This window comes from Rhinoderma darwinii, chromosome 7 (genome assembly GCF_050947455.1).
Source record: "Rhinoderma darwinii isolate aRhiDar2 chromosome 7, aRhiDar2.hap1, whole genome shotgun sequence".
In the NCBI taxonomy this organism is placed as follows: Eukaryota; Metazoa; Chordata; class Amphibia; order Anura; family Rhinodermatidae; genus Rhinoderma; species Rhinoderma darwinii.
The window spans coordinates 122,520,494-122,808,851 of NC_134693.1; the positions used below are offsets into that span (position 1 = coordinate 122,520,494).

At 42.7% G+C, this 288,358-nt stretch overlaps 3 protein-coding genes across 8 annotated transcripts; 2 read left to right on the forward strand and 1 right to left on the reverse strand.

The window, feature by feature from the left end:
• Positions 1 to 6,894: 6,894 nt before the first annotated feature.
• FLNB (filamin B) lies at positions 6,895 to 184,521 on the forward strand. 4 transcript variants are annotated; one of them, XM_075833935.1, is made up of 47 exons: positions 6,895 to 7,274; positions 82,174 to 82,422; positions 82,974 to 83,071; positions 85,179 to 85,326; positions 86,716 to 86,834; positions 88,572 to 88,649; positions 90,946 to 91,108; positions 95,419 to 95,619; positions 100,193 to 100,330; positions 102,764 to 102,890; positions 106,801 to 106,937; positions 115,544 to 115,737; positions 120,312 to 120,425; positions 120,895 to 121,038; positions 123,058 to 123,181; positions 124,568 to 124,728; positions 125,509 to 125,599; positions 125,869 to 126,038; positions 132,740 to 132,857; positions 132,964 to 133,226; positions 134,185 to 134,782; positions 134,877 to 135,050; positions 138,772 to 138,934; positions 141,572 to 141,732; positions 144,004 to 144,171; positions 151,721 to 151,844; positions 154,313 to 154,469; positions 155,923 to 156,112; positions 161,165 to 161,412; positions 161,697 to 161,768; positions 162,668 to 162,770; positions 162,869 to 163,009; positions 164,319 to 164,447; positions 164,611 to 164,784; positions 166,584 to 166,622; positions 166,735 to 166,893; positions 167,529 to 167,732; positions 167,839 to 167,991; positions 169,139 to 169,261; positions 171,511 to 171,777; positions 171,954 to 172,091; positions 172,506 to 172,621; positions 178,072 to 178,204; positions 178,888 to 179,064; positions 180,503 to 180,721; positions 181,614 to 181,817; positions 183,291 to 184,521. In XM_075833935.1, exons 1-47 carry the CDS (start codon positions 6,983 to 6,985, stop codon positions 183,476 to 183,478), a joined length of 7,851 nt encoding a protein of 2,616 aa, XP_075690050.1. In that variant the 5' UTR covers positions 6,895 to 6,982; the 3' UTR covers positions 183,479 to 184,521. The 4 variants fall into 4 exon arrangements, with proteins under 4 accessions (XP_075690050.1, XP_075690052.1, XP_075690053.1 ...); XM_075833937.1 differs by lacking the exon at positions 166,584 to 166,622; XM_075833938.1 differs by lacking the exon at positions 161,697 to 161,768.
• A 3,681-nt stretch (positions 184,522 to 188,202) lies between these two features.
• Positions 188,203 to 191,260, forward strand: LOC142657361 (protein SPMIP1). Its single transcript, XM_075832384.1, has 2 exons — positions 188,203 to 188,719; positions 190,035 to 191,260. The coding sequence occupies exons 1-2, from the start codon at positions 188,296 to 188,298 to the stop codon at positions 190,151 to 190,153; spliced, it is 543 nt and encodes a 180-aa protein (XP_075688499.1). The 5' UTR covers positions 188,203 to 188,295; the 3' UTR covers positions 190,154 to 191,260.
• Positions 190,470 to 222,321, reverse strand: DNASE1L3 (deoxyribonuclease 1L3). Of its 3 annotated transcripts, XM_075832380.1 has the most exons (8): positions 222,152 to 222,321; positions 220,782 to 220,870; positions 205,593 to 205,682; positions 205,338 to 205,450; positions 204,260 to 204,363; positions 197,157 to 197,314; positions 191,363 to 191,459; positions 190,470 to 191,265 (listed from the first exon to the last, which is right to left on the reverse strand). In XM_075832380.1, the coding sequence occupies exons 1-8, from the start codon at positions 222,284 to 222,286 to the stop codon at positions 191,182 to 191,184; spliced, it is 870 nt and encodes a 289-aa protein (XP_075688495.1). In that variant the 5' UTR covers positions 222,287 to 222,321; the 3' UTR covers positions 190,470 to 191,181. The 3 variants fall into 3 exon arrangements, with proteins under 3 accessions (XP_075688495.1, XP_075688496.1, XP_075688497.1); XM_075832381.1 differs by lacking the exon at positions 205,593 to 205,682; XM_075832382.1 differs by lacking the exons at positions 220,782 to 220,870; positions 222,152 to 222,321 and adding an exon at positions 211,391 to 211,569.
• Between the last annotated feature and the right edge of the window lie 66,037 nt (positions 222,322 to 288,358).

The following is a 288,358-nucleotide window of genomic DNA, read 5'->3' on the forward strand; positions in this document are numbered from 1 at the left end:
ATTTAAATCCAAACGCCAAACCAGTCACAAAACGATTCACTTTTGCCAGGGAAAAGCCAGTCTCCCAAGCATCCCCCAACCAGTACAACAATGCCACCAACCTGTCTTGCTCCGTGCTGACGTTACCCAACACTCTTACCCACTCCTCCCACTGCTGCCAACACGCCGAATAAGCGCTCTAAGTCGCGCTAGCCAACGACCTTTCAATCAACCGTTCCATGGGACCGAAATCAGATCCCAGAGATGTTCCGGGCAAGCCAAACCGAACTGCTCCGCTCCCGGTGCCAATTGACGAAAACGATCCCACTGCGAGCGAGAAAGAGCATCAGCAATACAATTGGAAACCCCAGGTACATGCACTGCAACCACCCACATGTTTAAAGACAAGCACACCAAAACTAGGTGACGCAACAACTGAACCACAGGTGGAGAAGATGCTGATAAGTTGTTAATTGCCAACACCACCCCCATGTTATTGCAGTGGACACAAACCTTTTTATCCCTGAGCCTGTCCCCCCAAATGGTCACCGCCACCACGATGGGGAACAGCTCGAGCAGGGCCAGATTTCGCGTAAGACCACTGGTCACCCAGCTGTCCGGCCAGTTCCGCACACACCATTGACCTCCTGCATACGCGCCAAAACCACCGGACCCTGCCGCATCAGTAAACAGCTCCAACTCGCCCATCTCCTGTATCGGTGACATCCACAACGATCTACCATTATACTGCCCGAGGCACGCATCCCAGACCTGCAGATCCGCCCTGTGATCCAAACTAATCCTCACAAAATGATGGGACGCCCGGATACCCGCCGTCGCTGATGCCAATCTCTTACTAAAAATTCTACCCATTGGCATAATTCTACAGGCAAAGTTCAACTTTCCCAGCAGCGACTGAAGATCACGCAAAGTGATCTTCTTCAGTTGGCAAGCCCGCCTCACCTCCTGCCGCAATGGCAATAATTTATCCTCAGGAAGCCTGCACTCCATTGCAACTGAATCAATTTGGATCCCTAAAAAACAGATGGTAGAGACCGGGCCCTCCGTTTTTCCAGGCGCCAGAGGAATTCCAAAATCAGTCGCAACCCTCTGCAAGGAAAACAACAAGTTACCGCAAACCGGGGAACCGCTAGGGCCGACGCACAAAAAATCATCAAGATAATGTATTAATGAATCCACCCCCGCCTCACCCTTCTTCACCCATTCCACTAAACCTCTAAACGCCTCGAAGTATGCGCAAGAGAGGGAGCACCCCATTGGACGACACCTATCGACATAAAAACCCCCGTTCCAGAAGCAACCCAACAGCCGTTGGCTTTCTGGATGTACCGGCAGCAAGCGAAAAGCCGCCTCATTGTCAGTCTTTGCCAACAACGCCCCGGGCCCAGCCTCCCGCACTAACGCCACCGCTTTGTCAAATGACGTGTAAACAACCGAGCATAAGTCGTGATCTATCCCATCATTCACCGACGCTCCCCTGGGAAAAGACAAATGCTGGATCAAACGGAATTTATGAGGCTCCCGCTTTGGCACAACTTCCAAGGGGGATACCACTAGATTCTCAATTGGCGGCTCAGCAAAAGGCCCAGCCATCCGGCCCAAAGACACTTCTTTCAAAAGCTTTTCTGAAACAACCGCCGCGTGCAGATAAGCCGACTTAAGGTTGCGTCGTGTAACCGGAACCTCATATGGATGGGGGGGATAACAAAACCAAACAAAAACCCCTCATAAATTAACTTGGCCGCAACTCTATCCGGATATTCACTTAGATACGGGGCCATCCTTTCCACCCTCACCGGCGACCGCCCCTTGACCAACGGAAGAGGACTGAGGGCCTGACCGCCTACCTTTCCTCATACATTTTGCGGTGCCGTGAGAGGAGCCGTTGCACTCCGAACAGACATGTTTAAATTTACATGTGGCCCCGAACTTACACTGGCCATCATTGAATTGCCAGCAGAACCCAAGTTTTGACCCGGAACCCTGTCCGGACTGACTAGACTGACCCCTTTGGCCAACGCTCCTGGGAAAGGACTGCTTAACCGGCGCCGTAACCACAGCGCAATATCCTTTTGATCCCACCGGATCGCCGGCCGGACCGCCTTCCGCTTGCGAAATTGCTCATCGTACCGCCACCACGCCTGACCCCCGTACGCCCGATAGGCCTCACCGATGGCATCAAAATAACAAAACAACGATGATCAATTTTCCGGCGCCTTTTCCTCGATCACGCTCGCCAAAATAGCGAAAGCTTGCGACCAATTGACGAACGTCTGCGGGATAAGCCTATACCGCCGACGTTCCTCCTCCTCTTTCTTACTCTCATCCCGCTTGCCCTTATCCAAATAGAATTTTCCAAGCGGCAGAAGAGAAAATATTTCCACGTACTCATCCTTCCAAATCCGTTCACGGACCTCCTGCTTAAGGTGAGCCCCTAAAGGGCCCTCAAAACAGACGTAAACCTCGCCCCGAGCACGATCGTCAAGCCGAATCCTATCCCCATCCTTCTGCGCCTCGGTTTGGACAGACACTGCTACAGCTTCCTTTGCCACCCCCGGAACATCACCCACCATGGACCGCGACTGTGCATCACGAGGACCTTCCAGACCACGACCGGGGACCCCGCCGGAACTCGCGCAAACAACCCACTAAATCCGCTAAGCCATCGCGCCCGACAACGTCACTACCGACAGCCGATACCTCCCCGCTCGCTGCCCCACCCCCAACACCAGACATGAAAATTGCTGGATACGGTAACGTAGGAGTTACACACTCACCAGGCTGCCCAGGCGCTGTATTCCCGCCAGCCGGAAAATTCTGACCGCGTTGCGACTCATCCAGCTCTCACTCTTCTAAATCCTCTCTCGCTACCGACTGGTACACGCACCGACATCTCCGACACGGGGATCCCGGCACGCTGGCAGATGGGCCGATAACCTGCCGCCCGACCGCAGGGACCCAGACTTCCGACCGGACCTGTTACCTCGTCGTCGTCGCTGATCTTGGCGTCCTCAACGATGCTCTCGAGGAAGCCTGCCCCCTGGCCGGAACATCACCATGCGGGGCGGCTGTATACTGCACTCCGAACACTGCGTCTGAAGGCGGAGGCGTGACAGGGAGCCCAACCTGCGACTCCCTGTTAACCGCCGAGCCCCGTCGCGGCTGGGGATTCCTGCCAGGACGCAGGTCCTGGGAGGAGGCGCCCGGCCCAGCAGCCTGGCCTGCAGCGTCCTTAGAAGGGCTCCCTCTGCGACGCCGGGCCCATGGGACCACATCTGGACTCAACCGTTCGGGTGGGCGGGACCTCTGGGAGCGTCGGGGTGACCTAGCCTGAGCAACCGCCACTCCCGCAGAAGCCCTCTGCTTTATCGCAGCAGGGGCAGGAATTAAAAGCTCTCCCCCCACCGCCATATCACCAGCATCTGAGAGGGGGGCGGGGAAGGGGAGCGCATCAGTGCGGGCTGCCGACACAGAAGACGGGCCCGCCTGACGGATCCGGGCCAGCGCCACCACAGTCGCCTCCAGCCAGCCCGGATCATGGTAAGCAGCTGCTGCCCGCAGCTGATCAAGCAGCAGGACCGGAGACGCCATAGCAGGTAAGCAGGACTCACTTAAGCTAACTTATCTTTACTTGTTGTTCCTCCCGCTGCTTCCGGCTCAATGCCGAAAACAGCGGGAGGAACAGATACCACACCCCGGCTCCTCCCCTCTCTCCCTCTTCCCTCTCCCCGCCTCACCTAACCTTCTTCACTCCTATTGGCTGACGACCCTCCCTTCCCTCCTATGGCAGTCATGGAGGCTTACCGTTAAGCCCTCTGTGCTGCCGTCCAGCCTCTTCTATAATTTCTATCACACACAATTAGTGTAATTTCTAAGCACCAAATATTGCATAAAATGACCACAACACTGACACTACATAACCATCCCAATGTGTTTCCCCAACCTAGTTGGTTCATCAGGGGACACTACTGAACAATATGTGTGTAATTGGAGACCTATATTTATCATACATATATTATACATATTTGATTGTATCGGCACATTTTGCTGAGGAAGGCTGTGTTCACATCACCATCTGTGTTCCGCTGAGGGGTTTCGTCTGAGGTTTCCGTCGGGTTAACCCCTCAGTGGAACGGCAAATGGAAACTTCAGCTTTCGTTTCCCTCACCATTGAACTCACTGGTGACGGAGACCTAGCTAATGGTAACCTCCGACAAAACCTCCCAACGGAAGGGCAACACTGATGTGAACAGGCCTGAAGGAACAGGTGGATGAAGATAATCCATATTATAAAACATGCTGGTCTGCAGAAGCTGTAGATGGAGGACTGGCTTTCCACAGGGGCGCAGATAGGGGGGGGGGCAGGCGGGGCATGTGCCCCAGGCGCAACTAGGTGGTATGGAAGGGGGGCGCCGCAGAGCAGCTGATCGCTGCTGTTAGGCGCGCTCTATGTCGAAACACCAGCAGCAGCGATCAGCGTTAGAAAGAGCCAGTAGTTCATGCGGCGACGTTCTGATTGAGGTCTATTTACAAGGGGGGGAGTGGCGCTATTTACAAGGGGGGAGTGTGGCGCTATTTACAGGCAGGGCAGGGGGCTGTGTGTAGCACTATCTACAAAGGGGGGACTGTGCCGCTATTTACAAGGGGGAGAGTGTGGCGCTATTTACAAGGGGGAGAGTGTGGCGCTATTTACAAGGGGGGAATGTGGCGCTATTTACAAGGGGGAGAGTGTGGCGCTATTTACAAGGGGGGAATGTGGCGCTATTTACAAGGGGGGAGAGTGGCGCTATCTACAAGGGGGGCTGTATGGCGCTATCTACAAGGGGGGCTGTGTGGCGCTGTTTACAAGGGGGGGCTGTGTGGCACTATATACAAGGGGGGCTGTGTGGCACTATCTACAAGGGGGGGCTGTGTGTGGCGCTATCTACAACATGGGGCTGTGTGTGGCTCTATCTACAACAGGGGGATGTGTGTGGCGCTATCTACAGGAGAGGGGCTGTGTGTGGCACTATCTACAAAGGGGGGGTGTGGTGCTACCTACAAGAGAGGGGCTGTGTGTGGTACTATCTACAAGAGAGGGGCTGTGTGTGGCGCTATTTACAAGGGGGCTGTGTGTGACGGTATCTACAAGGGGGGCTGTGTGTGACGCTGTTTACAAGGGGGCGATGTGTGTGGTGCTATCTACAAGGGGGGGGGAGTGTGGCGCTATTTACAGGCGTGGCAGCGGGCTGTGTGTGGCACTATCTACAAAGGGGGGACTGTGCCGCTATTTACAAGGGGGTGAGTGTGGCGCTATTTACAAGGGGGGAATGTGGCGCTATTTACGAAGGGGGGGGGGGGGGGGAGAGTGGCGCTATTTACTAGGGGGGCAGCAGGCTGTGTGCGGCCCTATCTACAAGGGGGAGTGTGGCGCTATTTACAAGGGAGTGGGTGCGCCGCTATCTACAAGGGGGGCTGTGTTGCGCTGTTTACAAGGTCATGATACTAAAAGTTGCCCAGAAGCCACAGCCATACATTAAACAATCATTTTCATTTCTTATCTCAGAAAACCATATATTGCCTAATCCAGATTTATGGTGTGACAATAAATGAGAAGAACCACACCTGCTTGTACAGGAGTGTATCTGTGATTTCACCACAATCCTCGATCAGGACAGTCACATATATACAGTTCATTCCTGTTCACAGATCCTACAGCGCAACACAATGTCTAGACTTGGCAAACACACGTTTCCTTACAGGGATCCTACATCTGCAGATTAAATCCACCCTGAGGACTTGTTTTGTGCCTTACCCAAGACCTGCCCTTTACTCAATGGCTGACATCAGAGGACAACAGTTGATTTCACTGATTAGGGACCAGACAAACGAGTTCTTTAGATGTGTCATTAGCATGTGTCACTGTAGCAGACTGTGAACTAAATCACGACGTGAAGGTGACTTTCTACAGAGTTATGAGACAAATGTGCAATGGAGAACCAGACTAATACACGGTTAGGTTCCGTCCTAAACTGGATCTCTTGTCATTCTATAAAACTTTACCTGGAGCAAAAAAAAAAAAAAACTTGCCTTACCTGATTTTTTGAGCATTTCACTCACAGGATCCCATAGATTGGATACTGCATTGAATTTATGGTAAAATCTTAAAGGAGTTGTCCAGTATTAGAAGAAAAGGTCTGCCTTTTGTCCAGAAACAGCGCCACTCTTGTTCATGGGATGTGTTTGGTATTGCAGCTCAGCAGCATTCACTTGAATATAAAGAACTGCAATCCCAGATATGTCTCGTGGGCACGAGTAGCACTGGTGGTGGAAGAAAGTACAAATTCTAGAACTAGGAATCAGAAAGAAAGATGTCGAGATACCTTCCTAACATTATTTTTTCAAGATTTTTAACTACTTATGAAAAAAAGACATGAATGTCAAGTGTTTTTCGATGCATTTTTTACAAGTGGTTATGGTGGCATTTTTTTATTTTGTAATACTTTGAGGTATTTTGATGAGGACAAAATAAAACACTTCCTTCAGTTTTTTTTGCTGACGTAAAAAATGCGTGACATACGGATGACATACGCGCGTAAAAAAGACAGACACGCACCGTACACGGATGCCACACGGAACTGCAACACAGGAAAAACGCTGCATTTTTTATGCACGCAAAATGGACACGTTCGTGTGAATAAGGCTTAAATCTCAACCATTATCTACATTCTCTTTTCCTCTTTTTACCCAGATCAGCTCAATGGTGGTTTTTTGACGTTGCAACAATGCAGGATGAATGGAAATAAATTCCAGAGCACCCAGCAGATGGCAATGATGGCCCAGCAATGAGGAACAGAGGTGGGAGAACCTGACGAGGACGAGGAGGAGGAGGAGCTCCGCACATGTGCAGAAGTAGCTGAGCCAGAAGACATCACATTGACTTACAGCTCCAGCACACACATAGCAGCTCTCCCCATATCGCCCGCACATAGCAGCGCGTACAATGCCGGTGACCGAAAAGGACCTGGCTGAGGATGCCCCGTGGAAGAAGATCCAGCAGAACACCTTTACCCGCTGGTGTAACGAACACCTGAAATGTGTCAACAAGAGGATAGGCAACCTGCAGACCGACCTGACCGATGGTCTGCGGCTTATCGCCCTACTGGAGGTGCTGAGCCAGAAGAGGATGTACAGAAAGTACCACCAGAGACCGACCTTCAGCCAGATGCAGCTGGAGAACGTGTCCGTAGCCTTGGAGTTTCTGGAGAAAGAGAATATAAAACTGGTGTCCATAGGTATGAACGACAAATTATTTCTATATGCCCCATCTAAATTTGGGCGATATATCTATAGTAATGAATGGACCATAGCGCGTTTACGATTCTTCTTATCATAGAGACTTTATATATAGAAGTGGACGTGGTAACCGGTTACACCACATGAATATTGTGGCACTGGGTTGTGGCGGGCAAGACGAAAGTTCATTCATTTCTGCAGTGCACTAAACTCCTCCAATGTTACCTGAAAGGGTTAACTACGTCCTGAATATTGAGTGGAAATCACCAGGTCATATAACTACTTTTTAGTATTGGGTTTGATTCCTGGCAAGAAGGCGGTCATGTAACTCCTGACTTGTCACATTGTAAAATTGAAGGCGGCTACATTGTCAAGGTTATTATCATTTTATGTTCACGTGTTACATGGCTCATTATTTGCTATTGGGTGTTTGCAATTCTCATGTGGTTTTGCGTTCAGGTAGAAAGCACTGGGTAATACAGTGACCGGGGAGGGGGGTGGCAGGCCTGGCGGTGCACACCTGCTGTATTGTGCTGTCTGTGTCACCTCCGTCTGTTTCACGCTCGGCTCTGACAGATGTCAGAAATTGTTATTAAATCTTTTGTTTTGATCCTTTTTGTGTTGTTAGAATTTGTGTTTGCAGCGTTTTGTACCCGCACGGGTGCAGGTGGGGCAGGGTGTGGCTATGTACAGGTACACAGGATACCTGGAGAGGTCCAGGGCAGGTGCGGCTCTATGAAATCTTGGAAGAATGTAATATCTGATGGCGCCAGTACTGAGCCGTCTGACATAAAGGGTTAAACACTAATTGTTGGGATCAAACTTCTTCTTTTTCTATGTTTGTGTTATGAATTTAATAAGCCCCTGGAGATTAGTAAGATTAGAGTCCTACCAGCTCCTTCCTATGGGAATACCAAATGATCATTAAAACTGTAGAAAAGAAATATTATTGACTTGGGCCCCATGCACACGACCGTATTCTCATCCGGAATTACGGACCCATTCATTTCTATGGGCTATGGACACCTTTCCGTATTTTTACGGATGGGTGTCCGTGCCGTAGAGGTGATAGAACATGTCCTATTTTTGACCGAAATTACGACACGGACTCTCAATAGAAGTCTATGGGCACTTCCATAATTACGGACAGCTACGGATGTGTAGTCGTCTGTAATTACAGAAGCATTGCTATGTTACACCAGGGGATTATCCTAGATTCCTCCCTGTTTTTTTTTTTTTGTGGATCCATAAATAGGGAGGCATTAGGGATGCACTACGGACCGTGTTTACATATATGCGGATGATTTACGGATGGGTGGAAATACGGTCGTGTGCAAGGGGGCTTAAGTGTAACTATTTCATACCCTACAGATATTGGTGCATATTTATTAACTGTTCAGGAATTGACTTTTAGTGTAGTGTGCACTGTATGCCTCAGCACTGCACACTAATGGTGCGGCTACGGAGCTTTGCCACATTTTACATGGCATAGCCCACCCCCACTAATCTATGCAGAAAAGTGTCAGAAATCTTTAGTGCATTAGTGTATATAATGTGCAACATACAGAACATTCATTTGTTAGAAAATGTGGTAGGGGCTCGATAAATGTCGCTTGGCACAAATGCAACTAGCATCATTGCATTAATACGTAGGCCACATTGGGCATCAGTGTTGTAGCGACCAATCAGATAAAAAGTGGAATCACATTGGTTGCTCACGACTTTTTATCTGCGCTAGATTTTGTACATAAGTTTTATTGCCTGCTACCGGTTTGGGTAGATTAGGGGTAATAGGGCTTCCAATGAGGTCCATGAGCTCTCTACTGTGCCTCTGATTTTATATGGAGTTTTTTTCTGCGATATTCCATATGATTCGGGCTCCATATTGATTCTAGAAAACATCTCCGTACACGTGAAGTCCGACAAGCAAATGCCGGCCTGGAGCCAGTTAAATTGGTGCAACAAGTAGCCCTTGTAAAAAATAATGGGGTCACAATGTAAACAATTATTACAATTTATTATTTATTTCTGTTACTTATACAGCGCCAACATATTCTGCAGCGCTGTACAGAGGTCCTTACTGTCCCCATTGGGACTCACAATCTAAATTCCCTATCGGTATGTTTTTGGGGTGTGGTATGAAACCGGAGTAAATATGATTCATGCAAAATAAAATTACATTTAGCTGTTCACCTGTTGCTGCTTCTTTTTCTTCAGGACAAAATATAATGTAAATTTCTGTACCCAAACTAATAGTCTTTGATGGTTTTAACTCCATTAATATGGTTCCCATAGGGCATATAGATGTCATAGAAGGGGGTTCCCCTGCTCGGCACCCCTGTCTATATGAGCCAGAACGGAGAGACGATCTGTACGAGCGACTCCTGCTCTGGCGGGCCCAACTTCTTCATACATTACATGACCGGCCATTCGTTTAAATGGTTGGAATGTAAATCTATATTTCCCTCGCAGCGGGAAATGTATAGTTGGACACGGCTTTCCCTAGCGATAAGGGCTTATCGGCGGTTATAAAAACCGGACCCTAAATACAGTGACACAATGTATTCCTAAGGATGCAACAGTTTGGCAAAGTCATGAGTGATCCAGCACTTGTATAACTTTGAGTAAAAGGGCACAGTTGTTTCTAAAACTTCAAAAAGTTTTGGAAACAACTTTTTGAAGTTTTAGGGTGCCTTCATAGATAGGTGTTAATCTGGTTAACAACGGGATGTTTTAGAGTAGATTCCCTTTATGATGCTCGTTCGCACCTATATGATTAAGTGCAAATACCGTTTGCTGTGTGTAAGGGTATGTGCACACACACTAATTACGTCCGTAATTGACGGACGTATTTCGGCCGCAAGTACCGGACCGAACACAGTGCAGGGAGCCGGGCTCCTAGCATCATACTTATGTACGATGCTAGGAGTCCCTGCATCGCTGCAGGATAACTGTCCCGTACTGTAAACATGATTATACTACGGGACAGTTGTCCTGCAGCAAGGCAGGGACTCCTAGCGTCGTACATAAGTATGATGCTAGGAGCCCGGCTCCTTGCACTGTGTTCGGTCCACTACTTGCGGCCGAAATACGTCCGTCAATTACGGACGTAATTAGTGTGTGTGCACATACCCTAACAGAAAAAAAAAAGTCACGGTGCAGTTTTCCCTGGTTTACCTATATAAATACCATGCAAATCACTGTTCTTCTTTCTAAGACCGACATCTTGCGTAAATATTCAAGTCTCTAATTCAATAAACCTATAAACTAAAACAAAGGGAGCATCCTGCGTACAGACCCGCACGGTATAATATGATGCGTCATGATTCAGCGATCTGCAAAGGTTACACACAGTAAAACCTCCAAACTCTGTCAAAGTCCAACGTTGTGCAGTGACCGTAAAGGCAAATATTAGCCCAGATGACCGGGCCTTACTTGTCCAATCAGAATGGTTGAATGAAGTTTTCAAAGTTTGTGAAAATCCATGTTAAAAAAAATATATATATAAGTTAAGTGGGTATAATGCATTGAGTTCATGTGAGCATTTGCTATTGTCACGCTGGACTTTGGTTTGCACAAATGTGGGCGTTGAAGTGACAAACTACATTAGGACTGTTCTCTGCTGATAAGGAGCCGGCCGGAGAAACTATCCTTGTGACACAATGGCAAATGCCTCGCCTGAAATAATCGCCTTTAACGTCTGTTCTACTGGTGAAAGCAAAGAGAAAACTTTGGAAGAATACTTCTATTCAGTCATGCTGCATGCGGGTCCGGACTACATTGTGTTTTAGGCCATTTCACATGATGTGGATTTGGGACCGGTTCTTCACCAGAAACCCGCTCTAAAGATACCACGGTGCACGCAAATGGGATTTTCGCTCAAAGATTTTGAGCATTTCGCCCATGTCTATTAAAAGGTGTTCATACAATCCAGATGTCGTCACTATCTGAACATAGCCATGAGGCATTGGAAACCTACTCATCCAGTTGCACATGTAGAAGTGTATATACATCTATTTCCTCAGTGAATCGGAGACCGCACCCCCCCCCCCCACAATAAACATGAAGTAGACATGTGATGTAACTAAACTGACGAGGCTTCGTTCATATCTGTGTTCTGGTTTTGCCTTTCTCAGAGTAGAACAACTGAAACGCTCGATTCGTTGCAGGGTAGCCAAACGGTGCCAGATGGAACCCATTGATTTAATGCGTTCCGTCATGGTGTCCGTCGTTTACTGGACTAAATACTGCAGCATGCTGTGCTACTTTGTCCTGCTGTTCTCACCGGATCTGCGCCGGGCACTTCCAATGCAGATGTGAACAAAGCCTTCGGGTATATTCACACGGGGCAGTTTTGATGCGTATTTTGCTGCTTAGCCTAAACTGCACTGCAAAAACGCGTTAGCACAGAAACCACTGTAAAAACTCATGAGGTTTTTCAGTGCGGATTTCGGCTGCACTGTAAAACCACATCGTGTGTATTCACTTTTAGATATGTTAGAGAACACTACTATAATGGTTGGTCATTGCCCAAAGGCTTGGCAGCAGAGGTCACTCACAGGTCCTCTTTCCACCCCACACTGATGATGGGTCATAGAAGAGGCCCCAGGCTTAATCTGTCAATGGAACAGATTAATTTTCTAAGAATTTGCATTTTAACACTGGTCAACTGGCTGAACATCTCTCAGTACGTGATGTCACTAGTCCAGGCCCAAGGTTTAGTCCACCCCCAATAACTTTTGTCATCTAGATGGAATTTGTGATATGAGCGAAGCCATAAATACTCTCAATTTCCCCTCATAAAACTGTAGAAACCTCAAAGGGTCCCTGCAATCTTATCTCCGCATGTTTCCAAGTATAGATTGAAGGACGCTGGATCAGGGTATGTTCACACGGGTCGCATATGCTGCCGATTTTCTGCAACGGATTAAATCCGCAGCATTTACAGTCGCAGAAAGTGGATCAGATTTCAACAAATCTCATCCCCACGTTGCGGCTGTAATCTACACGTAATTCGTGTGAAAATGCAGCTGCAGTGTGACTTTATAATGCGCACCAATTTATGCTGTGGGTTCTAAGTGCACATACTTTTTGTTTCATTTTTTTTCCATAGACTTGTATGGGGAGAATAAAATCAGTTGTAAAAATAGCCAGATGTGTTTTGTTCCGAATTTTTACAGCAATTCTGCAGCTACATTTCCGCAACTATATGCAGAGAAAGAATAACCCACTATTTGATTGCTGGTTTTACATGCGGATTTCTGAGATTCCACTGCAGATTTTCTGTAAATCCGCAGCATATCCAAGCCGTGGGAACATACCCTTACGATACGTCCCCTGACAGAAGTTATTCTACTTGTCACTCTCTAACTGGTATAATTTAACTAATGTTGGTGACATATTGGAGCTTAGACATTCCTAACATACCGACTCTCTACCAGGGACGCAGCTAATGACAAAATCACGTTCCGCTTAAATTGTGTAGTCCCTTTTCCTATCATTACACTAAACCTAGCCGATTTTGCTTTGAGATGAGTTTACAACTGCCTGTTTTTTATTTTTTACTACAATGTACTGTCTATTTATATACTGTATATATGTGTGTATGTAATGCCATATTTCAATCTATATACTCGGAACATCTCTGTGTGTAGCAGGAGGGTGCGGTGTATGTATACCGTGATCACCTGGGACCTATACTGCAGTGATAACGGATTCGGTGCCTTTTATCCGCTTTGTAAGAATTTGGTAGCTTTGGTAACGCTAACCTGCATACAATAGCTGCTCGTAGATGTCTAATCATTGCTTTATGTAATGTTTGGCTTAGGATGGTAGGTGCTATACTCCTGGGACCTGTGGTTCCCAGAGCAGCACAATTTGCCCAATTTACACCAATGTATTTCACGTCCGTGTTACGCGCCTTAAAACAACGGACGTCACACGGACCTATGGGGTCATTCAGACATTTAGTGTTTTTCAGGCAGCGTGTCCGCTGTGCGAAACTCACTGCATGTCCTATACTTGTGCGTTTTTTTGCGCATCACGCACCCATTGAAGTCAATGGGTGCGTGAAAAATCACGGACAGCACGCAGACGCCATCCGTGTGCTATTCGTGGTTCACGCAAAAGTTGTTAAAGTAATGATGAGAAAAAGAAAAACCCCTCCTCCTTCAGTTTTTTTGCTGACGTAAAAAACGTGTGACATAGGCGCGTAAAAAAACGCGGATGTCACATGGACCTGCAACGCGCGCAGAACGGACACGCCCAAGTGTTGCCTATCTGGTGCTTCAAAGGGTTTACCTCATCAAGAAAATCCCTTTTTAGGGTATGTTCACATGTAGTGTAAACACTGCAGATTTTCCTGTGCTGACTTTTTGCAGCGTATTAGGCTTCGTTCACATCTGCGTTTGGGTCCCGTTCTGATGTTCCGTCTGAGCTTTCCGTCAGAATAGGGACCCTAAACAGACACGCTATAGCTTCCGGCAAAACGATGGGTCCGGTTCACAACCGACACAACCTTAAACCATGGGCACCGGATCCGTCACCATTGAAATCAATGGTGATGGAAACGGAAACGGCTGGTTTCCGTTTTTGTCTGTTCAGGGTCCTGTTCTGACGGAAAGCTCCGACGGAACGTCAGAACGGGACCCCAACGCAGATGTGAACGAAGCCTTACTGTAGCAGCAAAGCGGATGACATTTTAAGAAATCTCCTCACGCTGTGTAAAAAAAAAAAAAAAGTGCAGAAATTAAACTCGAATGTGGATTTCCATTCTGCAGTATGTCAATTTCACTCGTGAAAATGCTGCGGAATTTCAGCATAGAAAATCTGCAGTATTTCCGCTACGTGTGAACGTACCTTTCCGGCAGCCGCCTGATAACTGCGGGTCTGGCTTCAGAAGTCTCCAGTTATCAGATGGGAGAAGTTGTGGCCGGCCATATATTTTGCAGCAGAGGCAATGCAGTATTACATTTTGGGAGAAAAAAATAGACTTTAAATGCTTTCAGAACATACAATAAATATAGAAATAATCGTTATAATTTATTAAGCTTTATATACAGTATCCGGTGTCCTAGAACAGCTGAAGAGTTACCATTTGTGGTCTTCCTTCTTTCTGACTATAGACAAGTCTGTGACTAATGGCCATGTGGTATTTAACCTCTATCTAAAAGTTTTGTGTTGATAAACCCTGACAAGAATTACTATGGAGACCTGCCTGAGGAGGTGGGAGGGGAGACCCGCCTGAAACCAACTTAGTTTCTGCCAGAAATTGCCAGTCTGCAGTAAATCCAAATATTTTCTTCACGCAAAGACTGAAATGTTCACAAAGTTGTTTATGAAAGGAAATGCGTGAGAAATGTGTTGTCATAACATGTAATGTTTTATGTTCTCGTGACAGTTATTGTTATATTATAATGGGATTTCTTGTAGGTTACACCTGCATTGTAAAATACATATGGCCTCTTTCACATCTGCGTCTGTATTTAAGTTCTGCTCCGTCAGAGGAGCTGAACCCGCGAAAATACCAGAAGCGCCGGTTCCGTTGTACAATGGACGCAATCGGCACCTGACAGAACCCATTGCCTTTAATGGGATCCGTCGGGTGTCAGTGGTTTTACCAGAAACCATAGCAGAGTGCAGTATTTTTGTCCGGAGCTGCGACTCGGGCCTCGAATGGAGCCTCAAACGCAGATGTGAACAGGCCCTTACAGCGGCACTCGCCCCGTTCAATGATTTATTGTAGCAACATAATGCACCTGAGGATACTTCAATTCAGCTCACTGGCCTGACTCTTTCTTAAGTCGCTCTTGGTAAGGCCTTATTCACACGGGCGTGTTCGGTCTATGCGATATGGACCTCATTTCGGGCGCATTTCCCAGACCGAACAGAGTTCAAGGAGTCGTATTCGTAGCATCATAGACATCCATGACGACGTGAGTCGCTGCCTCCCCGTGGAAATGCTGCCCGGTACTGAAAACCTGATTACAGTATGGGACAGTATTCCCGCCGTTCGGCAAGGACACCTAGCACCATAGATAACTGTGTTCAGTCTGGGAAATGTGGCCGCATATGGTCCATATCTCATGCGGTCCAGGGAATTGTGATCAGACGATGTTTACAGTGAGACGTGGAGAATTAAAGATTTCATTACATGTCACACTCTAATTTGTTGTTGTATATGTGGTATTTTGTCTCTGCAACTGCTTTTATATAGATAAAACCATACAACCGTTGTTTAAAAGGTTCTAGGAGACCGGGTCTGGGGCAATGCGACTGACCACAGACGAGGGAAGTGCAACAAGGCGATCCGCAGCTGCTGAGGTTTGTGGGGTTAGAAAGGGTTAAACCTCTAAAGCTGGCCTAAAGTGTTGTTGCAAAAGGAATCGAGACTAATTATTAAAACCAAGCCTTTGGGAAGAAATGGATTTAATGATCTGACAATCTGTACGTAATCATGTCAATGACCGCAATGGAAACCTTCATTATTGTAACCAATATGAGGAAGAAGAGAACCGGGGCATTGTATTTGTCTATGATTTAAGGACTCTAGAAGGATTTATAACCCTAGATTATACTTAACCCCTTCAACTAGACCCTTGAATCCAAAGGAAGGTTCAATGGTTCATAAGAAGAGTGACTCCTAGAAATATAATCTTACCAAATAACACAATGAAGTAAGGAACTGGAGATCCTACACAAACACCTCCTCTAAACTATGTATAGAAGTGTATACTATAAAATGTCATGTTTTGGAACATTTACGGACACCCGTATGGTTGAAGGAGTTGTTCCAAGTCTCCCGTCCCCTGACATGTATCATTGACTAGGTTCTTTGCCAGGAATGATCTCACCCAAACTCTGTTCTCCTCATAAACATGAGCTGCAGGGTGTGGTAGGTGAAGTGCTTCACTGACAGAAACCTTTTAAAATTTTGCTTCTGAAAAACAACTTCCTTTTTAGTGTTTGGAGAAGACCCAATTGTTTTCACACCCATTATAACGCAAGGGTGTAAAAAAAAGAAAAAAACAGGGAATCTCTGGCTTTTCCTTGGAGCATGCTGCACTGATGATTGATGACCCAGAAATACACGTCCTCCACACCAAACTGCTCCTGGGAACCGCTTGTCATGTTGTGGGTTTTCGTTGTCTACTCATTCATTATTGGTGACCTGCCATTATAATGGCCCAGATAAATCGGCCACGTTCTACACCGGCCAGATGTAGCCCCTCAAAACGAATAGACCCTCTACAATCCTTGGTAAAGAATCCACTGGTGTAAATAATTGTATTATTATTGTTTTCACCCAAAGAAATGGTCTATGAACCTTTCACGGTAAAGTTGTTTCATATTTCCCAAAACCCTCATAAACCTTGAATACCAATTGGAGTTACTTTTAAAAAAAATTGCGGCAGAATCGCAGCGTTTCCACCACAAAAGTCGCAGCCCATAGTTCTTTGTTGCGGGTTTTACCTCTCCATTGAATTCAATGTGGAAAACCTGCAACAGGAGAGCAGCGATTCTGCAGCATAGATTGACATTTATTATTCGGTTTGGTCTAATGTATTATAGTTTTGATATTACTAATGTCGCTGGTTGTCTGGCCCAAGTGGATGCCTCAATTGGCTACTGTAACTGGGTCAAAACGAGTATAGCTGCCAGTATGGTAACCCAGCTTTCCTTAAAGGGGTTGTCCACCTTCTGACAACTGATGATCTATCATCGGCACCAGACTAGCTGATCTGTGCAGGGTCGGACACCCACAGATCATATACTGCTGACCTACCCGGGGGATAGGTCATCAGTTGTCAGAAGCTGGAAAACCCCTTTAACTTCTGAAAGGCACATCTACCTAATTAAACAGAAATAATGAGAAGGCAATGTATAATGGTCCGGCTCAGCAGATTTGCAATATAAGAATCTAGAAAAATTGGATGACCCCCCCCCCCCCCCACACACACACCTTCGATGGTGTTTGCTTTTTCTCATACAACTAACATTATCTGTAAATCTTATCATTTTCCTAGTAAATATCCATGGGTTATGTTGAGTCTAATCATTGATTGATGGTGGCACTATGCCATATGTCACCCATCAAAACTGTTGAATAGTCGCATATGGGACTAGACAAGAGGAAGTTGTCCTATTGCCACAAGCCATACAGCCGTTCCAATGTCCTCACTGTTTTTGCCGTGCAGCAATTGCTTTACTCACGCTAAAATTTTATGAGAGCATTTTTTATGAGTGCTCTCCATTGTTTTTCTCGGTCTCCTCTATAATGAGGTGTTAACCGGCACCAAGTCTAATTACAACTGAAGTAACATGATGACCTCATCGTAATTTATGTGAAAAGATTTCACTAACCTTGAAGCTGCACATAATACCTTCGTAGCAGAGGCGCAGCTGATCTCTGGTTTGTTCGCTTTAGTTACTGTATCCAGATGGTTTTCTTGTAAAAAATTTCAGAACTTTTATAATTATTAAGAAGACAAGTTATCAGCAAAGTCTTGTCATAATATTGTAGGTGTAAATCCATATTCTATGCGTATTGTTTCCTGCCTCCACAACAAGAGCAGTGAATTACTTAAATATATTACAGAGTCCTTATTTGTATCCAGCTCCTTGAATATCATTCTTTTATAAAGTTTGGATTTATCAGTAGTGGATGTAGTTATCTTTGTAGCTTTGCCCTCATCAGTCTTGTGTATAAAATCTTGTGCATACAAAAAATATATCCGTTATAGCAAAATAAAAACATCGCCGTTATAGGTCCTACTGTGGGGTTCTTTGCTTTGTACAGTCCCTTTATGTTAGAGGGTTCACCTGATGACAGGGTGTCCCCCTGCTGGGTCTTCCAGCTATCAGCTGTAATCTGTGGAGGAACCCAGAAGTAAATGGTACATTCCCCTGCAGTGCCTCCGCAGGGAAAATTAAGCATTACATCTATATTGCATTGAAATCAATGTTTGCCTCATGTTTTTCAGACATGTTGAGCACTCCTCCAGAATGAGAGACACTTTGTGGACACCCTCTGCTCTGGCTAATAGATAAGGGTTTTGACTAGGAGACAACCCCTCTATTAACTCATTATTCCCTAATAGAATATTTTATAAAAATAGTTTTCTGAACAAGACCACACCTCTGCAATTGTTATAAATCATTTTCAGCTGCTTTTGATTTCTGGAAAGATGTGCACAGGGGTTGTCACCCAGCTTTTCCAGACTCCTGAACAGCAATAATGACTAGTTAAAGGGACGCTCCGGACAAAACTAAATCTTTCCATGTGCTCCATTATGGTATTCCATGTGTCAGTCTCTCACCTGTTATTTTACTTGCTACTTCTATCTCTATATATCAGACTGGGATGGTTGCTTAGCAGCAGTGTGGATCTCTGGCTCGGTGACACTTTCTCTACTTGAGTCTATGGAGATCTATGTGTCACCCATCACAGGCTTCAGAAGTTCCTGTACCGCACTAGTATTACACAGGGGGACAGAAACTTTTATCATCAGCTACCACCGATTACTTAGACTGGTTCCGGTCACACAGGTATAATGTAGAAGAATATTGTGCAGCCTCGCTGTCTGTATACTTACGGTTTCTCAGCTTATTTAGGAGAATATAGAAAGAATGTCCCCCAGCATGCAGAAATGGTATGGTCTTCAGCTGATCGTGTGATGCTGCGCTGAAGCATCATGGGATTTATGGCAAAGCAGAGAGGAAGAGAAAGCTGGGGAAATTTAAAGAGGCTCTGTCACCACATTAGAAGTGCCCTATCTCCTATCGCCTCTTTAAGCATCAAGATGGAGGCTTTTTTAAGGCACAGACCAGGCAGCAGTTCAAAAAAGAAGTACGGTATACATAAGACGTGTAGAGTGTGATATACAGTCAGGTGGGAGGTGCAGACATGGAAAGTTGTTTTCACTGGAGGTCTTTAAGCAGTGATACGTCCTCTTCTCCTGTATCGCTGCATAACTGGGTAGACTTGCCATTCAGGTGTCTGGAAAGGGAACTGTAATTAGACATATTGCTTGTAATCCAGTTTCCCCAGAAACAACTGAATAAATGTTAAGAATTTGATAGAAAAGGACAACTCCTCAACTTATTATACCTTTTCTAACCGTATATGTATGCGCATAGTAACATGAGTGATGTCTGTTTTACTGCAAAATATTTGTATCCATCGTAGAATTATTTTTTTGCCTGGAGAATGTAATTTCTGAAAAAAGAAAAATCTGCAGTATTCGATGTTAGGAGAAAAGTGATGATGAGTATTCACAGGAAATCGCAACCCATTGAGACCCTTACAGCCTGTTCTCTAAGTAATAGTCCCCAGTACCTCATAACTTGGAAGGTGTCCACTCCGACTTAGATTTGGCTACATTGAAATCCTCTTAGTCATCGAGGGATCAAAGTTTCTATTGTTACAGACATCCAGTGATGTGGTCGACATGTGTTTTCATAGAGCTAAATGTTCTTCTTTTTTTATTTTTGCCTAACCTTGCCAGAAACTGCAAGACTTCATGTTTTATCCAGAGAATATGATGACTTGATCAATCCCCCAAAGCTGGAAGCAGAGACCCCTGTGATGTCATCGTAAACCACCGTCTAATAACATCAGCTGATTCGGGTTACTCAGTATATTGATTTGGAGACGGTGATTAAACTGTGATTTGATTATTTTCACGCTGATATAGCTGACTTGTGTGCGGTTCGTATGTCTTGTCTGCTTTTGTGGAATAAGTCTTCTGGACACTTTTGAAGAACAATCCGTTGTTGCTGGACTGTTGACTAAAGGCCCTTTTACACCGGGCGATAAGCGGCCAGTGCAGCGAGCGCCGATCAAGGAGACGTCGTTGATCGGCGCTCATTTGCTCCTGTCCCACGGAGCTATGGATGTTACTCCGATCGCTCGTCCCCATACATTATTATCATGTCGGCAGCGCGTCTCCCTGTTTACACAAGGACAACGATAATTTTTCACTTTTTCAAAACGATACGACCGGTAGATGATCGAGCGTCTGCCCGTTCATCTGCCGATTGCTGCCCTGTTTACACAGGGCAATTATCGGCAATAAGTGTTCTTTGAACGCTTGTCTGCCCGATAATCGCAAGTTGTGTAAAACAATCTGAACTCCTTTTTCAAGACTTTATTACTTTATTTGTAATTGTATAATCCCTAGGGTAGCTGCAGACTGTAGTGCCTCTGAGTCAGGGCATAATAAAAAGTGGGTGTCCAGGTTGAGTGGTCAGGGCGCTAGTCATTAATGATCATGGTCTCCTTAACAATCACCATAGTTATCGCCAAGTTAACATGACGGCCCACATATATCATGCAATTTGTCAGGTTTTGGCATAGACTGTGAAAATAGCAAAGTGGTACGTATAACAAATTTGCGGTTAAATTTAGTTAAAAGTTTATTACAAATTGGGATAGATTTGTTTTTCTGCCTCTCACACAGTGCAAAATACTCCAAACTTAGGCCCCATGCACACGACCGTAGAATTTGTCCATAATTGCGGACCATAATTACGGTCTGCGATTATAGACCAATTCACTTCTATTGACCACAGACACCTTCCAGTATATTTGCGGGCTGTAGAAAGCCCCTGCAAAAGATAGGACGTCTGTTCTTTTGCTTTTTACGGACCGTGCTCCCGTACTTTGTATGGGAGCATGAGTCGAAAATGCAGGTGGCTGTCCTCAGCTGACCGTGCCCATAATCGCGGACCATGGCGACGAGCATGGCCGTGTACATGAGGCCTTATTAAGAGGTGGGCAGCTTTTAATACGCTTGGAGCAAGTCATGCCAACTATCTAAGTTAATACTGGTGTAAGCTACACCAGTCATAGTAAATGTGGGCCAGTCAGTATCTTTGAGCAGAGTTTGTTAATTTATTTTTTATTTTTTTTGGTTTACTCTGCGATTAATTCTATTTGACTCGCTGTGGGTCTATTAGACGTTGGTCCTCGGTACTGCCCGAACGGTTAATCCACCAATGTGTGGTACAACAATTGTGTTTTTTCTAACTCCTTTTCTTGTGGACTTTTAGGTTCTGTTCAAACCAATATAATGACTTCAAATCATAACAGAGCCATGACCGCTATGTTAGATCTGCTTTTAAACAGATCCCAACGAATCCTACCTGATCCCATCGACTTGTAATAGGGTCCATCTGGGTACTACTAGTATATTTTTTCTTTTCTGGCAAGCGTATCATTGCAGAGTATGCTATTCTTGCAGTCGTGAATTCAGGAATCCCCTGACAAAGTGAAAAACACCAATGTGAACAGAGCAAGAATAAGGCACCAGAAAAATTCATGGGGCATGGTGTAGTTTGGAAAGAAAAAACTGTTTAATAAAAGCCTTATCTTTAAGGTTTTCCTTGACATTAAGCTGATTACAAAGTGTCCCCCCTGCTGGGACCCCCAGCGATCATCTGGAATCTTTGGGGAAATCATGACTCTTTTATTTCCCTGCAGCGCCACCACAGGGGAGATTGAGCATTACACAGTGCCCATTCATTGATTTTGTCTGCGTATTACAGGACAGGTCCTCCTGAGTGAGAGATGCTCTATGTGACCTTTCTCCACTCTGTCCAAGAGATGAGGATCCTGAACAGAAGACCGCTCTATTATTTCAGGATTCCTTAATCGGGTGTATGAACATGGGTTTGAGAATAACAATGATAAATCATAAATAACTTCCTTTTAATGAGTTGGGTGGTTTTAGAGTCAAAGGGGAATATAGTTTGTGCGCGCTTATTGCTGTTCGGTATGAACCAATGGTCGTTTGTGTGTTTTTATATTCTAGCCATCCACAGGACACACATTTTTCTCTTGTATTCTCATGAGTGTGTAGTATACAATATGCTGTGTTTAGATGACTAGTACTCTGTAAAGAAGTCACTGAGGACGCGTTCTGCCGTCTCAGGCCAAACCTTAAATCCATGCTGCTCCCATCTATTTACTGAACTTGTTTGACTCCCTTCCCATGTATGAGAAACTCAGGCCGTATAATACTGTGCTAACAATCTGTCATAAAAATCACATTTCCTTGACGGTGATCTCCTTCACAAATGTACAAAACAGAAATCTGCAGAAAATACTGGTCTGTGCGGAAACATACACTATGGAGAGGAAACATACACATTTGTTCAGTTTTATTGTTTCGTCTTGTGAGCGGATTGAACTCCTGTATTTATGTAAATGAAAACGAAGACTAGTGATAAAGTTTTCCTATAATGAATAGTTTATAGACTTTGTCATTCTTGTTCCAAAATAGTTTCAACCAACATTTTTCTTTCTGATATACTTTCAGCTTGTGATTGTATTTTAGGTTATTTTCATTTAGGCCATTAAAGGGAACCTGTCACCAGCATTTCACCTATTAAACCAGCAATACCTGGTGGTAGTGGATGGAAAATCCATTTTTATGTAACCTATCATTATCCTCTGTCAGCTCTGTACCTTTTTTAGTATTCCATTTTTATTTTTCTTAGTGTGCCCGTGCCGTATGCTAATGAGAATAAGTTATATCTTCGTTCGAAGAGTCATATCTTCATTCCTCAATCTTTTCCGAGTTGGGTCCACCTCCAAACTTTTGATTGACAGCTCCTCGTCTCTCCCCCACTCCCCCCAACACACATGAAATCCCAAACTTGTGCATCGATGTTCTGGTGCATGCCCACAACGGGACACCATAGCAGTAACTAGATTTGATGCCCGGATGAAGCAGGGAAGGGCATCGGACCATACATGACGGGCACATGCATGCTAACTAAATTTTGGCATTCAGGGTAGGCCAGTTTTCGGCAGTAGGCGGGCATAAGAAGAAGAACGAACGAGACTGCCTTATAATTATGATAAAAGGTGCAAAATGTTTGCAGACTTCCGGTCAGAGGAGGAGTTTAGGAGAGGGGATAACGGCAATGAACTTTTCACAGCAGCGGCCAGCGAGGGGTGACTAGAGTTCAATAGGTGAAATGCTGGTGACAGGTTCCCTTTTAAGTGGGATTTGTAATACCAAGACATGTAAAAGCACATCATGCCGGACCCATCTGCTTTACACGGGAGTAGAAATCCACTTTGTACTGTAATCGACTCATACTTTACTGAGGGTGGTTTAATAGAAAATAGGGCCCTGGTTGATGAGAAGTAGGGCCTCCTCGCTTGCCATTTTTAGACAGGTTTTTCTTGAGATTTCAAAATCTCTGGGGGGCTAGGTTAGTGAACGGGTTCATTGTAAATTCCTTGGTATTCTGAGGCAGTGAAGGGGTTAATTTTACATTCCCTGGTAATCTAGGGCAGTAAATGAGTTCTTGATAAATTTCAAGTTGCTTCTTGGTGGGTCCCTAGGAAATGGAGGCCCTGAGCAATTGCCCATTTTGTCACCCGCTAAAACTGGCCCTGTAATTGTAGAATGATTCGCACACTCTTGCTTTGCAGCGCTGGGGTCCTGGGTTTGAATCCGACCAAGGACAATATCTGCATGGCGTTTTTGTATGTCCTTCCTCTGTTTGTTTGTGTGAGATTCCTCCCACACTGCAAAAATCCTACAGGTAGGGCATTTAGATTGTGAGCCCGACTGACTTCTGGCTCAATTTGGATAGTATTCTGTCTCCATTCATGATGTGCACCACATTTATTAACTGTTTGAGACAGTTAGCGGAAAAGGGGCGTGGTCTATTGGAAAGGGCATGGCTTAAATGTGTCAAAATTGCTGCAAATTTTGGTTTCAAAAAGTTACGGAAACTAAGCCAAGTAAGAGGTGGTATCCAGAAGAGAAATGTCTAGCTAGATGTTCCATTATTATCACGCTACATGCACCACTTTGATAAATTTTCCGCATTTTCTGACTCGTCTATTTTTACACGGTCTAAAACGTACAGAGTATTAGTAAATCTGCCCCAGTGAGTACACCGCTGTACAACGCTGCGGAATATGTTGGTGCTATATAAATTAAATTAATAATAAACTGACTTCATCATTGATTTATACTACAGTAACTCGTTTTAATGACTTCCTTACAAGCCAGTTCCTGTCAAGTATTTTGGAAAACAAGGGATTTTACTAGTAATATTCCTAATATAAGCATATCAGAAACCGAGGGACTTTCCTGTTGGTGGTAATCTCTCTGCACTTCTATAGGAGGATTTTTCAGCAAGCTTGTGTGATGCAAGGAGTGTCACCCGCATTTGCGGACCATTCTCACAATTTAAAATATATAGGCGCAAATGTGAAAGATATGACATGTCCTATATTATAATTTTTTTTTTGTGGGTCAGTTCTATGGCCCGGACACGTGTGTGTGTGTGAATATCGATATTTCTCTCTATCTTTCTGATAGAAATGAATGGGTCAGTATTTTATCCACAATTACGAATCTGTGCTTGTGGATTAAAATGACAGTCGTGTGTGTGTGTGTGGCCTTAGAGCCGCAAATCCCAACCTGACCACGGGTCTAATAACTCGGGTATGTTCACACAGGGCGGATACGCTGCGTAAAAGCACACCACGTATCTGCCCTGCGTGACGCAGGGAATTCCGGTCGAAAAACCGTACCAGATTGTAATGCAGTTTTCTGGCCAGAATGTCCGCTGTGGAAAAATTAACATGGTGACACGTCCCTCTGACGTCCTGACTCTCTGCAGCCCTGGAATGACGTTATATCACATGTGATTGGCTGCAGCGGTCACATGGGATGAAACGTCATCCCAGGAGGCCGGCCTGGATGAAGATGAAGAAACACCGACTTCTGGGTAAGCATAAGATTTTATCTTTTTGGGAGTTGCGTTTTTTTGTTGTTGCAGAATCGCGACCACTCAATGGGGAAATCCCGCAAAAAAAATAAGCAGCATTTACGCAAATACAACTGACATGCTGCGGATTAAAAAAATGCACCGCATGTAAATTTCGGAGTTTTCCGATTATCGTTTACGCAGCGTTTGAATGAGATCTGTTCAAATCCCATCCATTCTGCTGCTACTTTATTATGCTGCGGATTTTCCGCAACTAAATCTGTTGTGGAAAATCCGCAGTATTTGCTATGTGTGGAGTGACCCCAACAGCATTACTAGGACCTATGATGATGGTATGGGTCATGAGACCAACGTTTTTTTGATGCCGTAATATGTGGGGTTTGTGTGTGTGTGTGTGTGTGTGTGTGTGTGTGTGTTTGTTTTATTTTGCATACTTCTACAATTAAACAATTGCAAAATCTACAGGCCATAACCTCCAATGTATCAGGGCCCATCTTGCACGGTCTCTATTGGTCAAACATGAATTTTTGCAACAAAAAAACACGTTATTTTTTCCCCTAAGGATGTTGAACAAAGTATGTACAACTAGATTTATATGTTTGTTTTGCTTCACTGATTTATTTTTAAGATGTCAAAAAAACATTCAGCCCACCAGCTGGATAATGGCTGCTCCTGGGGCATATACAATATTTGTCGTGTTTGGGAGAGACAAATAGATTTAAGACATGCAAGTGGCCTTTGACCACGAACCAGAGTTCAACAGCCGGGCTGTTTCATCACAGGAGGGTGTAAAGGACTTATGGGAATTCTTATGTCACCTTTTTCTGGGAGGACTATAATCTCAATAGTACTATTCTTGCGGACACTATTATTTCCAAAAATATGGCCTACAAACTTGCACCATGTTCGGTGCGCTCGGCTGTGGCCTGCTCTCCCCCTCTCACACTTTTCAAACTTGCACGGTGAACTATTTCCCCAAATGTAATATGAACAAAGCCTTAGTTGTATCTAATAGATGCCATGATGTGATAAATCGCCTTTAAAGGTGACGGCGGTCATGGTATTGCAATGTATGTATAATCCAATTATGCCAGTTAGGCAAAAAAATAATGGAGCATATGTACAGCGGACTGGATGTGTTATCCATTATAGATGCTGCTAATCTCATGGGATTGTTATACATCTTTAAGCTTCCATATGATATAAATACGTGACCCCCCCCCATGTCAAATTTTACTAGTGTTGTATTACTGTGGGACTGATTCATTGCTGTCGCCGTACCTGACCCCCTCTGTAATATAAAACAGTCTATTCTGTTCATTTAAAACCCATTTGCGATCCTTCCAGTCCAGAAAAAATATATATTTGGACTTTCTGGTCAAAGTGAGTTTAGCTTTTACATTTTAAAAGAATATATCTAGAATCCCATCTTATGTGTGGTAGGTTGGTTCCGTATTTCCAATGGAAAAAATCACACTCCTCCTGAATTTCCCACGTTCCAAGACACAACCTTTCCCATTAATCTTTTACCCACGATGAAAAGCCAGTTGAGTGCTTGCTGAGAGGCGCCCAAGAAAGAACTTGTGATTTTCCGCTTTCTGGGCAGAGATAAAAATGCATTTGAATGTTCCCTGTTACCAAGTTACCCCTATGAAACCATATGAGCTGAGATTTTCACGTCTCCACTTTTTGTAAATTTCAACTAATTAACACGAATGTCAAACAAACTGAAATCCCCGTATATTGTGATTCACAAGGAATAAAACTGCAGGGCTAGTTAGTAAATCGCTGGCAGGAACAAGCAGGGGACATTTTACCAACTTGTAGAAAACGTTAGAAGTTGCAGTATTTGTTTTCGGTCAGTTCACCTCCAATCCGTTAAGATTGTTCTTTTTGCATTAATTCACAGATGACTTCAGCAGGGGGGCACAAATTACTATAGACTCCAAGATCCAATTTGAATTTCTAGTAGGCAAGCAATAAGAACTTCCATAGACCTCAATAGAAAGCAACTCAAAAAGTTTCCACATTTCTTGGCGTGTTGGCTCCTAGGCGTTGCCCAGCTTTGGAATGAGGCTTTGTACACTGGTGTTTTTTTTTCTGGTCATCACTTTGCTGGTGTCTGAATGGAAGGGGTGCATTTAAATGATAAAATCTAAACCCAATGACTAGCAAAACTTGCTGCCCAGGTTTATTTTATATTTTTAAAAGGTTACATCTATGCAAGCTCGGACCTTCCCTAATATTCTGAAAAAGCCAGTAGGTCGAGGGGCAGGACAAGTGCTCCTTTTAGTTTACAAAATCTTGCCCCTTTATTGACGCCCCAGGTGGCATCCTTGGGTAGGTCTCACATTGATTCAGTTGGATAGATGTTATGTTTATTCATCCCCCTCATACCCAACTCTCTCTCCTTTTTAAAAACAAGTTTTAGTGCAATAGTTTAGTTAGGGTCCCAGATTTCTATTAAAATTATAAAAATTTCAAGAAACTGTCAACTAGCCTTCTGAATTGTATGGGGGAGAGGTTCTAAATTTAAAAATGGTGCTGATACAACAATTGGGAAATTTTTATTATTTTACGATTTTAATAACTTTTTTTATTTTTTTGGGTTTAAAAAAAAAAAACAGACTCAAAATAATTTGACAAAATAAATAGTGAAACCACTACAAAAGACCAACATATATATATATATTTTTTAGATAACTGTCCATGACCTAGACTGGATGTCAATGACTGGTTTTACATTCCCCTGTATCCTTTGTATATTGGCTCTTTCTTTTTCAGAGAACCATCCCTCTAGAAGACAATTTTGGTTGTTCTTCACTATACACCATTGTTAGTTTTTTTTTGTGCTAAAAATGGCTTTTTATTCTTTCTGGCAAAAAATACTTTGGGTAACATTTCAGGTTCTACAAGATAGCAACCCCTCCCCCAATAATTGTTAATAAGTAATCAGGACAAAGCTGAGGTTTTCATTGTGGATGTTGTGAAGTAGTACAGTGGCACCATAAATCCAGTCATGCTTGGATCACGGACATTAGTTCTCTGAGCTCCGCTATAGTCTGGCATGTGGCCTTCACATGAGCTTTTCTTGGACCTTTAGCTGTTTGTCATTGACTCTGAGTAAGACCTCTGTTTGTATGGTAGGAGTGAACTTAGGGTGTGCCAAAAGCCTTTATCTATGGCACAGAAAGCACAGTCCTGTTTTTTTTTTTTTTTCTGAATGACTTCAATAAACTGCATTCCAGTTACGCCTTTCAAGAGCAAATAACAAAAATGTTACTTTGGGTGTGATGTGCTTCAGAAAAACATTATTTTTGTCCTTTTTACTTAACATATTTTTTTTGTCTTTTCTATTTTTGCCCAACAGCAATCCAGTGACAACCCAAAATGGCCTTATTTTTGTGACCAATTTTGTCACCAGGAGACCTTTCGGCTTAAAAGGCACCACATGCTGATATAAAATGTTTGTTCTTTATTAAAATGTACAGTCTTTTAGCCAGTCCCATGACAAGCATCTATATTTATGTGCTTGGCTAAGAAAACCGCACATGACATGTAGAAGGGGACTCCTCTGAGCCTGGGACCCTTGCAGCATATTTTGCGCTGCTAGAAGTACAATTTCGGTTTAAACAATGCAATTTAGAAAAATTAATGGCGGTAACCACAGATTATTTTTTTTTAGAAAACCTGTACACTCCCTTACCCTTATTTCATACAGAAAAGAGCAGTGTTAGGTCATCCTTAAAGTGCCATTGTCCTGATTGATTATATACTGAACCTGCATCCAACTGAAAAGGACATGAGGGAGAGTTGTGAGGAGAGCAGGGTTAGTCCGCTGCTTTAAGCCAGCATTACCGAGAACATTTTCCAGTGATGCTGTCTGGTTGGTTTCCTAACCTTGCTCCTCCCTCGTGTCCTTTTCAGTTGGATGCAGGCGCAGTATCCAGCCTCTTATGACAGTGTTAAATTGCAGTACATATAATACAAACGGGGGCAGGAGGAACGGGACTATATGGTTGTACCCTGGTCTACCTCGTTTGCTAATCTTGAGCTCTGTGCGGTTTTACACCACCCATAGGGTCCGCACCCTACACAGACCTCGTATCCTTGCCAGTGATGCCTCTATAGCCCTTAAAGAAAACCTCTAGTGGAAACACAACTTTCCACGTCTGCACCACCCACCTAACTGAGTAACACACTCTACACGTCTTTTATATATACTGTACTTGTTTTTTTGATCCACTGCCTTGTCTGTTCTTCAAAAAAGCCTCCATCTTGATTCTTAAATTTCCCCAGCTTTCTCTTCCTCTCTGCTTTGCTATCAATCCCATGATTCTTCAGCACCGCATCACATGACCAGCTAAAGATCATACCATTTCTGCATGCTGGGGGACTCTGTGATGATGATTCTCTCTCTATATTCTCCTAAATAAGCTGAGAAACCATAAGTATACAGACAGGGAGGTTGCACTATATTCTTCTACATTATACCTGTGTGACAGGGTCACACAGGATCTAAGTATCCGTGATAGCCGCTGATAGAAGTTTCTGTCCCCCATCCCTGTGTGAAACTAGTGTGGTACAGGAACTGCTGAAGCCTGTGATTGGTGACACAACATTGATCTCCTTAGGCTCAAGTAGAGAAAGTGTCACGGAACCGGATTCACACTGCTGCTGAGCAACCACCCCAGTCTAATATATAGAGAGCGAAGCAGCAAGTGAGAGACGCATGGAATACCATAATGGATCACATGGTCAAGTTTAGTTTTGGCTGGAGTGTCCCTGTTTTAAGGCCCTGACGGAATTTTGAGGCAGATTTTGACCTGCCTGCACGCCGTTTTCCACATATTCCGCTGTGTTTTTTGGCCGCGGCCATTGAGTGCCGCAGGCGAAAAACTGCCTACCATTGATTTAAATGGGAGGTTAGAGACGGAAACTCTCAAAGAAAGGGCATGTCGCTACTTTTTCCCACGAGCGTTTTTTCCTGCTCGCGGGAAAAAACCTCCTCCGCCTTCCATTGAAATCAATGGGTGGCGATTTCAGGCGTTTTTTGTTGCAGTTTCTGACGTGGTTTCCGCGGCAAAAAGCTCGGTGTGAAAAGGGCCTTAAGCTCATGATGAGGAGATTAGATCAGATACAATGATATCCTTGCAGCTCTTTGCCATTGTGTGATAGATATAATTGTATAACCTAAGCTTATTTTGTTGCATTGTGTGTTTTTAATCCTGTAAATGCACTAGGACTTTATTTTTGGTGCTTTTTATGTTTCTCCTCAATTCGCCTCAGTTACATACAGCCCCCTAACTTTATAAGAATGGCTTATGAACTTTATTTTATGTCATTCCTTCTGAGCAGAAATCAGCCACTGTGCAACTCTGAGCTCACAGCTATTTGTCAATTTTTTATATTATTTTTTTTCCAGTTGGAAATAAAGGATTTCCTTTTGTCAGAAAACATTCCATTGTACTCCATGTAACGCCGTCTGGATTTTACAGCCTCTAATTTGCGCTCTAAAAGGTCAAGTTTAAGCTCTGCATCCGATACAAGCCCCAAAGGATGAATTTATGGTTAACCTTCCTTTTTAATTTCTCGGCTCTGTATGCTTTACAAAATGAACATTTTTTATTTTTTTTTCCCTTGCTTGATTTTTCAGAAAGATAAGACTAAAGGAATAGTAAATCGTGAGACTTGTAAACCGAGACCGTTAATCATTCACGTTTTTTGTCAGTAGACTGAAATCTGACTTCCAGTGCCCTCCCAAAATGAAGCTTTTATAATCCACATGTTTAAAATGTCAACTATTTTAATACCTAATGAAGATAAAATAATATTATTAGAATACGTTCTCAGTTGGGTTAGGTCGCTGAGATCCCGAGCGTTTTCGTAATAAGTCCCATTCATTTAAAATGAGAACATGAAGCAACTTTGCAGATTTATAAACTATTTAAAAATCATTGTGTCTACAGCTTCTATACGAACCTTATGTTCCCATGGTAACAGACTACAAACATGTGTAGTCTGATCCTGTAGTCCTATTGCCATCTGTCTTCTGCTTCTTGCTAGCCTGCCAAATGTAAGTTAGTAAGAATTAGGGGCAGGATGGAAGGGCGTATGTTTGCAGGATCAAACTACCCAAAGTTTTTGTTAAAGGGGTTTTCCACTTTCTGACAACTGATGACCTATCGGATAGGTCATCAGTATATGATCGGTGCGTGTCCGACACCCGGACCTTGCACCGATCCACCACTCCAGCTGCCTCCGTGCACCGGATATTTGGTACTGTATGCAGTAGTTGGAGCCAGAAGCAGATTGTTCCGACCACTGCATAGCGGCCGTTCGGCAGAACTGCAGCTCTGCTCCCATTCACTTGAAGTACTGGAGCTAGGCCACTATTCTTTGACCCGAGCCACCTGCTTCCTGCAATAGCGTCCGGTGCCGGGAGGCAACCGTTGTGGCGGATCGGTTCGTGGTCCAGTGGATAGTTCATCAGTTGTCAGAAGTGGAAAACCTCTTAAGATGGTGGGCCTTCCCTTTTTAAATAGTGAGTAATTGAACTGCTAAGTGCTCAGCAGTATTGTATGAATAAAGTTTAATTAATAGAGCACAAGACATGATCAAACTTTTGTAGAAAAAAATTGTATCCCGATTAGGTCCTTAGGTGGAGAGTTTGTTCACAGAGGAGGACTACATGCTCTCTTTGATTTAACTTTATTTCCATAGAAAAATATCATAGTAAGGCCGGATTCACACGAGCGTGTGCGTTTGTCATCATTTTCACGCAGCCGCCATCATGATAACACTCTGTTTTCACGTGGTGCTTTTCTGTTTTCATTCATACTTTTTACTGCTGTTACGCGAATCACGCGCATCACACGGAAGTGCTTCCGTGTGCTGCGCCTGATTTTCACGCACCCATTGACTTCAATGGGTGCGTGATGCGCGAACAACGCACAAATAACGGACATGTTGTGAGTTTTACGCAGCGGACACATGCTGCGTGAAACTCATGGACAGTCTGCACGGCCCCACATACTAATATAGGTCCGTGCGAGGCGCGTGAAAATCACGCGCGTTGCACGGACATATATCACGTTCGTCTAAATAAGCCCTTAATCTAAGGCCGGGTTTCCACGTAGCGTAAAGGAGGCAGAATTTCCCCAACTGAATCCTGTGTGGAAATTCCGCAGCATTTACAGTATAAGCCAAGTGTATGACATTAAGAAAATCTTATGACCACGCTGCGGAAAAAACCCCGCAGTGAAAACGTTTATAAATTGACCTGCAGTGCGGATTTAAAATCCGTACCATGTCAATTTATGCTGCGTTTTCGTTGCTTTTCTGTAGCGTTTTTTTTCCCCATTGAATTTAATAGAGATGTAAAAGGCTAAACCAATATGCTTTCTGCAGCTGTGCTGTGGGTTCTAGGTCCGATACGCTTCGTAGTTTTTCGCAGCGTATCTGACCGGTGGAAACCCGGCCTCAAGCCTTGAGTATTTCAACTTTTAGTAATCTCTTTAGTTGGATAGGCTATATTGGAAATAATATGGGCGGCACAGCCTCTGGACTACAAATTAAGCTTTCTTGAAGAGCATACAAATTCTTCATTTTTGAATGTGTTTTATGTCATAGTAAATTTTGGTGAACCTTTTATAACACTACTATAATACCAGACAGTTTGGAAGTAAAGATGTACATGGATGTCTGTGTATTAATAAATAAGACTCCTTTCTTATCTTTTGACACAAGAAATGCCAACACCCATTGCTTAAAAATAAAAAAAATAATTGTCCGAGATTAACAGACGTCTAGATTGTGTCAGGATCCTAAGTAATGTTCTGTGATAAGAGGCAGTGGTGCGCTGGTACAAATACTATCAAGCTGAACTCCTCATGGCACATGTGTAATCTGAGGTAAACTCGAACCACCTCAGTGGGCCTCAACCCTAAATACAGTGAGTAGGTACACAGGCCACATGTTACTTATTAACTGCTTCAGGTGGCCAGAGACTGGGGAATTGGTTTCTTATCAAACAACTGTGTACCTCGGGTGTGAAAATATTTTCTGTTGCTATGAATGATATATTTAGTCTTTGAATAAACCTAAGGGTGTTAGTCAGTGATCTATAGGGATATGGTGGAAACCCTTGTATAACCTGAGGCTTCGCCCTTTGAGAATACATTTGAGAGCCTGTAATCAAAGTGAGTCATAACAACCTCCCCTTCTGTCTCCCTTGCAAGTGTCCTTTTTTTTTTTTATTGCTGCAAAGGATTTATCGGGAAGTAATAAAGTAGGGACCCCTCCCCCACAGACCAGGGAGTTACAAAGGAGCTGTATACAGAGCCTAATCTGTGTGTATTGTGTTGCAATCCTGCCTTATCTAGGCCTCCAGCAGTACAATAGAGCTGTCCTTAACTTGCCCACCCTCTAATGATGAGATGGCTCTGCTCATTATGTACCAGTCTATACAGAAAATCTAGTATATTGTCTGCTCTAGTGAACTAATTAAAAAACTTGTATAATAAAACCATTTTCTTATGATGCATTCCTTTAAAAAGAACACTTGTCTAATCTATATACAGTCTATAGATAATTTAACTTATATACTGTAAAATCTAGACACCGTTGTAGCAGAGCTACAGAACTTGTCATTTTCATATTATGATATATTATCTGTGGCTTTGCATGGGTCTGGCGGTATACAGCCGTTAACATATGCCAATGCAACGTTTCTACTTATACAGCAACACTAGCGACATCTAAACGTTAGATGTTAAGGATCGTCTGTATAGAAGTGACAGAGCATAGACGGGTTTGCTCTGAAATCTAATTCATTCCTCATCACATTAAGAAAACACAGAAAACGACATGCCGGGCACGTCTGTCTGATAAGCCTGACACCTCGATGTAGTGGCATCTGTGGGTTACCAGGAGATTACAGAAACACCTTTCTAAGGATGCTGGAATGGTTAATACCTGCTTTACTGGAGACTAATCACAGCTTTGCTTGCTCCCAACTAGGTCATTCAAATCCAGAGAACGAGCCAAAATGGCCCCCGGCATGTGTGAGCCTTTCTGGCACAGAGTAGCCGTAGGAAAGGTGAGATGTGTTTATAGTTTTGCACGGTCTCTGATTAGCTGGCCCACATCACAAGCTGCTCCGAGGCAGGAAGGCCTGAAGTAGGTTACAGAAATATGTACAAAGGCTCCCAGTCATGGTCTCAGGCCAGCTTGTCCTACGTGATCACAACCAGATGGGCTGATGCATGTTAGGGCTACCCATTAATATCTAATACAAATATGTTCTCGTGAATGGTCAAGTATTTCTGCAAATATTACCTTACAATACTGGACATAGTGAATAGAATAATGAGCCAGCTGACCCATGAACCAGATATATTTATACTGTATGGTACACAAAAACACATATATAGTAACTTTTATTAGAGCACCTGCAGTCCCATCCTATTCACACGCATGTAAAGGGGGTTTTACACAGGACGATTATCGGGCAGGCGAGCGTTAAAATAACGCTCGTTACCGATAATTGCCTTGTGTGAAAAGGGCAGCGATCAGCAGATGAACGAGCAAACACTCGATCACCTGTTGGTCATATTGTTTTAAAAAAGTTAAAGATTATAGTTGTAGGCAGCACATCTCCCTGTGTAAGCAGGGAGACGCGCTGCCGACATGTTAAAAATGTATGGGGACGAGCGATTGGGGTAACGACTGCTCGTCCCCATCCTTAGCTCCGTGTGACAGGAGCAAGCGAGCGCTGATCAATGATGTCTCGTTGATCGGCGCTCGCTGCAGCGGCCGATGTAAAAGGGCCTTTACGTCTAGCTGGTGATATGCTTTAAATGTAACATACTAAACCACACATATGCCAAGCTGATATGCTACAAAAGGCAAACAAAATATTTTCATCCTGTACTGGTTATAAAGGGTCGTGCAAAATTACAAAATCACAATGAAGCCGACCTCCCCTCCTCCTTTTTGTTTTTATTCCATTATTTTTTTTTTGTACATGGCTCTCCATAGAGGCTGTTGCATGAACGGTTATGTAGCGTTATTCATTTTTGTTACTTATTTCTGTTACTTATATAACGCCAACATATTCCGCAGCGCTTTACAGAGGTCCACACTTGCTGTCCCCATTGGGCCTCAAAATCTAAATTCCTGAGCGGTATGTTTTTGGGGTGTGCGAGGAAACTGGAGGAATCCCACGGAAACTCGGGGAGAACATACAAACTGCATGCATGGTAACACAACTCCCAAGTACTCATTAAAAGAAACTAATAAATAAAAGCACGAGACAATAATTTTGGATGAAATGGCCGCAATGTTTATTAATGGTAACAAATAATGAATAATAATATAAATAAATATTAGAAACACCAATAAATAACCAATCCGCTTGAATTAAATAAATGACCAAAACAAGCCCTTTCAGCATTCGCTGGAAGACTATACCCCATCTAACAAAACATCGCGACAATATGGGACATAAGTAATTTTAAAGGGAGGGTGGGAGTGGCGCTGCTCTAGGAATTCTTCAAACGACGGGCACGGAATCAGCTGAGTGCCGGTCTTTTACAGGTGGAGACTTCCCGCCACAAATACAAATCCTCCAATCAGCCCTTCAAAAGAAGGGCGAGCTGCTCCTAGCATATTCTGGAACTTGCTTGAACATTAGTTCAGCTGACCTAAAGATGACCTTAATAAGGTAAGTACCACTGTGGGAATAAAATAGGGGGGGGGGGGGACGACAAGCCGAACATAACAAAAACCTTAAAATGAATATTACTTAATAAAAACATTGAGGCTGTTACCATGAGTCCCCAAGCTAAAACGCTCTGGGGGGGCCCCCTGACAGATGTTGGATTTGAACCCAGGACCCCAGCGCTGCAACGGTGCTAGCCACTGAGCCACCGTGCTGCCCGTAGGTTGTGCAAAGGTAGGGGTCGCACCCAGGTCCTGAGAAAGCACAAAAGCCACTGTTCCGTGTAGGAAGACACCAGTTTTATAAATGTCACATGGTAGGTGGGGGCCCTAAGACATTTTTCACGCATGTAGATGACCGTAGATGGTTCCTGTCGACAATCTTATGTCTATAGTGACCAGCGGACCGCACAAACATGGATCCAACATGTTGCATTTCAACCAGTCCAAACCTACTGTTTTAACCCAAGAAAAATGGTACCATATGTGTCTTTTGTTTGGCCGCTCATCCCTGTCCGCACCATTAGATATTACATGATTATTTGGCTGACCTGGAGGGAAACTTTATTGTGGAGTCGGAGGAAATTGCCGAACGTACACATGTAAACATAGATTTCTCTCCTACCCCGCTTATTCCTGGTTTTAGATGTACGATATATTAACAAGTTTTATCTCTAAGTGCTATGTAAATTTACTGCCATTTATTAAAAGTGGAGAACCCCTTTAAACCATGTGTTGCGCTGTTATTTGGATTAGGATTACAATTCTATTTTTATAAAATACATAAAGCAATTCTATTGATTAGGTGACTTTAGTAATTTAATAATCTTCCCAAAATCAGCTCCTCATTCTGTTTTGGAGGATGTTTTACATTTGCTGGGATCCTGTTCCCTACAAACCTCGGCTGACGATACGTTTTCCTCGGCTGACCTTTCTGCTAGATATATATCATTGAAAGAGTATTTAATCTGGAGCAGATTTTGGACAGTCCTCAGGATCCTGGCTATTGTTACTGCTGCTTTTGTTTTTTTTCTGAAGTCCATATGAACGACGTCACAATATGAGCGCTGCATATTATTCTTTACGTGAAAAAGCGTTGGAGAGTTTATTTTTCCTCCCAAAAAGCAAACGTAGAGTTTTACTAATTTGGAAAGTTCTCTGTGGGGCATGAAATGTTACACAAGGTGTAAGAATGAGCAGGATGGGAAACTTCTGAGTCTTGTGTTTTGTGTGTAGTCGCTGCTGAGTGGATCATTCAGCCAGTAGTGATTTCCACACATGAGTGGCAATGCGGCAGCACACAGGGGCTCTGTGTTCAACCCGCACTCCCGAAGTCACATGTTAAAAGTTGCGATGCCTAACAGAATTTCTCACTATATACAAAAAAAAGAAAAAGAAAAACCAAAAAGAAAAAAAAACAAACCCATGAATGCATTGTGGTTTTGTGATTTAGAACCTGTGTGATCAACGTTGATGCTGGTTGCATGCTAATTAGACAAATTAGTTTGGCATCCACTTGGAGTGAATGGATGGAATGTGTTTCGTGAACATGTGGACACCAGGGACTTTATGTAATAGGAGGAGATGTGGTTTTGTACTTAACTACTGGTAGCCTGTGCCAAGGCAGGTCCTTTCCTCTTCTTAATAACTTTTATTTGTTTTAAGCAGATTGGCCACACCATAGATTTCAATGAAACAAACGATACTAAAAAGGTCACCATAGCCAGAATGTTATAATTTCTATAGTCCTAAAGAATTAAGTTGTTCAACATTAAAAAGACATGGCTTTTTTTTTTTTTTCCTTCCAGGAGCAGTGCCACACATGTCCATGGGTTGTCTGGTATTGCAGCTCCGCTCAATTTCAGTAAATAGGGCTGAGCTGCAATACCACACAAGACCTTTGGATAGGTGTGGCACTGTTTTTTGGAAAAGCTATACTTTCTAATTCTGGACAACCCAGTTAAAGGGGTTATCTGGGCATTTTATATTGCTGGCCTATACATCGGATCAGTCATCAATATTAGATCGGTGGGGGTCCTGGCAGCCCCCAGATCAGCTGACTGAAAGGGCCGTGATGTTCTTGGTGCAGCCTCTTCTTTGTTAACCGGGCAAATATTTTAAGTCGACTACTACGTTAAATTCTCTTTTAATCCCACATAAATCACTGCTCAGGATCATATTGCTAGTCAGGGAGTCTCAGTGACTTAACCCTTTCCCAACATTTGATGTACGTGTACGTCATAGTCAGAGGGTGAAGTATGTAGCAGGCTCAGGAGCTGAGCCCGCTCCTTCAACAGTGGGTGTTAGCGGTAAATTACAGCTAAAACCCTGCACTAACGTCCGGGATTTGAGATAACTCTGATTCCGTTTGTGTAATAATATGCCGTGGTCATTAGTGATCACAGAATTGAAACTGTTACACAGTGGGGGGCCCTCATCTGTCAACCCATCGCCTCCCTCCGTGACGAGATTGCTGGGTGCCAATGGGTTATCATGGCCCCCAGGCCTGCCATCCTAGTACTCCTTTTGAATCCCTGCCAGAGGCAGTGTATTATCTAAGCGATCAAACGATCCCATATTCTAGTCCCCTGGTGGAATTTAAAAGAGCAAAATGTAAAAAGTTCAATAATATTTTTAAGAATATAAATAAAAAAACATAAAAATTAATTTGTCAAATATAAACCATGAAAAATATATAAATTACTGGTATTACACATCTGTAACGATTCAAACTATTACATTTTAACCTTATTGATCCTGCACAGCAAATTGCATAAAATACAACAATTATTTTTTTTTTTTTAACAAATTGTTTTTATTTTGAATAAGTAGTAAAATATAATAAAAACGATTTAAATTTTGTATTTCCGTTATCGTACTGACCGGCAGTGTAAAGTTAACATGTCCTTTATACCACATGGTGAATGCTGGAAAATCAAAGCCCACAAAACGATTGGTAAAATTCTCAAATTTTACTTTACTTTTTTTTATAAAGTTTTTTTCAATACATTATATGATGCATTAAATGGGTGCCATTAAAAATAAAATTTGCCCCGCAAAAGACGAGCCCTCATATGGTTATGTGGATGAAAAACTATAAAGTTATGGCTCTTGGCAGGTGGGGAGGAAAAATCTAAAATGAAAAAACAAAACTGGCAGCGACGGGAAGGGGTTAATTAAAGTAATCTATGTCACAATTAGCCGAAAAGGGTATAATTTGTGAGTAATTGTGTTCGATTCAATCCACAGGTAAAACCAGAATGAAGTAACTACCCAAAGTACTATTCCCATATTACTATACTTTGAGTCCCGTAATAATACTTTTACACTGGAGCACTGATCCTGCTCTGCACACTTTTTTTTTTTTTTTTTTCTAGTCATTGATTATTTCATACTCTGTATTTGTAATATTCCGAGTTTTTCAATATTGAGGCAGTAAAGCGCAGTGCGTAGGACATTACTGACGTTAAATGATACCTTGACAAATACCTGGAGAGTTTGCACATAGGGTGAGCCCGACCAGATGAAAGTAGCAGGACTTCTGTGGATGCCGCTGATGACGTCACTGACTATTACAGCTCTCGGTGGAATGTAGACCCTTATAAAGAGCCCTCTGTTCATGCCTGGCATGAGTTATGGATGGGTATAACCGGTTTCTGTTGACTTGGTGGGTTTGTTCACTCTACACCTGGTCATCAGCCCAGTACACGGATCATAATCTGTAGAGATCAAGTGTTTGCTGCTGAGAGAGATTAACTGGCAGGGTGCACAGTTATTAGTATTTCTAGTGCCCATTCAGCTGGAGACCACAAATTCAATAGGGACATGTTATGATAAATGTAATTTTTTTTTAAAAAAAAGCACTAAAAATTTCGGTTTTTAACCACGCTGTGTAAATTGGATTATATAAAACATCTGTGTAATTATTGGAGAACAAAGTAACGTTGCAAATGAGTACACCCTTAGGCCGGATTTACACGAACGTGTTAAACGTCCGTGGGGCGGCCGTTGAAACAGCGGCCGTCCCACGGACCTATGTAATTCAATGTGACCGTTCACACAGCTGTTGTTTCAACGGACCGTGTGAAGGGTCCATGCGAAAATAAGACATGTCTGTTCTTTTCACGCATCCCTCCATAGACTCTCAACAATGGTGGATGCGTGACATCGTGTCCCGCAGTGAAGTTTTTCACGTTCGAGATGCGCAGCGCTCGTGTGAATCAGGCCTTATTAATGCCATGCCTAGTTCAATCCAGAAATGCCCCTGACAACAAATTAGCATAATAAACACCACCCCTTTTGTGAAACCGTTTACAGGACTGTATTACGAAGTACTTTGCATACACTAAAACCACTCACATCTGTGCTTGTTGGGTTTACAATCTAATTTTTCTATCACACAGCAGGGCACTAGTGGGCAAATGCTGGCCGGAGGGCCACTTACAGAGTTTAGGAGCTTACCCTGCAACCCCAGGTTCGATCTTTGGACCCAAGTGTTAACAGCTGAGTCCCTATACTGGACATGAGGTTATATGTGCCGAGTGTAGTGAAAAAGCTTACTAAACGAGCCTCCTGCATATATAAACTGTTGTAACAATTTGTCAATGTAGCCCATAGCAGCCAGTTAGATTACATTAGTTTTTTTTTCTTATTTCCAGAAAAGTTTGGAAATGCAAGCCATGATCTGATTGGTTGCCGTAAGCATCGTGAGACTTTTGGTTTTTTAGAAAAAAATAAAATAATTTTATTTTTATATATATTTTTTTTAATGAATGAGGCTTATGTATTTGTTGTGGTTACACATGTTCACTTTATTCTGCATGCTGGTATCTATGTAAATATTTCGCAGATTGCTGTGGTTACCTTCAGGGAAATTATATCTGAAATGAATCTTTGTCCATGTAGTTCCTGTGGGGAAAGTGCTAAGGTCATAGACGAGGACGCCAGGCTTTATATGTCATCTGTAGCGGCTATAAATAAAGTAAACACCAATTATTTTCTTTATATCCTGTATTACCAATCTTTTGCCACTACTTTTTTATTTTGTATACTGTGCTGGACGAAAATAAACTTTGTATCAGTTATAACCGCTTATTACCCTTTTGGCTATGTTCACACGGGGTATTTTGCCGAGTTGTTTGACGCGGAAACCGCGTCGCAAAACTCGGCAAAAACGGCCCGAGAACGCCTCCCATTGATTTCAATGGGAGGCGTCGGCGTCTTTTTCCCGCGAGCAGTAAAACTGCCTCGCGGGAAAAAGAAGCGACATGCCCTATCTTCGGGGCGCTTCCGCCTCTGACCTCCCATTGACTTCAATGGGAGGCAGAGAAAGCGTATTTCGCTCTGTTTTATGCCCGCGGCGCTCAATGGCCGCGGGCGAAAAACGGTGCGAAAATCGCCGCGAAAATCGGCGTGCAGGGAGAGGAATATCTGCCTCAAACTTCCAAACAGAATTTTGAGGCAGATATTCCTCCTGCAAAATACCCCGTGTGAACATAGCCTTTATCTGTTTTTCCATGTGATAGTTCAAGAATAGAACCATTATTTATTCCTTTTGACTAAATTATTACTACGACTTTAATATTATGTTAATATAGGAACTTTAGCAACGGCGTTGACCCGAGAGACTGCAGTAAAACGTAACTCTATTAGATTCCCTATATTAGCTAGACCTCGTGCAGACGACCTTATTACAGCTCTGTACAAGTTCCTTTGTTGTTTGGAGGCCATAATGCGACGCAAATGTTTCTATGGTGTTTTTCGTACCCTGGGATAATGTTGTATGTTTGAGGTTTGCCGTATGGATGCAATTTTCTATCATAGAAGTAGGCAATGTAGACTGATTTTTTTTTAAATATGGAACCACTGTATGGGTACTGTTCAATGACAGATTTCCTCCCCTGTACTATTGGCATGGAGGACTGATTTCAAAGAAGGTAACAAAAAAAAATGCATACAGAACGCCATGCAGAGGTACATTAATCTATACGATACATATGCGGAACATTATATAGAAACAAAGTGAAAAATACAGTACTATACGTAATTTCACTCGCGCAGTAATTGCATTCTTACAGGGTACTGTATGTGTGTGGGGGGTTTTCTCCATGTTTTGCAGCTTCTTTTGTATTTATTTTTAATCTCCAATTGAATGGAAATATCAAGGTTGTGTTCTGAGTTTACAGAACTTTATCTAAGCCGCTCGAATACTTGGGTTATTATAAGCATCCAGTAGTTTTTAAATGTAAAACACCCATTATGCTATTACTATAAGAAGCTTATCGGTAGACTAAAACAAAGCTGCTTTGGATATAAAACCATATATTAAATCTCTTATGTGTGGTGTGGTGAGAACAGAACTTGATCCTGAAACAGACGTCGGCGCTCTGATACTATATAGTCACGTAGTACTGTCAAATCTGTTGGACCAACCTACAAAATAAACACATAATCGGAAATGTCAAACCTAAATTAATATTATGGACCCCAAATTAAATAGTTTTGACTTTTCACCTCGACGGAGGCAAAAAAAAATAAAAATGGTTTGTACCATGATCTATTCTATTGTGGTTGGGGAAGCCCTTGTGCATTTGCTGTATTTGGGATCTATATGGGCCTATGCTGTACATCTAATTTTACATTATTTTTTTTCGATTGCTTGTATAGTGCCATACAGAGAGGGTCACCATTCACATCAGTCTTTGTCTCGAATGGGGTTACTATATATTTTTACTATTTCAGACACTAGGGCCAGTTTTATACGAGGGTAATAATTCATCTCAAACACTGAGACCACGTAAAAACTCCATGCATATGTTGCCCTTGTTCAGATTTGAATTTGGGACTCCCAGTGCTGCAAAGCAATGCAAACCCCTGAGCCACCGTGTTGCCCATAATGGGTTTTTGCTCATGTATCATGGCGTGCTCTAATTCATGGAGGAATAGCGGAAGAGAGAGGACCTACGTTTTTGTATTACATATCCCAAAGTGCTGGCCATGTTCCCCAGTAATGGTCTGTACACACAGAATAGCCAAGTGCTTGCGGCCTCAGTCATTATATTATAACATGTCTGTGTAAAACATGCTAGAACGCAATGGAGACACAAAGGACAACTCTCCGCCGCTGCAATTTTGCCACCGTAGGCCACAGAATTTTGTTCACATAGTAAGTCACCTTCCATGTTACTGTCACTAGCACTCACGTGCGTCCCTCGGCTTTAGTGCACACTGTATGCTCAGATGGTTTTCTGTGACAAATACAGTGCTTTTATTTCTTGGGTCAATATAGTGGAGGAAATGGTTGTTTAATACCTTGTCACAACAGTCGAGGGAAATGAGGTAATATGAAGCTGGCTCATACTCGTGCACAACAAATCTTGTCTTCCTCATATTCTGAAGGATGGAAAATGGTAATAATAAACTGAAAACAGCAGATATTTGTTACTGCGATTATTGGCTGACTAAACGCACCCATTCATACTTTGTCATTGTCCTCTGTTGCTGTCCAAATAAACCATTAGCTGTAACAAAGCGCAATACTAATGACCAAAATCTGTTTATGTAAAGGGAAAATATGACGTTTTTATTAGTGTGGATTAAACATAAGGGTATAATTTATAGATCTTGCTCAACTTGAAGCACCTCCAGAGATGAAAATAATAATAGATGACTAAATAAAGGAAAAATCATCCCCCGCTGCAGCCTGGAAAACTAAGGGGGCCATTTACCATATGTAAAGAGCCTTATGGTTTAGAAAACCCGTTCTCAAGTACATATAGTTTTTTTTTTTTTTTTTTCAGTAACAGTATGGAGTTAATATTTAATCACTGTATGGTAGTATTATTTGGTCCTGGTATAGTGGTGGTATTTAGTAAATGTATGACCGTGCACTTCTAAATCATACATAGATTGTTGCTTATGACGCGGTACCAATACTCACAGTGCAGAGTTTCATTATAAAGTAATATCCAGGGAGCGGGTCCTTCTGAGACGGTGTATCTTAGGGCCTGTTCACATCCGCGTTTCTGTCGGGTGAACCCCTCAACGGAAAGGCAAACGGAAACCTTAGCTTCCGTTTGCATCACCATTGATATCAGTCGACTGCGCTATTGATTCCGTAAAAAAAATCGAAACCTGCCGGAATAGTGACAAACGGTAACCATTAGCGATGTTTCCGTCACCATTGACATTAATGGTGATGCAAATGGAAGCTAAGGTTTCCATTTGCCTTTCCATTGAGGGGTTCCATGATAGAAACCTCCGGAACCCCTCAACGGAAAGCCAATGCTGATGTAAACCGGCCCTTTTTAGACTCTAATTTTTTATTTTATTTCTACACTTGGTTTAATAGTCTCCGTTTCATGTATGCACCAGGAAAAGCCCCCTGACGTAAAACAGGGTCTGTGATGGATGCCTAACAGTGGCGTCTGTCACCCATAGACTATTATGTGATCCGTTTAACAGATACGTCATGGAGGGTCATGAGAGTTCATGATGTATCTGTTAAACGGTTACCGTTATAGCCTATGGGTGAAGGATGTCACAGGTGTCCGTCCTCTATAGGCTATAATAGAGTTTGTGTAACGGATATGTCGTGAAAAGCTGTTGAAATGCATACATTATAGAATGCCTGTTACCCACAGGCTACTATATTTATAAAAAAAAATTATATACGTTTTTACTACTGTAAATGCCTATTACCCAGGGGGAGCTGTGTGGCACTATACACAAGGGGGAGCTGTGTGGTACTATACACATGGGGGAGCTGTGTGCCATTATACTCAAGGGGAAGCTGTGTGTGGCACTATACACTTGGGGGAACTGTATGGCACTATTTTTACAAGGGGGAGGGCTGTGGCTCTATCTACAGGGGTCTGTGGCTCTATCTACAGGGGTCTGTATGGCTCTATCTACAGGGGTCTGTGTGGCACTATATACAGTGGGAGCTGTATAGCGCTATATACAGCGGGGGTGTAACACTGTCTACAGGGGGGCTGTATGGCACATTCTACAGGGAGTACTATTTATAAGGGGGGCTGCTTGTGGCACCTGGGGGGGGGGCCCGGTCAAGAGTTTGCTATGGGGCCCAGTCTTTCCTAGTTATATATATATAATGAGAAAAAGAGTAAAGCAGCACAGCAACAGCAGTGGGTGCAGGCCTCCTAGGTTGAGGCTAGGAACCCTTGTTAATGAAATTAAAAAAAAATGAAGAGGCAGCACTCCAAGGAAATTGGTGAAAAAAAGTGGTGTGTTTGACAAAGATCCCATGGAAACGGATCGAAACGTTGCCTGCCTGGGGTGAATAAACACACCACTTTTTTTCACCAATTTCCTTGGATTGCTGCCTCTTCATTTTTTGGGGATTTTTTGGGGATTTTATATATATATATATATATATATATATATATATATATATGTATCCTGAGGCTGTATTTTCTTGTGGAGGCTGCCCCTGATCTATTGAGACCCTAGCAACTCCCCCGATATTGTGGTCTCTAATGGCGCATCCCTTATAGATTAAATTCTCTCCCTTGTTTTGTGACGTGCGTTCTCCTCGGCCAGGACTGCTGTGGATTAATGCTTTGGCTCCAGGGAATGATTATTTTATCATATGTTCTGTATAAACCTGAAAAGCCATTAATAGTTACACATGCCTCCGTGTCTCGCATTACATTTTTCTTTGTGACTGTCAAGATTACAGCAATAACTCTGGACACCCCTGCGAGTAGGTGGATGAAATGTGCAGACTCCACGATAAGCTGCCACTTTATACTTTGTACATTTCCAGACAGAAAAGCGCAACCGTAAATAGCATAAACTGGTTCGCTGCTGACCTACGACAGAGGGTTTTCCATTCACTTTCGAGCCGCTATGATCAAAATTCAGGTTAGACTCCTGCAAGACAAGAACTGCAATGGGAGTCCCCAAGTACTGTGAATAGTAGTGCTTTTCTATATGAAAAAGGGAAAAAGTAAAAGATCCGATTCAAGACGAGTCATTGTAAAATAATACGTAGCTCCTTCCTAGCTGCATTAAGGGAGATAAGCGGTCTATAGGCATTAGATATTTGTCGCTGGATCTTACAGATTTTCTGTTGAGTTCTATAAGTGGTGCCGTCGCCTTGATAAAATAACATGTACAGTTGGACATTTTAGGCTGCTTGTGTAGTATTTATCCCCCCTACAAAATAATAATGTTCCGCTTTGTGCCCCAAAAGTAAAAAAACCTGATTTTTACCTAACTCCGTTCCCATGACGAGCCTCTTCCGGGCTGTACGGTCAGCAGCCCGATGCAAGCTGCACAATGCAGTGACGTCAATGCACTGCCTGCACCAGGCCACTAACCTTTTGCTTGTGGTCCCAACATTTTCAACTGCATCTGTGTTTTCAGGACGTGTATACAGTTCATTACTATAGTGGGGTAGGGAGCCTCCGGATACAGTTCAAAGTGGCACTCGCCCTGGTGATTGGGGCACTAGGCCAAAAACTCAGAGGGCAAGAGCCCTGGATGCCAGTGCTTGTGACACCACTGCACATTACTGTGTGCATTTTGGTCTGTATTACGACTAGCATAGTTTTTTGTTTTAGTTTTACTCTAGAACATCTATATGTGGCATCCATTGTAGCATGCTGCAAGGACCTATTCCATTTCCATTGTATTTAGGATCCGCGTGACGCCATCTGTAAAATACAAAATCTAGAGGGGTCTACACACCCTATACCCCCCCATTCTAATTGTAGGGAAGAAAGTTTGTTGGCAGAATGTAAATGACCTAGAATTATTTCTCTAGAGTCTAGCCCAATCTGGTGTGGAAACTTTTTTTATATTTATTTTATTTGTAAATTATTTTTTAAAGGCTATGTACACGCAGAATCCACCTGTACTCGATCACATCTAAGTTCATGAACTCCTAGACACGCAGGACCCGCGGACCTGATGGGTACATGATCCCTTGTAGGATACAACTGCTCAGTATACAGGATACAAAGCAGCCGTATCTCGGAGTAAAAATAATTTTTAATAAAAATGAATTTGAAAGTTGCGCCAAACACACTGACATTTTTATAAAAAAATAAACATAAAAAATCCCTTTCAAAGGTTTACATAGCCTTTAATTCTAGTTAACAAATTAGTTGCATTGTTCTCGATGTCCGTTTATCTATCAACCTATTCTCCTATGAAAACTCTTGTGTCTCATTGTTGAATGTCCTGTTTGTCTAAGCTTTTGTTTGCTTTTTAGTCACTGATTTCCATGTGCGGACTATGTAAGTTCACGTTTTATATGTATACATGTCAGGATTTATAAGGGTTGTGATAATAACCAGTTGGGTTATGCTGGACGTGGATGCGTTACTGGTCCATTAATACACTCAAGTGTCTCTGGGACCTCCTTGCAGGAGGTGATCTCACTGGCCAGGAATTCGGTATTCTAGGAGGTATGCCGGGGAAGCGTGCTGGGCTATTGTCCTGGATAATAGTTCTGTTTATGTCCTGGGCTGAATATCGCGCTCCTGCAGTGCGCAACAACTCAGGAAATGGATGTTGAAGAGCAGACAAGTGTTGTTTTAGTTTGGAATGGATGTGAAGTTTACAGGTGGATTATGCTGGAAAGAATACATTTACGAGGACAGGATGTGTAGAGCTGCACGTGCTCCATACTCAAACAGCAGATTTGTTTTTTCCCCTCATGTAGAATCTCATCCGCTCTCTTCTATTCCAAATTATCAATGAGACTGTTTTTTTTTAAAGAAATTATATATTTTTTTCTGCTGCTAATATTTACTTGTACCTTCACCTTTCAATAAATCAACAATTCAATTTAGGAAATTGCATAGATAACGTTCCCTAATTTACTTCTATTAGCAGAACCGCTCTTCTTTTTTTTTAATTTTTTTTTTAATAAGGGAGAATTTTCTAATTGAACATTGAAGCCAAATCAAATTCCCTGCAACATACATAGAATAAAGGTTGTGTGCACCCACCCACAACAGAACTTTGCCTTATGTGCAGTGGAGGGGGTAGTATTTTACTTTTTTCTTCTCAGGCTGTGGATAAGGCAATGGGCATTAAGTTGGCCTGATGTATTATCGGATTGCTCTTAAAGGGAATGATTAGAATAATTGAAGTATGTTTAGAATTGTTGCATTTGCAATTCTCCAATAAACTTCTACCTTAAAGGGCATTTACTAAATGTAGATCCACTGGTGGTTAGCTGAGATCCCTGGTGATCGTTTGTTTTCGTCAAGGGAAGCTGCAGGCTGCCACACAATTCCCCCTGCAGGCTAAATGTAGTATTACGCTGTACCTACCCCATTTTGAAATTGTCAACCATGAAATACATGTTATTGCAACTTCTCTTGGGTGGGAGCTGCCCTTTTGTAGCTGCTCTCTTCTTTGGCTTAAAGAAGGTGGTTTTGAGTGAGGTCCCTCTCTATGGTGTCCATAAGCCTTTATAGGGTATATGCAAAGTGGCAGTCCCCTTAGGACATAAGGATTTTGTAGGATATAATGAGTTATAGTTTTTTTTTACCTAGTTTTAAATGGACTATTGGGTCACCTATAGCTAATAAAGGGTGTTTTTCTAATCCCGACCCCCCCCCCCCTTTAATTAACTGAAAGGCCAAAATATTACTAGTCTAAAAAAAACCCGAATGGTTTGATGGTTTATTGAGCGCCTGGGATATTCTGGCACCCCCTGATTGGGGGCACCCATAATTGAGGCTCCTTGCAGTTCTCTTCTTACAGAAATACCAGCGATCTGCAAGGTTACAGTTTCTAACAATAATACTGAGCAGAGTGGAAACTATTCCTGCATGTACCTCCACTGACCGAGCTAATTTGTACTTGGCAGTGAATCACTTAGGGACTACCTGCATATATTCCTGCACCAGCAGATCACCAACCATGCATTATTTCTTAGAAATGAAAAGTTATTTTTAATTTCACTTCATGTAAATGGCCGTATATTATCAACTAGACCGACTTCCAGTATTGTGGTGAAACTGACGTGTTGTGTAAGTAATGTATTAATTCTACAACCACTATGTGAAATTTATTACTATGATCCGTATGCTCTTGCTCTAATATTTGCAATCTAAAAATCTGCTGTTTTTTTACAATATACAATTTTATTTTTCTTTCATTCTTTTTATGTTTTTTGTTATTTTACATGGTTGTTATATGTATGATTTTTAGTTAATGAACAGCCTATTATAGATGGCTCCCATAGATTGACGCTGCATTGCTTACCAATAATAATCTGATGCTATTATGGCAGCATGGTGGCTCAGTGGTTAGCTGGGGTCCTGGGTTTGAATCTGATCATGGACAACATCTTCATCTAGTTTGTATGTTCTCGCTATGTTTGCGTGTGTTTCCTCCGGGGTCTCTCCGTTCCTCCTGCACTCCGAACACATACTAATAGATTACTTGACATCTTATATTAAATTGTCCCTAATGTGTAGGTATATGAAATAGGTAACTTACTTAAGCCACATTGGGGACAGGGACTGATATAAATGGTGATATTCCTTGTACAGTGCTGCGGAGTATATTGGTGCTATATTGGAAACGCAAAAAAAAATACTATTCTGTTAAGATTTTCATTTACAGGTTGAGATCGTCTTGATATTTCAATAATCTGTAGCTTAAAATGTCTTAAATCTGAGAAAATATGTAATAACAGAGTTAAATTTTTATATGGCAATGATGAATCACGTACACTTTATGGAAACTGGCGACTTGTCAATGAGCGGTCGAATCTCTGCAATGTCCGTGTCAGGTTCGGATGGATGACTGCATAGATTAGAAAGCTATAACAATACTCCCGGGAAGGGCGTACATCATTCCACTCGTATTTGTCATTAGATATCCTAACTTGCTGGTTAATAGAGTATTGTGCTCCTTAGTGCCGGGGACACACGTTTATTGATTTTACATTTTATTGTGGATGTTTTGTTCGGTTACAGAGGTCAGCGTGTTCTTATTAATTGGATAGAACAATTAAATACTTAACTGAAGACCTATCGGGCGTTGTTATAGCTGCCATGCGTGTGGTGCCAGTTACAGCAGTATTGTAGAGCCAGTTTTATAATGAGGCATTTACCTGTGATAAGAATGCAATGTAAGGGCTGGACACATCCCAGGTAACTAATAAGTCTAGATATTTGCTGCTGGTGCCTTGCCTTTTTTGTTTTGACTTCTATTTATGTCTATAAAAAAGTTATTGCCTAGCTACTAAAAAATAAAACTGGCTTCTAGAGTCGTTTAATTGGCCCCTAAAGTTTTCCGAAAATCTATTTACTCCTGAACGAACAGCCACTTCTCTTAAAGGGAACCTTTCTCTGGAAAAAGGCACTTTCGACTTGTTAGAACATTTCCAAAGAATTTAGTTGGGATATTTTTGGGAATATTTCCATTGTTCCCCCTTTTTTAGGGTCCATGACCAAGTTAGAGGGTTAGTCTGCTTAGTTAGTCCTGTTGGAGGTTCTGTTTGGCAACAGATCTTATGAATCAAATCAATCTCTAGTTTATGCAGTGCACTGGGTCCTCCAGAATACGAGACTCTTCTTGTAGCAGCTCTGTACTCTGGCTGATATAGTGGGATCCTGTGCTGGAGGCCTCTCTTTATCACCTCCATTTGCCTTTCTAGGTACAGTATAGTCCCTTTGAATAAAAGTCAAGAACAATAGATCTGTTCTGCACTAGTAAGAACCAACTTTTACAGATTTCTTTTAAAAGCGGTATTCCAGCACTAAAACATTGTATTGTTGGTGGTGGGGGCAACCCTCGCCAATCATCAGAACGAAGAGCAGGGGACACAATTCAGTGTTCTTCCATATGTGCGACTGTGTTTGGATAAATAAACAAGGGGCTGAGGCGGTCCATCGAGCACCATGACCTATGCAGGGGTTGGACCCCATTAATCACACTTTGATGGCCCATCCTAAGCATTAGTTCTGGAAAACCCCTTTAAGTTCAATTAACATAACTACCCCCTAAAATTCCAGTCCAGGGTCTTGCCACATGCACCAATAAACATGTGTTGGTTCTGTTCCCCTTTATGAGCCCTTTACGCCATTTACGCTGCTTAGGATGAAAATGAACCTAAGTTCATGTTTAATAATGATTAAAATCGAATGGATGCTACGCGTTTCAACACCGGACTGGTGTCTTCGTTAGACAAGAGAAATACATACAATTGACATAGGTATATATATATATATATGGGGGTAAACAACAAGAATGTAATAATTAGTTGATTGAATGAATTGAATACGTTGCAGAGTTCAAAGATCAAATAAACACGAGGCTGGTTGTATACAAATACAATATAAAAACGGCAATACATATTTTTGTCACACACAATATTTTTTGTATTTGTATTGCCGTTTTTGTATTCTATTTGTATTTTTTCACACACAATGTTTTATATTGCTATTGTTTTAATGTTTATACACTTGTATTTTTTCCGTGGCTGTATACAACCAGCCTCGTGTTTATTTGATCTTTGAACTCTGACCCGCCTCTCTTTGGCTTTTTTTTCCGGCGCGCTGTTGCAACGTATTCATTCAATCAACAAATTATTACATTCTTGTTGTTTACCCCTATATATATATATATATATATATATATATATATATATATATATATATATATATATATATATATATATATATATATATATATATACACCTATGTCAATTGTATGTATTTCTCTTGCCTGACGAAGACAGTCCGGTGTTAAAATGCGTAGCATCCATTCGATTTTAATCATTATTAAACAGGAACTTAGGTTCATTTTCATCCTAAGCAGCGCCATTGTGGTTCCTTTTTTTTGCTTTATACATTATCTCAATATCGGCAACTCCTTGTGATTATTGCCTATGGAACCGGGCAGCAGCTTCTTCTCGTCAATTTGCTGAGTGCATTTCACACTCCTTACTGTGATACTTGCCAGTATTCACATTCTCAAGGTGAGCACGTTACATTATGTGTTCCCCTGTCTCTCTTTTTTACTCATCTGCACTATGTGGCGCCGTGTTTTTTTCATTCTATTTTAGTACTTTACGCCATTTAGCAGAGCCGAGAGGGGTCAAGTGACACCCCATTTCTTCCTAAGAGTCAGCAAGTTTCCAATTTCTAAGCGGTCAGGGCGGTGGGGCACACTTCTCCTGGCCTCCTGATTTTGGCCCTTCACAGGGCAATTTAGTTGGCTCATTTGTTCCAATTATGGCAGCTTTGGCAGGGAATTCAATAATGTTCTTTAAATATTTCCTACCTCATTATGGCTTGTTGTCTATTAGAAAAGCCTTCAACGTTTTGGTTATATTCTTGGGTTAAGGTTTTGTATGTATCGACTCATTTATTGATATTACGCATCGCCCCAATCACTTCACGTTTGAGGGTAATTCCAGAGCAATTTTTTGGGTTCTAGTCACTTTCCTCTTATATCACTGGATTATCTGTACAGCTGATGTTGATTTATATATTTGAGATCCACATGACCTGCCTAAGTAGAGTCGTGTGTTAATGAACCTTCCCTTATCCCTACCTATCCCTCCACCCCCACCTTTAGAAAAGACACGTGACACCGAGGTTGGATGTGAAATGGCCACAGCAGCCGTTTATTAATTTCACAGTTTTATAAAAACAATTTAAATCCGAAACGTTCGGATAACTAATTAGGAATCCACCAGAGAATTCCTCCTAATAATTCACATGACCCAACATGGGTCAGAATTATAAATAACAATTTAACGTTAACATTAATCCGAGCAGGGGAAGTCCTTGAAGCCATTTTAGATATTCCTTTTTTAACACACCCCGAGTTAGCCATCTGCAACCACTACCAACCAATTACCTCCAGCCGTAAACCAGCTCGGAGGCACCGCTCACCTCTGCAGATGGCTCCAACCACCAGAAGACCATTTCAAAGGGATAACACCCGATGAAGCCTTCAAGTGATATACCTTCCACCAGAAGACCACTTCAAAGGGATAACACCCGATGAAGTCTTCAACCATGTACCTTTTTTGGGGGACGCATACCCCCGATGCGACCCCCCCACCATTTTGTACTGACTGGCCTCAAGGACTCCCCCCGCCACAGCGAAACAGGCCTTGACCACCTTAAGCCTGTGAGTTCCGCCACACCACCACCGCCCTTTCAATTCCCTCTGCTATTGCCAAGCTCCACAGATCAATACCAACCTCGGTCAAATGAACCCCATCGCTCCTCCAGTAGTTCCCCACTCCTGACTCCAAATCCCTCCAAATCCCTGTGCCGCACACAAATGCCGCCGTTTTTGGCTACAAAACGGGACACCGCCCGATTAACTTTAATGCGAGCCTTATTGACTCTTTCCACTGACCTAGCCAGCCGCCAATGTTTCCTTGGGACAATGTCCGACCACACTATCACCAACCTGGGATAAGAAACCCACAAACACAACATATCGTGTTTAATATCCCGCACCAACTCACGAAAGGGGCGGACTCCCAAGTCATTCCCACCCACGTGCAATACCAAGACCACTGGGACCCTATCAAGCCAGGCATATGTCTGGAATTCTACTAACACCCTGCTCCATGACATACCTCTAAATCCCAGCCAATGCAAAACCGCATCCTGTCGCGGAATGCGCAACTGGCGACCGTCCGGGCGGACGTCCGCCCTCAAAGCCCCCCAATGCACGTAAGAGTGGCCCAGCAACCACACCAAACACGGAGGCGGATCTGAAACGGAAAAGAAAGTTAGATACCACCACGCAAACATTTTATAAGCACTAACAACAAGACTCATAACAGATGAGGGCGGACAGAAGACCTAAATCTGTTGGACTCTTCATCATCCAACCCCCAGCGCCCTGCTTCTGTTGCTGCACCAATCCTGAAGGAATGAGATGAATACGAGCCCGCCGCGACACCGACCGCCGCCAAACATTTTTTAAATACCGCTCCAAATTGAAATCTGGACAAAAATGACCCGTCCTCGTGACATAGCAATGGCAACTCTGGAGACCCCACTTGTGGCTTAAAACCCCGCATGCACGCTACCGGGCACATAGCCGAACCCGGGAGGGCGAACAAAACTATCAGCTTCCCCTTCCCTAATTGGTCAGTTTTTGACCGACGCAACCATACCTCAAGCCGATCTGCATATAGGCTCACCTCCCCCAGTCTCAACCCCCCTGCCTGCTTGGTACTCAGCGACACCAACTCGCCAATTCTAAATGCCCCAAAGAACGCTAAAGAAAAGGCTAACCGAAACAACTCCATCTCGGCCAAAGAAAGACAGACCGATGCTAATGATCCGCCCAAAGAGCTAAGCAGAGAAAACGACACAGGCCTTCTACGATCCGCCTCGACCCTACCTCGGCGCAAACCCTTCAAAGCCTGTCCCACTAAAAATTCCTTAGATACATCCCGAAAGCCTCGCAACTTAAAACCAAACGCCACCGCAGACATGAAACGGTTAACCTTTGCCAAAGAAAACCCCGCCTCCCAGGCGTCCCCTAACCAGTACAAAAGTGCCACCAACCTGTCTCTATCCGTGTTGACGTCACCCAACTCTCTTACCCACTCCTCCCACTGCCTCCAACAAGCAGAATAAGCACTCCACGTCGTGCGCGCCAAAGACCTTTCCACCAATCGTTCTACGGGACCGAGACCAGATCCCAAAGATGTTCCGGACAAGCCAAACCGAGACGTTCCGCTCCCGGTGCCAATTGCCGAAACCGGTCCCACTGCGAGAGAGAAAGAGCATAAGCGATACAATTCCGTACCCCCGGCACATGCACCGCCACCACCCACGCGTTCAACGACAAGCACACCAACACTAAATGTCGCAACAACTGAACTACCGGAGGAGAGGACGCCGTGATGTTATTAATGGCCAGCACCACCCCCATGTTGTCGCAGTAAAAACGAACCTTCTTATCCCTGGGCCTGTCCCCCCAGATGGTCGCCGCAACCACGATGGGGAACAGCTCGAGCAGGGCCAGATTCCGCGTGAGTCCACTGGACACCCAGCTAGCCGGCCATTGACCTGCGCACCACGGACCCCCCCCCCCGTAAGCTCCAAAACCGCCCGCCCCAGCCGCATCCGTAAAAATATTTAAATCACTCGTATCCTGCGCTGGAGCCATCCATAGCGAGCGACCGTTATACTGGCCCAAGAAGTCATCCCATACCTGCAGATCAGCCCGATGCTCCTCCTTGAGCCGCACAAAATGATGTGGCGCACGCACTCCCGCCGTTGCCGCCGCCAACCGTCTACCAAACACCCTCCCCATTGGCATAATCCGGCAGGCGAAATTCAACTTCCCCAGCAACGACTGAAGCTCACGCAGCGTAATTTTCTTTAACCTACAAGCCCGACGTACCTCCTGACTCAAAGCCCCCAACTTATCCGCAGGAAGACGACACTCCATTGCCACCGAATCTATTTCAATTCCCAAAAAACAAATCGTCGATACCGGGCCCTCAGTCTTTTCTGGCGCCAAAGGGATCCCAAAATCCCTCGCAACCTTCTGCAGTGCATGAAGCAGATTACCGCAAACCGGCGAACCCCCCGGGCCGACGCACAAGAAATCGTCTAAGTAATGTATCAACGAGTCGACCCCGGGTACTCCCTTCGTCACCTACTCCACAAAGCTACTAAACGCCTCAAAGTATGCGCAAGAAAGTGAACACCCCATCGTAAGGCACCGATCCACGTAAAAAGCCCCATTCCAAAAACAACCCAACAGCCGTTGGCTTTCTGGATGAACTGGCAACAACCTGAACGCCGCCTCGATGTCGGTTTTTGCTAGCAGCGCGCCTGGACCCGCAGCACGAACTAACCCCACCGCCTTATCGAATGAGGTATACACTACGGAGCACAACTCGTGATCAATCCCGTCATTTACCGACAAACCATTGGGAAACGATAAATGCTGAATCAAACAAAATTTCCGGGGCTCGCGCTTTGGAACAATACCCAATGGGGACACCACTAAATCTTTTATTGGCGGATCAACAAAAGGCCCCGCCATGCGACCCAACGAAACTTCTTTAAACAATTTTTCCGACACGACCTCGGCATGCAAGTAGGCCGATTTAAGGTTCCTCCGCGTAACCGGGTCCTCATAAGAAGGCGGAGGAATAATAAAACCAACACAAAACCCTTCGTAAAGTAACTTGGCCGCCGCCCTATCCGGATACTCATTTAGATAAGGGGCCATCCTTTCCACCCTCACCGGTGACAACCCCTTGACCAGCCGAGGAGGACTGGTTCCCTGACCTCTTTTTTCGCATACATTTTGCAGCCCCGTGGGATGCACCATTACACTCTGAACACACGTGCTTGAACTTGCACGTGGCCCCGAACTTACACTGGCCATCGTTGAATTGCCAGCAGAATCCCAACTTTGCCCCGCCGCCTTGTCCGACCTGACTGGACTGGCCCCCTTGGCCGACGCTCCCGGGAAAGGACTGCCTAACCGGAGCCGTAACCCTTAACCAGAGAGCAATATCCTTCTGGTCCCACCGAATCGCCGGCCGCACCGCTTTACGCTGACGGAATTGCTCATCGTATCTTGGCCACGCCTGCCCCCCGTACACCCTATGAGCCTCCCCAATGGCGTCAAAATAGCAAAACAACGCCGAACAATTTTCCGGCGCCTTTTCTCCTATTACACTGGCTAATATGGCGAACGCCTGCGACCAATTAACGAACGTCTGCGGGATAAGCCTATACCGCCGACGTTCCTCCTCGTCTTTCTTACTCTCGTCCCGCTTGCTCTTATCCAAATTGAATTTAGCAAGCGGCAGGAGAGAAAAAATCTCGACATATTCGTCCTTCCAGATACGCTCACGCACCTCCTGCTTTAAGTGCGCCCCCAACGGACCTTCGAAACAAACATACACCTCCCCACGAGCACGATCATCAATACGCACCCGATCGCCTTCTTTCTGGGCCTCGGTCTGCACCGACACCGCGACCGCCTCTCTAGCCACCATCCCGGGCCGCGCCTGTAACGATCCCACTTCCCTGGGGCCTTCCCAAACTACCGCCGGGGACACCTCCGTAACTACTGGCGCCGCCGCCCTATCTAGATGCCTGACCAGCTCCCGTCGCGCCCGCCCGCGCCACTACTGGCCACCGATGTGACGCTAACAGCCCCCAGCCGACACCCGACATAAAAATCGCTGGATACGACAAAGATGGAGTTATGCACTCACCGGGCTGCACAGGCGCTGTGTTCCCGTCAGCCGGACCATCCTGACCTCCCCGGTACACGTCCAGTTCACCTTCCTCCAGCTCCTCTCTCGCAGACGACTGGCCATCCCACCGACATCTCCGAAACGGGGATGATGACGCGCTGACAGATGGGCCGGCAACCTGCCGCCCGACCGCTGGGACCCAGACTTCCGACCGGACCTGTTGCCTCGACGTCGCTGCAGGTCTAGGCGTCCGTCTCGACGATCCCGATGAAGCCTGCCCCCTGGCCGGAACATCACCAGGCGGGGCGGCCGTAGCTTGTTCTCCAAATCTTGCATCTGATGGGGGAGGGGTGACAGGGAGCCCGGCCTGCGACTCCCTGATTACCGCCGGACCCCGTCGCGGCTGGGGATTCCTGCCAGGACGCAGGGCCTGGGAAGAGGCGGCCCTCCCAGCTGCCTGGCCTGCAGCGTCCATTTTAGGGCTCCCCCTGCGACGCCGTGTCCGCGGGACCACCTCAGGGCTGAGGCGTTCTGGAGGTCGGGACCGCCGGGAGCGACGGGTAGACCCGGCCTGAGTCACCGTCACCCCTGGCGACGCTCTCTGCCTCCTCTGAGCAGGAGCGGGTGTTGCTGACTCCCCCCCCCCCCGCCGCCATATTACTGCTAGGAAGGGGGCCGGGGGAGGGGAGCCTGTCCCCAACAGCAACAGACCTCGTATGCCGGGCCTGACGTGGCGATTCGGCGTCTGGGATCCTGGTAAGTGCCGCCACAGTCTCCTCTAACCATCCGGGACCGTGGTGCACAGCAGCGGCGCAGCCGCGCAAGTATATCAGCCTCAGACATCACACACAGAGCGGGGCAACGGGGAGCTTACTCGAGTGTGTGTTACTCCTCCCGCTGCTTCCGGCTCAGTGCCGAAAACAGCGGGAAGCTCTGTAATGGCCCCTAACTCCTCCCTGTCCCTCCTCCACCTCCTCCTAACTCTCCCTCAATACTTAACCCTTTCCCTCCTAGGTCTGTCATGGAGGCTTCCCTTCTAAGCCCTGCAGGCTGCGTCCAGCCTCTTCTGACTTTATGCTCCAGAACCAGCTATTCATGTTCATACCATGGATGTTCCAGAGATCCGATCATTTTGTCTTTACAGTGCTAATTCACCGTTCACCCGAAACGCTCTGGATGAGTATGAATAATGCCATGTCTCCCTCCTCATATGTTTATGATGGTGCCTTAAATTATTGCTTCAGCTTCATAGATTCATTCCTCCTTGGGGAATTTAATACATTATAATACATGTTTCAAAAATGATCCAAATTTCCCATTTAGCAAACTACACACAAATACCAATGACATCACAACATGTCTTTCTCCACGCTCCGTCCATTAAATGGGCTCCCCCCGGTATAAGCCTGTGAGAATTTTGGCAATCCCTGACTCTTGTTGGGTTTCTGCCAGATTATTATTTTTTTTTGTAGCTATAAACACTATAGATATAGTATGTACTTTTTGAGGTTTAACTCTAAGTAACTGGAAAGCTGTAGTTTAAAGAACTATTCCATGTGGAATTGATTTGTACTATGATATGGGGCAATGTGCAATTTACCCTTGCTGTCGCTGAATGAGAAATCCTGCGTAATTCTAAAGTTTGTGCACCCATGTGAAAACTATTTGTGCTTTGGTCCTTTCCTAGGACTCTCCGGGACCTGTTTGCAAGGATTTATTTTTGTACCGTTTGCTCTTTTAAAAAATCATACTAAAAACTAAAGTTAAATAAATATCTATTCATCCTTGATTTTATATCGATCTCTGGGAAAACCGTGACAACTAATATGGCAGCCATAAACTCTTTAGGCCCTTTTACACGGGCCAATGATCGTGCATGAACGCTCATTCCCGATCATTGCCCTGTGTAAATAGCGCAACGATCAGCTGATGAACAGGCGTTAACTCGTTCATTGGATGATCGTATTGTTTATGCAGCATAAAATATTATCGTTGTCCGCACGTCTCCCTGTGTAAATGGGGAGCTGAGCTGCCGACAAGGTAGAAATGCATGGGGACGAGCACTCGTAGTAACAAGCACTCGTCTCCATACATTACTGATCATAGCTCCTTGTGAAAGTAGCAAACGAGTGCCGATCATTGAGCTGTCTAGTTATTCGCGCTCGTTTTTGCAACCCATATTGGCTGGTGTGAAAAGGACCCTTAGAGACAGTGGTTGGCAAGCAGACTGTCTTTGCTGCAGTGCTCATTGTATGGGTCGTTTTTAGTTTTGTGTGGTGACAAATGGGTTTGCTAAAACCAAAAAAATTACCCTATTACTTGCCAAGTCAACTTTTTGTGAAATCTAATTATCTGGCTCTTTAATATATTTTGTGAGATTTTGGCTACAGAAGAAACCAGGACACACACAAGTTCAGGTAACATGTCTTAGGATATGAGGAGTAGGACTCTCTGCTCAATAACCTCTTTATTTTTCTATAAATGGTTCTGTGAAGTATAACGTTAAAATAAATCCAGCTTATTATGTGTATGTAGTATAGTTTCCTGTAAAGCTTGACTCTTACATGAAGGGATAAGGTGGGCATCTGTGTTTCATTTCTGGATAATAAACTGCACGGTACACTTATTAGGCAAAAATGCAGGAAAAGAGCCAAGACCGCAGTGCCACTTTATTTTTTTTATATGTCTTGGATTTTAAATTGTACCTACGTTCCTTTTAAAATGGAAGATGCTGATGGGTACAGGGTCCTGACTTTTTGTTTACCATGCTGCTTGTTTTATTTCTATTGGATTTAAGTTGCTTTTTGAAGGCAAGAATATTGTACTCTGTTGCGCTATACATTCCTGGAAAGTCAACGGGAGCCGTCCTAGCTGTAAAGGCTAGATTCGGATCTGTTCACACTACCGCCATGACTTCCGTTCTTAACGGAGCAGTGGACGATAAGACGCATCCATTTTCATAAGGATCTCAATGAATCCTGACCGATCCGATTGACTTATAAGAGGACAATCCGCTGTTTCATCGTGAGTTTTGATGGCAAGAATGGTGCTGCAGACGACAACATTTCTGTGATTTAAGAAACCGGAACTCCGATGGACCACAAAGTTGATCTGACCAGATCCTGGTATCTTTACTCCTAAATCTTATCGAGTTTATCCTTCAGTAAACATGACCTCACTTATTACTACACTAATGATATTGGCTTTTAATTGCCAAACTAGTAATACCTAAAGCTGCTTGTAATTAATTTTTAAATAGCAAGGATTTTGGAAAGATTTAAAGCGATCCGTGTTACCAGATCCTCCTCCGAAGTACAATGCTTTTGGAAAGTCTTCAGACCCTTTAAATTTTTTCACATTTTGTAATGTTGAGATCTTTTACTAAAATAAAAAAAAATTCAATCTGCACTCAATAACCCATAAAGTTCAAACAGAATGTCCGTAATCTTTGCTAATTTATTGAAAAGGGAAAACCGAAAATATTTCATTGACATGCAATTATTTTATGTTCATGCTATTATCTATAACTGCAATCTCCATGATGTTCTTCTAGAATACTTTTTTTTTTTCTGGTTCAATCATTTTGGTAATATTAACCAATTTGGCCATCATAGGCCTCATTCAGATCTGCGTTGGGGTCCCGTTCTGATGTTCCGTCGGAGCTTTCCGTCAGAACGGGACCCTGAACAGACAAAAACTGACACAGACGGAAACCCAAGATTTCCGTTTCCATCAGCATAGTCGATTACGCTTCCGGCAAAACTATGGCTCCGGTGCACAACAGAGGCCAACTGAAACCATGGGCACTGGATCCGACACCATTGAAATCAATGGTGATGGAAACGGAAAGCTGTTCAGGGTCCCGTTCTGACTGAAAGCTCAGACGGAACGTCAGAACGGGACCCCAATGCAGATGTGAACGAGGCCTAAGATATGTATATGTAACTTTTATTTTTTTATATTCTTGTGCTGTACACACATTGAGTTTGAGGCCAGTACCACACACCTCTTTTGTTGATGGCTTCAAGTACATTTATCTTGCAGAAATCATTTCTGCATTGAACAAATCTCCAGATACAGATTTATTTAATGTTTATCTTTCTCTTAGGACATTGTTCATCTGATTTCAATTTTATGTGTTTATTCTAGAAAATCTATAGAACAAATTGGAGATAATGTTGCATGAAGAGAAAATTCCCCTATCTTCTCCCATGGCTCAATGTCCTACCTAAAAACTATTGTTGTTGGGAAATTATTTGGCTTACACTGTATTTTCTATTTTATTTTTTTCATGCTTCGGTAGTTAGTCAGAATTTCATACTTTTTATTAAAAAAAAATACCTTGGTTGACCTCTATGGCACAGTGATAGTTTTAATGTTCTTGAACAAGGAACTATTTGTAATTAAATGGATATATTTTTGGCTTCTTTACACCTTCGACCCCCTACTCTAAACTGTGTTTTCTGACATTCCTTCAATTTGTGCAAGTTGGAAGGTCTCCCTGGAGGTTCCCCCCCCTCATTTATTTCTTTTTTTAAACTGGCAGCAAAGACTGAACAATAACCGAATTTACTCTCAAGCCTGTGGCCTCCAGCCCAAAAAGTGTAACAAGCTGCAATGGTTCATGAACTATTTCACAGTGACTTAAAGAACTGCCACACTATTCTCATAGGACACATTAAATAATTCATCGCAAGTGCTGATGGTTAAACCTTCTCAACCGAGGTTGGAAAATGAAGATTGTGCTGATATTCATTTATTTCAAAACGTATCAACTAAAAAACTGGGAAGCTTCAAATGAAGCAGCTAAAATAACGTACTAGGAAAGGACCTGGTGCTGTTTGTGACTAGAATTTATCAATCAAAGGGAGATTGACAATCAGGGGCATAACTATAGAGGGTACAGTGGTTAAAGTCGCACTTGGTCACTGTAGCCTGAGGTGCCCCAAAAATACCCTCTGTCCTGTATGACGAGACCAGTGCTATCAATGGGTGCATGATAGTTGGTGCCCTGGTTACATATTCTGTATTGGGGTCCAGGAGCTTCAAGTTAACATTTGGTGTTAGATTGTGGGCTTAACACCAAAATAACTTGATTTTAGAACATCTTTAAAAGGGTTGTCCCATCAGGACAACCCCTGTCCAGGTGCCCTATTAGGGCATATAAATGCTAGAGGGGGTCCCCCAGTTGGGTCCACGCTCTGTGTCAGAAAGCATTGTCGTTCCCTAAGGCTACATTCACACGAGCGTGACAGATTTACGCGTTCAAAAAAACATTCGTATGCGTTGCACTTTTCACCAGTGTGCTTGGCGTGTGGCATGTTTTTCACGCACTCACAAGCACTTTTTTTTTTTCAATGTAATTGATGCGTAAAACATGGACAGCGTATGCGTGTGCTGTCCATAGTTTTCACGCACCCATTCTCTTCAATGGGCGGCTAGGTGAGTGAAAACGTACCATTATAGGGCATGCAGTGAGTTTCACCTAACGGACACTTGCTGCGTGAAAACTCATGCATGTGTGAATAGCCCCATTAAGATCCATTGTTTCAACACACAGCACACGGGATGGGTTTCACTCTCGTGTGAATGAGCCCTTAGAGTGTCTGGCAGACTCAGCGTGTCCTTTCATTACAAGGGTGGCCATTCGTTGGAATGGCAGGCATGGCTAGCTGCTGCTGCCCCCAGCAATCAGCTGATTAACGAGAGTGATCGCCGTGCTACCTTTTTTTTAAAAAAAGGGCTTGTTTTCATGAGACAACCCATTTTAAGGAATATTTAGAACATGATGTGTGCAGACTGAAATCCAAACTAACTCAGTTTGAAGGCCGGGCTTGGTCCAGTTCTAGGCATGGCCTCTACTCCTTTACTAGTTCCTTTACTAGTGGAAAACTAAATGTGGTATCAGGCGCCTCATCCTTATTGCTGGCCCATTAGAATCCATCCCAACATTCTGATAAACTGAAGGATACAAAGCATTTAATATTTTTATAACCGTCATATCTCCATAGTTTCCTCCTGTTGGACAACACTCTTCCTTTACTAGTAGCATGAATTATGCTGGTAGTTGAAGCAGATGATTCCAGGAAACATGTGCTAGCCCTGAGGCCATAAGAGATGAATATTCCAGTGAAGATTGTTTTTTTTTTTTTTGCTTTCTAGAATTTCCTTGGTCATGTGCAGAGTCTGGATTTCTAGATTCTTGACAAATTTTGGACAAACCAAGTACAAAACGAATATATAGTGTTGCGACAATGTGACACCAGTTACTAGTGGTCTACTGGGAAATTACGATTTATTAGATCGGATTCCTAATGATGGCATTATGCTTCACCAACAAGTTCTGTAATGAAGCTGGAACTCTGTCAAATGTCTGGTAAATGTATGTTCCACATAACAAACTTATGTCTATGGAACAACACTTTTTTTAATCTAAGTTCTCGGTCTGAGCGTATGTTACTATGAATGAAGCAGTTGCGCAAAAGCCTAAATATCTTTTTGTGGTTTTTGTTTAGTGATCCTTTTCACATCTACTTGCAACCAAAGTTTTTTCTGCTAAGGAATAGCAATAACAACAGACGTTCTTTAGCTGGAGCAAATACAGACGTAGTTGAATTGAGTCATTTGTACTACACCTAAATAATAAAAAATCCCTGTTTGTTAGGAGGGTCGTCTGATGATGAGCTGATCACAGAAGTCCCACTGCTAGGACCCCCAGCGATCCTTTGTAATCCTTGAGCAGATCTGGTAGCAAGTATTTTATTTGCAGCGCCACCACAGGTGAAATGAAGCATTTCCATATAATGTGCAGTTATGCCGGGTCCTCCAGAGAAAGAGTTTGTTCTTTTTGGGTTTTTTTTTCATTACATTCTTCACTCTGTAAACTTTGGTAGAAGATGTGGTTAGTTCTTGATGAGAATATCTTTTTAGGAACACACATTCCCAAATTATTCATTGAAATGCCTCTATGGAAGCTGCATTTGATATGCATTTTTTACATGCGTCTTTTTAGGTCACATTTTTTTTTTCCCCTTCATGTACAGTAATTACCGCGCCATAGGGCTTCGTACTTTGCAGTAACCCCATCCTGCCCTAAAACACTTTTTTTTTCCACAATATGTGATTAGCATTGCACCAAAACTTCTACGTGTGACTACTCTGGTGACCGACACTAAAGCCAGAGCTTGGTAATGATCCTATAAGAACTGCCCTACAGTATGAATCATTTTCTCTGTAGCAGCATAGGAGGGAGTGCGGATTAAAAAAATGTTATTTCAGGTGAGGTTTATTGAGAGAATATCCTTTTTTAAGAAGTCAAGCTGGGATCATTCATACAACAAGTTTTCTTTACACATCGTATTCGTTGTGCGGCTCAGAATCTTTTCCGTATGAAAACATCTTGTTCTGTATTAATTTGGTTGGCTCTCACTTTCTAAGAAACCTTTTGACCTTGTCATACACCGAAAAACTGGTTTGGCGTCTTGTAGTTGTACAGGGTTGCCTTCTGTTTCATAGTCCTGGAAATCAACGTTCTGTTGGATGTTATGTAACGTACGCTTAGAGGTGATTCGTACAGGTTTTTTGTAATAATTTTTGAGGGATATATGTATATATATAGCGTGTGTGTGTGTGTGTGTGTGTATATATATATATATTGTTACACTTGCCTCTATTCTTCCAGTGTTTTTGCTTTGCAATATTTTAGTCATCTGCTATTTATTAGTAAAGCTATTGAACGAGACTTTGACATGGGAAAACGTTCAGGTCTGAGGTCAGACACAATTACAAAGTGCCCTTATGCTATGGCTGGGAATGAATTCACGAAGTCAAGGGACGATCATATACACAGGCAAATAATAAGTTCAACTTCTGTAAATGTTTGTGCTAAACCTATCTGTCACAACGCCTGACCTCATTTTAAGGGATTGCCTGAAATTTGTTAAAAGGGTCTTTTTTTTTCTTCTGGGATTCGCACCATTCTTTTCCATAGCCTGTGTCTCACCCCCATCATTAGATACAGCCCATGGACAAAAACGGCGCGGTTTCTGGAAAATAATCAGACCTTTTTTTTTAAAATCTCAGACTAGCCTTTTAAGGCCATATTGACACGGAAGAGCGCAAACTTGGACGTGAAAATTGGCCGTTTTTCACGTCCGAGTTGCACTCGTGCGGGTCCCGTTTTCACGGATCCCCATAGACTTGTCTATTGAGGGATCTGTGAAGACTGAAAAAAATAGGGCATGTACTATTTTTCCACAGACCCTTCACATGGTCCATTGGAACAACGGCAGTGTGAATGGCCCCATTGAAATACTTGTTTTAACGGCCGTCACACATACGTATACTACGGGCGTCTGAATTCGGCCTAAGACACAGTGAGAGGAATATATTAAGACTACCCTCTGAGCGCCAGTCTTGCACTAATCAAGGTTGGCAGAAGATTAATACATTTTGATAAACTTGATAAATTTGGCGCATCTTGGGCTGTCCGTGTAACAGAAATACATATCTATCCCTGCTACTTGCGCCATATCTTACACTAGTTTCTGGCATAAGTTACGGTAAATCTGTCGGTCCCACTTTTTGAAAAAAAAAATCCCTTTTTTTTTTTTTACATTTTTTTAACAACTCCATGGCTTCAGCAATGTTCCAAAATTAAGCATGTTTTCCTTTTGGGAATCTTGTAAAATTGAGCCACGATCCCTGTGGGAACTTTTACGACCGGATACAGATATAACAGGACTTGAGGCTTGTGGGCGACAATGCAAATTCTGTAAAAGGGCCCCCGATTATGACGTGCCATTTATAGTAGTGGTCTCCTCAGCTTTGGGCCCCCTTTGCTCCAGGACCGCAACCTCTGCACCCATTATAATTACACCCGAGTCATCCTAATCTATATAACATTTTAAATGGCTTTTTTCGTCTGTAATATGTTTGTCCATTTGTAATTTAAATATTATATTTACTTGACAAGATCCTGAAGAGTTGCTATGGCTTTTCCAGCATTGGTAACTAACCAGAACGAAGCATCAATCTTCTTAAACATAGAGAGGCACAGCTATGCAATTGTTAGTATGTAATGAGTACAAAAACATTTAACAAAAAACCCTTTCAAGTTTTTTACATTTATCTGGGTAGACATTTCTTTTTTTTTTTTTAAATTTAGCTAGATCCCTGGAACAATTTCCTCCAATTTAGTCCCGTCTGCTTCCCTAATAGGTGCGTGATATAAGCTCCAGCCATTCTGCAGTCTGTGGAATTTTCTGACGTACGTCCAGACTGACTTTCAAAGTAATTAAACCGATCCTAAAGTTTCAGCGAGATGGTGTATATTGGGTCTCAGTGTGACATTATGCAGTAACATATTTTATTTGGTCGATGAAGTGCGATTAGGCGAAACGGAATACTTGATCAAAATGAAAGCTTCATTATACATACAAACATTTTTGTAGCACAATAATGAATATTAGATTACACGTGAAGAATGATCTGGCACGTCACACAGTAATTAACACTAAAATATACGGTAAATTACAGGACTTGTAGTCATAAAGAATATTTATTCATAAAAAAACTCCCCTTTATTCTTATGTAATTTTTGTTGTGTGTAACTTTTTTTGTTGTTTGTAGTTTACCGCAGCAGGACCAGTTTAGTGCAAGACCGTTTTTCCACGGACCGGCAGGGGGGGGGGGGGGGTTTCTGGATTTAGGGTCAGTTCACACGTTGTGTAAATACTGCAGATTTTACGCAACGGAATTTGTTGCGGAAAATCCACAGCATAATACAGCAGCAGCAAAGTGGATGAGAGAGAGCAAATCTCATCCATGCGCTGTGTAAATAGTGAGCGGGAAGAAACACTCAAATTGACATGCGGTGCACAGTTTTATTCCGCAGCATGTCCATTGTATTTGTGTAAACGATGCTTATTTGTTGCAGGTTTTCCCCATTGAATTAAATGGGGAGGTAAAACCCACAACAAGTAGCAGTTGTTGCGGCGGAATCACACCGATTCTGCTGCAAAAAAACGCAACTCGGTGAAAAAAAATCTTTTACTTAAGTCTGTTTCTTCCACCAGGCCGGCCTCCTGGGATGACTATTCATCCCATGTGACCACTGCAGCCATCACGGGCTGTAGCGGCCATCACATGGGATGAAACGTCATCCCAGGAGGCCGGCCTGCTAGCAGGCTGGCAGAATGCACAGCAGTTTTTCGCAGCAGACATTCCGGGTGAAAAACTGCACCACAATTTGGTGCGTTTTTGCGCCCGGAAATCCCTGCGGCCACCGGGGCGGATACCAGACACTGCTGTCCGCTACCAAATAATCCACTGCCCGGTATTGGTCCGCGGCCCAGTGGTTGGAGATCACTGATTTACAATACGCCGTGGCCTTGATAAATCCTCCTGCTTAAAGACGTTATCCGGTATTTTAAAATTGATGGCCTATTCCTGATGAATAGGCCATCAATATTAGATCGGTGGGGGTCCGACTCTCGTAGCGGCTGTGTAAGATATTGTAACACTGTTATATTCACTTGAATGGGACACCGCTGCAATACTGTGCAGAACTGCTACAAATGTAGCGGTGTGTGCAAGTAGGAACAGAAATTAAATCGATGTAAACAATGAAGACTGCAGTGATCGTACGAGTGCCGCAGCCCCTTCAAACAGCTGATCGCGGAGGTGCCGAGAATCGGACCCCCACCTATCTAATATTTTAAATCCCTGGATAACTCCTTTAATATATGCTCATGGTCCCGCACATATGTCAGATTCTTGTTTAACAAATATTAAAGGTTTTGTTTCATGAAGACTACCTCTCCATATGCCCTTTTATGCCACCTCTGGAGGGTTCAGTGCCACTGTGTGATACGTGGCCACCTATTTATTTGAATGGGCGGTATGTAATACCACATTTCTCCTCCAATGGCTGTCTGCAAATAGCTGATTGCTGAGGGTTTCAGTTTCCGGACCTGTGGCGACCAACTGATTGCCAGCGGGACCTCCTTTAGAAAAAGGGTTGTCTTTTGGCCATAGTCCATAGACAAAAAAAGAGAGAAAACGTGTATAAGGGACTGCACCTCTCGTTTAAAGTAGCTTTATTGCAACATATACCAAGGCAAAAAGGGAAAAAACAGACCCACTTAAAGTTGCCCCCCGATGAAGCCAGTAAGTTGGCGATACGATTGGAATGCTTCTACCCTCATGTTTTGATCTATTTATTTATATGTTGTTTACGATCTGTTAGATATTTTATATAAGCAGTCATGCTTATTTGATGGATATGCATGTATTGTTCGGTACAATTTCCTATAGCAAGTTAATTTATCTTATTCCATGTGTGGTTTGTCCTGTAACCCAACCTGGGGTTAGGACTTGGCTTCTGCACATGTTTGTGAATTTTAAGTGGTTTTAATAGGGTCTCTTTCCTTTTTTGTACTATTTTATGTTGTAATAAAGATAATTTATTCAAGAGTTGTAGTCCTTATACGTGTTATCTTTCTTTTTATATTGATTTCCACATACAGGTGGACTGGCACTCTGGATGATAAATTAAAAAATAAATAAATAAATAAATAAATATATATATATATATATATATATATATATATATATATATATATATGTGTAATTTGTACACATCTCGATCTCTCATGTGTGGTGCCTGCCTTCTACAAGTTATACAGTGTAGGCCACGTTCAGACACCGCAATTTGCAGTGCGGGTTTTCATATCTGTATTGTTATGATGGGGTAGGGAGACAGACAGGTGAGCCCTATTCTACCCGCCACTCAGTGCCTGCCTACTTCCTAGGCGACGGCGTGCAACTGGGCGACAGTCCCTACGCTCAATAAGTGCACGACTGACAAACAGACAAGGGTACACAGAAGCTAAGGGAAATGGGGCCGTTGACCACGGCAACACCGTGAGCAACAAGAGTAGTGAACGAGCCGAGTCAAACCAGGAGTGTACGAGGTACCAATCGCAGAGCAGGAGCGTAGTCAGTAAAGCCAGGGTCAAAATGAAGCAAGGTCAATAATAATAGCAGGAGCAGCAGAGCCAGGAAACAGAAAAGAATCACAGGCAAAGGAGGAGCAGGAAATGCAGGTATAAATAGACAGAGGGCGGGAGCTAGCTCCGTCTGGTCAGGCTGTGATAGGCTCTCCCACTCCTCAGCCTCCCAGCCTGACTGGTAGAAGATCGTGTCACTCTCTCAGACTTAGGAGCAGGTGCAGACTGATTACCCACGGGCGTCGACACAGAAGCTGTGTCTGGCAGATCCTTTACATGTATGTTGTGGATTTTCATTGCGGTGTATAGGGTGAAATTCACAACAACATTTCTGTCAAAATTTGCTGCAACATCCACTCCAGAAAAAATCTTGTACATCTGGCCTCGCCCTTATTCAACTGCAATGAAGGAAAAGCTGACCAGGTTATTTTGATATAGCAGTTGCTATGAGGCCAATAGTTCTGAATGGAAAAAGGGGTCTGCATTTTTCTTTTCTCCCAAACCATGTATGTTGGCTATGGGTGCTGACTGGTATTGCCCTCTCAACTTGAATGGGGCTGAGCTTCAATACCTGACATAGCCTATGAACAAGAGAGGCGCGGTTTCTGTGAGACCAAAAAAGCAGTCCCCCTTTTTCTTGGTCTCCTACAACACTTTTAAGGATTAGAGTAATCTAAAAATTCAGCAGCGAATAACAAATTACTCATTTTCTCCTTTTGGGTAAGGCGTCCGACCCCTTCGTAGTCTCTCCTGTGAGGGATCTTGTGTAGCACCTGTGGAGGCTCCCCTGGCATTCACTGGGGCAGGAAAAACCTTACAGATTAGTTCAGCATAAATTCTGAGAATCATTAACTAGATGTCTGCATATTTGGCTTCTGAAACGTCTCCTGAGGTTTGTTTACAAAGACAGATGCGATAAATATCTTGGGCGCGACAAGGGAGCGGTCTTCCAATGGTAGTCCGTCCAGAATTATTGGTGGCTTGTTATAAATGTGTATTTGCATGTATGTGTGATGACCGAAGTACAATTTGTTCATTTCAGATGTTTTTCTACTTGTCTACTTTCTCCCAGTTTTACCATTTGTTTTTGTTTTCTTTTCTTTTTTTTTCTTTTATGTTGTATTTCAGGTTTATTTCAGGTTTAGTCTGTTTGCTCCATGCAGACTGTTGCCACAATTTAAAGGTAACCGGCAGGAAAAACTTATACACAACGTTATGTCTAGTGCGGGACCTGAAGAAGTGGTGCATAACTTGTGTGTTCAGGGGGCACAAGGCATTACATACGTTTTTTTTTTTCTGGAGTGTTCTTTTAAATATACAAGATAATGGAGAATTTCTAGGAATATGCACATTCTTATTTAGAGTCTCATTTTATGGACATTTCTGGGCTTCCTGCGAACAACGTTTCGATAGAGATATTACAAAACTGCCGTTTTACATGTTAACTATTGTTATGCTGCAAACCCTGATGGTGTTGTACAATTTCCTTCCTGCAATGAAAGCTGCAGGTGTCCAGAACTGATAAGAGTGACCCTATTATTACCATGTGTTCAAGAGTTGCCAATGGTGGAAATGGTTAATTAAGAGTTTGTTTTTCTTCTCGCTCTGGGATATGTTCCATCATTCATACGATCGCTCGTTCTGGATTACTGAACCACCTCTAACCGTAGCGATGACCCAGCATTCCACTGTAGCAGCGCTGATCGCTGCACTGATTTTAGTAACCTGCTTTGTTTTCTACTATTTTTCAAGACTTGCACGTATAGCTCTTAAATTCTCAATCCACTGACGTTAGGCCTTGTCCACACGGTGCAGATATTGCATGTATTTTTTTAAGCCAAGAACAGGAATGGGACCTAAAGAGAAGATCTAAAATAAGGGCTTTGAGGTCTGCTCTCCTGGATCCAATTCTGGTTTTGGCTCAAAAAAATGCATTCAAAATTTTCATCAAATCCGCACTGTGTGAACTAGGCCTCAGACTGCCAGCTAGTGTACTTGGTTTATGCTTTAAAGGGGTTCTCCGGAACTAGAACATTGATGACTTATCTTTTAGAATAGGTCAAGCATATTTAATTTGTGTGGGTCCCAGAGGTCTCCCGGAGGTCTGCACATTGAGGTGGCCATGACGCTCCTGTGTGTGCTGCGTCCTTGTCAATATTTATGTGCTCGTCCATACGAGTGACTATGCCAAGTAGTGAAGCTTCTCGCTTTCAAATGAAAAATGTTGCCATCAGCTAATGCTCATTCATGCTCCCTCTTTCTTGCCATATCCTAGGACAGAAAGTTCCAGTGCGAGCACCCCTTCTCTTGTAACCCTTGGGCATACCTCCCAACCGTCCCGGATCCGGCGGGACAGTCCCGTTTCTCACCGCTGTCCCGCCGTCCCGGGCGGTCTGCAAAATATCCAGCTGGGCGCTGCAGCTGTATCAAAACAGCTGATCATCTGCAGCAGCGATCAGTAGAAGGCAGGAGTCTTGCGACGGTGTTCTGACTGGGATCGATGCCTGCCCAGGAGTGGACCAGTCCAGTCACCTGACCTGTCATCTGACCTCACCCGTCAGGTGACAGGTCAGGTGACTGGACTAGTCCACTCCAGGACCGGCATCGACACCAGTGAGAACGCCGCTGCAAGACTCCTGCCTTCTTCTGACGGTGAGTGACATCAAAGCAGAGTGGAGAGTGGCAGCAGTCGGGCCGGCTACCTCTACCGCTCTCCGCTCTGGTGGCATTGTGGCACAAAGTATAAGGGGGAGAGGGGCTGTGTGGCACAAAATATAAGGGGGAGGGGGGTTTGTGTGTGGCGCTATCTACAGGGGAGCTGTGTGTGGAGCGATCTACAGGGGAGCTGTGTGTGGAGCTATCTACAGGGGAGCTGTGTGTGGAGCTATCTACAGGGGAGCTGTGTGCGGCGCTATCTACAGGGGAGCTGTGTGTGTAGCTATCTACAGGGGGGCTGTGTGTGGCGCAATCTACGGGGGAGGCTGTGTGTGGAGCTATCTACGGGGGAGGCTGTGTGTGGAGCTATCTACAGGGGAGCTGTGTGTGGCGCTATCTACAGGGGGGCTGTGTGTGGAGCTATCTACAGGGGAGTTGTGTGTGGCGCTATCTACAGAGGAGCTGTGTGTGGCGCTATCTACAGGGGAGCTGTGTGTGGTGCTATCTACAGGGGAGCTGTGTGTGGTGCTATCTACAGGGGAGCTGTGTGTGGAGCTATCTACAGAGGAGCTGTGTGTGGCGCTATCTACAGGGGAGCTGTGTGTGGTGCTATCTACAAGGGAGCTCATGTGGATGATTTTTCCATTGTTTGGTAGCAGAGTTACACAACTGGAAAAAAAAAATCCCCATCATGTAACTCTGCTACCTGTCAATTGAAAAGTCATCCACCACAGGGTCTACCTGTTGACTTTCATTGTTCTCAGCATTTTGGTTTGTCCTGCTGCCGCCGTGATGAGCAAATGTTAGAGCCAAGATAGTAAAAGTAACACAAAGACTATATATAACCTGAAATATAATATCTGTGATATCCAGACAGTCTAGAGATCCGCAGTGAGAATGTGCGCTTGTTATTTGAAGAAGGATCTGGCCCTGATTTGATGTGTTTATGCGGGATATTGGGCGTGATTAGGGGACGTGGCTTAAAATGTCCCACTTTTCCGAATTCACAAGTTGGGAGGTATGCCCTTGGGTCCTCAATTTGCTATGTATGTAGTAAGGGAATGGGGCCAATCCTCTCTGAACCCCCCCCCCCTTGCCTATAGGTCCTGTAGCTACAAAGAAACTTTGTTCGGTTCACTGAGGTAGTCAAACATTAGGAACCATAGGACGTTTCATATTAAATTGGTATCTTTCTACATCATATCACCATCCCATTTTGTACTAATGTGTTGCATAATACTGGACACTAGCCCATTTATTGGAGGAGTAGACAGAACAATGAGATGCTATTGTGTTCTCTGATGTGTGACTAGTTGTATAGTATAGTTGTCACACACAGTGGAGGCAGATGTTTTATGGGTTGAACCATGACTCCTGTAGATATACAGAAGTGTAACTTTAGTCTCAATGTAAAATCTGTAACAGCGCCCCCAGGAGCTTCAACTACGCATGTATTTTATAGTACTAGTCTCCTCATGAGGTATAGGACCTTTTGGGCCCCTCAAGGCTCCAGGGCCTGGGTGTGACTGCCACCTCTGCACCCTCTTTCATGTCAATTTGTGGGAAACTGATGACATCATTAGTTCTAAAAACTGTATGTGTGTGTATATATATATATATATATGTATATGTGTGTATATATATTTATATACACACACACACACACACACACACACACACACACACGTGTATATATCTCCTATACTACCTTTTACTCATAAGCATGGTTACATAGTCGAATACTGTAGTTAAAGTGTAACTAAACTTTTATAAAACATATGTCACTAGGTCTTGTCAAGTCGGTAGTAGTTTTGATCAGTGGGGGTCCCAGTACTGAGATCTCCACCGATCGCTATAATGAAGCAAAAGAACCGCTCGGATGAGCCTCTTCATTTCTGAAGGAAAACCATGCAAGCAGTGTACGAACTCATAGACTTTCTATTGAGCCCGTACACCGCTCGCTTGGCTTTCCGACGAAAGTCGATAAACGAAGTGGCACAGTGCTCACTGCCACTTAATTTAATCGATTGGTAGGGGTCTCGGCGCTCTGACCCCCAATGATCAAAACTTCTGTCACTATGACATGTCAAAAGTTTTATAAATGTTAAAGGGAATGTGTTGCCAGCAAAACATGTTTTTTTTTTTTTTTAGTTAAACATTTAGTGTGTAGGTGATTAAACATTGTTCTAATTTTTTTTATTTTTTTCACGGGTCAGGAAATATTATAAATTGGATTCAATTTATAATATTTCCCAGCACTGGTCACTAGATGGAGCAATTCCCAAAATTGCAGCATTGGATGTGGTAAAGCAACCACATTGCTTTATGCTGCAAAATTGGGAAAAAATCCCTCGCTCTAGTGAGCTCTCAGAATCCCCCCCTCCTTTATCCTGGCTAGTGCCGGGAGAAACGAGGGGTTTGAACAGTCTAACCTCCTACACTGTGTGTCGCCATTTTTTGAGCTAACACACAGTGTAGAAGGTTTACATACACTAGTAAACACACACTGAAACACGAACATACATAGAAATCACTTACTTGCTCCAGACGCCGCCGCTCCCTCCGGTCCGTCCGCTCCGTCTGCTGCCGCTGCTCCATGTGCACAAGTCCGGAAGCCGCGACCGGAAGTAGTAATCTTACTGTCCGGCCGCGACTTCCGGTCCACAGGAAAATGGCACCGGACGACGTGCATTTCAAATTGGACTGTGTGGACATGCGCCGTTCCCACACACACGGCGTACACCATAGTGGATGGAACGGGCCCCGTTCGCATTCCCTATGGGACTTTAGCTGCCGTATTCCATGTCTGTATGTGTCGTTAATCGACACATACAGAAATGGCAAAAAAAATGGCAGCCCCCATAGGGAAGAAAAAGTGTAAAAATAGAAAAAAGTAACACACAAACACACAAATAAATATAAACGTTTTTAATAAAACCCTAACATAAAACTGATATAAAAAAATAATTTTTGGTGACACTGTTCCTTTAAGGTTTAAGGTTAAAAAAGAGAGGTCCAACAAGTAATCCTACCATGTTGTATTTGCTGCTATTATCCTTTTTACCGTAAAACCTATTAATAATAATTAAAAAACACACCAATAAATACATAATTAGCAGAACCAGAGGATTGAGCCTGCAGACCACACACATGCTGGCTGGAGCCGTCACATTATAACCTCTGTCTGCCAGGAGCAGAGGCTAGTCGCTTCCCCCTCCTAAATTCTCCCATACAAAGCCTGTACTGTGTAACCTTGTGTTCAGGGGTGAGAGAGGATTGCTAGAGGAATTAATTGTTTATGTATGAATCCTGTCGACCTGAAACATTTCTCCGCACAACGCAGTTTAGGCTTAAATAGCCTAAAACAATTCAATGTTGAGAAACTCCGTGGTTCTTCTGTTATAAAGTTAATCGGACCTAATGTTTGCAGCCGTAGATTTATTATTGAGTCATAATAACCGGTCAAAGGGTTTTCCTGGTTGCTAAAAAATAGGTCTATAGGTGCAAGATCCAAAAATAATCCATTTGCCCCATAAATGCTGCTTTTTAGGGTCTGTGGAAAGTTGGGCAATGTAATGGCTCCTTTTGTTACATATGTAGTATCTGTTATAGCTTCAGTTAACTGAGATCAGATGTTGATTAAAACATTACAATTGCTTATATAATGGGAAATATATTTTTGCAATAACCAAAAAGTTGGCATGATAGATTAGAGGGATCGTAGTATGGAGCTGCAGGGACTACAAAATTCAGAAAATTCCAAGATATTAAATTTTAAAAAGGGGAACGGTCTTTCTTTGGTACCTCCATAATTTTTACACATTAAGGCCACTTTGACATGGCAGTATTTTGGTCCGTATTTGATCAGTATTTGGAAGCCAAAACTAGGAGTGGAACCTATGGAGAGAAATTATAATGGAAAGATTTGCACCTCCTTCAGGCATTGGACCCACTCCTAGTTTTGGCTTCCAAATACTGATGCAAAATACTGCCGTGGAAAGCAGGCTAAAAAAGCTTCATCAGGCATAGTTTGACATGGTTATGTTTACAGAGATTTTCCAGTCCTAAGAAATTGATGGCCTATCGTCAGCATAGGCTATCCATCCCTGATCAGTGGGGGCCCGACTCCTGGCACCCTCGGTGATCAGCTGTTTTGGATGCGCCACGCCGCTCGTACGAGCGCTGCTTTCCCTTAATTTCAAACTGGTCATACTGTGAATGGCCGACACACTTGTAGCAGCGGTTCACAGTATTGCAGGCTTCCCCTATTCAAGTGAACAGACTGCAATACTGTGAACCGCCGCTACAAATGTATCGGCGATTCACAGTATGAGCAGGTAAGGAATAAAGGTGAAGCAACGCTGTGTTCCCTTCAAAACAGCTGATCGGTGGGGGTGCCAGGAGTCGGACCCCCACCAATCGGCTATTGATGGCCTATCCTTAGGACTGGAAAATCCTTTTAAAGAGGATTTCTCCACTCTCCTGACATGTCTGTTTTAGTAAATACCTGCATTCCCCATGAGAACATCTTTTCTTTGCTTGGAATTCTGTGTTGTGCCGTTCCTCTGTTATTCTTCCTGGAAATGGAAATTTTATAGTTAAAAATGGACAACTTGGCGTTACTATTCCCCTTGTCAAAGGGTCGTGTCCCTACGCACTCAGACTGTCTAATTTCGGGTATATTCACATGCTTCAGACTGTATTCGATTAAAAATATGCCTTTATAATTGTGAATGGGGCTGTTTCTGCAGCATGTGCATGGATTTCTATAAAATGCATGTGATTATACCCGAATGCTGACCGTGTCGGGCTGTGTAGGGACACACGCTATTGACAACAGGGAATGATGGTAACACTCAGTTGTCAATTTTATTCCTACATTTCCAGAAGGAATAAGGCTGGGTTCACACGTGGCGGAATTTCACTTAAATTCCGCTGCGGACACTCCGCAGCGTTAATCCGCAGCGGTGCCGTTTGTCCATTGACTTACACTTTAATTTAGCAGTGTTCGTTTAGACGAGGCGTAAAATTCCGCTGCGGAGCATAGGCTGCGGAGCGGAATTTGGTGTCCGCAGCATGCTCTGTCTGTTGCGGAGCAGTGGCGGACTCATGGCGGAATTTCTCCATTGACTTCAATGGAGAGTCAAAATTCCGCAATGAAGTCCGCAGATCTTATGTGTGCTGCGGAGCGTATTGGTTTTACTACCATGACATTTCTTCATTCTGGCTGGACCTATGTATTTCTAGGTCTCCAGCCAGACTGAGGAAGTCAATGGGGCTCCCGTAATGACGGGAGCGTTGCTAGGAGACGTCTGTAAATAGTCACTGTCCAGGGTGCTGAAAGAGTTAAGCGATCGGCAGTAACTGTTTCTGCACCCGGGACAGTGACTACCGATCTCAATATACATGTATCTGTAAAAAAATAGATAAGTTCATACTTACCGAGAACTCCCTGCGTCTGTCTCCAGTCCAGCCTCCCAGGATGACGTTTCAGTGTAAGTGACGGCTGCAGCCAATCACAGGCCAAGCACAGGCTGCAGCGGTCACATGGACTGCTGCGTCATCCAGGGAGGTCGGGCTGGATGCCGAAAGAGGGACGCGTCACCAAGACAACGGGCGGTAAGTATGAAATTCGTTTACTTTCACTAGGGAAAGTGCTGTCCCTTCTCTCTATCCTGCACTGATAGGGAGAAGGGAAGCACTTTTCCCGCAGTCCGCATCAATGTACTGCACATTTTGTGCAGATCCGCAGCAGAATCTGCAACGCAGATTCTGTGCGGCATTGATGCGGACAGTTGCGGAGGAAATCCGCCACGTGTGGTCATGCCCTAACAGAGGAACTGCATAATGCAAAGTTCTAAGGAAAGGTGCTCCAGAACTGTTGTCTCATGGGGAATGCAAGTATTTAGAACAGACCTGTCAGAAGAACGAACTGGTTAGGATCTCATATTTTACGTAAAAAAAATGATCCCATCTATTTTTACTACATTATCATGATCAGATTTATTTTGCACACATATAACAATGGTGGTGCCGTTGTCGTCGTCGTCGTCGTTGTCGTCATCCTCATTACCCTTAATAATCTTTCGAGGCTGTTATTTTCTAATCTATTCCAAATGCATCTTTATCTCAGAAAATGGGCATGTAGGGTATGTTCACACACTGCAGATTTGTTGCAGAATGTATTTTTTGGTGGATATCCATCCCGTACATCTGAATGGGGTTGTTTCTGTAGTATGTGCATGAATTATTGGGGATGTGTTTTTTTTTTTGTGTTTTTTTTCTTGAAACCTACTGTTCCTGAACATAATTCCATAGTAGGAGCTTTAAGGTGTTTATTATGGCGTATTAACTCCCACTAAATGATTGCCTTCAAGGATGGCTTCTCCGCGTACATCTGATGCATGGCTTTGATTTCTGTTTTTGTTTCCCTGGATAAAGGAAGTTGTTTCTAAAGTTTATTCTTCTATGTAAACAGCCGAGCAGCGTTTCCTTTCAGTTATTTATTTATTCTGCTTTTGATTTTTGAAAAATACAAAATTGGTGCGGAAATCATGAAATAGCATTTCCACTTTAATTAATATAAACGTTCTTCTGTTATCTTTTATCTGTCATGTTTTTAAAACATTTTCAACAGCTTCTTAGTTATATTTGTTTTAGGGAAAGCTGGGTGACGACAGGCTCTCATTAGTGTACATCTGTCGACAAGAGTTGTCACCCACCTATTGCATCATAACTAGGAGATTTGTCATTCAGGAGTCTAAGAAAGTTGACTGACAAATCCCATGGGAAAAATATTGTCATCCAGCTTGGGGAAAATTGAAGAACTTCGCTAGGATGCCATCGTCCTTTTGGGGGGAGGTTTGCATCCTCTGGAACCCCTCAAGAACTATCTCAAGAGCAGTGCAGATAAAAAAACGTAACCGAGACGTTACCAAGCTCTAACCGCACACATCAAAAACTGATGGCGTATGTTAACGAGATTCTATCACGCGGCAGATTTTGTTGCTGAAATTTCTGCGACTGAGAATCCATTGTATGCTGTGGTTGTTTCTGCAGCAAGCACATGGATTTTAGAATTTTCAGTCGCAGAAATTTCTGCAAAAAAAACTGCCGCGTGTGAATATATCCTAAGGCATTTTTATACCTTAGGGCATATTGACTAGGTCTGCGGTTAGACCCCCTACTAATTCCTGAAGAGAGGGGGTGCCAGGTTGCCTTTCCTGGCAGACTAGTGGCTGCATATGAACGGTTTAAATTCATTAAGGTGAATGGGAGCTGCAGAAAAAGCTGATTAAATACCCCTTTAAGGCTGGATTCACACATACAGGTCTTGGTGCAGTTTTTTTCTAGACCTTTGAAACAGTGGATCCAAAAGGTAGAAAACCTAAAACTAGGGAAGGCAGTCTGTTCAAACAGCGCCAAGAAACGGACAGAAAAAAACGCATCATGCCCTTTCTTCAGGCGTTTCAATCTCGGACCTCCCATTGACCTCAATGGAAGGCAGAAAAAGTGGTTTTCTCTGCGTTTTTTTTTGCCCGTGGCGCTCAGTAGCCGCAGCCAAAAAAAACATGGCAAAAAGAGTTCAGGCAGGTCAAAATCTGCCTTAAAATTCCTGAAGGATTTTTGAGGCAGATTTTTCTGCCGGCAAAAAAAACTCTGTGAACAGGCACTTTTGTGTTTGGCTATAAAAAAAACCCATCAAAAACTGATAGTGTGATTTCAACCTTAGGGCTCACGCACACCAGCACTGAGCCAGTACAACAGTGAATTAAAGGTACCCTTCAAACACCGAGCACTGGCGTACAGAATCGGTGCCTACAGAGTTTGATGGAGCATGACATTACTTTTTTTTTCTGTCCGATTTTATGTGGCATGCGGAGGTACAGCATAGGCTCATGGCCTTCTATAGAGCCCTATCGCAGGTATCTGCGTCTGATCCCATCATTTTGTCTACATCGTCCGTCTCTCTCACCTTATTATTCAGTGATTTGATAAGCAGACCTTAAAAACTCAGTCCTGTTTGGAGTATTGGTTCACACGGCACATTAAAATCCAAGTTTTTCTGTGGCAGAGACCCGAGGCTTACCCTCAGATTTTGCTGCAGGTGGGCAGCAGATCCACATGAGGATAGCCCTGTTGTCATTCAATTTGGCTATGCGGAATCTGCAGAAACAAGTAGCATGCTTGTCTGTGTGGACAACAATCCGTGCGGAAATCTCCCATAGCAGGTGTATGGGGTGGCGGAAACCCGATTCTCATGCATGGGATGCGGATAGTCATGGGATTTTTGACGTGAATTTCAAAGCAGAATCTGTGCAGGAATCTGACACGTGTGAACAGAGCTTAAATTGGCCATCTACATGTGATGTTTGTATTGTACACTTCTAATGAAACGCTCTGGCTCTGTTTAGAGTCTGTTGATTTCCTCTTGGCATTTTCTGTGCCCCCGTCATTCATTTTATAAAATGCAGGAGGAGGTTGGGGCTTGGCATCAGGATTGGCCATGACTTGGCACCTTCTTTAAAGGAGCGCAGAGCTTATGTTGCTGCAGTTGATTACAGAACATTTATTAATGTTATTACACTCAACAAAGGAAATATTCCTGTATGAAAGGTCTCTTTGTTTTGCACCGGTTCTTAGAATATAGAAATGTAGACATTTAATTCTGTTACAAACATCACCCGGTAAAAACCTCATTCTTAATCTTGTTTTTGAATAATTTTACTTTAAAGGTTAACTAAAAAACGTTTTAACGTGTCATAGTGACATGTCAGAAGTTTTGATCCGTGGGGGTACGAGTACTGAGACCCCCACCGATCGCTAACACGAAGTGGCAGAAGCGATGGGATGAGTGCTGTGCCACTTAGTTCTAATTTGGCTTTCCTCGGAAAAACGAGCAGAAACCGATCAGAAGCTAAACGGCACAGCGCTCACCCGAGCACTTCTGTCTCCGTGTTCGGACCCTCATTGGTCAAAACTTCTGACATGTCAAAAGTTTTTTAAAAGTTTATTTACACTTTTTAAAGGGGTTGTCCACCTTCTAACAACTGATGACCTATCCACCGGATAGGGCATCAGTATGTCATCGGTGCGGGTCTGACACTCGAACCCCGCACCGATAAGCCGCTCCGGTGGCCTGTGGGCATTGGATGTTGTGGCACATAATGCTATGTACGGAGCCGGAAGCAGTTGGCTCCGTACATAGCATAGCGGCCGTGCTGCAGAACTGCAGGTCTGCTCCTTTTCACTTGAACAGTACTGCAGCTCGGCTGCTATTCCGTGGCCGGAGCCAACTGCTTCCGGGTTGTATGTCCGGTGCAAAGAGGCACCGGACCAGCTGATCTGTGCGGGGCCCGGGTGTCGGACCCCCACAGATCATGGATGGATAGGTAATCAGTTGTCAGAAGCTGAAAACCCCCTTTAAGGAAGTGCACCAAAAATTGAAGATATTCAAGGTTGACATCTTTTCATGTTGTTGTGTTTTTATTTTTTCCTGTTGAAGTCGATAGGCAGAAATATGTAGTAATGTAACCCTTTTATCCATGTCGTTTCTGTAGCTCCTTGTCAGATGTATAATGTCGGCTCTCGCTAAGGATTAACTGTAATCTTATTTTTATGTTACTTGTCAAATCAATTTCATGGACAGAAGGATTTCTTCCTGACGCGTGTATCCAGCATGTAGTGTGTGACTGGTGTAGCACTTAGTACTGTGGTGGTGTATGTGTTGTTGAGGCAGGACATGTGGCGTTTGCCCTAGGACTATGGTATTTACATTATGTACTGTATATAACTTTTGAGTATTCTTTTGTAAACCTCCGTAAGTCTTTTTTCCTTAGGTCAATAATTACACTCCGCAGTCACGAGAACTGATACTGTACACAAGGGGAGAGCTTTACATCTTCTATATTAGACATTATTTCAGAAAGTTTTTAGGATATATTAGACATGTTAAAGCCTAAATCCTCCCTAATCCTGAAAATTAAGTTGTGACTGCACTTAACCCCCCCTATCTAACGCCTCATCATCTTCCACCCAGGTGACCGGGGTGAAGGAAGGTGAACGATGGGGAGACACTAGTGACCAATAGCTTTGCAGCAGGTGCATAAAAGAGGGAGGGGGCAAATAAGTAGAATAGGGGCTAGGGGGGGCACCAACAATCCACCCTTCCTTGGACTCAGGGTATTTAGGTGCAGTTATAGGGTAGCAATCTGAATCTCTTCCCTGGGTGAATGAAATGAAAGCTATGACTTGCAGTGTAAGGGTTCCCTTACACCCCTGATAACATGGACAGGAGGGAAGAGTTCGATTCTGCGGTTAAAGACAGCCGATCCTGAATTTTTAAGGGTAGAGTGGCTTCAGACCTATTTGTAATTTCTTTGTTGTAGAAGTCAGTGGGACTATAACTATGTTTTAGTAGATCCTACCCTTGTTAAAGAACCTCTAATTCATAGCAACATGTAACTTTATAAATACCATAAAAAATATATTAATATTATAGATCGTAATCCTAAATCTCACAACCGTTTCCATTTTCTCTCCAGACAGTAAAGCCATCGTGGATGGAAACCTGAAGCTGATCCTTGGTCTTATCTGGACCCTTATTCTACACTATTCTATCTCTATGCCAGTATGGGAAGACGAGGGTGATGAAGATAGCAAAAATCAGACCCCAAAACAGCGACTTCTGGGCTGGATTCAGAACAAGATCCCTTATTTGCCCATTACCAACTTCAGTCAAAACTGGAAAGATGGCAAAGCCCTTGGTGCCCTGGTTGACAGCTGTGCTCCAGGTAATTTCTGTTTACATCGGTCAGATTATCTGTCGCTTTTACAATGGCGCTAAGGAGGGTTTGAATATGATGTATTGTTACTTTTTATGTAATATTAATTGTATGTCCAATATAAAGGTTGACCATATGGGATGTAATATCTGGATCCATTTTATCCATATGACCACTATAATTTATAGCAACTAGCTCTACCGTGACCTGGAGAAATTGAAGCGATCATCATATGTACCTCTGCATTGCATACATTCAATTTGCCGCTAGTTCACCATATACAAATTGTCTTTTTGGATTTTATCACTAGATTAGATTTAAAAAAAGAAATTTCTCCTCAAAAACTTTTTTTACTTATACCACTAAAGTTTTTATCCTGAGTACTATCGATACTGGTCCGATTTAAAAAAATTTGCCCCCTTGTTATGATGTTCAACTAAGGGTCCGTCCGTAGTTTTGGTCAGAACTATTCACATTCCCTACATAAAGAGTTTTATGGACTCTACGTATTTTGGGGTGTTATTCTGAATGATGCTGCTTAATATAACATCTCTTTTCAGGTTTGTGTCCTGATTGGGAGACGTGGGACCCCAATAAGCCAGTTGATAATGCCCGTGAGGCCATGCAGCAAGCAGATGATTGGCTCGGAGTCCCTCAGGTAACCAAATAATTATAGCATCAGTGTGAGCCATTTTTGATCTAGAGAAAAACATATGAAATAAATTAGCAGAAACAGTGCCACCTTGTCCGTGGGTTGTATCTGGTATTGCAGTTCATCCCCCCATGAGACTGAGCTGCAATGCCAGACACAGCCCATGGACAAGGGTGGCACTGTTTCTGGAAAAACAAAATGTAACTTATATACAAGGTATTGTGAAATCTGTTTTCTTATCATAAAATGTTCCACTTACTTTAGTTGTATGTTAATATTTTTTGCCTGTCAAGAGATGCCAAAATCTGATGAAGTTTGTACCACTGATATAGAGTTTTTCTACCTGATTTATTCTGAAATATGATAGAACAAGACTAAAGATAATGTAATACCCGGAGTCAGATAATAGGTGTGCTTCATAATCTTTTCTCTACAATTCATAGTAATCCAAGTAAATTATGCTTAAGGGCACAGAAGATGCTGGAATCATTTAACGACTCATTAAATTGACAGCTGTCATTGATCTCCCTGATGATTCCATGTACAGCAAATTTCCCATAGGAGTCAAATGCACCTTCTGCGCACCAAACTTATGCTTGTTTTTAGCATCCCAAACAAAAATTAGCATTGTCTTTTCCAAGCAATAAATCTGCCTGCTTCAGGATTTATTTATTTTTTAAAGATCACTTGGCGGATCACCATGCAGTAGTATGATTTTTTTTTTTTTTTAGCCTTGGTGTCTCTTTAAAAGGTATAACTCTCTTACATAAAAAACACTAAATATTTTTAAAGCTATCCTCTATCTGGCAAATTTATGGCTCCTAGAATGGTTGTCACCCAACTCTTCTAGCACCCCGAATGTCAAATATGCAGAGTTATGCAATGATATGTGTGCAGTTCCTATATTGTGGCAGAAATTGTCAGGTTTGCTGTTCTGTATTCTAGGAAAGCTGCATGACAACCATGTGGGAGCCGTAATAGCAGCCATAACAGTTCTCATCCAACCTTCAAAGAATCGTTTTGGGGTTTTTCCTTTTGCTGTTTTTTTTCTATTATTATTATTATTATTATTATTATTATATATATATTTTTTTATTTTTTTTATATTGGTTGAAATTTAATTTTTAACAACTTGGCTGAAATTGCAGCTCAAAAGTTTTATATTTAGGTCAGGAACCGTTTGCGACACAAAATTACCCATAACTCACAATAAAATCGATTCGTGACCACAAACCAGCCTCCATATTTCTTTACGGATAAAAGTCGCAAGCAAGCAACAGAAAACTAAACTGTACTTGGTGATAAAATGTAGGTTCATTTTCGGTGATCCTACAAGAAGATATTAGGGATTGCATAATTGCCAATATTATTGTAAAGGATCTGCCAGACACAGCTTCTGTGTCGACGCCCGTGGTTATTCAGTCTGCACCTGCTCCTAAGTCTGATCGAGTGACCCCCTCCTTCTACCAATCAGGCTGGGAGGCTGAGGAGTGGGAGAGCCTATCACAGCCTGGCCAGACGGAGCTAGCTCCCGCCCTCTGTCTATTTATATCTTCACTTCCTGCTCCTCCTTTGCCTGTGATTCTCCTGTTTCCTGGCTCTGCTACTTGAACTATTTGTCCCTGCTCCATAGTGACCCTGGCTTACTGACTACTGTCCTGCTCTGTGTTTGGTACCTCGTACACTCCTGGTTTGACTCGGCTCGTTCACTTCTCTTGTTGCTCACTTTGTTGCTGTGGGCAACTGCCCCATTTCCCTTAGCTTCTGTGTACCCATGTCTGTTTGTCTGTCGTGCACTTATTGAGCGTAGGGACCGTCGCCCAGTTGTACGCCTAGGACGGGCCGTTGCAAGTAGGCAGGGACTGAGTGGCGGGTAGATTAGGGCTCACCTGTCTGTCTCCCTTCCCTGTCATTATCCTTTTTTTTTTCTTTTTTATTATGAGACTTGCTCTCTATTCAAGTGAAATCATTCGTATTATAGAACTGGGGAAGAGTGAGGATTTCCCATGATTTGTGCATTTCCAGTGAACAGTCACTAGGTGATATGTAAAATTTGTCATCTCTAAATAAAGGAGTAACTTTTTTTTATTTCTTCAACTGTTCTTATTTTCAGGTGATCGCCCCAGAAGAGATTATCCACCCAAATGTGGATGAACACTCGGTTATGACCTACCTGTCACAGTTCCCCAAAGCTAAGCTTAAACCAGGAGCACCATTGAAGCCCAAGCTGAACCCCAAAAAGGCAAGAGCTTACGGTCGAGGTAAAGGCTTCACTTTCTCCTTTTGCGCAGCGAGACTGTTTGCCTTATATTTTTAAAACCCCAAAATCTGATTCTTTTTGATTATTTCCTCATCAAGTATAGAAATCTTTTCTTGAATTTTTGAAGACACACATAGTGTATTTTTATGGGGATGACTATGATTTAAGAACTTCTTGGTAAGTAGAAGCCTTGAAGACTAGACCTACGTGCCATCATGTCATCTATAATATTATGTTGATACTGTATAAACGCAGAAATTATCTTCTTACGAGAGACGTTCAGAATCTTGCTAATCCCGAGGTGAAAGTTTTATCCTCCAGAGACAAAGGTGTGGTATAGCGACAAGGTGTGAAGTGTGTCATTAGCACACCCAGTGCCATTAACACATTCATTGAAAAACCTAAGAAAATAGTTTTGTATGATTTCATGGTTTTCAAGTGTCATGGATCAGCCTGTTTTCTAATATACTAGAGGATTAAGCGTCTTTATTGTCTTGGATTGTGAGCTAGTAACAGAATTATGGGATATCACCAGCCCCCACACACTCTCTGGTATTTGAAAAACACCTTGGCTCATCTGAAGAATATGTGTCATCTTAGTTTTTAAAAAAAATAAAAATAAATACATGTCAAATATTATTTCTTAGTAGATACACTTCAGACATTCTTCTCAATAAAGGTAAAAAATTCTTCTTAGTCGTAATGGCAGCTATGGTGGTTGTCGCCATGTTATGTAGAATTATCAGTCAGGGATGTATCGTTGCCTCAGGCTTGGTGACAAGCCCCTTAATAGTGGCCATTTTTATTATTACCCAGCATTCTGAGAAACCGATATAAGAAATGGTTGAATTGAATATTTAAACAAAACCTGTCACAGAGAACATGATGTCCTATCTGGAGGCAGCCTGTTATAGAGTAGGAGCTGAGCAGATTGATATATAGTTTCATGCAAAAAGATTCAGGATAACCTGTCATTTAAGCATTTAAATCCCTGCTCACTGAGGGCTAAAGAGTCCAGTGGGCGGTCTCAACCATTGTTTGATAGCCTTCCCTGTATGAGTGTGGATACAGAAATAGCTGCCAATCATTGAGTAGAACCGCCCACTGGACCCTTGGGACCAGGGTTAGCAGGGTTTAGAGCCATAAATTACAAGTTATCCTTTATCTTCTCACACACTACTAATATATCAATCTGTTCAGCACCTCCGGTTCTAGAACATAATGCCTGCAGATCGGACGGCCTGTTTGACGTGACATTTAAGACCTCAAAAAAAAAATAACCTTATGATTTATCTTTTGTACAGTAGGTGATTCTTTTTTTTAAATAAATTTTTGCGTGAGCAGTACTCAAGTCCATATTTTGTATTTATGGTGTTTCATTTCTTCACAGGTGTGGAACCTACAGGGAATATGGTAAAAAGACCAGCACCATTCACCGTTGAGACCATCAGTGCTGGACAGGGGGAGGTATTGGTCTATGTGGAAGACCCTGAAGGAATAAGAGAAGAGGTATGGACATTAAATTAAACAGTTCCGCTATAAAACAAAATTAGTAGTAATGCATATCTATCAATAAACTTATTTTAGAATGACCACCTTTAGCCACAGTTTTTCTCATCCGGTTCCAACCTAACCTCTAGCCAATATTGATCCCACTTTTGATGTGAATGATCATCTTCGATGACTACACAGTTTGCATATATAATTCAGTTTAACGTGTAATTTTTTACTCAACACTTTTTTCATTCTGGTCTTAGGAGTCCAGTGGGCAGTCCTACTTAATGATTGACACCTTTCACTGTATGCACACGTATGCAGGTAAGGCTGTCAGTCATTGAGTATGACTGCCCACTGGACTCCTAGGCCCAGAATAAGCAGAGGTTTAGATCCAGGAAATACAAGTTTTACTGAATATTATTTCCATAAAACTATATATCAATTTGCTCATCCTGCTCTATAATATGATGCCTCTAGATAGGACTTTTTTTTTCTCTCGACGTGACAGGTTCACTTTAAATATCCTAATATTCCTTGCTGACTCAATATCTGCACAGAGCCTGCCCTAGTGATTTCTACTATGGAAAGTGACATCTGTATACTAAACATTGTACAGTCCTCTGATATGGGAAAACTAATCCGCTCACAGCTCGGATAAGTTCTTAAGGATGTGTCTATTGACCGTCTTGTTGACTGTCACCAATCGCAACTTGCAGAATTGTGATTACAGCACTGTACTATGATACAGGCTATACCTGTGGGTAGGTACCAGATGCGTCAATGTATTAGCAAATTTACTTACGCTCATAAGTAGATTACAAAAAGTAAAGTGATGTGAAATGTTGAATATATCAGAGATGGGTAGGCTAAACACCGATGTAGAGAGATATCAACCCATAGACCCTTAATGAAGCTTGGCACAATTGGACGGGATGGCAGGACACAGTCAGTCTTAACTGCTAATGCCAGTTTCCATTTACCTCCTGCCTATCCTCCTAACTCACACGTTCACCGATTCCCCTGACTGCACCTCCGCGTTAACAGACATAAATTCGTTATCGTTGAAAATCTCTATGAACTGGTGAACAATACACAATGTAATGTCCAGTGATATCACATTATCTCACATGACTGCATTCTCCGCTGACAGGCATCACATCTTATCAAGATGCCATTCTGAAAGTATGAAGACAACTTGAGCTATCTGTTACCGGGTGTTGAGTTAATATTTTATTAAAGCCGTAAAGAACATTTTTAATAACGAACGCAAGAGAGAAAAAAAACCACTGTTGTGGTGGTTGGTAGCCAGTGACGTTTTCTGTAATTTTCTAGCCGTCACTTAAAAAAAAAACAAAAAAAAACCAAACCTCTGGAATGGTTGGTTGCTGTAGAAAATATCACTTGTACTGGCACTAGTTTTTATTAGTGTCACTATGTATTTTACCTTCATGGACCTTCTCTAGAAAATTTCACTGGTGCAGTTGAACATCAGAGTCATAGGTGTCATATAGACAACGGAGATGTGGAAGACCTGGAACCCTATTTCCAAAAATCAACATTGCAATTTGAATAGCTCCCAAACCTTTCCATCATTCAGATTCTCTGACAAAACCCTCGTGATAACGTTCTATTAAAGTCAAGGGTGCTGGTGCAGATTCTTATTTTCGGGTATTAGTGGTGATTCAGGATTTACAGACCAACACACTTTTTTTTTTTTTTATTCTTTAATTTGTTTTCTCTTTTTTTTAGGCCAAGGTCACAGCCAACAATGACAAAAATAAGACCTCCTCTGTGGAGTATGTGCCTAAAGTGACTGGTGTCCATAAGGTAAGTTAGTGGTGTTCAAGCAAAGCGAATGTCTTGCCTGAGTGATCTTCAAAAAAAATAATGGCCTGTACTGGTTAGGAAGTCTGTTTCCGTGAGAAGTTGATCTCTGTAGACACCTTTTCTAAGATAAATCATAAAAAAACTATACCTGAATGTTTAGGGCCCTTGTACATAACATTTTATGGATTTATTGTAGTGAGGGTGGCAATGTTTTCTTACATACACATAAGGGTAACTGTTGTGTTCAGTGCGTAATACCGCACTCATATGGTTTACATCCTTTGCTACTCAATAGTGTTTATACAATCAATGAATAGATTAAAAATGCCTAAAGAAAAACATACTTCATTTCTTGGCGACTGAGTCTACAAATCCTGGCACAAACTGAGAAACACTGCATGTACGTGATGCTGTACTAATGTCAGTAATTAAATCCCTATTAGATATACTTGTAAGCTTCAAGCAGTTTAGCAGCCCATCTTGTCTCAAGTTGTAGGACTTCAGTGTCCCCGTAGTCTGCATATTGTGCTTTTTTTTATTTTTTTAGGAGACTATTGAACTCCTTCATAACAGTTTTGCCATGAAAAGTGTTGTCTGGTTTCTAAAAATATTTTTAAAGGCCCTATTAGGGAATTCTGAATTTATAGAGGTGATGAGAGAGCAGCTACAAAGTGCGTTTCCCACCCTGGAGGGCCTGGGATGTCTATGTATTGCATAGGCAGCCAATTGATTTACAATAAGAACCTTGCAATGCTTAATTTCCCCTGTGGTGGCACTGCAGGGATATTGAACACTTTGTCAAGTTCCCCACAAATTACAGCTGATCATTGGAGGTTCGATCAGCTTGACATGGGACATCCTGAGATCAGTTTATTGTCAGGAGACCATTTAAAAAATAAAATAAAAAAAATAAAACAACCCTTTTAATATCTCACTCACACAATAGCCAAGACTGTTAGCATATGAGAAGTTTTCAAGAAAAATATTCTATATATTTTTAGAATGAGACCTTTCTACTGCAACACTACAAATTGTGTGGGGTGATCCAAAATTAAAGTGCTTCCTACTCTCTAAGTCTGAGCAGATTTTTAGAGCAGTAGCATGTGCTTCAGAACTGCTCTTCTTTCTTTAACTGGAGACAAGAGTCAGTCATTTTGAAGGATAAGGAGAACTGTCATTGGAGACCATCTGTATTGGTATATGAAGGGAAGCCCCCCCCGACAGAGTGAACATAGCAACACCTAGATGTCCATATGAACCCCTCTCCTTCCTCCTAGTAAACAGGGGCACATCTTTAAATTGTCAACAAATAACTTTTTGCCAGAAGGGTCCCCCAATGATAAGCTGACCACAAGTTGTCCCGCTGTTTAGAACCCCCAGAAATCAGCTGTAATCTGTGGGGGAACAAGGCATCAAGTGTTTACTTCCCTTGCAGCACCACTCTGGGCGGATGATGTATTACATGGTTCTCATTTAAATCAATAGGTTTGCCCATGTAATGCATGGGCCTGTTGGGTCCTCCAGAGAGACTCTCTTTGTAGCCATTCCTGCCCTGGCTGATAAATGTGGGTCCTGAATGGTGACCCTCTCTGTTAACTCCGAATTCTCTAGAACAGAATTTAAAAATAGGTTTTCTAAACCAAACCAGCCCTTTAAGCACACTTAAAAGCAAGAACGTGTGCAGGATAATTTATTACTGTCTAGGTAGGGTTTATTTATGTAAGGTGAAGGAGGATATTTCCACTTTAACCAATTTATCAGTCCATTTAACCTGTTTGCGCAATTGTTTCCCTTAACATAAAACGAAATTCCATCCATCATAGGAATCAGCATTTTGACCCAATATATATATATCTCTAGCTTAAGAGAAGTCGTGAGGATGATGTCATTAACAAGCTGTTGACATAATCAGTCCAGTCATGACCTCATCGTTCCCCAGAGCCAATTCTGATTTACATTTTTAGTTCCAGTTCAGTAAGTCCAGGATCTGATTCCAGAAAAGTTTGTGGTCAGTATTAAATCAAAGCTGGGTCGTAAAAAGATGATGTAAGATTCATTAACTTCGTCTGTATTATAAGCTTTTGTCACATCCTTAAAGAAATGAAATCGGCGATTTGTTCCTTGAAGACTCTTGTTTTAGATTAATCTCCAGTTTAGGAAATTTAATGCTTTGCAAGCCAAGACAGGCCTCAGCCCACCCTGATTTTTATGATGGTGTCAATCTTTTAACACTCCACACTTGAATCGTGAGCGTTGCCCAAACTCCCTGTGTTTTTTTTAATGTTGTGTTTTATAGGTGACTGTACTCTTTGCCGGTCAGCATATTTCAAAGAGCCCATTTGAAGTGAACGTTGAGAAAGCTCAAGGAGACGCCAGTAAAGTGACAGCTAAAGGGCCAGGCTTGGAGGCAACTGGTAATATTGCCAATAAACCCACTTATTTCGACATTTATACAGCAGGTGTGTATTTTTCTATTCGTTTCCTGATATTGTGTAAGTGTTTATTGCTGGAGGACTAGTGTTTTTTTGTTTTTTTTAATCTCACACTTTTCGTACTATGCGACTATTGCAATAAAAAAAATTGGCCCAAACGACTTCTGTTCTATGATAATAAAAACTATTCTCACATACTGGAAGCATCCCGAGGTTCCTACACTACAAGCATAGATCTCCATGAATCTCTCTCTCTTTTTAAGCTCACTTATGAAGTCCAGATATGGTAGCCTTGGGTAGCTAGCCCACATACTGGCCATACAGTCTCTGATGGTATTGAAATTATTTTCTTGATAACAAAAACCACTGTGTCTCCTGGTCCTCTCGACCCTCCACTTGGACATCTTTTTCGATTGCATTATTTTTCTAACCTTCCTTTTTTTTTGTTATGTAATGGAAAGCTGTGTTTTCAGTTTTTTTCCGAGCTCCCTATGTAAGTTTAAAACGGTATATCATTATGATCGGTTTGTTAAATTGACCTTGTGCACTTGGGTACTTTTGTAACACACCTCATACCTGCTTACTGTACACTCCTATGTGTACCTTTTTTATTTTTTTTCTGAGATTGGCCAAAAGTTGTTCCTCCTGAATTGGTTCTCTGGCAATTACTTCTCTCTTAAAGGCGTATTCCGTTTTTACTTAATTATTTATATGATATAGACCAGGGATATTCAATTTCTTTTTATTCCTGAGTTTTACTGCTGTGGAAAACCTAATGCAGTACTAGTTTGCAAGGAATGGATTGGTGTACCCATAATTTAATAGACCGTGTTCTGTAATCTATTAATCCTATCACTTGGCAGATTTTTTATTATGTGAAGTGGTATATAGGTGTCTTCCCCCATGGGCTCTTGTCATTTTGGCACCTTTGGGCTGAGAAGTTGTGACAAAGCGCCCCTTTTTCCTTTATGGAAGGCCTGAAATACTGCACCCCTTGTAAACGTGTTTTTTGTTTATCACTTTTGGATGTACATTTATTCTGAAAAGAAAATTCTGCTTGACACCTTTATTTTATAGTGAGTTAAATTGCAAACGACCATTCCTGATGTGGGGACTATCGTCACTATCTGGAGAATGCACGTATATCCTGGATTTGTGAAGCAAACTTGCATCTGCATCGAATATTTCCTTTATTTTTTTTATGAATCTTATGACTTACGATTCTCTGAGCTGGTAGTGATTATTAGAACCCTTGTGCTGGTGCCAATTCAGATTATGAAGTGTTAGTCTGCCAGTGCTCTTAAAATATTTAGTTTGACAGAATAAGACAAACAATTGAGGAATTCCAATCTATTTAAGACTCCAGTCTGGGCATTTAGTATTTCAACTAACTCCCAAATTCAGCATTCAATCATTATATAGAATGCCAACCCTGGTGATGGAAAATGTTTTAGGCATTGGAGATATGAAAACTTTCAAAAAGGCCTTGATTTTGCATTTTTTATTCTGGATCTTTTTGTTGAGATAATATACAGTAGATTTCCTTTTAATCTGGCATCTAATAGGCCAGGAGTCCTGATAGTCCTCTATTCCCTCACAAACATACTTGGAAAATTTTGGCTACCTGTTGCCACTACTAGGGGCGATCTGTATATACAGGGTGGGCCATTTATATGGATACACCTAAATAAAATGGGAATGGTTGGTGATATTAACTTCCTGTTTGTGGCACATTAGTATATGGGAGGGGGGAAACTTTTCAAGCTGGGTGTTGACCATGGCGGACATTTTGAAGTCGGCCATTTTGTATCCAACTTTAGTTTTTTCAATGGGAAGAGGGTCATGTGACACATCAAACTTATCGAGAATTTCACAAGAAAAACAATGGTGTGCTTGGTTTTAACGCTACTTTATTCTTTCATGAGTTATTTATGTCGTTATGGGTGTCAGGTCCGAGCATTCCTAGATGAACAGTTTCCTGGAAAGTGGATTGGTCATCGTGGGCCAGTTGAATGGCCCCCTAGGTCTCCCGATCGGACCCCCTTAGACTTTTATCTTTGGGGTCATCTGAAGGCAATTGTCTATGCTGTGAAGATACGAGATGTGCAGCAACTGAAACTACGGATACTGGAAGCCTGTGCTAGCATTTCTTCTGCGGTGTTGCTATCAGTGTGTGAAGAGTGGGAGAAGAGGGTTGCATTGACAATCCAACACAATGGGCAGCACTTTGAACACATTTTATAAGTGGTCAGAAACTTGTAAATAACTCATAAAAGAATAAAGTAACGTTAAAACCAAGCACACCATTGTTTTTCTTGTGAAATTCTCGATAAGTTTGATGTCACATGACCCTCTTCCCATTGAAAAAACTAAAGTTGGATACAAAATGGCCGACTTCAAAATGGCCACCATGGTCAACACCCAGCTTGAAAAGTTTCCCCCCTCCCATATACTAATGTGCCACAAACAGGAAGTTAATATCACCAACCATTCCCATTTTATTTAGGTGTATCCATATAAATGGCCCACCCTGTAGATCAGTTTGATCTAAATAGAAGCCACCTACTGGTGACTAGCACCTTAGTGACAGCAACAGGCTTCCAAAATTTTGTTTTTATGTTGGAACAGATAATCGGGGCTCTGTCCTAAAGAAACAGAGAAACATGACCTTCGTATATTAGGACAATGTTTTAAATATTATACTATTGGGTTGGTTCGAAATTTTTATTAGGTATTATTAAGAAATCAAAGGGGTCAGAGAATAAATGTTGCAGTTGCCTTGGTTTTAATTTTCCAAAGGGCCTAAGAAAATGTTCTCTTTGCACTCGTCTTGATAAATCTCCCCCATAAATTCTTCCTAGAGGTTGTTTATTTTTTTCTTACAAATGAGTTTTTTAAAACATACATTTTATATGACCGTTTAATAATCTAGAATATTTCATGATGCTCCACCTATAAGGTCCAGTTAAGCCCGGATTAAAGTTTTTTACTATTTTCAACTGTATGTTATGTTCCTTTGCTTCTACAAAGTGAAAATGACTTATGTCATATATCCTTCTATGAATAATTGCCCTCTATATTTTCTTTCCACGCTCCTCTGTTTAGCTAATGCACCGTCTCTGGTAATACAGCCGGGGTTGAAATATTAGCCAGTTCCTCCTCCTATTGCTAATTTTAGAACAGAAAACACAAAGGATGCTCTTATTCCACTGAACACAGTGACTAGCATTGCTGCGCCAAGGAAAACATTGCTCGTGCCTTGTGTGAATGAAAGCTGAGGCTTCCTTTGGTGTCTACACCAACGTTTTCCCGCAGACCGATGTCAAATTTAGACCAATAGCTAATATATAATATATAACACATAAGGCAAAAAAAAAACTAATGTTACAAAAGTGATCTGTGTATTCCATTAAAATACTTCTGGCAGGTCTGGATACCGTTTATGAAGACTAGGTCTTTTAAGAGCATTTGACACACGCTCCTATAAACTTTTTATATTGAATGTGGAAGTTATATGTGAGCCTAATATATAAACACAACAGGATGATAATAAAATAAAAGAACAAATACATAAAAGGACACCTCAAAGACTATATCCAACTTCAATAAGTCTTTAAGGTGTCCTCTTCGGACGTAATTGGCGCTGCTTTTCATTGGAGTCAATGAATAACGGCTCCAATTACGCCCCAAGAAGTGACAGGTCACTTCTTTGACGCGGGCGTCTATTTACGCGCCGTCTTTTGACAGCGGCGCGTAAATATACGCCTCTTGTGAACAGACAAATGTCAGCCCATTGCTTTCAATGGGCAGATGTTTGTCAACGCTATCGAGGCGCATTTTTCGGACGTAATTCGGGGCAAAAACGCCCGAATTACGTCCGTAATTAGTGCGTGTGAACATACCCTAAAGGCTATGTACACCTTTTGAAAATGTTTTTTTAATTTAATATATATATATAAAATGTATGTGTGTATCCATGTGCTTGGTGCAACTTTCTGATTACTTTTTATTAAAAAATACTTTTACTTTTTGAGATACAGCTGCTTTTGTATTCTGTATACAGAGCAGCTGTATCGTGTGCTGTGACCTGAATCCGTCAGATCAGCGGCACTGACAGGTTCAGTGACAACGGTGTCTGACACGCAGGATCCACCTGTTATCGATCACATCCAGGTTGTCGATCACATCTAGGATCGGTAACTGCTCGTTCCTGCGTATCAGAGATGTGCAGGACCCGCTGTCACTGAACCTGTCAGTGCCGGGTTTTGATCATCATCTAATACCTTACTTTGTTTAAATTATTTAATCTGAGATTTGTTCCTTTGTGTTTGCTGTAGGTGCTGGAGTTGGAGACATTGGTGTTGAAGTGATAGACCCTCAGGGGAGGAACAATACAGTTGAGATTGTACTTGAAGATAAAGGAAATTGTGTATACCGCTGTACCTATAAACCCATGAAAGCCGGGCCTCATAGTATTAATATTAACTTTGGTGGGGAGGCTATACCAAAATGTCCTTATCTGGTTAATGTTGGTGAAGGTAAGTGCAAAGCTTTTGAATATCATGTATTCAGAAATTTACTTTTAATCTAAATCTACACGGCACACTTTATTTGCTGTGACATAACAATGTCTCCCGCAGCTATTTTACTTTTCTATATAGTAACCTAGACGGGAGCAACTTTACTGGTGATTTGGAGAGGTAGCTTGGTCTGTTCTTAAAGGGAATCTCTATCTTTTATCATAATGTAGTTTTTCGGTTCAAAGTTCTGTGCTGATTAATTTTTTAAACATCTTTATAGAAGCAGACGCTTAACTTTTCTGATACAAAGCTCCAAATCTCCTGCATAGACCTTAATAGATAAATTAAAGATGAGATGTTTAAGATAAAGTACTGGCTGCCCAGCACTAGAGTGCAGTGACCACCTTAAGCGCCCTCTAGTGGTGGCTGCAGGTAGCCGGGAAATTATCTTTTATACAGTATTGGTGTATATTTTGAAGATATATAGTCACCCATCTGGAGAAGCTAGGATCTAACATTTTGGGGTTTAGCTGTCTGATCATATTGTTTTCCCCATGATAAGTGGGACTGATATTTAAACCGTCTGTCATGTTGGCAGATTCTTGTTAATTGTACCAGCCGATACGTCTCTTCAGTGCAGCCTATGTACTGCAAAATAAAGTTTGTGATTTTATGCCTCTAGATGTTATCAGTGAGGTATGAAACTGCAAAGGTCCCAACTCCCAGTTATACCGCAAGTTCTTGCACTTCTGCCAGTTGCAATTATGATTGGAAATTTGTTTACGTCTCACCAGATATAAACTTCACCTGGAAATATGTGGCGCCAGATTTGGAAACTATTTTTTTTAAATGAGATTACTCTTTTCACAATTTTTTTTTCTAGGAGGTCACCAGAGTTGTTTAGGGTTGCAATATTCTGGCACATACAGATGTGTCCTCCCTTAAACTGATCTCTAAAACCCAACATATCGCGAGATGTATGGTGTGAGATGTTAAACAAACATGTAAAAAAAACAAACTATACATGCCACGTACAGATGTAGCCATCTTTATCTTGACTTTTAACACATTGAATAATGTCAAGAAACTTTAACTTTTGTTGTGTAATATCGCGCTGCAGCAAGTTATCAGAGTCCAGATAAACTTGGCTACATCTGTATGTCATCCATCACCAAAAGACTTCCATGTTGACAGAAAGTATATACGTTTAACGTGTATTTTTTGTTAAATTGAATTGAGCAAGATTGTATTAAATAGATATCATGACAAATTGTATGCTTGTCACTTAACGCAAGGATGGACACATCTGTACAATGCTTTGATTAATGGCTTCTTGCTCTGTTCAGACATTTTCTACTCTGCTTTCACTTGCTATGCTCTCATCTGCCTCCTCCTTCCTGCTGCGCTTCCAGATCTCTGCTCCCCAATTCTGATCTTCTCTACTTCTTGTTGGATAAAGGACATCTCTGCTTAAGCCATAGTTGTGTTCAGGCCAGGGTTGGTAAGAGTTTGCAGGATTTTGGTGTCTGCTCATGTGGAAATGTTGTCTGTCAACCCCATTAACAATTATGTTATATCACAATTTCACCTCATGAAATTGGGGCTTTAGCAGTGGTTGTAGATCTTCACCCCCAAAGTTGGCAATGCCCATACTTTTTATAAATCGGCTAATAAAATGGGAGGTACTCTATTATCAAAGTGTCTTCACTGACCGTCATACTATTCATAGAACTTTTCTGGATTAATCAAATTTAAAAAAAAGCAAAACTCTATAGACCACCATAAATTCCAGCATACTTTTTTTTGAGTGCAGTTTCCCCATGGTCGCTCATTTGGATAAGCATGTGTCTAGGTACCTCTATATAAGGGGCATGCTTTATAATTGTATCCTTTAAATATGACGGTACATACAGCTTCCCAGAATACATAAGCATCGGTTTATGACAAAGTGTAATGCATCAACTCGAATGCTTCCATTGTCACCTGGTTCCTTGCTTACCTCTCTTTTGCACGCATAATCCTCTCTTCTAACAACCGTGTGTATATCCCTTTAAAACGTCTATGAAACTTTTTTGTGTGTGAGTGATTTACCCTATTGGAAACTTGAATCCCATCTATGAGCCTGTAGCTTGCACTGCACATCTACATCTAATGCTTGTTTTAATTTGTTTTATGTTTTTTTTAATTTTAAAACCGTTATTGCTGATCAATGTATGTATTAGGCTCTTACACATGGCCGTTTACGGGTCATTATATGGCACCCATAGAATCTATGGGTTCATACTTTAAATTCTTATCTCTAATTTTATAAGGAGGCATACATAGGTTTTTGGTTTTTTTCTGGCTTCCTAGGAATACATGAAAATGTCATGTTCCATTACTTGCAGTAGGTATTCTCCCCTAGTATAGATTGCACAGATACATCATTCATCTGCCCTATAATAATGACCAGTAGAGACTTCATGTGCTGCCTCAATGTGAAACTCCTGCATATTAAGACAAGACATTGAAGAGGTCTGATCACCTCCCCTGACTTGACAGTTTTGGTAAATACTTGTATTCCCCGTGAAATGACGATGCTGGAGCTCCTTTTCTTCGAACTCTACACTTTGCCATTTCTCTATTTATCCCTACTGGAAATGTATGAATAAATTGACAACTGGGTGTTACCTTTCCCTTTGTCAAAGAGTTGTGCACCTTCGCAGTCTGCCACTGATTGGACAGTATCAGGCTATTTATGGACACACCCCTAACTGGTAACACCCAGTTGACAATTTATTAATACATTTCTAGGAGGAATATCAGAGGAACGGCATAACGCAGTTCTAAGAAAAGTTTCAGAATTCTTATATTATGAGGAATAGAAGTATTTACTAAAACAGACATGAAGGGAGAGGTGATAAGTCTTCTTTAAGAAAAGATAGGAATCTATAAAACTAGTCAGAGATTTCAGACCCTCGATTGGCACAGCCAGTTGATGCATTTTCTCCTACTTTGGTGCCCTAAACTAACAAGATCTGTTTAGTGAGGGATGTTATTTACAGCTCGGAGTAGTTGTAAAAAGTTTTATTTTACATGTAATCACTTTTATTATTCTATAAATACAGGATTATAACGGTTAACTCATAGACATGTGGCCTCGAAACCACAAATGGAAAACAATGTAGATTACACACAGTGCTCTAGTGTAACCTACTAATGAAAATATTCTAAAATTGTTTGTTTTAGCCCTGTGTTCGGCCATAGGCATAGCTCTTCTTCCCACCACCCAGACTGAAAGTCTTAATATATCCTCAAGGAGCTAGACTTTACGGTACTTCAATAAATAGTATTACAGACCACAGATGTGACACATCCAAGAATAGCTGCCACGTTATCCCATTAATTAGGATACAAGTTTTTTCTGGTCACTCACTATGAAGACTGGACAAATCAGTAACCCTCTGCCATTGTACTATTATTATTTTTATTTTATTAAGGCAAACTATAAACTTATTTTTCAGGCTATATTTTGTTTTCTATATGAAATGATCACCCTCTTTTTTTAGGCTTGTGTAAAGATAATCATCTATTACAATTACAAACCTTTGGAAATGTTAAGTCAAGTTCAAACATGGCTAATAAAGAAAAAAAAAAGATTCCAATTAAACTGTTCACACATCGGGCAGGGTCTACTTTTTTGTGAGTTTCTCTCTGCTCTGGCTCATAATAGAAATTCCGGGCCCCCTTTATGACTTCTTTATGCCCAACAGAAATGGGTTGTCTTCATGAGACAAGCCCTTTAATAGAAGAGGTCCTCCATTCAGGAACCTCGTCGTTTTCAAAGAGCATCTCTTTGATCTGGAGGACCTGGGATGTCCATGCATTACAAGGGCAGCCCAACTATTTCAATAGGTACTGTGTAAGGCATAAATGCATTAATCTGTGGTGGAGCTACAGGAACATTGAACACTTGCTGCTGGGTTTCCCTACAGATTTTTTTTTATCGCTTAGGGTCTGCGCAATGCAACACCTTGTTGTCGGGGAACCCGTCTAACAAAATGGCATTGTCCACATTGGATCACTCCTTTAGTAATGACACTAACAAAGTCCCTCTTTTGCCTTCTTTTGGAATTTAATAACAGTCTAGGGGGGCCACATAATCATGGGACAGTGTGTATGCCATAGTACTCCCCCAATATTCTGTACCTAGAAAACTCCATTGGCCACTGGTGTATTCAGTAGCATAATTGTGCTACGGAAAGTCTTCTGCATAAAGTTTTGAGTAGTCCTTTTTATTTACACATATATATGAATACTTTGAGTGGGAACCTGCTCTTTAAATACACTCAATATAGTCATTGTATTGCTTCATAAACATCACAATATATTTATCTAGTGTATTTACAGCCATGCCCCGGGTATGCATGTTTTAGTTGCATCCAAAATAGTTTTGTTGACTCCATTGAAAACCTGGCATGCTCAAGTATTTCGACTGTCTAGCCGTCTTTTCACCATCACTCCTGAACCACAGATATGTGAGTGTTGCACAGAGACATTATCTTAATACGAGCATTTGAGAACATGTTCCTATCACTTTCCTTTTCAACAGCCTGTAACCCAAACGCTTGTCGAGCCAGCGGACGTGGCTTGCAGCCCAAAGGCGTCAGGATTAGAGAAACTGCTGATTTTAAGGTCGACACCAGGACTGCAGGAAGTGGTGACCTCCATGTCTCCGTGAAAGGGCCAAGTAAGTGTCTGGTATTATTAAACTGTATGCAAACACTTTCTTAATCTAGGATTGTCTTTATTATAATAGCTTAATACAAAAAGCTACTCTCTGCACTTGCCAAACAAAATAACTTCATATTTGATATCAAATCCATTTTCTATGAAGTCTTAGAACAAGGACAGGATATGACAAATTATTATCTGCTGGAAGACTGAAACAATAGCGTTAACGTCTTTCATTGTCCTCTGAGGAGTCCATGATCCTTTACAAAATGCACTGGATTATCTTTTTTATTTTTACTAGATTTTTACATTGTTCTCAGCTGCGTCGCAGAGAAACACAGCCCTTTTTATGCCAAGCCCTGTTAAAGGGGTTCTCCCGTGTCTATACACACTTTCTAGTACGCTTGGATTAAAATCACCTTGAGTCCATAAAATCTACAGTATGGACATTTATACGCATATAGTCTTGTCCCTTTGGAACAAATTTTGGTGTAAACAGTTTGGTACTCTGGCTTCTATAAATTATGTTTATAGAGGACCTCAAGACCCCAAAACTATGGATAATATGTAAAGTATATGTAATAGTTTGCTTAGAATAGAGGTCACGTGCAACTTTCAAATACAACAGGTTGTGTTGAGCTCCATGAGGTATTTAAAGCGAAAAAGCTAATCAATGGGGTTATCCGACTTGTGATTTTTAAAAAAAAAAAATGCTGCAAATGTGATAAAGCAGAAAAAAGAATTGGTATGCACCTCTTCTTTCCTGCGGCGATCCAGCACTGACGCTCCGGTGGACCTCACAATTTTTTTTGCAAGCAGTCAACATGTGACCTCTGCAGCCATTCGGAGGGCTCTGTGGTCACGTGGCATATTCCTGGCTCCCTTCGCTCAGCAGTGCTGCCAGGATTATGGCATGTAAACGATGAGCCCTCTGATTGGATGCAGCAGTCACGTGTTGCCTGGTTGTAAACAAACACCGAGAGGATCGCCGGAGCCTCAGTGCTGGATCACCGGAGAAAAGAAGAGGAGTACTGATTCTCTTTCTTGTTTTATCACATTTGTAGGTGTTTGTTTTTTTAAATTCACAAGTCCAATAACCCCTTTAATAATAGTCTGTCAACAAAATGCTGGTTTTCTATGTCTTTGGAGCAATCATTATAGAATCATATGGTAATTATTTACAAAATAGAATTATATGATAACTATCTTATGTAACTTATGCCACAGTTGTCCTGAATGTTATTGAAGTAACCTTGCCCTTGTCCAGCCCTCTTGGAGTAGAAAATATGGCAGCTGATTGGTCGATCGTGTCACCTGATATACTATACTAAATCTAATTGGTCAGTGCCTTCATTGCAGCACCAGTCTTTGGAGTCATTTAGACACAACCTCACTCTTTAGATACATTCACTTCAAAGTGAAAGTTACTGAAAAATGGCTGAACGAGACACTAAAAAAGAAAAAAATTTACCTGAATGTCCAAAAAGGATAATATACTAAACTAATCCTCCTTACACCATTACATATTGGTGACCGATTCACTTTAAAGATATGACCGAATGATGTGGCTTTTACCCTAATGTTTTAAATGATATGGTTATGACCTTAGTGCAAAATTATAGGAAGGCTGTGACTTCCCGGGTTCCCCTTAATGTACAGTAGTATCTGGAGCTACAAACATCTGAGTAGCCAAATGCAAGGGGCCTGAGAACCGCTTGTTGCTTCCAAGCCATTGGTTGGGACCCCATTGCCATATTTGTACCAGGACCCACATCATGGGTATAACTACAGCCATAAAAGCCACAGCAGCTGCTATGGTGCTTGGAGACTTAGGAGCCCATTTGTAAAAAATAAATAAAATAATAGCTACTTTTAATATAATTTGATTTCATGTAGCACATAATTAACAAGAAAAGTCAATGATAGTTTTTCCTACATGTGCCAATTAAATACGAAAAGCTTTTGCGGAAACCTTGTTTGTCCCATAATGTGATGGACCATTCTTGGACTATACCCATCTTCCAGTCTGAAGTTATGTAATTTATATCATACAAATACAACATTTATATCAATTATGTAATTAAAGTGACAAAGGAAAAAATATATCGGGAAGATATGAGACCCCAAGAGATCCATAAAGCAGAAGATGCTCTTGATGTTCTATCCCTCTGTCAATTCTTAGTAATGTATGTCAAATAGATCTGATATGTTGTCCTGGTTAGTGAACCACAGATCTGTACAGATGTCGGCAATGCTAAAAATACTAGACATTCCAGACATATCCCTAGCATGTCTAATAACTAACATGTACAATGTGGGAGACTGCGGGCATCCTGTCCAAGGCTTGAAAATTCCACCAAATCTATTTAGAAGACTCATTTGTCTTCTCTGCTTTAGCTAAAAGCTGTTTTTCGGATAAAGTTAACATTGTGTTGATGTGTTTTGGCAGAGGGTCTGGATGAGCTTGTGAAACAGTTGGAGGCTGTCGACGGAGTGCATTTGTTTGAATATTACCCCCTACACCCTGGGAAACATGTGGTCACCATCACTTGGGGTGGACATCACATCCCTAAAAGGTAAGAAGATTATCTCTAGTAAATATTTAATAGTGTTATCTTTTTGTTTCTTAAAAGTTTCCACTGACCTAAAGAAAAATCTAACTCAAAATGAAACTTTATGAGGGTTTCCTGATTTTGTTATGACAAGTCCAAAAATGTAGTTCATTATATTGACCCAAGTGTAGCATCAACACATTTATTAAATGTCCTTCTCCCTTACGTAGTAGAATATCTCTACGTTCCATCATCATCGTTGTATAATTTAACTGAAGTACATATGTTGCTTTTTTAAGAATTTTACACGGTTTCTCAAATTTTAAGAAACTTGCACAATCATCATTGTTGGAACTTATCGCAACATCCATTTTGAAGAAGGGAAATATTTTTCTCCCATATATATCAGTCTTTCGATCACAGATGAATCCACATGTTGCAAAGTATATATGGGGAAATGGTAAATTTATCAAGAATCCTACCTGGGTATGGAACCAAACTAAAAATTCTACTTTTACGTGAAATTATGGAACTCCTTCAGATCCCCAAAATTTTACTTCACTCCAAGCTGCCGTTTTGGTGATCACCTTCGTTCCTCTTCTAAACCCCATCTGAATCCTTGGACCTGGACTACTACTCCTGCAGTGCTATCTTGTGCAACCTGACAGTCTGCATAGGATATGCTTCCTCTACGACTTTAAAGCCTAATTCCACCACAAAAAAAAACTCCCCTTCACCAGTCTAAAAGGTTTTTTTACACAGGACGATTATTGGGCAGACGTGCTTTCATATAACGCTTGTTGCCGATAATTGCCCTGTGTAAACATGGGAACGATCAGCAGATGAACGAGAAAACGCTCGATCATCTGCTGACCGTATCGTTTTAAGAAAGTAAAAGTCATTGTCGGCAGTGCATCTCCCTGTGTAAACAGGGAGACGCGATGCTGACATGATAATGTATGGGGACGAGCGATCGGACTAACGACCGATCGTCCCCATCCATAGACCCGTGTGACAGGAGCAAACAAGCAATGTCTCGTTGATTGGCGTTCGCTGCGCCGGCCGCTTATCGGCCGGTGTAAAAGGGCCTTAACACAACCCTTCACTCTATGTACATGACAACAATTTTTTTCTGGTTCTCTGCATTCCATAGTGATTGTACCTCCACATCAACACTAGTATTAGCATGTAGATTTTAGCGTTGAAGGAGTCTTATGGTCTTTAAAGGGGGTGCCCGCTTTCGGCAACCTTTTTTGCTAGAAGGAACCCCCAATGATGAGCTCATCACTAGCATTATTTTAAGTCAATTGAAATCAGTGGGATCACTGTGTACTGCATGCGCTGGATCCTCCACAATAAGGGACGCTCTTTGTAGTTTGCCATCTACTTTTTTCGTGATGCCTGTGTGGGTGGATATATAAGAGCCTGCAGACAATCAGATAATGAAAATTATAGCCGGTAGATATGATGGAGGTAGTGGCTGTAACTAGGGCTGGGCGATTATGACCTAAATCCAAATCATGATTAATTGAACATGTAACCTGAAATACGATTAATGAATGATTTAGGCCACACACCTTTTTGCATACCACGCCCTCTATTTGCATGCTACACCATTGAATTAATTATCCCCTGAGCTTGCTGTATACTACTGTATATAATATACCTCTTGACACTGCCCCCACACAGTATATTGCACCCATAGTGCTGCCCACACAGTATAATGCCCCCATAGCTGCCCCCATGTTTTATAATGCCCCATAGCTGCCCCCACAGCTGCCCTAATAGTGCATAATAAAATACATACTCGCCTAATCCCATTCCAAGGTCAAATGGAGGAGACTCCCTCTGCTCCTTAGGTCTCTGTGGCTCGGCGCTGACAGGCGCGATGACATCATTTCTGTTCTGTCTACGCCGTGAGTGAATGGTGAACACATAATGAACGGTAGAGCAGGGACCTTACGGCTCCCTGCTCTCCCATTGGATCCAACTGTATCTGCATCCTGGAAAACCTGGAAAAAATATTTGAAGAAACCGAAATGTAAGATAACGTCGGTTAATTGCGCTGAATTTAGGTTTCGTGTTTTTTTTAAATTATTTGCCCAGGCCTAGTTGTAACCTACAATAACCATAGTATTGGCCTATCTACTTATGAGCATGAAACCGCAGGGCTGCCATCAGAAATATCTGGGCCACATATAGGTAAATGGTGCAAACCCTGGAATTCCTTATCATGTCAATCGACCTCCACCTTGTATCCTATTGCGTACAGTTGGTAGATACCCGAGGAACTGTTTACATAGTCTCCTGCTGAGTTTGGAATAAAAGGGAATAATATTTTTGCAGCCTGTCCAGCCCATAACATATAGTTAGTGGGTACATGGGGAGGCAGTACAGAATACTAATAGGGAATGGCACCTCATTGTTAACCCCTTGTTACCCTCTTAAAAAAAATTATTAATAGAACTTCAAAGCTCTCATGAAGCGACTAGTGGGTAGTGGATGGGAGGCAGGTGAGTTTGAGCCTCCTATTTGCCTGGGCCCCCGACACCAGTACCAACTGTACTTAATGTGGATGATCATTCTAATGCAACATGTTCACATATAGCGCATAGATTAAGCCCATTATGCAGGAAATGGGTGCCGATCACTATGCAAAGGTCAAATCAAAGGTTTTCTATTATGCAAGTCTTTCTTCTCATGCTTTTCAAAATATGTTGGGAATGTGCCAGAGATGGAGTAATCTTCTGTATAACTTGGGTGTGTGAAATAGGAGGGCAAGGTGTTAACCTTTTTTTTTTGTTTGTGTTTTTGAGAAATCGTGCACTAGTATATAGCAAAGTTAAAACTTTGAGAATATAATAGTCATTCAACCTCATTTAACAAAACTATCTAACAGAACAACTAGTCATACCCCATAGCAACAAATCAGAGCTCTGCTATGATTTCTTAAATGGGTTGTCCATTATGGACAATCCTTACTTGTTATAAGGGTTTCCCGACAATAACCTGATTTCAGGATGTCCTGCTGCTGAGAACCATAGTGATCAGCTGTGATCTGTGGAGGAACACGATAGTAAGCGTCCAATTCCACAGCAGCGCCATCACAGGGAAAATAAAGAATTACACAGTTCTTATTGAAATCAATGGGCTGTCTGTGTAATGCACAGCCATGTTGGGTCCTCCAGAGCGAGAGACTCTTTGTAGCTGTTCTCCACTCTGCCTAATCCAATAGGCTCCTGAATATGGGGCCCTTTTCTGTTTATTAATTCAGAATTTCAAAATAGGGTGTTGAAAAATGGGTCTTCAAAACCAGCGAACCCCTTTAATCTGTTCTGAAAAACTTAAAGCTGCACTGTGATTGGTTGCTATAGGCAACAGGGCCAGTTTTTCTGTTAGACAGTTTTGATAAATGAGACCCATTGAATTCAGTAAGAACCATACCAATGATTAATGTGTCCATGCAATATGTGAGAACACTAAACACACAAAAATACTGCTGGTTGCCCGGTCAATGTCCGGGAATGCATTGCAATGTACGCTTTTATATAATGCTGGCCTTATCTACATCGGATTCAACAAATCCTTATTTGAGGTGCAGCATATTCGCTAAGCTCTGAACGTAGCGAACATATCACATATCACAGCTGCAGAATCTATCCCCAGAGTGTAGATGTTATTTATTAACACCGTCTGTGGAGCGATTATTTGCTATTAGACTCCTCAACCTTTTGGCTACTTTTGAATAAACTAGATTTTTTTCAAAAATAGAAATCTGGATTTTGTTGTCTTTAGCTTCACCATATTGTAATTTGGCAAAAGTTCTTACATTTTATATTTTAACTGCAATTTAGCTACACTGTATCATGTTACAATAAATTAGAAAACACTAGACCAATACATTTTCACATATTTTTTTTTCTTTTCATTTAAGCCCATTTGAAGTTCAGGTGGGACCTGAAGCCGGCCCCCAAAAAGTTCGGGCATGGGGACCTGGGCTCTATGGAGGCGTCGTAGGGAAATCTGCAGATTTTGTGGTAGAGTCTATCGGCACTGAAGTGGGCACTTTAGGTAAGTGTTGAAAGTTTTGCATATACAGCCGTTATGTTTCTTTAAGAGTTTAAAGTAATGTTTTTGTAGTCTAAATAGGTCTTCAATTCTGTGCTAATTAATTTCTTAATATATCTGTATACTAGTCAAAACTCTGGTACACTGCTCCAAATCCCCTGTATAGACAGAATTTATAGGGTAACTAAACTTTTAAAAAATTCTGACATGTCATAGTGACATGTCAGAAATTTTGATCGGTGGGGGGCCGAGCACTTAGATCCCCAGCGATCACTAAAATGTAGAGAGAGCGACCGGTTTACAGGCTCAATAGAAAGTATATGGGTTCGTACACCCGAGCGCTTCTGTTGCTTCGTTTTAGCGATCGGTGGGTGTCTCGGTGCTCAGACGCCCACCAAGCAAAACTTCTAACATTTAAATCCACCTTAGGGCATGTCAAGTGAGTAAGTTAATATTTTACGACTGTTCGTAATCTGTAGTACCTTTCTTTACTAATGACGATTCCCGGGTTCATCTGCCATCTTGCACATTTCCCTGTCTTTGTTCTCAGAAAAGTAAGCACGTTGGGGCTGGTTTCCTAGAAGTCGTAAACTGCAGCATGGTCTGATGCAGGGAAGGGCGTAGTCATGGCTAGTCTTGCTGTAGAGCGGTGGAGAATAGGGGGAGCGGGGTGGGGAATGGTGGGAGCAGAGATGAACGGAGGAATTACCTACAGGGCACGTCATGCTGTAGCTCACCAGAGGTCAGGGGCAAAGGGTGAGACTGACGTCCGATAAATGCATTAAGTGTTGTAGCGAAAGCGTTTTCAGAGTTGGAGATCACGCGATCAGGCAGTACTCAGTACTTAGTCTGATTGATTGCCCCCCCCCCCCTCAAACAAAAAATATTTCTGAAGTGCTTTAGCCCCTTAAAGGGGTTGTCCACTACCGGACAACTGATGACCTATCCACCGGATAGTTCATCAGTATATCATTGGTGCGGGTCCGACTCCTGGACTCCGCACTGATCAGCTGCTCTGGAGGCCTGCGGGCATCGGATGTTATTGCACATTATGAAAATTTCCTCAGCCGGAAGCACTTGGCTCCGTACATTTACATTGCATAGCAGCCGTGCTGCAGAACTGCAGCTCTGCTCCTATTCACTTGAAAAGTGACTGCAGCCAACTGCTTCCGGCATGTACGTTCGGTGCTCGGAGGTAGCCGCAGTGGCTTAACGGTGTGTGGTTCTGGGGTCTGACACGCACCGATGATATACTGATGACCCATCCGGTGGATAGGTCATCCGTTTTCCTGTAGTGGACAACCCTTTCAATGACTAGGCCAATTTGCGTTTTTTCATTTTCATTTTTTCCTCTCCGCCTTTCAAAAGCCATAACTTTTACATTTTTTTCCTTGACATAGCCATATGAGGGCTTGTTTTTTGCGGAACAAGTTGTAGTTTTTCATGGCACCTTTTGTTGTACTGCATAATGTACTTGGAAGCTGAAAAAAAATATTTGTGTGGTAAAATGGGCAAAAAACAGAGGTTACGCAATTTTTTTGTGGGGTTTTGTTTTTACGGCGTCCATCCGGCTGTAAAAACTTTTTGTTTTACCACTTTTAGAAAAAAAAAATTTTTTGTCGCCATGTAGGCATATGTTTTTTGTATTTCTCCGTCAATTTAGCGATGTGAGGGGTTTTATTTTGCAGGGCGACCTGTTGTTTTTACCAATTCCATTCTGTGGTATATGCAACTTTTTTTTCGTATTTTTTATTTTTTACGGGGTTCACTGAGGGCGGTTAAACAATGCTATATTGGGATGTGGTGATAAGTTATGTTAACTTTTTGTATTTTTTTTAACATTACTTTAAGGGAAAAAAAATATATATATTTTTTTAACTTTCAATAATTTTTTTTTTTTGGGGAACATTAAAACCCTTTATTTAACAGTTTTTTTTTTAATTTTAAATAAAAAAAAATGTATTATTCGTTGGAGCGCTTGCATAATATAATTCAATACTAATTTACTGCAATATATCACTATACTGACGGTCTTCAGAGGCAGGGCTTTAAAGGAGTACAAAGATGGCAGACCTGGGGGCCTTTATTAGGCCCCCAGGCTGCCATTACGACCATCGGCACGATCGATCGCGTCTGAAGGGGGCGCTCCCCTCATTCTAACAATTTAAATGCCGTGGTCGTGATTTACCGTGGCGTTTAAGGTGTTAAATGGGCCGAATCAAAGTTATCTTTGATTCCGTCCATTGCAGTGAGGTGACGGCTGTATTACACAGCCATTACCCGCTGAGTATGGAGTACATTTAGCCTGTGAGCCCGCTCCATACTTCCCCTTAATGGCTACCGCGTGCATGTATGGGGTATGTCCTTAAGGGGTTCAATTATAACATTCTGGCTTCCTTCAGCCACCACAAGGGGCAGTTTAAGAGGTTACCGAATTTAACAAATACATTGAACTAGGGTTGGGAAATTCATCAAATTAATTGGGTTAATTTGTCCTTTCATTGAAGCACGATTATGATTTTGATTGACATTCAAATCGAAAATCATCTATAGGGTTGAAAAAAAATCAAGATTTTGTTTTTCGGCAAAATCGCCCAGCCCTACATTGAACTCCATAATAAAACCATATGCAGTAAGCTGCTAAATTCCCCCTAGTAGTGGCTGAAGGCAGACAGAATTGTCATTTACCTCTGTCCATGTAATGGATTTGGAACTCTTTATTAGGAAAACTCCGCTCCACCACTATAAAGATATAATGGGAAATGGACGTGCAGTTGAAAATCATTTTCAAAAAGTTGATAATATTATCAAATGCAAATGTCTGGTGTATTTCGGCACTGTATGGGAAAGCCAGCATTAGTCAGTCAGGCAATTATTATTGCTCTGTGTTGTTATCATGCACACTGGGAATAATTTGGTTGCAAGATATCGATATACAACAACTCGCCAATATCCATTACATTCTATAAGTCTTTAAAAAAAAAAAAAAAAGGGGTTGATATTCTGCCAATATCACAATAGTGGCGATGACTCTAAATGCACAAAAGGCGCCACATGTCTTGAATAGTTGTAATGTGAATGGCTCATTGTGCTGCGGAATTCTGTTGGCTTGAATGATGAAAGCGTTGTATTTTTCTCATTCCTTACAGAAACAGCAGCAGTGACATTTCATCGCATAAATGTTTTTGTTGCTGAAAACAACCTTTTTTTAAAAATTGATTTTATTTTTAGATATAGTATAGTCATATCCAGTATTAAACCTGTATATTCACTGTTAAGTTATTATTCGGAAGTCTATTATTCATATAATGTATATTTCTCAGGCGTTGTACACAGAAGATGCTCAGTTTTTCACTTAAAAGCTGCAATATGATTTATTTATTTATTAAGGCGCTCTAAAGATCTTTTGTTTCAGGCAACTCTTAGTAATTTGCCGATAAGGGCATTACAGATGGGGGAGGTTATAATCCGGACCCCCACTTTGTTTATTCTAGTGATCGCACAGTGCTTTTCCCATTGATTATAAGAGATTAAAAGGGCTACAACAGAAAGAAAACATTTATTCAGAAGGGACCTATGAACTGAGATAAAAAAAAATTGGTTCCAATGCATCTAATATGTAAAAGAAAATGAAATCAACTTTGCAATTGTTCTTAATTTAAAATCTTCTATAGTTTTGTTTCTCCATGGTAACAGACTACAACCTGTGTAGTCTGATCCAGCAGTCACACTCCCTTCCATTAATCCCCTACTTGCATAGATTTAGTAGGTAAGCAAGAAATTGAGGACAGATGGATATCATCAATATGACTGCAGGATCAGACTATACAGGTTGTGCTTATAGTCCATTACCATGGAGATGCATGGGTCTTCATAGGAGCTGCAGACACAAAGTGATAGGGGATTTCTAATTAAGGTTATTTGCAAAGTTGTTTCATTTTTAATTTTAGATGCATTGGAATAATAAAAAAATGAAAAATGACCAAATGGTGCCGTATTATTTTGTGAGAAACTTAATGAAGGGAAACTGAGAGTGATTTGGACCTCTGGGAATTAAAGGGTTGAGACTACGGAAAGATTTCGCTCACTAAGATTTTCCTTCTAAGTAATTATATAATGACTGTCTGAGAGACATACAGTATCATTGACCTATTACTGCCCTCCCAGATTGTTGGTTGTCTATGCCGGTTCCTCCGCTCTAAGCAGATATATGTACATGTCCGTCACAACGATCCAGCATTGTAACTTGTCCCCAGTTAATTTATAGGCTACTGTTTCATGTATATAAGATCAGCCTTTTCCTGCGAACTGTGATCAGGCAATGCGTGCAGTCTAATACAACAGTGATTTTTGTATAGCATATTTTTGACTTATAAGTGTCAACTATAAGTGCTTAATGCTAAAGCAAACTCCTTTTTGAGCATGTTCCAAATGTATACACCGAAGTCCATATTTCACCACCCGATGTTTATCGTAAAGCTTATGTAAAATTCTAATGTGTGTGTGTGTGTGTGTGTGTGTGTGTGTGTATGTATGTGTACATATATGTGTATATATACACTACCGTTCAAAAGTTTGGGGTCACTTAGAAATTTCCTTATTTTTGCAAGAAAAGCACAGTTTTTTTCAATGAAGATAACATTAAATTAATCAGAAATACACTCTATACATTGTTAATGTGCTAAATAACTATTCTAGCTGCAAACGTCTGGTTTTTAATGCAATATCTACATAGGTGTATAGAGGCCCATTTCCAGCAACCATCACTCCAGTGTTCTAATGGTACATTGTGTTTGCTAACTGTGTTAAAAGGCTAATGGATGATTAGAAAACACTTGAAAACCCTTGTGCAATTATGTTAGCACCGCTGTAAACAGTTTTGCTGTTTAGAGGAGCTATAAAACTGACCTTCCTTTGAGTTAGTTGAGAATCTGGAGCATTACATTTGTGGGTTCGATTAAACTCTCAAAATGGCTAGAAAAAGAGAGCTTTCATGTGAAACTCGACAGTCAATTCTTGTTCTTAGAAATGAAGGCTATTCCATGCGAGAAATTGTCAAGAAACTGAAGATTTCCTACAACGGTGTGTACTACTCCCTTCAGAGGACAGCACAAACAGGCTCTAACCAGAGTAGAAAGAGAAGTGGGAGTCCCCGCTGCACAACTGAGCAACAAGACAAGTACATTAGAGTCTCTAGTTTGAGAAATAGACGCCTCACAGGTCCTCAACTGGCAGCTTCATTAAATAGTACCCGCAAAAAGCCAGTGTCAAAGTCTACAGTGAAGAGGCGACTCCGGGATGATAGCCTTCAGGGCAGAGTGGCAAAGAAAAAGCCATATCTGAGACTGGCTAATAAAAGGAAAAGCTTAATATGGGAAAAAGCACACAGACATTGGACAGAGGAAGATTGGAAAAAAGTGTTATGGACAGGCGAATCGAAGTTTGAGGTGTTTGGATCACACAGAAGAACATTTGTGAGACACAGAACAACTGAAAAGATGCTGGAAGAGTGCCTGACGCCATCTGTCAAGCATTGATGGAGGTAATGTGATGGTCTGGGGTTGCTTTGGTTCTGGTAATGTGGGAGATTTGTACAAGGTAAAAGGGATTTTGAATAAGGAAGGCTATCACTCCATTTTGCAACGCCATGCCATACCCTGTGGACAGCACTTGATTGAAGCCAATTTCATCCTACAACAGGACAATGGCCCAAAGCACACCTCCAAATTATGCAAGAACTATTTAGGGAAGAAGCAGGCAGCTGGTATTCTATCTGTAATGGAGTGGCCAGCGCAGTCACCAGATCTCAACCCCATAGAGCTGTTGTGGGAGCAGCTTGACCGTATGGTACGCAAGAAGTGCCCATCAAGCCAATCCAACTTGTGGGAGGGGCTTCTGGAAGCATGGGGGGAAACTTCTCCCGATTACCTCAGCAAATTAACAGCTAGAATGCCAAAGGTCTGCAATGCTGTAATTGCTGCAAATGGAGCATTCTTTGACGAAAGCAAAGTTTGAAGGAGAAAATTATTATTTCAAATAAAAATCATTATTTCTAACCTTGTCAATGTCTTGACTATATTTTCTAGTCATTTTGCAATTTGATAAATATAAGTATGAGTTTTCATGGAAAACACAAAATTGTCTGGGTGACCCCAAACTTTTGAACGGTATAGTATGTATATGTGTGTGTGTATATATCTATATATATATATCTATCTATCTCGATCTATCGATCTCTATTCTATATATCTCTATTTGTTCTATTTAGAATCACACAGATGTTTAGTCATTTTAAGATGGTTTAACTTCGACTTTTATAAGAGACCCTGAACAAACAGGCCTGGACGGGTTCTAGGAAATCAATATACTTATTTATTAGTAGAAAATTTCAAGGGGAACAAATTGTAGAGCCGTGTTACCAAAGATGCCCCCAGGCAAGCTGGAAAATGCTTAATAATATTCTGATTTTAATAAAGTTTGACACATAGTCTCATGCCAGCTCCAAATAACACAAATATATCCCCATTCCCATCCCCCTCGGCGTATGTTCAAAGTGTGAACCCCTCAACCTTTGCCAGTGTCAGGATTGTGGTTTTATATTTAAGCTGATACCTGTGCATAGTATACGAGCTCGGTAGAGCATTGAAACTATTCATGTCCTGTATAACCAATGTCAAAGTCTTCATCTAATATTTCAGTACGCCTTGGTGCATGTTAATTTGACAAATGTAGCATATCTATCTTTTGGGGTTGCCAGTCGTGGAAAATCAACTGAACTACAATCTGCTTTATGGGAATTCTTAAAGGCTATGTACACCTTCTGAAAACACTTTATTTTTTTTAAATAAAAATATCTATCAGCGTGTTTGGTACAACGTTCTAATTTACACCTCTTCCCTGCTTTACCTAGCCCATTCAACCAGCGTATGAGTTAACACGACTGCAGTTTATATTCTATAATAGTCTTTATAGGGCTTGGTCCGCCATTAAATATCCTATTCATTGAACGATGTTTGCTATTTACATGCTGTTAAAAAAAAAACAAAACATGTTCCAGTGAAGTTATGACATATACGTGTATAGTACGGTATCACCTGGTGTTCTAAGTGTTTAGCACGTGTGCACGTCCACCTACTGAGCTGAGCACCAGTGAATACGCATGCTCGGTCACTCTTCCCACAGCCAGTTCTCTGCATAATAATCTTCTATTCAGAGCAGCCAATAGTCATCTTTCTGCCCTGCTTGTCAGGGCAGGAGCAGAGCCTTTGCAGTAGCATGGCATTATAGCTAAGAAGACTCCTTTTACAGGGGAAGTAAGAAGGGACTATATCATAAAGATACTGATTCTGCTCAGAGCCCCTCCCCCAGCAGCACAGATTAGCAGCAGCACTAATGGGGACATGTGTAACAAAAAATGATGAAAAGATCTATTTTTATGCTAGAAACACTGCAAATTACTTTAAAACCGCTAATAACCAGCCTTTCAGGACTTCTGGTATGAAAATGATTCATGAGTTAATCCCTTTAAGGGAATCTGTGATTGTAAAAGCCGCAAATTGGTTCACATGACATAATTTACAAAGCCCAGGGCTGGTCATTCAAAGTAGAAAATGTACGGACACGTGTGTATGCATATTATATTTTATGTTTAAACAAAACTGGAGCTGTTGGTTATTTGTATGTTCTGCCAACAAATTCCATAGCTTTTCATGTATGCTAAATTGATGAAAACTAAACGGGGAGATTTATGCTTAAGCCAGAGTACTTCAGAATACTTAAAGTAACGACAATGTAATCCATCAAGGATTCCTTAGCAAGTCACAAAGGCCTCTTTTTAATCTAATATTGCTCCATGTCTTTTTGTAAAAATATTTGCGTTCTTGCCAGACGGCATTTTTCTGTTGTACAGACTTCGGAAATCTTTCTTTGAAGGTCAGCGGATGTTTTGGAATTAATTAGAGAGTATGTTATTTTATTTGGAAATCTTTTTATATATGGTTGTAAAAGCTATTTTCCATGTTGGTGTAGGATTCATGATGGCCACACAAGTCTTATTACCGTCCTTGGGTTGACCCTAATCTATGTGATCTGATCACATATTGGCCACATTGTCCCTTTCACTTCTGTTCCCCACCCTTGCCAGCATGTATATCCAGAATTCCAGAATTGATCTCGAGGTATGCGGTACCGGAAAATCCCATTATTGCAATGTGTAGATGACTACCAAAAACCTGAAGACAAACACAAAAAATTCCACCCTGCAAAAAAAACAAACAAAAAAAAAAAAAATACCTGAAAACCCAATTTTCTTTGAACCTTTCTATGATTATTGGTTTAATTCCCCCAAACACTCGTTTGCTAATGTTGTAGGGCCTGAACGGAAGCCCCCTCTTTCCAGGGGCTCCATAGCAGGTGCATGGGCTGTCTCTATAATATGTAGGTGATTGTTCCTTTATATAATCGGTTTATTCAAGTGATTCAGTAGTGTTTCAGGTTATACAAAGCTTTTTATTTTCGTATAAGACCATCCAATTTTTTTACATCTAAATTTAGTTTTTTGGAGATCCCTGCTAGAAAATTTCTTTATGGTTCTCCATGGTCTACTGCAGGTTTTGCTATTGAAGGTCCTTCTCAGGCAAAGATAGAATGTGATGATCAGAGTGATGGATCGTGTGACGTCAAGTACTGGCCGAAGGAACCAGGTGAATATGCTGTTCACGTAATGTGTGACGATGAAGACATCAAGAACAGTCCATACATGGCTTACATCCAGCCTGCACATGGAGATTTTAGCCCAGATAAGGTGAGCTGTTTTAATGTACTTTTATCTCTTGAAGTTTTTGGTTAAAAATAGTACGGTTCTTCAAAGGCACAGAAATTTGTTATGACCCAAAGCCATTTCTCTAAATGATCCTTCGGAATGTACTCTTTGTCTGTTCCAGCTTCCTTTCTGTATTGTTGGTATATGTAAATTTACTTTAGGCTATAGGGCTGTAAAGGCCCTATTACACCGGCCAATTTTGGCCGGTGCAATGAGCACTGATCAACAAGACAGCTCGTTGATCAGCGCTCGTTGACTCCTGTCGTTACGTCGATCGTTCGTCCCCATACATCATTATCATGTCAGCAGCGCGTCTCCCTGTTTTACAGGTAGATGCGCTGCCAACAATGATAACATTTCAGTTTTTTAAAACGATATGATCAGCAGATGATCGAGTGTTTGCTCGTTCATCTGCTGATCGCTGCCCTGTTTACACAGGGCAATTATCGTCAGCAAACGTTCTATGAACGCTTGTCTGCCCTATAATTGCCCAGTGTAAAACACCCTTAAATTAATTGGTTCCTTACATAAAAGCATTGATCACTTTTTTTGAGTTATGTTACAACGAACTATGGTTTCCGGTGCTGCTTCGAAACAAATAAAAAATTAAAAGTCTCTTAAAGTATCTATAAACTTTTAATGGCTGATTAACCATATTAAAAAAAAAAACAGTAGTTAAAATGAAACTGGACAAAAATTGTTAATGGATAAATCCGATCAAGTAAGCTCATCAAACATAACCAAGGATTTTATTTCTGTATGGGGGTGCGGTTTTGGCAACATCAGCAGTGATGTTTATTCAGAATCATGACACTTCGCTAACACAATCCCGACATTACAGCACCGCATGCGTAATCTCGTTTTAAATGACAGTTTACAGCGTAATCTTGCGAGATTACGCTTGCTGTGCTGTAGTGTCGGGATTGTGTTAGCGAAGTGTCAGGATTCTGAATAGACATCACGTCCTGGCTGGAGGTAATGTATATTCATTATCAGGACACTGCAGTAACGTTAGTGTTTGTGTATGTAGCTGCACATAGCGATATAGCTATATCGCTATCTGCAGAGTAAATTAATGGAGAGAAGTGTATGACGCTGATTGGTCACTGATTGGTCAGCGTCATACACTCCTCTGTACAACGCCCACTTGGCCAAAAAGTAAAACACCCCCAGTTGTCCATTAAGATACTCATTAGCATAAAGCAAAAATAGGTCATAACTCCATCAAAAATGATGTTTTTTCGAAATAAAAAACTGCTGTAATCTACATTACAGCGCCGATCACATCATGTACAAGATAGGCCACTTATAATGTGGTGACAGAGCCTCTTTAAATGCTGCATTTGGTTTATTCCAAAAGTTAGGTTTTTCTGCCATAACTGTAGCCATATTTGATGCAAATGTAATCAGAGGCATACGGAGGGAACTTGGGAGCTTATTCGTTCTGTTTTACTATTGAGTTTTAGGTATATATTCAATGCAGTAGGCTCCCCTAGTAATGGATGGCGGAAGACAAAATTTATTTATCTAAAGGTGTTCTCAAATCCGAGATCACCCCTTTTTAAAATGCGCTTCTGGGACAATCGGTTGATCACTCCGGGTCTCACTCCAGTCACCTCCGGCAAATGGCTGATTTTGTTGGGGGAAGCTACTGCCAGTCAGACATTTCCCCTGCATACCGGCCATTTAGATGAAGAGTCATCCATGTAATACAAAGAAGTCTTCAATTCGCCAGAACGAGAACTGCTCATACAGCCGTACGGCTCATAGAGGGAGGTCCCAAGCGGAGATCCCTCTATGATGTCCATATGCCTTAACCCATGTGCATATGCCCTGTTATCTTCATGAGACAACCCCTTGAATTCTATGTATGTAGGAGATTTGGAGCTCTGTGTCATGAAAATGGAGCTCAGAGCCCTATAAAAAAAATAAATAAGAAATTGATGTTTAAAGGTGTAGGTTAGCTTTAACAATTCATTATTAAAGCTGTAAAGTTACTGGCTGATCCGCTGTCAGTATATAGAGGAAGCTGCTGAATTATGTGTTCTTAGATGGCTGGGCAGGAGTGGAGCCTCTAATGAATATTCCTCATCAGGAGTCATTTTCATTAGGAAACAGATGAAATTTGGAAGTATCACCGTGCAAGATATATAAAAGAAAATTCCACTGCTATATACTACACGGGTCTTGAAGATATTCTTCATATTTGGTGCCTAGCACATTCTCAAGTTCCCATTCTAGAACAGAGTTTACTACTTGCTGTGCCTAATACTTGACATGGGATTGCCTGAAGAGGATAGGACTCTGAATTTTGTTGAGGAAGATTAGTAAAGCGGTGTATGAGGATTTACTGACATAAATATTAATTGCTCCTTGAGCGAAGCCCCACTACAAGTAACATCTGTTGAGTTGTGTCTCACTTGTAAGCCAACGTCTATGCATTTCTAATGAAGCAAAGTTATAGACTTCAAGTTTTCCATGTGTGATGTCACCTGCGCCTGTGGGGAATAGGAATGTTTTTTCATAAAATCTTTACATTGTATATTGCAAATCTTACACGTACAGCTAACTGAGCAACGCGCTGCTAATCTCACCTCCGAGACAGAAAAAGTTTTGGAAAGGTCTCGACTAGAACTCGCTGACACCCCCGTCTGTAACGTAATTCTTTTGCCAAACGCAGGTTTCCAGTAAAGCATTAAATTGTCAGCTACCTTGCAACCTGTAGATGATTTCATTATAACATTTACAGTGTAGATTCCTTCTATTTAGAAAGGAATCGGATATCACATCAGATGACCACAAAGAACAACATTTATTATCTCTTTGAGGAGTCCTCTTCATAGAGTTATGGGCCATTTCTCTGTTTCCGAGGGAAGCCGGGGAAAGCGCTGTATAGAAGTTGCAATTTCTGAAATATTAGTTGTTACCCAGCTTTCGTAGAAATAGATGAAAATTTCTGTTAAACTATTTCTTAGTTGTAGAATACCTATGAAGACCTATATAGACAACAATACTAGAAGTGTAAATAACCATAGTACAAGTAAAGCACTAACCAATATCAAAATAATATCTTTATTTGGAAAATATTTAAAAACATACATAGACCATCACATACAATATAAAATAACACATGATAAAAATGTGGTAGTGGTCTCTAGGAGCAACAAATGTATCATATTATACATCCATGGAATCAAACAGTGTATTGTCAAGGTATTGACCATACTTTACAAGAATACCTCAACAGTTAACGGTTTTTAAAATTTTTATTATGTGTTTTATATTGTATGTGATGGTCTATGTATGTTTTTAAATATTTTCCAAATAAAGATATTTTTTTGATATTGGTTAGTGCTTTACTTGTACAATGGTTATTTACACTTCTAGTATTGTTGTCTATACATATCTTCATAGGTATTCTATATCCAGTATTGAGGAATATGGATGTTATTCCTGAAACAGGTTTTCTGTTTGGCCTGGACTTTATAGGTATTGATATTTCTTAGTTGTATCTATTTCTGTGAGGCCCAATGTGGCCCCATTATTGTTCCCACATGGTATGTAGATGACATTAGGTGAATGATTAAATGAAAAAATGGCTGAGGAGGATCTTGAAAGGGAACCTGTCACCAGCATTTCACCTATTGAACTCTACTCACCCCTCGCTGGCCACTGCCGTCAATAGTTAATTGCCGTTATCCCCCCCTCCTAAACTCCTCCTCCGACCGTAAATAACGGTCTGCAAACATTTTGCACCTATTATGGTAATAATCCGGTAGTCTCATTCGTTCCTCTTTTTATGCCCGCCCACCGCTAAAAACTGGCCCTCCCTGAATGCTGTCAATTAAAAGTAAGCTGTCACTCAAAAGTAAGGAGGCGGGATTAACTCGGAAAGGCTTGAGGAAGGAAGATATGACTCTTTTCAAATGAAGTTATGACTCTTTTATGCTCATTAGCATACGGTGCTGGAACACTAACAAACTGAATACTAGAGTGACAGAGCTTACTTAGAAGATAATTATAGGTTATATAAAAATTATTTTTCACCAACTTCCACCAGGTATTGCTGGTTTAATAGGTGAAATGCTGGTGGCAGGTTCCCTTTAAGTTGTGTTCTTTTGACAATCCCTTATTGTTAGAAGGGCTACCCGGAAATAAACTGATCATAGGATATCCTGATGCTGGGACACCCAGCATTTGGCAGTAATCTGCAAGGAGACTTGGCAATAAGTGTTCAATTCTCCTGCAGTGCCACTGCTGGAGAAATAAAGAATTACACAGGTGGGTCCTCCAGAAAGGGAGACATTTTATTTGTAGTTGCTCTTGCTAATTGATGGTGGTTATTTATGAGGGACCCCCTCCAACAGAGTATTTAAAAATGGGTTTTCTAACCCAGATAAACCCTTCTTCTTTTTTCTTTTTTTTTTATAGCATAGGATGACCCAATAACTAAATTGGTGTTTATGTTGTATAGTTTAATGAGCAGCATCTACAAGAGAATGAATTAGAAAAACAAAAATACTTCTGAAAGCACTTTTTGGAATTTTATTTTGCAGGTCAAAGCATATGGTCCTGGACTGGAGAAATCTGGATGCATTGTTAATAATCCAGCAGAATTTTATGTTGATCCAAAAGATGCTGGAACGGCACCGCTAAAAATCTTTGCTCAGGTAAATCTAAATATAGGACAAGCTCAATAAAAAATGCAAGCACTGAAAAGGGGGATAACGACTGAAGTTTAAGGAATTCCAGGCAGATGAATTGACCTCTGGTGGAGACCTCCTGGGTATAATGGCTCACTGTGCTCCACTGACTGTGGGGTCTCAGCTTGAAATCTCGCTGAGCTTCTCTTGGCGACCACACAATCCCAGGCAGGCTGAACTTCTTTCCATCAAACTAAATGACTCCACTTGGCAGCTCCCTCCTGGAATGGCTGCACATTACACACCAACACAATATATGCTGACTCTGTCCTTTTTCTCAAAAAAATAAAATGATGAAACTATAAAACTGTAGACTTAGAAAGCATTAGAAAAATAGATGAGGACTGAGACATACGTGGACCCGACTGACGCAAGTAAAAACATATGTTCTGATTCATTTCCACTTATACCGGGTTTTAACATTTATTTTTAACAGGATGTTGAAGGCAATCCTGTGGAGATCAACACAAAGTCTAAACCAGACGGGACATATGTCTGCTCATACAATCCTGTAAAGCCCATTAAACATACTATTGCTGTCACATGGGGTGGTGTTGGTGTACCCAACAGCCCATTCAGGGTAAGTATTATTTTAGATAGAATTTTTTATTTTTTTTAACTTTTTGGATTAATTTAATATTTTATATAATTTCCATAATCCAATAATCATTGTATGCTATATTACTTACATGTCAACAAAAATAGAAAATTTTGGCCCTTACAAAATGGCGACACTTTAAAAATGCAGATTTACATTATGGGTGTGCAACTATGGAAATCAGCCTTCATCTCTGGGATCCTGGGTGAGCAGGTCCTGCGTTGAGAGTATGTTCTCGATACAAGCCTTTCTGCAGACTGGTGGCAGACAACACTGGTCTCTACAAGAATAGTGAGCTCTGGTGTAGTCACCCTCTTACTGCAGCTCTTGTTGCTAGGAAACAGGTCTAACCTATTTACTTTAGTTATTGACACATTTGTATTTTCTATACATTCTAGCAATGTATAAACTTCTAAGGCCTCATGCACACGCGGGCCGTGCACATGGCCGCGTGCATTAATTTCTATGAGCCTGGACCATAAAACACGGCTGTAATAAGACATGCCCGTTCTTTTTGCGGTCCAGGCTCCTGGGCCATGCACGGACCGTGGAAACTACGGTCGTGTGCATGGGCCCATTGAAATGAATGGGGCCACAATTCACCCGCAGATTTGCGGCCGCAAAAATACGTTCGTGTGCATGGGGCCTAAGGCCCCATGCACACGAACGTGCTTTTGCGGCCTCAATTCCCCCGAAAATCCACGGGAGAATTGCGGCCCTATTCATTCCTATGAGGTCATGCACACAACCGTGGTTTCCACGGTCCGTGCATGGCCCAGGAGCCTGGACCGCAGAAAGAAAGGACATGTCTTATTACGGCCGTGTTCTGCGGTCCGGGCTCATAGAAAATAATGGACGCGGCCATGTGCACGGCCCGCGATTTGCAGGCAGCTCGTGGGTGACACTCCGCTTCTGGCCAACCCGAAAATCATGGCCGTGCACATGGCTACGGTCGTGTGCATGAGGCCTTAGAAATATAATTGGCTATAAACTGAGATATAATAGATTTACATGTTCAAGCAGTCTAATATACCACCAGTTTATTACTGAAATGGTTTGCTTGGATAAGAAAACTCTTAGGGCATTCGGAATCCATAAACGTGGTTCCCCTGGTGACTACCTCCCTCCCAGTCAGAGCCAAGAGCTCTTGCTCTGGGGGACCTGGCATGTCCATGCATGATACACGGGAGCCATTACTTTCAATGAATGCCATGTAACTCTTCAATACACCTGCAGCTTTGCTGCGGAGAACATAAGTACTTGCTGTTTGCTTCCCAGGAGGGTCTGAGCTAAGTGCAGAGGCTGAGGTTGAAGGACAAGCATAACGGCCCAAATGTACCCTGGAAACTAGCTATACCAAATTTTTCTCTTAGAGTTTCCCTTTATTTCACTGCTGATCATGAAAGTACAGCCATAAAGATAATGTTAAAATATAAAATCCTTAAAAAAATTGTGTTACAGTAGTATACCTTGTTTTCAATAAGGAACTTTGAACAAACAACTTGAAATGGTCTTCTCAGTAGAGAATCTGTGATGGGGTTAATTAGGTAAGTGATTAGATAAAAGGATTGTACAGGACTAGAAAAACAGGTCTGCTTTTTTTTTTTTTCAAAACAGCGCCACATCTGTCTACAGGTTGTGTGTGGTATTGCAGCTCTGCCCCATTCACTTCAATGGAGCAGAGTTGCAATACCAAACACAACCCTCGAACAGGTGTGGCACTGTTTCTGAAATGCAGCCATTTTTTTTTTAATCCTGTACAATTTCTTTAAGCACAGATAATTCATCCTTCTTGTGTGGGGAGTCGTGCTGCAATCATTCACACAGCATAGCATGAACTAGGCAATCAATGCAGGGACTTTTTATTTTTTTACATTTTTTAAGAAATGCTATTGTATATCAACATGTCGCTATTGACTAACGAATTATATGTGGGGATAGAGAGTCTCTTAAATTCTCACTTCTATTTCATGAGAAACAACTTCTCTGTTTATTAACTAGGTGAATATTGGACAAGGCAGTCATCCACAAAATGTGAAAGTTTTTGGCCCTGGTGTAGAGAAGACTGGTCTAAAAGCAAATGAACCAACTCACTTTACAGTGGATTGTACAGAGGCCGGGGAAGGTAATTGATCTGCTCTTGACCTGCTGCACCTGTTTTGATTTTCCTCTCTGACTAAGATGCTTATCTAAAGAAAAAATAATAATTTTTTCCCCCTCTATTTTTGTCTGAGTAAGGCCGGATTCACAGCTACAGAGCGCTACATACAGTTGGTTATTAGTTAGATTCAAAGATGTCAATAGGCATTGGCCCCGATACCCCTGAAGACGCTACATTGTCCTATTGACATCTTTGAATCTAACTAATAACCAACTGTATGTAGCGCTCTGTAGCTGTGGTACTTAACCCTTTCTAGACAGAGCTCTCACGTCTGCCACTGTGCTAATTGCTGTCAGAAATGGACATTAACTTTTACATTTCATGTAGTCTGTCCTTGTTGCAAATCGAATAAAGACTTTTTTATTTTTACTCTTTAAATAATAGTTGGAAAACAGGGCTCATTTCTGCCGGCAGGCAGCCCCTTTTTTTGAATTTAACTGTTTCACGCCCACCAACTATTTAGGTCCGCTCCATTGTATTTATTGCATTCGTGATTTTCACGCACCCATTGACTTCAATGGGTGCGTGATGCGCGAAATACGCTCAAAGAACGGACATGTCGTGAGTTTTTCGCTGTGGACTCACGCAGCGTAAAAATTACGCACCTGTCTGCACGGCCCCATAGACTAATATAGGTCCGTGTGACGCGCGTGAAAATCACTCGTCTTGTACGGACGTATATCCCGTTCGTCTGAATAAGCCCTAAGACTGAGTTCTTTGCAGGCAGAAAATTCGGCCCTTAAATTCCGTTTGGAATTTTGAGGCAGATTTTGATCTGCCTGCACGCCATTTGCAGCATGGCGTTTTTCGCTCGCGCCCATTGAGCGCCACGGGCAAAAACCCAGCGAAATATGCTTTCTCTGCCTCCCATTGATGTCAATGGGTGGTCAGAGGCGTAAACGCCCAAAGATAGGGCATGTCGCGTCTTTTTCCTGCGAGCGTTTTTTACCGCTAGCGGGGAAAAAAACGCCTCAGCCTCCCATTGAAATCAATGGGTGCCATTTTCGGACGTTTTTTGGCGCGTTTTCCGACACTGTTTCCTCGTCAAAAAACTCTGTGTGAACAGGGCCTAAGGCCTTAAGCTCCTCCATGAAACTGTATCCATCTACTTGTAGTGTACACCAAGCAAGCAATGTATAATTTCACCAGTGGGTGTCAGTGTAGTTTCTGTTCATGGTTTAATTTGACCTCCGAAGAGCAAACCATATGGCAGCTTCCATTTTATTTCCCTGCTGTACCATAGAAATGTAGTGAAGATTAAACATTCTTAGAAACAGTATGAAATGCAAATTAATAGTAAATATTCACTGACGTGTAAGGTGGCTGAGAATCTGTATGGTTTTTTTTCAGGTGATGTTAGTGTTGGAATTAAATGTGATGCCCGTGTGTTAAGTGATGAAGAGGAGGACATTGATTTTGATATCATCCCAAATGCAAATGACACATTTACGGTTAAATACATGCCCCCCGGTGCTGGACGGTACACCATTAAAGTTCTCTTTGCTGCAGAGGTGAGTGCTTTACGGGGCTATGTAATACAGCAATGTTCTTCCACAAGCTTGTCTCAAAATTTTATGTCATTTAGAGCCGAAAAGCTTTAGGTGCCTCAAAAGCCAAGAGCAATATTGATGTGTGTTTGAATGTTTCTTAGAAAGAAATGCTACATTTATCTTGGCGTGTCACAAAAAGTTGAAAATATTTTTGAACTTTATCGTTCTAATAAAAAGTAGCACAAACTAAATGCAGGGCTTAGTTCAAGGGTGTAAACAAAAAAAGAATAATTGTTGACTTTATTAGACCGACAACTCCAGGAGGCATTTTTTCTTTTTATAGAAATAACTTCAGTGAATAACACAAAAAATGGCAGCCTAGCTCCCTGGATTTGTCCTGTCCTGAATTAAAAGGGTTTTCCAGTATTAGAAGAAAAAAGTTTTGCGATTTGCCCATGGGCTGTGTCTAGTATTGCAGCATTCAAGTAAATGGGGCTAAGCTGCAATACCAGACTCGGCCCATGGACAAGAGTAGCGCTGTTTCTGGAAAGAAACCGGGCCTTTTACTAATCTCATAAAACCCTTTTAATGATAAAAGGCCATGGCTACATAACGGCTTTTGGTCGCCAGGAAGTTGTGAAAAAATCATGCCTATGATTTTTCCTATGATTTATCTGAATTATTTTTTTTATTAAGGAAAATGCTTTTGAATGTTGACTGTATTTGACATTTTGTTCTTTATCAGTGCATAAGAAAATAGTAATAGTAATTTTTTGTGTGTTTTTTTTTTCTCTCCACTAGGAAATCCCATCTAGCCCATTCAGAATTAAAGTTGACCCCTCACATGATGCTAGCAAGGTGAAGGCTGAAGGTCCAGGGCTTAATAAATCTGGTATGTATAGAGGATGCAAAATGTGAATAGTCTATTAAATATTGGGCATCGATTTATCAGCGTAATATAGCTGTTGGATTGTTAATCAGCTGTTGAAGGGGTTGTCTGAAATTAGAATAAAGGGGTCTACCTTATAGAAACAGCGCCACTCTTGGGCTGTGTCTGGTATTGCAGCTCAGTCCCATTCACTTGAATGCTGCATTAACAGACACAGCCCATGTGCTCAGATCTGGTTATGTTAAACACTATATATATCTTTTATTCTTAAGGTGTTGAAAATGGAAAGCCCACACACTTTACCATCTTTACCAAAGGAGCAGGAAAAGCCCCTGTTGATGTCAAGTTCAATGGATCCTCCCCAGGAGATGCCGTGAAAGATTTTGAAATTATCGATAACTATGATTACTCCCACACCATCCGATACACTCCAGTCCAACAGGTATTCATGACCTGTGAATGTATATTGTACTTTTTTTTGTATTCTGATAAGGACTTTGTCTTAGAACTCATGTAAAAAAAGCCATGCGTTTGGATGCCCCTGGCCCCTGGCAGGGCTACAAAGGAGACTGTCAGAATCACGATGTACTGCAATACATTAGTATTGCAGTATATCATGCGAGCGATCCAACGATCGCTGCTTCAAGTCCCCTAGGGGAACTATAAAAAAAAAGTCAAAAAAAGTCAAAGATTTTTATAATGTTACAAAAAAAAAAATATTGAAAGTTAAAAAAAAAAACCTTTTCCAATTTTTTGCCCTAAAGCAATGTTAAAAAAATAAAAGTTAACATAACTGGTATCGCCGCGTCCATAAAAGTCAGAACTATCACAATATAGCGTATCTTAACCCGCTCTGGGAGCGAAGTAAAAAAAATATATATATAAAACTTGAAAATTGATGTTTTTTGGTCACCTTAGCGCTCCAAAAAAAGGAATAAAAAGTCACATGTATCCCAAAATGGTATCGGTGAAAACTACAGCTCGCCTTGCAAAAGCCCTTACACCTCTAAATTGATGGAAAAATAAATAAAAAAGTTATGGCTCTCAGGATATGGCGACACAATTTTTTTTTTTTAGCATATCGTTTTATTTTAAAAAAAGTGATAAAACATAAAGCAAAACATATAGATTTAGTATTGCCGTAATCGTATCAACCTGTAGAATGTGAATATGTAGTTTTTAACGCCTGATGGATGCCGTAAAAACAAATCCCCCAAAAACGGTTCTAACCGCTGTGTTTTGCCCCACAAATATATATTTTTTTCAGATTCCCAGTACATTATGCAGTACAATAAATGGTGCCATGAAAAAACACATATTCTCCCGCATAAAACAAGCCCTCAAATGGGTATGTCGATGAAGAAATAGAAAAGTTATGGCTTTTGGAAGGCAGGGAGGGAAAAATGAAAAACCTCAAATTGGCCTGGTCTTTAAGGTGTTAATAGACTGAAGGTTGGAGTAAACTCGGACACATTTATTAAGAGCCAAAAGCCTCCTAATAAATGAGTCGCATCCTTCAGCCAGGCCGTGTGCCACATTTGTGGAGCAATGACCGCAGGCCATGTGCCATATATGTCCCCCTTCGGCCAAAAAACTCAAAAACCACATACTCCCCTCAGCGCTCCTCTTCTCCCCTCTCTGGCTCCTTCATCATTCCAGCGCTGCTCATACAAGGACCTGACGCTGCTCAGTGCTGCGTCGCATACAACGTCCTGATGCTGCCCGGCATCGTTGTGTTGTATGAGCTGCACCAGAGTGATGAGGGAGCCGTAGGAGAGAAGCAGATTAGAGAGTATAACTTTTTATTTAACTGTCCAATGGAAGGGCCGGGTAGTCTGGTCGGGGGGTGGCAAGGTGGGGGCCCAGTGTTACGCCCCATATAGTGAAATCTACATCAGCTATAAGCAGACCTACATTTCAACTATAATTTATGGCAGTTTTCTTGCATGAATTATAATAAATTTGGTGGCCATGCCCATTTCCTTAGGTCACTCCCCCCTCTTCCCAAAAAAGTGGCGGGGTGGCGCAAAAAAACAAGAAGCTGGCGTAGATTTTCTAGTCCCTTTTGCAACTTTTCTACTTGAGAAAACTGGTGTAGAAAGGTTGATGAATTACACCCGATGTATGTAGGCGCTCTCCTATTTTTCTATAGATATTAAACGAAGATCCGGCCGCAGCATTTTTTTACAGAATATGTTCTTAAAAACTGTGTATGAGCACCATCACACTATACTGCCTGTGCTTTACTTGGGTAAATGCTCCACCTGTGCCCACAGTTGTAGTTTCAATGGTGAAGGATACTAAAGCATCAAGGCTTACAAAACTTACTTGAACTTTATTCACCATAGCACAAATACATCCGGTATATGCAGTGTTTCTGCTTGACAGTGACTTTTATGTAAGCCAAGCCATGTATTTTAAAGGGGTTGTCTGTTAAACAAGGCAATGGAGGTGAATGATGAAGATGTATCCAGCACTCGGTATAAAAGGTAAATGGTTTATTAGGTCATGTAAAAACAAGGAGTTTAAAACAAAAATCCCGGGACCACGCTTACGCGTTTCAGACCATTGGGGTCCTTAATCATATTTTAACATGACCTAATAAACCATTTAACTTTTATACCGAGTGCTGGATACATCTTCATCATTCACCTCCATTACCTTGTTTACCTGCTGTCGGCACAGGACCTTATTGGGAGTATCTACAAGCACCTGCAGCAATTGGATCAATTTATACCGTCTTGCACCAACAAACGCATTGGAAATGTGGTGAGCGAACTTTTTGTAACATATCTATTTTTTCTGTTGTCTGTTAAAGACCACCCCTATTTAAATGGAAGCCAGAAAGGCAATCCGTTAATCGCTGAAGGTCGGGCACCTCTGACCCCTGATGATCAAATGTTATCACCAGGAGAAGTCACGTCATAGTGGCCATTGAACGGCTCTCCGTTCTGGTTCATAGGGGAGGACCCGATGAGAGAACTCCCCCCTGCCCCCCCACCTCTATGATGTATGTAAGAATTTATAGGACAAATGCATAGGGGTTCATGAAAAAATCCATTTGAGCATTTAAAAACTACTGTAATCTAGGGACAAATCTTTGGCCCACCAGACTAGGTAGGGTCTGTGTTTTTACTCATCTTCGGAGATTGCGATATGGAAAGCTTTTATAACCATTTTTGTTTTCCATTTCTGAGGTTTGAATATTTAGTTAAGATTTTTTTCATTTTGATTTATTTCTGTACTTCTATTACTGCATCTACAAGGATAAACAAACTAGAATATTCGAGCAGTACCACTTGTAGTGTGATTTGTCTTAATGAAAATCTTATGTGACCGTACGTTGTACAAGTCTTTGACTGTTCTGTAAGATGAACCCGTGTGGATCACATGTAATCAATTTCTCAGTGAATAAAAATCGAGGAACCCTTTCTAACCCTGAATTGTGGTGGGGTATTTATATATTGAGAGAGACAAGTCTTCTATACAGTTCTGAAACCATTTATAAATTCCTACATGAAATGTGGTTTCATTGCTGTTTAAATAATACATTTTTTTAAATTAAGACCTTCGTAGGTAACCAACGTTGTCATTCATTTGCCATTGATACAAGTTAATGTTCAACTTTTTAGCCCTTTTAATCACCCCAAATTGTAATAGAAGTTCAGTATACCTAGATTGAGATTGCTCATTGAAGATTGTAGTAAAAATTGTGGCATTCTTCCAATTGTTTTGGATTTAAAGGGAATATATCACCAATATTTTTTTTCCTAATTAAAACCAAATAGTGAAACGTAAGTCTTATATTTTTATTTTTTTTGTATCTGCTTTAAATTTTTTTTATTCTGTTTTCTGTACATGATTGTGGGGCAGCCATCTTGCCTGAGCTGTCGTTGACAGTAATTAGAGATATTCTTTACAGCAGCCACATGAACCGTAGGAACCTGTGAATAGGAGGGGACCCATTGACTTCTATGGGAGAGTTTTCTAGGCATGCTCTGTCACCTGTGCAAAGGTCATTATTCAGGAAGGGGGAGGAGAGGAACTGTGTCCATCACCTATTGTCAATGGTGGATCCTGTGTTCTCTATATAGAGGTGTTACCTTTCATTGTAATCCTACTTGTGATCATAAGGCTGTATTCACATGACAGGGTCCGAGTGTCAGCCAATAAAAACTGCCGTTTTGGTTCATTTTTCTCGGCAGTCTTCCTTCTGTTTTGAATCCATTCAGTTTCCATTCTGGGCCGTGTTTCCGTTTTTAACGGCTGATTTTGACCCATTTTGCATCCGTTTTTTCCCTGTCCGTTTTAAAAATGGATGAATTTAATGCCACAAACTTCCATCTATAGAGAATGCCACACACTGCCCGCTTGTAGATGCCGCCACACACTGCCCCCTTGTAGATGACACCAAACTGCCCCTCTGTAGATGCAGCTATTGTAGCTCCCTGTAGGAGCACAATCCCTCCGGCCGGGGATTCCGCTTCAGGGGTTGCCCCTGATGTCACTGTCCATATATGGATAGTGACGTCAGGGGCTCCCTCTAGGAGCGAAATCCCCGGCCAGAGGGATTCCGCTTCTACAGGGGGGTGTGCCATCTACAGGCGGTGCTATCTACAAGGAGGCAGTGACACTACCTACAGCAAAAACCTTTGCACTGTGAGGAGGAAAAAGCGAAGAAGACACTGCCATCACTTGGAACACATTCAAGTGATGGCCGTGCTTTACAAGGCCCCATAGACTTCTATGGGAGCCATGCGGCCATGAGAACGGCCCAAAATAGGGCATGTTCCATTTTTTGACAGCCCGGTTTACCGTGTGAATAGCTCCATTTGGGGTCTATTGTTTTTACTGTGGCCATGTGACGGCCCTTAAATAAACAGCCATCGCACGGCCGACCATCTCTGCTATGTGAATAGGGTCTAAGGAGATGACTGCTGAGACGTGTTCTATACAGAAAAGCAAGGGTCAGTCTATCTGCGGCTCAGAGGCCAGAGTGAAAACTGCAAGATCTTTAAGATTTATTTTTTTATAGATACCGTAGATAATGACAAAGAAAAATAAAACACATTCCCTTTAAGGAGTCCTAAGATATAGATCACATAAAATGTCTTACTACTGCCATTACATACTTTACGAGTAATTGGTTCTAACGTTATATATTTAAATCTTACATTCCTCCAGTCTATTATGATCAGTATGATCCTACAGTACTTGACCTTGTCATTTACGGAATACACGGTCTTTGGCCATAGTACAGACTCTTTCAGTTTTATTATTCTTGCTCTGTATCATTTACTGTTCTGGCTGGAGTTCAGTATGTCTTGGTTGGCCAGAAATGGGTAAACTGAAGGACTTGTGTGGGTGGTTTTATTTCAATATTTACTGTGACCAATTTTGAATCTATCGGTTTGTGGCATTTCTGATGCACCCCTAAACCATGAACGCCTTGAATTAATTAATGGAATAGAATTTTTTATTTTGTACGTTTGTGAGAAAAACCTATAGTAAATAGGTTCTCTGGGATTCCTAAATTTAATTTTTTTAATTTTATTTTTTCATACCATGTAATATAGAATTAGAGCAGGGTGTATACAGAATGTGTGCACATACAAAACTTTCAAAGAACATTATTCCTAAAACCCCACAGAAACCCCTACTTTACCAGGCAGTGCTTAGGAAATCTCAACCTACTAGACTAATCTGATTATAAAGCAAATTTTTACTCTTTCTACAACGGGAGCTATGACGCTTATAGGGTAATGAGTTGTCTCCCTTCATTTAAACCCCCTCTCTTACTAATATTAATAGAGATAACCGCGTGGCTGAGTAAACATTCTGATTATATTTAATATCCCAGTATAGTGTTCATTTTAATAGTTAGGGGTGTCTGCTTTTTATTTTTTTTGCCTTTTTTTATTATTTTTTATACATAACAGATTTAGCTGGAGAGTGATGACTGGAAAATGGATCTGGCAAGTTACAATTGAGTTGTTTGAGCTGTGTATATATATTCCAGCTCCTTGGCAGCCATGGGGACATTCATAGAACATGTAGCACGTGCGCCAAAGCGTACAAAACAAGCTTGGTGTGTTGTGCGTGTGCCAATAATTTGTAAGAGGACTCTAAGAAATCCAGTTTGCGGGCTGCTGTTGTCTAAGAGTCTGGCTGATGTGATTCTGAAAATAAACGTTATGGCTGTTCTTAAAATGTTTGTTTGTTCAGCCCAGAAACAAGATTCCCTTCTTAAGATTCAACTAGAAACACTTGTGGCAATAATTTTTTTTTCCCCTGGTCCTTAGTCTGGCTAGTAGAAGTTGCTAAAAAGTACAGCACTTACAGTAAATCCTGCTCAAAAGAATATATTTAGAAAATATTTTTGGGAGGCTTGCCTGGTCAAAATAAAACCAGAAAATAATCTTTATGATGTTTGCCTTTATAAATGGTGAGACATTTTTTGCAGTACAGGTTTAACGGGGTTGTTCCAACTGGACAGCCCATTTTCCAAGGGAAGCTACCAGATTGTTTCACATCTGGTTGGGCTGCAGAAGTTTTTGGTCGGCCACACATTTAATGTCATTTAATACATGGTCGCACGGAGTCTGCCAGAACAGGAGCAGTGACTCACCACTTTGGGACCCCCAGTCTATCAGCCAATCAGGGAACTATGTCCTCTATATATTTTAATAGAACATTTGGGACAACCCTTGAATGGGTAACATGCTGATCAGTGGGTGTCCAACAGCTCAGACCCCCACCGTTTACGAGAACGGGAAGGCCGAAGTTGCCCGAACCCCAAGTTTGAACCGAGCGGCAGGTCCCTCATGCGGACTGCTGCTCCATTCATTCTCTATGGTAGCACCGGAAAAAGCTGAACACTGCAATCGGCTATCTCCGGCGCTCCCATAGAGAATGAATAAACTGTGGGGTTCAAACACCTACCGATCAGCAAGTTACCCCTTACCCTACGGATAGGGGATAACTTGTTGTAACCGGAATACTCCTTTAAGTTTGGCAAATTAAACCTAACTCCAATCCCTTTGGCTAGTTCCCAACTTTGATAAATTTACAGATTTTGATAAAAAAAAAATATAAAAAAATGTGCAATTCTTAATTTACATTTTTAACAACTTTGTATTTCAGGGCAAGATGAAAGTAGATGTGAATTATGGAGGAGATGCTATTCCTAAAAGCCCGTTCTCTGTAGGGGTTGCTGCTCCTTTGGATTTAAACAAGATAAAGATCAATGGACTTGATAGTAGTAAGTAGATCTTATAATAATAGTTCATATGCACTTGGTTCCTGTATAATGTGTGCAAATATTGGATTAACACTCTGTTAAAGTTGCTTTGGCTTTCTTCCTGCAGGAGTGAAAGTTGGTAAGGACCAGGAATTCAGTGTGGACACGAAGGGTGCTGGTGGCCAAGGTAAAGTCGATGTGAAAATTACTAGTCCCAGTAAGAAATCTGTTCCTTGTTTGGTGGAGCCCGTTATCGGCAAAGAATGCAGTTCCGTAAAGTATATCCCGAAAGAAGAAGGTGTGTACGATGTGGAGGTGAACTATGATGGAAACCCAGTACCGGGAAGTCCATACAGTGTGGAAGCCACCTTACCACCTGACCCCACAAAGGTAACCTGGAATTTTTACTTGTCCATTTTTTTAGGCTACATGCACCTGACTGTTTGTATTTTGCGGCCCGTAAACAACAGATCCATAGTCTGTTTTTTTAGATCCGTGACCATCAGTGTGTCCTCCACTTCAGTTCCTTATGTTCCATAGATTTTACTTAAATGAGCGAGATCCGCAAACACGGACAGGAATAGGACCTGCTCCTAGTTTTGCGGCACTGTACCACGGCCCGCACATCAGTGGAAACCACGGTCGTGTGCATGGGGCAATGGGAAATTGATAGGTCTGTGTACTATCCATTTAGGCTGGGTTCACACTACCTATTTTCAGACGTAAACGAGGCGTATTATGCCTCGTTTTACGTCTGAAAATAGGGCTACAATACGTCGGCAAACATCTGCCCATTCATTTGAATGGGTTTGCCGACGTATTGTGCAGACGACCTGTAATTTACGCGTCGTCGTTTGACAGCTGTCAAACGACGACGCGTAAATGGACTGCCTCGGCAAAGAAGTGCAGGGCACTTCTTTGCCACGTAATTTGAGCTGTTCTTCATTGAACTCAATGAAGCACAGCTCAAGATTTACGAGCGTCTCAGAGCGTCTCAGACGCCTCGTAAATTACGAGGAGGAGCATTTACGTGTGAAACGAGGCAGCTGTTAACAGTCTGTCTTTTCACACGTAAATGCCTCTCATCGTGTGAACATACCCTTACTGTTCAACAGATAGCAATAGCACATGGACATAGAACAACAGTCATATGCATGGCGCCTTAGTGTATTCTCCTAACTTTTTATTTAGTACATAAAGTTGCCTTCATATTCAAAACACCTAGCACATATGCAAAAAAATATTACCACTTTTAGCCTGTTTGTTAAAGGACAGACTTTGTTGTTTTTAAAAAAATATTATTTGTGATCTGCCCATAAATCATTTAATAATTTTTTTAATCCTCTAGGTTAAAGCTTCTGGACCTGGTTTGAAAGGAGGCCTTGTCGGGAATCCTGCTGAGTTTACGATTGACACTAAAGGAGCAGGCACTGGAGGCCTGGGCTTAACTGTTGAAGGACCTTGTGAAGCCAAAATTGAATGTTCTGATAATGGTGATGGCACCTGCTCAGTTTCCTATCTGCCAACTACACCTGGAGAATACTTTGTGAACATTCTCTTTGAAGAGACTCATATTCCAGGGTCTCCTTTCCAAGCTGACATTGAAATGCCCTTTGATCCTACTAAAGTCATTGTTACAGGCCCTGGCTTGGACCATGGTAAAGTAGGGGAGGCTGGCTTGATTCATGTGGACTGTTCACAAGCAGGTCCTGGAGTACTCACAATGGAAGCGGTATCTGATTCAGGCTCAAAATCTGAGGTCTACATCCAGGATAACAGTGACGAAACTCATGCTGTCACCTATGTTCCAATGTTTGCTGGAATGTATACATTGTCTATGAAGTATGGTGGAGAACAAGTGCCAAAGTTTCCTGCTAGGGTTAAGATTGACCCATCAGTGGACACAAGTAAAATCAAAGTGTTTGGACCCGGAGTTGAAGGGGATGGTAAGAAAATGCAATATATTTTGTGGTATAACATTTGATTTCGGAAGAAAATTTGGAAGTTTTAACTATTCCATGAACGTCTCTCATTGCACAGGTGTATTTAGAGAAGCCACAACCAATTTCACTGTGGACGCCAGATCTCTGACTCGAACCGGAGGGAACCACATCAAAACCAAAATCACAAATCCATCCGGAGCAGCCACAGATTGTCAGGTCAAAGATAATGGTGATGGCACTTATGAAGTGGGGTACACACCTTTCGAAAAAGGTAACCTGTGACATGAGTAGTGTTGTTTTACTCTTACAACTGTCAATACCGTAGAATATGGCTGTGGTCAACCATTACGCCTCATGCACATGACCGTGTGTGCCGTCCGAGTCTAGTCAGTGATCCGAGGAAAGATAAGACATGTTCTATCTTTCGTTGGATCGGAGACTCTGACCATTTTTCACGGACCCGATTCACCCACTAAAGTCAATAGGTTCGTGAACACTATCGGGTGCCACTTGGATGCTGTCCGAAATGGCCCGAGTGGCACAACGGTCGTGTGCATGAGGCATTTGTAGAGTAATAGATACATTAGATGTCATGGCTGCTGTCATTGGACATATAAGCTTTGCTATGCAGATTCAGGGCAAGTATGGTAGCAAACGAAACATGGGACAGATTTCCTTACACACCTAGAAAGCCATGAATAACACAAAGGTCCACATTTACGAAGACTGGCATACTTTGTGCCAGTCTAAGTAAAGGAGATAGTTGGAGTGATTTGCTCCACATTTATTCAAATCGTAATAAATTTGACACATTTTCCTCTGTTAAGTAATCAAATCTAGATTTGCACTAAAATTTTCAGTATTTTAACTTTTTCTTAATTAATATTGCCTAAACGATGGCCTTTATTTAACAAAAATGGCATAATTTTAGCCAATTTCTAAGTTTAACCCCTTAGCGACCAGACTATTTTAGGCCTTAGTAACCAAGCTATTTTTTTAAGTTTTTCCATAGTCTCATTCAAAGAGCTATAACTTTTTTTTAATTTTTACATTGACATAGCTGTCTTGTTTTTTGCGGGACAAGTTGTATTTTTTAATAGCACCATTTTGGGGTACATATAATTTATTTAACTTTTGTTAACATTTTTTGGAGGGGAAATAGAGAACAAACAGCAATTTCGCCACAATTTTTTTGTATCCTCAATTTACGCCGTTTACCGTGTGGTATAAATTTGTCGTTTTTATTGGTACCATTTTGGAGTACATGCGACTTTTTCAACTGTTTTTATCACATTTTTGCAGGGTGCACATAGAACAACAATTCTTGCATTGTTCTTATTTACACTTTTACGGCGTTCACCGAGCAGGTTAAATAATGTAATAGCTTTATAGTTGGGTTCGTTATGGACGTGGTGATACCAAATAAGTGTACCTTTTTTTTCTTTTTACTTTTTTTTTTTCATAATAAAGCATTTTGTAAGTGGAAAAAAGTGGGTCTTTCATTTTTTTTACTTTTGGATTTTTATGTATTTATTATCACATTTTATTAAACTTTTTTTATTAGTTCCACTAGGGGACTTCACTATGTGATCATCTGATTGCTTTTATAATACACTGCAATACTTCTGTATTGCAGTATATTACTGCCTGTCCATGTAAAACGGATCGGCATCTGCTAGGCAGCTAGAAGCCTTATTAGGCCCCCGGCTGCCATAGAAGACATCGGCACCCTACAATTGTATAGTAGGTTGCCGGTGTGGTGAGAGAGGGAGCCCCCTCCCTCTAAAACCACTCCTAAGTGGTGCTCGCTATTGAGCGCCGCATCTGAGGGGTTAAATCAGCGGGATCAACCCTGATATCAATCTCGCCCGTTTGAGCAGGTCTGCTCCCAGTACTCAGCTACCCAGGGATATTTGACTGCTCCTCGCTTTGTTTATTCTAATGCAGTGCTGTAAAAAGGCTACTGCATCAGTATAAAGCCCGTTAGTGGCCGCCGTAAAAACACTAATGGGCGGTCACTAACGGGTTAAGCTTGACTACTTTATAGACAAATGTTGTGACAAATTTACTGCGCTATTGATTCTGTCGCAAAAACGGAAACCTGCCGGAACGGTGACAAACGGAAACCATTAGCAATGTTTCCGTCACCATTGATATCAATGGTGATGCAAACGGAAGCTAAGGTTTCCATTTGACTTTCCGTTGATGGGTTCCACCGATGGAAACCTCAGACGGAACCCCTGAACGGAAAGCCAATGCTGATGTAAACAGGCCCTTAGACTAAATTTTAGAGTAAAATGTGGACAAAAAAGCACAAATACATTGATAAATGTGGACCAATGTTTCCTTATATACCACATCCACTTTTCTCGTTCCTTTCCAAATTTTGGCGAGTGACTAGAAAATTTGTTGCATGTCACCATTTATTTATTTATATTTTTTGTAAATGTGGCCTAAAGAGTCAACATGTAATATTTCCTAGGACACAGCTATATGGGGCGCAATGCCATCTTAATAATTTTACAAGAAAATGGAGCTATGTTCTTAAATAAATGCACCCTTCATTTTGTGTTTTACGGTGTATAGATCCTACCATAAAGTAATTGGGGTGAGTTTGAGACTGGCATTTCATATGCCAGTCTCAATGCAAAGAGCGCTGGAGTGAATTGCGCCTAATTTATTAACAATAAATTAGGTTCATCTCTGGCAGTTCGTGCTTAGAAAGGGAAATCTACACCAGCTACATGCTCGAGTAAATTTCCGAATTGTTTGAGAACAGTGGTTGGTGGACTTGGATCCCCAAATGATGTCTTGCAACTACAGCAAAATTAATTGAATCCAGCATCTCATAGTTTAGAAATTCTGGTCATCCTGCACTTGTTTCTGGCATAGGACTGCGAAGGTCAGAAGCAAAAAAAATGATTGAGACTTCTTGGCAAAAAAGCCCCCAAAAACTGTGAAGCCGATAGTAGCATATTTTATGTTAAAAGGTAACGAAACTTGTAAAAAACTTTTGACATGTCAAAACTTTTGATCGTTGGGGGTCAGGGTGCTGAGACCCCCACCGATCGCTAAAACAATGCGGCAGAAGCGTTCGGGTGAGCGATGTGCCACTTAATTTCTGATCGGCTTTTCTCAGAAGGTTGAGTGAGCGGTGTACAGGCTTAATAGAAAGTCTATGAGTCCATACACCGTTTGTGCTGCTTTATTTCTGATCTGATAACAGAGGAAGGAGTGTATGGACTCCTAGACTTTTTATTGGGCCCGTACAGCGCTCTGAAGAAAGCTGTTCAGAAATGAAGCCGCACAGTTCTCACCCAAGCACTTCTGCCTCTTTGTTTTAGCGATCGGTGGGGGTCCCTGTGCTCAGTCGCCCACCGATCAAAACTTCTAACATGTGACTATGACATGTCGAGTTTTTAAAAAAGTTTTTAGTTACCCTTTAAGGCAGTCTATATTCTTATAGTGTAATTGATTTTGTAGAATCTTTTTCTATGATCATTTGATAATCCTGACCATTTGATGATCTGTCACCTATTAGGTCCCATTGCTGGCATGTATGTACAGTAGATATAGTGTATTTATAGATTGGTCTATATTCGAAAGAAAAAAACATGTATTTGCAGCCTCTAGCGTCAGCGAAGACGACTTACATCTTGTAAAAGGCCTGTAATGTATACACACACGATGTCCGATTACTCACCAGCTGCTTGAGTACAGAACAAATAGAAAAAAAGTAGTTTCTGTTTGTTTTTAGTGCCGGTGAAGTAACCCCAAACCACAATATGGTTTAATCCCATTTCTGTTTTGCGGTTGCAGAAGTAATGTCTATGAAATAGGAAACCATAACAGGAAAATGATTAGGATGTGGAGTCATAGACTGAAAGACAAACTTTTCTGATCTACTCATTGTCGGTCTAGTAGTGCTTCATTCAAATGTACTTTAAAGTCTAAATTAGCCACCATAATAAACCTTATAATCTGTTCTTAAGGTGCCCATGCAGTAAAGGTAACCTATGATGATGAACCTGTCCCTAGAAGTCCATTTAAAGTCGGAGTGGCAGAAGGCTGTTTCCCTTCACGTGTAAAGGCCGAGGGTCCGGGACTCCAAGGGGCACTCACAAACAAACCGAATGCATTTTCTGTTATAACACGGTAAGAAATATTAACTAAGCTGACCCAACAACTTGGTGGTAGTGGTTGTAGGTGGTAGTTGATGGTTTTATGTGGTAGTAGTGGTGGGAAGCAGTAGGCCATGAATGAATCGTATGATACCTGCTTAGGATCCCGACTTTCCTAAGTATCAGAGGTTCCTCCAGTGAGCCTGAACAATAATGGGCCCCAAAGGTCAACCCCACTTGGAGAGGACTTTCAAGCAAATCGCTTGGCACTAGTGTCTATTTCTTATGGTTGGTTCACAAATTAGATCTTATTCATGATCTGTTCTGTGTCTACAATAATAACAAAAAAGATTTCACTGCAAATAAATGTGCACGTGTTTTGGAAAGATGGATTGTTGGCCCATAAAGTAATTTATTAAACCTACAAAAGGACCTCAAAATAAGGTACAACAGGACAAAGGAGAAACCCCAAGCCAACTAGGAAAACAACCTATAAGCGCACGAGCGCTAGGGACATAACATCCCAGTAGAATCTGAGAGTAAATACCATGAATAATAAGAAAATATATATTTTTATTAATTTATCACAATACATGGTATAACAATATCAAGTGTATTAAAAAACTGTATATGGCGGATCATATATCAAGAGGAGTAACAAAGCGGTAAGTATGACACAATACCATGGGAAGCACAGAAAACATAACCAAAAAATCCCCACAACTCAATGCGACCATACCAAAAGCATAGATGATAAGAATGACAGAGACAGAAAGACTCTATATCGATGTGAATGAAATACCCACATGGAGAGAGTACATGTCATGAATCTGCAAGAAATAACTAGCGTGCTATACATATCGACATATTAGGTGAACGTAATATTGAGAACCTAACTCATGTAAATACCTGTCGACATGATGGAAGCAAGAGATGAGGGGAGATGGCACAGGAACGCTTCGAAGCCGGTCGTGGGTGAAACGCGCGTCGAGGCGTTCCTGTGCCATCTCCCCTCATCTCTTGCTTCCATCATGTCGACAGGTATTTACATGAGTTAGGTTCTCAATATTACGTTCACCTAATATGTCGATATGTATAGCACGCTAGTTATTTCTTGCAGATTCATGACATGTACTCTCTCCATGTGGGTATTTCATTCACATCGATATAGAGTCTTTCTGTCTCTGTCATTCTTATCATCTATGCTTTTGGTATGGTCGCATTGAGTTGTGGGGATTTTTTGGTTATGTTTTCTGTGCTTCCCATGGTATTGTGTCATACTTACCGCTTTGTTACTCCTCTTGATATATGATCCGCCATATACAGTTTTTTAATACACTTGATATTGTTATACCATGTATTGTGATAAATTAATAAAAATATATATTTTCTTATTATTCATGGTATTTACTCTCAGATTCTACTGGGATGTTATGTCCCTAGCGCTCGTGCGCTTATAGGTTGTTTTCCATAAAGTAATTTAGTCTGCTGACTCGAAGAGCCCCAGTCCAACACGTCGCGCACTTATAACTGGGAACAACACAATGTTAAAGCAAAGTGAGGATGCAATGCTTCTGTGAGCAGACATCCCAATATGTGGCTGTAGTGAGGTTTTTACACAACCTGGTCAGTTCCTAATGTGTCATAGTTGTGTCCATACTAGTGATGCAGACAAAAGGCTATAATAGGTCTCGCAAGCCTCCAGATGATCATGTGTTTTCAGAAGTGTGGTTTATCTGTAGTAAACACTGTAATATATAACGAAGATCATATTATACAATTTATACATTTTTGGAAACTTTTTTTTTTTGTATTTCCATTTTTAAATAAAGCTAGCTAACGAAAAGCTGTTCTAGCAGAGGGAAACTGCAGCTGGCAATACATACATAACCTGTAACATGCCAGCTATTAAAATTGAAAGGCCATCCATGTAATACATGGACTGCCGGGTCAGTCAGAATGGACTCTTTGCTAGCAGGTCTCCACTCTAGCATATAGGAGGAGATCATATATAGGGGACCCAGCTCTGTCATCCAATTGCCGTAAAAGATCAAATGGTAAGGTGTAGTGTTCATGAGATGTCCCCTTTAACTTCCATCCGCTATAATTTATAGAATATTAGCAAATTAGAAACACAGCAAGGCCTTCTCAAAACACAAGGTATTTACGTACTTGACGTATACAACGAATGTAGCCATAGGCCCCCATTCATCTGACCCCAAGGCCAAAAGAGTCCCCCCCAGTTGTATAGGAAAGCGCGGCAGACTGACTGTACCGCGTGGTATGTTTTTTTGTTGTTGTTTTTTTAAAGCATTGTGGTCAATGGCTGACGTATGGCTTTACAGTAGCATACGTCGGGGGTATATGTTGGGAAATACTCCCGATATATGCTGGCGAACGGAGCCTCAACCTTGTTGAGTAAATTAAAAAGGAGCCCTTCCATATGTTGCTGCTTGCAAAAACTTATTTTTTTTGGTGTATATTACATTAATCCAATTGCATAAATTTCAAACAATTGAATACATGAATCTGTCTACTATACAGCATGATAATCTTGTTCTAATGGAGCAATAGACCATTAAACTCTACATGAACTTAGTAATTTTACGCTGGGGTAAGCAATAAATGTTGAGGCTAACCTATTGTTCTGTAATGACATGTCTTGTTGCAGAGGTGCTGGAATTGGTGGTCTGGGAATAACAGTCGAGGGTCCGTCAGAATCCAAAATGTCTTGTAAGGACAATAAGGATGGAAGCTGCAGCGTAGAATATATTCCTTATGCTCCAGGAGAATACGACGTTAATATCACATATGACGGGGAACATATTCCAGGTACAGTCACTTAGAGGTTCTGCCCTTTGCTTTACTTGGCTTGGTTTTCTTGTTATAAATAGTAAAGACGTGTTTCCATGTATAAATTATGACCGTGCTGTATAAACCTAATAAACAGCACTGTCTGTGGTCTGTGCTGCTCTCACACTTTATGGGACACTTTTATTTATTACTGTAGTTTTGCATCCAACCTGTCCAATTCATAAATGGACTGGTGACAGGGTGAGCTAACCTCTTCATGTCCGGTCTGTGGTTTACCTCTTGCTGTGTAATTTATATTGCTTACTGGTTCTGTAGTAATTCAGAAAGGATTCATTAGTGGTATGAAGAGTAAGAAATAATGTTGTACCCTGATAGAAAATGCTCCCACAAGTTCAGTATGTAAGCCCCATCACTGGGTTTCAATAGGTTTTTCAGTCCCTAAAAATTGATGGCCTATCCTCAGGATAGGCCTTCAATAGCTGATGGGTCGGGGTCCAACGCCAAGGACCCCTGCCGATCAGATGTTTTGAAGGGGGTGCTGCATGCGTAGAGCGCAGCTTCGCCTTCGTTTCTACTTACAGTATTGCGGCCTTCTCGCATTAAAGTGAATGGGACACGGCTGCAATACTTTGAATCGCCGCTACATCCCCTACAAAACAGCTGATTGATGGGGGTCCCGGGTGTTGGACCCCAACCCATCAGCTATTGATGGCCTATCTTGAGGATAGGCCTTCAATTTTCTGGGACTGGTAAACCCCTTTAAGCTACATATGCAGGTAAGAATCCAAAGTCGTTGTCTACACTTTATCATTATATTGTTTTTAGATCCAACATTCTGTGCTGAATAATTTTATAATATATCTTTATCCCGTGTGTGGATAGCATAGATTTAAATACTAAACTTCTACCACCACAGTCTGAAACAAGCTACAAAGCTCCCCCTGGTGGTGTCTGAAGATGGACAGAATTTTATCATTTTAAAGGGTTGTACCAAAATCAATAGTTTTCACCTATCCACAGGATAGGTGATAATTGTCTGATCACTAGGACCCCCACCGATCGCGAGAAAGAGGAGGAGCTTGAATGGAGCTGCAGTTGAGCATGTGCCTGCCACTCCATTCAATGTCTAAGAGAATGGGGAAAACAGACAAGTGCTGTACTCTTCTTTTTCTGTCATTCCTATAGACTTTGAATGGAGCTGCAGTGTGCATGATCGACTGCCACTCCATTCAATGTCTTCTTCACTGCTGTAGAGCAGTGAGGTGGAACATGGGGTTCGGGACACCCGTTCTCGTGATTGTTGAGGACCTCCTCAATCAGACAATTATTACCTATCCTGTGGATAGGTGATAATTGTTGTTTCTCGTACAATTACTTTAACCCCTTTAGCTCTCTATGCAGAGGCTTTGGATCCCTGTTTCAAACAATGGAGCTCTAACTACTATAAAATATTCATTAACACAGAATGTTGGACCTATTTTAGATTTAAATAAATAAATAAAAATCAGTGGACGACCATGCAGGGGAAGGCAAAAAACCCTATGAGGTGGATGCCAATTGCCCCATATTGGGGTAAAAAATTCCTCCCAGACTCCAAATATGGCAATCAAAATAAATCCCTGGATTAACATCCCATCTCCAGAATCTAGTACTCATGATTTATAAAGGCCTCTGGGCCCTTCTTTAACCAGCCCAATGGATCAATAATAAAATTTAAAAATGTCTATAAAATTGATGATTGATTGAGCAGAAGCAAGATTTATTATTATTATTATTATTATTATTATTTTATTTTTATATAATGTTTGTATTTCTTCAGTGTTTTTTTTTTTTTTTTAAATCGTTTGAGCATTTATGCTTTGTAAATGAGCTATTTTTTAAAAAGACAATCTGTAATGTTAGAGCATCTATAAGTTTCTATAAAAATTATACATTTTTGGGCGCATAGTACAAACCCTCCAAAAATAAAAAAATCACCTGTAAGTAGAAGTTCCCAAGTCTTCCACAGTGTCGACCTCAATAGGCTCCCAAAGGATTGCATCCAAGCTTCAGTTTGGGAATCTCTCCGTTTATGCAGTGCTAAATCAATGCCCCTAAATCGCCACCTAATAAGGCAAATTTGACACTGTTTTTAGAGGACAATCACCCTGCTTTATATTATTTTAATGAAGTTCCTAACCGTCCAAACCACCAGTGGACTGTAGTCTTGTTACTAACTGGGAGAGGAAGACTATGGTAGCTGTGGTACGGTCTTTCCCTTCTGAGTCTCTTCTCTTTTCCTTGTTACAGGTAGTCCGTTCAAAGTCCCTGTAACAGATGTTGTAGACCCCAGCAAAGTAAAAGTATCTGGTATTGGACTTGGAAATGCTGTACGAGCGAATATCCCGCAGCAGTTTATGGTAGATGCCAGCAAAGCCGGAGTTGCTCCACTAAGTGTTGTAGTAACTGGACCACGAGGTAAGAGATTCTCTTAGTTGGTGCTCTTTGTGATCAAATCTTTTGGATGTTTTTCTTTATATTCCAAGATCCCGTAATTTTTTTTCTGTTTACCACTCTAGTTTTAGTTTTTGAAAGACCATACTTTAAATTTTTTGGACATAGCATCGAACATCCAAAGCCTTCAAATTTTGGAGAATTCAGAATCTTCTTGGCTATAACTTCTTGATGTAGTTTCCTGCACTAGATTTACATGAGACGCATCTCTATACTGTGCTACTGCTGCTTACTTGATCTAACTCTGTAATATCCTGATGACCCTTGAAGATTGATTGCTTAAAATATACTCTGTGTATAGGCCTCCAAAAATAATCATACTTGAAATGTTTAAATTGTTTGTGACCATTGTATATCATTCTTCATTGTAGTCACAAATTATTTTTTCAGTAAACCCCCCTCCCCCATTTATTGGCCCCTGATGGAGTGTGGTAGTATATACAGTAAAATCTCTTTTTAGACGACCACCCATAATTGCATTAAGGGGGGGGGGGGGTAGTCTATTGAAAGAAGATGGGCAGTATACAAAATATGTGGTGGAACTGAAAATCTGTCACAGGAAATCTGGTCTAGATAAGGGGGTGGTCTTCTCAAAGTGGTGGTCTTTTGGTGAAATTTCACTATACTATAAAATTAAGCAAGTAAATATTTTCCAAATGTTCCATAAAATGAATATTCTATTCACTAGGGAGCTAGTGTTTTTTTTTTTGTTTTTTTTTCTGAATTAGCAGCTCTATAGCACCACCACGGCTAATGGACATGAAAGTTACTGCAGCCCAACAAAAACATTGATGTTCAGCAATTGTTCAGTCAAAATAGATCATCCTGTGTTATCAATGTTGTTTCCTAGATTTTTGGTCCTGGGTTCTTGTGTGACCATACCCATTATAAATACTTTTGTTGTTCTAATAGGTGGCTATAATAACAGTATTTATTTCTAGTTAATGAGCAGGACTCCATGAAACGGAGCCCCTTGAAAGCCATTTCAAATTTCTTTAAAGGTGACTTCAAGCGAGATGCAAACGAGCCAGGTTTGGACTTTTGTCATCTGCTCCAGGAACGTGGAATGTTAATCAGTTCTGATTTTTGGTCTATCTCTGGCTACTTCTCATTGGACTCACAATGATTATGGTTTTGTGTCACTTTTAAATCTTCCAATATTCACTGGTGAAGAAGATGATTTTCCATAAATTAAGAGGTGCAGTCCCGGGTCTGTGACTGGCTATTACCAATCAAATATGTGCTGCCCAAACATGTATCTATCCCCCTTTTGCCTATTCTAACTTATCGTTGCATATGATTGGGCCTACATGGTCGACTTGTCTCTGTGACACAATGAGATCTAAAGATAAGAGAAAAGGGTCTGATTTATTTACCAGAAACGCCATTATTGTCCATAGGCTGTAGGTGTTTTTGCTGCTCAGCTCCAATTACTTAAATGGGGTTGATCTGCAATGCCAGGCATAGCCCATGGACAAGAGTGGCGATGTTCCTAGAAAATGTTTTTTCTAATCTTGGAAACCTCTTAATCCTGAAACCTTGGCGGGTGGGTCAAGTCATCGTGCTAAATGGCACAGTGTCACGCCTGACGCCTTAAGCCGGCCAGAAACGAGAGATAGGTGCCAGCTAAAATAGCTATTTCTCCAGACTCTACCCTAATGTATATTTCAATGGGTAGAGGGGGAAAAAGCAGCTGCCAGAGGATTTTTAACAAAGGTCTGGAGGCCCCATACACATTACATTGCCAGCCGATCCTACTGAAACCAGCGGGTTTGACTAACATTTATCTTATGTGTAAGGCCAGTTTTAGTCTTTGATTCACAGAGATTAGTAGCACATTTGTTAAAATACAAATTTACTGGGTCGTGTATTGTGTAGGCCAATAGGGCAAGTAAAGAAATTTCAACCAGCGTCCTGATTTTAATGGGGTATCTTCGTGCCCTATTAGTTTACACAATACACTACCCCTGGACTTTAACTAGTCGACTGTATCCTCCGAAACGCAAGGGCATACGATTTGAGCCTCTGACTGTTATTTATTGGCTCTTCTAACTCCATAACAGATCTTAATCTCTATTATGGTATAACACTCGATATTATGTTGAAGTTTAAAGCACCGGCAATAAAGGGAAGACCAATACGGTATGTGTGTGTATAGTTAACAAATACTAGCATGGCTATACACCTCCTTTTTAACTAATGTGCTACTAATTTCTGTAAAGTTTTGTAACTTCTGCTGTAACTACCATAGAAACAGTAACGAAGTGCAGAGATTGTGAATAGACATGCCGTGGAATGTCTATTCACTGTCTAAACACTTAAGTATTGTTAATGTGTTAGTATAAGACAGCACATAAGGATCTAGCAGGATCCCTATGCGCTGAGTAAATGAATGGAGAGGAGTGAATGACGCTGATTGGTCACTGATTGGTCAGCGTCATACACTCCTCTGTACAACGCCCACTTGGTCTAAAGTAAAGTGACGCCCACTTGGGCATTAAGCAACTAATTAGCATAAATCTAAAATCGCTAATAAAGTGGTAAAAATAGATCGTTTTTTTTAAATAAAAAACATTACTGTCATCTACATTATAGCGCCCATCTCCTTATGTAGGAGACAGGGCACTTATAATGTGGTGACAGAGTCTCTTTAAGTAACAAGCCTAGGGAAGGCACAAACTATCATATACATCTCCCAGATAGTGAGGAAGCTTTCGTTTTTGAGCCTGGAGTCCAGCCATCATCCGTCAAGGATGGCAACAGACATTTTGCGGACGTGAACAAAACTCACAAGAGTCTATTAAATCAAATGTCTTTGGTTACTACATTTCAACTCCTCCAACGTCCATTGTAGGGGATAGTCCAATAATGGTTGAAATGCAAACAAGAATTTGTTTGCATTACTTCAATGTTTATCTTACTGACTTAACCCATACGCCATATTCACATCGAGACTCCGTCAGAGGCTTCAGTCACAGATTCCATTGTTTTTGCCAAACAAAATAGAGAAGCATGCTGCTGTATTATGTCTGGCAAAATAACACAAACCATGAAGGAGACCGGACTGAACTTAAAGTCAATGAGTTCTGTCGAGTGCCATTCGTTTCTTTCACGCAATGAATCCAGAGCTTCTGGTGTTCTCTTAGAGCAGAACAACTGAACCTGGAATGCAGATGTGAACGAGCCCTTATCCGTCCTGCAATAATTTGGTCTTAGAACTATATACAGTAACGACTGAATTCCACTGAAACATGAAAATGTTGTCAATTAAACAACATTTTAAGACGATACTCTTTGACATTCATACAATATGGGTATAGGTAACACAGGGCTCAAATTCTCAATGTGCTTTCCTTGGTATGTTTTTAGGGACCATTTGGAGTGTCAATTTATCATACAGACCCTTCTATATGATACATGACAGAGAGGTAATTAATAGTATATAGTTCACCCCCACACTTTGAAACTAAGATGTTTGAAAGTCTTTTTGACTTTAAGCTATTCTCCTCGATCAACGCCAATAGTCACTGCCCTGTGTAGGGCAATTTAGCTCGTGTTACAGACCCCGTGGGAACGCACCTGAGATGCAGCAGGCTATCCTGTTGAATGGTGTCAGCTGACAAGTACTATATTGATGATTGCTGGACTGAATGCGGAACAATCAGGTCCTTGTGCACAGGACTTAGTAAGAGTACAAGATTGGGAAGTGAAAAGAAACTTCCGATATCACAGGGGAAAATGGACTAAGTTTTGTGGAACATGGTGTAAAGCTGCGGCAGGCTACCTTTGTGAATCCACTCTGATCTGATCATAACATTATATACGTCCTCTTTTTATATTAAAAGATTAATGTATGAAAAAAAATAAGAAAAACATCTCCAGACACTAGTCTGTGGAGTTACGGTCACATCTATAGCAAAACATGAAATTGTGCAGTCCTTACGTTGAGCAATCCTTTAGCTGTAATTACATTTGCTATGATGAATATGATAAATTAATTTCCCTCCTCCGTATAACCGTTTTAATGTTACAATTATTCTACTGCGTTAAAATAATCTAGTAGAAGCTTCTTTTAAAATTGGAATGAGGCTTAGCGAGTGAATCGGGTCCGTGAAAACGGACCCGATTCTAAAAACCGTGGAAAGATAGGACATGTCCTATCTTTCCACGGTTCACTGACTGGACACCGGGCCGGCACACACTGTCGTGTGCATGTGGCATTAGACCTCGTGCACACGGTGGTATAACGTCTCTGTACAACCTCTGATTTGAAAGCGGCCATAATACGGCACACACAGATGTCTATGGGGCTCTTCTGTACCTCTGTATGTCTCCGATTTTACACAGAGGCATATGGAGGTTTTCGTGTTGGATTTTTTCAGAATCTGTAAGAAAAAGAAGCGGGCCATGAACGGCTCCATAGGGAATAAGTGTGTTGCCATATGGTTTGTGACATCTGGGCTCGCCCATGTGCATGAGGACTTGGCTTTATAATGGTAACTTGTCTTGAAAGCAAAAACTTTAGGGATTAGCAAAATCTCCGACCATAGAATAAAAGGAAAATTTATTTGCCCACCGTATTTTCATAAATTTGCCAAAGGTGCCTTTCAAATTGGGCATATTAATCCACCCAAACCAACAATTTGTCATACATATATATATATATATATATATGTATCTCTGACTCCCTATTTTGTTGAATGTGCATGCTGCAACTTTTTCAGGCCTTGGTGTTGGATTCCTCAACATGCTAGTCAAATATCTTGCCGATTCTTTCACAATAATTTTATTTGGCTTTGGGCTTCATGGGCTCTTTCTTCCCTAATAACTTTGATCTTTTGGTGATTTTAATACGTCTGAAATGTACATACTGAACAAGCTTTCTAATAATACCAAGGACTACCCCACCTGAAAAAAAATAATGGCGTGATAAAGACCTCTATTTTATCCCAGGCAATGCGACAGTGCTGGTATTATTACAAAATATGCGCTCTTTATATACAATTGTAAAGACAGACTATACAGTTCTGTACAATCTGTATTTTCGCCCCTCTATTTGCATTTATAGATCATTTAGCAAACCGAATAATACCCCGAATGATACTAATGGTCCTAGTGACTAATTAAAACTAAACCAGAACAAGAAACAAGTCACGACCAGGTGTTTGAAAAAATACAAATAATCTTTATTAAAGTCAATTAGACACATGGAGACAACGTATAACACTTAGACATAATAAAATGCCATGGACCCTCGAACACAAACGGAATCCGAACGTAAAAGCAGAGTAGCCCCCCAGATGTAAAAATGGTCTGACACAACCTATATATGGCTAAAGTGCATAAGTACATATTAATGAGCAGGTACTAGGCATGGTACGCTTTGCACAGATGAACACATAAATAAGTATAGAGAATATATATAAGGTACAATCTAAGTAAAAACGACATATAAAGTAGTATACCTACACCTGCGTATAAGAAGATAAATAGGAGATCAAGACCAAGAGGGGGACCTCTGCTTAACCCAACGCGCGTTTCGCTGGTGCTTCGTCAGGGGTTGACCCCTGACGAAGCACCAGCGAAACGCGCGTTGGGTTAAGCAGAGGTCCCCCTCTTGGTCTTGATCTCCTATTTATCTTCTTATACGCAGGTGTAGGTATACTACTTTATATGTCGTTTTTACTTAGATTGTACCTTATATATATTCTCTATACTTATTTATGTGTTCATCTGTGCAAAGCGTACCATGCCTAGTACCTGCTCATTAATATGTACTTATGCACTTTAGCCATATATAGGTTGTGTCAGACCATTTTTACATCTGGGGGGCTACTCTGCTTTTACGTTCGGATTCCGTTTGTGTTCGAGGGTCCATGGCATTTTATTATGTCTAAGTGTTATACGTTGTCTCCATGTGTCTAATTGACTTTAATAAAGATTATTTGTATTTTTTCAAACACCTGGTCGTGACTTGTTTCTTGTTCTGGTTTTGCATTTATAGATGTAGCAGACTGAATTTGCTATTTAACTGTGTATGTATGTATGTATGTATGTATGTATGTATGTATGTACGTACGTATGTGTGTATGTATATATATATATATACATACATACATAACATATAGATTATAATGACTTAGAGTCCAAACCACAGTCGACACATTGTAATACCATGGCTTGTGCCAAATGGCAAACTCAGCTCTGCTACATCTGTAATTTTTATATGGATTTCCATTTTCACACCTTTCCTAGAAAACAAAATACATTAACCCTAAGATCTCTAATAATATAGATCAACCTTCACAGGCATCTGATTTTATGGTGAATGATTGTGTTTAGTGTCATGGGTGATCAACCGATATGTAAATATCTCTAATTTATGGTTGTTTACCACATGTCGGGCCTCATTTTTGAATACTAGTGCAGACAAAAAGTGGAGTTTTTGTTCATATGAACCAATTAGATTCCTACTGTAATTTTACGTAAAGGTTAAATGAAAATGATTGGTTAGCATGGGCAACTCCAACTAACACTGTCATAGTTTTCATGAGGCCCATATAACTGACGCACAACCGATCCCATGCAGTATGCAGAGTGAAAGGATATTAAAAGAAAATTTTAAAAAAATGTTTTTCTAGAAAAGGTTGGAATCTATTATTTTTTCAAAATCTCCTGGAGCACTACCATCCTTCCATGAAGTCGAAGTTAAATAAATATGGATGAAGGAGCCGAGCACTTGTAGCACTTTATTCCTATAATCTGAAAAAATATGGCCAAGTGTATCTGAACAAACCAATAAGCCCGCCCATGGTCCCAAGATTGGTACTTAAAGCAACTTTCCGGTCCCGAGAGAACATTTTAAATGTGGTGTAAATGGAGTAGTAATACCTGATGTCCTCCAGTTCTGCCCCTCTGTCGTGGATCTGCCTTTTTAGGGTCTCCAGTGTGTTGATCCAAAATGGCTGCCGCACTTCTTAGACTGAGTCTGAAACACTCCCATTGTTTTCGGATTGGCCACAGATGCTCACGTGAGCAGTTCTGTCCAATCCGTGAACGTAGGGAGTGTCTGAGACTCCGTCTGAGAAACGTTGTGGCCAGTTTGAGACAACACAGAGGGGACCCTATAACGACAGATCCACGACAGAGGGGGACACCAGGTAATAATACTCCATATACCCCATCACATATATAATTTTTGTCCCGAGACTGGGTTGCTATTAGAACCAAATTGTAACACAGAAGATATTAGAAGTTCAGAGCACTACATAAGCTCAGTTAATTTAGTCATATTTATTGAAGACCGTATAACATACTAAAAAAAATATATATTGTTTAGAATTTGCAATATGTGTTTAGTGACCATGCAAAAAGATGTCCATGCGGGTTTTACCAGAAAAATTGGTAGCAGCTTCAACACCTATGATATTTAAAGAGTAATTTGCTGCAAACCTCTGGACGACTGGCTGTGGAGATATTTTATCGATATTTAAACACTTCTCTTAATCCTTAGGGGTTGTGGAGCCAGTGGAAATAACAGATAATGGAGATGGGACTCATTCTGTGGCCTACACACCTAGTGTCGAAGGTCCGTACACTGTGTCCGTCCAGTATGCAGATGAAGAGATTTCTCGCAGGTAAATGTTGGTTGTATTTGCAGTGCGTACTTTGCTTAAATCCATAAGATGAAATTGGTCGTAGATTAGTAAATCAGTAGTCGCTAAAGGTAGGTAAATGTTGTTTTTATTTTTTTTACTTAGAGTGATTGCCATTTTTCTCTTTGTTGTGGCGGCCATTTTGCAAAAGTGAAGCAGGAAGTGCAGTCCTATTTGTTGTCAGATTTTAGTTTTGTTTCCCTGTAAATTGTAATTTTGTTATTGATAGAACATGGTGACAAGATGACCGTATACAATACGCTACGGAGTTTATTCAAAGGGCGCAACCATTAAGGTTTGTGTTTGCTATTGGGAGCCACAACCAAACAGAAAAATGCCAATGTCTTTGTAAGGAAATAAAGCAGAATTACCATACTTGCCAACAGTTGAAAAGGGACATAAGGGAGATTCTAAAAAGCGGTGCACTGTGCAAGTTTTTTACCTTTTATACCCCGCCTATTTATATAGAACACGACCCCATATTGCAGCATTTGAATTACAAATACAGACCCCCCAAAAATAAATACAGACCTCCTTAACAAATACAGACCACAGATCAGACCAGCTAAATTAATAGACCCCAGACCAGACCCCCTAAACTGAGACTCCTAAAATATAGACCCTCAGGCCCCACAAACTAATACAGACAACCAACCCTCTAAACAAATAAACCTCTCCGTCACCAGACCAGACTCCACAGTCCAGACCCCTTAAACCATTAAAGACACCAAACCAAAAACCTTAAAGGCATGGTGTCGCCCCAAAAACATGTTTTTTTTTTAAAATTTAAACATTTAGTGTGTGGGTGATTAAACATTGTTCAAATTTTTTTTATTTTTTTCGCGAGTCAGGAAATATTATAAATTTTTTCAAATTTATAATACTACCCATTTTTGGTCACTAGATGGAGCTGTTTGGAGCTAGTTCCCAAAATTGCAGCATTGCAACATTGGGTTAAAAGCTATCGCTCTAGTGAGCTCTCAGCATCCCCCCCTCCTTTATCCTGGCTAGTGCCGGGATAAACGAGGGGTTTGAAAGGTTTAACCTCCTACACTGTGTGTCGCCATTTTTTGAGGTAACCCACAGTGTAGTAGGTTTACATGCAGTAGTAAACACACACAAACACTAACATACATTGAAATCGCTTACCTGCTCCTGCCGCCGCGGCCCGTCCGCTCCCTTTGCTGCCGCTGTTCCATGTGCACTTGTCCGGAAGCCGCGACCGGAAGTAGTAATATTACTGTCCAGCCGCGACTTCCGGTCCACAGGAAAATGGCGCCGGACGGCGCCAATTTCGAATAGGACTGTGTGGGAGCGGCGCATGCGCAGTTCCCACACAGACGCCGTACACGGCAGTCAATGGGACGGGAGCCGTTCGCAGTCCCTATGGGACTGTGGCTGCCGTATTCCATGTCTGTGTGTGTCGTTAATCGACACACACAGAAATGGAACAAAAAATGGCAGTCCCCATAGGGAAGAAAAAGTGTGAAAATAAGAAACAGTAAAACACAAACACACAAATGTAAATAAACGTTTATATTAAGGCACTAACATCTTTAACATATAAAAAAATTATTTGTGATGACACTGTTCCTTTAAACTAATACAGACTACAGACCAGACCTCCTAAGTACATTCCCATAAACAAATACAGACCCCAGACCAGGCACCCTAAAGTAATACAGACCACAAACCAGAAGTGCAGAGGATCACCTCACCACGTTCCTTCAGTCATCTTTAATTCTAGGCGCCACTGTAGACGACATCCTGACATGGCGCTTGGGAGTGAAGAGGACTGCAGGAATGGGCAGAGGTGAGTATAATTTAAAGGGGACTCAGGGCACATGCTCTTGCGAGAGTCCCGGAGAGTTGGCAAGTATGTGTAACAAGCGTTAATAGCTAATCTCCTTTACCCTCAATGGACCCGTAAACAGAAGAGTTTGCCCTAACCATGCTTCCCTTGTTAACAGGGGCATAACTATAGGGAGTGCAGAGGTTGCTGTCACTCCCGGGTGCGAGTGCCATAGGAGGTACAATAGCCTCTTTGCCATATAAGGACATGAGCATTATATTGGCACATGATAGTTGGGAGGGGCCCTGTTAAAGATTTTGCATAGAGTCTCAGGAACTTCAAGTTACACCCCTTCCCTTTTAACAATGACACATGAATTCAGTTAACTTTAAATATATACCTTAAAGGGGTTATGTGGGGGCCAAAAATTATTAGCAATGTATATAATATTATGGGGTGGCATTTTGTTAATATTACAGTTCCAAATGGAAAGTTGAGAAAGTTAGATACCCTATAGGACGAACTATTTATTCTTCATCTTTTCTTTTCTACTCCATATTTGTGAAACACCAACTGTTGCAAGATGATCTTTGCTGATATACAGAGCCCACCATAGTTGATTTTGTATAATTAATAAATTATTCCATTTTCTTCCCAGTCCTTTCAAAGTTAAAGTTCTTCCTACATATGATCCCAGCAAAGTGACTGCCAGTGGCCCGGGTCTTAGCTCACAGGGGGTTCCTGCTAGTCTTCCTGTGGACTTTGCTGTGAATGCTAAAGATGCCGGATTAGGAGATCTCTCTGTTCAAATAACTGTAAGTCATTTTTATGGGTTTTTAATTCTTGGAATATTTTTTTTTTTATTCCCACACTTTCAATACAAAGAAACAGATCTATTTATGCTCTAAATTGCCTACTATTGTCCCAAGGGGCTATCCATTTCTCCATCTGAAATCAGTTTAAAGTCCTATATCTTATTTTCCCATAATTAAAAAAATTACTATGGTCAAGATTTCATTATTCTCTGAAGATCAAACAAGTCACTAAACCCTTGATTTATCGTCTTCTCCTCTTCACGGCAATATGTGGTAACACATGTCACAGGGCCCATACACACAACATTAATGCAGGACCATGTTGTACCGATGTATTGCTTCTGTGGGAGAATTCGGTGCATCACAGAAGCACCCTCCTGCAGCATGCAGAGTTCCTACTGGTCCATAATAAGGAGCCCAAGGGACTCTGTGGGCTGCTCTATATGGTCATGAATTAAGTAGTAGCATAGAAATTGCAACTGGGCCCATATACTCGGAGCAATACATATTCACTGAAGGTTAGTCAGTCTAAGCATAGATTATCCAATGGCTTCCATTAAAGTGAATGCCCACATTTTAACGCTGGGCCATCTTAAGGATCAACATTGTGTGTTGTTTAATTCATTGATATATCTTTATATTGGTGTGCTCCGTTTTGCTAATACAGAGCTCCAAATACCCTAGACATAGATTTATATTGATGCACTATGTTCTGGATGACCGTTTTACGACTAGGGGGAGCTTAGTGCATATTGAGTTGTTGAGTTCTATGTATAACAGTATGCAATTAGCTCCTAAGCTCCCCCTAGTGGCTGCTCATGCAGCCGGAATTTAAAAGCTTTTTCCAGCATTTTGATTACATATAACACAAAAACATCCAGGATATTGGAAAATCCAATGCAGCAACACAGTGGTCTCACTGATGGAGGATTAAAATAATTCAATATATATTTTGCTTTGTGTATAATACTAAACCTTTACTTTGAACGTTACTTTAATTTGTCACCACGTTATAAAACATATTTTTTGGGATAAAACAAGTGCTGGAGATAGCTGTATGTTTCCACTATTTGAGTGTCAACTCCTGCAGGATGCTGGGGATTTGATGGTATTCCCTCTTGCTAGTTACAAAGTGTAAATCATGTGTAATGAGAAACATCGCTGTTTGTTTAGGAATTAAAGGAAAACTTGCCGTCTTGGGGATATTCTCAGAATTCTGTGTCGATGGATGAATACACTCTCTAGTTACAAAATTATGTTTTGAGAATTTGCCCAAAGATAACCATTCCTTGACTTCCAGGGGAGCTGTAATTTTCATTGATGTTTATTCTATTCTCACAATATTGTGATTTGGATTGTGTTTCTTTAGCTGTCCCCGATATTATAACATCTACGTTATTTGGCTTTGGAAGGTTTGTAATTCAACTTTTTTTTTGTCTTTTGTTGCTGTTAGGACCAGGAAGGTAAACCAAAGAAGGCTCAAATCCTGGACAACAAGGATGGAACATATGCCATATCCTACAGTCCTGATAAAACTGGGCGCTACCAGGTTGCTGTAAAATATGGCGGCGATGATATACCTTATTCTCCATACAGAATACGAGCAATGCCCTCAGGAGATGCCAGCAAGTGTACAGCTGCAGGTATAATCTTTACTACAACTGAAAAACGATTTAGATTTGGAGTATTGTTTCTTAAAGGGATTGTCTGCGGTACCAACTTTTGAGGCCCCTGGCAAACATAATTTTGGAAGTTGCCGTTGGATTCTCGCTTCCCCTGCAACAGCCACTACACTACAAATGTAGTATTACATGCGTAATTTAAATAAATGGCCATATATTTAAAGGCTATGTACACCTTTTTGAAATAAATATATATACAGTCCAAAAGTAGATCAACACAGCACTCCAACATACCATAAAATTATACCATGTACTAGTTTCCAGGGGATGAATCAGCTCCCAAATTTCAATATGTTTTATATTGAAATTTGGGAGCTGATTCATCCCCTGGAAACTAGTACATGGCCTAATTTTATGGTATGTTGGAGTGCTGTGTTGATCTACTTTTGGACTGTATATATATATATATATATATATATATATATAACAAAGGAACAGCACCAGGACTTCAGAATGGATGAAACAGGGTGGATTTATTCACCTCAAGTGAGCAACGTTTCGGTTCGTCACAGAGCCTATCAGTGTGTTTTGTACTACTTTTTAAAAATACTTTCTATTAAAAATAATTTTTACTTTTTGAGATACAGCTACTTTGTATCCTGTATACAGAGCAGCTGTATCTAGCACTGAAACCTGTATCCATCAGGTCAGCGGGACTGACTGATTCAGTGTCAGCGGGCCCTGCGTGTGTCTGACACGCAGGATCGAGCGGTTACCGATCACATCTAAGTTCAGAACTTAGATGTGATCGATTACAGGTGGAACGCAGGACCCGCTGTCACTGAACCAGTCAGTCCCGCTGACCTGACAGATTCAGATCTCAGCGCAAGATACAGCTGCTCTGTATACAGGATTTAAAGCAGCTGTATCTCAAAAAGTTAAAATAATTTTTAATACAAAGTATTTAGAAAGCTGCTTTAAACACACTGATAGACCTTTTTATTTTTTAAAAAAACAACCCAAACAAAACAATTTCAAAGGTGTACATAGCCTATAAATGGAGTTGTCAGTAATCTGTGGGGAAACGTGTCAGTAAGTCATTTCCCTGCAGCGCCACCACAGGGAAAATAAAGAATTACACAGTGCCTTTTCATATCAATGGGTTGTTTGTGTAATGCAGGACAGGACAGGTCCTCCAGAGTGAGAGATGCACTTTGTAACCGATAATCACTCTGGCCATGAGGGCCCCACTCTATTAACTTACAATTACCGGACACCCTCTATTAACTTACAATTCCCTAAGAGGGTAGTTGAAAATGGGTTTTCTAAACCAGACAACCCATTTAATACATGTATAGACCAGGTCTGCCAGAGCCGAGCCATGGCTCAGTAAACGTGGCTACACAAGTGAAGGGACCTTCCTCAATGACGTCCACCTGCCCTAATAACCAAGATGAGACAACCCCTTTAAGTGTCCTTTTAAAGAGAATTTATTGCTATAACATACCTTACATACCATAATAGTGGGTACAACTACACCCACTACATAACCCCTAAAATACCAAACGTGAGGCTGTAAAGAAAACATTTCCTGCTTCAGTGGAGTCACAACAGGTATTATATCAGTTATCGGTCAGTGGACTATACACCTTTCAGCCGTTGTATCCATCATCTCCGCGCTAGACATATACCTTATGTCTAGCGGTCCTCACGTATGGTGTTCCCACATTGGGGGAGATCCAATGAAAGTATGTTACCCAATTAGCTACTAATCACTTAATCTTTCTTTTCTCTAATCTGTTCTGTCACCAGGGACACCCTAACTCAAATAATCAATATATCATCCGCACTTCTATGGGTAAATTTGACTCCGAAGAGTGACTAATATATACGACCTGTAAAACTGGTATAATCTGAATTCATGTACATAGTCCTAATAACATGGCCCCTGTGGCGCTGCATTGAGTGGACACATTACATGCTTTGCATGCATATAAAATGCAGGTTGACAAAGAAATTGTGCCTGGGGTTAACAGAATATTTTGAATGTTCTTGTCCAGAATGGACATGACAGAAGGCCATTCATTTATCAAAATGAAAGCCATTAGTAGAGTTCGGCTTTGTTCACATATGCCTTATGAGCCTCCTAGATTAGCCAAGTCCGCATCGCTATTCTTGCCTTTGATCCTGACAGACCTTATTAAAATCAGTGGTGTCTGTCGGTGACTGTTTGGATCCATTGGACAACGGACTTATCGCAGTGTCATGGCTCCCATTAAAAACACGAGCCACAATGATGGTATGAACAGAGATTTATGGGTTTTAATTGCACCTATTAGTTTAAGGCTATCAGGGCATGTTGCATATGCCCTAATATTAACCCCTTAGTGCTGTAAATGTATGTCATGGATTCCCTTGCCTAGACGAGCTCCATGACGTACATTCTGATTGACAATACGGATCCCACTGTAACAGCCATGCAAATATCTAAATAGTTTGACATAGGGAAGGGGTTTCCTCTGTCAGTCCATCAGCGACCCTTCAACACGACCGTGGGGTACCGATTTTTTACATGGTGGACGGGCACCTAACAAGGGAGGTCTACCATAAGTATTTGCCAATTCGGCCATGCCAGAGGGAAGGTTAACAATAAAAGGAAAATACATACAGTATCACCACAATTGTAATGAAAAATTCTCAAAGAATAACGTTAACATGTTATTTATACCGCACGGTAAAAAGTGTTAAAAAATATAATGGTGCCAAAAAACTATATATCAAACATATAAACAAACCCTCTGTAAAGGATCTGCCAGGCACAGCTTCGGGGTTAACGCCCATAGGTAATTAGTCGGCACCTGAGTCTATGTCTCTGAGACTGACTCCAGCTTCCACCACTCAGGCTGGCAGGCTTAGGAGTGGGAGAGCCTATCGCAGCCTGGCCAGACTCAGCTAGCTCCCGCCCTCGGTCTATTTATACCTGCCTTTCCTGTTCCTCCTTTGCTTGTGATTCTTCTCGTGTGGTTTCCTGGCCCAGCTACAGCTTCTGACTATTTGATCCTGCTCCATACTGACCCTGGCTTACTGACTACTCTCCTGCTCTGCGTTTGGTACCTCGTACACTCCTGTTTTGACTCGGCTTGTTCACCTCTCTTGTTGCTCACGGTGTTGCCGTGGGCAACTGCCCCATTTCCCTTAGCTTTGTGTACCCTTGTCTGTTTGTCTCGTGCACTTACTGAGCGTAGGGACCGCCGCCCAGTTGTACCCCGTCGCCTAGGGCGGGTCGTTGCAAGTAGGCAGGGACAGAGTGGCGGGTAGATTAGGGCTCACTTGTCCGTTTCCCTAACCCTATCATTACACCCTCATAATACTAAAGGACCAAGCTAGGCTGGTGTTAGGGTGAGAACATACAGTGGCAGCTGCACGCGGCCAAAACCACGCCCACATTGGTCATCCATGTGTGTGTTCTCACCCTAGTAGGGGTTGTCTTAGATTGAGCTTTTTATTTACTGACCATAAGTGGCCATGCTAATGGATATAAAATTATTTTTTTTATTATGACTAGTTCTCCCCTGGCTTGGGGCTCAGTGAGGGCACATACGGCGGCCACCTGCAAGTCCGCTGTACAGAGCTATGTAGGGGGATGGGGGCCATGTACAGGTTGATACTTGGCTGCAGGTGTGAAAGCAGTAGATATAATAAACGGTAGAATTTTTTTTATTTTTTATCAATTATAAAGCTATTTTATATGCACTAATATGGACACCTGAGTCCCAGACATCCCCTCTAATAGACCTGTCCTGGGGGTGGCAGGTTCCCTCTAATCATTAGCCATGAGTGAAACATTTATCCGTGTCATGAACTGAATGAAAGTTTCCTGTACACGTTATCTGGGTCAAAAATACATAAAACTATGCAGAACATGGAGCAAAGAGATTTTTCTGTGAGTTTAGGGGGATAAAAAGCTTCTTCTCCCTCCTGTAACTGAAACCATCACCCGGCCTGGAAGGGGGGATGTTCACTAATGCAGTGAATCCGCTTTCATTTACTTCAATTCCATTCTTTTGTCTCATTTTGATTGAGTGAAATTCTATCTCGTAGTTCTGCTCTGTTTTCACTGCTCACTTGCTTCTTTTCTTTTTTCTTTTTTATTTTGAAGTCCCTTGTATCCCTGTTAATATTCGGTTATTTGAGCTGTACCTGTACATTTCCATGTTCTAATCTGCATTCCTCTAAGGTTTGGTCTCATACAGCCACTTAATAGGCTGAGAAAACACAACTTGACATATTGTCTCACTGAAGTTTTCATTTCCCATCACTACATGAGATTTCCTGAAAATTAGTTAAATCACAGACGCCGACTGAGGGGGAAAAAACAAGTCTGTGTTATCCCAATGTGCAACGTCGAAGAAGTTCTAACCCTGTTTTCTCAATCTTCTACTCTTACATAAGATGAATATACAAGTGTTTTTGAACTTTACTATGAAAGTATTATTAAATCCGCTTGCCATTAAGTAGAGTTGCCGTTGCCTCTCCTTTCCTTACTGTCTCCATGAGCAGTCTACAAAGTTAAAATCATCCACCAAAAATTAACATTCTGGCTGCCACCACTAGAGGGAGTTTACTGCATGCTGTGTTTATTATTGAGTTCAATATATAAATAGTATGCAGTAAGCTCATAAGCACCCTCTAGTGGTGGCTGCTGGCAGCTAGTTTTATTTTGTCTGTTAAATCTGTATATGCAGGGAATTTATAGCCTTGTAACAGGAAAGTGTGGATATTCACTTAAACAGTATTTTTTTTCTATTATAAAGGTTATAATTAAAATGTAATTTGGTTTGACCTCTGTGACTTTAATTGTATTTGCATGACCCTTGACATTACCATTTAGTTATCCAATTGAATAGGTTCCCATAATTGCTTCTTTTTAGAACAGTAGATGTGTTAGATGTTATAATGAATACAGATCTTCATTTGTTTTCTTCTAAAATATAAAACCTCCTGTGACTCCCCAAATAAAGTTTGAGAAACTCAGAAAGTTACTTTATTTTCCATGGTTTTCTGTATTTTCAGGGCCTGGAATCCAATCGGCTGTGAAGACTGGAGAAGAGGTTGGTTTTGTGGTTGATGCCACAACTGCTGGGAAAGGAAAGGTGACTTGTAGCATACTAGATCCAGATGGTCTAGAGTCGGAAGCAGATGTCATCGAGAATGAGGATGGCACCTATGACATCTTTTACACCACTGCCAAAACTGGGCCCTATGTTATACATGTCCGGTTTGGTGGAGTGGACATCCCTAACAGCCCCTTCACTGTTATGGTAAGTGATATATATATATAATGTATAAGGTTCGGCACAAGCACAATTGCATCTTACTATTCCGTTACACATGTCTCGAGACCAAGGCTGCTGTGGCAAGATAGGTTAATCTCCACCATACTCAATGCAGGTGTGGAAATTAATATCGTCATGGCAGCTTCAAGTTGAAAATGTAAATGGCCAAAAAAAATTTACTAAATGTCCAAACCAGGACATGGTGACTTGTGATGTTTGTGTTGTGCTTGTCATTTGTTTGATTTGACCTTTTTGTTCCACCACACCAGGCTACAGATGAAGTCCCAGTAGTGGCTCAGCAGCAGGCTGTTAGTGCCTGTCCTCCAGGCTATGAACCCTTGGTATATATATATATATATATTCAACTCCATATAACCGATCCACTCTCCTTGTTTGTTACATGACAGAAGTTGACATTGCCACTTCTTGGGACTGCTTGAGCCACTCTCGGCCACGTTGATCATTTCCTTGTTTCTTTATTATTTTATCATGACATGTTTTTTGCCTTTCAAGCTAAACAAAAATCACAGCCAATCACTTTTTTTACTATTGATCCTCAAGTGAAGCCTCTTTGATTTGAAGACTTTTTTTTTCCCTTCTTGCACGATACATTCCACTTTTTCATTTCACTTTTGTGTTTTGTATTCCTGAAAAGAATCCGTACTAAACTCCCAAGTTGATGGTGGTACCACGTGACAACTGTTATGTCATGCTCTACACTGCTTGCTTAAATATGTCTAAATCATTTTCTTTTGCAGATTTCACCTTTTTCAGGAGTTTTGATATATTTTATGCAATCTTTAGCTTCTATTTATTTTCGGTCAAATTTCACGATGGTGATTTTGCATATTGATGGTGTGTACGGAGAATGCCAGGATCAGTTAAATTCATAGCAAAAATCATTAAATGTTCTAGATCTATATAACTGTTCATCCTGAGCTTTCTGTTTCATGAAATGAATGGCAGAACTATAACACGCGGTAAGAGCAAAGTTTTGACCCATTTAATTTGTAATGGCTTTTCTAAATACTTGAAGACGAGCAGCCTCTCTATCTCCATTAGACCATAGGAGGACACAATATGTAGTGGAGCACTGTCCATGTATGCACAGCCCCTTTATCTGATCCTTACCGCGGTTATATATCAGGCAATTCCTCTATCACACAAGTCTAGCTGCAAAATCGCCAGTACCATTCACGGGCATAGTCTTCCAGTGTTCATACCAGGATTTATTTTCCAGGTGTCAGAATCTGCTTATGCACCTGTTGGCTCTATGAATGGTATGGGATTCAAGCCTTTCGATTTGGTTATCCCATTTGCCATAAGAACAGGAGAAATAACAGGTGAGTGTAATACGGGGATTCGGTGTTAAAAGCTGTACATGAAACGTAAGCCTTAACAGGATGACATTTTAACTTTTCCCTTCTGTTCTGCTGTCTAGGTGAAGTCATTATGCCCTCAGGGAAGGCGGCACCTGCAGATATCGTCGACAATAAAGATGGCACAGTATCCGTGCGTTATGTTCCAACAGAGACTGGACTCCACGAATTACATATCAAGTGTAATGGAGCTCATATTCCAGGTACAGTTAGGCTGGACCTTTTTGGTTATAGGAAACCTGGTGAGGGGCGTAGTTAAAGGCTCATGGGCAGCTGCTCAGCAGACCGTATCACATATGATAGGATTAGATACAGCAGACAGTTTGGCACATGATAGGCTTAGATACAGGGTTCAGCGGGCAGTATGACACATAATGGAATTAGACACAGGGCCCTAGCAGACTGTCTCACACATGATAGGCTTAGATACTGGGCCCAGAAGACAGTATTACACATAATAGGCTTAGATACTGGGCCCCGAAGACAGTATTACACATAATAGGCTTAGATACTGGGCCCAGAAGACAGTATCACACATGATAATCTTTGATACAGGGGCCAGAAGACAGTCTCACACAAGATAGGATTAGATACAGGGCCCAGCACAGTATTCTTATACTTACCCTCCTCACTCCTGAATCGGGTCCTCTTCATCTCCGGGCGCATGGTCGGTCCACTCCTGACGACATTAAGCGTCACAACATTGTACTAGGCGCACAGAACATTGTGACACTGAAAGACATCAGGACTCATCACTGCGCCCGGAGGGAGCGAGGTTGGTAAGTATACTGTTATACTAATAGTATACTAATCCTTCTAGAGCTGTGTATAGGCCGGTCAATGCAGACTTTGTCTTCCAAATAACAGAAGAACAATTTGTAACAATGCTTACCCTTCGTCTTACGGTATCAGACAGGTGCATCAAAATTTACTACAGATAAATCTATACAGACTAGAATTCATGGATTGTCTACAGGTCACTGGCAGTGGAAACAAAAGCTTAGATACTTAAATCAATAATCCAGGGCAGAGGCGTAGTTATAGGGAGTGCAGAGGCTGTAGGTGCCACATAAAAAGACGCCTGTATTATAAATGGCAAATGGTTGGTGGGGGACCCTGCTAAAGGTTTTGTTTTGGGGCTCAGGAGCCTGAAGTTATGCCTCTGATATACAGTGTCGCTACATATGGTCGACTGCATTGAATTTAAGCTATATAATTTCTATGATTGTTATATATATTTTGCATGCATGTACCAATGTATCGGTGGGTAGTGCCACACCAAAAAAATAATTATAAAATACTTTATGGTAGGCGTTTGAGAAAGAGTTTCCTCATCTATCCGACCTGTTCATTCAATCACCAATGTCTGTGCGTAATACTATTGCTGCCATCTAGTGGTAAAAATGTGAAAAGCTTCACATTCTATATTTATATATTGCAATACTGTATTGTTTTACGTTTTATTTTATCTTTTATGACTTGTATCCTTTTCTTATTTTGTTTGATTTATAGAGAGCCCATTACAGTTTTATGTTAACTATCCCAATACTGGAAGCGTTTCAGCATATGGACCAGGCCTTATTTATGGTGTTGCAAACAAGCCTGCCACGTTCACCATTGTTACTGAGGATGCAGGGGAAGGTACGGCTTTCCATGATGTAATCTATTCTTTTCTCTTCCCTCTATTTCTTTCACATTGCTTTTCTCTTGACCTCAAACTCCTTCTTCTCGGTTTATCACATGCTCATATTGGTATTTTGAAGATTGTAGTATTTAATTTTTATTTTTTTTTAATCTGGATTAGGTGGTCTTGACCTGGCAATAGAAGGCCCCTCAAAAGCTGAAATTAGCTGCATTGATAACAAGGATGGTACATGCAGAGTCACCTACCTGCCAACCTTACCTGGAGATTACAGCATCCTGGTCAAATACAATGATACGCACATTGCAGGAAGCCCATTTATTGCTAAAGTCACTGGTAAAATCGATTTAATTATCTAGCCGCTGTAAAAATATGAAATGTGATAAATTAATTGTGTTCTTCCTTCAACCATTGATGTCCATAGAGCTGAAGTCATAAAGATATGATTTTTTTACTGTCAATGTACTAGGGTCGAGATTGTAATCTGGCATAACCCATTGTGGTATTGTTTCATACAAACTCAGAAAAACCTACTACATTATCCTAAAGGTGTTTTTCTATCTGAGACATTTATGGCATATCCACAAAATATGCCATGGATATCTGGGGGTCCCACTTCTGGGTGAGTTACTCCCATAGGATTGAATGGAGCCACATGCATGCAATAAATATCTCAGATGGGAAAACCCATTTAATTCAGTGAGATATCGGAGTGACCATAATATAAACAGTGTGGTGACGTGTTCAGCTCTGCTACATCTGTACATAACCCACATTTACAGAAACCAGATAATTATTTTGAACACTGAATATGAACATTGTCGCTAAATATGTCTCTAAATCCCAATGTAAAGAATATTGTTCTGGAGTCCATATAAACCAATCACATTCTGCTCTTTATAGTGCAGACTAGAAAATATTTTTCCTTTTTAATGAAAACCAAATCCATAGTTCAAATTAAATGGGTTCTTCTCGTTGACCGTTCCGTTTAGTTGTAAGCATCCCTGTTATTAAGCTGATCACAAGGGACCCCCAATCATAGGCTGTAATCTTTGGGGAATCTGGCAGCAAGGAATGGGAGTTACGAAAAAAAGTGTATAATTGTGCGCTCAGCTGTTTACAGAAAACAGACTACCTCGTTAGACAGTGTCAGGGGGCCCCATTCTAGAGATAGATGTGGGTCCCAGTAGTGGGACCCACATCTGTCATACATTTATGACATATCCTGTGAATATACCATAAATCTCCCGAAATGGAAATAAACCTTTAAAGGCTATGTACACCTTTTTGAAATGGATTATTTTAATTTATTTTTTTAAATAAAAATGTCAATCAGTGTGTGTTGTGCAACTTTATCATTAGTTTTTATTAAAAATTCTATTTACTTTTTGAGATACATCTGCTCTGCATTCTGTATACAGAGCAGGTCTGCGGGACTGGCAGGTTCAGTGTCAGCGGGTCAGACACGCAGGATCCACCTGTAATCGAGATCACATCTAAGTTATGAATTTAGATGTGATTGATAGCAGCTCGATAACATGCTGACACGGAACCCATCAGTCTCGCGGACCTGACGGGTACTGGATTCAGTGTAAGATACAGCTGCTCTGTATATAGGATACAGTGCAGCTGTATCTCAAAAAGTAAATATTTTTTTATAAAAGATAATTATGAAATTTCACAAATCACACCGACCTTTTTATTTAAAAAAAAAATCCTTTCATAGGTTTACATAGCCTTTAACTCAAAATATTGTTTTTGGATTTTTAAAAATAGATTTAAAATACCACACAACCCCTTTATCTGTTCTCTTTTCTTGATATAGTCCCTCAGAAACAGGTTACAAAGGACATCTCTCGCTCTGAAGGGCCTGTCATGTCCTGCATTACACAGACAACCCATTGATATTAATGGGAACTTTGTAATGCCTAAATTCCCCTGTGGTGGCGCTGCAGGTAAATTTAACACTTACTGCTAGGTTTCCACACAGATTACAGCTGATCCCTGTGGATTCTAGCAGGGGGACACTTTGTGATCTGCTTATTGTCTAAATCTGAAAACATAAATTGCATTAGATATATGTAAATAATTCCCAGAACACAGAAGGAATCATTTCTGTTGTCTATTAATTCCAGGGACTGTTTCTGGAGAGCAGAAGCTGAGAACATGTATTGGTGATTATTCAACTGGTGCAACTAATTTATATGACTTCACTATGTAATGTGATTAATGACATTTCTGCCCTGTGTGGTTCACTAGACGTGATGTCATCTGTTATGCCTTTAGATGACAGCAGGAGACGTTCCCAAGTCAAACTGGGGTCCACGGCTGATTTCTTACTGGATATCAACGAGACCGATCTTAGCTTGCTGACCGCCAGCATTAAAGCCCCATCTGGTCACGATGAGCCTTGTATTCTAAAGAGACTTCCCAATAATCACATTGGTAAGCACGAAATTCATGCAATATTATTAGGATTACTTTATTAGATTATCTATTCTTTGTGATGTATTCCGTCTTGGTTTTTATTAAGTTTGTGCCGTTGTTTAACATCCGATTTATTCTGTGTATTGTGTCGTAATATTTGTTGGAGATGATAAGCTCCGTGTGTTTTTCTAGGCAACATCCTTCTTTGATGGTCAATAATTTGAAGCATAGGGGTTTTCGCTACCTGGTGATCGTCTCTATACTGTTTAATCCTTGGAGAATTTACTATATGGTTCTGTGGATGTCGTGTGACTTCTTTAATGAGTCATGTGAAGTTAAGCTCAAATTAAAGTGGTGACCAACATCCCTTTAAGAAAGAGCGACATGTTTTCTTCAGAAAGTCCTGTAGGAACAGAACAGAAAATGTTATATTGTACTCTACATAGGCATGAAACTCCAGTGGATATGGAAATGAAATGTTCTTCAGCTTTGAGCGCTTTGTTTTTTTTAACTTTTACTATAGTTTTAATGTTGGGAGAACATTTTATTTCATAGTTCTTCACATGACTGGTTAATTCTGTTTGGATTTCCCATTTAGGCTTGAGAACCTCCTTTTTTTTAAAGACAAATTTCTACATTCTAAACCCTTTCAGGTATCTCTTTCATCCCACGGGAAGTAGGAGAACATTTGGTCAGCATCAAGAAAAACGGCCGTCATGTCCCCAACAGTCCTATATCCATCATGGTATACCAATCTGAGATAGGAGATGCCAGCAAGGTGAAAGTTTATGGCCCAGGGTTAACGGAAGGACATACATATGAGATGTCAGATTTTGTGGTGGACACAAGAGAAGCTGGTCAGTAATGAGCCTGATATGCTACCTTTCATCATATGAAATCTTTTTTTTTTTTTTTTTTTCTTAGAGGTTCTATTATACTTTATTTCCATGTAATTACTTTCAGGTTATGGTGGACTCTCGTTAGCAGTTGAAGGACCCAGCAAAGTTGATATTCAAACTGAAGACTTGGATGATGGTACTTGCCAGGTGTCATATTGCCCAACAGAGCCTGGCATTTACATCATATCCATCAAATTTGCAGATGAACATGTCCCAGGTAAGACCAGCACCGCGATTTGCACCCAAGGCTGTCACCTAAACTCATGGTGTGTCTACAACATTGCAATGGTGCACGGTTGACTCGACAACCGACCATAGATTCCATGTTGTCGCATCTGTGGAATAAAAATCCGGGCAGCATAGTTTTCCTCAGTGTCCTTCTACACATGAAGATAAGTTGGTAAAAACTAGCGCCGACCAATGATATTGCGACCTGTTAACGTTCGAAAGTCATGCATTTATATGTAGCAATAATAGTATGTTTTTTCGTAACTTCTATCGCTTTTGAGATCGCTTCTTTCCTTCTATCTTATCTGCTAATGGCTCGCAGATGCCTGTTTAAACAAAGAGATATAACAATTATTTTTACGCCATCATAAAAGATTCAATCAACATCAGGCGAACAATTTATCGCTCATCAACCATATTATGAACACCTTTGAACTAGTCAATGATTGCAAAATTTTACGCTATCTTATATTTTACACACTAATTGCCCCCTGTGAACGGACCTTTAGCCTCATTTGTAGTACATCAAAATCTGAGTGGACCACCCAAAATGTAACAAAAAAACGGTCTTTTATGGGGGTGGTTCTATCAAAGAAAACAGTACACAGAATGCAGGTAAAAGTGTGTAATACAGTCAGCAAACCTGTACAGCACACAAAGAAACAGCCCTCTCATTCTTAGTTCCCAGCATGGCTTCCCTCTGATTCCTGGTCCCCAGCATGGCTCCCCTATGATTCCTGGTCCCCAGCCAGGCTCCCCTCTGATTCCTGGTCCCCAGCCTGGCTCCCCTCGCATGCCTGGTCCCCAGCCTGGCTCCCCTCTGATTCCTGGTCCCAAGCCTGGCTCCCCTCTGATTCCCGGTCCCCAGCCTGGCCCCCCTCTTATTTCTGGTTCCCATTAGGGCCACACTCTCATTTCTGGTTCCCATTAGGGCCACACTCCTCATTCTTATACAGTAAAGCACACTAGCATGGTTCCCCTAATTTAGACCCAAAGTCAGGCCTTCGATCTCACTATCCCCCTTACTGCTAAATTATCTGTGACCATTATAGCTATAGAGAAAGCAAAGTTCAGGTTTGTATGATGATTCTTTTGTGTGTAGTTATTAATTGTTGCTTCTTTTAATATGATTTCAGGAAGCCCCTTCACAGCCAAAGTAACTGGAGAAGGAAGAGTGAAGGAGAGTATTACACGGCGAAGAAAGGCTCCTTCTGTTGCTACAGTAGGAGGCATCTGTGAGCTTAATTTAAAAATACCAGGTGAGATTATCAATCTGTAGGTTCTTATTTTTCATATACCAAATATTTTCAGTGCTATAATTTACTGCATTACAAGTGCAAACTCAAGTCAAGAAACAATATAGCATTAGTTATGCTTCCAAAAGGATTAATGAACTGCAGCCAGTTTTTTTCATAAACTGAGCCGACAAATTTTAAACATAGCAATCATTTTTTGTCGTCATGTTAAATAATAATGATAAAAAGGATTGTTTCATCAAGACAACCCCTGGATTCACAAAGAAGCCAGGACGGCGATCGGCTGATTGTCGCAGGTCTGGTTTTTCTCACCTTCCGCAGTAACTGCATCTGTATATGAATGTCAGGCTTTACATTTGCCCTGAAGCGCCAGGAAATGTGACTTTACATGCCGGTTATTTACGTGAATGGCCATCCATGTAATAGAGCAGCTCTCCATTTGGTTCATAGTGGAGGGTCCGACAGAAAAATAAAAATTTTGGCAGGCTCTTTTGAGCGCTGTATTAAGGTACTCTTGTATTGAAGCATTTCATTCCGTACTGAGCACGATATGGCAAAAGTGGCGTATCTAGTCTGTGCCTCCATGCGTTTCCGCCATGTGCATAAGGCCTAATACGGCAGACTGAGATGATGAACTGATTAACGTAAGCAGCGAGACAAACTGGTTGCAGAGGGCACAGTAGGGGGCAAACGACGATTGCAGAACTCAAACCGCACTTTTCTCTCTTTCTTACTGCCATATTAAGGAGATTATAATACATTTGTTAAAATGGATCTGATTCCTTCTAATCTTTTGACTGCCATAGTGGCTCTCATTGATAATCTCTATATAAATTTGCTATATGTGTAATATTCGGTTCTAATTTATTCTATGCTTTCATAGTTACTTGGTTCCTATTGGCTTTGTCGCGAGAGGCTCTTTCACAATCTCTGCCTTTTGCGCCACCTCTTGGACAGAAGCCGATTCTTCAGTCTACTCATTCTAATCGCCTGACCAGGGCAGCGAAGGCGTTAGGGCTGGAGGAGGGTGTGTGCATACCAATAAGCATGGCAGGAATATGGCTTATAGACCAGCTGGGCTAAATGCATGCTGATATTTTTGGGGAATCTGCTCATCATGTTAAATTAATTGCTTTATCCCTATTAAATGGTTTTGCTTATGTCCTAAATACTGTACTTCCATTTCCTGGCTCCGTTCGCTTATGACCAAGTGACACATTTTTATTCGGCTTCTAAGTACATTAAGCTATAGGTAGTAAAAGGTAGTGAAAAGGCCACACTGAACATTTTACAGGAATAGTAAAAACAAGGCACTACTCTAATCTGATCCGTGCCAAACCCCGGGCGGTCAGGATATGGTTCACAAAAAAAAATCTACAGCAGTGGTTGCAAATCACAATTGGAGCAGTACTGTATACTGTAAAATATTGGAGAAAAAAAGAAACGTCACTCAACCAACAGTCGTATGAAATATTCTTGATTGCGATCCTGGTAGTTATCGCAGCGGGAAAGAAGGCAGGACTTCTCACAAGGCAATGGCCGATTTACATTTTTCCCCGCTGCAATGCCGATTTAGGATCGCAATTAAGAATTTTTCATGCGACTATTGGATGAGTGCCGCTTTTCTCTTCTCTAATATTTTACAGGAATAGTCATCCTAATACAGGTTGTAAGCTGCACATGATTAAATATTTCCAAAATTGCAGAATTGCTTCAGGCCTTACAGAGGAATAGTTTTGTTTAGTCCTTGGTCCTTCCTTACCCCTGGGAGTTTTGCAATACTCCTACTTCAATGCATCCCAATGTTGTCCATGGAGTCCATTAGATGACTGCTCTATAGTTACGCTTTGGCTGAGAAAGGTTCGCTTTTTCCAGACACGTTGCCACTCTTGTCCATGGCTGTGTCTAGTATTGCAGCTCGGCCCAATTAGAGTGAATGGGGATGAGCTGCAAAACCAGACACCGTCCATAGAAAAGTGTAGTGGTGTTTCTGGGAAAAAAAATCCCAGACAGCCCCTTTTAACTTTTGTAATACAGGAGTGTAAAAATGTAAACCAGACGCTTTCGACCTTTCAAAGACAAACCACTGAAGCATGAGGCATGCTGGTTGCGCTCAGGATCATTTATTTTTCCCAAGCATTGTATGCTATGGTCTGCTGATGACATCCATTTTTTTTCGTGCTTGGGTTGGACACATTCCAGTGATATTCTCATTGCCATTACAGTAAGTCACCTTCACTTTGTCTCCTCAGAAATCGATATGCGAGAATTGTCTGCGGAAGTCACCAGCCCCTCAGGAAGGACAGATGAAGCCGAAATAGTTGACCTTGGCCACAATACCTGTTGTGTGCGCTTCATTCCTCAAGAGATGGGTGTGCATACAGTGAGTGTAAAATACAGAGGGGATCATGTACCGGGAAGTCCTTTCCAGTTTACTGTGGGGCCACTGGGAGAAGGAGGCGCTGAGAAAGTCAAGGCTGGAGGTCCAGGCCTGGAGAGAGGGGAAGCCGGTATTCCAGGTAGGAAACTGTTCTAGTAATATTGTCCATATTATGTACCCTATATGCATGAATGGAATGGCAAAGAGCTATGTATGGCCCGTCAGTCACTTCTAATGTAGTCAGTGAAGATATAAAGGAAGCCGATAATGAGAATGCATTATTTATGTGGACACGACTGTCTTGTTTCTCTGCAGCTGAGTTCAGCATATGGACTCGGGAAGCAGGTGCTGGGGGGCTTTCTATTGCTGTCGAAGGGCCAAGCAAAGCAGAGATTTCCTTTGAGGACCGCAAGGATGGATCCTGTGGGGTTTCTTATGTTGTTCAAGAGCCTGGTATGTCTTTCATTGACTATTGTGATGCATGAACTTTATAAATCTATATCATTTGAATTGGTATTCATTTAGATAACCATAACACATTCATTTAGCTGCTACCCCCTAGTGGCCAGAGTTTGTATGTGTGAAATCGCCTCCTCCTGTTGGCTATAATGCATTGAATTTCTGCAGACTTATGTCTGACATTGTACTTCGCAGGATATCACACCGTAAGTCTCCCAATAGCTATTCACAATGCGAGCGAAATGTATAAGAACTACTGTTTGCCTCATTGTTTAAGAAAAAAAATATATATAGATACATGTCCTGCAAATTTATATTTAGAATGGCTATGTATAAAAAATGTGTTATATACGGTGTGATACATATGAACATTATGGCAGGTAACCACATTGGCTTCTCTTCTTCCAGGTGACTATGAAGTGATCATCAAGTTCAACGATGAACATATCCCACAAAGCCCGTACATGGTTCCAATCATCGCTCCCTCGGATGATGCCCGCCGGCTTTCTGTCTCTAGTCTTCAGGTGAGGCACAAGGAAACATCTCTTTCACCTGCCACCTGATGACCTGTTAAGTCCTTGTTTTTAAGCCTAGGAGAGAGGATATGTGCCGCTAACTATAGACCGATCTCTATGTCTCTATGTGTATATATATATATGTGTATATGTATGTGTGTGTTTCTATATATATATAATATATACAGCACACAAGAAAATGGCGACCACACACTGCGAACACGAATGCCACATAAGCCACTAAATATAAATAAATATGCATTACTGCTAAATCAACTTAAAATAGAGCGGTTCTTAGCGCATATTTTGATCAAATTGTGTGAGCCCGCCTGCCACGACAAGGCGACCTCTATGAGGTGGAAACACTGCACGTACACCCAGAACTGGGACTAAACCTACACATTCTTGGGGATGGTAGGAACCAGCATTAAACTAACTAAAATCACCCAGGACAGAATGGGAGGAGTGCAAGATCAAAAATGGAGGCAGTCACTAACCCCACATATAGGAATCACATAAACAACACAAGTTTGAACAGCACATTCCAGCAAAATCAAACAAAACGTGTATACAGGTGCAAGAATGCCTGTGACTGCAAATATACAGCACACAAGAAAATGGCGACAACACACTGCGAACACTAATGCCACCTAAGCCACTAAATATATATATCTCATACAGATATAGCACAAGAGAGAAGTGGTGCAGTTGCTCATAGCAACCAATCAGATTTCAGCTTTCATTTTTCAAAAGGGCCTTTAGAAAATGAAAGTGGCAATCTGATTGGTTGTTATAGACAACTACTCAAATTTATCCCTGCACTAGTTTTGCCAAATCTTTCCCAATTTTATATTGCTACTTTTTAATACAATAATTGGTGATGTATTTGAGATCACCCAGCACTTATACAACCTAGTCCTAATACCTTTGCAGTGTAGAAAAATATTAATGCATAAACGGCCCTCAACGTGGAAGCCCCCAATAATGACAAATGTTTACTACAATATTGAAGGGGTTATATGACCTAAAAAAAGAGACTTTATTTTTTCTCCCAGAAACATTGCCACTCTTGGCCATGGGATGCGTCTGGTACTACAGGTCACCCCTGTACTAGTGATACCGCAATACCAGACACATCCAATTGACAAGAGTAGCGCTGTTTCTGCAAATGCATCTCAGGCAACGACTTTAGTATAGAATAAACATCTGTAGGCTAGATCTTTAATTCTGACATTGTTGTAAAGTGCGCATTTGTGTTCTTTACATTCGCAAATTATTATTAAAGTGTAGCTAAACGTTCAACAAACTTCTGACATGTCATAGTGACATGTCAAAAGTTTGGATTGGTGGGGGTCCGAGCACAGGGACCCCCACCAATCGCTAGAACGAAGCAGCTGAAGCACTCGTGAGCGTTAAGCTGCTTCGTTTCTGTTCGGCTTTTTCCGGAATGCCGATGTATCGGAGTACGGGCTCATAGACTTTCTATTGAGTCCGTACACGATACATTTATTTCCGGAAAAAGCCGAAGAGACACGAAGCAGCTGAGCGCTCACACGAGCACTTCAGTTTCTTCGTTCTAGCGATTGGTGGGGGTCTCAGTGCTCGGACCCCCACCAATCCAAACTTCACTATGACATGTCTGAAGTTTGTCGAACATTTAGCTACATTTTAAGCTTTCCTCTAACACAAGACTACCTAGGCTCTTCACAAGGTCATTAATTGGTCACGGTGGTGTTATGGTGTCTTTCTTGTGTTTCATTTAAAGACCTTTGACAGGATTTCTCTCCGTAATGCAGCTACCTGCTACAGAGGGAGACCAAATGTGATCATGTTGTCACGTCTCTGCACAAGGTACCACTCCACCTGTGCGGTGCTGTAAAGCTCAGTCCCTCTTTAGCATTTAGCTGGAAACTGACGGTTTGTTGTTGCATATCTGCTCTAGGCAGACTTCATTACTTCTTGTAAACTTCTTCACCTTTCTACCTCCAGGGCTGTGTTCACAGCCACGTTCCAGGTTCTGTTGTTCTGCGCCATCATAGGAGCAGAACGACGGGAATACTGGAAGTGACGGATCTGTTTCATAACAGAAACTAACGGCGGCCGACTTTAATGGGTTCCGTTTGGTTTCCATTGTGGTTTCTGTCATTTTACTGAACAAAATAGCACTGTATGCAAAAATGACTAAATCTGCGACAGAGGCCACTAGCGGAGCTTCCCACGCACATGTGAACAGGGCCTACCAGGCATTGTACTTCAAGAAAAGCTGTACATACTCTCAGCATTTTTCCAGAAACCGAGCCACTCTTGTCCACGGATTGTGTCTGGTATTGCAGCCCAGATCCATTCAAGTGAATGGGGCTGAGTTGCAATACCAGACACGGCCTAGTGTGATAATCCTGGACATTTTTATTCTTACTAGAAATAATAAACCCAAGCTCTGTGCAGATGAGTTTTCCGTCCTCTGGCACCCCTCAATTCACTTATCGCAGCCACCGAAAAGTAAGGACTCGTTCAAATCTGCATTGCAGGCTCCGTTAGGGACCTTCATTGCAGATCCGACCGAGAATACCGGACACAATAGTGCAGCATGCTGTGCTATTTTTTTCTGGTGAAACCACCGATACCCTCGACGGAAACCTGACGGATCCCATTAAAGTTAATGGGTTCCGTCGGCCACCGGTGGTGTCTGTCGTGAAACATCAAACTGTATGTTGAAAAGTATTACTGTAGGCATAGATTCACACCTTCATAAAGGACAAACCCTTATGTATACAACTACTTATACTGAAATTATAGCTGTTTCCTTAGCAACATGTTTTCTTTCTGTGATTAAGTCTATTTCTAGTTGGTTACATAAGAAGGATCTTTTTTCATCAGGTTTTATTTAAAGGGATCTTAAATATTTTTACCGAAAAGTTACACAATTTTTCTACATACGTTCTGTATCAATTCTTCACAGATTTCAAGATCTCTGCTTGCTGTCATTCAACAGGAACTTTCATTGTTTTCTTCCAGCTGAATTTTTTTTTGCCTTGGTTATGTGACAAACACACAGGTGCTTATTAGAAGACACACCTCTGATAACTGTAATTGTAAGGAGCCGCACACCTGTGTGTCCATCACATGACGAGGACATATTTTTATCCACTGAAAGCAATAATTAAAAGTTTCTATTGAATGACAGCAAGCAGAGATCTTATACTATGAGGAATATACAAAGAATAACCGTTTTATTTGCTCAAACCGGAATATACCTTTAAACAAAACATGCTAAAGGAAGGATTATGTAACCAATTCGGTTTAGTCCTTTCATAAAAAATAAAAAAATAATTAAGGGTATATTCACATGTGCAGGTTTTGTTCAGGTTTTCTTTATGCATCTGGTTTGGAAGCCAAAACCACATGTGGATCATAAAAGGAGAGAGAGAATAAAGGACAGATACTTCTCATTTAAATCGACTCCTAGTTTTGGCTACAAAAATGGCATAAAAAACCTGAACAAAACCTGATGAAAACCTGCACGTGTGAATACACTCTAAGGCAAGTTATTAATGAAGCACTGGAAGTGGCGTTGTGTCTTGCTATCTGCAGGGGCATTACTATAGGAGGTGATAGATGGTTCACCAGTAAGCTCATGATGGTTGGGGACTTGGAGCGTGGTTTTCTGCCACACCATTACCGCTGCATGTGAATACTGTCTACTTTTTATGTGCTGTTTTGCATCCAGTGGTGTCTGTGTGAGCCTCCAGACCATATAGTCATTACATAGATTTATGCCATTGGACATTTATAACATTGGTACTACTGACTTATCGGAATAAGGGCTGGTTCACACGTGGCGGAATTTCACTTAAATTCCGCTGCGGACACTCCGCAGCGTTAATCCGCAGCGGAGCCGTTTCTCCATTGACTTTCACTTTAATTTAGCAGTGTTCGTTTAGACGATGCGTACAATTCCGCTGCGGAGCATAGGCTGCGGAGCGGAATTTGGTGTCCGCAGCATGCTCTGTCTGTTGCGGAGCAGTGGCGGACTCATGGCGGAATTTCTCCATTGACTTCAATGGAGAGTCAAAATTCCGCAATGAAGTCCGCAGATCTTATGTGTGCTGCGGAGCGTATTGGTTTTACTACCATGACATTTCTTCATTCTGGCTGGACCTATGTATTTCTAGGTCTACAGCCAGACTGAGGAAGTCAATGGGGCTCCCGTAATGACGGGAGCGTTGCTAGGAGACGTCTGTAAATAGTCACTGTCCAGGGTGCTGAAAGAGTTAAGCGATCGGCAGTAACTGTTTCTGCACCCGGGACAGTGACTACCGATCTCAATATACATGTATCTGTAAAAAAATATAAGTTCATACTTACCGAGAACTCCCTGCGTCTGTCTCCAGTCCGGCCTCCCAGGATGACGTTTCAGTGTAAGTGACGGCTGCAGCCAATCACAGGCCAAGCACAGGCTGCAGCGGTCACATGGACTGGCGCGTCATCCAGGGAGGTCGGGCTGGATGCCGAAGGAGGGACGCGTCACCAAGACAACGGCCGGTAAGTATGAAATTCTTTTACTTTCACTAGGGAAAGTGCTGTCCCTTCTCTCTATCCTGCACTGATAGGGAGAAGGGAAGCACTTTTCCCGCAGTCCGCAGCAGCTAGTCCGCATCAATGTACTACACATTTTGTGCAGATCCGCAGCAGAATCTGCAACGCAGATTCTGTGCGGCATTGATGCGGACAGTTGCGGAGGAAATCCGCCACGTGTGGTCATGCCCTAATACTCCAGTTTTCCATGAGGTTACTCTTTGGGTTTATCCACACGTAGCGGAATTGCTGCGTATTTTCAGGCCGGAATTTCGGACGGAAAATACGCAGGAGAATACAGTACCAGCAAAGTGGGTAACAAATCTCATCCACACTGCGTAAACTTTCCGAGCAGAAAATGACCTGCCGTGCGTATTTTTCGTAGTGCAGCATGTCAAAACCTGCTGCGGAAAGTGGACTGAATTGCTGCGTTTTCCAGAGGAGAGGTCGCCATCTCCCAGCATTGAGAAAAGCGCAGCACATTCCGCACCATTTTCTGCAGTCAAAAAATGCAGGAAATGGTGCGGCTTCTCCGCAGCAGCATTTCTTCTAGTTTCTGCGGAATTGCTGCAGCAATTTTCTGGAGCAATTCCGTTACGTGTGGACAAGCACTTTCTCTAGAAGCCAAAAATTTTGGATTTATTCATTGCAGCACTGGTCCGGGCACCATCTACTTGGAATATGTATGTTCTCCCTCTTTAGTCATGACGTTGGACAGGCTGTTCATAATTCCAATACGGATTTTGGATTTTACTGTCCACAAGAGATTGGAGTGAAGGGGGGATACATTCTATGGCAGTATAGAATATGTAGGCACCTTATTACCAAGAAAAATGTGAGATTATCTGCTTTCTTAGATCTCTAATATAGATTACAATTTTCAGGAGTCTGGTCTGAAGGTGAATCAGCCGGTGTCCTTCGCTATCAGACTGAATGGTGCAAAGGGCAAGATTGATGCCAAGGTGCATAGTCCTTCAGGAGCTGTGGAGGAATGCCATGTTTCTGAGCTGGAACCGGGTAAGGATATATTGGTAAAATATGTAAACATTTCACATAATGTATTTCTCGATTCGGGAAGTCTTTTTCATAAGGTCACATTTGTGGCGGTCAGCATGCACCAAGTGAATTCTGCTCAGCCCATGTCTAAGCACCTGTCATATTTTAAGCCTTCCCCTGACGCTATAACCTTGCCTGAGCAAAAATATACTTTAGTTCCTGTACTATTTGAAAGTGTGTACATTGCTAAAATGGTTCTGACTTCTATTGATCACTACCTATCCTGACCTGAGCCCATTTCCGGTATTTCAAGTACTCCGCCTGCCTTGATCTCCGTTTTGTACGGCTACACTTCTGGTCTGTCGGCCATTGTCAACAGAGACTACTCCAAAGTGACATGAGGATTCCCTCCGGGAAAGTTCCATCCTAATTGCAAGGGTTTTAAGGTGAAGAACGGACAATTTCTTAGACTTCGGCCCCAAGTCAAATCTGTTCATAACCTAGAGGGTCCACTACAGTCTGCTGGCCTGTTGGTGACAACCAATTATATACCAGTTCTCATTTCTCTAAGGTTTTTAAAATAACAGTAGGGACTTCATGTGTAGTCATGGGCATCTCCTCCACTTTTCCTTTGCAGTAGTTTTGAAACCTTTTACCTATTAGAAATTGAGCCTCCACTCTGATCAAATGTTTTGTTTCTGCAGATAAGTACGCAGTGCGGTTTATTCCCCGGGAGAATGGCATACACATCATTGATGTCAAGTTCAATGGAAGTCATGTCCCTGGCAGCCCCTTCAAGGTGCGAGTGGGTGAACCAGGACAGGAGGGTGACCCAGCTCTTGTGACGGCTTATGGTGCTGGACTGGAAAGAGGAATTACAGGTATGTGAGCACTATAAAGACGTTATCATTGCTGTCTAAACTATTCCATTGCCGAAGAGCTAATGTGTATGGCAGCCTCCTGACTGCAGATGTACGGGGGGAGTGGGGGGAAGAAGAAATGTCACTTTTGGATTTCAAGAGTTGTCTGGCAGCAGGTTTTTCACCTCTATCTATTAAATTTATCACTTGTTATACACCCTTAAATGCCCCCGGAGTGGCACAACTTAATTTGAATGGTATGGACTGATCAAAATCGGAAGTGTACCTCCCAAAAATAAGTATACTTGAAGGGTCCGATAAGCCCTTATGCGTTCCAGTTACTATTCTATTATGCAAGTAGGGTTGTGTTCATTGACAAATGTTTGAAGTCTTTAGTACATTTTGTGTAATTGCCCTTTTTCACTAGATTTTCTTTCTATTCGATGTCTCTTCACAATGCTCATCATGTAAACCTAGTAAGATGTCGGCTCTGAGCAGACACACGGCTTTCTGGCTGAGGATAGATATGTTGACAGTTTGATGGTCCGGAAATGGTGCAGTCGCCATGCTGTCAGCCTGCGCCGGTCTGATAAGCCTTGCAGTGTGTTTATTCCTGTGCTTTGTTTTTGTGCCCTTCAACAATGCTCGTTATTACAAAGCAGATGTGCGCTATTCATACATTGCACTTAAAAACTAACCATTCTGCCTCTGTGATGGGTCCAGGTCATAAAACAATATTATAGGTAATACAGGTATTTGGCTTCATTTGCAAATATTTTTGTGCCTACGTTTTAATTAAAAATGAAGACATTATGGCTATTTTTAAAGGGGTTGTTTTAAGACAACCCCTGCATATATGCCCTTATAGAACATATGAACATTGAAGGGGTCCTCTACTTGACACCCCTTCTAAGACAGAGGAAAGAGCCGCTAACAACTGTATGGCTGGGTCCAACTGATTATCTGATCTTCTAATATCTGATCACCAGGCTTCATTTAAAAAGGTGGTTTGTCAAGATGAGACAATACTAATAACCGCAACAACCTTTCAGTATAGCACCGTAAGTAAAAAACCTTTTATTGCGAGTCTGTCATGTACTGACAGGCATCATGCCAGCCTCAATTACCAGTAAATCTATAAACTAGTTGTCATAAACATCTGTATTCTGCTGATAGGACCTAAAGGACCGTGGTGTACACTCCTGCCAGATTATCGGATTGCTCCCACTTGAACAGGGATCAATTTTAAAAATTACTTTATATTAGTGAATTGCTACTTCTATCATTGCCTAATATAATTTCATTGTCTCCAAAGGAGGAATATCACTTTAAAAAGTTATACCTTTTATATTTGCCACCTGCATCTTTTTCTCATATTACATAGATTTTGATACTTCATCCAGAATATTATGTAAACCACAAGTTGTCTGCTAACATTAAAAACATCTTTTCTTGGCAGGTAAACAGTCTGAATTCACGATCAACACGACTAAAGCAGGACCTGGGGCGCTGTCTGTCACCATCGAAGGTCCCTCAAAGGTGACCATGGAATGTAAAGAGTGTCCAGAAGGATATAGAGTGCTCTATACTCCAATGGCGCCAGGAAATTACACCATTGGCGTCAAATATGGAGGTCCCAATCACATCCTCGGAAGTCCATTCAAAGCTAAAGTAACAGGTGATTATACTGCGTTGAGACCTGGTTTGCACCCTCTACGGTATATAGTACCATATATATATATATATATATATATATATATATATATGACGCTGAGTTACAGCCTATTTTATAGCCCAGAGCTGTATTCATCGTTCTGCTGGGAACCATTGACAAACTTGTCAACAGACGCATCACTTGACACAGGTTCAGTACAGGATAAGAAATGCACAGGGACTAAACATTTTAGGCAAATTTATTCTGTATGTAAATTGCAGACGTCAAAGTTTTTGAAAGGTGCAAATTGTAGCTGATTCAATGGCCTTGGTTGACGGATTTGCTACCATGCATCGATTTCAAGTGGGTTTGTGGTTTATAAGCTGGAGTAGTACATTTTGTAGTTAGCCATGCCTTGTAACCATCCAATTTTTTAAGGGATTGCCCTATTAAATGGGCCTCAAAGGAGTAGGGCTTATGTGATGTTTTGTGGGTTTTCCAGGGGTCATGTCCTGCGAATGGGGATCCAAATTTTGGTAGGTATGATTCAGCTGTTTCACTAAAAATGTGCCCACACTTCCTGTAATAGTGCTTTGAATACATTTGTTATTTAGGACAGTTACCCCCTTTATGGCATGAGGGGAAGGAGATGGAAAGTATTTCCCTTCAGAAAGGTAAAACAGAACAAGAATCTCGTTCTAAAAAGTGTTAACACATGTTATATGTTGCAGTAATGTCAGAATATAGAATCCCAATATAACAGTCTAACCAGAACTGCCAATAAGATTGTGACCTGTACTTTGTGCCATGTAGTTTTAACAGAGGAATGCCAATCTTTGCAATACAGACACTAAGCTTTTATGTTGGACTTCTGTCCTGTTCTAATTGTTTGTATCTTTCCATCTCTATTCCCTAGGTCAGCGACTTGTCAGCGTCGGCGGTGTCAGTGAGACATCCTCTATAATAGTACAGTCTGTGACTCGCGCATCAACAGAGACCGTATATAGTGCACTGCCCAGGTTTGCTTCAGATGTCAGCAAAGTCACATCAAAAGGAGCAGGTCTATCAAAAGCATACTTGGGACAGAAGAGCAACTTCGCTGTAGACTGCAGTAAAGCAGGTGAGATTTCAGACATATTTTTAACATTTGGAATCCCCATATCTTCATCCCTTATGCAATTCACAGCAAAGGTGCAAGGGGGTGAAACGGCTGCTTCAAATTTCTGAGTTCTACCTGGTAAGTGGTGTTCCTTGGACGAGCCCTATATTATATGTAAGTTGGGGGCTTGTTGAGGCGGCAGCCAGTGCATTGGGAGCGTTAGTTGCCAAGCTCTAGCCGTGACTGTTGTCATGGCACCAGCGCTCAGTCGCGGCGAGCGCCATGACAACGGTTCTGCCTCACACTGGAAAGGAAGAGATCCTGACCCAACGTGTGCGCAGAATGGGTTGGAGATTAAGACTAAATTAGACTTTTTGGATTAGGAAGTGTTAGGGCAGATTGAGAGTGGTTGCCCTAGGGAGAACTGGGCCATATAGACTGCAAGGACAACCCTCTCCAATTCTACAGATAGTGTGCTAGTGGGGCCATAGAGAATTATCTAGTAACATTCCTCTTCCTCCTGGTGGATAAGAGCGAAGTTTAAATAAAAGGCTCAGTCCTATTATCCTGTGAAGTGTAAAACCATGGCAAGCATCTCGTGTGAAGCTCAAGTTATAATGTTGCTTCAGGTTGTTCAGAGCGGTTGGGTACCCCTATTAAAAATGACTTGGACTAAGAACTGTGTTTGCCACTTCATGGCTTGGGGACCGTACTCCTTGTTGTACAGTGTATCATACTTTGTGAATGCTGTACGTCTGCAGCCGAGGGTAGTCAGGATCCTTCGAAGATAATGGTGTACCGGCCACAAGGACCCAATGAGATTCCGGGCTTCCGAATAATAAATGAGTGGTACAAACTCTTGAGGGCACACAGGTGGGGTAGGTGGTGGCAGAGTGACCACTCAGAGACCCGCAGGGTGCGCTAAGAGCCAACAATCACTTCGGCGCAACTCAAATTGGTGGGATCTTAGGTGTACACCACTAAGGAGCGCACTGAAAAGAAACAAATTACGTGACGTGCCAGCATTGTAAAGTCATACTTTGTGAATTTACTAAACCTGTTAAATCTGTGATTCATTCAGAACCTCCTCTTACAAAAGTACAGCATTGCGCACATGAATGAGAATTTACAATGACCCATGCACAGAAAAAAATCTGCTTGGATTTCCCGTAGATTTGACCTACATTGCATCGCAAAGGCTTAAATCTGCGGCAAAATCTGCATGCTTGCTATGATGCAGATTTTGATGCGGACCTGCTGAGGATTCATTTGCTGCAAATCTGAAGTATGGCTTTGGAAGGTTCATTGATTTGAGAAAGCCAGTGGGTACCAGAGTGGTGAAAGCAGGGCGGTTGATGAGGATCACAAACTTTTTCAAAATGGTATTCATGCAAACTACGGATTTTCCCAACATAGCATCATAGAAATGACTTGCATTACAATTATTTTCCCAATCTGAACCTAAACTTGATCTTTACCTTTTTTTCTATCCAGGTTCTAACATGTTACTAGTTGGTGTACATGGACCCACAATACCTTGTGAGGAAGTATCAGTAAAACATCTTGGCAATAAGCAATATAATGTCACTTACCACGTCAAGGAGAAAGGAGATTACACTCTGGTGGTAAAATGGGGAGAGGAACATATCCCTGGCAGCCCCTTTCATGTCACCGTCCCATAAAATGTATAGAACCATCCAATCAGGATTCGGCAAAAAGAAAGATCTTTATTATTTGATCACATGGAGCTGACATCTACAGATTGTCTGAATTGGAAAAACTTTTCTTGTAATTTTATATGTGGCTTTTTTTATACTAGGGGATTAAGAATTTTTATGTATGTTTTAGGTGTCCATTTGGTAATTTAATAGCAAATCTCTACTGCTGGAAGGGCTTATTTATACTTGTTGATATTGTTTAACTCCTCGGATACCAAGTAGAATAAGGCTATGTTCACACGTTCAGGATTTGATGAGGATTTAAATCCTCATCAAATCTGCTAAATTTCCACAGCCAATACAAGTGAAAGGGGTATTTTTATATCCCATTTACATGCTGAGAAAAAATCAGCGCAGATTTTTTTCTGCTCCCTAGAAAAAAATTGATCCACAAGAATAATAAGCCTATACATTATTCTCGCGAATTCGACATGGAAAAGACGCAGATTAGCCACATTGAATGACAATGGGGCTAATCCTAGTGCGGATCCTCTGACACATCTGCCACAAAAATAACGTCTCAGATTTCTGCCACAGATTCTTTGTACAATACCATCTGGATTTGCAATAGGCAAATTCTGAACGTGTGAACACAGCCCTACTTTTTCCTGGTACATTTGAATAATCGTTTAGAAAGGGGACCAATTACAGTACATTGTTTTAAGGATCAATATGAAATAAACTGGAATGTGTATTAGATGTGTAATGGAACTACTGATTATCCCAACTTGTAGTCCTCAGTCTAATGTCCATTTAGTTTGGTCTGGGAAAGTAGTGAGAAGTCTGGTACTTTCTATATTAGCACCTGTTGCTCACTGTTCAGTCATTTGGGATGAGCAGTAAAAAGTTATTTAAAATCTCACATTTACCACTGACATAAATGAAGTTTCTCAGTAACACTAAATTATATTCCAGATTAATCTCTGCTGTTTGCATTTTAGGGGAATGTATATTTTTGTTCTTTAGTTTTTTGGGCTAAAGTTCGCAATTTATTCTGTCTCTTTCTAAAATAAAAGAAACAGCGGTTACTGAGCACTCATGCACATGGATATATTACGGCTCCGTAAAAGCTCTTAGTTGTACAGTGACGTAATACGGCTGCCATAGAAGTCTTTGGGACCATATTGTACCTCCATATGCCTCGGATTTCATATGTCGCATACTCTAGTGGATGCTGTACTGCTTCTCGGAAAAATATACCCCTAAATAATATGGTGCCGTGAGTGGCAACATATGGCGTGACAGAGTGGCTAGGGCTCTGTAGCCGTAGGGAATCCATATGCTGACGTACAGGCCTCCTGCATACAAATCTGATTCAGGTGAAAGGCATTATGGGAACATTCATATAGGTCCATATATTGCTTGCCAATAATATGAACAGATCCCATTATATGAAAGTAGGCAAAACGTTCTTACATGTTGTTCTACTTTCTTCTGATCGGATCCACTTCTATTTTTGTGAAGCAATATATGGACTTAAGATAGAATGAAATACTGCCATGTAAAAGTGCCCAATGAATGAAATAAATGGCATCAATAAAAGTTAGTCTCCTCAAACCCTTTCATTACATTAATATCCTATCACTCATAGCGCTTGATTTATTTTGTTTTCTAATATTATTGATCATAATGATTGACAAGTTGTATTGATCAATTTCTTCTACATGGCTTATTTCATATGGAGATTTCTGGGATAAAGAATCAACCTTTATTGTATATCGGATATGATCACATTATAATGACATTTGTATTGCCACTGCCTGAGTGGTATAGATCAATAGGCTGTACTATAAACCATTTTGTTGAGTGAAAAGTGCAGAAAACTGTGTTAAACTGATCTCTAACCAATATCAAAAACACTAGTTGTAATATAAATATTCTACCTATGAATTGGCTGCGATTACCAATTATTTGTAAAAATGGAAATAAAAACCAGGTTAACCAGGTGCATGCATGATGTAGAAACCCATGGCGGTTCCTAAATTTCTTTATTCATGTAGCCATAAACCAGAACATCATATAGTAATATTTTAATGGGAAGTTTTAGGTATTACAAAAAATAATTTTTCCAACAAAAAAATAGCGTTTTGTTTTCTATGTAAAATATCTTTATAGCAAAATGTCTCCTTGTAATAAAATTTTCTAGAAAATTCTGTATGTTTTTAAAACACTACTTTTTAAACACTATCAACCAGAACTAGATATCTGAAGCTTTTTACTGTGCATTGTGTCTCACTGTGAAACTCACTACTTTGTAAACCCCAGAGAAACCAATAAACTGGAATAAATTGTTTAGTATCTAATGCAAAACTCGTGGTTGTATGTTTGTGTTGGGCTATTGAACTAATATAAATCTATGTATATGCAGTAGAAGCATGATCCATCATATTAAAATGTTATGGTTTTGGTTGTACGTGTAATTTGCTTTACACAAAAGACAATTTAAAAGGAGACTCCAGTGAAAATCTGAGATTCCCATATTAGTATTATGGAAGGGTACACTGTGTCTAAGCCAGGTTGTGCCCCAGTGTGTAAAGGACATTGACTAGCAAGTGCTATAGAGTGTACATTGTTGACATTGCCATTATTCTGTGTCTGGCATTAACCATTTAGGCTCACAAGTTCTCTCACAGTTTATGGCAAAGGAAAGCTGACAATGTTTTGTAAAATAAAATGGTCCATAATCTGGTGCTAAAAAAGAAGGCATGCCTGTCCCTCTTTTGGACACCGGGCATAAGCTTTGCCTGTAAACCTATTAAATGGCATAACAAGGAGCCAGTAGTTTGAACTAGGTGAACAAATCCTATTTATTATGAAAGTCAGATCTTTTTAATGTTACTTAATGATTACTGTATTTTACAAAGGTACAAAAGGTGAGGTAGGCCTCCAAAAGAAAATTCAAGGCAACAAAGTAGTGTCAAGCTGGGAATATCCAGATGAGCAGCTTCTCTCTACTAAATCCGCAATCAAAATACATAAAAAGGGCAACTTTTCAACCACTAAGGCAAAATTCACAAAGTAAAGGTGTACTGTGGGTGCATTGAAAGTGTAGTCTACTCCGTTTTTTAATATGGTTAGGACGGTGGGATCCCGATGTATCCTGGGCAAACCTTTACACATACGCTTAGCCATTAAAGTCTATAGGTACGTTGGCGAATGTCAGACTATTTTTCCAGTGTATACAGTGCACCACAAACCACCTATGAATTGAGCCTAAGGCCTTTCATAATGGCTTGATATGAATTGAGACTGATTCTAATCTATTGGCGACATGCACCATGCATTTACGGCACTGACGCTATGTAGTTAGCGGCAAGAGCCGTAAATGTATAGTGCGGGCACAGATGCTGTGCTCGCACCATCAATTATACAATTAACACACCGCTACAGCAGCTGTGCTTGGAGAGAACTTTGATCCCTTTAACCCCTTGGATGCTGCTGTCAATAGCGACCATGGCATCTGATCGGAGAGACAAAGGGAGGTGGCTCCCCCTCGGCACCCCTGTGATGTAATCGTGGGGGGTGCCAATTGGTGTCAATAAAGAAGGCCCTTCGGTCTGCCATCTCCTATATGGCATTGGTAAACAATTAACCACATTTCTTGACTTTTTTTTTTAGATGTTACATTTTTTTGCATAATTTTTTATTTGTAAGACTAGTCACGTTTGCGTTGTGGTTTATGTTCTAAACAGAAGCCAATAACACTGTGCCAATTCAGTCATAGAACAGATCTAAACAGACCACTTTGACTTCTAATCGGGGTACTGTAAAGATTTTTTTTTTAATTTTTACGACAAAGCTAACAATAGATTCTTCACTGTTCTTGCTGTCAAAAGTGACTAAAAACATAACTGGATCCCTGAACGAAACCCAAAACCTGCAAATGTGAACAGAGCCTGATTTGAAGGTACTCTACAGTTCTGTTACTTCATGCTCACTCCTTATCAGATTAGATGTATGGAACACTTATTTACAAAACATAAGGTGATATGTGAGGAAACCGCTCTGCCTCCTGCAGCCATAGTACTAATGATCCAAGCAATGCAGCCACCGTGGCCGTATACGCCACTATATGGAGGTATATGTCTTCACAAGCCACTGTAATGCAATTGCTTGTTTTACTTTTTTCTATTTAAACTACGTGACTAAGTGGGGGATATTTATCAACTGATGCAGAGAAAAGTGGAGCAATTTCCCATAGCAACCAATTAGATTGCAGCTTTCATCTGTAAAAGGAGTGGTCGACTTGTTGCTATGGCCAACAGCTCTCCTTTTCATTTGCACCAGTTTTAATATATCTCCCCCAACGTATATTACAAACTTGAACTAAGCATATTGTGCAGTACGGCATAGAATTTCAATTTACTTGCATTAAATCTATTCTTGTATGTCCTTTTTTTTGTGCTAATAATATGATAAAAAGAACTAGCAAAAATTAAAATATTAAACACATTTACAAAAAATGAAACCTAGCTTGTAATTGAATACACGTGTTCCTGTCTGATAAGTTTATTTCATTAGTATTTGAAGTACTTCTCTGGAGTGTTATTCTGCCTCTTTATTTATTCATGTCTTGTCTTTTGAGTTGTCGTGTTTAGTGCTTGTTCACACAACCCCTCCCTGCCCAGTCCCTCCACAAAGCGGTCACCCTGGAGATGTCTGTAAACTCTGACTCAGTTACTGATCACATTTCCCAGGCCTGGCTGCTGGTGTCCTCCTCTTCTTGGATCTCCTCCACATCCCCCAGTAAGAACCTGATTACATAATTCGCTCCCCTCAACATGAGAGACCTGCTGACAACCAGGAACCAAAACTCCTGGAAGGAACTTATTGAGAAGGAGACTTTAACCCGGATGACCTGGAAGATCAATCATAGCAAAGAGCACCCAAGACATCCCCAACTGGAGACCACCAGGAAGAGAAGAGAGGTGTTCATTCCTAAGGCTGTGATCAGTCTTCCGCCTCTGATTAAGTCACCTCCATCCTTGGTGAGCAGGACTGTAGAAAATGACCATGACCAGTTAGATATACTGAACTTGGCTGAAATGCGGCCCGTCACACCTCACACCTCCCGTGTGCTTTATGATGGTTTCTCTAAGGAGGGCAAAGGAAGGTCCTTGTATCTGAAAGTGAGAAAGCAGTCGGGTCCAGAAGAGAAGTATCCACACCCAATATTGTCCTCCTGGGATTATGGCTGGAGGCTAGGTAAGAGGACTTCTATAAAGACAGATGAGAGCGCTACATATATTAAAGAGGCTCTGTCACCACATTATAAGTGCCCTATCTTGTACATAATGTGATCGGTGCTGTAATGTAGATTACGGCTGTGTTTTTTATTTAGAAAAAAGATCATTTTTGACGAAGTTATGACCAATTTTAGCTTTATGCTAATTACTTTCTTAATGGACAACTGGGCGTGTTTTGGCAAAGTAAAACACGCCCAGTTGTCCAATAAGAAAGTCATTAGCATAAAGCTAATATAGGTCACAACTCCGTCAAAAGTGATTGTTTTTATAAATGAAAAACACTGCTGTAATCTACATTACAGCGCCGATCACATTATGAACAATATAGGCCACTTATAATATGGGGACGGAGCCTCTTTAATTCAGGGTCCACTTCACTTCCAAGCTTTTATCGGAAAGCCCTTGAAAGGATGTAAATCTTTTGCATAAGTTCATTACACTAGCCTTGTACCTTAATACACTGGCTTGTTGATGCCACCTCTGTCTCCTAGCCTCGGGGCAAAGGGTCTTATGGGTACCCCCTAGCTACGCCCCTGCATTTGTATTTAGTAAATACATCCATGGAGGTGTCCTAGGCCCATGAATCAAGAGATCCACCTGCTTTTTATATGTGACGGTTACAACTAGACAGCAGACCGCAACCTACTCATATAAGACAACGGAGGCTAAGATATAGGTATGTAGTACAACCCCACTGTCTTATATGGGGGAATACAGTCTCATAATAGGAGATTATTGGAGACATGGACGTTTAAGTGAATGGGCATCCATGCAATTCACCGATGGACCAGGTCGCCAGAGCAACTTGCTGTTTGCAGCAACTAAGGTAGAGGGGATCACAGCTGAGGACCCACAGCTATGACGGCCATATGCCCTAATGATTTTTCTGTATGTTTCTGTATGATGTTTAGTGGAGGTGTTGGATTTATTCGGTTTTGTTCAGGATGAGGTCTATATGAAAACAGATGTTTTTGCACCTGTAGTTTAGGGAGGAAAAGTAGCACCTGCCCAGTGGTTTAAATTGACTTCTATGGGGGGAAATTGGTATCCAGACAGCAGTCGATGGAGCATTCCATGGTAATTTTTTATATGGTAGAATCCAGACTCTGTGTAAAAAATAAAAACTGTACCATTTCTCACAGAGGTACAGATATCTCAATGGGATAATTGGCACTTTAGTCAGGATCCATACCACAGGATACAGGTGCAGAATGTCTATAGCGTTATGTAAGGTGAAATTCCGTGCAATGCTCAGACCATTATTTCCATTTCAGGTGATGTAGTGAATGAATTCAAATCTCCAATCCACGGAAGATCCCGAATTGTGAAAGATACATTCTACAGCAGGAATGGAATCCTTTCTGTGCCAGCCAGCAGTGACCGGATGCTGTGACATTCCTATTACAAGTTCTTGTTTTCTGTTTGGCTTCAGATGACTTTAATAGGGGCGCACATTAGAGTCTGTATTACAGCTGCGAGAGTCGGACCCCACATAGTTCTACTGACCTGAGCTCTGATTAGAGTTCTATGGCAATCTATTTGGTTCAGTAGAACTCTTGGGGAGTCCGGTTATTGTGGCCGCAGTATGGACGATAAAATGGGGCCATATTATGGCCGTCTGAAACTGGCCTATTTCTAGTTCGCATTTTTTCGGCATTCTTCTGATCTTTTCATTGCTTGAAATGAATACTCAGACAATAAAAGGCAGAGTGTTACGTGACACTATAATTAACATTCGTGTATATATTGGCTTGTCCTTAGTCAGCAAATAATAACATGTTAGGAGCTGCTTGTTCATTTGAGCGGTTACTAGGCAGTAGAAACGCAGCGTGGATTATCTACAGGCTATAGTTAAACAGGTTCCACAGAACCAGGTCCGTCTGAACAGAAGATTTGGCATTGCACATAGCACACCTTTCTACATTGTATTTGGAAGCTACTGTATATGATTTCTGAAGTCAACAGGATTTATTAATAGCTTGTTACCTTACACGGGAAATAAGCAAATGAAAGCTGCATGCTGGAACATTCAAGGGTATGTTCACGAGCTGCAAAATCTGCAACAATGTTCAGTACAATGCATGTAAATGGAGTTCCTTAAAAACCCATTCACATGCAGTGGAAAAAATCAGCACAGATTTCTTATAGGTTTACTATGGATTTTACCCATTGCAATGCACAGGGCGTAATCCACGGCTAAATCGGCACGTAAGGCCCCTTCACATCGTGTTTGTGCCCTGTGCTTATTGTGTTGGGAATTCCAATTTAAAGCCTCATTGCATAAATGTATTTGTTAGTCACTTTTTTGCTAAACATTATTTTTATGAGAATGTAGTTTATCAGTTCAGTGCGTATTAACGACATCATTAGCAGGAAAACCATAAAAAAGCCAAAAATATATATGGTCCCATCTCTTGTTTCTCATCTTGAAGTTAAGGAAGGCTTCATTTTACGCATTTGGGTCAGCTGAAACTCCACAGGGTAGTGATCACTTATTTCCAAAGCCTAAAGATTCAACAAAGATACATTTAATTTGTAATTTCATACATTATTCACATAAAATCCTTAATAAATCCTGTCAGAGCGATGGTGATCCACTTACCTGTGCTTCTGTTAATCCATAGGCATTCATGAAATCAAACACCGTCGCAGACCCTGGCACTACGGAGTTGATTAGCTTCTTGCCACGAAGAACGATCCTGACAGTCAAAAATTTGGTTACAAAGAGTCAACTTTACCCAAAATTACCTGGTCGCTGGAAATTGTAGCTATTGTAGAATTCTATTGTACTTTATACAGGCATAGGACACTACCTACACAATGTGACCTTGGCATAGGTCATTACAGAGGATGCAAACTAAACCTGGCCGAGAGGGGTAGTGGACCCGCCAGCCCCTGGCTTCCCTTAGCTCTTAGTCCGTGACTTACCAGAGGTAATAAAAAAACTATTTTAGGCCCGTGGCCTGCTAGCAGCTGAATATGATGCTGAGGATGTCAGCCTGATGTCCCGGCACAAGCAGCATGATGAAGTCATTGCATCTCCCCTCCTGCACCGGCAGCAGGCCGAAGACGCAGCAGCTCGTTGTGGCAATGGGGTTAGGTGCATTAACTTTTTTATTTTATCGGCGCAAAAGGGGCACTATTCATGGAGGTGTGTACTAACCACTTTATGGGGGCACCTGTATACTATATGGGGCACCTAACTACTTTACGGGTGTTCCAAACTACTATATGGGGGAACGGGAACCTATTTGCTATATGGGAGCACCTAACTACTATATTGGGTCACATAACTACTATAGGGGGCACAAAATAGAAGAACTTCTATATGGGCGCACAAAAGAGGACTATTTCAGAATGGGGCACAGAGGAGAATTATTTCAGTGTGGGGCCTAAAGGACACTAGTACTGTTTGGGAATAGGTGTGAATAATGCTGGAAAATCAAGGAGTCCGAGATGTCCGATCCGTAGATTTTGCAGAGACAAGTCGTGGCTGGAAGAAGTCGTCATGGAGGTCTGGGCAGAATTAAGAGAAGGCAATTTGAGAAGGCATCACTTGTGAGTCACTGAATATAACTGTACTGTAATCACTTATATGGTATACAGAGCTCCTGCATAGAACTGGTATCTAACACTATATGGTCACTGTATAATGGTAATATTGGTCTTTGTATAGTGTTTTTTATATTTAGCAATAGTAAGCAGGTATTATTCAGTCACTGTGATAATAATATGTGCCCATGGTGTGGCAATTTTATTCAGAAAGAGTATGGTGGTATTATTCAGTCACTACTGTATGTGGTAGTAATATGTGATCATGGTGTGGAGGTATTTTTTTAGTAACTATATGGTAGTAATATGTGATTATGACGTGGAAGTATTATTCAGTAACAGTATGGTGGTATTAATCAGTCGCTATGTGGTGGAAATATGTGGCCATGGTGTGGAGGTATTATTCAGTAACAATATGGGGGTATTATTTAGTCAATATGTGCTAGTAATATGTGGTCATGGTGTGGCGGTAATATTCAGTAACAGTGTGGTGGTAATAAGTGATCATAGTGTGGAGGTATTTTTTAGTAAGAGGATTGTGGTATTATTCAGTCACTATGTGGTAGTAATATGTGTTTATGGTGTGGCTGTATTATTCAGTAACAGTATGGTGGTATTTAGTCACTATGTGGTGGTAATATGTGGTCATGATGTGGAGGTATTATTTAGCAACAGTATGGTGGTATTATTTAATCACTATGTGGTGGTAATATGTGGTCCATAACAGTATAGTGGTATTATTCAGTCACTATGTGGTAGTAATATGTAGTCATGGTGTGGCGGTATTATTCAGTAACCATATGGTGTTATTATTTAGTCACTATGTAGTAGTAATATGGGGTCATGGTGTGGCGGTATTATTCAGTAACAGTATGGTGGTATTATTTAGTCAATATGTGGTGGTAATATGTGATCGTGGTGTGGCAGTAATATTCAGTAACCGTATGGTGGTATTATTCAGTCACTAAGTGGTGGTAATATTTGGTCATGCTGTGGTGGTATTACTCAGTCACTATGTGGTGGTAATATGTGGTCATGATGTGGAGGAATTATTCAGTAACCATATGGTGGCATTATTTAGTCACTATGTAGTAGTAATATGGGGTCATGGTGTGGCGGTATTATTCGGTAACAGTATGGTGGTATTATTTTGTCAATATGTGGTAGTAATATGTGTTTATGGTGTGGCTGTATTATTCAGTAACAGTATGGTGGTATTTAATCACTATGTGGTGGGAATATGTGGTCATGTTGTGTAGGTATTAATTAGCAACAGTATGGAGGTATTATTTAATCACTATGTGCTGGTAATATGTGGTCCATAACAGTATAGTGGTATTATTCAGTCACTATGCGGTAGTAATATGTGGTCATGGTGTGGTGGTATTATTCAGTCACTATGTGGCGGTAATATGTGGTCATGATGTGGAGGAATTATTCAGTAACCATATGGTGGTATTATTTAGTCACTATGTAGTAGTAATATGGGGTCATGGTGTGGCGGTATTATTCGGTAACAGTATGGTGGTATTATTTAGTCAATATGTGGTGGTAATATGTGATCGTGGTGTGGCAGTAATATTCAGTAACCATATGGTGGTATTATTCAGTCACTATGTGGTGGTAATATTTGGTCATGCTGTGGTGGAATTACTCAGTCACTATGTGGTGGTAATATGTGGTTATGATGTGGAAGTATTAGTCTGTAACAGTATGGTGGTATTATTCTGTCACTATGTGGTGGTAATATGTGGTCATGATGTGGAGGTATTATTCATTAACAGTATGGTGATATTATTCAGTCAATATGTGGTACTAATATGTGGTCATGGTGTGGCGGTGATATTCAGCAACAGTTTGGTGGTATTATACAATCACTATGTGGTGGTAATATGTGGTGTTATTACTCAGTCACTATGTGGTGGTGATATGTGGTTATGGTGTGGAAGTACTATTCAGTAACAGTATGGTGGTATTCAATCCCTATGTGGTGGTAATATGTGGTCATGATGTGGAGATATTAATCAGTTACAGTATGGTGGTATTATTCAATCACTATGTGGTGGTAATATGTGGTCATGATGTGGAGGTATTATTCAGTTACAGTATGGTGGTATTATTCAATCACTATGTGGTGGTAATGTGTGTTTATGATGTGGAAGTAGTAGTCTGTAACAGTATGGTGGTTTTAGTCACTATGTGGTTATGGTGTGGCGGTATTATTCAGTAACAGTTTGGGGGTATTATTCAGTCACTATGGGGTCATGGTGTGGAGGGATTATTCAGTAACAGTATGATGATATTATTCAGTCACTATGTAGTAGCAACATGTGGTCATGGTGTAGCTGTTTGTCCCTCATATAGAGGTATCATTGGTAATAATGGCCTTGGTATACGTTTGTTTTTTTAGTACCCGTATTGTAATATTTTGTCAGTGAATAGTGGTATTATGTGGTAACTTTATGACTGTATAATTTAGAGATATATTATCATACATAGAAAATTGTTTTATACCTATGTTGTCTTTGTGACTTGCAACGCCACTGGGGCCCATGCATCCGAGCAGCAAGCAGGTGGGGGAGGTCCAGGTTCAAAATTTGTCCTGGCTCCCATAGGACTCTAATTACGCCACTGGGTTATAGCATGGTCATTAAAAAATGCAACTGTATTTAATGAAACATGGAACACTACAAACACCTAAAATATCATAATCACTGTATAGGCTCATGAAACTTCTCTCCCAATGTGGATGAATATGGGATTCTTTAAATCTGAAACACACACTGGCTGATTGATATAATGATAATGTGATACGACTCATTCATAGACCTTCCCTTCTAAAGGGCTTGGAACATTCCAAAATTCTAACTTTGAAATTATGTTGAGCATAGCCTAAAGAGGCTCTGTCACCACATTATAAGTGGCCTATCTTGTACATAATGTGATCGGCGCTGTAATGTAGATTACAGCAGTTTTTTTATTTAGAAAAACAATAATTTTTGACGGAGTTATGACCAATTTTAGCTTTATGCTAATTACTTTCTAAATGGACAACTGGGCGTGTTTTTTCAAAAAGTAAAACAATCAGTGACCAATCAGCGTCATACACTTCTCCCCATTCATTTACACAGCACATAGCGATATAGCTATATCGCTATGTGCAGCCACATAAACACACTATAACATTACTGCAGTGTCCTGACAATGAATATACATTACCTCCAGCCAGGACGTGATGTGTATTCAGAATCCTGATACTTCTGTAGCGTCTGTGTGAGACTACAGCACAGCACAGCGAGATCCCGGCTGGAGCCAATGTCTATTCATTGTCAGGACACTTGATTAACATTACTGTGTGTGTGTGTATGTGGCTGCACATCGTGTTCTAGTAAGAACACGATGCTGCTGTGTAAATGAATGGGGAGAAGTGCATGACGCTGATTGGTCACAACGCCCACTTGGTCAAAAAGTAAAACACGCCCAGTCGGTTATTAAGAAACTCATTAGCATAAAGCTAATATAGGTCAGAACTCCGTCAAAAATTATTGTTTTTCTAAATAAAAAACACTGCTATAATCTACATAACAGCGCCGATCACATCATGTACAATATAGGCCACTTATAATGTGGTGACAGAGTCCAAATTAATTGATTTATTTAGCTTTTTTTTTTACTACAAGGCTGCCATAGACAGAGTAGGAGTGGCCCATCAGAGAATCCTCCGGTTATCCGGGTTCCTTACATTTTTCCTAATAGCTGCAAATGACATGAATTGCAACTTAGGCTGGGTTCACACACACTATTTACGGACGTAATTCGGGCATTTTAGCCCCGAATTACGTACGAAAATGCGGCTCAAAAGCGTCGGCAAACATCTGCCCATTCATTTGAATGGGTCTTACGATGTTCTGTGCCGACGGTCATTTTTGTTACGCGCCGCTGTCAAAACGCGGCGCGTAAAAAAGACGCCCGCGTCAAAGGAGTGCCTGTCACTTCTTCAGACGTAAATGGAGCCATTTTCCATGGACTCCATGGAAAAACAGCTCCAATTACATCCGTAATGGACGCAGCGAAAGATGCCTGCACATGCCATTACGGCTGAAATTACGGTGCTGTTTTCTCCTGAAAAGAGCACCGTAATTTCAGCCATAATGGACGCTGCCGTGTGAGCATACCTTAAGAGTCTGGGTTCTGGCACAATATTGGTCCCCAAAGGTGCAGCAGAAGACAACCCCATTTAGAGCTGACTTTGTAGCCAATCACTTGAAACTAGGGTCTATTTCCTATAGGGATTTTCACCTTAGAAATATACCCTAGTGGTCAGTAATTGGCTCCAAAGTCAACTCCAATTGAGATTGTCTTCTGCAGGACTTTTGAGGGATATGTTGTATTAGGGGCCTATTATTGTATCAAAGCCTGCGCCCACCAGAGGATTCTCAGATATTTGGGTGGGTCTCTCGTCTGGGAGCAGCTAAGGTTAGCCTATCCCCTCTCTTATGAGCTGAGTGAGACAGCTACCTTAGCAAACTAGTGAGGGAAAAATAGATAGAGGGCCATGCCACCATCTTTCCTACAAGAGTTAAGTAGATGTAGGGAACCAGTTGTGTCAAACTCTACTTTCTCATTATAATGGGGTGTGATGACTTAAAATGGCAGGTGGTCCTGTTTACCTGTTTATATATTTGCCATGGGGACTGGACTGTGTATTCTCCAGATTTTTACGTATGGATAAAATAATTGTATATCCCATGTATGTCTTTACGTGATCCCATACATTATTTTAATAATGGTAGGCGTTGTTGCATTTGAGTGTATTTCTGTCTACTCTCATCAGTAGGTGTTACCTGTCGTAGGCACATGTGGTGCTGCTTTTCACTGTTGTATCGACATTGTCCTCAATCAGCCAAACAAATTCCTCGTTGGTCCTGAGGCGAATGTTCTTCCAATACTTTTTGGGGACATAACTACAGCCAGCGTTAAAGTCCCCCATAAAGATAAAGTTCTATAAGGACAAGGACACCAGGATAAATATTTATAATAAGGTCTTGTTCACACAGTGCAGATTTGCGGCAGATTTTGCATGCATTTTTTAAGCAAAAACCCAGAATTGGATTCAGGAGAGCAGATCTATAAGGCCCTCCTCTATATATTTGTTCTGTTTAGGTTCCGTTCCTGGTAGTGGCTTAAAAAATACATAAAAATTTACATAAATTTCTCACTGTGAGAACAAGCAAGTCAGGAAACTGTAAATCATAGGCATCAGTAAATCATTTCAAATCATGACTTTTACAGAATTATTGGAGGAGATGTATCGAAACTCTGGTGCAAAGGAATATTTAAAGAAGTTGACCATGACAACCAATCAGATTCTACCCCTCAATTTTTTGAGACATTTTGGAAGATGTAAGAAGTGACCTGATTGGTTTCCAGGGGCAACTGCTCCACTTTTTCTTTGTACAGGTTTTAGTACATCCCCCTCATTGTTTATTGTTTCATTTAAGGGTCAAAATATAGAAAATATAAGAACTTCTTTAGCCAAAAACAACAAAAATCTTGTGATGGTATCTCTAGCTAGCAAGGGGGAAAATATTCCCCAAAATATAAAAAAAAACAGTTGTTTACCAGCATTTGTCACTATGATCATTTATATTCTACAGAATATCTTGAAATCTCCCTTTCTTTTATCCCATTGTTATTTATGTTTATACCGAAATATACACAAAAATTCCCCCATTCTTTTTGCACACTTCCCTTTTATTAATGGGAAGTTAATGACAAAGTGAAAGCAATGGAGACAAAAACTACCCTTCATCATGTAAAAGTGGACATAAAGTAAGAACTCAGTAAATACAATAAAGGAAAAAAATAGTACAACCCAATGCTGCATATATATTTAATATAAGATCTCTTAAAGGGGTGTTCCTCTGGAACCTGTACTGATCTCTAGAACAGGGCCCACTGACTCCCGTCCTACCTCCTGCCACTGGGCTTCGGCCACTGACTGACGAGGTGGCAGGGTTTTCTGGAAACAGCCGATTGGCTACTATGGGAAACAGATTAACAAAACGCACTTGTCTTTTTCCTGGAAAACCCAGCGGCAGAAGGTAGGACAGGGGTGTCAGGGGGCCACGTTCTAGAGATGGGTTCGGATCCCATAGTTCGAACCCCAATCTATCGGACATTTATGGCCTATCCTGTAGATATGTCATAAATGTCCAAGATGGGAATACCCTTGAAATAAAAATAAAGTGTACCTCCAGTGATCCACCTAAAAAATATTTTAGTATAGGCAACTATACTGTGTAAATCATTGTTTCTAATCTGCTTTTTGAAGTTTATTAGCTTCATTCACTTGCAGGCTGCACAATCCATCCGTTCATTACATAGGAAGAGACTTGACTTAGTGCAGCCCCTTACTTCCTCCCTGCTGGGAGAGAGTGCTAGAGATAATATCTTAGGTTTGCAGCACACACGGCTAAGCTTTGAAGGGAAAGGGTCCACAAGGGGGCCTGCACGTGAGGATCTAAGAGCCAGGGGCGGACATACCGCATGTGCAGCCGGTGCAGCTGCACAAGGGCCCCGCGTGGGAAGGGGGCCCGTTCCTCTGCTGGCCGACTCAGTTCTCAGCTGCGCGATGCTGAGGACTGAGACAGAGGCCCGTGGACCACTGGCGTAGCTATAGGGGTCGCAGCGGTCGCAATTGCGACCGGGCCCCGAAGCCAGGGGGGCCCACGGCCCCCCGCACCACATCAATAAAAAGTTACTATAGTAACTCGGGCCGCGGGCCCCTGTTACTATAGTAACATACTTTACTTACCTTCCTGGTTCCGGATCGCAGCGGAGGTCCTGACGTCAGGCGCTGTGCGCAGCGCATGACGTCACAGCGCTATGCCGCCGCGCACAGCATCGAGACTACAGAACTCCCGCCGCGGCCGAAGAGGAAGGTAAGATAGCCCTGACTGGCGGGGTCCGACTCCTGGGACCCGCCAATCAGCTGTTTTGAAGGGGCCGCAGCACTCGTACGAGAGCTGCTCCCCTTCATTCCTGTCACTTCATTCCGGTCACACTGTGAATCGGTTTCGGCGATTCACAGTGTGGGCGAGTAGTGAAATGAAGGGGAAGCAGCTCTCGTACGAGTGCTGCGGCCCCTTCAAAACAGCTGATTTGCGGGTCCCGGGCGACACATCAGCTATTGATGGCCTATCCTGAGGATAGGCCATCAATGTTTAGGGACTGCACAACCCCTAAGCCTACGATGTAGCAGGCTTAGGGGGCCCATGAGACAGGATCACAGATTGTGTGATGCTGTCTGCTGGGCCCTGTATCTAAGCCAATCACATGGTAGGCTTAGATACATGGCCCATGCGTGATCCTGTCTGCTGGGCCCTGTATCTAAGCCTACCACACTGTAGGTTTAGATACAGGGCCCCAGCACACAGTAATCTTATACTGTATAAGATTACTGTCTGCTGGACCCTGTATCTAAGCCTACCTTGTGGTAGGCTTAGATACAGGGTCCCACAGACAGTATCACACATGGGCCCTGTATCTAAGCCTTAGGGTATGTGCACAGACACTAATTACGTCCGTAAGTGACGGATGTATTTCGGCCGCAAGTACCGGACCGAACACACTGCAGGGAGCCGGGCTCCTAGCGTCGTACTTATGTACGACGCTAGGAGTCCCTGCCTCGCTGTGGGACAACTGTCCTGTACTGTAATCATGTTTTCAGTACCGGACAGTTGTCCGGCAGCGAGGCAGGGACTCCTAGCGTCGTACATAACTATGATGCTAGGAGCCCGGCTCCCTGCAGTGTGTTCGGTCCGGTACTTGCGGCCGAAATACGTCCGTCAATTCCGGACGTAATTAGTGTGTGTGCACATACCCTACCACATGTGTTACTAATCATTTTTTGTGTGTTTTCTTACAGGTTCGGTCGTTGGACTACGGCGGATTCCAGGACTACTTCGATGACAGCTTTTTTTTTTATTAATAAAATGGTTAATGAGGGTTGTGTTTTTTTTTTTTATTTCAATAAAATATTTTTTCTATGTCTTTGTGGTTTTTTTTAAACTATATTACTACCGCCTTAGTAATGGCCGCCGGCTGATTGACAGCATCCATTGCTAAGGCAGGGCTTAGTGTTAGCCGGTGCATAGGCTAACACTAACCCCCTTTATTACCCCGGTACCCACCGCCACCAGGGGTGCTGGGAAGAGCCGGGTACGATCCAGTACCTGACCATCTGTAGTGATGGTCGGCCACTGGGGTGGCCGCAGGCTGGTATTATCAGGAGGGGAAAGGCCAGATACAGTGGCCCTTCCTACCCTGGTGATGCTAGGCTGCTGCTGCTTTATTGTATCTGGCTGGTTATGAAAATGGGGGGGACGCCACGTCATTTAAAAAATAATTGGAAAGAACGATGTCGGGTCCCCCCCAATTTTCATAACCAGCCAGATACAACACAGCAGCAGCAGGCAGCATTACAAGGGTGGGAAGGGCCACTGTTTTTGGCCTTCCCCAGCCTAATACTACCAGCCTGCGGCCACCCCGGTGCCTGCCCGTCACTACAGCTGGTCGGGTACTGGTTTGTACCCGGCTCTTCCCAGTACCCCTGGTGGCGGTGGGTACCGGGGTAATAATGGGGGTTAGTGTAGACTCTGCACCGGCTAACATTAAGCCTCGCCTTAGTAATGGAGGTTGTCAATCAGCCAGCGGCCATTACTAAGGCGGTGATAATAAAGTTTAAAAAGATACAAGCACATAGAAATTTTTTTTATTGAAATAAAAACACAACCCTCATTAACCATTTTATTGAGAATAAAAAAAACGCCGTCATTGAAGTCCTCGTATCCGAAGTCCAACAACCGAACCTGTAAAAAAAACACAAACACACAAAAATAATCAGTAACACATAAAGAAGCAAAATTATTATTCTTACCTTTCCTGGGTCCAGCGCTGGAGCCGCAATGTCAGCGAGCTGGGCCCTGTATCTAATCCTATCATGTGTGATACAGTCTGCTGAGCTGTGTATCTAATCCAATCATGTATGATACTGTGCTGGGCCCTATATCTAATCCGATCATGTGTGATACTGTCTGCTGAGCCACTGTATCTAATCCTATCATGTGTGATACTGTCTGCTGAGCCACTGTATCTAATCCTATAATGTGTGGTACTGTCTGCTGAGCCACTGTATCTAATCCTATCATGTGTGATACTGTCTGCTGAGCCACTGTATCTAATCCTATCATGTGTGGTACTGTCTGCTGAGCCACTGTATCTAATCCTATCATGTGTGGTACTGTCTGCTGAGCCACTGTATCTAATCCTATCATGTGTGATACTGTCTGCTGGGCCACTGTATCTAATCCTATCATGTGTGATACTGTCTGCTGAGCTGTGTATCTAATCCTATCATGTGTGATACTGCCTTCTGAGCCACTGTATCTAATCCTATCATGTGTGATACTGTCTGCTCAGCCACTGTATCTAATCCTATCCATAGTTTATAGGGTCGTAGTGCTATAGATATGCTATGCTGTCTCCTATACACACACTTTTTTTTGGGGCGGACACATATGTATTGGGGCTATTTCCCGGACATTTTAAGCCCTGAGGGTATGTTCACACGGCAGCGTCTGTTACGGCTGAAATTACTGTGCTGTTTTCAGGAGAAAACAGCACCGTAATTTCAGCCGTAATGGCATGTGCAGGCGTCTTTTGCTGCGTCCACTACGGAAGTAATTGAAGCTGGTTTTCCATGGAGTCCATGGAAAACGGCTCCATTTACATCTGAAGAAGTGACAGGCAGTTTTTTACGCGCCGCCTTTCGACAGCGGCGCGTAAAAAAAAATGACCATCGGCACAGAACATCGTAAGACCCATTCAAATGAATGGGCAGATGTTTTCCGACGCTTTTGAGCCGCATTTTCGGATGTAATTCAATGCTAAAACGCCCAAATTACGTCCGTAAATAGTGTGTGTGTGAACCCAGCCTTAGTGACGCCCCGGCTGCTAGTGCTGCATTGTTGGGTCACTTAGGAGACCCAGCGATGCAGCTGAAAGCGGACCGTCGGCCATGAGAAGTTTGCGGGGTGGGGGGGGGGGGGCCCTGGCACATTATCTGCACAGGGGCCTTTTGCAGTCTGTGTCCGCCACTGCTAAGAGCAATGTGAATTTTTTGTTTTTCACTAGAGGTACACTTTAATTTGTATACACAATAGATGGATGTGAACAGTGCATATCAAAGAAAGTAAGGGGCTTCACTGGATTAGGATTTGCACACTTATTATAGATTCGTGTTGTGCTGTTCTGTAATGTGGCGCCCATAGACTGCTATGGGCCAATCCTGAACCCCCTCTGTGCCTCTGACTTTATATAGTCCACAGAGGTTTATAATTGTTGATCGTATTTCAACACATGACCGCTGAGCCCATCAGGAGTGGCGCCGGAGCATCAGCGCTGGATTGCCAGGGGAAAGGATAGGGGAGTTCTGCTTGTTTTGTTAATTCATGTCAGTTGCAGCCATTAGGAAAAAAAATAGGAACCCAGATAACCCCTTTTAAACCCATTTTTATATGTTCAGCGTCCTGGAATGAATGGTGCTTTAACCCCTTTCCCGACATCCGCGGTATATATATACGGCGCACGCCGGGTGAGGGAGTATGGAACGGGCTCACGGGCTGAGCCCGGTCGATAGAACAAGTGTGTTGGCTGTGTGTTACAACTGACACTTCCGGGTAACGAGCGGGATCCCGCTCGAGCACGATCCCGCTTGTTTAACCCATTAAATTCAGCGGTCAATAGCGACCGCGGCATTTCAATGATTAAAAACAGGGGGCGACCCCATGTAACGTTCCAACGGCCACTGCGGCGAGATCGGGGGGTGCCGTTGGTTGGCATGGCAGCCTGGGGGCCTGATGAAAGCCCCCAGGTCTGCCATCTTTGTACACCTCCGGCAGTACTTTGTACTGCCTCCGACAGGGCTTCATGGAAGACGGTTATAATCACGATATACTGCAATACATTAGTATTGCAGTATATCGTGCAGGCGATCGAACGATCGCTGGTTAAAGTCTCCTAGGGGGACAAAGTAAAAAACAGTAAAATAAAGTTTTTTTTAATAAATAAAAAAATAAGACATTCAAAAGACCCCCCTTTTCCCATTTTCCCTCAACCACAATGTAAAAAAAAAAAAAAAAAGCGAACATAACATAAAAGTCTGAACTATTACAATATATCATTATTTAGTCCGCACAGTGAACACAAAAAAATAAAAAACATCTGAATTGCTGTTTTTTGGTCACTTCATCTCCCACAAAAAATGAAATAAAAAGTGATCAAAAAGTCTCATGTACCCCAAATTGGTACCAATATAAAATACGGCTTGCCCCGCAAAAAATAAGCCTTCATACCGCTAAATAGACGGAAAAAGAAAAAAGTTATGGCTCTCAGAATATAACGACAAAACGCAAATTTTATTTTTAACAATCAGTTTTTTCCTTGTAAAAGTAGTAAAACCGAAAGAAAACGATATCAATTTGGTATCGCTGTCATCGTATTGACCCGCAGAATAAAGTTAGTATGCAGTTTTTACCGCACGGTGAACGCCATAAAAACAAAACCCCCCTAAAGATTGAGGCATCGCTGTTTTTTTCCTATTCCACCCCACATATAATTTTTTTCTCGTTTCCCACTACATTGTATGGCACAAGAAATGGTGCTGTGAAAATCTACAACTTGTCCCGCAAAAAACAAGCCCTCATACATACATTTTGGAAGGTGGGGAGGAAAAAACAAAAGTGAAAATCCGAAAAATGGCTGCGGAGGGAAGGGGTTAAAATAAATACTAATAATAATAATAATAATAAAAAACAACAACATACCACTGATCTGATTGATATAGACATATTGTCTTAATACAGGACTATTGTCCCTGACAAACCTCTGTTTTCCATTTCTGTTTCACATCAAGATATACATCATAGAGTTCATCAATTTCACGGACCGCAGCCTCGGGTGTCGTATGCTGAGGAATGATCACAAATTCTTTTGGAAAAAATACAGGACAAATGTATTACAAAAAAGATAAAGCTGTTAGAGGTTTATGTATTGAAGCAACTACCTACATTTAAATAAAACAAGAGTGTACCAGCCTTCAGCTTACAATGTATAGTATAATGCAGAAAAATAATAAGAACTTCTGTACAAGTTTTATCTACATAGAGCAAGTCTCTTCATAAGCTAATAATGAATATTATTTAAAGGGGTTGTTCAGCTTTGGACATGCATATATCATATTGCGGGTCCCCCTAGGATGTTGATTATTAGGGAAGAATTTGCAATCAGCCTAAATTTCTGGGTCTGTATTAGGGTATGTTCACACGGTCTATTTTCTGACGTTTTTTGGGCCGTAAATGCCCGAAAAACACCTCCAAACATCTACCCATTGATTTCAATGGGAAAAACAGCTTTCTGTTCCGATAGGCCGTTTTTTTAACGTAAAAAAACCGCCGCGAAAAAAGTGCAGGTCACTTCTTGGGACATTTTTGGAGCCATTTTTCATTGACTCCATAGATAACAGCTCCAAAAACGTCCGTAAAAAAACAGCGAAAAACGCTGCGAAAATCGCGAATGGCTTAAAAAACTTCTGAAAATTCCCTTGAAAACAGCTCCGTATTTTCACACGTTTTTGAGTTTGCGTTTGAACATACCTATCGACTACAACACCCGAACCACTGCGGTTCAACTGAACTTATATTATTATAGAGCTGTATGGTGATCCAAATTTGGTTCAGTAGAACCACGGGGAGCCCAGGGGTTGTGGTGGTAATATGGACCATAAAATGCAGACGTACCACGGGCCGTGTAAAAGTGGCCATAATAAAATCGCTGACCAACTCCTACATTGTTTTCAACTTTCCAAAATGTTTTATTCCAATATATTACATAAGGATTATAAAAGAAACACAAGAAGAATAACAATACTTGCATGAAAGTATTATAAATAGATCCGGTCTTACCACTTTTATAGGTTTTAAACCAGACAACAAAAGGTTCTCTGGAAAAGGCATCGACATCTCCATCCTGGTGGTCGAGATACTGATAAACGTCTTTCACTACGACCAGCTGCTTCCTGCAATGGATATTACATCAAAGCTTTAATTGTCACCGTACGACCAGATGCGGCCCTCTGTGACTAAAGTCATGTCTACTAGTTACAAAATATTAAATTAACATTGACAACATGGCCGCCTTGTGCCGGTAAACCCACTTACCTATAAATAAATGCATACTGCTCTTTGTAAGTCTTTCGCCCGAGTCTCTGGCTAATGATTAAGCTAAATTCATCCTTCATTTCTGGCTGACTGCAAATAAATAAAAACAATTTCTCAAATACACTTATATCTCTATAATCTCTTGAGATCAAGGAGGATAGTGGAGGAGTCTATGTTAGGGAACAATATCCCTGTAGGAGTCCCTGGGTCTCCAGCTGTGAGTAGTTTGATTTTTACTGTGTTTTTTGCTGTTTCTGAATTTTATATCTTTACTACACAGATGTTGGTGGAGAATAACTAACGGCAGCTGCGGCAATGCCCATCATTCTACAGTCCGCATGTACATCCCCCACTGAAATGCCTGTGTAAGGTCTTGTTCACACAGTGCAGATTTGCCCTGGATTTTCCTGAAAATCCACGACAGACTTGCCTATTGTAGATCCTGACTGTGAACATATCCTGCCATAGTTTTTCTGCCATTCCCTTTATGAACCAGGAAGATCAGGGTTAACACCCAATTTCTCTTATGAAGGAGGAAGATCAGGATTACCACTGCCAAAGGTCCTATCTAAGCAGATGAGTGCTGCAGTGCAAGGCAATGAGTGTAAATGCTGCATCGACTGCTGTATTCTATATAGGGCCTTACGGCCCTATATAGAATACATCTGTAAATTGGGATTATAAGAAGTCGGCATGGATAATTCTTGGATTGTATCCAAAGGGTAAGTATGTCATCCAGAAGCTAGAGATAAAAGGTTGTAGTCAGTGGCGGATTATCATGTGGGCGATTCGGGCCGCCGCCCGGGGCCCGAGGCTCCAAGGGGGCCCATGGCAGCCCGAACCGCACATCGTCCTGTAAACCTTATTCAGCGCGCTAGCGCTGCTAACTGCCGAAGATGGGGAGGAGCAGGGAATTGGCCGGGATCCAGGGGTAGGACACGCCTCCCTGACAGTGCGGCGCCGCCATTGAGTAACAGAACAGCGACGGACGGCTGTTCTGTTACTCCAAAGCTGCAAGAGAAGAGCCGGGCGGTCGGTCACCGGCGCTTAGGTTAGTCGACTTATCCTGCCCAACTGGTTCCCGACCGCTGGCTGTATTTTTACGGCCAGCGGTCAGGGACGGGTCCTTAAAACCCGAGCCATAGACTTTCTACGGCTCGGGTTTTAACTTGCTGCCCACGCGATCGGGCAGCTGAATGTCGGGTCTCCGGCAGTCAGTGACTGCCGGGGACCCTGAGGAGAAGATAGAAGCAGCTTTCGCTGCTTCTGTCTTCTCTGATGTCTTTTTACACAGCGCTCAATGAACGCTGTGTATAGGAATAGAGACAGCAGCAGCGGCGCTGTCTCTATTCCTCCCGGTGATCATGTGACTGGTCACATGATCGCCGGGTGCCGTTAGTGGCAGACTGTTGCTGGCTCTTACTAGACCCAGCACAGCCCTATTAGTGACAATCGTCACTATGAGAGGGCTGATTTCCCCTGTAACTGGGGCTGCTGTACAGTGGAAAAACATGGTGTAAAAGAAAGAAAAAAAATATATAAAGTTCACCAAAGGTCTTTTTTGACTTTTGGGGGACAGACCATAGTAATAAAAAAATAATAAAGTAAAGTGCAAAAAAAATGTAAATAATAAATACACACAAAATACCCACCCACAAAAAAAATGTTCCCCCCCGCCAATCATTGTTGTAACGCTAGCGCTGACCCAATTACCCTAATATAGACATGTAATATATTAAAATTTACGGTAGACAATGACGATCACAAATAAAAGGTCTATTTTAGGGTAAAACTATGTTATTACCCAAAAAAATAGCTGAAACGTAAAAAAGCTTATTTTTTTACTATTATTTTCAAACTTTATGAATAAAAATTCTAATATAGCAAAAAAGGTGTGTATAAAAATGAAACCTGCATTGTCTACAGAAAAAACGTTGCAAAAATCACGTCGGTTTTACTTTTTTTTAATAAAAATGTGTGTTTGGTGCAACTTTGTAATTACGTTTTATTAAAAAATATTTTTGCTTTTTGAGATACAGCTACTTTGTATCCTGTATCCGTCAGGTCAGCAGGACTGACGGGATCAGTGAAATGGGCCCTGCGCTAAATTATAATCTTAGATGTGATAGATTTGAGGTGGATCCTGCGTGTCACTGATCCTGTCAGTCCTGCTGACCTGACGGATACAGGATACAAAGCAGCCGTATCTCAAAAAGTAAAAATATTTTTTAATAAAATTAATCAATCACACTGATACACACACATACTAATATATATATATATATATATATATATATATATATATATATATATATATATATACATATATATATATATATATAATTATAATATAAAGTTTTTAAATGTGTATATAACCTTGTGGCACTATATACAAGGGGGAGCGCTGTGAGGCACTATATACAAGGGGGAGCGCTGTGTGGCACTATATACAAGAGTGAGCGCTGTGAGGTACTATATACAAGGGGGAGCACTGTGTGGTACTATATACAAGGGGGAGCACTGTGTGGTACTATATACAAGGGGGAGCGCTGTGAGGCACTATATACAAGGAGGAGCGCTGTGAGGCACTATATACAAGGGGGAGCGCTGTGTGGCACTATATACAAGGGGGAGCACTGTGAGGCACTATATACAAGGGGGAGCACTGTGTGGCACTATATACAAGGGGGAGCGCTGTGTGGCACTATATACAAGGGGGAGCGCTGTGTGGCACTATATACAAGGGGGGGCTGTGTAGTGCTATCCACAGTGGTATGTGTGTGGCGCTCTTTATAGGGGGGGCTTTTTGGTGCTATTTACAAGAGGGGGAGGGCTGTGTGGCGCTCTCTACAGGGGGGCTGTATGGCACTATCTATAGGGGGCTGTGTGTAGCGCTCTCTACGAGGGGGATGTGTGATATATAGAGGGGGCTGTGTATGGCGATATCTATGGGTGTGTGTGGCACTATGTACAGGGGGCTGTGTGTATGTGGCGTTTTACAGTGTGTGGTATTATATTCAGGCGCGCAGTGTTTGGTGCTATTATATTTAGGGGTACAGTATGTGGCACCATAATAACTTTATTTTCGTTTATAGGTGTGGAAATGTTGGAAAAGTGAGGAGACGTCTGAGTGGCAAATTCTGCAGAAATGAGTCATGGCCGGGAAAAGTCGTCATGAGCGCTGGACCGGATGGAGAAGAAAAGAAGAAAAAAACTACTAGAATCTGAAACGTCGTCACCTGTGAGTCACTAGATTTATAGAGAATCTGTCACCTCTCCTGACATGTTTATTATAGGAAATCCTTGTATTTCACAAAAAGTCTTTCTGCAGTCCAGGACTGATAGACAATTCCCCTTGTCAGGAGGTTGTGTCCCTGCACAGTGTGATACTGTCAGTATGTAGGGACACCGCGCTGTGACAAGGGAAATCGTAACACTGTTAATGCTTGCCCAAAAAGGTAGTGTTAAAAATAGTTACGGCGCGGCAGGGCGGCGGTGAGGAAGGGGGGCCCAAGTTTGGATAACAGCCCAGGGCCCATGGTCTACTTAATCCGCCACTGGTTGTAGTAAATCTTTTGCAATTTTTATCCTGTAGCAATTACACCTTGGATAAATACATATACGTTCTGCAGTCATAGCGCCAGAATTCATTTTTATACTCTACAACATTTTTGCCCGAATGGTTTTGCCATATTTGTTTGTTTATTTTAATCAGATTCTGTAATGTAAAACACTTGACATTTTGTGTTATGTTACTGCTTTTTTATTTTTTTCTTCATAGCTGAGGAAAGTCTTGCCCTGACAAGGAAAGAAAAGTACTGGAGTTTCTACTTGACCCTGAAGGAGAAAACAGCCTAGCTCACTGAGCTATGCTGTTTCCGTAACTCCCGACCATATAACTAGGGAGTGGCCGGGTACAGTGGACAGTGGGGATCATTTTGATTTTTGCTATGGGCAGCAATCTATCATAGAAAGGATCTGAAGAAGGAAAAAAAGAAGAACAAGGCCTTAATGTCTGGTATGGAGGGAGTGTAGTGTGATCATGGTCAGGAGGCTAAGATTAAATTTGACCTTGGCTGTGGGCAGGGCCACCATCAGGAATTTCAGGGCCCCATACAGCTAAATTGTCTGGGCCCCCCTACCGTGGCACCGCCTGTTAACAGTACTCCGTCCAGCACTATAACATGCTCTTTGTGTGATACATAACTAATAACTTTTTATTTGGCTGAAAGATTTTGAAGCCTGCCACCACGACAAGGTAGACTCTTTTGGCAGGGCTCTACTCTACCCTAACCTAAAAATATATAGACGTTATTGCTTTTTCTGCAGATTTAATGAATATAACACTTAAATGGGTTTCCCAGCCCCTAAAAATTGATGCCCTATCCTCAGGATAGGACATCAATAGCTGATGGGTCGGGGTCCAACTACCGGGACCCCCGACGATCAGCTGTTTTGAAGGGAGTGCAGCGCTAGTCCGAGCGCTGCTTCCCCTTCATTTCTACTTGCTCACTGTGAGTCGTCGACACAGATGTAGTGCAATTCAGAGTATTGAAGCCTTCTCACATTCACTTCATTGTGAGAAGGCTGCAATACTGTGAATCGCTGCTACATCCGTGTCGACGATTCACAGTGAGCAAGTAGAAATGAAGGGGAAGCAGCGCTCGGACCGACCCATAAGCTATTGATGGCCTATCGGGAGGATAGGCCATCAATTTTTAGGGACTGGAAAACCCCTTTAAAAGGAACCTTTTAGCACACTCATGCTGCCCTAACAATGGACACAAGCCAGTCCTGAAGCTATGACTTCTCTTATATGACGCAGCAATTTAGAGTAACACATAGTTTAGTTTAATCAGTGCACCTGTCACTATATCATACTGTCCTCAGTTAGGGCAACATTAACAGGCCGACAGGTTCACATAAACAAAATAGAAGATATAGGATTTGTTTTGCTACAATCTTAAAACCCCATCTATGATCAAAAATAGATGCATAAGAGCAAAGGAGAAAAAGGTTGTTAAAACAGTGGCATAGCAATTGCGGTCACAGGGGGGCTGGGTCGATTGGAATGTGCGAGCCCCACTTAAAACCAGATCCTCGTATTTAACGAAGCGTTAGGACGGTGTATGCTGCGTCTTATATAATTTACTAATGCGGACCGGCCGAATGTGGCAGCGGGCCTTGTGTACCAGGCCATGAAGGCAAGAGGAGCGAATAGTGGGGAGTACATTTTTATGTCGGTTCTGAAGTCCATGCTTAAGGTGTACAAGGCTATTCAAAAGTGTGGCGTGTGGCGCAGCACAATGTAGTTACACCCCTGTGTGTAAATATTATTCTAATTCTCTATGTAACCCATTTATTCATTTTACACTTACCTTTGCAGTCTTCTCTTCTCTTCAGCAGGGGGGCATCAAGCTCACAAGTGCTTACCACACACTGAAGCTGAGCCGCTCCCTCTACCCTATCCAGACATAGCAGTTGGCGTCGCTGGGCTTGCTCTTCAGCGCTTTGGACATTTATCAATAATAAATATTATTAAGTGAAAGAAAAAATAAACATATATAAACATTGTAAAGAGCTTCGTCATTAATTCTACAGAGTTTTAAACGTTAGGGTTAATGCTTATGACGTTGAGCGTGACATCAAGATGTGCTAGATTGCAGCATGAGACCGCTGAGCAACGTTAATACACCCCAGCCAGACGCACATTGGAGCTGCTGCTTACTGGTTAAAAAGCAACCATTCAGTCCAAAAAAACAAACAAATTAAAAACTGCAAAATTATTGTTAACTTACCTGCTGGCCTCACTTGCTTCTGGCTCTGCTTCCTCATTCCGGTCCCCGTTTTCCATAATCCAAGATGGCTGCTAATGTCTCAGACTTGCATATAGAAAGCATTGCCTGCCAGTCTGAGACATGCCCTCACCTCCTTCACTGCTCTCAGAAGGACAAGCACCGATGATGTCAGCGCTGTTTCCATCTCTTCTGACACTACTCTTGCTGGGTACCTGACAGGGGTTCCGGCTCCAGCAACATCCTCATTGACAGTGCGTCAGTGGAGGACGGAGGAAGACAGCGCCAGGGTTGGCATGAATCATCTTCTGTATGTAAGTATATAATTTTATGCTTGGAACGGTCTTTTATGTTTTAACGTCTGTGTTTTTTTAAAAGGTTTCCGTGTCTTGGCCTATGTTGGATTGTTGTGGGATCAAATTTTTACCAATAAAAGGGTCAAAGCCGACAGTACGGGGCAGTTTATTTCAATAAAGTGTTTTATATTTTTTTCAACTGTGTAACAGCGCTAGTAATCGAGGTGTCTGACTGACACCTCTCCATTACAATCACTAGGGCTTGGTGTCAATCAGTGATGTGCTATGTCCACCTTTTGCAGAAATTACCCCAGTACCCAACGCACCATCAGGAGCGGCCCAACTAACGTAATGGGCAGCCGCAGGCTGGTGTTTTTAGGATGGGAGGGGACCAATAGCCATGGACCTTCCCATCCGGATAATCAGACTGCAGCTATTGATTTTCTCCAAGATTATATATATATATAGGATAAGATCATAGACCTGCACAAGGCTGGAATGGGCTACAAAACCATAAGTAAGACGCTGGGTGAGAAGGAGACAACTGTTGGTGCAATAGTAAGAAAATGGAAGACATACAAAATGACTGTCAATCGACATCGATCTGGGGCTCCATGCAAAATCTCACCTCGTGGGGTATCCTTGATCCTGGATGAAGGTGAGAGCTCAGCCGAAAACTACACGGGGGGGACTTGTTAATGATCTCAAGGCAGCTGGGACCACAGTCACCAAGAAAACCATTGGTAACACATTACGCCGTAATGGATTAAAATCCTGCAGTGCCCGCAAGGTCCCCCTGCTCAAGAAGGCACATGTACAGGCCCGTCTGAAGTTTGCAAATGAACACCTGGATGATTCTGAGAGTGATTGGGAGAAGGTGCTGTGGTCAGATGAGACTAAAATTGAGCTCTTTGGCATTAACTCAACTCGCCGTGTTTGGAGGAAGAGAAATGCTGCCTATGACCCAAAGAACACCGTCCCCACTGTCAAGCATGGAGGTGGAAACATTATGTTTTGGGGGTGTTTCTCTGCTAAGGGCACAGGACTACTTCACCGCATCAATGGGAGAATGGATGGAGCCATGTACCGTCAAATCCTGAGTGACAACCTCCTTCCCTCCACCAGGACATTAAAAATGGCTCGTGGCTGGGTCTTCCAGCACGACAATGACCCGAAACATACAGCCAAGGCAACAAAGGAGTGGCTCAAAAAGAAGCACATTAAGGTCATGGAGTGGCCAAGCCAGTCTCCAGACCTTAATCCCATCGAAAATTTATGGAGGGAGCTGAAGATCCAAGTTGCCAAGCGACAGCCTCGAAATCTTAATGATTTACAGATGATCTGCAAAGAGGAGTGGGCCAAAATTCCATCTAACATGTGTGCAAACCTCATGATCAACTACAAAAAATGTCTGACTGCTGTGCTTGCCAACAAGGGTTTTGCCACCAAGTATTAAGTCTTTTTTGCCAAAGGGATCAAATACTTATTTCTCTGTGCACAATGCAAATAAATATATATAATTTTGACTATGTGATTTTCTTTTTTTTTTTTTTTTATATATAATCTATCTCTCACTGGTAAAATTAACCTAGCCTAAAAATTCTGGACTGTTCATGTCTTTGACAGTGGGCAAACTTACAAAATCAGCAAGGGATCAAATACTTATTTCCTTCACTGTATGTGTATATATATATATATATATATATATATATATATATATATATATATATATATATATATATATATATATATATATTTGTATTTATAGGATAGTGTAATGCCTTTCTTAAAAAAAAAAGTTAAAAAAATAAGTAAATGATTAAACAAAAAAACATGTGGGGTCCTCCTATTTCTCAATCCAGCCAAGAAAAACCAAGAACCGCAGTCTGAAATTCTCAGGATGGGAGGGTCCATGGCTATTGGTTCCTTCCCATCCTAAAAACACCAGCCTATTGCCGTCCCAGGGGCCACCCATCACATTAGATGGGCCGCTCCTGATATTCCTTGGCTCTTCCCAGTACACCTGGTGCATTGGGTACCGGGGTAATAGATTGGAGGGCTTGGTGTCAGCCAAAAGTGAACATAGCACACCTCTGACTGACGCCAAGCCCTAGTGATTGTAATGGAGAGGTGTCAGTCAGACACCTCGATTACTAGTTCTGTTATACAGTGGAAAAATTTATAAAAAACACTTTATTGAAATAAACTGTGCCCCCTACGGCCGGCTTTGATAATTTTATTGGTAAAAATTCGATCCTACGACGATCTGACGTAGTCCAAGATACTGAAACCTGTAAAAAAAAAAACACAGACGATAAAATATATAAGACAAACATACAATGATATACTTACATATAGAAGATGATTCATGCGAACCCTGGTGTTGTCTTACTCTGTCCTCCACTGACGCGCTGTCAGTGAGGATGTTGCTGCAGCCGGAACCCCTGTCAAGGACCCAGCAGAAGTGTCAGAAGAGATGGACACAGCGCTGACATCATCGGTGCTTGTCCTTCTGAGAGCAGTGAAGGAGGTGAGGGCATGTCTCAGACTGGCAGACAACGCTCTCCACATGCAAGTCTGAAACAGCACCAGCCATCTTGGATCCCGGACAACTGGGACCAGAACGAGGGAACGGAGCGGGAAGCAAGAAAGTCAGGCCAGCAGGTAGGTTAACAATATTTTTACAGTTTAATTATTAATTTTTTTGTGTTTATAAGAACGAGGGTCCCAAACCCCCAGATCCTCCTCACTGCACAGTGAGGCGGACATTGAATTGAGCGGCGGTCAAGCATGCACACTTCCATTTCATTCAAAGTGTATGTGAATGACGGAAACAGCAGAGTACATGCTTGACCGCCGCTCCGTACAAGCTCCGCCTGCATGGGAGTGCAAGTTTTATTTTACTCAAACTGCCCAAAATGTAAGGCTGGGTTCACACCTGCGTTCAGCTTTACGTTATTCTGCTCCATCAGAGGAGCAGAACAATGGAAAAATAAGAAGCCCCTGTTCCATTGCATAACGGACAACACCTGCCGCCAAGAAACCCATTGACTTTAATGGGTTTTGTTGGATTTCTGCTGTGGTGTCCGTGGTTTTAACGAAAACAATAGTGCAACATGCTGCACTATTGTATCTGGTATTCTTGGTCAGATGTGCAACGGAGCCTGCGTTTTAAACGTTTTGCCGCGGGCAAAAAACGCAGCAAAATTTTGGCAAAAAAGTGTGGGCAGGTCAAAATCTGCCTCAAAATTCTCGAAGGAATTTTGAGTCAGATTTTTTCTGCCTGCAAAATACTCTGTGTGAACAGGGCCATACTTAATCAGCACTTTCAGACACTACTTACTGTGTCAGAAGAGCTGCTGGCTCCCACTCCATTCCTCGTTGTCAGGCGATGATTTCTCCACAGGTCTTCCAGGTCCAGTCTTCCAGGTCCAGGAAATGGCGGGGATCGGAGAATGCCCGCCGATGCGCTACAACTTGACTCCTCCCCCTTTCCTTACACAGCTGCGCTCTTACGTTGTGAAGGAGGAGAAGGAGGGGGAGGAGGAAGCCCAGGTGAGTATAATGGAGGGGGGATGTACTCTGCACACAGCCTGGTGTGGTCGTGTGCTGACGGGTGCGAGTGTTTGACGGCCGGGCCCCCATGACAAGAGGCGCAGACAAATTCAGGGTGGAGGGGGGCCCGCAGCTCACAACTTTACTTTGGTGAAAAGAACAGGCCCCATTGCAGGCGCCTGTTTTTTCTACCAAAGGCAAGTCGCAGCAGTTGCCGGGCCCCCCTTTCAATTAGCTTTGTCCGGGCCCCTTACATTAGTACCCCTAGTACTGCCCTGATGGCGGCCCTGGCTATGCGCCCTTCTGTATGTAGAACCTTATCTCCAGGTTTAGTAGTCAGCAAACATTACCTTTGCATTCCTCATTTGCTTTGGATAAAGACAAAAAGAAATGCAAGAAGACTATACATTTAATAAAACGTGAAAACCTACTGCTTTTTTTAACAAATGTCTCTTCCTTCTAATACATTCCCTAGGGAAATATGAGGAATTGGTAGATATGCGCAGGTGTGATTGACAGAACTGTGATTAACTTCACTCCCATATCTATATATATATTTATATATATAAATTAGTTTTCCTATATATACATATATATACACACACACACATACCTGTACACCTATATATATATATATATATATATATATATATATATATATGGAAACAAAAAAAATATATATATATTTATATATATATATATATATATATATATATACAGGAATCCAAAAGTCCAGCATCACAGGCATTGTGTGGGTGCAAGCCCTGAGGAACCGACCAGTGACACAAATATAAAGAATTTCTGACAAGCTTCTATTAAGCCCTGCCAGGGGCAGGCCATTATAGGAGCACAAAAATGGCAGACCTTCTTTAGGCCCCCAGGCTGCCATTGCAACCATCGTCACCCCGCAATTGCATTGCGGGGGGCGATATGAGCTGCTAGAGGGGTTCTTCCCCCTGTTTCTAACTATTTAAATGCTGCAGTCGCTATTTAACGGGTTAAACGAGTGGGTTCGAGCGTGATCCAGCTCGTTACTGTAAAGTGTCGGCTGTAACATACAGCCAACACCCGCTTTGTATGGAGCAGGCTCACTGAGTGAGCCTGCTCCATACTTCCCCTACCCGGCTATGACTTAGCCATACATCAAATGTCGGGAAGGGGTTAAAAATAACAAAAGACTGCGGAAGCAAGAGTATTATGTTTTAGTTTCATCATTCATGGGTGACTTTTAACTTCCCCATCTGTCTCTCAGTTTCTATCTTTATGTCGTCCCTCGACCTTTTACAACTAATTCTCCTACACTTGAAGACGGGCGTTCACTTGATCTGGTCTTCTCCCAGCTCAGTTTCTGACTTATTTACCTTTCTCTCCTGCTCTCTGACCAGAATCTTTTCTCCATTACTATCAAATGTTCTATGTCTCCTCAGGATATACCTACCCATTGCCTCTACCCTGTGCCAGCCACTGCACTGGTTTCCCCTTCACTTTAGGATACAATTTAAACTTATTACTCTCACCCACAAAACTCTACACCAGGGGTCTCAAGCACGCGGCCCACGGGCCGTATGCGGCCCCTGAGGCTGTCATCTGCGGTCCACGGGACACAGAGCCGCTAGTATCGGCTCTGCTCCGGTACTCTGTGAAATCCCTGACATCGCTGTCCATGAATGGACACGCGTTGTCACGGTCTTCCCCAGAGCGGAGTCCCAAGCAGAGGGCTAGCATAGGTTCTGCTCCGGGATTCTGTGGAAATCCCTGACATCGCTGTCCATATATGGACAGTTTTTGTCAGGGTCTTCCCCAGAGCAGAGTCCCGTGCAGAGCGCTAGTATAGGTTCTGCTCTTGGACTCTGTGGAATACCTTGACATCGCTGTCCATATATGGACATTTTTGTCAGGGTCTTCCCCAGAGCGGAGTCTGGGGCAGAGCACTAGCATAGGCTCTGCTCTGGGACTCTGTGGAATTCCCTGACATTGCTGTCCATATATGGACAGTGTGTCAAGGTCTTCCCCAGAGCAGAGTCACGGGCAGAGCGCTAGTATAGGCTCTGCTCCGGGACTCTGTGGAATCCCCTGACATCGCTGTCCATGAATGGACACACGATGTCTGGGGCTTCCCCAGAGCCTGAGTCCCGTGCAGAGCGCTAGTATAGGTTCTGCTCTTGGACTCTGTGGAATACCTTGACATCGCTGTCCATATATGGACAGTTTTGTCAGGGTCTTCCCCAGAGCGGAGTCTGGGGCAGAGCACTAGCATAGGCTCTGCTCTGGGACTCTGTGGAATTCCCTGACATTGCTGTCCATATATGGACAGTGTGTAAAGGTCTTCCCCAGAGCAGAGTCACGGGCAGAGCGCTAGCATAGGCTCTGCTCCGGGACTCTGTGGAATCCCCTGACATCGCTGTCGATGAATGGACATGCGATGTCAGGGTCTTCCCCAGAGCGGAGTCGCAGGCAGAGCGCTAGTATAGGCTCTGCTCCGGGACTCTGTGGAATCCCCTGATATCGCTGTCCATGAATGGACACACGATGTCTGGGGCTTCCCCAGAGCCTGAGTCCCGTGCAGAGCGCTAGTATAGGTTCTGCTCTTGGACTCTGTGGAATACCTTGACATCGCTGTCCATATATGGACAGTTTTGTCAGGGTCTTCCCCAGAGCGGAGTCTGGGGCAGAGCACTAGCATAGGCTGGACAGTGATGTCAGGAGCACAGCTGGAGTCCCAGTAGAAGCGCTAGTAGCACTCTGCCCGGGATTCCAGCTCTGGGGTTGCGCCTGACATCTCTGTCCATATATGAGCTGTGATGTCAGTTGCTTCCCCAGAGTTCCGGAGCAGAGCCTATACTAGTGCTTTGCTCTGGGACACCGGCTCTGGGGTTGCCCCTGACATCACATTCCGGTCCAGGAGGATCCACTGTTGTCACTGTGTATGAACAGGGACATCAGGGGCTCCTCCAGCAGTGGAATCCCTGGCCAAAGCGTTGGCAACGCTCTGGCTGGGGATTCCACTCCTAGAAGGAGCCCCAATGGAGCTATCTATTGGGAGTGTCTGTAGCACTATCTACAAGGGGTGTGTGTGGCATTATCAACAGAGTGCACTGTGGCAGCATCTACAGAGGGCACTGTGACAGCATCTACAGAGGGCACTGTGGCAGCTTCTACAGAGGGCACTGTGGCAGCCTCTACAGAGGGCACTGTGGCAGCATCTACGGAGGGCACTGTGGCAGCATTATCTACAGAGGGCAATGTGGCATTATTTACAGAGGGCACTTTGGCATTATCTACAGAGGGCACTGTGGCAGTATCTACAGAGGGCACTGTGGCAGTATCTACAGAGGGCACTGTGGCCGTATCTACAGAGGGTACTGTGGCAGTATCTACAGAGGGCACTGTGGCAGTATATACAGAAGGCACTGTGGCAGTATCTATAGAGGGCTCTTTGGCACGATCTAAAAAGGGGCTGCCTAATTTTGACATTTGTGTGTCTGCCAAACGCTGTCAACTGAGCTGCTGGACTACATTTAGCAACACTTAAACTGTAAAACTGGATTGTTGAAATAAGCATGTGGAGAAATCTCGCAAATTTCCAGTAAGTTTAAACCTAGCACTATTATTATAATAATGTAGTATTATAGTAATGTAGTATTGTTATAGTAGTTCAAATAACTAATTAATTAACAATAATTTTGTAATGTATCAAATTTGAAAGTAATGCGGCCCGTCAACTTCACATTTACCCGGCCGAGTTTGAGACTCCTGCTCTACACAGTGCTGCATCTTTCTACATCACGTCCCCTATCTCTACCACCCTACCCGTACTCTATATTCTGCCAACAATCTAAGACTAACATCCCCCATAATCCGAACCTCCCACTTCCATGCTGCACCAGTCCTCTGGAATTCGCTATCCCAGACAATCAGATTAATTCACAACATCCACAGTTTTAAGTGTGCCCTAACACATCTTTCATAGATTCCATATATTGACTCCTGTCCTTTTCACACCATTATTTCTCAATACCTGACCCCATCATTTAACAGTATGCCCCACACTCCTTGCACCCCAATGCACTTCTTGTCTGTCATACACGGATACTGGCTGGTGACCGGCTCATGCAGCTTTATGTGTACTACCCCATGTGTATAAAAGATGGCTGGACCATTGTGCAATACAAGCACTTTGTATCTCTTGTGTCACACCTATTTCTTCATAGATTGTAAACTCTTACGAGCAGGGTCCTCTCTCCTCTTGTTTGAATTATTAATAATTTGTTACATAATTTGTTATGTAATGTCTGATTTTATTTGTACATGTTCCCTCCGAATTGTAAAGTGCTGCGGACAATTTTGGTGCTATATAAATAAATATAATGATTATATTAACTTCACTAAAGAAACGGTTACGCTTCTGCAGTTATCCTTTTTGTGATCTGTAATTCATTAAGTCATTCAAAATTGATTTCAAGAGGCCACGGATTCCAACCAACAAGTTAAAACATTATACTGGCACGTCAAACACGAAAAAGACATTAAACAGAGACAGAGATCATCTTATATAGAGAACAAACTGGAAAAGTGAGTCTCCAGATGTATTCTTCTGCATAAATTACTGATAAGTAACCAATGATTACCCATTAAAGAAAGCTATACATTTAGGATTTGACTGGCATAATTTCGCCTTCAAGACAATAATCATAAAAAATAATAATATAATAATAGTTAAGCCGTTCATAATCAATAAAAAAAGGGAGGGAATTTATCAACCTTTCTATGCCATTTTCCTGGTGTACACAGGTTGCAAAAGGGCTCAAAAGTCCTAATTTGCATTGTAAATTGGGACTTTTTAAAAAAAAATGTAAGCCACATTCGCTGCTTTTGTGAAAAGGAGGCGGGGCCACAGCGGCCTGACAAATTTATTATAATTTACGTCAGAAAACTGCAACTGGTGTGGAGTGTAGCAAGATAGAGTCCCATGCCGGGCTACGTATCTTGCCCCCCCCCCCCCCATTAGACTACTCCCTCATTGGACAATTTAAAAAAAAAGTATGCTTACCTCACCGCTCCTATTCTCCTCTCCGGGTCCCCTCGGGCTCCCTCAGCATGTTGCGGCTCATACAAGATCCTGGAGCCAGGACGGTGTATGTGACGCAGCACTGATGACGTTAAGTGTTGGTGTCACATATAAGGCCCTGACGATGCTCAGCATCAGGACCTTGTATGAGCGGCAGCATGAGGGGACTCTGTGGGGAGAAGAGGTGAGGTGAGTAAACTGATTAGAATGGATGGCGCACAGCCAGGTAAAAGATTCAGCACGTTTATTGAGAGGCGTTTGCCTCTTAATAAATGTGTCGCATTTTACTCCAACTTTCTTTATATTAAGACTGGCGTATTAAACGCCAGCCTTAATAAATTCCCCCTAAGGAGTCTGATATGTAGAGTTGTCTTCTTACTCCAAGCACCATATATTCAGCTTCTCAAATTTTCAGGTAATGCTGGAGTTATCCTTTGGTTAATCCACGATAAGACAAAGTTATACGGGACCTTACCTGTTCAGTTTTTCCATTAGCATCTTAATCACTTTGTCCGTGCTGTCTTTGATCTCCATCAATAGCATTATGTCACAGCGAGATACAACCTAATGATAAGAGATTCCAGAAATGGCAACAATTACATTCATTACACTCATCAAGCAATGTTATTCAAGCAAATACATTTATCTTCAATGCTACCCTAGACAATTAGGGTAAAATCTCTTAATTTTGTCCTTAATGCACTTCTGCCCCAATATTCAAAACGTCGTCCTTCCTTAGGCCTCATTCACATCTGCATTGGAGGCTCTATCAGGGGCCTCTGTCACAGATTGGGTAGAAAATATCAGAAACGATAGCGCAGCATGCTGCGCTATGATTTCCGGTAAAACTAAGGACACCCCGACAGAAACCCGACGCAACTCATTTAAGTCAAAGAGTTCTGTCAGTCACCGATGGTGTCAGTCGGGTAAAGGAGTCGGCACTTCAGGTATTTCCGTTGTTCTGCTCATCTGACGGAGCAGAATGGAAAACCGACCGCAGGTGTGAACCCTGCCATATTGCAGAAAACAAAAATGACTGAATTTAATATAAAGAGGGAATTATTGCAATTTACATAATAGCTTATATGTTCTGCCTAGGACCACGTTGCCCAGGCCAGGACTAGTGACGTCACTGTTCCCAGATATGAGATGCTAAGTGTAGGGGTTTTCGCATAGACATCAGACATTTGCATGCCGGTCTCAGACACTGCGAAATTGCACTTCACTTACAATGTTCTAGTCTACCTGTGCTTTTCTATACTTATAAGATAGCTGTCAGACGACAGCTTTCTCCCGACCTCCCGATAAACATGTATGATGTGCCAAGCCGCCAATAAATCCTTACTTCCCCCGACATCTGCCCTCAGGGACAGTCAGGAGACACTCATACATATTAGATTGTTGCAGAGCCAGACGAAATTGGCAGCATAGGGTTACATTGATCTAATGTGTATGGGCAATTTAAAGTTTAACCCCTCCGGGCCATCTGCTGTGCAGGGAACTGCAACACCGCCCCATTTAAGTGAATTACTATGCAAAAAAGAGAATTTGTAAAAAATAAATACTATGAGCGAATTTAATAAGTTAACAAAAATTATGATTTCTCTGGATTTGGGTTGGTGCCAGTAGTAGAAGCATATCTGCATTGCAAGAAGGGAGACTTCTCAAAGTACACGTATATCAGATGTCCCAACATAGCCCATCATCACCCATGCAGTGGGCACTTTTTACCCAGGGTATTTGGCCCCTATGTAAGCTTGGATGAAAGTATTTTTTGTAGATGATCTTACCCTGTAGTACCCATAGCTTGGTGATACAGTATTTGCCTGGATGAAGAGGACTTACCTTTACAATGACATCCATCACTTCTGGCTTGGCACATTTTGACTCTCCAAAAGACTGAATGTTAAAGGAACAAATTCGGAAGGTTGAAGCATTGGTGAAACAGAGAAATGTGAACAGCAGAGCAACAAGCTTCATGGTTCAGGATCAGACAAGATGTGTGTGCAGCTCCCCGTCCCTTCCAAAGTGTGGTGTGAACAGGAACTACAAGTTCCTCTACTTTTATTCATTTAAATCGTAATATGTTTTGATTGGCAGGTCCCATCACTAGGCTGAGATCTCATATTTATATGGAATGATTTATTAACTGATGGGTCTGGAATATATCCTCTAAATAAAGAGACAGAATTTAATATTTATTGGCCATAATGCAATGTAGAAAATGAGCTGTAGGATTGTACAGGAACCTTGTGTCACGATTAAGGAAAGTGGACAATGCTCCTTAAAACGTCCAAAATGCTAAAAATAGATAAATAAAGGAATTAGTACATTATTTATATTATAATATCAGCAAAACAAACATAAAAGACTGGAAATCTATTGCTAGGTCATGTAAGTCCCCTGTTCCTTTGACTGTGGCAGAATTGGTAAACTTGATAAAGTTTGATTATGTTATGGAAAAGATGGTGGCTGTACGACTCAATCAGGTTTCAAAGTTTTCTGTAAAGTGGTCTATTTGGTGTGCCTACTCAGGGGCGTAGCTAGGGGGGGGCAGGCGGGGCACGTGCCCCGGGCGCAACCCGGAGGCTAGGGAAGGGGGGCGCCGAAGAGCAGCTGATCGCTGCTGACAGGCGTCCCGTATGTCGGACACCTGCAGCAGCTTAGGAAGAGCCAGGACATTACGGCGTTCTGACTGGGGTCTGTGACAGCCATGGAGTGGACCAGTCCAGTCACCTGACCACACATCGGTGACATGAGGTCAGATGACTCAGGTCAGGGGACAGGTCCACTCCCGTGCTGCAGCCTTCCAGCATCTGCCTCTACTCTGTGCTCTGCACACACGCCCCGAGAAGCAGAGAGGAAGCTCCGCCCACACACAGCCCGTCCTGACCTGTCAGCAAGGAGACATGATGAGTGTGTGTGTAGTGTGTAATGTGTGTCTCTGTGTTTGTATGTGTATATGTTACAGTGTGTGTGTGTCTGTCTGTCTGTCTGTCTGTCTGTCTGTCTGTCTGTCTGTCTGTCTGTCTGTCTGTCTCTCTGTGTCTCTGCATGTGTTTGTCTCTTACATCTACTACATTACATAGGACTGCAGGTAACCATCTATTACATTATCTGTACTGTGTGCTAAATTACAATCTCAGCTCTGCTACACAGTACAGATAATGTAGTAGATGTTACCTGCAGTCCTATGTAACACCACAGATAACACAGTGATAACTCTCTGAGTACAGATAATGTAGTAGTGTTACCTGCAGTCCTATGTAACACCACAGATAACACAGTGATAACTCTCTGAGTACAGATAATGTAGTAGATGTTTCCTGCAGTCCTATGTAACACCACAGATAACACAGTGATAACTCTCTGAGTACAGATAATGTAGTAGATGTTACCTGCAGTCCTGTGTAACACCACAGATAACACAGTGATAACTCTCTGAGTACAGATAATGTAGTAGTGTTACCTGCAGTCCTATGTAACACCACAGATAACACAGTGATAACTCTCTAAATACAGATAGTAGATGTTACCTGCAGTCCTATGTAACATTACAGATAACAGTGATATCTCTCTGAGTACAGATAATGTAGTAGTGTTACCTGCAGTCCTATGTAACACCACAGATAACACAGTGAGAACTCTCTGAGTACAGATAATGTAGTAGTGTTACCTGCAGTCCTATGTAACACCACAGATAACACAGTGATAACGCTCTGATTACAGATAATGTAGTAGTGTTACCTGCAGTCCTATGTAACACCACAGATAACACAGTGATAACTCTCTAAATACAGATAGTAGTGTTACCTGCAGTCCTATGTAACACCACAGATAGCACAGTGATAACTCTGATTACAGATAATGTAGTAGCTGTTGCCTGCAGTCCTATGTAACACCACAGATAACACATTGTGCTAAATTACAATCTCAGCTCTGCTACAATGTGTTATCTGTGGTGTTACATAGGACTGCAGGCAACAGCTACTACATTATCTGTACTCAGAGAGTTATCACTGTGTTATCTGTGGTGTTACATAGGACTGCAGGTAACACTACTATCTGTATTTAGAGAGTTATCTCTGTGTTATCTGTGGTGTTACATAGGACTGCAGGTAACATCTGCTACATTATCTGTATTCAGAGAGTTATCACTGTGTTATCTGTGGTGTTACATAGGACTGCAGGTAACATCTACAGTATCTGTACTCAGAGAGTTATCACTGTGTTATCTGTGGTGTTACACAGGACTGCAGGTAACATCTGCTACATTATCTGTATTCAGAGAGTTATCACTGTGTTATCTGTGGTGTTACATAGGACTGCAGATAACACTACTACATTATCTGTGCTGTGTACATATGTGCCTGTGTGCGTATATATGTTTGTAAATGTGTCTTTGTGCTTGTATATTTGTGCCTTTTATGTATTTGTATATGTTCCTGTCTGTGTATTTATCTGCCGGTGTGTGTGTGTGTGTGTGTGTGTGTGTGTGTGTGTGTGTGTGTGTGTGTTTGTACGTCTATATATTTACCTGTATGTATATATTCCAGAATGTGTGTATGTATATTTGCCTGTATGTCTAAATATCTATCTTTATGTATGTACAGTATATATGTTCCAGCGTGTCCATATATGTGGTTCATTTTTGGTTTGTGTAGGGGGCGGCAATAGACAGTCCTGCACAGGGCGCCATCCAACCTAAGGCCGGCCTTGTCTGTCACCAACCCTCGTCAGAAGAAACTCCGCCGCTGCCTGCGCCGAATGACCTCCTCGGCTCCTCCGGTAAGTCACACCAGGCAGAGCGGAGAGTGGTAGCGGTAGGCTACCGCTCACCGGTCTGTTCACAGTGTGGCGCTATGTACAAGGGGTGGGAGTGTGGCGCTATTTACAAGGGGGGGAGTGTGGCGCTATTTACAAGGGGGGGAGTGTGGCGCTATTTACAAAGGGGCAGCGGTATGTGTGTGGCACTATTTGCAAGGGGGGCTGTGTGGCCCTATTTGCAAGGGGAGCTATGTGGCACTATCTACAAGGGGGGCTGTGTGGCACTATTTACAAGGGGGGCTGTGTGTGGCACTATCTACTGGGGGCTGTGTGTGTGGCACTATCTACAGGGGACTGTGTGTGGCACTATCTACAAGAGTGGGGCTGTGTGGCGCTATCTACAGGGGGCTGTGTGTGGCCTCTTTAATATATTTTCTTTTAATTTATTTTTATGTTGATTACATTATATAACTATATCGCTTGTAAAGTGTAAAAATGCTTTTATACTCGAGTTACATTAAAAAAATTGTGAACAAAAAATTACATCTCATTGATTGGTAGGGAAAGAAAACATGGCGAGGGGGAAGGAGATGTCGGGAAATAAGTTGGGGGGGGGGGTGCCAATCTGAATCTTTGCCCCGGGTGCTGGAGAACCTAGCTATGCCTCTGGCCTACTTGACATCCGGGGCTCTCTCTTCTTGAGATGTTATAAGGGGGTGGGTTCTCTATTAACGGTTTATTATAGTTATGTATGAAGGGTGCCTTGCAACTATAGGATGGGGGCTCATTCCTGCATTTAATCGCCTCCTCGGAATCTCTGATATCTGCGATTCTGTCTGTATGAAATTGTTCCCTGGAATAATGTTTGGTTGTTAGGTTGCAATTATCTTATGATAGTATGTCAACAGTGTAATGCATAATATTATGTGACTTTTCTGTCCGGCCATGTTGGCCTCATTATTTGCAATGTTTCCTATGCTCTTCAAAAAATTTTGAATAAAGATTGAAATTTAAAAATAAATAAATAAAAGACTGGAAATCTTATAGTGACAAGACCATACTAGACTTTAGTAAATGACCTCCGAGACGTCATGACTGACCCGTAGGGATTCACAATGTGTGTAACGCAACGGAGCTGGAAAATCTGAAAAAAAAAAGTTGCAGTTGACCATATATTCTGCACAGTACAACGTCATCATGTGACAATTATGAATATCAATGACTGTGACAGATGTGGGATGGTCAAGTGACATTTGCATTAACTGTGTGCATGCCAACATTGTATGATCAGGCTAGGGTGGATTATGACACCATTAATGTAAATAACATGACCGACAACCAATTAGAATTTTAAACGTGGGTTGACGCAAAGGGTCGGCCACAGCTTTATTAATATTTATTTATTTGCATATTTACCAATTAACCATAACAATTTGTTTTCCAATATTACCCGTATGAGAGCCCACCTAAGGAAGGGCATGTGGGTCATACCTTTTACCAGACAATACCGCCACAGGGAGGGTGAGCATCCTTAACTGCACACACCAACTCCCCCCCCCCCCGACCCCCGGTCAACCGGAACAAAGCCTCCTCCATACCATCCTGGAGTCCTGATAAAAATATGTCCAAGCCGATGTCTGTGAGGTGCACCCCATCCTGTAGAAGCAGACACCGGTTGTTACCCTCCAACTGCCTGTGCCTGATCACCACGCGTCCACCGACCCTGACGTACCTGGAGACCCTAGTGTTTAGCAGACGCCTACCCCTTTCAATTGCATTCACATCACGGGCCCCTTGCCATACCGCCCTAGGAATCACCTCGGACCAAACTAGTAGTAACTCATGGAAAAAAGAAGTAAACCTTTCCAGGTCGGACTGAATTAACGCTATCAGTACACCTAAACGAATGGAACATAGGATGTTCCCCCCGACATGGATCACCAGCACCGTGGGACCGACTCGATGCCTACTGATGGCAACTACCTCGGGCAATACTTCCAGCCATCTCAGGACTCGCAGACCGCGCCAGTGGACGTCATCACCCAACAAATTCAGCGAGAGACTTAGCGGTCGTATGGCTGCTCTTAGTTCTGCCCAAAAGGCATACGAGTGCCCGAGGATCCATATCACGGGGCATGAACCTGGAAAGAACCAAATAAAATTAATGTAAAATCAAATCCGGGCGGATATATCCAGCGAAACAATCAGAACGCCAGCGCCCAATAAGGCGAACATAATCATCGGATAGGCCCAATCCGCTGGCTGTAGTAGCAGCCCCAATGCGGAATGAGTGAGTTCCGAACTCCTTAGGGGGAAGCCAGCGTGAGCTAGAGCTGACCTAAAGACTGGCAAAAACTGAAACCTAGTGAGTGGTTTACCGTCCACATGGGTGAAAAATTGGGTACCCGACACATGAACATTTGAATAAAGTGTGATGACCTGAACAGGGCAGACAGGCCTGGGTACAGGCCTTAAAGATACCCAACAACCTTTACCAAATACGTCTGTTTTAGATTTCCGTATACGGAATCGGACCCCCGAGCTGGATAATGCAACATCATTAACTAACAAACCGCCCGGGCGGGCCGCAGACATGGCGATCAATTCGGAAATGCGTAAGGCTCCGAAAAAGGCCAAAACAAAGGCCGCTGTGAACAAGGAGACTTCAAACGGGGAAGAACAAACATCCACCAGCGGGGACATCCTGCTCTGCCCCGTCACATAAGAAAGATGCACTGCGGGGAGGAGCTGTTTCGAGGCTCCCCCATCCTGCTAGGGGTCGTACTAAGGTTGCAGCTCCCTCAGTCGCTGCTGCTCCTGTTGAGGAGTAGCAGAGTTTAAACATACAGTGGCCCCCCTCATCTGCTGCTGCAGGGATGGGGCAAACTAGTAATATGGCCCCCAAGTCCCTAGCTAGTTCTTTCCCCATTATTACAGCCCCTTCCTTGGCTTCTTCTGCCGAGGCAGTGAGTGTCCTTGTGGCCAGCTCTGCAGTACCCTATGTGGGGGCGGCGGAATTGTGCCACCTGGTCTCCCCTGCCCATGTCGTTGTTGCTCAGGCAGGTGGCCCAAGATCCAACCATATTATGGATGGATGCTCCATTCATTCAAAGTACTCCTGCACTCCTCACTTTCCCCCTAGTGCTTACCGCTCCTACAGGCCTTTCTGTGGGTCAAATCCCTCCCACTATTACTCCCTATATTCCCCCCGCTGCTGTGGCTCTTGCTTCTTCTGGCATTGAGCGGGCGGGCCAAAGGCGTAGCAACCCCTCCAGGCGGTCCTCCTCTGACACATCTAGCGGTAACGGGAGGCCTAGTTTCCGCAGACATGGTTCACACCCGCACCAGAGGCGGCGTTTGTATAGTAACTGTGGTGGCCAAGGACAGTCATTTTACTGTGAGTGGGGGCTAATGGTCATTTTACTGTGAGTGGGGGGCTGATGGTCATTTTACTGTGAGTGGTGGGCTGATGGTCATTTTTCTGTGAGTGGGGGCTGATGGTTATTTTACTGTGAGTGGGGGGCTGATGGTCTTCAAGTGGCTTCCTCCAATTAATAGGAGGCAGAAAATACCTGCATCGCTCGTTTGAAGTGCTTTTTTTGCCCTTCATCTTTTGCATTAGCTTCAACGGCTTAAAAAAAACACAAAAAAACTTCAATAACGCTGTCAATTCAAAATCTGCCTCAAAATTCCTGGAGAAATATTGAGGCAGATTTTTTTTGCCTTACAAAAAACGCTATGTGAACATGCCCTAAGAATGTAGTGCTTGTTTTTAGCTGTTTTCTGTCTTTCTCTAAACAATTTTTGGTAGAGGTGCCCTGAGGAAAAACATTTTTCCCAGGGGTGCCTCAAGTCCGAAAAGGTTGGGAAACTTTGTACTAGGCTACAGGATCACGCCGGCCCGCGCAAGGATTCCGTCGTGGAGCAGCTCAGTTCGTTGTGGGAAGGGGGCCTAGATGAGTACAATTTTTTTTGTTTGGGGGCACTGTCTACAAGGGGGAGGTGTGGGCCATATGGCACGGTCTACATGGGGGAATTGTGGGGCTGTATTGCACTGTCTACAAGGAGGAGGTGCAGGATCATGACACTGTCTACAGGGAGGCTGTATGGCACAATCTACAAGGGGCATTATCTACAAGGGGGATCTGTGTGTGGCAGCCAGGGGTGGGGGGCATTATACTGTTTGGAGGCCACTAAGCGGACAGTATACTGTGTAGGGGCACGACAGGGGCAATATACTGTTTGTGGCACTTAGGGGGCATAATACTGTGTGGGCACAATTAGAAGACAAAATATTGTTTCCTTGAAGGGGTTATAATAGATTATATTATTACATTTTATTATTATACTGTATGGGGGGCACTAAAGGGGCATTATACTGTGTGGAGGTACTATATAGGGCATTAGAATGTGGTGGGCATTATATTTTTTTTATGATGGTGGTGGGGCGCCGAAAGATGATTTCGCATGGGGCGCCATCTATCCTAAGGCCGGCTCTGGCGATTGTTACCCGTCTTCCGAAGCGGTTTATGCAAACGTGGTCTTGGATTATTTAGTTTTTCTTAGAGGTTTAGAGGTGTCAGCTTGCATGGCGCGGAGCACACAACCTGGCCGTTATTGAGCAGGCCAGACGGTTCTGAATATTCGAGTGTCCTATTATGTTAGAAGTATGGGGGGTGTGGTGGGGCGCCACCAGTTACTCGAAGGGGACAATATGGATGTGTTGTCCTAAGATGGTGTTCACCTTGACCCTAACGGGCAGCATATTTTTCTCCTGTGATTACAATATGGGATAGAAAAGGCACTCTTTCTTTTGGATGGGGACCGGGTCACCGCATAAGTGAATGCGTTTCCTGTCGTGGGAGAGTTTGAGTCGATTAGCCATGATGTGGGCATATATCTCCACTGCCAGCCAGTGCTTGGACATACCGAATGGATGCTGCCCAAGTTAGCTGGACATGCTGTTGTTGTATCAATAATAGAAATAAAAGCTGTGGCCTTACACTTAAAACCAAAAGAGTGTATTTTTTTTATTTATTTTGCTGGTTAATTACAATGTTGTTATGTTATAAGGTATGATACGCCCAAATCGATGCTAAATGGGGCATGTACCTGTAGTCTTGGCTAGGGGCCAATGAGTTTAATACTAGCTGTAGAATTGCTTTACATAAAGGTTTGTCAAGGAGCTCCCTATTAACCAATGCCAATGCTCTGACCGGGGATTCCGCTTCAGGAAGAGCCTCTGACATCATTGTCCATTGTCATTGCGCCCCTCCCACCTTCCCACTTAGTTGCACCCGGGGCACATGCCCCACCTGCCACCCCCCCCCCCTAGCTACGCCCCTGTTCAGAGCGGTGTGTAATACAAACCCATAGGGATTCTGCATGTGGCATTGCTGTGTGCATGAACCCTAGGGCCAGGAGCACACACACAGTTTTATCGCAGTTTTTGGCTACGTTTTTTGAGCGAACCCAGAAATGGAACCAAGGGGAAGGAAAGGTATAAGGCTAGGGTCACACACACAGTTTTGATGCAGTTTTTGTGGCAGTTTTTTGAACCAAGCACAGAAGTCAACACAAAAAAGGAGATGCATCAGTTTTTTCTTTCTACCTTTCCATCCTTTTTATCCACTTCTGTCATTGGTTCAAAAAACGGAGACAAAAACTACCACAAAAACTGCATCCAAATGGTGTGTGTGATCCCATACTAAAGAAAAGACTGATACATCTTCTTTCTTTTTTGTCCACTACTACTGTTTTTGGCTTAAAAAACGGATCCAAAAACTGCATCAAAACCCTGTGTGATCTTTGCCTTAAGGGGGGGGGGGTCCTCTGTTCGGGATCCTCATCTCTTGGAGTGGAGAGCAGTTACAAAGAGCATCTCTGGCTCTGGAGGACCTGTCCTGTCCTGCATTACATAGACAACTCATTGGTATGAATGGGCAATGGGTAGTTATTAATTTCCCCTGCGGTGGCGCTGCAGGAAAATTTAACAGTTATTGCCAGGTTTCCCCACATATTAGAGCTGATCGCTGGGGGTCCCAGCAGGACGACACTTTGTGATTAGCTTATTGTGAGGGGACCTTTCTAACAAATAGGGATTGTCCAAAGTGGACAACCCCTTTAAAAATAACTGCAGGAAGCGTTTTCAATTCAAAGTGTGAATGAGCTTTTTACAAACGTCATTTACATTTCTGTAACATCTGGACGCTAAAGTTATCTCACTGCATAAACATGCAATAGAAAAACTGCATTAGAAAGCCAAGTGTGAACTTGGCCTAATACAAGTGCTTACAGAGCCAATGGATGAATAATGTGATAACTAATAATACTTGTATAATATATTTGGTTTTAGATTTGCTGGTGGTAAACAGATTACAGCCAGCATTTTACTGTTGATGACCATTGGGTATAGCAGTTTGTAATTCCGCTGTTTTGTTGTTGTTTTTTTAATATGTAGTCGGATTTAACGTGGTTTTATAGGTTTTGCTTTAATTAGATGCACCAGCAAGTCACTTGGCAGAACAGGTTACACGGCTCCCAGCACACCTCGAGGAATGGTAGTAGCGTCTACAAAGAACGTCATTCTCATCCCACATGAAACACGTCTGATGAGCTTCTTCCTTTTACTGCCAGCGGTCTGTGCCAAGCTGCTCTTCAAAACCCAACGACAGATTTTTCATTTTCTTTCTTCCTCTTCTGCTGGGAATAACTTAAAATTTTGCTGATAATGATGATAACTCTGATAATTTAAATAATTATTAAGCGACTTATGGGGAAGCTTTACTTTAAAGGGAGTCTGTCAGGAGATTTTACGCTACCGTACAGCTGACACCGCCAGGTAGCTATCCGGTAACGGATAAGGAACATACCAAGGTTAAATATGTTACTAGTTGCATCAGTATAAAAAATAAGTTTTATTCTGCCACGCGAGTTTCAGCCGAACCAGGAAATGTCCAGCATCTAGCGCTCCAACCCGATCCCTATGAAGTTGATTGACGCCGCTTCTTGTCTTCATCGTCATACAAAGAGAGACGTCTACCAACTGCATAAAGGAGGGGTTGGAGCGTTAGACGGCGGACACTTCCTAGTTTGGCGGACAATCTCGCAACAGAACACAACTTTTTTTTACACTGATGCAACATCTTCAAAACTGGTATGTCCCTAATCTATTAGGCTGGGTTCACACGACCATGTTACGTCCGTAAAGGACGGAACGTATTTCGGCTACAAGTCCTGGACCGAACACACTGCAGGGAGCCGGGCTCCTAGCATCATAGATATGTACGATGCTAGGAGTCCCTGCCTCGCTGCCGGACAACTGTCCCGTACTGTAATCATGTTTTCAGTACGGGACAGTAGTTCCACGGAGAGCCAGGGACTCCTAGCATCGTACATAACTATGATGCTAGGAGCCCGGCTCCCTGCACTGTGTTCGATCCGGGACTTCCGCCCGAAATACGTTCCGTCCATTATGGACGTAACATGGTCGTGTGAACCAAGCCTAACCTAATAGCTGCCTAGCGGTGTCAGATGTTTAGTAGCATAAAATTTCACTTTAAAGAAATTGTCTGATTTCCTTGAGATTAACTTAACACCCTGAGAGTGCCTGATATTGGGAGGGGAAACACAATGTTAACCCATTTTATTTCTCTGTCGATATAGTCCTATGAGGGCTTGATTTTTGCGGGACGAGCTGTAGTTTTTCATAGCACCATTTATTGTACCATATAATGTACTAGTCAACAGGGGGAAAATTATTTGTGGGGTAGAAAATGAAAAAAAGTGATTCCTTCATTGTTTTTTGTGCTTTGTTTTTACGGCATTCACCGTGCAAATAAAATGACATGTTAACTTTATTCTGCGGGTCAATATGATTACGAGGATACAAATTTATAGTTTTTTTTCCATATTTTACTACTTTTACAAGTAAAAAACGAACTGTGAAAAATAAAATTTATTTTGTGTCGCCAAATTCTGAGAGCCATAACTTTTTTAATTTTTCCGTCCAATAAGCGTTATGAGGGCGTATTTTATTAGGGATAAGCTGTAGTTTTTAATGGTACCATTTTGGGGTACGTGCAAGGTTTTGATCACTTTTTATTCAATATTTTTTTGGGAGATGAGGTGACCAAAAAACAGAGATTCTGGCATTTATGGGTTTTATACGGCGTACACTGCGGGTTAAATAATGATATACTGTAATAGTTCAGACTTTTACAGACGTGATGATACCAATTATGTTTATGTATTTATTTTTTTACAATGCTTCAGGGGGAAAAAAATATAAGGGTTTTTTATTAAAACTTTTAACTTTTTTTATTAGCCACCCTAGGGGACTTGGACCAGCAATCGATGGATCGCTTGCACTATATACTGCAATACTAATGTGTTGCAGTATATCGCCTTTCTGACAGGCTTCTATTGAGCCCTGGGAGATAGGAGCACATAGATGGCAGACCTGGGGGTCTTCATTAGGCCCCCAGGCTGCTATAGCAAACATCGCACCCTGCGATCCTATCGCGGTGGGGGGGGGGGGCGATAACCTGTTAAAGGGGTTCGACCCCCTCCTTCTAACAATTTAAATGCTGTGGTCACTATTGACCGCGGCATTTAATGGGTCCAACAAGCGGGTTCGCGCTCGAGCGCGATCCTGCTCCTTAGGCCTTATTCACATGAACGTGTTATACGTCCGTGATACAATCACGCGCGTCGCACAGACCTATGTTAGTGAATGGGGCCGTTCAGACTCTCAGTGATTTTCACGCAGCGTATGAAAAACGGCTCCAATTACGTCCCAAGAAGTGTCCTGCACTTCTTTTGACGAGGCTGTAATTTTACGCGCCGTCTTTTGACAGCGATGCGTAAAATGACAGGTCGTCGGCACAGTACGTCGTAAAGCCCATTGAAAGTAATGGGCAGATGTTTGCCGACGTATTGCAGCCGTTTTTTCAGGCGTAATTCGAGGCGTAAAACGCCTTCATTTTTTTACGTCTGAAAATAGGTCGTGTGAACCCAGCCTAATACTAAAACGTTTCCTGGGTAATAAAAATAGTAAAATAATAAGGTTTTCTATATACAATACTGATCTCACCAATTTTGCACCATTCCGTCCGCCACCTGTCTCCTTAAAAAGTAAACGCAGGAGAAAACACTTGGTCGCCACAGTCACATGACGTCACCATGAACATGTCACCACATAGGATTGTAAACAGAGTGCCATGGGGGAATGAGGATACTGCCACCAGGGGAAGAGCGCAAAATCAGTAGAGTAAGTGTATGGACATATTTTTTTTATTTTATAACTTTACGGCCCAAATAATCCTTAGGGTAGGCTAATAGTTCAGCGGTCTGTTAGCCAAACTTATCCATGGGTGGTTATAGGACATTTTTTCTTCTAAAAGTTTTTATGCATACGGCCCATTGAATCAATGCATTTCTATGGGTTGTGTTCTATCCCTAGTACCACTTATAGTACTGTTATTTCTATGCAAAAAATATGCAGCTTCAAATAGTTAAATAAAAAATTCAGCTCTGCTACATTATATAAGGCATTGCAAGAATACATATTGAAATGATGGAGTAAGATTACAGTCTATAGTGTGTCCATTCTGATCTATCTATCTATCTATCTATCTATCTATCTATCTATCTATCTATCTATCTATCTATCTATCTATCTATCATAATAGGAAATATCTATAGTTTACGTCTTTGGGTGCCTTGTTACAGTAATATTTTGATTGGTAGAAGTTTTGCAGACACTGAAGCGCCTAGGGAGAGTGTCAGGGACTGCAAGGGGTTAAGAAGGATGGAACGTTTTAATAATGCCCAGGACCAGGATTGGTGAACAAGGGGTTGAGAGGGGCGTGGTTAAGAAGATATAAGGCAGGGGTTTGGGGCAGAAAGCCCTCTTACCTTCAAGCTGCAGTGGAAGAAACACCTTTGCTGCTGCTGGAAGATTCGGAGCGTGATCCTTCAGGACTGATGGCGGAAGATCTTTTGCGGCAGGTTGCACAGCGGGTGGCGTTGGAAGGGCCTGCCTGGCTGGAATCCCTGCTAGCTGATGGGGGACGAAGTGGATCAGAGCGTGTCATGGAACAGCCGGGAGCGGCTACCCGAGGTAGGCTGCAACGCGTTATTCGCCCCCCAGTTCGTTTGAGCCCTAGCCCCGTTGCTGTTCGGGGCGCTATGACTGCTGCACCGTTGTCTGCTGGTCCCAGCATGTCCCCTAGGCCTATCTCGCCTGGCGCCTCGTCGGTCGACATAGTGCCGCCCTCCCCCCATGGCGGTAAGAGGGCTGCTGTTAAACCGGCGCAGGCACGGTACAACCCACCTCGAGCTGCAGTTGCGGGCACGGATGCGGCGGCCGATTTCCGTGACAGCGGGGTGAGTATGGCGGGCCCAGGTAACTGGTCCGCCATGGTCGCGTACCACGAGGCATGTTCGCGGGAGCTGGGACTTACTTCCGGTTCCCGTGAGCCGCCGGGGCCGACGCCATCGCTCCCAGTTCTGTTCTCTGTGCAGCCGGAAATGGCTGTGGGGGGAACAGAGGCGGGACTTCCTGGCCGGCGCAGGTCGGCCAGGAAACAAGATGGCGGCGCCCGTGGAAAGAAGATGGCGGCGAGTACAAGGAAGCGAGCGGTGAATACGCGGCATAGCCCTGGGGCGGGGGCTTCTGCTGCGCCTGCTGCTTCTCAAATCCAATCTCCCCCGGTTCCCTGTCAGCAGGGGTCGAGGCCGGGAGGGGAGCGTGCTAGTGAGGATAGGGTCAGGGGAGCGGTGGACCCGTGTTGCCCTTCTCCTGCCTTGTCTCATTTTTCTCCTGCAGGTCCGGTGAGGGAGCGTTCCAGGCGAGGGAGGAAACGCCGAGCTGGAAGACATCGTCATCGCGGCCATCACAGACGTCGCAGATCAGGTGGCGTGAAGAGGCATGGTCGGCGGTCTTCCTCGTCTTCCAGTGAGGGATTCTCCTCCTCGTCAGCGACATCGGCATCTGCCTCGTCAGGGTCGTGGAGGAGGTCGTCGCGGAGATCGTCACGGCCGCAGAGACACAGTCGACGCCGGGAGGTGCGGCACTTGTCGGTGGATCGTGAGCAGCTGTCCCAGGTTGTCCCTCCCGCCGGGCCGGTGGAGGAGGTTCAGGCCGTGGTTCCAGTGCCGCGGCAAGTGGCTGACGGACCCTCTGGAGTCGGTGGGACCTCTGGGAGCGGTGAGTCGGCCTGCGGTGACGCATGGCTTAATAAATCTAATGCTTCGGGTGCTGATTTGATTTCCGTTTTAAAAGCCGTGGTGGCTGGTTTGAATGTGAATGAGGGAACGTCGGTTCCCTCTGTGCCACCAGGGGGGGCTAAGCTCCCGTCTGAGAGAGAAAATACTTTAGCTAGTTTGACGTTTCGAGATTCTTTGTTTTGTGGGGTCGCTCCTCTCGGGACTCATTTGTCAGCTGAGACCAAGGATAAGATTTGGAAGAATGAATTTGTGGATATTTGGTCCTTGGTCTCAGTGGAGCAGGTGACTGTTGATAAGGAGCGGGTTTTTGAGAGAGGTTCGGATAGGAAAGCAAAAGTCGCGAAAACGTTTGGCAACTGGGTACAGTGTTATGCTACACTGGCTCACGTGATTTGCCAGCGGTATCCCGGGAAAGAGGCCGAGTTGTTTGTTTATTTTGACACAATTTTCAGCGCCCACAGGCTGCACGGTGGTGCGGCCTGGTGGCGTTATGATGAGGAATTTCGGCGTCGTTTGGCTTTGTCACCCGATATTAGTTGGGCGACTAAGGCAACGGACGTGTGGTTGCAGCTCATCTTAGCGCAAGGGAGCCGACAGCAACGACCCTTTCCCGGTGCGGCCGCAGCGCCAGGTCCCGCCCTTGGAGCTGCGGCCGCTAGGCCCACGGGGGCCTGTTGGCTCTACAACGAGGGCCACTGTCGGTTCTTTGCCACGTGCAAATTCCGACATGAATGCTCCATCTGTGGGGGTGCTCATTCGGCGCTCCGTTGTTTCCGGAGAGGTAAGCAGCCGGTCAAGGCACCTCCTTCCGGCGCAGCGGAGAACGCCGGTGAACGTTCTCGAGATGGTCCCATGGTTAGAGCGATACCACAGGAGGCGGGAAGCAGAGCTGCTCACTAGCGGGTTTTCGTTTGGTTTTGAGATTCCTTTTGAATATTCTGCAACATTGTCGTTGGCTGACAATTTGAAGTCGATCAATGAGAATGTTGGCATTGCGTGTCTAAAGTTGGCGAAAGAGGTGGAGTTAGGGAGAATTGCAGGTCCATTCTGCGAGCCGCCGTATCCGAATCTGCGAGTTTCCCCCCTTGGCTTCGTTCCGAAGAAGGAGCGGGGGAAGTTTAGGCTGATTCATCACCTTTCCTTTCCTCGTGGCGGTTCCGTTAACGATGGGATTCCCAGGGCGGATGCGGCGGTTTCGTATACATCTTTCGATGTTGCAGTGAGGCTGGTACAGGCGGCAGGACAGGGTGCGTTGTTAGCTAAGTCAGATATTGAAGCGGCTTTTCGTTTACTGCCGGTTCATCCGGAGTGTTTTCACCTGCTGGGTTGTTATTTAGATAATGCTTTTTATGTTGATATGTGCCTTCCCATGGGTTGTTCCATATCGTGTAGTTATTTTGAAATGTTTGCGTCCTTTCTAGAATGGGTAGTTCGTTTGGAATCTGGTTTTGCTTCGGTCATTCATTATTTGGATGATTTTCTTTTTGTGGGCCCTGCGGGCCCTGGGTTGTGCAGCACGTTGCTACGGGTGTTTCGACAGGTAATGTCGCGTTTTGGGGTACCTATTTCGAAAGACAAGACTGAAGGCCCGGTAACTGTTTTGTCATTTTTGGGCATTGAGATTGATACCGTGCAGATGATTTTTCGCTTGCCTGATGACAAATTGGCAAGTCTGGTGTCGCAAGTTGACCAGGTCATGGGGTCTAAAAAAGTGACGTTAAAACAGTTAGAGTCGTTATTGGGACTGCTGGTGTTTGCCTGTCGGATAATTCCAATAGGTCGTGTTTTTTCTAGGCGTTTGTCCTTAGCCACTAGGGGTATATTGAAACCGAATCATTTCATCCGGGTAACGTCCTGGATGAAAAAGGATTTGTTTGTCTGGCATTCCTTTTTGAGTTCATTTAATGGTAGGTCGGTGTGTCAGGACGCTGAGTTGTCTAATATAGATTTGGAATTGTTCACGGATGCAGCTGGGAGTGATGGTTTTGGAGCAATTTTGGGCCGAAGTTGGTGTAGATCCCCTTGGCATTGGGGGGAGTTAGATTTGGTATGTAATTTGACGTTATTGGAGTTGTTTCCGATTATAGTTGCTATAGAGTTGTGGGGTAGCGTGATGGTGAATAAGCGGATTGTATTTTGGACAGACAACATGGCGGTGGTGCACGCGGTGAATGGTTTGTCGTCTAGTTCATTGCCGGTATTAGCGTTATTACGATGGTTGGTTTTAAAATGTTTGGAGTTAAATGTGTGGTTTCGTGCAAAACATGTTCCGGGAGTCCGTAATGTGATGGCCGATGCTTTGTCTCGTTCACAGATGTCCTGGTTTCGGGAATTGCACCCGGCAGCTTTGGCAGAAGGGGAGTCCCCCCCCCCCCTTCACTTATGGGCCCTGGTCGAGGACAACTTATGAGACTGTTTAGGGGTTCTGTGGTGCCAGCGACTTGGAAGAGTCATTGCAGAGCGTGGGATCGGTGGTTGGAGATTGCGGGGGGTAATTTCCCATCACAGGATGGTTGTCACCTTGATATCACCCTTGCAAGCTTGGTGCAGTTACGTCAGGAGGGTTGCAGTGCGGCCACTGCAGGAAAACATTTAGCAGGTGTGGCCTTTATGTTAAAATTGTGGGGATGTAGAGATGTTACAAAAGAATTTGTGGTTAGGCAGTCTTTGAAAGGGTGGAGGAAAGAGGCGTTTTCCAGGGACACGAGGCGTCCAGTATCTTTTGCGCTCCTGGGTCGGCTTCTATCCTTGTTGTGTTTTGTGTGCCGGGATGAATATGAGGTTTCGTTGTTTGGCGCGGCTTTTTCTTTGGCTTTCTTTGCCGCATTACGGGTTAGTGAGCTGGTTCCACCCAGCGTGAACACAAGCGGTGGGCTCCTCGGATCTGATGTGGTGGTTTTGGGGGATTCCCTCCGGGTCTGCGTTCGGAGGTCAAAGACAGATACGGCAGGGAGGGGAGCTTGGTTGTCGATTAGGAAGATTGGGGGCCAGGAGTGTCCGGTAAGGTTGGTTCAAGAATTTATGTCTGTACGGGCGCCCGGGGCTCAATTCTTGATACATCAAAATGGTTCAGCGATGTCGCGTTTTCAATTTGAGGCGGTTTTTAAGGCCGGGCTAAAGTACCTGGGGCTGCCACAGGGCGAGTTTGGCACGCATTCGTTTAGGATTGGCGCTGCCACGGAAGCAGATGCCTTGGGCTTGGATTCAGTGGCTATCATGCGTTTGGGTAGATGGTGTTCTAATAGCTATAAGTCGTATGTGCGACCGGATTTGGTTTTAAAGTGTGATTAATCATGGTGGTTCCCCTGTTAGTTTCCTTTTTCTCCCCCTCCCCACCCCTCCCCTCCTTCCTCGTTTCCTTAGGGTATCGTGTTATGCTATTCCTGTCTGTATCCTTTTCGCATTTGTCCGGGAATTTAGCTTGACTTTTCTTTTGTTAGGGTCTCGACGCCCCCAGGTGTGGATCCTGGGGCACTCATATGTGCATTGGGCGGCGGTCCGAGCAGTACGGAGGCCGTTGGGTCCGAATTTTGGCCTCTCACAGGCTGACGTCCACTGGAGAGGTGTCCGGGGACTACGGTGGGTGCAGTTACTGCCAGAGGTTGTGGCAGTTACGAGGCACACGGAAGGACCTGTTGTCCTGATCATCCATGCTGGGGGGAATGATATCGGCCAAGTAAAAATGGGCAAGTTATTATCGTTTATACGGACTGATTTGGCGCGATTTCAGGACCTGTTCGCCCGTTGTGTTGTGGTTTGGTCCGAGATAGTGGCGCGCACGGTGTGGCGAGGAGCGAGGAACATGGCGGCATTGGAGAGAGTGTGCAGGCTGATTAATGTGCGGGTGTCGCGGTTCATTTGCTCAATAGGTGGAATTGGGTTGCGGCACCAATCCCTGGAGGGGGATAATGCGGATTTGCTGGCGCCGGATGAGATGCACCTCAATGATATCGGGCTCGATATCTTTTTATTGGATCTGTTGGATGGGGCCGAGAGAGGGCTGGCGTTGCTTGGTGGGGGTGGTCGGGGGACTGAGTAGGCTTCTCAGTTCCCCTTCTTGGCGGAAAGTACGGCAGAAGAAGACAGAGTTAGCACCCTACATGCCTGATGGAGACAGGGAGCATCAGCATTTCAGGAGGAGAGAGAAATATATATATATATATATATATATATATATATATGTCTTCATGCCGATGGTGTAAATATAATAATAAAGCTGTGGCCACTTCCACATTTCCATAAAGAAGGTGTTGGTGTGTTATTTAATGAAGGATGGTATAAGGTCCTGGGCAGGTAAGGTGGACAATGGGTCCTTGCAGTCCTATATAATAATGGAAACACAGGGATACATTTTAGAAAATGATTACTAAAATAAAAAAAATGTTATCCAGTCTCCAGTGCAAAGCACTTTGTAAAACTTCATTTCCCGTTTTCCACAACTAGATGTTAGCATAACACAGATAAAGCTAAGGCTTCGTTCACATCTGCACCAGGGTCCCGTTCCGACGTTCCGTCTGAGTTTTCTGTAAGAACGGGACCCTGACTTAAACAAACCATTGATTTCAATGGTGACGGATCCGGTACCAATGGTTTGTTTCAGTTTGTCTTCGTTGTGCAAGGGTTCCGTTGTTTTGACGGAATGAATAGCGTAGTCGACTACGCTATTGAAATTACAGAACCCCTGCACAACGGAGACAATTCCACCAAAACGAAGGGGCATTCTTCAGAGCACTGTGCCCCTTTGACTCCTGTCAATCGTATAAGACTTTGTGGTGTCACAGATTAAAATGGCCTAAATTCCTCTTATATGGCGGAGGAGTCATTGAGTCCCTTCATTACCAGGACCTGCAACGTTTCATGCTATATAGCTCTGTCGCTAGATTGTATGCACGGCTCCTATTGTCTGGACAGCCGTCTGAATGTTCATTAGACTTTTCAATCTCCTTTTATTTCATATTTTGTGGGAGATGAAGTGACCAAAAAACAGCAATTCTGGGAAAAGTTTTGATTTAACTTTTAATATTTTTATTTTTTTATATAATAAAAAAAAAACTATTTAAGTATATAAGGATCCCTGCATGGTCATTACCACTCTCCACCACTAGATGTCAGCATAATACACTAGAACACTTGTTAATTTCGGCTGTACAGAGTGGCTCGTCTGCATTCGAGCTAAGGCTCTGATCTCACTTATTTATTGCCTTTTGTCAAAAGTATATAGTGGGCTGCCCCACAGTTAAACGAAAATACTTTTTTTACAGTATGCCTCTGCATGGAATAGTGTAATCTAATATGCTATTCCATACATGAAAATGAAGGTATGCCAGTGTATTTGAGACTCTCTCCTCTCTTCTGCTTTCATTACAGCCACATAACCATGTCTATATGGCGCTATGGGGGTATTATACGGTGTGGGGGCACTATGGGGCATAATACTGTGTGTGGGGAATACTATGGGGGCATTATACTGTGTGGGGGCACTATGGGGACATTATACTGTGTGGGGGCACTAGGGGGACATTATACTGTGTGGGGGCACTAGGGGGACATTATACTGTGTGGGGGCACTATGGGGACATTATACTGTGTGGGGGCACTATGGGGACATTATACTGTGGGAGCATTTTGGGGGCATTATACTGTGTGTGGGGGCACTATGCTAATTAGCATTAGCCATACTGCCCACTTTTCAGCACCAGAAACAGTGCCCAATACCAGCATTACCCACAGTGCCCCTTTATCAACAGCAGCCACAGTGCCCCTTTATCAGCATCAGCCACATTACAGGGCCAGGCGCATGCCTCCATTGTAGTGCAAATGCCCACAGAGCTATCCAACCACTTAAGTCCGTCTCCTGTCGTTCACCAATATACTAATGAAGGTGCTTCAGAGAGCAGTGCGCCCCCTGTTGTGGTTTAGAGGCATACAGCCTGGGATCCTGGACACCCAGTGCGGTTGACCCCATACTCATCCTTGTGCACACCCTGGTTACTGAAAAATAATATCTGAAGTAAAAAAATTAAGTGCAAAAGTATAGGACTAGTGCATGACCTGCCTAAGTAGAGTCGTGTGTTAGTGCACCTTCACTTATCCCTTCCTATCCCTCCACCCCCACCTTTTAGAAAAGACACGTGACACCGAGGTTGGATGTGAAATGGCCACAGCAGCCGTTTATTAATTTCACAGTTTTATAAAATGCAATTTAAATCCGAAACATTCGGATAACTAATTAGGAATCAAACCAGAGAATTCCTCCTAATAATTCACATGACCCAATATGGGTCAGAATCATAAATAACAATTTAACGTTAACATTAATCCGAGCAGAGGAAGTCCTTGAAGCCATTTTAGATATTCCTTTTAAACACCCGAGTTAGCCATCTGCAACCACCACCAACCAATTACCTCCAGCCGTAAACCAGCTCGGAAGCACCGCTCACCTCTGCAGATGGCCCCAACCACCAGAAGACCACTTCAAAGGGATAACACCCGATGAAGTCTTCAACCATGTACCTTTTTTGGGGGATGCATACCCCCGATGCGACCCCCCCACCATTTTGTACTGACCGACCTCAAGGACTCCCCCCGCCACAGCGAAACAGGCCTTGACCACCTTAAGCCTGTGAGTTCCGCCACACCACCACCGCCCTTTCAATTCCCTCTGCTATTGCCAGGCTACACAGATCAATCCCAACCTCGGTCAAATGAACCCCATCACTCCTCCAGTAGTTCCCCACTCCTGACTCCAAATCCCTGTGCCGCACACAAATGCCCCCATTTTTGGCTACAAAACGGGACACCGCCCGGTTAACTTTTATGCGAGCCTTATTGACTCTTTCCACTGACATAGCCAGCCGCCAAGGCTTCCTTGGGACAATGTCCGACCACACTATCACCAACCTGGGATAAGAAACCCACAAACACAACATATCGTGTTTTATATCCCGCACCAACTCACGAAAGGGGCGGACCCCCAAATCATTCCCACCCACATGCAATACCAAGACCTCTGGAACCCTATCCAGCCGGGAGTATGTCTGGAATTCTGCTAACACCCTGCTCCATGACATACCTCTAAATCCCAGCCAATGCAAAACCGCGTCCTGCCGCGGAATGCGCAACTGGCGACCGTCAGGGCGGACGTCCGCCCTCAAAGCCCCCCAATGCACGTAAGAGTGGCCCAACAACCACACAAGACACGGAGGATGATCTGAAACGGAAAAGAAAGTTAGATACCAGCACACCAACATTTTTTATTAAACCGCAACAACATGACTCATAACAAATGGGGGCGCACGTATGACCTAAATCTGTTGGACTCCCAACGAACGATGCGCCGCACCCCCTCATCATCCAACCCCCAGCGCCCCGCTTCTGTTGCTGCCCCAATCCTGAAGGAATGAGATGAATACGGACCCGCCGCGACACCGATCGCCGCCAAACATTTTTTAAACACAGCTCCAAATTGAAATCTGGACAAAAATGACCCATCCTCATGACATAGCAATGGCAACTCTGAGGACCCCCCCCGTGGCTTAAAAACCCGCATGCAAGCGGCCGGGCACATAGCCGATCCCGGGAGGGCGAACAAAACTATCAGCTTTCCTTGTCCCAATTGATCAGTTTTTGACCGGCGCAACCATACCTCGAGCCGATCCGCATATAGGCTCACCTCCCCCAGTCTCAACCCCGCTGCCCGCTTGGTACTAGGCGACACCAGCTCGCCAATTCTAAATGCCCCAAAGAACGCTAACGAAAATGCTAATCGAAACAACTCCACCTCTGCCGAAGAACGACAGACCGATGCTAATGATACACCCAAAGAGCTGAGCAGCGAAAACGACACAGGCCTTCTACAATCCGCCTCAACCCTACCTCGGCGCAGACCCTTCAAAGCCTGTCCCACTAAAAATTCCTTAGATATATCCCGAAAGCCCCGCAACGTAAAACCAAAAGCTACCGCAGACATGAAACTATTAACCTTCGCCAATGAAAACCCCGCCTCCCAGGCGTCACCCAACCAGTACAAAAGTGCCACCAACCTGTCTCTATCCGTGCTGACGTCACCCAACTCTCTTACCCACTCCTCCCACTGCCTCCAACAAGCAGAAAAAGCACTCCACGTTGTGCGCGCCAAGAACCTTTCCACCAATCGTTCTACGGGACCGAGACCAGATCCCAGAGATGTTCCGGACAAGCCAAACCGAGACGGTCCGCTCCCGGTGCCAATTGCCGAAACCGGTCCCACTGCGAGCGAGAAAGAGCATCAGCGATACAATTCCGTACCCCCGGCACATGCACCGCCACCACCCACGCGTTCAACGACAAGCACACTAACACCAAATGTCGCAACAACTGAACCACCGGAGGAGAGGATGCCGTGATATTATTAATGGCCAGCACCACCCCCATGTTATCACAGTAAAAACGAACCTTCTTATCCCTGAGCCTGTCCCCCCAAATGGTCGCCGCAACCACGATGGGGAACAGCTCGAGCAGTGCCAGATTCCGCGTGAGTCCACTGGACACCCAGCTAGCCGGCCATTGACCTGCACACCACGGACCCCCCCCCGTACGCTCCAAAACCGCCCGCCCCAGCCGCATCCGTAAAAATATTTAAATCACTCGTATCCTGCGCTGGAGCCATCCATAGCGAGCGACCGTTATACTGGCCCAAGAAGTCATCCCATACCTGCAGATCAGCTCGATGCTCCTCCTTGAGCCGCACAAAATGATGTGGCGCACGCCAAACGTCTACCAAACACCCTCCCCATTGGCATAATCCGGCAAGCGAAATTCAACTTCCCCAGCAACGACTGAAGCTCACGCAGCGTAATTTTCATTAACCTACAAGCCCGACGTACCTCCTGACTCAACGCCCCCAACTTATCCGCAGGAAGACGACACTCCATTGTCACCGAATCAATTTCAATTCCCAAAAAGCAAATAGTCGATACCGGGCTCTCAGTCTTTTCTGGCGCCAAGGGGATCCCAAAATCCCCCGCAACCCTCTGCAGTGCATGAAGCAAATTACCGCAAACCGGCGAACCCCCCGGGCCGACACACAAGAAATCGTCCAAGTAATGTATCAAGGAATCGACCCCCACTACTCCCTTCGTTACCCACTCAACGAAGCTACTAAACGCCTCGAAGTATGCGCAAGAAAGGGAACACCCCATCGGAAGGCACCTATCCACGTAAAAAGCCCCATTCCAAAAACAACCCAGCAGCCGTTGGCTTTCCGGATGAACTGGCAACAACCTGAAAGCCACCTCAATGTCGGTTTTCGCTAACAGCGCGCCGGGACCCGCCGCACGAACTAACCCCACCGCCTTATCAAATGAGGTATACACTACGGAGCACAACTCGTGATCAATCCCATCATTTACCGACGAACCCTTGGGAAACGATAAATGCTGAATCAAACGAAATTTTTGGGGCTCGCGCTTTGGAACAATACTCAATGGGGACACCACTAAATCTTTTATTGGCGGATCAACAAAAGGCCCCGCCATGCGACCCAACGAAACCTCTTTAAACAATTTATCCGACACGACCTCGGCATGCAAGTAGGCCGACTTAAGGTTCCTACGCGTAACCGGGACCTCATAAGGAGGCGGAGGAATAATAAAACCGACACAAAACCCCTCGTAAAGTAACTTGGCCGCCGCCCTATCCGGATACTCATTTAGATAAGGGGCCATCCTTTCCACCCTCAATGGTGACAACCCCTTGACTAGCCGAGGAGGACTGGTTCCCTGACCTCTTCTTTCGCATACATTTTGCAGCGCCGTGGGATGCACCATTACACTCTGAACACACGTGCTTGAACTTGCACGTGGCCCCGAACTTACACTGGCCATCGTTGAATTGCCAGCAGAATCCCAACTTTGCCCCGGCGCCTTGCCCGACCTGACTGGACTGGCCTCCCTGGCCAACGCTCCCGGGAAAGGACTGCCTAACCGGAGCCGTAACCCTTAACCAGAGAGCAATATCCTTCTGGTCCCACCGAATCGCTGGCCGAACCGCTTTTCGCTGACGGAATTGCTCGTCGTATCTTAGCCACGCCTGCCCCCCGTACACCCTATGAGCCTCCCCAATGGCATCAAAATAGCAGAACAACGCCGAACAATTTTCCGGCGCCTTCTCCCCTATTACACTGGCTAATATGGCAAACGCCTGCGACCAATTGACGAACGTCTGCGGGATAAGCCTATACCGCAGACGTTCCTCCTCATCCTTCTTACTCTCGTCCCGCTTGCTCTTATCCAAATTGAATTTAGCAAGCGGCAGAAGAGAAAAAATCTCGACGTATTCGTCCTTCCAAATCCGCTCACGCACCTCCTGCTTTAAATGCGCCCCCAACGGACCTTCAAAGCAAACATACACCTCCCCCCGAGCTCGATCATCAATACGCACCCTATCGCCATCTTTTTGGGCCTCGGTCTGTACTGACACCGCGACCGCCTCTTTAGCCGCCATCCCGGGACGCGCCTGTAACGATCCCACTTCCCGGGGGCCTTCCCAAACTACCGCCGGGGACACCTCCGTAACTACTGGAGCCGACGCCTTATCTAGACGCCCGACCAGCTCCCGCAAGCAACCCACTAAGTCCGCTAGACCCTCGCCGTCGCGCCCGACCACGCTGCTACCGGCCGCCGATGCTACACTCGCAGACCCCCCGCCGACCCCCGACATAAAAATCGCTGGATATGGCAAAGACGGAGTTAAGCACTCACCGGGCTGCACAGGCGCTGTGTTCCCGTCAGCCGGACCATCCTGACCTCGCCGATACACGTCCAGTTCACCTTCTTCCAGCTCCTCTCTCGCAGACGACTGGCCATCCCAACGACATCTCCTACACGGGGACGACGACACGCTGACATATGGGCCGGCAGCCTGCCGCCCGACCGCCGGGACCCAGACTTCCGACCGAACCTGTTGCCTCGTCGTCGCTGCAGCTCTAGGAGTCCGTCTTGACGATCTCGATGAAGCCTGCCCCCTGGCCGGAACATCACCAGGCGGGGCGGCCGTAGAGTGTCCTCCAACTCTTGCATCCGATGGGGGAGGGGTGACAGGGAGCCAGGCCTGCGACTCCCTGATTACCGCCGGGCCTCGTTGCGGCTGGGGATTCCTGCCAGGACGCAGGGCCTGGGAAGAGGCGGCCCTCCCAGCTGCCTGGCCTGCAGCGTCCTTTGTAGGGCTCCCCCTGCGACGCCTTGTCCGCGGGACCACCTCTGGGCTGAGGCGTTCTGGAGGGCGGGACCGCCGGGAGCGACGGGGAGACCCGGCCTGAGCCACCGTCGCCCCTGGCGACGCTCTCTGCCTCATCTGAGCAGGAGCGGGTGTTGCCGACTCCCCCCCCCCGCCGCTATATTACTACTAGGGAGGGGGCCGGGAGCCTGTCCCCTTCAGCAACAGACCTCGGGTGCCGGGCCTGACGTGGCGACGATTCGGCGCCCGGGATCCTGGTGAGTGCCGCCACGGTCTCCTCCAACCATCCAGGACCGTGGTGAACAGCTGCAGCATGCAGCCGCGCGAGTATGTCGGCCTCCGACATGGCACAGAGCGGGACAACGGAGGAGCTTATACTGATATGTGTTACTCCTCCCGCTGCTTCCGGCTCAATGCCGAAAGCAGCGGGAAACCTGGTAACGGCCCCTAACTCCTCCCTGCCTCTCATCCACCTCCCCCTACCTCTCCCTCATAATTAACCCTTTCCCTACTAGGTCCCGTCATGGAGGCTTCCCTCCTAAGCCCTGCAGGCTGCGTCCAGCCTCTTCTGGACTTTTCCCTTCACTGTTTTTGACGGAATCTGCGACAGAGGCCCCAGGTGTAGCCTCCAACACAGATGGGAACAAGCCCTTATAGGCAACCCACCAACCCTGTGGTTGCAATGATTTCGCTATTAATGACCTTTACTCGCCCTCAATATCAGATCAGTGTTGGTACAACACCAGGCAGCGCCGCAGATCAGCTGTTTCGTTGTAGGTCCGGCACCGGGACAATTGAACAGCTGTCTGGCGGTGTTGTGTGGTTCTAACATCGATCGGATATTGAGGGTCTTTCCTGAGGATAAGTCATCAATTTCTAATACCGGAAGATAATCCCCCAAACACACCACAATCCAAAACAAGTAACTTATATATGACAGCAGACATTTTTGTTTTAAGAACATTTATGCTGGTGGTCTTGTGGCACATGTCGAATCTGGGGTGCGAGACTGCAAAGCATGATGGCCTCAGGAAATTTGTTGCTTCTTCGGTTCAGATAGTCGGCACACTGGTGTTAATCATGGATTGGTTGCGGGTGCAGGGTCGCCACGCCCCATACTACACCGCGGTGCAGACCGACTTGGCCGCGTGTTGACCTCTTCAGGGGTTTGTTGCTGGGCGGTGCTGGTGCTACTATCAGCTGATTCCTATACTGGTGCCTCAATTTGGGTTTTATCAGAATCCTCCTGTGGATCATAAACCCAATAATAATTAAAAAAAATAAAAATATAGTATAAAGTGACATATGGAAGATTGGCCCTCACCCTAGGCCTATGTGGTACATACCATACTTCCATGCTGGCAATTTCAAGACAGCAAGACTACTTTCTTCTGGAAGTGATGTATGGAAGTGTGGTAGGTGCTACAGGGGTCTGGGGGTACATACTAAACTTCCATACGTAACTTCCAGACAAAATTGGTCTTGCTATCTGGAACAGTGCCAGCATGGGAGTATGGTACACAGTACAGAGGCCTGGCACTGTATAGTAGTATTTTTCATGAACTATATGGCACTGTATAGTAGTATTCTGCGTATACTAGATGACCTTGTTATGTGAGCAATGTATGGCAGTATTATTTAGGCACTGTGTTGGGGTACTGGGTGAGCTCTGTATGGCACTACTATCTAGGCAATGTATAGTGGTATTACTATTATATAACGGAGTGGTTATGGCAGGGACAACGTCTGACTATCTTGAACTGCACATTTCTCCTCCAATGAACTGTAAATCTGTACCTGATACTGGAAAGTTATATTTCACTGGTTTGCTTGATGGAATTTATACAATTAAAGATAAATGTCATTTATAATCATATAAACCTACAGTTCTTACTATTGCTCTTCACATAGACTTATCTTTGATTCTTCTAAGACCGAATTCAGATGAACGTAGAGTACGTCCGTGTGAAGGGTCCGTTAAAAAATAGAACATGTCCTATTTTGTTCCGTTTTCACAAATTCCTCAATAGACTCAAGTCTATGGGGATGCGTGAAAACGGAACTCGCACGGGGGGTATCTCTGATGTGAAAAACCTCACGTTTTTCATGTCCGAGTTTCCCCACGTTCGTGTGAATCTGGCCTTATGTAGTAATTCCCATTATGAAATATCAGATGATGGAGTTTTTCTCATTCTATAATCACATCAGCTTGAAATGTTCACCTCACTATAGGGGTTCTGCGTCTACAGCCGTGTGACTCCCTCAAGAATAACACAACTTCATTTCACTCCATGTCTTCATCTCCTTATGGGCCTGAGAGAATGATATTATATTGTCTTGTCAGTTTTGCCCGGCAGCTGCATGAATAATGAGCTCAGAGTTCGGTTCCCAAATCCTTGTGCTGTGGAAAGGAGATTTTCAGTTAGATTTCGAGGCAATGTTACAAGGAAAAGGCAATACGCTGCTGCTCTAGACCGCCTGCAACCTGGAAAATGTGAAATAAGTTTTGAAACTTCATCATGAAAATCCATTGGCTCACCAACCTATAAACAAGCTCCTCTATGCTGCTACTGTATTCTGCTGCGTTTTTTCCGTCCGAAATTCCGTCCGGAAAAAACATTGCAATTCTGCAGCGTGTGGAAGAGCCCTATATCCCACCCCTTGTCAGACGCCATTGTAACCAGATCATTAATGTTATTCACTTTACCTGTCAGTGGTTATAATGTTATGGCTGATAGGTGTATATACAATATCTGTCCAATAATCCAGAAAGTTGATAATCCCGCATTCATCAGGTCCAATCATGTCGGTTAAATTCACTTTTTGCTGTCTTTTTCTCTATAAACTGAATATATAATTCATTATTAGATAATAACAAAGAAATTATTTGTGACAATTAAAAAAAACAAAAAGCCATTCTGACGTTCTTTTTAAAGACAAACAATATATAAAATATCTATCTGTTCTGCATTATATTATGACTTGTTTTGCTACTGATCCCGGGGATCGACCAACTCTGAGAGAACATCACATCCTTTACACATTGATTTCCTGATCCCTCCGCTGCTTTCTGTCATTACCTGAGATGAATGGTGATAAAATTTGTAAATCACTGGTATATAAAAAGGGGCACAACGGGCAGAGACTGGGATTTCTGCGCCTGGAAAGATATTGAAATAAAATGAGATTTATGTTGAGTCGCTGTAACATACATTACACTCTCAGCGTTCAATGAAAACCCAAATCTAACTGAATTCTGCAATATTACATTTTACTAAATAAAATAATCTGAATGTAAATATTCCCAAGTCAATACAAAAATAATATACAGTCCTTGAAAGTCAATTTATAGGGACCATAATATTACACCCACTAAACGGCTCCTAAAGGGCTGAACTGGGGGGACACACAAAAAAGATCTGTGTCTGCAATCTATAGGGGCCTCCTAATTATCTTAGGCTATGTTCCCACAGGTCAGAATACACGGTGTAAAGGTATGCAGCGTATCCGATCTAAAACCCGCAGAGAATTCCTCCCAAAAAACTGCACCAAATTGTGGTGCAGTTTTTCGGGTGCAATCTCCGCTTCGAAAAAAGTAAAATTCTATACTTACCCCCGGCCAGTCCGGTCTCCTGGGATGATGCAGCAGCCCATGTGACTGCCGCAGCCTGTCATCGGCTGCAGCAGTCATATGGGATGAAAGTCATCCCAGGAGGCCAACCTAGATGGAAAACAGAAGAATGCGTCGCTATGGAAAGTATTAGCTTTTTTTATTAATTAAAAAAAAAAAAGGTTTCTTTTTATTTCATTCGTGATTTTTTAGAGGCGGAATCGCAGCGGTTCCACCACAAAAGTAACAGCACGTGCATGAGATTTGTTCAAATCTCATTCACTTTTCTGCTACTGTAAATACTGTGGAATTTCCACACAGAATTTAATTTGGAAATTCTACAGAGTTTACGCAATGTAGGAACCCGGCCTCACAATGTCTACACATTCAATGAAACATCATAACAATTCTATCCATTTAGAGACACATTAGTGGGAAAGGTTTGGACTCACAGGTGACGTCTTCTATGATTGGAGTCATTCGCTTTCCCTTTTCTTCTCTATCCGTCGTAGATCGCCATGAGGACTTCCTCCAGGAGCAACTCAATACTGCCCCTAAAAACAATAGTGACCCCAACAGTTATAATGGCTAAGACGGTACTAATGTCCTGTGGAAGAGAAACTTGGCCCTTATATAATATACACAATTTACATTTCTTTTGTTTGAGAACAATCCTGAGTTTTATAGTGTTTCCCCCCCCCCCCCAAACAATCTGTAAAAATGACCAAATAACAGCGTACATGACCACCATAACAGAAAATGAGTCAGAAAATGTCTGGAATAGCAGTTACCAAGATGCCAAAGTGGAATATCATGGGTAAGTATATGGTCAGCAACTTCAAATCCCATTTGGGAGAAACATATATTGTCATACCCCTAGAAGTTACTTATGACGATTTTTCATTTTATGCTAATTTGTTCTAAATGGCCAACAGGGAGTTTTTTTACTTTTGACCAAGTGGGCGTTGTAAAGAGAAGTGTATGACGCTGACCAATCAGCATCATACACTTCTCTTCATTCATGTCCAGCTGTACTTACAGCACAGCGTGATCTCGCGAGATCACGCTGTGCCATCACTTACTCCCACAGTAACTTTACCGGAGTGGAGGCAATGTCTTTTTATTCTCCCGACACCCCGGTAAAGTTACTATGGGAGTGACGAGACAGCAAGATCTCGTGAGATTACGCTGTGCTGGGATGAGAGTACAGCTGGACATGAATAAAGAGAAGTGTATGATGCTGATTGGTCAGCGTCATACACTTCTCTTTACAACGCCCACTTGGTCAAAAGTTTTAAAAAAAATGCCCAGTTGGGCATTTAGTACAAATTAGCATAAAACGAAAAATCGTCATAGCGTAAAAAAAAAACAGCAACTGTTGTTATCTACATTACAACACCTATCAGATTAGGTAGGAGAATAGGGCATGTATAAACTGGTGATGGAGCCTCTTTAAGCCGTGCTACAGGCAGGGCTTAAGAGAGGCAGACCTGGGGGCAGATCTCGTTGCTGTCGGGGCGATGAGCTGTCGGAGGGGACCACCCCCCTCTTTTCAATGCCTCAGATGCTGCGGTCGTGATTGACCGCAGTATTTGAGGGGTTAAACAGCCAGCAACAGAGCGATAGTTGTTCCTGGCCGTTAATCCTGGGTGTCAGCTGTAAAACACAGTTGGCACCAGCCGTCCTCCATACATCACCCCCAGCACTATGACGTACCTGGCACGTCATTTTCCGTGAAAGGGTTAATATAAATGTCTGAATACTCTGCCCCTGACACTATTGCAGCGTGCCTCAAAGCATTCCAGTATGTAATTGTCTGATGAGGAATTGTCCATATATCATGCTAATAACTATGACTAACATACTGCAAATACTCAATTTGCTGTAGTTACTCAATAGGTAGTTATCCAATACCAGCATAATGACGGAGAACTATGTTGAAAAACTATAACTCTGAGCATACTGAGAGTTGTAGTTCTACAACAGCTGCTGAGCCACAGGTTGGTCACCACTGGTTTAGAAACGGGCTATGCCTATTCATCAGAGGTTGTAAGAGAACATACCTTCCTAGGCTTCATCTTGTCTAGTATATCGTATTGTAGATAATTCCCAGCCACCAGGGGATTCCTTGCTTGTCCTGGTAAGAATGGAAACATTTTTTTTTTTTACAAATCTATCAATTTACTAGTTGTTTTAGGAAATAAAGCAATTACTACAGGAAGTCTGCACAGGGAACTCACTTGTTAACACATTGATTTGGGAGGGTGAGCATCATTAAACGTGTGTCTCATTCCGTATTAAGGCATAGAGATGTCATAGAGGGATATCCCACTCTCTATGTATAGTTCTTTTATGTTTTACGACTTTTGCAGAAAAAAAACTTTTTTTAATTAATTATTTATTTTTGCATCGTCGCTTTCCAAGAGCCGTCATTTTTTTATTTTTCCGTCAATGTAGTAATTTTTGGACTTGTTTTTTTACGGGACGAGACGTAGTTTTGATTAGTACTGTTTTGGGGTGCATCGGACTTATGACAACTTTTATTATGACTCTTTAGGGGGTAATGGAAAAAAATAGCAATTTCGCAATTCTTTTTTGCGTTTTTTATTTACGGTGTTCAATGTGCGGTTTAAATTACATGTTAACTTTATTATTTGGGTTTTTGCGGTCGCGGCGATCCATATATGTGTAGTTTTATTTAGTCTTTACACTTTTACTGAACAAAACCACTTTTTATGGAAAAAAAAATAGATTTTTAAAATCTAATGCTTTGGTAACTTAGTCTACCAAAGAATTATTGCCGCTCAGTGTAAATCTGATGGGCAATATATTAGGACGTGTCTTTGGCCGATGGGCGAGAGAGGGAGCTCCCTCCCTCTGTAAACAAGTTAGATGTCGCAGTCACTATTGACCGCAGCATTCAACGGGTTAAACGGTAAACTTTGATTGCTACCGTTGGAGCAGGAGCCCGGCTGTCTAGTGACCGCTAAGTACCCGCTCCAGCCTGCAGGACACCCGTGCAGGACTTAGACTAGGCTGCCATGAAAAGGCGTATTGGTGGTCACTAAGGGGCTAAAGATGAAAATCTTCACTAGTTGATAATTAATGAACATTTCCCCCTCAAATTAAAATATTGCCTTTAAATATAAGTTTTGAGTTGTCCTCTTGTGTGAAGTCACAAATCATTCTCATTATTAGCTCCAGGTAGCGCTTCTGCCGTGGGGTTTGCCCAACATTTCCCACTGCATACCTAAACAGTGCGGTACATTGCAGACTTCCGTCACAGGTACTGTGTAATGTGAATATAACTTTTAATTAAACATCACATCAAAGTGTATAGTTAAGGCTGTGTTCTTACATTGCGGTCAGATCACGGTTTTTGTCGCGATTTTCACTACTCAACAAGAAGACAGTGGTTTTGCAATGAAGCTGCATTTTTGCTATGGAGTCTTGGCAAAAACATATGACATGACTGCAACGTGTGAACACAGCCTAAAAGGTCAAGGTAAAACAATGAGAGTGGTCGTGTGAACTTGTATTCAGACTACAGAATCCTGAAGAGACATCATGTAACGAGTATTAGCACATCCTAAATTATCATCAGGGAAAACAGTGAGTATTTAGACTTACCATCCCCGTCCAGCTGTAGTCCATTCATGATTGAGTTTCCAGTATTATTCTTTTTCACGGAGGTTCTCGGTGGTGATGGGACACGAGTTTCCATTTCCCTCAGACTTTCAGAGCTGCAGGCCGTGTTGTGAAGACATAATGATGGATGTTTTTGGACATTACTAGTTTGATGGGAATCTCCATTTGTAGGCAATGATCTCGATGTGATGATGAGATTGTGTAAAGTCGTCCAACTCTGGGGGTGGATTTTTCACGCCTTGGGGCCAGTGTTTTCTCTACGGTGGAGACATCTGGAAGCAGAAATCTGATCAAGTCGGTGACTTAGAGACCAAATCCAGGATTCCTCAAAGTCAATTGTGGTTGAGTAGGGATCGGTCTCCTATGTCCAGAATTCTTTTTCTCCATTTCCTCATTTTTATTAATCAGTTCATTCTGTGATTTGGCAATGGTCTCCTGATTGGTGCAATTCCTTTTTTAGAGAGTCGACAATTTCTATTACATTCTCCTAGTTGCGTCCTTAACAGATGCTTCATGAACTCCTGAGTCAGCCGAGGATTCCGGGATAAACAAGTCTACTCCATCAGCTGGAATACTGTGAGAGGAAAAGGATGCCTCTTCTATCTTATTAGATGTAGTTATCCCAGTACTGAGGCCCAGAGTAGAGTCAATTACTAGAGTAAGTTGTCCCAGGGATAGGCATGGGCCCTTCAAGAGTCAGAACACCAATATAGGACATTTCCATCTCTCATTGATCAGAGGAAGAGGCAGCAAGTGTTATGACCAGCAGGTTGTGGACCCACTGTGCTACTCCACCGGTTTGGCTTAGGGCCACCTCTAAGGGCGTTGTCTAAGTAGCCTCCCCGGTCTTCACCCTTTAACCCCCGTACGGGGATCTGGACTTCGCTGCGGGGAGACTACCAGGTCGCTACCTCTTGAGGTGGTCCCGGTGTGAGTAGCGGCTGGCCCAGCGGACCAGAATACAACGGTGAAGCACACCGAAGGTACAAGCACTGGCAGATGATACTTGGCAGATGGGTGAGGATCAGAAGACAGTTTGTGATAGGCAAGCAGGGATGAGGGAGTCTCCTACATCAGATAACATACTGTCAGAGGGAGAGGAGGTCTCTAACAAAGTCCCCAGTCCAGAATTATCAGTAAGTCTGGCAGGACTGTCTTTGCATTTGGACTTGATGATATAGCAGGATTGTGCGTGGCATAGTGGGAGTAGTAGTGCAGTGCTGATACCTCCACAAGGCCATCAAGTATAATGTACATCAGAGCAAAAGGTCAAATCTGCATAATGCTTAAAAACCACCAGGTACCACTCTCAACGTTGGTTTTGACATCACCCAGCACATGTGGAGGATAATGGCAGCAGTGACCGGCCCACTTAAAGGGGTTTTCTATCTTCCCAACGTTTTTTTTCAAAACTCTCACAACATTTATAAACATTAACCATTACTGCCCTATAGCGTTGCAGAGGGAACATCTTATGATATATCTATATTATATATATATATATATATATATATATATAAGCTTCAGCATCCATTAGTGCCTGCCCGGGGAAGCGGTGCAGGAGTGTGAAGCCAATGCCCACCCTGTCTTGTCCCGACAGACGAGAAATCTATTGCCTGAATAGACAGCACTGACCGGCTGGAAGGACACTGCGCACGCTCGTCCTGTAATAAGGGAACTACTACAGGACGTATACTATGGAATCCTGTTGCATGAAGGAGTAAAATGGAGGGGGATAGGGGGACAATTTTGCAGAACGCTGAACTATTTAAAAATCAAGTCAATCACATTATTATTATATTATTTTTTAGGAATACCCCTTTAATCAAATAACCTCCCATTGGCCTGAATAGAGAATTGAGAGAGAAAAGCACGGCGCCACATAGTGTGAGTAAGCCCAAGAAATAACAAACTTAGTTTGACAGATGGAGGCTTACCACAGGTGAAAATGTCAGGAGCGTGTAAAAGGTAGATAAGTAATGGATGAGTGCTGCTGCCGAGATCCCAGCCGGTCAATCTTGAAGGACCACCGCGATGTAAATGTGTAATTTGTTTGAAAAAATGGGACCTCATACGGCGCTGCTACTCAGGAACGAATACAGTAGTAGTTTAGAATTGAAACTTTATTGTAGGCTACGCGTTTCAATGCCGCACCGGCATCTTCTTCAGGCCACAAACATTGTAGTCTGAACAACAGCCCTTTAAATACACCACGCGGGAGAAAAAAACCGCCAATGTAGACAGGGTTAAAGTGCAAGATGACGTAATCACTGTGAACAGTTCAAACATGACAGGTACAAAAAGTAATCCAATAGTATATAATGCTAATTTAAACTAAAATCGGCAGAGTGGAAATAAAAATGCGGTATGGGATCTTGCCATAAGAAAAAAAAGGGGGGGGGGGAAATTGCAGACAATCTATAAAACATTAATATCCATATCGATGAATTTAAGCAGTTGCTAAAACACAATAAAATATACAGAAGTTTAGCGATGTATCGTACTTGCAATATTTCGCGGTAATTCACCATTTAATTAGGATGAAAACGAATTGAAAGAAAATAAACTGAATAAGTGAAAATCATAAAAACTGCTATTGAACCCATATAGCTGGGAACTCAACTGGACGTGGAAACCATAAAAATAATGTATATTTCAGTGAAAAAACAACAATCAACCATTAAGTTGATCTGAATGTCATTTATATTTTTATTTCTAGTGATTAACCTATGGAATAAAATAAGAACATTCCATCATATAAAGATGTAGGTGTCGAGTAATTAATTTGGATGAAAGGGAGGGCTATTTTAGACAATCTAAAATATGATTAAAGATAAAAGTTTAAAAGCTCAAGAAAAAATACAGAAGTTTATGCTGTATCAAAACAGCGATATTTTGCAGTAATTCACCAATTACTTGCAATCAAAACTAATTTGTAAAAAAATGGATTCAGGAGGAGAAAAAGATTAAAATTACTATAAACCCGTAGCGGCCAGACCCCAAAATAATCAGGGAAATTACACCCAATGATATTAATAATAGAACCATTGCTCATCCTTTACGATGATCATGATAGTATTAACAGTGATTACCCTGTGTAGTAAAATATGGAAAATTCACTACAGATTCTACCAAAAAAATATATAAGTATTAAGTATACATATATAAGTCAGAGGTGAGTCCTATATGCTAAAAAAACACAAATGTAACTGTGATAAAAAGGAGCATTAATCAAGATTAGTTTCCGAAATGTCATTCAAACAGTTTGGATGTAGGGTCAATAATTTAAATATCCAAAAATTTTCTCGTTGCTTGAGTTTTTGGAACCGGTTGGGAACGTCACAAGGAATTTGCTCAATAGGCGTAATGATAATTCTATTAAACTGGCAGTTATGGGATGAAGCACAGTGTCTCGAAACACTGTGTTTTAAAAACCCCTTAAGGACGTTATATCTATGTTTGTTGATTCTGCTTCTCAAACATTGGATAGTCCTCCCAATGTACTGTAAGTGGCACGAACACTCAAGGAGGTAAATTACAAAATTACTACCACAATTAAGGAAAGCCTTAATTGGGAAAATTTCTTTGGTTGTATTGGAACAGAAGGTCAGTTTTTTGTGTGAGATATTATTACAACACAGACAACGTCCTTGGCTGCACTTATAGGATCCATTCAAAACTGGTAAAACTCTGGGAATAGAAGGTTTAAGATTGTTAATACGACTAGGGGCCAATATATTCTTCAAATTAGCTGACCGTCTAAAGGTGATATTTGGTTTGTCAGGTAGAGAATTTTTGAGGAAAGGATCATTTCTCAAGATATGCCAATGTTTGGACAAAATAGATCTCACCAATTTATGTCCACTATTGTATGATGTAATAAAATTATTTGTAAACTTAATCTTGTTGGTATTAGTTTTTCCATTTTTATTAGTGCAATCGGTAGTATCCTCTGTCTTTTTCGTTTGGCTAACACAGGCCTTTTGGGTCAATTCTGCGGCTTTTGAACGTGCACCTTTAATAAGTTGTCTAGGGAAATTTTTCTCCTTAAATCTACTTTCCAAAACCTCACATTCCCTTAAAAAATTAATTTCAGACGAGCAATTCTTCCTCACTCTCCTAAATTGGCCAAAGGGTAAATTTTTAATCCACGGGGGGTAGTGGGCACTTCTAAAATCGATGTAGCTATTAACATCAACGTTTTTGAAGTGTGTTCTGGTATTAAAATTCCTGTTAATGTCATCATAATCAATAGTTAAATCTAGAAAGTCGATGCATGTACTGGAGAAAGTATAAGTGAAAGTTATTCCAAAGTCGTTCCTATTTAATGTTCCATGAAATCAGTAGCTTCTTTTTCTTCACCTTTCCATACAATAAATAAATCGTCTATAAAACGTCTGTAGAGTAAAATTTGTTCCTTAAAATTATGGCCATTAAAAATGTGTTTATCCTCAAACTCGCCCATATATAAGTTGGCATATGCCGGAGCGAATCTGGAGCCCATGGCACAGCCCTTTATTTGATTATAAAAATTGTTTCCAAAGCTAAACACATTGTGCTTGAGGATGTATTCCACACAGTTCGTTAAAAACAGAATTTGTGCAGTTGGAATTTTGGGATTCGAAGCTAAAACCGATTCAATCACTTCAAGGCCTCTGTCATGGGGAATATTGCTATATAGGGCTGTGACGTCGGCTGTTAAGAAACACACTTTAGATAAGGGGGGTACAGTCAAAAGATTTTGTAAGTCATTAATAAGTTGAGTGGAATCCCTCAAATACGAGGGTAGTTGTAATACAAATGGCTGTAGATGTAGATCTATATAGTGTGACAAATTACTGGTAAGGGATCCAATGCCAGAAATGATAGGACGGCCAGGAGGATTATTCATACATTTATGTATTTTTGGTAAGTGATATATAAATGGTAAACTAGGACATGGCATATTAAGGAAATTCTTTTCTTTTTTTGGTCAGTAAACCCTCTGAAAAAGCTGCGTCTATGAAGGTTCTATATTCCACTATATATGAGGAAAGAGGATTAGCCACCAATTTTAAATAAAATGAACTGTCTGATAAAATTCTGGAGGTCTCCTTGAGATAATCACACCTGTTCTGTATAACGATGCCCCCTCCTTTATCTGCGGAGCGGATCACAATCTCCTTATTATTCCGTAGGGATTTGATAGCTTTTCTCTTTACTGGATAAATTGTCTGGCATAAATTGAGGTTTATCAAGCAACCGAAATTCATTTCCAACGAGTGTGGAGAAGATTTCCAGAAACGGACCTTGATGATGTATTGGATAAAAATTGGATTTGGGATGTACATCCACACTTAGAGCCAATTGGCTAGACATCCTCTCAACTGAGTCATTTTTAGGAGGAGCTAATGAGGAATCATCGGCCATGGAAAAATGTCTGGATAGGGTCAGCTTCCTGACAAACCTATTGAGGTCCATGAAGAGTTCAAAAGTGTCGGGAGGGGCTACTGGGCAAAAGGAAAGCCCTTTGCCCAATAAACTGGTTTCCCAAATATTCAATTTGTAGGTGGACAAATTAAAAAGTTTCACTGTGTGTTCCTTTGTTTTTTGGACTGCAAGTGGATTAGTGACAGATTTACGGCTCCTTCCACCCCTCTTTCCTCTATATCTTTGTCTGCTTCTAATTTTCTTTTTGTCGAAATTTTTTGAATGGTGGGAAAAAAACTGGTTATTGTCTGAATTTTGGGACTCGTAATGTATGGTACCAAGCAGTCCTTGCTTTTTAATGTTGGGGTTATTGGAGGCATAGTTAATTGGGACGGGAGCCCTAAAAAAGAAACAGCGGAAAGTGTGTTGTCCATACATATGGAGGGATGGTCAGAGGGAACTCCTAATGGTTTTTGAATTGATATATTCTGTCGGTCATCACAAAATGAGTCATCAGAAATGAGGGATGACTCCACATCATGTACTGACAGGTCAAATTGTTCGTTAGAATTGTTATGCACAGACAATTGCATCAATGATGAATTACTGTCAGTACATGATGTGGAGTCATCCCTCATTTCTGATGACTCATTTTGTGATGACCGACAGAATATATCAATTCAAAAACCATTAGGAATTCCCTCTGACCATCCCTCCATATGTATGGACAACACACTTTCCGCTGTTTCTTTTTTAGGGCTCCCGTCCCAATTAACTATGCCTCCAATAACCCCAACATTAAAAAGCAAGGACTGCTTGGTACCATACATTACGAGTCCCAAAATTCAGACAATAACCAGTTTTTTTCCCACCATTCAAAAAATTTCGACAAAAAGAAAATTAGAAGCAGACAAAGATATAGAGGAAAGAGGGGTGGAAGGAGCCGTAAATCTGTCACTAATCCACTTGCAGTCCAAAAAACAAAGGAACACACAGTGAAACTTTTTAATTTGTCCACCTACAAATTGAATATTTGGGAAACCAGTTTATTGGGCAAAGGGCTTTCCTTTTGCCCAGTAGCCCCTCCCGACACTTTTGAACTCTTCATGGACCTCAATAGGTTTGTCAGGAAGCTGACCCTATCCAGACATTTTTCCATGGCCGATGATTCCTCATTAGCTCCTCCTAAAAATGACTCAGTTGAGAGGATGTCTAGCCAATTGGCTCTAAGTGTGGATGTACATCCCAAATCCAATTTTTATCCAATACATCATCAAGGTCCGTTTCTGGAAATCTTCTCCACACTCGTTGGAAATGAATTTCGGTTGCTTGATAAACCTCAATTTATGCCAGACAATTTATCCAGTAAAGAGAAAAGCTATTAAATCCCTACGGAATAATAAGGAGATTGTGATCCGCTCCGCAGATAAAGGAGGGGGCATCGTTATACAGAACAGGTGTGATTATCTCAAGGAGACCTCCAGAATTTTATCAGACAGTTCATTTTATTTAAAATTGGTGGCTAATCCTCTTTCCTCATATATAGTGGAATATAGAACCTTCATAGACGCAGCTTTTTCAGAGGGTTTACTGACCAAAAAAAGAAAAGAATTTCCTTAATATGCCATGTCCTAGTTTACCATTTATATATCACTTACCAAAAATACATAAATGTATGAATAATCCTCCTGGCCGTCCTATCATTTCTGGCATTGGATCCCTTACCAGTAATTTGTCACACTATATAGATCTACATCTACAGCCATTTGTATTACAACTACCCTCGTATTTGAGGGATTCCACTCAACTTATTAATGACTTACAAAATCTTTTGACTGTACCCCCCTTATCTAAAGTGTGTTTCTTAACAGCCGACGTCACAGCCCTATATAGCAATATTCCCCATGACAGAGGCCTTGAAGTGATTGAATCGGTTTTAGCTTCGAATCCCAAAATTCCAACTGCACAAATTCTGTTTTTAACGAACTGTGTGGAATACATCCTCAAGCACAATGTGTTTAGCTTTGGAAACAATTTTTATAATCAAATAAAGGGCTGTGCCATGGGCTCCAGATTCGCTCCGGCATATGCCAACTTATATATGGGCGAGTTTGAGGATAAACACATTTTTAATGGCCATAATTTTAAGGAACAAATTTTACTCTACAGACGTTTTATAGACGATTTATTTATTGTATGGAAAGGTGAAGAAAAAGAAGCTACTGATTTCATGGAACATTAAATAGGAACGACTTTGGAATAACTTTCACTTATACTTTCTCCAGTACATGCATCGACTTTCTAGATTTAACTATTGATTATGATGACATTAACAGGAATTTTAATACCAGAACACACTTCAAAAACGTTGATGTTAATAGCTACATCGATTTTAGAAGTGCCCACTACCCCCCGTGGATTAAAAATTTACCCTTTGGCCAATTTAGGAGAGTGAGGAAGAATTGCTCGTCTGAAATTAATTTTTTAAGGGAATGTGAGGTTTTGGAAAGTAGATTTAAGGAGAAAAATTTCCCTAGACAACTTATTAAAGGTGCACGTTCAAAAGCCGCAGAATTGACCCAAAAGGCCTGTGTTAGCCAAACGAAAAAGACAGAGGATACTACCGATTGCACTAATAAAAATGGAAAAACTAATACCAACAAGATTAAGTTTACAAATAATTTTATTACATCATACAATAGTGGACATAAATTGGTGAGATCTATTTTGTCCAAACATTGGCATATCTTGAGAAATGATCCTTTCCTCAAAAATTCTCTACCTGACAAACCAAATATCACCTTTAGACGGTCAGCTAATTTGAAGAATATATTGGCCCCTAGTCGTATTAACAATCTTAAACCTTCTATTCCCAGAGTTTTACCAGTTTTGAATGGATCCTATAAGTGCAGCCAAGGACGTTGTCTGTGTTGTAATAATATCTCACACAAAAAACTGACCTTCTGTTCCAATACAACCAAAGAAATTTTCCCAATTAAGGCTTTCCTTAATTGTGGTAGTAATTTTGTAATTTACCTCCTTGAGTGTTCGTGCCACTTACAGTACATTGGGAGGACTATCCAATGTTTGAGAAGCAGAATCAACAAACATAGATATAACGTCCTTAAGGGGTTTTTAAAACACAGTGTTTCGAGACACTGTGCTTCATCCCATAACTGCCAGTTTAATAGAATTATCATTACGCCTATTGATCAAATTCCTTGTGACGTTCCCAACCGGTTCCAAAAACTCAAGCAACGAGAAAATTTTTGGATATTTAAATTATTGACCCTACATCCAAACTGTTTGAATGACATTTCGGAAACTAATCTTGATTAATGCTCCTTTTTATCACAGTTACATTTGTGTTTTTTTAGCATATAGGACTCACCTCTGACTTATATATGTATACTTAATACTTATATATTTTTTTGGTAGAATCTGTAGTGAATTTTCCATATTTTACTACACAGGGTAATCACTGTTAATACTATCATGATCATCGTAAAGGATGAGCAATGGTTCTATTATTAATATCATTGGGTGTAATTTCCCTGATTATTTTGGGGTCTGGCCGCTACGGGTTTATAGTAATTTTAATCTTTTTCTCCTCCTGAATCCATTTTTTTACAAATTCGTTTTGATTGCAAGTAATTGGTGAATTACTGCAAAATATCGCTGTTTTGATACAGCATAAACTTCTGTATTTTTTCTTGAGCTTTTAAACTTTTATCTTTAATCATATTTTAGATTGTCTAAAATAGCCCTCCCTTTCATCCAAATTAATTACTCGACACCTACATCTTTATATGATGGAATGTTCTTATTTTATTCCATAGGTTAATCACTAGAAATAAAAATATAAATGACATTCAGATCAACTTAATGGTTGATTGTTGTTTTTTCACTGAAATATACATTATTTTTATGGTTTCCACGTCCAGTTGAGTTCCCAGCTATATGGGTTCAATAGCAGTTTTTATGATTTTCACTTATTCAGTTTACTTTCTTTCAATTCGTTTTCATCCTAATTAAATGGTGAATTACCGCGAAATATTGCAAGTACGATACATCGCTAAACTTCTGTATATTTTATTGTGTTTTAGCAACTGCTTAAATTCATCGATATGGATATTAATGTTTTATAGATTGTCTGCAATTTCCCCCCCCCCCCTTTTTTTCTTATGGCAAGATCCCATACCGCATTTTTATTTCCACTCTGCCGATTTTAGTTTAAATTAGCATTATATACTATTGGATTACTTTTTGTACCTGTCATGTTTGAACTGTTCACAGTGATTACGTCATCTTGCACTTTAACCCTGTCTACATTGGCGGTTTTTTTCTCCCGCGTGGTGTATTTAAAGGGCTGTTGTTCAGACTACAATGTTTGTGGCCTGAGGAAGATGCCGGTGCGGCATTGAAACGCGTAGCCTACAATAAAGTTTCAATTCTAAACTACTACTGTATTCGTTTCTGAGTAGCAGCGCCGTATGAGGTCCCGTTTTTTCAAACAAATTACACATTCCCATTGGCCTGGGGATTGATTTATCCCTTCACCCCTTATCAGCAAGACATGGCGGCTCGAATTAAGCAGGATTGAATCATCCAGGGCAAGGGATTAAAGAGGATAATCGCCTTATTTCCCCGTGTGCTAGAAGGAGACTCTGGGAACATACAAAGGGAACACCAGGGAGTAGTGGAGAGTTCTGGTGTGGGACTTGGAGTCTGATTTAGGGATTATGACCTGAAGCAGGTTCCATATTAGCACTCTGGATCTCGGCCAGACTGTCCATCAGCAGCATCAGCAGGAGGGAACCAAGGATAATCAGGGCGGGCCAACCTTGAAAATCAGGGGACACTGAAAGTACCCGTGTGCTAGGAGGACCCTTGGGAACATACAAAGGGGACACCAGGCAGTAGTGGGGTGTTCTAGTGTGAGACTTGGAGTCTGGTTTAGGGGTTACGACCTGAAAAGGTTCCATAGTGTTAATGGTTAGCACTCTGTGAGAGAACGGAGGATGCACAGAGCAGGCCTGCCTTAAAAGCAGGGGGCACTAGATGTATGTACTGGGGATCACCCTGAGAAGCAGCACGGCAATGACGCTCGTGGAGCTCTGGAGCCCATTCTGAGGCAAAAGAGCACTGCCTTCCCCCGGGATCATCCCAATGATGCAATAAATGTTATGGAGTGCTCCACTCGGGTCCTACATCTGCAGACAACAAGGTACCAAATCGTCAGGCAGAAGAATAGTCACTGGTCAAGCAAAGGTCAGGGCAGGCAGCAAACAAGCGTAGTCGATGAACAGGCCGGGGTCAGGGCAGGCAGCAAACAAGCAAAGTCAATAAACAGTCCGGGGTCAGGGCAGGCAGCAAACAAGAAGAGTCAAAAAAACAGGCATAGGTCAGGGCAGGCGGCAGTCAGAAAGAGTAGTAGAATAAACAAGCCAATGTCAAAACCAGAAAATCAATCATTTGAAATCGCAGCGAGTGCCCTGATGTTACTGGCACGCTGCAGGAGACTCCACCACTAGATCTTTTTCAAGCGAAATGAAATTTTCCCGTGGAACTCCTTCTCCGGATAGATGGTATCTCTGGAGAAGGTGTACCGCACATAGTCTCCCTCATCGCTGACATGGCACCTGCAATCATCCGCCAATGGTGTGTTCAGCATGGCTCTCAGCATCCTGTGTGATGCACCACCCATAGTGTCCCATAGTGGGGTCTCATGCACCTGTCTGGCAGTCACCTTAATGCGCGGTGGTAAAGCATAAGGTGCACTGCGGACCCTGGATTTTCGAGCCACTACTGGTGACCCCCTGTTTGTGGCAGAGACTAATGGCTTTGTTGCCAGAAACTTCTCCCAGGCAGTTGGTCTCTTGGGCAATGGGGCAGTGGTCTGGTCCTCACCTGATGGTATGGTGGGTATGGGCACCTGATGTTCCTCCCTTGCTGCACAGGTAGGAACTGCAGCTGTTGGTGGCAGCTCCCAGGCAGATGGTTTCCTGGGCAATGGGGCAGTGGCCTGGACCTCACCTGATGTTATGGTGGGTTTTGGCACCTGATGTTCCTCGCTTGCTGAGCAGGTGGTGGCTGCAGATGTTGGTGGTGGTGGAGTTTTCAGCCTGAGGTATCGGCCCGATTCTTTATCCGGTGTTCTCCACAGATTTCTAAGAAATGGCACATTCCTCAATGCTGCCGTTAGCCGTCCAAAAAAGCCAGTCTGCCTCTGATGTCTCTCAGGCTTCCGGCTGTACGGGGTCTTCCCGGGATGATGGAGATATCTCCGGGGCTGGAGCTTTCCACCAGCCCCCGGTGCAGCCATCTGGCTGCCTCTTCCTCCACACACTCGGAAGTGTGGGTCTGGAAGGTAAATCCAAAAATAAAAAAAAATTCAAATACAAATAAAAGAAACTAGATCCCAGCCGGGATAATCGCAGTAGTGCTTAGCCGCTCCTCTCTCCTCGATGCCTGCCTCGCACTGACCGTTCCTGCTGAGAATTCCGTGACTGGATGACGACGCTTCTGTGATGCTGTCCATGGCAACAAGGTCCTAAGTGGTGCTGCCCATGGCATCCAATCAGATTCTAGCTCCCACTGTACAAGTTGTAGGTTAGAAAATAAAAATGTGTATGGATTGGCATGGACAGATTGTACCCAATGTGTGTTTCTTCCACCTTCTCTGTTCGATGAGGAGCCAATAGAGATGTTTTAAAAGTCTAATTACATCCATGTAGTTAATTTCCTTCTGGCAGTAGAGCATGCTGGGATCTGTAGTGCACATTACCTGTGCTGTTGACCAGTTCAAAATTTCAGTTTGATTTTTTCAGTTGAGGGGGATGGGAGAGACGTGATGGCGCTGCCAGCAGTTATTTCTCACTGCCATATATACTGGACATAGGTTATAGGAGTTATGTGCACTGGGATCTTGTGAAGGCCAGAAAATTGTATTGACAATCATGTCGCTCGTCCCCTGTATGACCATTGACAAACATTTTCCATCTTCTCGTCACTGATGCACAGACCGCAAACATGGCAGTTTTTATTGAGCTCTTACATGCCACACAGGACAGTCAGCAAAAAAAGTGAAGACTGTAATCTATATAATAATGTTAGGTGCAAATCTATCCCGACAGCTGTCCATATGTTGGAAGGTAAAACTTTCAGTCATAAGGAGACAGACATATTTAACACCCCAAATTTCTATGGCAAAATAACATTCACCTCAAATCTATCAAAGAGACGGATAAGTTCAGAATCTGTGAATAGGGAAAATGATGATAAACAGGAGATCTGTCAGCCAAACCATTTATACAAAGATCCAATTATGGGGATGGAAAGATCCATTTAATATGATGTAAAGTCACAGTAAGCCGGGGCGTGCGCTGATGAGGGACGGTCTTATAGTAAAACAAATATAGACCCCCCACCTAGTGTGGACTAAGAACCTCCTGTGCGCTGTGTCTTTCTACTAGATGCATCTCCCGCTCCAGACAAGCAGCAATACAACACATCTGAACATTTGCCTGTAATGCTGCAGCCGTAATTTGGACCCCAAAATGCGACAAAAAAAAATAGGATCCACTGCCAGAATCCTCCTCCTCAAGTGTCCATTCCAGAATTGAGAAGAAACACTTTGGAATTACATGGGTAACAGGGAAGGTTTGGTGATAGAAATGTCATTGCAGACATACCGGCAGTATACGGCTTTCTTAGGACGTGATATAACTATGAAATGATTGAAAAGAAGAATTTTTAACAATCTCACACAAGAGGAAAACTGAAGGACTTGTGTCTATAGAAAAGTTTTATTATTTAGTTTAAAATGGTTTTTAATGACTGGTTATTATAACCATTTTAGCAACAAAATGTCCCCTCCTGTCTGTGTAGAAAACTATTGGAGTAGACATAAGTGAAGCTACAACCAGAATCTACAGTAGCCCGGGGGATGCAGCTCAATGCCAAGCTACAGCATACAAAGCAAATGAAAGCAACATGAAAACTTCCAGCCCAATATCTTCATAAAAGATCAAACACTGGAAGAACATGGGCAATTCTTTTCTCTTCATTAAAGGGGTTTTAGCATCTTGGACATTTATGGCACATCCACAGGATATGCCGTAATTGTCCGATAGATGCAGGTCCCACCTCTGGGACCCACACGCTATTTATAGATATAGGCACCCTGACCTTCGTCCTACCTTTTCCGGCTCCTGATGATGCCAGGTCACTGTTTGACGAAGTGGTAGGGAGCTACGGAAACAGTGAGCTATGCTGTTTCCGTAACTCCGGACCACCTCGTCAGGCAGTGGCGGGGAGAACTGGGAGATGGACAAGATAGGACGGGGGTCACGGAGATAGGTGTGTGTCCCAGAGGTGGGACCTGCATGTATCGGGCATTTATGGCATATCCCTCTGGATATGCCATAAATTTCCGAGGTGGGAAAACCCCTTAAAGGGTCGTCCTGGACTAGTAATAAAGTCTGTGAACAAGAATATAACTTTTTTTATGGATGTGTTTATAGGGGAACGGTCACTGACCTTTACTTTGTAGTAATGGGCACCATATGTCGGCAGAGCTTCTACTATTTTCATGTACCTGCAGGTGGGGGAACAGAGAAAGAAGAAAAAATGTTATGCAAAATAATGAACATGTTAAAATTTCCCCCATGCTTGTCATTGTGACAGACATTTGGGTGCATCTACTGGCAACACACAGCAGACAACTGCATTAAATCAATATTCCGAAGACTAGATATGGTGACAGGTGACTACTGTGATGTCCATGTGGCTGTGGAGGGTCTGGTGGTGGCACATACTGATGACTCCCCGCGGAACGTCTGCCCCCAGCATTTCTCTGGAGAAGTAAACCATTGGTCCGTACGCTGGACAGAAGAAATTATTTACGTATAATATACTGTAGATGGATTCTGCTGTTGATTGGGGGATGGGGACTGGTGAGGGGCAGGGAAATCAGGCAGGAGAGATTTTATCTCCTGTTATACTTATTCTTTCAGGGACCACTGGCATTATCTACATTTAGGCCTTATTTACACGAACGTGTTAAACGTCCGTGGGACGGCCGTTCAAACAGCGGCCGTCCCACGGACCTATGTAATTCAATGTGTCCGTTCACACAGCCGTTGTTTCAACAGACCGTGTGAAGGCTCCGTGCGAAAATAGGACATGTCCGTTCCTTTCGAGCATCACGCATCCCTCCATAGACTCTCAACTATGGGGGATGCGTGACATCGCGTCCCGCAGCGCTGAGCACGGATGCACCTCGGACGTGAAAAACTGCAGTTTTTCACGTCCGAGATGCACAGCGTTGGTGTAAATAAGGCCTAAGTTGGAGTTACCACGCACAGGGTCTGCTCAGAGGCGCTAGTCCCGGAGTGACTCCACAAATCTCTATGTATGGATACTGTACGTCATCTGTGGACATGCTGGATGTATAGAAATATGGCCGCACATGTCTCCACACTTCCAGAGGTTTCTTCTGGGGATGAATTGCTGCCGGACATAAATAAATGTGAACATAACCTGCGCTTTATCTGTACAATCCGGGAGAATATTGTGAATGAGTTTGTGGTGATTCCCGGGAAACCACAGCAATACGTAGGTTAGTGGCGCTGTCCAGAGAAATACAGTTTAGTGGAGGATGAACCTGTGATAAAATCTTCTCTCCAGTTACAGCTGCAATAAATCTATGAAGCAACCAGTGACAACCAGTGACATCATAAAATCATGTCTCGTATTCCGGGGGAATCACATTGAAACTGAACATGTCATACCAACAACACCATCCAAACAAGACCCCCAATGTATAATACCACTACCCCCCCCCCCACATGTGCTATCAGGGTATATAGAGATAGTAGAGGGGTGTCCCTCCAGTAGTCATAGCGGACAGCTGCTACAAGGGGAACCCACTGCTTCTAGACATTACACGCAGGGTCCTCTTATATTAATGGGCACCATGTAATGCTACATTTTTGGGTTAGGGCAATCCCCCCCTGAAGGACTGACCTAACCCGAAAATGTAGCATTACATGGTGTGGCATTACATTAAATGTAGTCCCCCAGGGGGGACTCCCCCCTGGACATAGCAGCTGATCATCATGTGTGACAAGAGCAGGACATCGGATATCTATATATATATGTTTAATATGATATAGCTGCACATGAACATCTTACCAAACTATGACTTGTCCTCCTTTTAGCTTCTTGCAATGTTGGATTACTTGGTCCTCGCTAGAAGTAAAAACACAATATAAAGATATCATCTAATATGAAGCGTTGTCATTTCCTCATTTGCTGCTATTTTAGTGCATTTCAGCACATCAGAAAGTATAAACTGTTGTATTTTACATCTCATGTGCATCAGACCATAAATGCCACTTATATAAAATGTATAGAAAATATATGGATTATAGGCTCTTCTTTTTTATTTTCCAGAAACAGCGCAGCCCCATAGTGAAAAAGTTTTGGTATCTTGGGGGGGAAAAAAAGTAGTCCTTTTATTCTTATCTGGTACAACCCATTTAAAATAAATTAAAAATAAAATGTGTATATATATTTTTCTGAAATGATTGCCTAGAACGGATACAATTTTAACAAACTTTCAATAGCTGAATGTAAACAAGTTTTAATTTGCTGACAGCAAGAAAAGGATTTATTTAATTAAGGATTAAAAACAAAGTATATGAGAAAGTAGTACAGTATAATGCCCCCATAGTACCCTTCACAAACACAGTATAATGTCCCCATAGTGCCCTTCACAAACACAGTATAATGTCCCCATAGTGCCCTTCACAAACACAGTATAATGCCCCCATAGTACCCTTCACAAACACAGTATAATGTCCCCATAGTACCCTTCACAAACACAGTATAATGTCCCCATAGTACCCTTCACAAACACAGTATAATGCCCCCATAGTACCCTTCACAAACACAGTATAATGTCCCCATAGTGCCCTTCACAAACACAGTATAATGTCCCCATAGTGCCCTTCACAAACACAGTATAATGTCCCCATAGTACCCTTCACAAACACAGTATAATGCCCCCATAGTACCCTTCACAAACACAGTATAATGTCCCCATAGTGCCCTTCACAAACACAGTATAATGTCCCCATAGTACCCTTCACAAACACAGTATAATGCCCCATAGTGCCTTTCACAAACACAGTATAATGCCCCCATAGTACCCTTCACAAACACAGTATAATGCCCCATAGTGCCTTTCACAAACACAGTATAATGCCCCCATAGTACCCTTCACAAACACAGTATAATGTCCCCATAGTACCCTTCACAAACACAGTATAATGCCCCATAGTGCCTTTCACAAACACAGTATAATGCCCCATAGTACCCTTCACAAACACAGTATAATGCCCCATAGTGCCCTTCACAAACACAGTATAATGCCCCATAGTGCCCTTCACAAACACAGTATAATGTCCCCATAGTACCCTTCACAAATACAGTATAATGACCCCATAGTACCCTTCACAAACACAGTATAATGCCCCCATAGTACCCTTCACAAACACAGTATAATGTCCCCATAGTACCCTTCACAAACACAGTATAATGCCCCCATAGTACCCTTCACAAACACAGTATAATGCCCCATAGTACCCTTCACAAACACAGTATAATGTCCCCATAGTACCCTTCACAAACACAGTATAATGTCCCCATAGTGCCCTTCACAAACACAGTATAATGTCCCCATAGTACCCTTCACAAACACAGTATAATGCCCCCATAATACCCTTCACAAACACAGTATAATGCCCCATAGTGCCCTTCACAAACACAGTATAATGTCCCCATAGTGCCCTTCACAAACACAGTATAATGTCCCCATAGTACCCTTCACAAACACAGTATAATGTCCCCATAGTACCCTTCACAAACACAGTATAATGTCCCCATAGTACCCTTCACAAACACAGTATAATGCCCCCATAATACCCTTCACAAACACAGTATAATGCCCCATAGTGCCTTTCACAAACACAGTATAATGCCCCCATAGTACCCTTCACAAACACAGTATAATGTCCCCATAGTGCCCCACACAAAGTATAATGACCCCATAGTACCCTTCACAAACACAGTATAATGTCCCCATAGTACCCTTCACAAACACAGTATAATGTCCCCATAGTACCCTTCACAAACACAGTATAATGCCCCCATAGTGCCCCACACAAAGTATAATGACCCCATAGTACCCTTCACAAACACAGTATAATGCCCCCATAGTACCCTTCACAAACACAGTATAATGTCCCCATAGTACCCTTCACAAACACAGTATAATGTCCCCATAGTACCCTTCACAAACACAGTATAATGCCCCCATAGTACCCTTCACAAACACAGTATAATGCCCCATAGTGCCCTTCACAAACACAGTATAATGCCCCCATAGTGCCCCACACAAAGTATAATGACCCCATAGTACCCTTCACAAACACAGTATAATGCCCCCATAGTACCCTTCACAAACACAGTATAATGTCCCCATAGTACCCTTCACAAACACAGTATAATGCCCCCATAGTACCCTTCACAAACACAGTATAATGCCCCCATAGTACCCTTCACAAACACAGTATAATGTCCCCATAGTGCCCTTCACAAACACAGTATAATGCCCCCATAGTGCCCACATACAAAATAATTCCAGATAGTGTCCCACACACAGAATAATCCCCCATAGTGACCGCACACAGTATAATGCCCCATAGTGCCCCACACACAGTATAATGCCCCATAGTTCTCCCCACACACAGTATTATGCCCCATAGTTCTCCCCACACACAGTATAATGTCCAGTGGCGTAACTACCGCCGTAGCAGCAGTAGCGACTGCTACGGGGCCCGCGGCATGAGGGGGCCCGTGTCGCCCACCGGCACGGGCCCCCACCATGGCCGGAGGCTCCGCTAGCAGCCGTTATGGCTGCTACAGCGGGACGCCACTGATCACTACGGCAGAGCAGGGAGGTATCTCCCCGCTCTGCCATTAAACAAGACATGTATCCCCTATCCACAGGATAGGGGATACATGTGTGATCGCCTGCAGCGATAGGGAGAACGGGGGACTGAAAGTCCCCTGAAGTTCCCCCTCTCACAAACCTCGGACTTCCGGGGTCTGTGTCTGCAGCTCCGGAGAAATGAATGGAGCGCCGGTCGCGCTTGTGCGCATGCGTGACCAGCGCTCCTTTCATTTTTATTGAGCTGCTGACACAGACGCCGGAAGTCAGAGGTTAGTCATGGAGAACTTGGGGGACTTTCAGTCCCCCGTTCTCCCTATCGCTGCCAGCGATCACACATGTATCCCCTATCCTGTGGATAGGGGATGCATGTTATTTGTAGGACACACTATACGTCGCATATTTTTTTGGGGGGGGCTGTATGGCGTTCCCTGTAGGGGGGCGCTGTATGGCATTCCCTGTAGGGGGGGTGCTGTATGGCGTTCCCTGCAGGCGGGGGGCGCTGTATGGCGTTCCCTGCGGGGGGGGGGGCGCTGTATGGCGTTCCCTGCGGGGGGGGGGCGCTGTGTGGCGTTCCCTGCAGGGGGGGTGCTGTGTGGCGTTCCCTGCAGGGGGGGCGCTGTATGGCGTTCCCTGCAGGGGGGGGCGCTGTATGGCATTCCCTGCAGGGGGGGGCGCTGTATGGCATTCCCTACAGGGGGGGGCGCTGTATGGCGATCCCTGCAGGGGGGGCGCTGTATGGCGTTCCCTGCAGGGGGTGCGCTGTATGCCGTTCCCTGCAGGGGGTGCGCTGTATGCCGTTCCCTGCAGGGGGTGCGCTGTATGCCGTTCCCTGCAGGGGGTGCGCTGTATGCCGTTCCCTGCAGGGGGTGCGCTGTATGCCGTTCCCTGCAGGGGGTGCGCTGTATGCCGTTCCCTGCAGGGGGTGCGCTGTATGCCGTTCCCTGCAAGGGGTGCGCTGTATGCCGTTCCCTGCAGGGGGTGCGCTGTATGCCGTTCCCTGCAGGGGGTGCGCTGTATGCCGTTCCCTGCAGGGGGTGCGCTGTATGGCGTTCCCTGCAGGGGGTGCGCTGTATGGCGTTCCCTGCAGGGGGTGCGCTGTATGGCGTTCCCTGCAGGGGGTGCGCTGTATGGCGTTCCCTGCAGGGGGGGGCTGTATGGCGTTCCCTATAGGGGGGCTGTATGGCGTTCTCTACAGTGGGGGCTGTATGGCATTAGCGCCATACAGCCCCCTCTGTAAATAACGCCATACCGTCCCCCTGTAGATAACACCATACAGTCCCCCTGTAGATAACGCCACACAGTCCCCCTGTAGATAACGCCATACAGCCCCCTCTGTAGATAACGCCATACAGTCCCCCTGTAGATAACGCCACACAGTCCCCCTCTGTAGATAACGCCACACAGTCCCCCTCTGTAGATAACGCCACACAGTCCCCCTCTGTATATAACGTCACACAGTCCCCCTCTGTAGATAACGTCATACAGCCCCCGCTGTAGATAACGCCACACAGTCCCCCCCTGTAGATAACGCCATACAGCCCCCCCTGTAGATAACGCCATACAGTCCCCCTCTGTAGATAACGCCACACAGTCCCCCCTGTAGATAACGCCACACAGTCCCCCCTGTAGATAACGCCATACAGTCCCCCTGTAGATAACGCCACACAGTCCCCCCTGTAGATAACGCCATACAGTCCCCCCTGTAGATAACGCCATACAGTCCCCCCTGTAGATAACGCCATACAGTCTACAGGGGGGGCTGTATGGCGTTATCTACAGGGGGGGCACTGTATGGCGTTATCTACAGGGGGGACTGTATGGCGTTATCTACAGGGGGGGCTGTAAAAAAGGCACTATCTACAAGGGGGGGGGGGGTTGTGTGACACCCAGGGGAGGGGGGGCCCCAGTCAAAAGTTTGCTATGGGGCCCAGTCTTTCCTAGTTACGCCCCTGATAATGTCCCAAAGTGCCCCCCACACAGTATAATGCTCCCACACAGAAACAGTGTCCAAAAAAATAACAAAATTCTCATCTTTCCCTGTTACCACAATGAATACAGTAGATTCCTATGCAGGTCTCCGCAGTGGCGGATTAAGTAGACCATAGGCCCTGTTACCCAAACGTGGGCCCCCCTTCTCCACCGCCGCCCTGCCGCGCTGTAACTATTGTTAACACTGTCTTTTTGTGCAAACATTAACAAATGGGTGTTAGGATTCCCCTTGTCACAGGGCACATCCTTCTGACAAGGGGAACGGTAACACCAATCAGTTCTGGACTGCACAAGAACTTTTTGCGAAATACAAGGATTTCCTATAATAAACATGTCAGGAAAGGTGACAGATTCTCTATAAATCTAGTGACTCACAGGTTACGATGTCTCATATTCTAGTAGTTTTTTTCCTCCTTTCTTCTCCATCTGGTCCAGACTTCATGATGACTTCTCCCGGCCATGACACATTTCTTCAGAATTTGCCACTCAGATGTCCTCGGCTCTTCACTTTTCCAACATTTCCACATCTATAAACAAAGATAAAATTATCATGGTGCCCCTAAATATAATAGCACCAAACATTGCACCCCTGAATAAAATAGTACCAAACACTGTGCCCCTGAATATAATTGTGTCGCACACTGTAAAATAAAGCACCACATACACAGTGCCCCCTGTAGATAGCGCCACACCCTCCTGTAGATAGTGCCAAACTCCCACATGTAGATAGCGCCATAAACCCCCTGTAGATAGCACAGACCCCCTATAGATAGCGCCACACAGCGCTCCCCCTTGTACATAGTGCCACACAGCGCCCGCCTTGTATATAGTGTCACACTGTGCTCCCCCCATGTATATAGTGTCACACAGCGCTTCCCCCCCTTGTATATAGTGCCACACAATGCTTCCCCATTGTATATATTGTCACACAGTGCTTCCCCCTTGTATATAGTGTCAGAAGGAGCTTTCCCCCATGTATATAGTGTCAGACAGTGCCTCCCTCCCTTGTATAGTGCTATACAGCGCTCCCCCTTGTATAGTGTCACACAGCGCCTCCCCCCTTTTATATAGTGCTACACAGCGCTTCCCCCTTGTATATAGTGTCAAACAGCACTTTTCCCCCTTAAATAGTGTCACACAGCGCTTCCCCCTTGTATATAGTGTCAAACAGCACTTTCCCCCCTTGTATATAGTGTCACACAGCACTTCCCCCCTTGTATATAGTGTCACACAGCACTTCCCCCCCTTGTATATAGTGTCACACAGCACTTCCCCCCCTTGTATATAGTGTCACACAGCGCCCCCCCTTCTTGTTTATAGTGCTACACAGCGCCCCCCCTTCTTGTTTATAGTGCTACACAGCGCTCCCCACTTCTTGTATATAGTACCACACAGTGCTTCCCCCCTTGTATATAGTGCTGCATAGCACCCTCCCCCTTCTTGCATATAGTAGCCCACAGCGCCCCCCCTTCTTGTATATAGTATTCCCCCCTTGTATATAGCGCTACACAGCGATTCCTCCCTCTTTCTTGTATATAGTACCACACAGCGCTCTCCCCCTTGTATATAGTGCTACACAGCGATTCCTCCCTTCTTCTTGTATATAGTACCACACAGCACAATCCCCCTTGTATATAGTGCTACGCAGCAATTACCCACTCCTTGTTGTATATAGTACCACACAGCGCTCCCCCTTGTATATAGTACCACACAGCGCTCCCCCCTTGTATATAGTACCACACAGCGCTCCCCCCTTGTATATAGTACCACACAGCGCTCCCCCCTTGTATATAGTACCACACAGCGCTCCCCCCTTGTATATAGTACCACACAGCGCTCCCCCTTGTATATAGTACCACACAGCGCTCCCCCCTTGTATATAGTACCACACAGCGCTCCCCCTTGTATATAGTACCACACAGCGCTCCCCCCTTGTATATAGTACCACACAGCGCTCCCCCCTTGTATATAGTACCACACAGCGCTCCCCCCTTGTATATAGTACCACACAGCGCTCCCCCCTTGTATATAGTACCACACAGCGCTCCCCCCTTGTATATAGTACCACACAGCGCTCCCCCTTGTATATAGTACCACACAGCGCTCCCCCCTTGTATATAGTACCACACAGCGCTCCCCCCTTGTATATAGTACCACACAGCGCTCCCCCCTTGTATATAGTACCACACAGCGCTCCCCCCTTGTATATAGTACCACACAGCGCTCCCCCTTGTATATAGTACCACACAGCGCTCCCCCCTTGTATATAGTACCACACAGCGCTCCCCCCCTTGTATATAGTACCACACAGCGCTCCCCCCCTTGTATATAGTACCACACAGCGCTCCCCCCTTGTATATAGTACCACACAGCGCTCCCCCCTTGTATATAGTACCACACAGCGCTCCCCCCTTGTATATAGTACCACACAGCGCTCCCCCCTTGTATATAGTACCACACAGCGCTCCCCCCTTGTATATAGTACCACACAGCGCTCCCCCCTTGTATATAGTACCACACAGCGCTCCCCCCTTGTATATAGTACCACACAGCGCTCCCCCCTTGTATATAGTACCACACAGCGCTCCCCCCTTGTATATAGTACCACACAGCGCTCCCCCCTTGTATATAGTACCACACAGCGCTCCCCCCTTGTATATAGTACCACACAGCGCTCCCCCCTTGTATATAGTACCACACAGCGCTCCCCCCTTGTATATAGTACCACACAGCGCTCCCCCCTTGTATATAGTACCACACAGCGCTCCCCCCTTGTATATAGTACCACACAGCGCTCCCCCCTTGTATATAGTACCACACAGCGCTCCCCCTTGTATATAGTACCACACAGCGCTCCCCCCTTGTATATAGTACAACACAGCGCTCCCCCCTTGTATATAGTACCACACAGAGCTCCCCCCTTGTATATAGTACCACACAGCGCTCCCCCCTTGTATATAGTACCACACAGAGCTCCCCCCTTGTATATAGTACCACACAGCGCTCCCCCTTGTATATAGTACCACACAGCCCTCCCCCTTGTATATAATACCACACAGCGCTCCCCCTTGTATATAGTACCACACAGCGCTCCCCCTTGTATATAGTACCACACAGCGCTCCCCCCTTGTATATAGTACCACACAGCGCTCCCCCCTTGTATATAGTACCACACAGCGCTCCCCCCTTGTATATAGTACCACACAGACCTCCCCCTTGTATATAGTACCACACAGCGCTCCCCCTTGTATATAATACCACACAGCGCTCCCCCTTGTATATAGTACCACACAGCGCTCCCCCTTGTATATAGTACCACACAGCGCTCCCCCCTTGTATATAGTACCACACAGCGCTCCCCCTTGTATATAGTACCACACAGCCCTCCCCCTTGTATATAGTACCACACAGCGCTCCCCCTTGTATATAATACCACACAGCGCTCCCCCTTGTATATAGTACCACACAGACCTCCCCCTTGTATATAGTACCACACAGCGCTCCCCCTTGTATATAATACCACACAGCGCTCCCCCTTGTATATAGTACCACACAGCGCTCCCCCCCTTGTATATAGTACCACACAGCGCTCCCCCCTTGTATATAGTACCACACAGCACTCCCCCTTGTATATAATACCACACAGCGCTCCCCCTTGTATATAGTGCTATACAACGCTCCACCCACTAAAAAAAACAAATAAAATAAAAATATTTTGCTTACCTTGCCCCGTTCCCGCGACGGACGGAGTGCTACACATCTTCAGGGAAGGACGAATGTGCAGACCAGCGTGATACAGTAACGTCTGTATGTGTTGTGTGTATATACAGGTTATATAATACACTACAGGTAAACATTACCTCACAGAAAACACACAGCTATGGAGTAATACACCTATATTATACTATATGTCTGTGTATATATGATGTGTAACAATGTGTCATGTGACTGGCTGCAGCCAATGATTGTGTGACTGTAATGAGAGAGAGGAACAGAGAGGAGAGAAAGTCTCAAAAGCACTGGCTGACCTTTTTTCTGTATGGAATAGCATAGTAGATCACACTATTACATGCAGAGGCATTCAGGAAACAAAATATAAATTTTGTTTTAACTGTGGGGCCGCCCACCATATACTTCTGATGGAAGGCAATAACTAAGTGTGAACAGAGCCTTAGATCTAATACAGACAAGTCACTACGTACAGCCATAATGAACAAATGTTTTAGTATATTTTGCTGACATCTAGTGGTGGGGAGTGGTAATGACAATGCAGGGATCTTGTATAAAATACAATTATTGGTGCACAATCGTATAAAATCTGTATGCTCGGGCTTCCGTTTCTCACTAATATTCTAAATAACTGGATGACAACCTTTGTGGGAGCTGTTATGGTATCTGTATTAGTTGCCACTCAGCTTTACCATGAATACGTATGTCTGAATATAATTTTAGGGCTAAATGCTATTTAAGCATTGCATTAAAAAAATGGGCAGTTGACTGCGCTATTGATTCCGTCAAAACAACGGAACGGTGACAAACGGAAACCATTAGCAAAGTTTCCGTCACCATTGAGATCAATGGTGATGGAAACAGAAGCTAAGGTTTCCATTTGCATTTCCGTTGAGGGGTTAACCTGGTGGAAACCTCCGACGGAACCCCTCAGCGGAAGGGCAACGCTGATGTGAACAGGGACTTAGGCCTTGTTCACATGGTGCAAAAAAACAAAAAACAGAGTGTAAACGTGTAAAAAACACTAGGGTTTTTGTAAAGAGCTTTTTAAAGTACAGCCGTATTTACGCATTTTTCTTGCGTTGTTTGCACGTTCAGGTGTGTTTCGGCGCGTTTTACAAGATAAAGAATTGACCTGACGCTTCTTTTTTTACACTACGCATTATTTAAACACTCGTTTGTAAAAAAAAAACACGTCATATGCTCTAACAATGCGCTTTCCCATTGATGTCAATGGGAAGCTTAAATCATGCTTTTTTGCGTAAAATGCGTCCAAAAACTCGGCGAATACACACTGTGCGAACAGGGCCTAACATTGCCACTAATAAGACAGATAATGAGTATTCAGACGGCTGCCCAGACATGACCTGCCTAAGTAGAGTCGTGTGTTAACCTTAGACCATACTATCCCACCACCCCCACTTTAGTAAAGACACATGACACCGAGGTTGGATGTGAAATGGCCACAGCAGCCGTTTATTAATTTCACAGTTTTATAAAAACAATTTAAATCCGAAACATTCGGATAACTAGTTAGGAATCCACCAGAGAATTCCTCCTAATAATTCACATGACCCAACATGGGTCAGAATCGTAAATAACAATTTAACGTTAACATTAACCCGAGCAGAGGAAGTCCTTGAAGCCCCTTCAGATGTTCCTTTTTTAAGAACACACCGAATTAGCCATCTGCAAACCACCAATTACCTCCAGCCGTAAACCAGCTCGGAAGCACCGTTCACCTCTGCAGATGGCTCCAACCACTAGAAGTCCACTTCAAGGGGATAACACCCGATGAAGCCCTCAAGTGATATACCGACCACTAGAAGTCCACTTCAAAGGGATAACACCCGATGAAGCCTTCAAGTGATATACCTTCTACCAGAAGACCACTTCAAAGGGATAACACCCGATGAAGTCTTCAACCATGTACCTTTTTTGGGGGACGCATACCCCCGATGCGACCCCCCCACCATTTTGTACTGACTGGCCTCAAGGACTCCCCCCGCCAGCTGCCATGACAACAGAACCTACTCCGGAAAAAAGAAAAACATGTTAAATAAGCACACAAATAAAACAACGCTCATAGACGGACGTACATAAGACCTAAGGAGTAACCAACCAAGGGTGGGAGGGTGGGAGCTTACTGTTTCTGTGTTACTCCTCCCGCTGCTTCCGGCTCAATGCCGAGAAACAGCGGGAAGCTCAGTAACGGCCCCCCGTCCCCCTTAACTCCTCCCCGTCCCCCCTCCAACTCCCTCCAACTCTCCCTCACCTAATTAACCCTTTCCCTACCAGGACGGTCATGTCGGCTTCCCTTAATCCCTGCGGGCTGCGTCCAGCCTCTTCTATAGGCAGCCCGGCATACAATCCAGCGACAGAGCTACATTGCATGATGCAGTTGCAGGTCCTGTTACTGAATGGACCCAATGACCCCTCCGCCATATAAGAAGACTTTAGGCCATTATGATGATGGTCTGGAAATCCTGTTACTATGTTATGTGACAAATAAAGTATCAAGCCTCATTAATAGGAAAATAAACTAATAGTCCAGCACGTCCGCAAACTAAAAGCCCAGCACATGGGTCTGTGGGTCACTTGCGGCCAACCGGCGATAAGGGATTTATATCATTGGTGGTGCTAAGTAATAAAGGTTGCAGCATGGGTAATGCATTAATATCAAACTTGGCTTCCTATATACAGACCACTTAAACATATAAAGACCTTAGGCCACACCCCCTATAAATAGACCCCTTAAACAAATACAGACCCCCTAAACAAATACAGACCCCAGACCAGACCCCTTCAACAAATACAAATACAAACAAATACAGAGTGGCTCGTCTGCATTAGAGCTAAGGCTCTGTTCACACTTATTTATTTCCTTTTGTCAAAAGTATATAGTGGGCGGCCCCACAGTAAAAAGAAAATACTTTTTTTTTACAGTATGCCTCTGCATGGAATAGTGTAATCTAATATGCTATTCCATACATGAAAACGAAGGTAGGCCAGTGTATTCGAGACTTTCTCTCCTCTCTCTTCCGCTTTTATTAAAGCCACATAATTGGCTGCAGCCAGTCACATGACACATTGTTACATATCATACACACACACATACATATAGCATAATATAGGCATATTGCTCCATATCTGTGTGTTTTCTGTGAGGTAATGTGTTCCTGTAGTAAATTATATAACCTGTATATACACACAACACATACAGACACAATACTACTGGTAGCCAGTACGCTACAGAGCCTCAACATCACAATTGAGCATGTGCGGAGTCCAAACAAAATGCCTCCTGTCTAGTAGAAGTCAGTTATACCTCACTATTCTGTAATCTCTTCACTATAATCCTGATGACTACAAGAATATTAATAATACAGGACAATTAGTTATAACCGTGCCTCCCAACAGTCCCCGATCAAGCAGGACAGTCCTGTCAGCTCCCTGCTCCACCATTCACCCTGTGACACCTGCCTGCATCGAGCCACACGCAGCACAGACCGGAGGAGACCTGCAGAGGAATCTACTTTATTTGATGTGGTAACAGGGTGATGTGAGAATTTTTTATATTTTTTGGTGCACTGTTTCTGTGTGGGGGCACTATGGGGGCGGCATTATACTGTGTGGGGGGCACTATGGGGGCATAATATTGTGTGTGGGGAACAATATGGAGGCATTATAATGTGTGGGGGCACTATGGGGACATTATACTGTGGGAGCATTTTGGGGGCAGTATACTGTGTGTGGGGGCACTATGGGGGGATTATACTGTGTGTGAGGGGCACTATAAGGGGATTATACTGTGTGTGGGAAGGCACCATGGGGCATTATACTATGTGTGTGTATGTGTGTGTATTTGCACTATGGGGACATGATACTGCATGGGGGGGTCACTGGGGGAATTATACTGTGTAGGGGCACTATGGGGGCATTATACTGTGTGTGGGCACTATGGGGACATTATACTGTGTGTGGGCACTATGGGGGCATTATACTGTGTGTGGGCACTATGGGGACATTATACTGTGTGTGGGCACTATGGGGGCATTATACTGTGTGTGGGCACTATAGGGACATTATACTGTATGGCGGCACTATGGAGGCATTATACTGCGTGGAAGACACTATGGGGGCATTATATTCTGTGTGGGGAACAATGTGGAGGCATTATACCGTGAGGGGCACTATGGGGAAATTATACTGTGTGGGAGCATTTTGGGGGCATTATACTGTGTGAGGGGCACTATGGGGGCATTATACTGTGTGTGCACTATGGGGACATGATACTGCATGGGGGTCACAGGGGGCATTATACTGTGTGTGTGGTGGAGCATGGGGCATTTTACTGTGTGGAGAACAACATGGCATTATTCAGTGTGGGGGCACTATGGGGGCATTATACTATATGGAAGGCATTATACTGTGTGGGGGGCACTATGGGGGCATTATACTGTGTGTGAGGGGCACTATGGGGAGATTATGCTGTGTGTTTGTGTGGGAGGGCACTATGGGGGCATGGTACTGTATGGGGGTGGTCACTGGGGGCATTATACTGTGTGTGGGGCACTATGGGGGCATTTTACTGTGTGTGGAACACTATGGGGGCATTATACTATGTGGCAGCACTATGAGGACATTATACTGTGTGTGAGGGGCACTATGTGGGCATAATACTGTATGTAAGGGGAATTATGGAAGCATAATACTGTGTGGGGGCACTATGGGGGCATTATACTGTGTGTGGAGGCACTATGTGGGCATAATACTGTGTGTGAGGGGCCCTTTGGTAGCATAATACTGTGTGGGTGGCACTATGGGGCATTATACTGTGTGTGGTGGTACTATGGGGGAATTATACTGTGGGGCATTATAGTATGTGTGGGAGCACTATAAGGGCATTATACTGTCTGTGGGGAGCGGTAGGGAGACATTATACAGTGGGGCAGCACTATGTTGAAATTATACTGTGTGCGGGCAATATAGGGACATTATTCTGTGTGCAGGCACTATGGGGACATACTGTGTGTATAGGCACTATAGGGACATTATACTGTGTGAGGGCACTATGATGGCATTATACTGTGAGGGACCACAAAGGAGGTATCTTCACTGTGTGGGGACATTAGTAGTGTGTGCCACACAAAGAAGCCACTATTGCCGTGTGGAGGCACAAAGGGAACGGGCCATGTATGGACAACGATGGGATTAGAGGCGTGGTTTAATGTTTGCACGGCATGAGTTGTCCCTCTTTGCAGTCAAGTTAGGAGATATGTTATAACCACTAATAGGATGACAGTGTCTGCTGCTGGTGACATCTCTGATATAAGGGGGTTGTCTAGTATCAGCAAATTCATGTTGTATTTTGAATAATTAAAGGAAATACCATTTTCCAATATAATTTCTGTATTAATTCCTCTCAGTTTTCAACATCTCTACTTGTTGTCATTCAGTAGGAACATTCATTATTTACTTCCAGTTGATAAAATGCTGTCCATGGTCATGTGATGCAATTCACCGAAAAATGGGACATAGTAATATGCAAAAACACAAAAACAAGTTAACACCAGTTTCCAACAGGATGCAGAAAAACCACAAATGCTATATAGGGGGAGAGTGCTCAGGTACAATATGATAGTGATATCCACTTCCACTCTAGGCGGACTGGAAGAAGTCTTCATGGCGATCTAGGACGGATAAAGAAGAAAAGGAAAAAAAGAACGGCTCCAATCATAGAAGACGTTATCTGTGAGTTCAAACTGTGAAGGATGGTTTATTTGCTTATATTCTCTGTATTAAACTACATTATGAATTATCAAGCAGGATGCCGAATTACTAAGATAAGCATTTTCATTAAGAATTATAATAATTTATTTGAAATATACTTATTGTCTGCTATTGGCTGAATAAGAAATTTGGTCACATTGCCTCTGATTGGTTAACCTCAAGCCGACACCCCTTTTGAATGATATTATTGTAATTTAGTTTGCCAATAAACCCCAGAGGAGTATTTTGAGCATACCAGCAGCGTCTGTGTGTTATTTTTCCTCTCTCTATATATATCGGTATGAAATCTCCTGATCAGGATGCTGGATAAAGTTCCTGGCGTGAGTGTCTGTTGGAACACTCGTCTAAATTTCAGTCTAATAAATTTTGAGCCTTTGACTTCCATGACAAAACCTTTCTCACTAATGTGTCTAAGAACTATTGCCTCTAAATAGATAGAATTGTTCTTATGACATTTCATTGAATGTGTAGACATTGTAAGATAATTAGGAGGGGGGCACTCATGAAGCCTTTGCACTGGGCCCACCAATGTGTTAAAATGGACATGTAATAGTGGGGGTTCCTGAGCAGGAGATGCTCCACTATGATGTCCTTATACCCTAAGGGCGGGTTCACACATAGCGGAATTTCACTTAAATTCCGCTGCGGACACTCCGCAGCGTTAATCCGCAGCGGAGCCGTTTCTCCATTGACTTTCACTTTAATTTAGCAGTGTTCGTTTACACGATGCGTACAATTCCGCTGCGGAGCATAGGCTGCGGAGCGGAATTTGGTGTCCGCAGCATGCTCTGTCTGTTGCGGAGCAGTGGCGGACTGGTTGCGGACTCATGGCGGAATTTCTCCATTGACTTCAATGGAGAGTCAAAATTCCGCAATGAAGTCCGCAGATCTTATGTGTGCTGCGGAGCGTATTGTTTTTACTACCATGACATTTCTTCATTCTGGCTGGACCTATGTATTTCTAGGTCTACAGCCAGACTGAGGAAGTCAATGGGGCTCCCGTAATGACGGGAGCGTTGCTAGGAGACGTCTGTAAATAGTCACTGTCCAGGGTGCTGAAAGAGTTAAGCGATCGGCAGTAACTGTTTCTGCACCCGGGACAGTGACTACCGATCTCAATATACATGTATCTGTTAAAAAATATATAAGTTCATACTTACCGAGAACTCCCTGCGTCTGTCTCCAGTCCGGCCTCCCAGGATGACGTTTCAGTGTAAGTGACGGCTGCAGCCAATCACAGGCCAAGCACAGGCTGCAGCGGTCACATGGACTGGAGCGTCATCCAGGGAGGTCGGGCCGGATGCCGAAAGAGGGACGCGTCACCAAGACAACGGGCGGTAAGTATGAATTTCTTTGACTTTCACTAGGGAAAGTGCTGTCCCTTCTCTCTATCCTGCACTGAATAGGGAGAAGAGAAGCACTTTTCCTGCAGTCCGCAGCGGCCAGTCCGCATCAATTTTCTGCACATTTTGTGCAGATCCGCTGCAGAATCTGCAACGCAGATTCTGTGCGGCATTGATGCGGACAGTTGCGGAGGAATTCCGCCATGTGTGGTCATGCCCTAATAGTGAATATAAATCAGTCTTCCTGATACAGCCACATTAAATCGCTGTTCCATAGGGCCCCTATAGATTGCAGACTAGGAACTTCTTTGTGTGTCCCACCCCCAGTTCAGCCGTTCAGGAGGCTGTTTAGTGGGTGTAAAAATGTAGTCCGTATAAATTGACTTTCCTGGACTGTATATTCTGTATGTATTGAATTAGGAATATTTACATTCATATTATTTCATTTGGCAAAGTGTAAGATTGCAAAATTCAGTAAGATTTGAGGTTTTTCTTGAATGCTAGGGCTATGTTCACACTATGCGGATACGCTGAGTAAAAGTACACAGCGTATCCATCCTAGTACCCGCAGCGAAATCCGCCCTAAATCTGCAAATTGTGGTGCGTAAGTAAGTATTGTAGTTCTTATTCATTTTAAAGGCAAAACAAGTTGTTTTTTTTCCTGATTTACGATTTTTGCAGCTTATCGCAAAACTTGCTTTTTGTGCTATTACGCAGCATAAATTGACATGCTGTGAATTAAAAAACCACAACACAGGTCGATTTACAAAACAGTTTCTCAGCAGCCTTTCCCCACAGTGTGTGAATGATAGAGCCCGGACCTCGGAGGGATCCACGCAGTGCCGCACCTGCCATGAGGCCAGGTGAGCCGACGGCCTCAGGCGGCACAACCTACCCAAACGGGGGGGGGCGGCATTTTCAGCCCGGGATGGACTGGACCGGTGGGAGGGGCCATGGAGACGCACATAGCAGACGTGCCAAACGTCTCTAACACTCCTCCTCCTCTCTGACGCTGTACACAGCACATGCTGCCAGAGAGGAGCAAGCCTGCAGGAGGAGCGACGAGAAGCTTGAGGTAAGTTCTTGCCTTGCTGGGACCGGGACCCGTGACGTGAGTATACTGCAAGGGGGGGTCTGGAATAATCCACCCCATAGAGCCCTCACATCACTATAATGGAAGGATTAGTGTGGGTGGGGGAGGGTCTGAGCGTCTGACTTACTGCAGAGAGCTCTGTAGGGGGGATGCTGCCCCCCCCCCCCCTTTAGAGCAGTCAGTCAGATGCTCAGACTCCCCTAACCTTTCAGTATAGTAACTAGTCAGGGCTCTATGGTGGGGGGATAATTCCCCCCTATAGAGCCCTCTGCTGTCAGTAAAACGCCCAGACTAGCCCCCCCCCCCCCTTGCAGTATACTCCTGGCTTTGAAGCTTTCCTGTGCTTAATTAGCGTGGGAAAGCTACAATCAGAGCTGTGACTGGTGAGTCTCACAGTGCACACTGGATGCGGCAGCTGCGGCAACCAGTCTGACTGTGAGTCTCTGACCAGTCACCACCCACACGCAGCAGAGAGACGGGATAGACTGATAGTGCCTGTCATTAAATAAACCCTCAACTACTACAGTTTCACAGACATTGACTATGACATCGTCTATAGTGTAGTGGTTAGCTTGTCTGCCTTACACAAGAAAGGTTGCTGGTTCATATCCCAGCTGTTGTTTTTTATTTTTTTATTTAATATTATTAATATCTTACTTGTACTTGTAAAAGAAAAACGCTGCTTTCCGTTAAACATATCGATCCTCTCTTCCTCTGACGGAAGAGAGGTAAACGTATATTAATGCTAGTGTAAAAGAAGCCTTAGGGCCTTACTCGCCCTCAATATCAGATCAGTGTTGGTACAGCACCAGGCACCGCCGCAGATCAGCTGTTTCGTTGTAGCTCCGGCACCGGGACAATTGAACAGCTGTCTGGCGGTGTTGTGTGGTTCTAACATCGATCGCATATTGAGGTTTTTTTCTGATGATAATTTATCAATTTCTAATACCGGGACATAATCCCTCCCAACCGCACAATCCAAAACAAGCAACTTATATATGACAGCAGACATTTTTGTTTTAAGAACATTTATATTTAATAAACAAAATAAACAAGTATCACCAACATGGTGCAAAAACGAACTTTACAATAGCACAAACCTGTGCAGAACAATCAGACAAAAGAAAAAGTTCACATGTCAAACAGTTCATGGTTCAAAGAGGTAGAAGCTGCTGGAGTTCCTGAGCTCCGCTCTGCATCTCCA

Excerpts from the sequence above, each read along its gene's own strand:
- FLNB (XM_075833935.1), top strand. The coding sequence starts at position 6,983 with ATGCCGGTGACCGAAAAGGACCTGGCTGAGGATGCCCCGTGGAAGAAG. Across the intron at positions 132,858-132,963 it reads GATCAATGGACTTGATAGTA|GAGTGAAAGTTGGTAAGGAC; the intron begins GTAAGTAGATCT and ends TTCTTCCTGCAG. Across the intron at positions 169,262-171,510 it reads GCTTAATTTAAAAATACCAG|AAATCGATATGCGAGAATTG; the intron begins GTGAGATTATCA and ends TTGTCTCCTCAG.
- LOC142657361 (XM_075832384.1), top strand. The coding sequence starts at position 188,296 with ATGAGAGACCTGCTGACAACCAGGAACCAAAACTCCTGGAAGGAACTT. Across the intron at positions 188,720-190,034 it reads GGATTATGGCTGGAGGCTAG|GTGATGTAGTGAATGAATTC; the intron begins GTAAGAGGACTT and ends TTTCCATTTCAG.
- DNASE1L3 (XM_075832380.1), bottom strand. The coding sequence starts at position 222,286 with ATGAAGCTTGTTGCTCTGCTGTTCACATTTCTCTGTTTCACCAATGCT. Across the intron at positions 220,871-222,151 it reads TGATGGATGTCATTGTAAAG|GTTGTATCTCGCTGTGACAT; the intron begins GTAAGTCCTCTT and ends TCTTATCATTAG. Across the intron at positions 204,364-205,337 it reads GTTTAAAACCTATAAAAGTG|AATTTGTGATCATTCCTCAG; the intron begins GTAAGACCGGAT and ends TTTTTCCAAAAG.